The sequence below is a fragment of the Desmodus rotundus genome, chromosome 13 (assembly GCF_022682495.2).
Source record: "Desmodus rotundus isolate HL8 chromosome 13, HLdesRot8A.1, whole genome shotgun sequence".
NCBI classification, from domain to species: domain Eukaryota; kingdom Metazoa; phylum Chordata; class Mammalia; order Chiroptera; family Phyllostomidae; genus Desmodus; species Desmodus rotundus.
In genome coordinates this window covers 21,729,179-21,982,294 of record NC_071399.1, presented here as the reverse complement: position 1 = coordinate 21,982,294, position 253,116 = coordinate 21,729,179, and the positions used below count along the sequence as shown (strand labels likewise).

At 48.6% G+C, this 253,116-nt stretch overlaps 6 protein-coding genes across 10 annotated transcripts; 2 read left to right on the top strand and 4 right to left on the bottom strand.

Annotated features, from left to right (window-relative positions):
- The first annotated feature begins 9,572 nt into the window (after window positions 1-9,572).
- RAB11FIP1 (RAB11 family interacting protein 1) lies at window positions 9,573-34,888 on the top strand. 2 transcript variants are annotated; one of them, XM_024562722.4, is made up of 6 exons: window positions 9,573-10,020; window positions 23,519-23,958; window positions 24,777-25,563; window positions 26,311-28,185; window positions 28,970-29,078; window positions 33,321-34,888. In XM_024562722.4, the coding sequence occupies exons 1-6, from the start codon at window positions 9,644-9,646 to the stop codon at window positions 33,537-33,539; spliced, it is 3,807 nt and encodes a 1,268-aa protein (XP_024418490.2). In that variant the 5' UTR covers window positions 9,573-9,643; the 3' UTR covers window positions 33,540-34,888. The 2 variants fall into 2 exon arrangements, with proteins under 2 accessions (XP_024418490.2, XP_024418491.2); XM_024562723.4 differs by lacking the exon at window positions 26,311-28,185.
- Window positions 34,889-41,956: 7,068 nt separating this feature from the next.
- On the top strand, window positions 41,957-46,971 carry BRF2 (BRF2 general transcription factor IIIB subunit). Its single transcript, XM_024562804.4, has 4 exons — window positions 41,957-42,217; window positions 42,954-43,013; window positions 43,459-43,780; window positions 44,613-46,971. The coding sequence occupies exons 1-4, from the start codon at window positions 42,064-42,066 to the stop codon at window positions 45,328-45,330; spliced, it is 1,254 nt and encodes a 417-aa protein (XP_024418572.2). The 5' UTR covers window positions 41,957-42,063; the 3' UTR covers window positions 45,331-46,971.
- Window positions 46,901-83,953, bottom strand: ADGRA2 (adhesion G protein-coupled receptor A2). The gene is made up of 19 exons (XM_053916531.2): window positions 83,283-83,953; window positions 70,976-71,047; window positions 57,947-58,018; window positions 57,571-57,642; window positions 57,334-57,405; window positions 56,897-57,060; window positions 56,242-56,455; window positions 55,566-55,730; window positions 54,840-55,038; window positions 53,968-54,117; window positions 53,677-53,838; window positions 52,739-52,963; window positions 52,321-52,537; window positions 51,438-51,646; window positions 50,720-50,847; window positions 50,280-50,403; window positions 49,645-49,790; window positions 49,031-49,120; window positions 46,901-48,777 (listed from the first exon to the last, which is right to left on the bottom strand). The coding sequence occupies exons 1-19, from the start codon at window positions 83,543-83,545 to the stop codon at window positions 47,508-47,510; spliced, it is 4,014 nt and encodes a 1,337-aa protein (XP_053772506.1). The 5' UTR covers window positions 83,546-83,953; the 3' UTR covers window positions 46,901-47,507.
- A 12,698-nt stretch (window positions 83,954-96,651) lies between these two features.
- Window positions 96,652-108,506, bottom strand: PLPBP (pyridoxal phosphate binding protein). The gene is made up of 8 exons (XM_024562803.3): window positions 108,340-108,506; window positions 105,812-105,919; window positions 105,697-105,732; window positions 104,876-104,951; window positions 101,207-101,341; window positions 99,543-99,685; window positions 98,989-99,087; window positions 96,652-97,975 (listed from the first exon to the last, which is right to left on the bottom strand). The coding sequence occupies exons 1-8, from the start codon at window positions 108,436-108,438 to the stop codon at window positions 97,844-97,846; spliced, it is 828 nt and encodes a 275-aa protein (XP_024418571.2). The 5' UTR covers window positions 108,439-108,506; the 3' UTR covers window positions 96,652-97,843.
- Window positions 108,507-112,381: 3,875 nt separating this feature from the next.
- On the bottom strand, window positions 112,382-131,751 carry ERLIN2 (ER lipid raft associated 2). 4 transcript variants are annotated; one of them, XM_024562706.4, is made up of 12 exons: window positions 131,631-131,751; window positions 130,289-130,410; window positions 128,827-128,908; window positions 127,766-127,812; window positions 126,005-126,066; window positions 125,708-125,833; window positions 122,005-122,078; window positions 121,789-121,847; window positions 121,160-121,251; window positions 120,216-120,305; window positions 118,253-118,332; window positions 112,382-117,834 (listed from the first exon to the last, which is right to left on the bottom strand). In XM_024562706.4, the coding sequence occupies exons 2-12, from the start codon at window positions 130,393-130,395 to the stop codon at window positions 117,634-117,636; spliced, it is 1,020 nt and encodes a 339-aa protein (XP_024418474.1). In that variant the 5' UTR covers window positions 130,396-130,410; window positions 131,631-131,751; the 3' UTR covers window positions 112,382-117,633. The 4 variants fall into 4 exon arrangements, with proteins under 4 accessions (XP_024418474.1, XP_024418476.1, XP_045053072.1 ...); XM_024562708.4 differs by lacking the exon at window positions 131,631-131,751 and adding an exon at window positions 131,249-131,385; XM_045197137.3 differs by lacking the exon at window positions 131,631-131,751 and adding an exon at window positions 131,215-131,349.
- Window positions 131,752-159,614: 27,863 nt separating this feature from the next.
- On the bottom strand, window positions 159,615-163,821 carry ZNF703 (zinc finger protein 703). Its single transcript, XM_024562718.4, has 2 exons — window positions 163,396-163,821; window positions 159,615-162,431 (listed from the first exon to the last, which is right to left on the bottom strand). The coding sequence occupies exons 1-2, from the start codon at window positions 163,630-163,632 to the stop codon at window positions 160,902-160,904; spliced, it is 1,767 nt and encodes a 588-aa protein (XP_024418486.1). The 5' UTR covers window positions 163,633-163,821; the 3' UTR covers window positions 159,615-160,901.
- Between the last annotated feature and the right edge of the window lie 89,295 nt (window positions 163,822-253,116).

The window sequence follows — 253,116 nt, the reverse complement described above, 5'->3', positions numbered from 1 at the left end:
GTAGTATTATGTTCGGTAATGGGGAGACGGTTAAAAATACTAGTTCACATTCTCATAATGAAATTAAGCAACCACTGGAAATTAAGTACATGAAATTGTCTAATAAAATGAGAAAATGTGGGGAAAATAGGACATACAATTGCATATATTTTGTACACAGTATGATGCCAACTACATTTAATTTATACATAGGAAAAGTATTGGAAAACATACACGGAGACAATAACAGTTGTTATTTTTCCAAGGTGGAATATCTGATTTTTAAAAAAATTTTTTCTACTTTTCTTTTTTTTCCAGGTTTCCCATGAACCAATTCTCTCTCCTTTCCTAGATTAAAAATGAGGAAATGCCATAAAAACAAATGAAGTACTATTACATGCTACAACCTGGATGAACTTTGAAAACTTTAGGATACGTAAAAAAAGCCAGACACAAAGGCCACGTATAGCATGATTCCATTCACAGGAAGTGTTTTGAACAGGCAAAGCTATAGAGACAGAAGGCAGATTAGTGGTAACCAAGGGATGGGGGAGGAGGAATCGGGACTGATTGCTAATAAGCATGGGGTTTCCTTTTCTTGTAGTGGAAATGTTCTGGAATGATTGAGTGGTGATGATTGCACAGCATAGGGAAGACACTAAACACCACTGAACTGCACATTTTAAAGTGGTGAATTCTATGTTGTGTAAATTATATCTCAATAAAATAAATAAAAAGAGGCTTGAGATTTAAAAAGAGAGAGAGAAACTGAGGTGAACAAGGGCTCTAGATGAAGAATTTAATAGAGCCCATTTTCAAATGCTAATTTCTTTGTGTTCTTAAGGGAGCCCTCTTTCTTGTTCCTGGTAGCACGAAGGACCTCACTGAGTGGTGTGTATGTCAGAGAAGAAGAGAGGAGGAGGGAGAATGAGAGAGAAGGACCAAACGCCGCTCTGTGTTGTGTGACTGATTGGCTCCTCTGAGCACCAGAGATGTTTTACAAATTATAAAAGGCTATTAAAAAACGAAAACATATAGTGATACTATTTATAATAACATTAAAAACATCAAATACTTAGAAATAAATCTAACAAAAGACATATAAGACCTCTAGCTAGAAAATTATGAACATTGAAAGAAATTAAATTTAAAAAGGACATAGTTTGTTCATTGTTTGTAAGATTTAATATTATAAATATATCAAATTTCCCCAAATCGTCCTATAAATTCAGTGCAATCTCAACCAAAATTTGAGCAGTTTTTCTTTAATTTTAGAAATTGACAATTTATTCTAAAATATACATATGAAAATGCAAAGGGCCAAGGATAGCCAAGAAATCTAGATGGAGGAAGGACAAAACCGAAGGTGTTACATTACTAGATATCAAGACGTATTATGAAGCTGTGATGACTAAGACATCGCGGCCTTAGTGTAGGAATCGACTTACAGGCCAGTGGAACAGAATAGTGTTCATAAAGGAATCCACACGGATGGCGAAATGGCGACAGTGAAGAGTTGCTGGAGGAAGGCTGGGTTTTTCAATGAATGACACAAGGTCTACCTAAAACAAATACGAAGAACCCCGACCCCATCTGATATTGTATGATGGGAGCATTTTGTGCTGCAATGGAAAACTGCATCTTCTGTAGCACACCCCCCGGGTTATCTGATTTTGACTTCCTGGCAGCTCTTTGATGACTCTGTAACTTGTGCATAATTGGTATCGATGCAAGTTCATGAAAATAAATGCTGTCTGGTGGAGGCATAAACTCGTCCCAATCATGCAAAAACCAGTTTTGCCTCAATTTGCATATTCATTTCAATATTCCTGTTCTATAAATATGTCTGTTCTTTGGATTCACCTTTGAACAGGTGGAAACACCTTGCCGGTTTTCCTTATTAAAACATTAAACAAAATGCTAACATTTCTTCTTATATTTGTATGAGAGTCATGATTTTATCTTTTCATTGGAAAATTATCTTTTAACAATACACAGAATTAATTCTACATGGATTGCTAATGTAAATGTGAAAGATAAAGTAAATAATGCTTCTGGAAGATTATAACATGACTTTGGAGCAGCAAAGATTTTTTTAAATGACTGTTGGTATTAAAATATTTTTTACATTTTTATTGTTGTTTTTCCATTTCCATTTATCCCCCCACACCATCTCCCACCTCCACCCACTCCCCTGTCCCCTCAAACATCACACTTGTTCATCACCACAAGCAGCAAAGATTTCTTAAAACAGGGCACAAAAACACTAACCATAAAAGAGAAAAGTGATAACTCAGATTTCATTAAAAGTTAGAACTTCCTTCCACCCCAAAACTCCTCAAAGAGAGTGAAAAGGTAAGTCATAGGGTGGGAGAAGATATTTGCATTACATTTTTTGGACAAAGGTATTATATGTGTGTGTGTGTATCTCAAATATTTAATGAAAAAAGTATCACATATATTATACATATAACAAATCAATGAGACAGAAAACTGGAAAACTGGACAAAAGAAGTGAATAGGCACATCACAAAAGATTGTATTCCAGTAGCCAGTAACCAAGCACACACCCCATTAGTCCTTGGGAAAATACAAATTAGAAGCCCTGCACATCCCCCGAGGGGCAAAATAGAAAAGACCGACAATTCCAAGGTTGACAAAGATGTGGAGAAACTGGATCCGTCAAATGTTGCTGGTGGGAGTGTAAATTGGTAACTACTTTGGCAAATTGTTTGGCCATGCCTTAGTGCTAAGCATATAGCCACCCTATCATCCAGCAATTCCACTCTTAGGTGTGTGTTTGTTTATGCATATGTATTGTACCAACAATATACACCAAACTGCACAGCGAATTTATTCCTAGCAGCCCTGTATTAGCTTCCTGTGGCCATCGTAACAAATTACCAGGAACTTGGCTGCCTACCGCAACAGTGATTTCGCTTCTCGCTGTCAGTTCTGGAGGCCAGAAGTCTGGAACCCAGTGTTCTCAGGGCTGCGCTCCCTCCAGAAGCTGCAGGGGAGGTTCTGTTCCTTGTCTCTTTTAGCACTTTTTGATTTGTGGTGATGTCACTCCAGTCTCTGCCCCCACCTTCTCATGGCCTTTTTCCCCCTTTCAGCCTCTGTAATCTCTCTCTGCCTCATTCTTTTAGGGACTCTCGTCATTGGATCTAGAGCCCACTCAGATAATCCAGGATGATCTCCTCATCTCGAGACTCTTAACTTAATTACATTTGCAAAGACTCTTTTTCTCCTAAACAAAGTAATATTCACAGGTGCCAGGGACTAGGATGTGCACATATCTTTTGTGGGGCTGACATTCAGCCCACGACGAGCTGCAAACTAGAAAAACCTAAACGTCCATCGACTGTAGAATGAAAGATAAACTGTGGTATATTCGTATCGTGGAGAAGTATAAAGCAATAAAGAGGAATAAATTACTGCTCCACAAACACCATTGGTGATGCTCATAAAGAAAACACCGAGTGAAAGGAGCCAGACCCAAAATAAATACCTAACGTCTGATTCATTTATATAATGCTCAAAAATAGCAAGACTGATCTATAGGGATAGAAGTTAGGACAGTGGCTACCTTTGGAAAAGTGGGTGCCTAGTGACGGGGGGAGGGCTCAAGAGAGATTTGTACAGGTGTTGATACTGTTCTGCTTCTTGATCTGAGTGGTGGAAATTCGCCAAGCTGAACACTTCTGTGCACTTTGTTGCATTTAATCGTTATAGCACATTTTTTTCATCTTCTTGCCTTTATCACAGCTGTGCTGTAAAGCTATAACAAAGTTTGTTTAAATCAATCCGTCCCTATGTTATACAAACATTTTTCTTCTATTTTTGAATATGTGAGATTTCAATACATATGTTTATTAAAAATTATGCCTGGTTACAACAACATTTTCTTTCTCGTGGGTTTAGGTGATACCACCTCTCAGGAATGTTTGATTTGGGGACGTGTGTATATATTTTCAGTCTAACAGATTTTGAAGAAAAGTGGAGTTGGAGGACCCAGCTGTGGCAGGGGACAGGCTGTGCTGTAGTTTGTTCCTGAACTGTTCTGAGACTTAGTGTCGCCGACCTTCCTTGCTGAAACTTGGAGTGTGAGTGGTTCGGGTGGTAGTGGGAAATGGTACTCCAGGGTGACTGATTCATACTTAGGGAAGGTGTTATGCATACTGGGATGGGTAAGGGTAGGGTTTCCTGAAGGTGGACAGAGAGTCATAAGAGGGACTACCGCACAGGTAAGAAGAGGCCACTTCTCCTTACTTGGTGGTGCCTCCTATAGGGGACCCCTAGGTAAAGAGCTTAATTCTGGTGCTCCCCCTTGGACTTGGTGAAATGTGATATCGGTCTCAGCTTTAAGCTTCCAGGACTACATTGTAATTTCTTAGGGTCAAAAATCAACATAGGAAACTGAGTAAAATAGAAACAGACTCATAGATACAGAGAAGAAACTGGTTGTTGAGAGGGAGGGGAGGGGCAGGGGATGGATGAGAAAGGTGAAGGGGGAATAAGACGTATCAACCTCCAGTTATAAAATAAGGAAGACATGGATGGAGATGTAATGCATAGCAAAGGAAAATAGTCAACAATATAGTGATAACTTTGTAGGGTGATAGGTGGTTACCAGACTTATTGTGGTGATCATAAGGTATATAAATGTTGAATCACTATATTGTATACCTGAAACTAATATAAGATTATATGCCAACTATACTAAAAAAAAAGTCAATGTACTCATCAGCCCTGTGCTAAGTATTGTGGCATCAAAAGGGAAGAGGAGTGAAGGGATGGTGGGTCCACTCACACCCACCCCTTGGCCGGGTCTGCTGCAGTGAGGTCTGGTCCAGAAGTCCCAGCAGTTGAAAAGGTAGAAGCTCATGGCATGTATGAGAGAGGCTGAGAACAAGAGCCCGAGAGGTACACTCTAACAGGAAAATTCTAGGACGAATGTGTACTCAAAATGTCTTCTTTCCCTCTGTATGCTGTAAAACTTATTCTGGAAAGGTGGAGTACGGCTTGCATACAGTGAACATATATTTCTTTTATATCTAGACAAAATAAACCTTATATTTTTAAAAAGGTTGTTACGCAGGGTAGTGCTAATGCTGGTGGTAGCAGAAATGAATGGGTTAATACTGATGGCTTAAAAGTCACTTATACGTCTTCTACTTAACTTGAACTGTCTTTTATTTGCAAGGAATGGGAGAGCTAGAAATAGTGAGGACCACACTTCCTGCCTTTGAGATGTTTACAAGTGAATAAAGCAGTCGCTGAATCAGAGTAGAAGAAATAAGCTAGGCCCTGGACAGTTGGTTGGAGAGTAATCCTGCAAACCGAAAGGTTGCAGGTTCAATTCCCGGTCAGGGCACATACCTGGGTTGTGGGTTTGATCCCTGGTCCTGACACATGCGCAAGAGGCAACTGATCGATGTTTCTCTCTTGCATAGGCGTTTCTCTCCCTCTCTCTCTCCCTACCTGCCCCTCTTTCTAAAGTCAATAAGCATGTCCTCAGGTGATGATAAAAAAGAAAGAAAGAAGCTAAGAAACAAACAATTCCGAAGGGAGAGGCAGAGGGAAGGCTTTGTGCAGCAAGTGGGAAGGGAAGGGGTACACATTCCATATGGCATTTTAATTATGGGGTTCAAGTGCCTTTTTGGAAGGGACTTGACAAGTTGGAAAGAGAATACCTTTGTGTAATCAGTGATGCAAGTTTTGTTAACAAAGAATGCCGTTCCCAAGACTATATGGGAAATAGGGAGCCATTTGCCTGTAGAGACCTATCCTATGTCCATGAGGCAGGAAACTATCGCTCCTTTGCTCCTAGAGACAACACCTGGAAGGCAGTCTCCTTGGTCAGCCCAGTGAGCCTGGAGAAGCCAGAGGGCTGTTTACCAAGCTCAGCAGTGACTGAGTCATGCGTGTGGACTTTTGTCACCACACCTCTGAGTCTGAGGCAAAGGAGAAAGACAAGCAGCCATTCCCAGCCCCTTTCTGGGATAGCACGTTCGCCCCTCCAGAGTCCCCAGAGGTGATTTGCTGTAAAAGGTCCTGGGGGGAACCCTTCCCAACTGTCATGTAGGGCGTGTGCCTACATGACAATCTGCTCACAATCTAACTGCACAGGTGAGTGCTGCCTGTGGAGAGGCCCAGGTCGGGCCTGTCGCTGGAGTCCTGGTGCTCTCTGTCCTGCCGCTGTGGGAGACGACAGGTGGCTAACTTGTCCAGTCTAACCTGCCCGACGCCTTGTCCCAGTGCTCTGGGCCGACTGAAACTCTTTTCCTCTTGCAGTCAGAGCTAGAGGCGGGGTGGGGTGAGAGGAGGGAGCAGTCACCTGGCCGCACCCTGGCTGTGGGAGGTGTTTGCAAACACTCCTGGTATTCAGTGAACCTTCAGGGTCCACCACCCCAGGGCAACGACAGTGGGTCTGTAAAGCAGGGAGCAGAGAGATTCTCACTCCAGAGCAGTCAGTGTGTGAGTCCTAAGGGACAGTGAGCTCTGACTGGAGGAGGGGAGGAAGGACTATCCAGGAATCTAGGGAGCAGGAGCCAATTCCCAAATATGCCCTGTTCTGGAGCTCCTGGCATCTCTCTTCTCTTGCAAATGTCTAATTTCTGCCTCTAGTGAGCTCCACTCCTCTGAGTTTACTCCTGCCCCTGCCCATTGTCCACAGAGAAAGTTCTTGATCTCGATTTCTCAGGGGTGGCCAGGCAACCCTGCGCTCCCCCAACCTACCACCTCTGCTTTAACCACAGAACCTATTTGTGTCTGACAGAAACTCAAACACATGAGGTCACAGGTACCATCATTTCCCCTCCCCTCACTATGGTGCCCTTTCCCCACTTTGTCTGCTAATCCTTTCCATGACTGGAAGGAATGCTTCGTGTCATACTCAGCCTGTGAGGCTGTCCAGGAGGGTTTCATTCCTGACTCTGTGGTGAGGGCTGTACTAATAGTGTGAGTGCAGGGGGTGGGGAGGGGAGGCCAGAGCTGAAAAACTGTTCTCCCAGCGTCAGTTTTGACTCCAGATCTCTGACTTTGTCCAGCTGGGATGTAGCGGAGCAGTAGACAGGTAGGACAACCAAGAGGGAAGAATATTCCTTATTTAATGCAGTACCAACACAAAATGGACACCAGGGGTGGATAAGGGCAGGGACAGAATGGGGCTGTAGGCAGATGTCCCCGGGTGAAAAGGAAAGAAGGTACCTGGCTGTGACCTGGCATGCTATTGGCTGCTGAACTGCTTCTCCTCATACCTGCCTTACAACCTTCGGCACAGCCTGATGGAGCCACTGCTCAAGATCCTCTGAAGCCTGGCTCACTTCGCCTAACACTGTAGTATGAACTCCTCAGCCTGGAGTTCGTGATTTTCATGATCTGGGCCCCCCTTCCTTGGCTGTCTTATCTCCACCACCTGTCCCCAGTGCCTTCCTAAAATATCCCACATTCCAGCCCCAATGGTACTCATAACCCCTAAACATGCCGTGAACTCGCTGGACCTCACCCCTTGCTTAAGGCCTGTCTGTTCTCTCCTGCAGTACTCTTCCCCCATCATCTTCTCTGCCCATCAAATCTGGTATATCCTTTAAGACACAGCTCAATACTACTTCCTTCATAAAAATCCACTTGCTTAGACGAATCACTTTCTCCTTAAAGCATCCAAAGCATTATATTAATACAGGACTTCTTATAGCATTTCTCATTCCTTGGAACTGAGTCTCTTTGGAGGTAGCACCTAGCACGAAGTAAGTTCTCAATAAATCTTCATGGTAATGAACGGAGCCATGAGGTTGAATGAGGTTAATAGAAGGCCAGGAAGGGCAAATAGCACAAAAACAACAGAGTTCTGTTAAGCCTTCCTGCCTCTTACGTGTCTGGTGCCTCCTTTCCTTTTCCCTTCTGATCACATTAAATGTTTACAACATACTAAATAGGCTTTTCCCATACTGTAGCTGCCCTCAGTGTCAAACCTGAGGTATAATGTCTGTTTTGTAATTTCCTGCATGGTAACAGAGAACATTGTGTACTCATGGTTGGCTGGAATAACCTGCGACTCTTCAATTCCATAGCACTTTCCAAGGACCTACTGTGTACCCAGGTTTCTGCTAGGGGCTGTGGCAGAGACAAGTCAAAGAAGTCACCACCTGGTCCCTACCCTGAAGAGGGATATCAGAAGCCAAACCATGGAGAAATCTGAGTGAAGCCTTGCAGTGGGAAGGACTTGGCTAGGCAGAGGTAGGCAGAGGTTGACAGGGCAGCCACAGGACAGCCAAGTGCTAAAGACCTGGAGGTGGGAAGATTATCTGGGCTACAATTTGTTCAGGAGCTAGAGGAGAATGACTCAGCGTGGGGTCAAAATAAGAATGCCCTTAAATCTCTAAGTCTGAAGTTAATACAGGGGAGGCAACATTGTAGGACTTCAAGCAGGTTAGTTAGGGCAACAATATGCAATGTGGACTGGAGGGAGGAGAGCCTAGAGATCAGGGGGTACTAATAGAAATGCAAGATTGGGGTTCTGAGGACCTGGAAGAAGCAAGGAAAGCAGTAAAAACATTGGATGAGGGTTCAATGTTTTTGAACCCATAGGACACCTGGGTTCTAGTCCTGGTTCTGTTGTTGGGTCTTGAACCAGTCACTTCTCTGTTCTGGGCCTTTTCTTAACTGTAAAACCTGAAAACCTTCAAAGATCCACAGTTGAGCTTCTGAAGCAGGTATTGGGAATGAAGGGAATATGCCAATTTAATGGACATTTGGAACAAGGAAGTGTGTCACTAGGAGTCCAGAGAGAAAGAGCAGGGGGAAACCAAAGAAGGTCGAGCAGGAAGAAATGGGGAAATCGGGGTGGGTGGACCCTCCGCTCCTGACGTCTGGTTTGGCAATCCATGCTCAGTTCCCCCATTCTTCTTCTTCCCTAACTTAGCCTTTTAGCCTCACCATATTTGGTGAGGGCAGGGCAAACTAGGACACCCCACACCACCTCACCCCTCCCCACTTTACCTTCCCCTTTTCAGGCTTTGAAATGATCCTCCTGCTTCCCCACCCACCTGGCACCATCCCAGAACCCGCTGTCCTCCACAGTAACCACCCGGGCGGTCAAAGTAGAAAGAGCGGTGAATTTTTGATCATGTTCATTATTACTCTCATAGCTAGCGTTTATTAAGAACTCACCACGAGCCAGACTGCATTATTATTTTTTTTTACAGCAATTCTAGGGGGTGATTGTTAACTTATTTAACAGATGGAGAAACTGAGACCAAAAGATGTTCTGTAATCTGTGCAGTCACACATGCCAGTGGGCAATGCCAGATTGGTAATGAGGTCTGATAACCCAAGTCAGTTCTCTGTCCAGTTCCTGTTGGGCGGTTGTGGATTCCATCCCTCACCTACCTACCACCTCACAGACCAGAATCCTCCAAGCCCCGCCCCTGCCCTCGCCTCGCCAGCCCCGCCCCTCCCCCCGGCGCTCGGGGCCCAGCGGGGCCTGCGCTACAGCAGTTGTTGCGGGTAGGTGGGTGGGGCGGGGCCGCCTGAGAGAGGCGGGCCCAGGCGGGGGCGTGGCCGGAAGCCTTAAAGTGGCCGGGGCGGCGGGGCGGGCTGTAGAGGCCGCCAGTCGCGGCGATCATCTCCTAGCTTTGGAGCTGATCACAGCGCTGTCACCATGTCGCTGGCGGCTTCGGCGGGCCGGGGCCCGGGAACCGTGTGGTCCCCAACACACGTGCAGGTGACGGTGCTGCAGGCGCGGGGTCTGCGGGCCAAGGGCCCGGGGGGCACAAGCGATGCGTACGCTGTGATCCAGGTGGGCAAGGAGAAGTACGCCACCTCGGTGTCAGAGCGCAGCCTGGGTGCGCCGGTGTGGCGGGAGGAGGCCACCTTCGAGCTGCCGCCGCTGCTGTCCTCCGGGGCTGCGCCCGCCGCCGCCGTCACCCTGCAACTGACCGTGCTGCACCGCGCGCTGCTCGGCCTGGACAAGTTCCTGGGCCGCGCCGAGGTGGACCTGCGGGAGCTGCATCAAAACCAGGGTCGCAGGAAGACGCAGTGAGTGCGGGCCGCGGGAGAGGACCCGGAGCAGAGGCGTGGGCAGTGCGGGGTGGCCTGGGCGCTTAGATCCGTTTAGAGTGATCGGGCCGTCACGGCGCTGCTGTCTCAGGGAGGCGGACAGAGAGAAACCGTTCAAAAGAGATCCCTTCCTGGAGCAATAGTAGTTGGTATTTTCCCCTAGCTTCAACTTCTTCGGCTGTCCCGCCCCAGCTCTCCTAGTTTGTGGGCTCTGAAAGCTGGGAGGGGTACCTGGGGCGATTTTGAATCGGCAAGACCTCGCTCAGCGTCTGGAACTTAGTAAGCACTGCATGAATTTTTGATGAATTGAAAATACATGCGGGCTGACGAATTCCTGTTGTTAGTGTGGGTAATGTGTATATTTATTTTTAAAAAATTTTAAATGTTGTCCAAGTACAGTTGTCTCCATTTTCCCCTCACTACCCTCCCACCCCACGCATTCCCACCTCCCCCCCTCGATCCTTGCCCCCCTTTAGCTTTGTCCATGTGTCCATTAAACATGTTCCTTGATAACCCTTCCCCTCCCCCCCATAATCCAGTAGTGTGTGTATTTGATATATGCATTAATTATGTGGAAAGCTTCCTAGGTATTTTACTGTACTTGGCCACGGCACAGAGAGGATTAACTGGGGGAGTGAAACCCACTGACACCCCCGGCTCTAGAGGCTCATCCAGGGACGGAACAGGGGTATTACAGTGTGGGGCCGGTGGAGGTGAGGGCGGGGAATGGGGAGTGCAAGTTGCCCGGTGATGGCTATCTCCCACCCCCACCTCACCAGGGCCTAAAGGATTTGTGAAGAGAATTTGGCCCTCCCTTCCCCCCTCTCCTCCCCAAAGAATGCTAGAACAGTTTGGTCTTAACCTTCAGATCGAAAAATATTAACCCTGTTTGCCTGGGCTCCAAATTAGTTTGGATTTCCCAGTGATGTCTGGAGCCAGGCTCTGCCCTTGGCCAAGCTCAGCTGGGAGGTAGGCATTGTTTTTCTTTGGAGTTTGTCAAGTTCTGTCCCTAGCCCTGCTCCCACCAGATGGCTGCTCACCTGTAGCTCCCAGCCAAGGGTATCTCTCTCCTGCAGAGAAAGCTGGGCAAAACCCAGTTCACTCCAACATTTTACTCAGTTATTTGTTCTCTTTCCCAGGTGTTTGGAACGGAACATTTGGTTATGCAGCTAGTGTACCAAAAGCTGTTCTCACTTTCTTGACTACTTGCTGGACCTTACATATGCAAGCCAGGATTGTTACCACCTCGCCCCTACAGTTTATGAAGCACGTTGATTCACATTTTGTGTTTTAGATATAAACAGTATTTTAACTCTCCCTTGTGAAGGATACGGGAAAAGCCAGAGGGTTTGAAGTTACCAGACTCCATTTTCTGTAGGGTGGGTCCAATTTCAGCATCCATGCTTGCAAATACCATATCTGATTCGCTTATTTGGCCAAAGATGAATAGGCATTTCTGAACTCAAATCAGATAAAAACAGAGAGCCTTGAGGTGAGGATGGATGGGGTATCTTCTTGGCATCAACTTACAAGCCATAAGGTGAGCAGTGTCTTTGCTGAGGAGGGGCTGAAGCTATGCTCATTTTTCATTTTATTAAATGACATCTGGGGCCTTGGGTTGGCTTCCTTTCCAGCTTCAACTGGGCGCCATTAGCAGTCCTTCGTTTGGTCCCAACCCACGATGTGTGGATGTTATCATCAGTCTCTACCATCTGTTTTTTATGGGAACATTTTATTCCCGTGAAAGACAGAGTGCATCTCCCTGCCAGAGAAGGGGACTCCAGATTCCCCTGTCTGGTGCCCACTCTGGTCCTGACTCATTGTTGGGCTTCAGGCTGCTTGGTCTCTCAACACCCAGGTTTCCCTATTTATGAATGGAGCTTGTTGCCCGACTTAATTAATGTTTGTAAGCTGTTTCTGGGTTCCTGGGTTAATATAGATTTTAAAAGTTCTGTTACTGCTTTGTGAGGAAAGCAACCCTCCTTAAGCTCCCTGTTTCAGGAAGGGTTTAGTCTTTGCATCTTCATTTTCATTTTCTCCAATGTAATCCTAAACCTAGATGGTCGCTTCTATATTATATGAGCTGATTACCACTTAGTCACAATATCAGGTTGTAGGAAATGGTGCTTAGTGAATGGGTTTTTTTTTTTTTTAATAATTGCAAATGAAGGCTTCTTTGCTTCTGTAGTAGGAGGTGAAACTACAAGCTTTCCACCTGTCACTTCCTGGGACTTTCCAAGGTGCTGGGGGAACCCGGTTAGACAAATTGTCTGAGGCCAGGGTACATCACCCGGGCCCTCAAGAGAGCTGAGATCTGGAGAATGAGAGGCGGAATTTTAACAAACTGGTTCGGCTAGGAAGTAATTTGAGCTAGTTATTAATGGTTTGACTCCCCTCACACACTGAAAACCAGAAATAAAACAAAAGCTCATGCCATGGCTGGTGTGGCTGAGAGGACTGAGTACCAGCCTATGAACCAAAGGGATGCTGGTTTGATTCCCAGTCAGGGCACAAGCCTGGGTTTCGGGCCAAGTCCCCAGTTGGCGGTGTGCTAGAGGCAACCACACACATTGATGTTTCTCTCCCTCTCTTTCTCTCACCCTTCTCCTCTCTCTAAAAATAAATAAATAAAATCTTTAAACAAAACAAAACAAAAGCCCATATCTTTGTCTATAGGTTCGTGTATGAGTGCGTGTTCATCTCCAGCAAAGGAGATTGCTGCTATAGAGTTTGACTTTCATTGTGGGTCGAGAAGCTGCAACTCAAGGCATTTAGAGCTGACTGTGCTCATGTCCGCATTTGTTATCTTGATAAGCCCTCATCTATCCTATCTTCAGAGTCAAGAGGTATGCTCTTTATAATTACTCAGATTCTGTAGACCTTGATTTTAGTGTGATGACACACATTTTAAAAGCACCGAACAGGGCAGACCTACGGGATAGGGTGCATTTAATAGGGAAGAGTGCACAGCCCCTTACTTAAGAAATAGGGATGAATGCGTTTGACACTCACACGTATCTGTTAAAGACCTGGGGCCCCAGCTGGGAATCAGTTAAGTCTCCAAGGTTCATAAAACGGTCATAAGACAGACATGCATCTGCGAGGCAGAATCAGGTGACTGACAGGTAGGGTTCTTTGCTCAGTTCTCTAGTCTCACGTGGTTTGGATTCTAGATGGATTAAAAAAAAACTTTTTAGGATAGAAGAGCAACAAAACTTGGGGAAATTATCTGTTGAAGATAGATTAAAACAAATATTCAGGCTGGTGACTGAAAGGCCATTGTGTAACTATCGTGACACTCAATCCTGGAATAGTCTTCCAGATGTGAAGAGAGTGAGTGAGTGGTGGAGAGTCATTTTCCTATATCTGCTTAGGCTTTGAGAGGGAATTTGGTTGTATAGGAAAGGATTTGGGTATTTATAAAGGTTAACTATTTTTGAAGAACTGTAAGTGTTGAAAGATGCTGTAATAAGTTGCCAAAGGAAATTTGGGTTATTAAAGAGAAATAAGGGCTAGAGAGCTGTTTTTCGGGGAGAGTTGGAGGCAGGGAAATGACTTAGAAGACCGTAGAGATGTATGATTCACAAATCATAAATAGTATATGTGCTTATACCTTTAGGTTTCCTGAGCACACTCTTAAGCTTTTCATAATAGAATGGAACATTTGAGCAACATTGGAAAGGCTTTCCTTTCTTGGGATTCCCCTTAAAGATAATATTGGGCCTTACTGGAAATCCTCCTACCTCTCACCCAGTCACAGTCCCTTCCCACTCCAGCGTAGGAAACTGATAGCCCAAAGCCCAAGAGCATCTCTGTCCGCTCTGGGATAAACCCTGACCTGCTTATGGCCATGGAGTGAAGTGACTAAGAAGGGGGAAGTTACCTCAGAGTCATTTTTCTGGTGCTATTTAAAGATGTTCCCTTGTGTTTTTCATGGTATTATTTGATTATAATTTTATTTGTAAGACATTCGGTTAGCATGGGGCAAGTTTTAACTGATTGTTCCCCCTTGTCCTTAAAGTTTATCCATACTTTCATAAATATTTTTTTAACACCTACTATGTGCCAGGTACTGGGTATACAGTGTAAACAACGGTGACCAAAACAAATGCAATTCCTGCTTTTGGGAAGCTCAGAGCCTTGGGCGGCTGGTGGTGGTGGTGGAGGGTAGAGACATTAAACAAATGAAAAGCGAACACATAAATAAATCATCATGCATTATGGTAAGTACTGTGTAGGAAGAGAGCAGGCTCTCATAAGAGAAAAGAGCGGGAAGGACATGGTTTAAAGATCACAGATAGCCTCTCTGAGCAAAGACCTCAAGAATAAGGAGGAATTTTTCTAGTGATGAGTAGAGGAAGGAGGGCTGATGGGGGCAGAAGAGTGCAGTTTGTGCAAAGGCCCTGCAGTAGCTAGAGAGACTGTGTAGATCGAGGCTGAAGAGGAAGCCAGGGCTTTACTGAAGAACAGTGGGAAGCCAGTGAGTATTAAAAGCATAGGGGTGGTGTAATCAACTTCGTCAAAGATTGCCATGGCTGTTGGATGGAGAATGGATTTGCAACAGGCCTACTTGAAATCGAATAAACAAAATGGGGGGCCACTGCAGTAATCCAGGGGACCAATGTTGGTGGCTTGGATTAGGGTGATGGCTGTGGAGATGGACAGAGGTGGGTGGATTTCAGAGAGATTCTGGAGGCTCAGTTGGCTTGGCTTGTGATGGATTGGATGTGGGTGGGGGTGAGTGAGAGGAAGCGATAAGAATGAACAAATGAAATGAGGAGAGCTTGCTGTCGAAAATGAACCAGGAAGTGACGGCTGCTTTCTTTTCCCAACAGTCGTTGCAATAAGGTGAGGTCACCATCACAAAGACAGTTTTGGGCAGTGACACCTGTGAGTTGAGTTGAGTCTGCTGCTGGAGTGCATTAGTAGGAAACACTATTAAACCTAGGGCGTGTATATGTGTGTCTACAAGTATTTACAGTATTCATACAGGCCGAGTCTTTGTTTTGTAATAGTGTTGCTCATGTTTTACTGGTGTGTTCCAACACCGCTGATGAAGTCACTACTTCAAGGAATATAGGACTAAGAAAAGGGAAAAATAGGAAAAGTGAACCTGTAAATGGAAAACAAAACTCTGGAGGCATGTAAGTCAGCCGCTTAAATGTTTTTCACATTAGGGAATGTAAGTGTACAAGAGCTCTGTGCCTTTTCCCTTTGACTTAAACTTCCTTTTGGCTACAAAGACTTCTATTGTATTTCTATAACTGCCATCAGTGGGAAGGTTTTTATAAATAGCATCTGTTGTTTTAATTGTAGTTATTAACTAAAAAATGTTGTAATTACCTTAAAAGCAATACATGTGCTGATTAAAATGTCATCAGCTCAAACATATTTGTTGATATCACTCTTCTTCCTCTTTAACAATAATCGTAGATCTATTAAAATACTTACATTTTAATTGCCATTCGTCCTAGAAAACTGTTCTTCTCACCCTATACTTTTGGAGGGACATTAGCTCTGGTTTAGCTCCAGAAGGATTAGGAAACCCTAACCCAAGTGGAGAGAGTGATGGCGGGTCATTTTAGGCCTTATCTTCATCTCAGAGCAGTTCCCTGGGTGGCCTCTGTTTCTGGGTCTGGTATAGATCTCTCAATTCCCAGGCCTTTGAAGTCCAACAAGATCAACAGTGAGACCCTTGTACTGGCCTCTGAAGAAAGTAAGCCCGCTGCCAGGATTATTTTTCTTGGGAAAAACTTGGCAAGTGTGTTCTGCTCCCCTTCAGGTGGCCTGGGTCAGACCTGATGCCCCAGCTGGCCCCGGCGGAGACCAAGCCTGACTTTCACCTGCTTCTCCCTTGGTCAGAGACCACTTTGGTCTTGTTTTTTGCTCTGTGACCCGTCGAGGAGCTCACGGTCTCGGAGAGTGAGGGCGTGTGTGTGTGTGTCTTTGGAGTTCCTCAGGCACGGGCAGGTGGCCGTGTGCCTAAGCGGACATGGAGAACTGTTAAGTCTTACATTTAGTCCGGTGGATTGAAGACTGGAGGTGCCCGAAGTGTGAGGTTGAAGCTCTGCTTTGGCAGTTCCCCTGTTTGTGCTCTTGCCGAGCATTGAAGAAGCAGGCTGCCTTCTGCAGCTTGTTGGCTAATGATGCTTTGGGCAAAGGAGCCACTTTTAGTCACTAATGAGAAAAGAAATTCCTTTCCTTCAGGGAGAAGTCTGTAGATAATCTGTTAGGGGAAAAAAAAAATCACGTGCTAGTCTCCAGGGTGCCCCTGAGGGACACATTTAGGAATGTGCCTGTGGAGAGAGAAAAGGCAGTGGTAATTAAGTGTCTTTTCCTGAATGCCGGCCTCTGGATGGAGAAGAGGGAAAGCATTTATAAGAAATCCCCGAAAAATGTTTCTAGAGGTGTGGCTGCTCTGCACACTTCACTTTTAAAAATGAGTACTCTTATTAACATGGACATGGCTAACCTGGGTAGAACAATTAAGGCTTCCAGAAAGTTTAGTTTGAAAAGGCCTCTTGTGATCAGGAAGAAGGGTGTCCTGTGTGCAGAGACCAGCAGTAGGCTGGGTGCTGGGATATTTCTTCAAGGGTGTGGCCCACCACAGCACCAGTCCTGCGGGGTTTTCCTTTTACACCGATGGAACTTTTCTTCTTCTTTCTTGAAGATTTTATTTATTTATTTTGGGAGAGAGGGGAAGGAGAGAGAGAGGGAAAGAAACATCAATTTGTGGTTGCCTCTCGTCAGCCCCCTAACGGGGACCTGGCCCACAACCCAGGCATGTGCCCTGACTGGGAATCAAACCTGTGGCCCTTTGGTTCACAGGCCTGCGCTCAGTCCACTGAGCCACACCAGCCAGAGCTGATGGCACTTTTCATTTTCACTAATCATTGGTTGTGAAAACAGGATTGCTCTTGGTGTGAGTACCATCCCCCACCCCCACCCCGGCTCCTTGGGACTGACTTACCTTGATTGCAAGATAAGTCATAAATTTATCTGCTTCCTTGCTAGGAATTCTCGTAGAAAGGAGTGTGTGAATCTGTTTGTGGGGTAGAGTGTAGGCTGAGTGTTTTTTGATGTCTGTCATGCTGAAGTTTGTTTCTTTTTGTCCTGGTCAAAAGATGGTGCACCAAAACATTGCATTTTCTTTTTCCATCCTTACAATCTCTTTGCATGAGTGATAAAGGACCCTGCGGTTGCCATGACACTGTTCAGACCAAATAGAACACATCAGTGGCATTTACATGTGGGCTGGAGGTGAAATATCCGATTGGATGGTAGAATATTAACATTTGTGGCTTTTTGAGATATGATCAGGTAAAAAAAAAGGTCAGTAAATGATTGCAAGGGTGGACTTACATGGCTAAAAGTGAGCTAATTTTTCTAATTCTCAGAGAATCTTGAAATGCTGTTGCTTGCTATTCCCTTTAGTCTTTACATACAAGGAGTTTAGTATTGCTTTCAACTTAGAAAACATGTCTCGAACCTTGTACTTCAGTGAATTATGCCATCTTGTCATGTCTCTGACATCGTGTGGAAGCCCTCTGTTTCATGTCTGTCCTGCTATGTGGAAACCCTGAGGACCATTAATTAAATCTCTTGGTAAGTTACAGAAAATATACACCGATCATGGTATTTTTAAAATCCCTTTATGCTTTTCAATTTTGGAAATCGTGTAACACAAACTCATTTTGTAATTGAGTCTTTTCTCACCCCCATCAAACGCAAGTTGTTGTTAGTTAATGGATGTTTGGATGCCTAGTCAATCAGAACTGTAGGAATCTCCAATTCCCTTTGGAGAGCCGTCTGAACGGGTAAACTGGGGCATGTACGCACTTCACAGAAAGTCGCGCAGTCGTTACAAATGATGGGCGTGGAGACTTCAAGACAGTGAAGTCTGTAACGTGCTGCGAACAAAATCGCACGTGTACTTTGGCTACAACGAAGCAATAATTATAGCTAGCACCTACCAAGTGCTTACTAATACCAGGCACTGTTCTGAGCACTTTACGTGTGTGAAGCCATTTAATCCTCACATCCTCATGAGGTGGGCGTGTTTTACCCTGTTTCAGAGGAGGAGCCTGAGCCGCAGAGAGGTCATGTGACTTGCCTGAACTCTCTCAGCTGGTGACTGTTAAAATTCGCAGGAAAAAGACTTCAAGAAAATATGTTAAAAGGTGATGGTTGGATTGGCATGAGTGTGAGTCAGTTTTTTTTTTTTTTAATTAAAATGTTTCTATAACCTGTTTTGATTACTTCCTAACAGAATGTCGGTAGAGCAAATAATATAGAAAGGACCGAAATAATTTTCAACCTGTTTTTTCTGTTACCTCTCCTGTACCATGTCACTTACCAACTTTTAGGATTGAGTTTGATGGCTACAGATAGCCTTTCATTGCTGCTAGAATGGCTAAAATGAGGGTAAAGAAAGATCTATTTGCTGCTGTTGTGATTTACCAGTTCTTCCAAGCAGTTGACAGTGGGCAGAGGGGAAGGCCCTCCTGGGCAGGGGAGTTGGCTGGGCGGTAATTCTGTGTTCAGAGTTAGGTAATGATGACCAGCCACTTTGGTCAATGACAAAACTGGTCAAACTACTTAGCTTCTGCAAGGTACACACCACACATGTTTTATGGGTCACAAACATCTCTGTCCCTGTTTGCTGTGCGTTGCTTCTAGGCTCCCAGGAGCAGAGTCTGGACGTTTTACCCATCACTCTTTCGGAACCCTCACAGATGTCCACAGCGGCTAACCCCACCTGATTTTCAGCCTTAGTTTTATTCCCTGGGGAAGCCAATTAAGGAACTGCTTTTTCACATTTCTTCATCGAAGAAAGATGAATGTGTCCTCTGTCTTAAAACACCACGTCAGGTGCTGTTTTGCCCTTCCTGCTTCTTCCCTGACCTGGGGCCATAATCCCTTGGGTCGTGATGCGCAGGCACAATGCTTGGCTATGGTGGAGGTGACGCATGCTGCAAGTCACGGGTGAGATTTTGCAGAGGAAAGGGACCAGGCAGCCCACTACTGGCCCTCGAGTCCCAGCTGGACCCATAGACGAGGCTCCCGTGAAATTAAACAAGCACATTAAAATGTTGAACTAACTCGTGAGCTGCGCTGCGTGCAGTCTTCCTTTGCCTTGCCTTTTTTGTGTCCAGTCCAAGGGTACAGTATTAGTTTATTCTGCTGGATCCCTAAGTAGGTGGTTCCTATAGGCCCTTGGGGTTTAAACTAGCTGCCGACCACCGATATTTGTGTGTGAGTTCTCATCTGTGATGAAATGATAGAATCCTTTCATGTGCAATTATTTTCGCACGCTTCAGAGGTAGAGAGGAAAGGAGCAGTTGTGCCAATGCTGCAGACACTTTGTGGCAACATTCGTAAGCTCACTCTCTACCCGCCCCCCCCCAGCCCCTACCCCCAGGAGTTAAGTTTTTTAGGGCAGAATCTGGCCTCTTCGTTTTTGTGTTTTCAGTGCCTGGCATGTAAAACCATCATTTCTCTGAGTGTGTCCTCAGGAATGTTTTGAAGGAAAGACATGCTTGCCTCATCTGCAGAAAGATTAGTTTTGAGACATACCAGTCAGTCCTTCACAAGTGCAGTCCCCTGCCCGTGCCTCTCATTTCCCCAGAGCAGGAGTTGCCCCGCCCCCCCGCGCCCCCCGCGCCCCCACCCTCCCACCCTCCCACCCCCCAACCCCCCCCCCCCCCCCCCCCCGCCGCATTCCGACAGAAGGCCCCTGGGATCCACTTTCCGTGGGTTTGAGAAACAGCACGTTCTGAGGCAGATCAGCCCTGAGAATTGGGCATGGTTGGGTGGTTTTAACTGTTCACAAAATGGCCACTGCAAAGCCCAGGTGACTGGACAATGCAGATCTGGGCAGTAGCTCCCAGCTCGGCCGCTGGGGATGATGGGGTGGGGGTCCGGTGTCCCGCGTCCTGCCTCTTTTCCTTCCTCTACCCAGTTCATTCTTCTTCACGTTTCCCACTGCTCTTAATAAGGCTTCTTTTTGAAAGTGTAGACTTAAGTGAAGTTTTCTATACCATTTTTGTATGATTTGAATTTTTGCCCTATGTCTGTTGTTACTTAAAACATATAGTTTATGTAAGTTTTCTGTCACTTCCTATGTATTCAGGGATCCTTTTAAGTTTTGAAGAACTGGATTTTAATTATAAGTAAAAATTATTGTTTGCTATGGAAGGGATCATTTGACATTTTTTGATAGGTTGCAGGGTTTTCCCAGGAAGGGGCTTGAAAATAAACTTGCTACGTTGGGATTATGGCTTTCTGTCTATTTTCTGCCCTTTGGACTAGGAACCCATCCCTGATTTCTGAGATAATGCAAGCTTTCTGGGCCTGTGTGAAAGGTAATGCTGAACACACCCACACTGACATGCTCTGTGGCCATGCTTTAATATTTATGAACTACTGCAAGGTGCTGGAATTAAGTGACCTTAAAAGCAAATGAGCCCTGACCTGTGTGGCTCAATGGGTTGGGCATCGTTCCGCAGAGCAAAAGGTCACCAGTTGGATACCCGGTCAGGGCACATGCCTGGGTTGTGGGTTTGTCCCCATTCGGGACGTGTAGGAGAGGCAGCCCATGGTGTTTCTCACACTGGTGTTTCTCTCCCTCTCTTTCTCTCTCCCTCCCTCCCCTTCTCTCTAAAAATAAATTAATAAAATCTTTTTAAAAAGCAAATGAACAGAAACACTTAAAATTGAATTGATGTTTTAAATATTTAAACCCAGTTCCATGTTCTGGGTTGGGACATGGTTTGGGATTCCATAAGGTGATTTAAGGATCATGCCTTTCACTGTTGTTATCAAATTATACGTGTGTAATATCTCTTGGATAATATTGATGGTAGAAGAAACAATTCCCGTCTTCCCCTCTAGCTTTAATAAGCCCAGCACAGGGTTGGCTTTAGCTCAAGCTGTTACTTCTTGATGGCAGATACTAATAAACCCAGCATAGATATTTAAAAAATTTTGCGCATTTGCATGGGATGCTTACCTGCCTCTGATTCTGTCTGCCTTTCACCTCCTTAAATAGCCCAATGGCTGTTCTTGGCTACCTGGTATTTGGTTTGTTTGTGAAAATGAGCAGACTGGACCAGTTGGTGAGGGGCCTGTTCACACCTTCTGAAGGTGTTGGAAATTTCCAAAACAAATCCCACTTTAGTGCCTGGGGATTGAACCTGTGCATCAAATGATAATAGGCCCTCAGGGAGGATTCTAGAGTTGGCCAGAGATTTGCTCAAAGTAAACAGACTTCGGCACTGATATTTTTGGAAAGGCCAGCCTGGTCCCCAGAACTGCCAAGTGTTCTTTGAAGGTCTGTCCTGTCTCCTCATGCCCTGGGTGGGAGGTGAAGCTCTCTGCCGTGGCTGCTGTGGTCATCGGAGCCCTCGCGTTCAGCTTCCAGCCACTTCCGCTTTTCAAGGTGTCTATGACTGGTATTTACAAAAGTTAGCCACCGGCCATCACCCAGGCTACCATTTAGCACGTGAGTGTCAGAAGAGAAAAGTACAAATAACCCTCTCAACACCTGAGTCAGAAATATGCGAAGACTCCAGGCCAGGCCCTGGAGAATGCACTGGAAAGACACAGGCCGGCAGGGGCCAGGTAGTTTGACAGGGCGGCACCTCCCCCTCCCTCTGCAGCTGTGGACTGTGGTTCCAAAAAGCACAAACGCGAGATTTCTCCTCAAGGTCCAAAATCATAGCTCACCTCATTTTCTCAGATCTTGCCTGTATGTTGATAACGCAGGTTAAGTTCTCTTGATGGCTTTGTACACTGGGCTTTATGAAAGCTTATGATTTAGAATCGACAGCAAACTACGGGGAGTTTTTCCCCTTTCTACTCTTATCTTAGGATGTCTAACTTAGAAGCAGAAATGTTCCTTAAAAAGAGTTTAAACTTGAGCCCTCCTTTCTGTGTGTTGCTGCGAGAAGGTGGCCCATCGAAGATAAGTTAGGAAAGAGTGCAAAGCAGGAGTCTTGGTGTGGCGTGCGGGACAGGTGGGAGCTCTGAGGAGCAGAGCTGATTCAGAACCCACTGTGCCCCTCAGCACTCGTGACACCTTGTACCGGTTACCTCACTTGCAGGCCTCTATCTTGTTATCTGTAAAATGGGTAGAATATTCTGTTTTAGAGATAAAGAGATGTCATTCTTATGAGACTGAACCGAGGATGTTTCTCCCTGTGTGCATGCCAGGTATGCTGCAGGTGCCACTTAAGTGTTAGATTTCTACTTCCCTCTGCCCCCTTCCTTTAAGTGTAGGGCGAGCTGCCTTAGCGGGGTCAGTGATCTGCCCTGCGAGCAAGGCAGGCTGAACGTGAAAGAGGAAATTGTGCTCGTTTGGGCAAAACCCTCATTTCCTTAAAGCCCATGGCCCTCCGCTCTTAACTGGGTCACTGAAAAGAAAGTCAGATCGTGGGTTCTCAGTTTGCGAAGGTGGCCCTGGGGCTGGCTGTCAGGAGGTCATGCACTTGGAGCTGTTTGTTCTGTCGAGGATGCTACTCACATTCTTGCAGATTCACCAGCTGGAAAATGCCGAGGGGAGATCTCGGGCTTTCAGTGCAGTTGAAGTGACGAATCATTTGCCATATCTTGAAGTAGTTTGCAAGTGACCAAAAGCAATACTTGAGTAATGTTTGAAATACTCCCCCTTTTTTCCCCTGATTATTAAGCTAGGGAAGAATGCGTCCTCTCAATTTTTCTTTAAAAAAAATTGTGGTAAACAAATTACACATACATAACAAAATGTACCACTTTAACCATTTTTAGGTGTACAGTTTTGTGCTATTAGACACATCCACATTGTTGTGCAACCGTCCCCACCACCTGTCTCCAAAACTTTCTTATTTTCCGCGACTGAAGCAATATCCCCATTAAACACTAACTCCCCATTCACTCCTTCCTCCAGCTCTTGTGACCACCATTCCCCTTTCTGTCTCTTTGCATTTGACTACTCTGGTTGCCTCATATAAATAGAATCTATATATATTTTCACTATGTCTTATATTTTCCATTACCCTCTGGCAGGGGCCTTTGTACAAACTCTTGCTTTTCTCTGAGATTTACTTGTAAATTTGCATTCTACCTTCTTAACTATTTGTGTACGATCTTTGCATTTTCACCCCCTTGAAGGAAAATACCAGTCATAGGACATGATTTGATGGAATGTTTATTTATTTTATTTTTAGGCATAATGCTACTAAATTAAGATATTAGGTGATGATATGCCGAGTTCAGAGTCAGATCCTCTCTTTGCCTAGTGGATGGTGCCTCAAAAGTAAAACTACAAGTTCTTTCTTCATCCCTCACCCCAGCCGTGACTCCCCAAAGAAGAGAACGTAAGAATGTGTTTGTGTAAGAGGTTGGTTATTGCAGAGAGGAAAGGCCAGTTAGTGGGGTTCGTGATCATTGTTTTAGGCTCTTCAGCCCTAAGGTAACCTCTCCATCTTTCTCCTTGTAGGTGGTACACCTTGAAATCCAAGCCAGGCAAGAAGGATAAAGAGCGAGGAGAAATTGAGGTTGACATCCAGTTTATGAGGAACAACATGACCGCCAGCATGTTTGACCTTTCTGTGAAGGACAAGTCTCGGAGTCCGTTTGGGAAACTGAAGGACAAGATGAAGGGGAAGAATAAGGACAGTGCCTCAGACACCGCGTCAGCCATTGTCCCTAGCACATCACCCTCAGTCGACAGTGATGATGAGTCACCTTTGAAAGACAAGAAAAAGAAGTCAAAGCTTAAGACCTTGTTTTCCAAGTCTAATTTGCAGAAAACGCCACTTTCCCAGTCCATGTCTGTCCTGCCTACTTCAAAGTCAGACAAAGTGCTGCTTCGCCCTGGAGACTTTCAGTCCCGGTGGGAGGGTGACGACCAGGACGAGTCCTCCTCTGCCTCGGACAGTGAGTTTCCTCCTCCTCCTTACTGGGCATCTCTCCGTCAGCTTAGCTTACTTTGCTTTGAGGGAGAACGAACAAACAAATCTTAAGAGGAAGATTTCAGTCCAGCTTCTCAGTTACTAAAATGACCATGGTGGGGATGGGGATGGTGGTGGCGACGACGACGGATTTTCTCTGTTAGGAAGCCTTCTCTGTTTCCTAGTCCTCTGGTTTCTAAGAATGTATAGATTCCTTTTCCAAAATGTCTGACTTCATAACTGATGTACATTAGTTCAAGCTTCTAGAACTGACAGAACGAGTGTATCCAGGGTGGTTTGTTTTTTTCTTTAAATTAAAGGTGAACCCATAGAACATTACTGATATTTCATTAATTCATCAGGTATTTACTGAACTCCTATTTTAGACTTAAACGTCATGGGACGCATCCCTGGCGAAAGCTGAGGAATCCAGCTCCCTGAACTCTGAATTAACTGTGTGTTTTGAACTGCAGTTTCAGTGGTCAAATTCCCACCGTTGGCCAGATCCTGCTGCTCTACCAAGAGTGCTGCCCCTTCCGTTGGTTAAATGCAGGGTTTCTCAGCTTCAGCACTACTCACAGTTTGGCCCAGATGATTCTTTGTTGGGGGAGGGGGGGCTGTCCCATGTATTGTGTGATCTCTGGGAGCCTCCCCGGGCTCTGTGTGCTAGATGCCAGTGGACACCCCCACATAGTTGTGACAACGAAAAAGGTATTCAGACACGGACAAGTTCCACCCCTTCCCCCCAAGTTTTGAACCACTCGTTTAACTGACTCCCGTTTTTCTTTGTTTTTCTTCCCACAGTCATGCCTCACAAGAGAACAGGAAGTGCGGATCCCAAGCAGCTGAACCAGATCAACTTCAGCCTGCCCAAGAAGGAAGGGCTCTCCTTTCTTGGCGGCCTGCGGTCTAAGAACGACTCCCTTTCCCGCTCTAATGTCTGTATCAACGGGAACCATGTTTACGTGGAGCAGCCGGAAGGCAAGAATGAGACCAAGGACAGCACCTCTTCTTCCTCCCCATCCCCGCAGGGCTTCAGGAAGAAGCATTTGTTCTCGTCTACAGAAAATCTGGCTCCCCGGTCTTGGAAGGAACCTGGGGAAGGGGGTGCAGTGTCCTCTGACAAGCGGCTCTCGGAGTCTTCCACAAAGAACTCTCCGAAATCCATGACCCTGCCGTCCTCCTGGCTTCCAGTCAGCGGGGACATTCGGGAAAACACAGCTCCAGCGAAATCTGAGGCTGTGAAAGAAACCAAAGAGAGCAAGAAGCAGGAGAACAGGAAGTCCTCTCTGCTTTCTCTGGTAACGGGAAAGAAGGATGTGGCGAAGGGCAGTGAAGGCGAAAGCCCTGCTGCCCCCCCGGGGAAGGAGAAGGAAGGCATGCTTCGGGAGGACGGGCCAGGGCCTGTTGAAGGCCTTGTGAAGAGACCCGAAGAGGACACAACGGCCATTATCTCTGGACGGGGAAAGTCCCTGAACCCCTTTGAAGAAGTGCAGATCACAGAACCGGAAGCTGACCCAGGGCCCAAGTCTGACCCGACACCACCTGTGACCTCTGCCAGGGCTCCCCAGACCAAAGCTGTGAAGCCTCGGTGAGTCTTGGCCCTTCTCGCGTGATCGTCAGACCCAGGGGAAGGCCACGGGGCTTAGCAGATTCTGAGGGGTGGGTGCACGCGGGAAATGCCAGGTTTTGGTTGCAGTGTGTGTAGGACCTGTGTTTGAGTCTCACGCGTCTGCTGTTGAGGCTGGTGTTATCTTTCCTCCTTCCACTGTAGCACTGGTTTGCTGTCATCAGGGATGCTCGGTCCACTCTCGAGCGTGCATGTGACAGTTCTCTGTGTTTACTCTGCGTCTTGTTGCAAGAGCCTGAGTGAGCCTCGGGGTTCTGCTTTTCAGCATGACTCACATTCCTCACAGAGTTCCTGTGGTCTGGAGTGGGAGAGGCGTGTTTTTGAGATTCCGCTTGCTGTGATTTCACAGGGACACGCACAGATGCACACAGAGACTGTTGCTCGTCAAAATCTGTGCGTGCTTCTTGTGGCGCATCTTTTACTGCTTTGAATCGTTTAGATGCTTTTTGTGTATCACCAAAGGAAACGAGGCTGTCACTTTACCTGGGCCTTTCTGCGGAGAGCCCACCGTGTCGCAGATATGCGTGGTGATAACAAGTGTCCCTTTTGCATATTAAGTAGTGTTGTGTTCCTTTTTTAACTTATTAAGGTACTGCCCCGAGTGTAACAATAAGTTCTCCCCTTTGAATGACTGTATTTTTACATGTTTTCCGCCTCTCCTGCAGCATCTGCAACTGACCTGCAGATTTTATCTTGTCCTTTTTGCAGACTGGAAGTGTCTCCAGAGGTTCAACCCACAGCCAGGCTTCCTTCTTCCCCCGGCTCTCCTCCCTTTCTTTCTGCTCTCCCTTCCAGTTCTGGTCAGACACCTGTCCCTTCCCAACTGGGGCTCGAGTCAGAGACGCAGTCCTCAGAATCTCCTTCTGTCTTCTCTGTTTTCTCAGCTCCTCCTCTAGCAGCTCCCATTTCCACATCCACTCCCATTGAAAGCTGGCCTTCCATCGGCCAGGGCCGGGCTGGTTCTGAAGAACCACCTCTGCTCCGTAAAGCAGAGTTGCGAGAGGCGAACTTAACACAAGTTCCACATGCTGTTTCTCATACCCTGGGATCACGTCCCAAACAGCCCCCCGTTCCCAGGCATCAAGGGTCAGAAGAGTCTCCAGTGGGGAGGGCCAGCAAGATAGACACGGGGAAGAACACGAGTGGTGATGACTTCGAGAAGTCTCTCCTGACGCAGCCTGAAGTGGGGCAACGAGAAGAACTTGTGCGGTTTCCCCCCCACAGACAGCAAGACTATGTCCCTTCATCCGACGGGGCCCGAGAAGTAACAGTTGCCCTCTCGGTGAGGAGTGGCAGGAAGGAAAGCCCAGCTCGGGAGCCTCCGATGCGGCCAAACGCAGACTTAGAGGGTTGGTCTGGGTCTTCTGAGGAGAACACAGTTAGGGATGGTGGAGTGACTTCCGCAGTCAAACCAGCAGTGCCTCCTCTTCAAACGGGAGAACCGGTCCCCTCACTTGACTCTGTGAGTCGGAGACGTGAAGAGATGGGGCTGAATGTTGATGAGGGCTGGAAAAAAATCAAGAAGCACGTGTCGTTTTCTGAGCAGCTCTTTACAGAGGAGGAGGTGGAGAAGTCCCCTGGACTGGTGGAGGAGGAGAGAAGTAACGCCCAGGAGCTGAGGTGTGAAGGGGCTGCCCCCGGCAATGTGTCTGACAGAGAGCCACCCCACGCAGAAGACTCCGAGGGGGAACTTGGGACTGAACCCAGGTCGCTGAATTCCGGTGTGCCAGGTGCCATGGCTGATCACCTTCCCCTCCCCTCGCATGAGAAGAGTGTCTCAGAAGGCCCAGTGTGTGACCCAAGCCCAGGGGAAGACATTCCACTTTTTAGGACTGAGGAAGACGATACTCTCATGGCTCAAAATCAGAGCAAAGCCAGTGACCATGAGGGTCTACTGTCTGATCCCATGGGTGACCTTCAGTCTGCCTCAGGTGTTAACTCTCCAGTCACAGCCGATTTGGACTTAACCCTTCCTTCCATTCCTGAAGTCGCGTCAGATGATGAAAGAGTCGATGAGGGGGAAGATGACAGAGAGACAGCAAAGGTGGCGCCTCTGGGAGTGGGAGCTTGGTCTTCGAGCGCCTTGCCTGCCCACCCCGAGAAGGTGCCGAGTGGCGCTGCAGCTGAGTTGGCAGCGCCCACAGACAGCCTGCATGACCTCAGGTCGAAAGCACCCGAAGCATCTGTTAGGGCTTCTTCAGAGCAGAGTGCAGCTTCAGGAATTCCTAAACCATATCTTGGCAGGAGCTCCCGCTTGGATACACAGCTGCCAGGCCCTGGCGATGGCGAGGAGGAAAAACCCATGGGAAGTGGGAGGCTGAGGCAGCCTCCTGACTCGGCCCTGGAATCTGCTATCTCCAGCCCCTCCTTTTCCCAGCCCTCTGCTGCCACACACTCTTGCCCTAGCTATCCGCACTCTGACACTCACCCCACCAGTACAGCAGAATCTCAAATAAAAGCAACAGCAGAGGGCCTCCCTGGTAAAGTGGAAAATTCTGGCAAGAGGAAGCCGCTTCTTCAGGCCTGGGTCTCACCCTCGGAGACACATCCAGTCTCAGCTGGAACTGGGTCAGCCAAGCACAGGTGAGAGTTGGGGCAGATTGTCTTCATACATGTGAGCAGTGTCCCTCGTTGCCTTTTGCCTGTGGAGGTTCTGGCTTTCTAACTGCACGGATGCCCTAAGGGGGCACCCACCTGTTTTGCTGGCAGGGCCTGTGTTAAAAGGGTTCTCTTCGTTGGTGGGAATACCTCAAGAGCCGTCTTGCTATAAACTCCTGTGTTTGTAGCAAGAATGTAGTGGTAGCCTTCAAAAATAGTTTAGGAATGATTCTGCACAGTCAGACTTGGGTCCCTCAAATAGCATAGATATACTACGACTAGTGTCTTAAAAGTGTCCGAAACCAACTGACATTGAGTGGTGGCACCAAGCAGCGTTTTAAAGCTTCCTTTTTGCACCACTCATTGTGAAGCTGGCATGTTTGTTCTGAACTCTTTCTTTACTCTACTGCTGAGGAACAGAAGGCTTTGCAAGGACGCCCACAGTGGAGTGCTAGGCTGCAGCTGCCTCCCCAAATAGGAGATTGGCTTTAGTGTTCTCCTGACATTGATAACAAGGACGAGGGGCTTGGGAGAATGTCAGCAGCACACCTGGCTCGAGGGGTGTGCTCTGCTGGCTTGCCTATGGCTGCCCGCTGCCAACTGCTTTCATTTCCTCAGGGACGTTGGCGTGTGTTAGACGGGAGATGAGAACAGAGCATCTCACCACTCTCCGCCCTTGTCTCCCTGGCTGGCTGCCATCTTTGAGATGCGCAGTGTCTCAGTTTGCGGTTACAGAAAGGTCTAAGGATCCTTTCTCCCTTGTCTTTAGACTTCATCCTGTGAAGCCAATGAACACAACAGCCCCCAAGACTGCTACCTCTAGCTTGGGAGCTGCCACTATCATCAGTGAGAACTTGATCAACGAAGCCATAATGAAGGTACGTCTTCTCCAAGAAATGGGCATGTTAATTAGGGATCTGAAAAAAAATCCGTATCTAGGATCACCACTATATACAGCTCCTCGGGCAGTAGGTAGCACCAGGAGAGACTTGGTCGTACATCTCCTGTCTTTGGATAATCTTTGGAAGCCCCTGCACCTGCCACTGAGAAATTACTTTTCCCTTATGGTTATTTGGTTATTGTCAAATTTGTTGTGTCTCAAGCAACATAATTGACATCAGCACTTCTCTGTAATGAGAAGAAAATGTCGTGTACCCTCAGGCCCATTCAAATGAGATGTTTTCATTGTCCTGTATCCTTTTTTATCTTTTGACAAGGACATAAAATTCTTATAGTTGTCATCATTGCATAGATATATGCAACTTTTGTAACTTTATTCCGAAATAATTTCAAATTTTAAAACAGTTGCAAAGAATAGTACAAAGAAGTCCTGTGTACCTCTCATCCCAATTCACCACTGGTAACACTTTACCCGATTTGCTTTTGCATTCTCCCCACCCCCGCTTTGTTCTCTTTTTGTATATTTATGGTTTTGTTCCTGAACCATTTGAGAGTAAGTGGCTTATATCATGCCTCTCTTACCCCTAAATACTTCAGTGTGGATAAATGCCCTAAGATCGGGACATTTATCAAAATCAAGAAATTTAACATTAATGTGATACTCTTTTATCATTTATAGTCTATATTTCAGTTTCACCAATTGTCCCATTAATGTCCTTTTTAGGGTAATTTTCCCCTCCAGTCCAGGATCCAATCCAGGATCACTCATTATGTGTAGTTTTTCTAGCCTTCTTTGTTCTGGAATAGTTCCTCGGCCTTTTTTATCTTTCAAGACATTTCCATCTTTGAAGAGCGTAGGTCAGTTGTTTGTAGAATTTGCCTGAGTCTGGATTTGTCTGGTGTTTCCTCATGGTTTGGTTGAGGTTACACATTCTTGGCAGGAATTAACTGTAGAAATAACGGATCCTTCGCAGTGTATTGCATAAACAGGCACATCGTATCAGTTTGTACCAGACATGGAAGTGTTAGCTCTGCAATTGATTTCTTTTTATAAATTTTTATTTATTAATTTGAGAGAGAGAGAGAGACATGGATTTCTTGTTGCACTTATTTATCCCTCCATTGGTGGATCCTCATATGTGCCGTGACCAGAGATTGAACCTGCAACCTTGGCGAGTCGAGACGACACCCTAACCAGCTGAGCCACCCTGCCAGGGCAGTGCTAATTCTGATGACTTAGTTTAGGTGGTGTCCACCCAGGTTCTCAAGTGTAAAGGTGCTAATTTTCCCTTTACAGTTAATAAGAAATTTGTGGGGAATTAATTTCAGACTATATAAACATCCTATTCCTCATCAACCTTTGATTTACAGGTTTTAGTATCTGTTGATGGATATGGTAGATGCAAAATGATATTTCCAGCTTCATCAGCTGCATGGAAACACTCTTCAGTTCTTTTTCACTTAATGGTATATTGTAACCTTTTTTACATGTTGCTACTTAATTATTCTTGAAATGGTTATACCAATACTCACTTGACCATTTCCCTATTATTGGACATTTAGGTTGTTTTATGTTTTAAAATTAAATGTATTGAGATAACATTGGTTAATAACATTACTTAAATTTCAGCTGTACAGCTTTACAATATGTTTTCTGTTTTGCAAGATGAGTAATACCACAGTGAACAATTTCTTGCATAGAACTTTTTTTCTTCCTTTACATTATTTCCTTAAGCTCAATTTCCTGGAAGAGTATTGCTTGATTAGAGGCTCTCTTCTCTTTAAAAAGTGTGGGCTAACATTAAAACAAAACAAAACAAAAAAACTCTCTGCAAAAACAAAATCAACCTCCCCGATGATTTCTCCTTTGGGTGTCTTCATCCTGCCCTTCCTGGTACCAAGATCGGAAGGATTCAGAACCCTGCCTTGTGGCAGACCTCTGGTCTTTGACTCATTGTCAGATGGTCTGGAGGAGAAGGATTTCCTGAGTGACTGGTGACCATTAGTGTGCAAGGTTGTGTTGTGTTTGAAATATGTGGAGAGGAATTACCTAAATGACCACTGGGGACTGTAGTCGGTAAAAATGAAGTTTATTTCTATAAAGGGCATCTAGAAGCTTCATTCAGTCATAGATTTTACAGTCCCATGGACTCCAGGACATCAAAGAGTTTTTGTGTTTTTAAAGTAAAGCTTTTTGCTCATGTCTCCTTTCCTCCTGCAAGTATGTTGAAAGCGTTGGGTGGTCGTTAATGCCTCTGAGCAGGCTGTGCCTATGCCACCAGGAGCTGGGCTGAAGTTTCACTAAAAGCTGGAGATCTGAGTTTCAGGTAAAGAAAAGAGGTCGAGTAGTAATAATGAATTGTGGCTGGAAAGAAGTTAGCATCTTCTAGCCATCTTGCCTTATCCCCAAACTACCCGCTGCAGCCAGAGCTGTGTACCTACTGTGTTTTAGCCCTGGCCTAAACATGTACCGTAACTTGAGCAGCTCAGCTTGGCTGGGCTCTGTGATAGCGTAGAAGAGGCAGCGCTTGTCTTTTGGAGTTAACAATATTTACCAGGAAATTGAGTGAAAGAACAGCATGAAGGTGATGAAAACTAAAGTCATTTAGTGGCTTCCCATGCCCTCTTCCTTTTACTGTGGAATGCAGCTTGGCTCCAAAGAGAAACAACACCTAACTTTCAGGAAGTGAGCCAGAAAGACCCTTGGCTCCCAATTTATTTACTCTTCAAAGCTTGTTTAATCAGGGGCTTATCTCCTGGCCCCGATGAGAAAATAACTTACTTAAAACGAAGGCAATTGCTGCTTGGTTTGCTCATGATTTGTAAGCCTGGCTGATGCCCCTCTGCCTGCCTGCAGCAAAGCTCTTGGTCCTGGACCATACCTAGTAAATACTCGGAGTAAATATGGAAAGTTTCCCGGAGACTGCTGTTGGCTGGCCATATATTAGATAGATGCCTTTGCACTGAGGCAAAAACAATACTTACGAAAAGGATTACTCTTTGGAATGTTGCAAAGTAAGACAGAGGATAGAGAAAGAAATTGCATAGTTACAGCTATGAAAAGCTAGCTGAATCATTACTATATTGCATGGGTGGGAGGTATTTTTCTCAGGTCCTCCATCTGTTATAGATGACTTATAACTAGGGGTATATTATTTACTCAGGTGGCTTTGACACTTCCATTTAAAAACAATACAGCCAACTACATCTGAAAATCATCTGTCCCATGGAAAAAGTTGGACACCCTTTGAATGTATGTCATTATTGTTACAACTGTGCGGGAAAAAATCCAATGTGAAAATCCTGGGGGGGCATATGCGGCACTGGGCACTGTTGTTTCCCGAGCTAATGGGCATTTTCTTTGCATCTCTTTCTATTCGTGGCCATTGCTCACTTTCTGTAATGCTGAATCGTTTATAATTTTTAAAACCATCACATTGCTAGAATCTTCTAATGGTTTCAAAGTCCTGCATACTTTCCCCTTTGGATTACAGAATCTAAACCGAATAGCTGTTTGACAGTTTGTATGAAATACCTTAAGTGTATGCCTTTTTAATCCTATGCATTTATCTTAAGGAGATGTTTAGAGATATGACCAAAGATTTATGTTAATAAATATTAATTAAAATGTTATTATATAATTGTGAAGATTGAAAGCCTAAATACCCAGCGAGAGGGATGGTTAAAATATAATGGAATTTTAAGCATCCATTACAAAAGCAATTTTTGCTAAAATTTAGTGATGGGAAAAGACTCACAAAATAAAAAGTTAAAGAAGCTATAAAACTATATTTTGTGTGATGTTAAAGTTGTAAAACATACCACAAAGAAACCAAGGGAAAATAAGAAAGAGACCCAAATGTTATGTGTTGGAGTTATAGGTAATAATTTTTTTCCTCTTCTGTATTTGAGATTTCCAATGATTAACAAATATTCCTTTTATAATTAAAACCAAAATCCTGTTTTCCTGGGAAGGAGATTACATGTGTGATTCATCTCCAAGGCCTGGTCCAGATGTCACTCCGTCTTTGAAGCTTGTCCCGATCACCTGTGTAGCAGTGGTTTCTTGTTCGTCCAGCTCCCAGAGCACGTTCTACCTCCCTGAACTCCAAAGTCCTGAGCCTCGGGTTACAGTCCCTGAGCCCCGGTTTTGTATTTCTCTTAGATATTTAGACTTCTTTGCTGACTTTATCTCTTCTTTTCCCCCTTCTTCTCCAAAGAAATACACCCCCTCGGACCCTGCTTTTGCTTATGCACAGCTAACGCACGATGAGCTGATCCAGTTGGTCCTCAAACAGAAAGAAACAATAAGCAAGAAAGAGTTCCAGGTTCGTGAGCTGGAGGACTACATCGACAACCTGCTAGTCAGGGTCATGGAAGAAACCCCCAACATCCTCCGAGTTCCCGCTCAGGTCGGCAAAAAGGCAGGAAAGATGTGAAAGGCCGGTGCACGACACGGAGACTTTTCTGCGTGTTTGTTTCCACCTCCTCCCGAGGTCAAGGACTCTGTGTGCCTGATCACTAGCACACAGGCCCCACGTCCCCATCTCCCTTGCATGTCATCTGGCAAGAGTCAGTCCGACCGCCGGGAGCCCGGTTAATTATTACAATGAATCTCTTACTGTACATTCCCAGGGTGTTATTTCTAAATGCCACCGTGCCTTATGTTGTGAATACTTCACGTCTGGCCCAGAGACATGGTCATGAGATCGGATCCTGGCCCAGAGAGTCACGTGGTGCCAGGGGTGTCAGTGTATTTTCTACACTGGGGCTTCCTTTCTTCGATGTCGAGATTCCAAAATATGTATCCCCCAGCCATTAATGCTTGGGGTGAAATGAGAAGGTGCTGTGTTACACATCCTTTCTTGGCTGTTGAGTAGCTCAGGTATGGCTTTTTGGCTGCAGATGCTGAATTTTGATACCACGTCAACCTCACAGGCTTCGTAGACTTGGTCTTGATTGGACTAGAGCAGAGGAGTGCAGGGAAAGCCTTTGAGCGTGCCTTGTAGATTTGGAACAAGTTGCCTTTTCTAAACATCAGCTTCCACTACTTTCTAGCCTTACAGTGTGCTCTGTGTAGGGCCACGGGCCCTGGAGGAGTGTAATAGCAGGAGGGGAATGAGAGAGTCACTTTGCACTCAGTGAGGGGGAGTTGGTCCAAGTCCTCGCATGATTGCAGGGTCCCTGCTGGCTAGCATGGCCTAGTCAGTGCCTTGATAAGGGGTTGGGTGACCCAAGCACTTACTGAACCGGCTCCACCAGGTTTGGAATGGTTCTAGTAGGATTCCTGTGGCCTTTCCCCTTTGCCTTAGCTTCCCGGTTTCCTAGGCAGCTCTTCCTGGCATTTCTCTCTCTTGTTATAAAATTGTGAAGAGCAAGAAGATGATATTTATTTTGGGATTGATGCATTTTAAAAACTAGATTAATACACATATTTTTTAAAATTAGGACACTTGCCCTCTTCTTAATATGCCAGCTCAGTTTCTTCAGATAGTTTCATTGTTAGTAACCTAATTTTGGAATTAGAAGGTTTCCGTATTACTCCTTTTTTTCTCCTGGGTACGACGGAATCTCATCAGATCTTGACCTCTCCCTGGGGCAGGAATATCACGGGCCAGTGGGGTGGGCAAGGGTGGCAGTACTAGCAAGTATTAAACTGGGAGTCTCTTCTTCGTATGTTCTCGTTATATTGAGGTTAAGAGTCAAGATTGTTGGCAGTAGAATTTCTTTTCAAAATCATGTTTGCTTCAACCTTAGTGATATTGGAGCACTTTAATCTGAAGGATGATACTATAACTTGATTTATCTAGTTAGCTTTTAATTATCTATAACTATTTTATTTAATTCATTCCTACAGTACTGGGGACCATTGTAAACTTCTCAGATGACTTGTATTTTTGTAGTGCTATGAAACTTATTTGTAGTGCTATGAAACCCCTACAGAGAGAACTGTATATTCACTTGAATTCTGAAAATGTACATGTATATATGTGTTCTGCAACATGTTTTTTACTGGACATAAATGTGTTTTGACTGTGATCACCCAAGTGCACTGGGGGGCAGGTGTGCTCTGAATGGGTTCTCCTTCGAAGAGCTGGCCTGGAGACCTGCGCTGTTCAGCGGGGCGGCTGGGTTTGGAGGTTGCTGCTAGGACCTCGGGTGTGGACCTCGGTCAGTGTGTGAGAGGGACGTCTGGGTGGAGGAGCGAATTCCTGTGCTCTAAAACGCCACTTGGGAACTCTGGAGAATGAAGGACAATTTACTTCAATTTACTTCAAGTGGTTTTCTACCACTGCTGGGGGAAAAAAATTCAATTTATAGTATTCCTGTATATCTCAAAGTAGCTAGCCTGAAGGTCATTGCTTAATTACTGTCCTTGAGGACTCTGCTTTGGGGGAGAATTTATCTAAGAAAAGCTTGAGCCCGCTCTGAGCCATCAGCAGGGCTTGCTGAGTTGGAGTGCGGGACTCCTGGACCTGGCATAGGTCTGGAGGCCTGTGCCCGACCTGTAGGAGAACTGGGACGTGAACGCTGACGTCCCAGTTGCTGCAAATGCTAACCTAACGGGTGGGCCCCGGGCAGAGGCTGTGCTCAGGAGAAGCCGGGGCGGCTCTCTTCTCGGCCTTGCGGAGCTGCCTCCAGAAAGAACAGTCAGTACTTTAGGGAAGCATCAGATTAAATGCCAAACGCTTGGCAGTGAGTTTCCCTTGGAGGTCAGCTCCATGAAAAAAATGTCAGCCCTTTGCTTGGTTGTTTCATGTCATCTCATTCCTCGGACTTTGACAGGTGTCTGTCCTGTCCTTCCCTTTTATTCCTCTGTGTGAAGCGTATCAGGGTAGCAGAATGGCAAAGGAGAAAGTCTGCCCTTGGCCACGAGGAGCAGCTGTTGACCCGAGAGGTGTGTGCCTGTCTGCACATACCAACGGATGCGTGCGTGTGGTCCCAGCTTTCCTGACAGTGGGACCCCAAAAGGGCATCGAGGGAGGAAGGTCCGTGGCACTCAGCCACATGCTGTATGGAAGGCCAGAGGCAACTGCATGTTAACTCATGCAGGGTCTTTCCTTACTGGGTCCCTTCTCCCAACTGACTTTTCTCTTTTTTAGAACTACTAACTAATAATCCCTCGAGGCTGAAAGGCTGTCTTAGGTGGAGAACGAAATCCCCCAGTGTCCACGCCAATCTCAACTCTGGTTTCTCGGAGTCTATTATGTGAGCTACTAACTCGACCTCTTTCTCCCTCCAACTCTTGAAGGATCGCCCAGTGTTTTTGGATTGTAGAATTATTTCCTGCTTTGTTACTTTGGGAATTTTGAATTTCTCTGATTTTGTTCTTAAGAAGTAACCTAAAATGTCCTACAACACTAAATAAAATGGTACTACCTTTTAAAGATTTATGTGTGTGGTTTAGTATGGGCGCAGTAAAAATTTCTCTGTCTTCCTGGACAACTGCCCTTGGTGGTGTTGGGGTGGGTGCCCAGCGTGTTTCTCACCCTCTGAGAGTCTCTCGCCTGTACTCCTACTGCTGCCACCTTGCCTTGTGTCCAGGGGTCCCAATGCCCTTTCTCCTCCAGAGGACGGAACACCTTTCTCTATGACACGCGCCTCGTCTTGGCCTGCTGCAGTGACCATGGGCTCTCACAGAGCCAAGCGAAAGCTGCTTCTGTCCTTGCATATCAAATGCTCATTTTCAGGCTGAACTTGACTACAAAAAGAAGGCCCCTTTATTGAGTTCCCACTGTTCACTAAGCACACCCACCCCCTGCCCCCCCACTTGGTCCGTAGATTTCTCTAAGTACTGTTATACATATTCTTGGGGGCGGGGGAAGAGAAATCCTACATTCCTCACTACCAAGAGGTAACTACTGTTATTTTGATCTGTTGTCCCAGCATTTCCCTCTTATACAAATAGATACATTTTTTAATGAAAATGAGAACACGCAGTTCAGAGTGTTCAGAACATTTCTGCATGCCTTTAGATAATCTGCAACAAGAACCAATAGTGATTCTGAGGGAGAATCTGCCCCAGTGAACCCACCCCTATCACAGAAGAGCTGTGGCAGCTGCAAAGATGATTGAAGTCACTTCCGGCTCAGGTTATCATCACAGCCACCTATGGTGAGAATGAGGACTTGCTGGGAGGGGGGGTCACCTTGTCTCCCACCCCCATGGAAAACTGTCACAGGGTGTAGTTAGTTACCACTCTTGGATTTAGCCAAAGTGTCAGCAGCATGGAACCCAGTTTCTAAGCAGATGGATCCCCTGCCTGAGGCTTCTCATCAGTCCACGTCTTTTGTGGTCTGAGTCTTCCCTGTGCGGGGAAGGCAGGACCTGTCACTCCATGTTCTCAAAGCTGGCGTCCCTGAGCTCTGTGGGGCCAGCCTACTCCAGAGCCACAGAACCTCCTGAGAGAGAATGTCCTCACTTAACCTTTTGATGTTCAACTGTTTTACACAGAAACCTGTATCCTGAGCCCTGGAAATCGTCACCTTGGTGACAGTGATAGGCTCTGGCAGGGTGGAGAGAAAGCTGTTTCTGTCCTTGCATATCAAATGCTCACTTCAGGCTGAAACTTCACTGCAAAAGGAGTTCCTTCTGTTCGTGAAGCACTGACTTCTAATTCTCATCAAAGTAGATAAGATCGCCATTATGCAGATGAGCCTCAGGCATCAGAACTTAGTTTGCCTCGGGTTACACAGTGAGTAGTTAAGGAAGAATTCGAACTCACCTGTCTGACCTGGAGGTCTGGAACAGGGGCAGGGCAGCACTCACGGCGTGTTCCTGTTTCTGTACAGCCATCAAGCCGAGAATGATTTGTACTTTATTTTTTGTTCGAATGTAGGATAAATAAGTCTAAAGATCTGCTGCACACAGTGATAACCACAGTCACCAACACAATCCTGAGTCCTGGAGATTTTTACATTTTTTAATGGTTAAAAAAATCAAAGTGACACTATTTTATGACACACGAAAATTACATGGAATTCAAATTTCAGTGTCCACAAAGTTTTATGGGAATACAGCTGTGCTCATTTGCTTGCCTATGACTTTCCACACGACAGCAGCAGACTAGAGTAGTTGCAACAGAAACTTCACCATACGCCAAACCTAAATATTTGTTACTTGGCCCTTTACAGAAAAAGTCTGCTGGTCTCTAGTCTAGGATCATTGTGGGGGGCAAGAAGATAATGTTCTGACTCACTTGGAATCCTGGACAGTTGGAGCAGGCAGGGAAAATGAAGACCACATAACTCAACCCTCCCTCCAGATGAGGCCACTCAGGCTCCCTGAGGAGGGAACTTCCAGATAAGGTGACTGGTGTTCCGCCTCTCAGTCTCTGCAGTGAAAGGGGCCCGTGACCATCCTCTTAGAACTGTCAGATGCCTTTGTTCTTAGGAGTTCAAGAAAGTGAACACACAAATCCTCATCCCAGGAGCGGGACAATGTGTTGGGGTCGCAGAATAAACAACGCAAGAAGGAAACGTGCACAGGAGTGAGGGAAGTTCTTCGGCAGCAGGGTTTAGGAAGTCCTGGCCACGCTCTGCACTGTGGCTGTCCCCCGTGAGTGTGGGTGAAGAACGAGTGTCCACGACAGAACTGAGGTGCTGGGAAGGAAATCCTGTCAGAATGGCTCGAAGGCCCGAGCCCCCGGCCAGGCTTAGGGTGACAGAGCAGATCGTGTTCTTGGGGCTCGGAGCGAAACTGGTTTAGAGTGACATTTCAGGCAACTGAGCAGGGAGGAGCCCAGGAGCAAGGCTGGATTAAGGACCCAGGAGCAGCCCAACTCTCCCTAGTTACTGGCTATAAATTAGAATGATTCTGCCTCTGAGAAAGTCTGTGTGTTGCTTCTGACAGGCCCACCTGGGACAGGCATTCCCAGGAGTTGAACGGCTCTTTCCTGGGTGCCACCCCTCACTGTAGGAGGCATTCCTGGGACCCAGGGATGAAAAAGCAAGATCATTTCCTCAGAGACTTGAAATCAAAAGGCAAGCCAGACAGGCAAACAACGAACTGGAATACACACATCTAGCCACGGGAGGACTGGTGGAGAGCTTCCTTCGGGTCCCACACCATCAGTGCCTTCCTCTTTGGTCTCCTTTCTAGAAAGAACTCTGGCCTTAAGGTCAGTATTTCCCATCTGAACCTTTCCAATAGCCTCCCCTCCACAGTAGCTTTCTGCTCAAATCCAACCCACTCTGGGCACTCAGCATTCTAAAAGCCTGTGTATCAGGTACCATGTGAGCTCTGGTGATACAGAGATAAGAAACAGGGGTCCAGTTTCACAGATGGGGGCTGGGGAGAAGGGCTGGCAGAGCATTTGTTAAACTGATCATCACTATCGTTGGATGACGGTAACTCTTAGAAGTGTTTGTAGCAATGGGAAGGGTACTGAGGGTGATGTATCTGTCCTGGTTTTCCAGAGGACGGCAAATCGATTTTCTAAATAAATCAATTTCTTCTTGGGAAAGTGGAGAATCCCAGACTTACACGTCTTGGTAGAGTGCGCCACCTTCTGGCCTGGGTCCTGCCCACCTCCCAGCCTGTTAGTGTCTGAGGGCAAGGCCCTTTTATGCTATCACACACTTGTGACTGGAAAGGAAAATCACCCCTCCACCCCTGACAGGTGCTGGTTGGTGGATCATAAAATTGCTCTTCCACTTTACTGTAGGTCATGGGGGAGAAAGCAGAATTTTAAGACTTCTGTCATGTATAGATGACTTTAATAAAATCCCACCCTTAAAAAGTGCAGTTTTATGTTCAAGATCTGTACAAAATTAGGGGTGAGAGGAATCCTATGCCATTCTTGAATGATAATGTAAAGAGCTACTCTCAGTGCCGACCATGTTGTTTTTAGGGCCGTGTTTCCTGCCTCAGCAAGAACGTCGACTGTCCTGTCTAAAACTAACTCAGAAATTCTGAGGTGTGTGTGCACACGAGCATGCAAGTATGTCTCAATATTTATCTGCTGGACAACCAGAAATAAATCCTCATCACATACATCACACTAGTGGGGAAGCCCAGAAGAGAGGGGATTTGAAATGCCCAAGGCTGATGCATGAATTATGTCTATGAATTATGTCAACATGCTATCTTTTTTGTCATGTATGTCCTTGTTCCTCATTGTGGTCTAGGGAACTCAGAGTCTCATTAGGCACTGATGGAGCCTTCTATACCTGATTGCTGATTATAGCTCTTTTCAAAGAATCTATAGCTCTGTCTGATGAGATTCCTTTCGTTTTGAGACTCAAATGCTCTGTTTCAGGATTAACTGGATGCATGGCCTTGACACCTCAGACTAATAAGCACCATTTTTCTTTAGAGCCTTTTCGGCTCTAGGATGCATGATAATTTACTGGTCTTCTAAAGAAAGCAGCTCTAACCTGTATCTCATTCCTCAAGGCAGTGTGTAACCCTATTTGTAAAGGGGCTAACAAGACACCTTTACCTTTCAATTTGTTCTGCATAAGTGCTGTTCAGTGATTTTCTGTTCTCAGTGGGAAGGGACGAACTCATTCTGCACCCCCAACTCCCAATGCAAGGCTGAAATTTCGCCCACAACAGCTTCTACAATCTACTAATGCCAGAGGCCTCCCTGAAATCCTCCATTATTAGAGGGAGAAACAGAAATGTTCCACACTTGCTATAATGACTCCCACCTGCTTTCTTGGAGTCATTAAGACAGGCCTCGGGCTGTACGTGTCACTTCCTTATTTTTCAGACACAACTGATTCTAAAACTCCCAAGCATTAACATATTTATTATTAGAGTGCAATATAGATTTACATTTAAGAAAATTTACTCTCTTTTTGGTGACTTTTGATTTATACTCAAACATGACATAATTTTTAATTAGTAAGCTTGGTTTCTGTAACAGTATCACGTTTGCTTAAGATTCTTTGATCTATACTAGCAATTTTCAAGCAGTGTGCCACAGGACTTTTTAAAACATGCAATACCTGACTGTTTAGTTAGGACCACTGACCTCTTTTCCCTTAGATTGTCAAGTAAAAAAAAGGACAACAGCCAACACAACAATAGCCATCCAGTGTGAATGAACCAAAATTATACCTTTTTTTGGTCATATCAGAAAAAAATATTTCCTGCTGTGCCATACAGTTTTGATAATTAATTTATGTGTGCCATGAGATGAAAAAGGTTGAAAACCACTGATTTATACTATACCAAGCTATACCAAGGAACTTTGGAGCCAGAATCTTGGAGCATCTTAAAGCTCAAGTTTTTAAAAACATCTACATCGGCTTGAACCCTTCATTTGGCCACAGGCTACACCACTCCATATTCTTTCATTCCAACTCCCTGACACATTGTTTGCCTAGCCTCTGAAAACATTTGAACTTGCCACTCTGGATTTTAGTTCTACACCCTCATTCTACAGCTGAGAAAAACAGACTGTAAAGAGGGGCAACGAATTGTTTGGGGAAGCCTCTCTAGAAAGTAGAATGCAATTTCCTACTCTCACTACACTACTCTCCCTTTTAGGGACTTACTGTTCGTTGTTCTATGGTCAAAATCAACATTCGTTAGCTATTAGAAATGGAGAATCTTGGCTTCCCCTAGCGTCTTAGAAAAAAAAGAGTTGTTTGGGGACGACAACAATTTCTTGTCTGTTATACGAATCAATGTAAGCACAACATTCATCCAAATTTAACCCCCAGTTTGACCCGCCTCAAACCACCTGCAGATAACTAGGAACCCAAAGACATAGTCCAGGCTAGGAACCTCCTCTCCTAGCTTACGTTTTCACCCGAGTCTACAAAGGAGAGGACCGGAAGTAGCGTATAGTCGCGGAGCGGAGAAAACTACCCATACGGCGGTCGCGCTGGCCGGAAGAAAAAGGTGCAGCTCTTAAAAGGTTCCCGTCTTAGTTCCTGCTTCCGCACAGTTGCTGTTGGAGACGTTGGGTGGGGTTTCCGAAAGCTTCCGCGGCGCTGGGCACGCTGTGAGATGCCAGGCGGAGGCCGCTGCCCCGACTGCGGCTCCGCAGACCTAGTGGACGACGCGCACTATTCGCAGAGCCAGCTGGTGTGCTCTGACTGCGGCTGCGTGGTCACCGAGGGCGTTCTCACTACCACCTTCAGCGACGAGGGCAACCTCCGAGGTACCTGTGCCGTCCTTTCCGGGGCTGTGGGTAGAGCAGTGGGCAGTGGAGGGACTGAAATCAGATTTCTCCTATCTCATGCTCACTGCTTGTCACGTACATACTTAAATACGGGAAAAAACAACCTAAAGTGAACGAGTGAGCTGCAGAAGGTTAGGGACTACCGTTCACGCGTGTTTTCCTAGCATCTAGTAAAATAACGGGCACGTATAGTAAATATAAAAAAGCTCAATAAATAAAACAAAGAGAAACAACGTTCCGCTCAATTTACTTAGTCTGGTCGTGGTGAAAATATTGCGGGTCAACTCTAGGGATACAGCACATGCTATTGCCTCGGAGTAGTTTTTAGTACTAATTGGCAAAGCATATTTTTTCCCCTTTCAGTTGGTTTTCCAAGTCCCTGATTAGTGCAGCCCTCAAAATCTGCAGCCAGGAAAATTGCCCGGATTGGATGTATGGGAGGGTGCAAATTTAAACTGACGTTGGTGAAAACTTGGAACTCTTGGAACTTCAGTATAGTCCTAATCTTCCTCAATCTCTGTTGTTTGATTGCGCGTGGACATAGTCAACCAGATGGGCCTTTAATGCGCATAGACGGGCACCTTCTGTGAGACAGCAAGCGGATACCTAATGATTTGAATTCTGCTCCCTGGCTTTGTGTGGTGGGAGTGCAGGAGTCTGGTGGATAAAGGCTAAACAAGCTATTTGTTGTCCCCTCCCCCCCTTTTTTTTTCAGAAGTAACCTATTCCCGAAGCACAGGAGAAAATGAACAAATTAGTCGCAGTCAGCAACAAGGTAAGAATCAACCTTTTATGGCAAAGTGGCTTTAAAGCACATTTGCCCAATGGTCCTGCCTGTGTGCTTGCTTTTCCTGATTTCAGCGTTACCATGTAAGGTAGAGCAGAAGAGTGGCGATTGGGCATAAAGGATGGGGACGGTTCTAGGAGAGGCAGTGTAAGTTTTGGGTTTGCCCAGGGGTACGTTTGAGATAGACTCAAGGAGTCCAAATCAAAATTTGCCTTGACCCTGAATCAAGCCAGCCTCTTGGAAATGGTGGGCTGAAACGTGACTTCTTCCCGCGACTTTGTGCGTTCAGAGTGATCTACTAGGTGTCATTCCTGTTACTGTAGGAAGGTACTGTATTACTTGTGCATCTCATATCAGAGGCGAGTTTAGCAGAAATTGCTAGGAGCTGCACAGTGCCTTTGACCCCTCTTATTCTTGCTGTGGGTTTTCCTAGGTCTCCGCCGAGTGAGGGACCTCTGTCGAGTTCTGCAGTTGCCGTCCACATTTGAGGACACAGCAGTTGCTTACTACCAACAGGCATACCAGCACTCTGGCATCCGTGCTGCCAGGATGCAAAAGAAGGAGGTGTTGGTTGGGTGCTGTGTCTTAATCACCTGTCGGCAGCATAACTGGCCCCTAACCATGGGGACCATCTGCACCCTGCTGTATGCAGATTTGGAAATGTTTTCTGGCACCTACATGCAGATAGTGAAGCTTCTGGGGCTGGATGTGCCGTCTCTGTGCTTGACAGACCTGGTGAAGACCTACTGTAGCAGGTACCTGCCTAGTGAGACACGTGGGGATGGGATGTGTCCTTAGACCTGAATCCTTTTACCTTTGGCTGTCTCTTTTTGACTAAAGCCCATGTAAAAGGATGCGGGAGAAAAATCTGTTCTCCCTCTTCTGTGCCTAGTACTGCTGAGGTTAATCCATTGTACATTTCTAGAAGGCTATAATTTTCAAAACTCTTTGTCCTCACAGCAACCTAATGATGTAGGAAAGTAGGGATTGGCCTTGGCACAGGGCTCCTGAGTTGCACCACTCATGTGTGGGGCCTGCGTGGCTGTATGCAACCCCCCTGCCTCAGTGGGACCAACTGCGAATAGAGCTGAAAGAATATGAAGTAATATTAGTGGATGACAGAGCTACAGTTGGAAGCTAATCCTGTTTTTGTTTTGTTTTTTAGTAGTTGTGTTCTTTCCTTTTTTTCTGACATATAGTAGAAAGGAAAGGCTATCAGTATCAAAATAATGTTGGGTTTGAAGCTTGGTTACTTCCTAGCTGGGTGACTGTGAAAAAGTTTTCAACTATAAATGCACATACCAAGTTGTAGAGAAGGCAAAAGAATATCTGCAAAGCACTCAGAGGCTGATGGGGGTTGCTCAGCAAATGTTAGCTCCGTTCTGCATTTTCCCGCCCTGGACCTCACAAGCAGAAGACTCACGCAGTCTTCTCTTGGTGCCTGTATGAAGCTTGCTGCTCAGCAAGCTTGAGTTTTTCCAAGAGGCCAGAAGGGCTTGCCCCTCTTGAGCAGACTGTTCTTCCTCACTTTGGAAGAGCAGCCTCCCCATAGGCACTGAGACCAGACCCTCATTTTGGTTATTTCAGCTTCAAACTGTTTCAAGTCTCCCCATCTGTGCCCGCCAAATACGTGGAAGACAAAGAGAAGATGCTGTCCCGAACGCGGCAGTTGGTGGAGCTGGCAGATGAGACGTGGCTGGTGACCGGGCGGCATCCCTTGCCTGTCATCACTGCTGCTGCTTTCTTGGCTTGGCAGTCGCTGCAGCCTGCAGCTCGTCTGACATGTTCCCTGGCCCGATTTTGCAAATTGGCAAACGTGGACTTGCCCTACCCTGCTTCCTCCCGCTTACAGGAGCTGCTGGCTGTGCTGCTGCGGATGGCTGAGCAGCTGGCCTGGTTGCAGGTTCTGAAACTTGACAAACGGTCTGTGGTGAAGCATATTGGTGACCTGCTCCAGCACCGCCACACTTTGATCCGCAAAGCCTTTCAAGAAGGAACGGCAGAGGTGGAGGCCCGGGAGAAGGAGCCGCAGGGACGGGGACACGGGCAAGGACAGGGAAAAGGGGAAGTGGGTAATAGTCCCGTCGATTTGCCAGAGGGGAAGCGACCAGCTAGTCCTGCCCTTCTCCTCCCACCCTGCATGTTGAAGCCCCCAAAGCGGGTCTGCCCCGCCCCCCCTGTCTCCACAGTCACTGGAGATGAGAACATTTCTGATAGTGAAATAGAGCAGTACTTGCGTACCCCTCAGGAAATGCGGGACTTCCAGAGAGCACAAGCTGCCATAAGTAACCCTAACCCTCCTTGATGCACTTTGGGGGTTGAGAGGAACACTTCGGCCCGTTCTGACAGCAACTTGATAAAAGGCTGTCATGTGCAGAGAAATACGTGTGTACAAGTCCTTATGTGTTGTCTTTCCTGTTTAAATGAACCAGGAGGGGCTCTGCAGCTCATTGGAGCCCAGGTCCTGGAGTAGAAGTCAGAAGGAATGTAGGGACACCTGGGCTGGGGAGAGTCCCGTTCCTGAGTGCCAGGGAGCAGGGTGCATATGTTTGCATCCTGTGGGATGGCTTTCCTCCTGGACTGTTGGGAGAGGATCAGGCTCTGTCCTGCTCCTGGTTTGAATTGGATACACTGCTGCTGCAGGGCCGACAGGCCTGCTGACTGGTGTGGAGCAGTTGGCATTTCCAACCTTATCTGCCCTCAGAGGGCAGGGACCGGGCAGCTCTTGGCCCTGTGTCCTTTCCAGGTGTTGGTGGATTAATGGGTATGGTGTCGTGAGATCCTCTACCTCGTAACAAAAGGACTGTGGGTGGACTAAGTTTATAGCTCAAAGGGCTTTGCAAAATTTTAATATATTAAAACATGAGGCATCTGCTAGAAAACATTCTATTGTATAAAACCCGAGCTTTTAAAAACATGTTTTCTTTGGCACTTCTCACCCCCTCCCTCCCTTCTCCCCAGCGTATTGCAAAAAGCTCTCCAGTGCTAAGGCATTGGCAGGGTATGTAAACAGCAGCCAGCATATGTGGAAGAATAATACAAAGCTTTTTTTTTTCCTGTCTAATATCATCTGTGCAGCAAGCATAAAGAACAGGATCCATCCCAAGGCGTGTGGGTTTCCTTTCCTCCCCTATGTCTTCTTTCACCTTGGTGATCAGGCGGGGGTGACCTGGCGACTGCGAGGGGACCTGGACCAGGCCTTGCTTTTATGATGCTGTTTACAAGGCCCCAGGCTCCCTCCACTTTTACTGGGTCCTGTAGCAAAAGGCTGGTGGTTGCTTTTTAGGTTGGGGGAAAATAGGAGTGCTGGTGTTTAAAAGTGGAGGCTCAGGCCTTGGAGGAGTTGTCAGGACTGTGCCCACCACCTGGAAGGATTTGGCCTGGGCTTCTGTGCGGCAGGAAGCTGGTTTGGTGTTTCTCTAACGGAGCTAGAGATCAAATGATCAGGATGGGTCTTCCATGTGGCCTCATGGAGGCAGCGAAGTACTTCTCCATAGTCCCTGGGTGTTGGGAGGCTGAGACTGGAGGCACAGGTCTTGTACTTGAACAGAAAGTGCTTCTCCAGCCTGGCTTGCAGTCCTGTGCTGGAGCCCCCCTTCAGGGCATTGCTTATAGGACTAGGTTTGAGGCAAGACTAACGTCAGCCCCACATCTAAGCACTACTCTCCACTTCCTTCAAAGTATCCCCAGGCACTGTCAACCACTTAGGTGCAGGCCCTTGGCTTTGTCTTCAAGTGCCACCTGGGAGCCCTGCTGTATGGTATGTGTACCACTCACGTGGGAGCGGTATGCCTCCCTAATTGTGCACCTGCCCCCACCCCCCACTTGATCTCCCAAGCTGCCTTTCACACTGCCCCACCTTCTCTTGCATGGTTAATCTGAGAAGCAGCACCTTGTCACCTCCAGTCAGTCCTGGTCACTTGGCTCATCTGCTAAGGCTGGCTCCGCAGTTAGCCAAAAACTGGGTGAAGGAAAGACCCTAGAATTTAGGCACAGACGGCTGACTTCAAAAGAGGTCAGTGAGAGAACTTTGTTCCCATGCTCCCATCTGTGTTTTCCTAGTAAGGCTGGTGACCACCAGTGAGGCAGGGTGGGCAAGATGTTGGGGGCACCTTCGGAGGAGCCTGCCTGGGCGGTGCTGTGCCTGTCCACTACTCACCACTCAAGGCTGAGAGGACGTCCCCCTACCCTGGATGGCACTGAAAACTGCCCAAACTAGCCTGGGCTGGGATGGAAATGAACGTGCCTGTGGCTCTGGGATTGTCTGTCGCTACCCCAGAGGGACGGCCCTCTTGGTGGCGGCAGGCCTCTGCCTATTCCTTACTCCAACCTCCAGAACTAAAGCTGCTGGGCCCGGGTGCAGCCCTGGGCACTGCCACCTCAAACCTGTTGACGTACCGACAGACGTCTTTGAGGCCCCCCGAGAAGCTGGGCTAACAAACCCGTGTGGCCAGCATGTCCTAAAGTGTCACTTGACCCACCCTAGACGGTGGTCTCGCTCTTCCAGAGGCCCGTCTTCATGCAGCTGCCCCCGGCCGCCTCGGCGCCAGAGGCCATGGTGATGTCGTCGTACTTGCCGCCTTTGGGGGCGCCATTCAGACTGGCGGTGTTGAGCGGGTAGGAGCGGCGCTTGCTTTCCTTCTCCAGCACGCCCTTGAGGTTGTCGCGACTGGCGCTGCGGCGCTGGCCCTGCCGGCCGGCCTCTGGGAGCGGCGCAGCGCTCGTGTCGCTGCCCTCCGACGGCGTGAGCGTGGGCTCACCTTCCAGCTGGAGGCGGGAGCCGGGGCTGTTGCGGCTGCTGCCCGGGTAGCTGTCGGATGGGCTGTTGTGCAGGCTGCCGCTCTCGCTGGACAGTAGCTCGGGCGCCCCGGCCGCCGCGCCCCCGCGCAACGCCTTGAGCCGGTTCTTGCCTCCCGCCTCCCCTGTGCGGTGCCCCTTGGCCCGACTCTTGTGCCCTCGGCGCCCGTGGGGCAGGTTGTTGGGGTGGCGGGGGGCGAGGCTCCCTCGGGAGCCCACGGGCTCTGGCTCCCCTTCCCCACGGGCCACCACTCCTGCCTCGCACACCTGACTCTGGGCCAACTGCAGGTTGGTGAGTTTGCAGGGGCCCAAGGGCGGCGCATGGCCACCGCTGCTGCCGCTCGGGGATGACTTAAGGGAGGCGGGTCCTTCTCCGAACACCGGGGAACCATCGTCTGGGACAGAGGCTGGCACAGCTGGGGGTGAGGCTCGGGAAGCCGAGGCAGGGGGGCAGCAGGCGCGCCAGGAGGCCCTAACGTCCCTGCGCCTGGCACAGTGGTGGGTGAAGACGAAGAGGCCCAGGGCCGAGGCCACCACTCCATACAGACAGCTGCACACCACCCGGGGCAGCCAGCGCTGGGACACCGCCAGAGCCCCGCTGGCCCACAAGGCCAGGTACAGGAAATGCGTGGTCACCAGCGCCCCCAGCTGGACTCCCGGAGAATAGAGGCCATCAATATCCTCTGGGGGTCCAGGCGTCGCCACCCCCGCGCTCCCCGTAGCCAGAAGGGAACCTGAGTCACTCAGGAGGGGGCCGCTGCTCCTGAGCCTGGTGGAACCTCTCAGCTCCTCCCCTGGGTCCAGGGAGACCCTGCTCGTGCCCCCCTTTGAGCTCTGTGCCAGAGGACCCCTCAAACGCAGCCCTGCACACAGGAAATAGATCCAGGTGATCAGCAGAATCAAAGCCACGGGGATGTAGAAGGCTCCTAGGCTTGGGCGCCACACCAGCCAGCAGCTGAGGGGAGACACAGGCAGCGGATGAGGAGGGGGCGCAAGTCTGAGGCCGGGCCCATAGGCTGGGTGGTGGGGGACGCAGAGGATGCAGTGAGTTGACAGGCAGAGACTGGCTTAGTCAACATGCACGGGCTTGGGTGGGATCACTGGCCGGGTGGGCGCAGCAGGTGCCCCTGCCAGTGGAGTAGAAGGCATCTGGTGCTGGGGCGGGTGGGTTTGGGGCAGGCAGGCAGGCAGGCAGGCAGCGTGCTCACTAGGGGCTGTGGTCCCGGTAGTTGTGGATGTTGACAGCAGCTGTGATGCCACAGATGATGAGTGGGATCCCTCCGGCGATCAGATAGAACCTGGACAGGAATGGGTTGGGGGTCAGAGAGATAGGGATCAAGGGAGAGGAGCCAGGTGCTCAGAACCCTTGCCCCAGGGTCTCTGTCCCATCTCCTTTCCCCTTTAAATCCTGTCAGAATTTTCCCCCCCCCAGGGATGCAAGGGCCCTACTGGGCAGGCTTGGTAGATCTCTAGGGGAGGTGGCCAAGACTGTTCTCAGAGACAGAGGCCAAACTGCTCTCTCCCACCTAAGTGCAGAAGTCAGAGGGTGCCACTCAGGTTCCCAGGATCCCTGCTCAGTGCCCTTCCCTGGGATTGTTGTAGTCACCTCCTTCCCGGGCCTGTCATGCCTCTAAAGCCTGATGGATGTACCCACTACGTGACCTTCAGCACCCTGGTGCAACCTAGTGCCTCGCCCCTCCTGTCTTTGGAGCATGGTTTCCCTGGACCTAGGACCCACCCTACACCCACCCAGAGAGAATCGATTTGGTGTCCACCCTCTGAGCCCTTTCCCACTGCAAAGCTGACATCTGGAAGCATGTACCGGAGCATGGGTCGGGGAGCAGATGGGGCAGAGTCCCCTTCCTGTGGAGGGGGTGCCCTCCAGGTGAGCTCCTTGTGGAGGACGCGGGCCTTCACACCCATCCAGAGCAGTGTGGACAGTGAAGAGTAGTGCAGGGTGATGCCCACCTGGGGGATCAAGGTGCTGAGGCTGGGACTGCTACCAGACCGGGGGGACTGGGCTGCTACCGCTGACGCCAGGCCAGAGCCTCAGCCCCGCAGGGTGCTCCCCTCCCCCCATAGTCCCAGGCCCCAACTCCACCCAGATCCTTCCGTCCCCAGGTTGTGTCCCTGCTATTGACCTCTCTACTTCCACCCCAGTTTTTCCCCAACTCTGGTCACTCTCCATGACCTTATTATTGCTCTCTGGTTTGTCCTCAACCTCTCTTCCATTGCAGGTCCCCACTTTGAAGTCCCACCTCCTAGTCTCTCTGCTTCTTACCACCTTCTACTCTCACGCTTCCTTCCCCCTACAAGTAAGACTGGACATAGAACAAAGGAGCTGGGGCCTGTTAGCGTGAGCCCCTTTTTCCTTCCCCTGCACCTCCCTACTGCTTAGGCTGCCATCACTAATCTTGGAGTTCCCCCAACCACCACTCCAGCCCCCTCTCCTCTTACCGCCTGGCAGACCATCTGGTAGTTGGTGAGTGTGATGCCTCCTGCAAAAACGGCGGAGGTCATGGCCATGTGGAAGCACAGGTTCAGCAGCATGTGCCAGCCCTTCCGGGACACGTGGATGGAGCTGCCCCAGAAACAGTAATTAATGGGCCACCCAGCCCAAGGTCAGGCTCATGGGGTCTCAAGGCCATTGGGAGGGCCAAAGAGGAGGTGCAGATATTTGTGTGCATGCATGTGTGTGAATGTGATAGGGGCCCCAGGGCAGGAAGGCCTTAACCCACAAAACGTGCTGTCCAGCCCCAGAACCTTCAAATAAAATGCTGGGCAAGAGCCTGGGAAAGTGACGTGGCCATCTGGGAAAGGGACACCTGCCAGTACTTAGTGAGACCATCCCTGCCCAGCCTTCCCACCACACCCTCCCTTCCTGCAAGAGCTCTCACCTGTGGTTGAGGATGTAGGTGATGATGGTGGAGAAGAGGCAGAGCAGCAGCAGGGCTGTGCAGGGGTACACGACCGGATGTAGTCCTGCGCCCGAGCCCCCCACCTCCCTGGGAAAGGCACTCAGCTCCTGGAAAGAGTAGGAAAGAAGAAGTGTGTACTAGGAAGACAGGAGTAGAGGCCGTCCCATGGAGTCCTGCCAGGGCCAGTCCCCCAGGACAGTTTTCCTCTTTCCAAGCCCACTCGGCTTTGGTCCTCAGCTTAGTCCATCTGGGCAGGCAAAGATGTTAAGTGCCAGGCCTCCACTCTTAGAAGGTTGTCCTATGTAGCATTAACAATTTCCTGCCTACCTTTCAGGGGACTTTTCAAAGGGGGAAGTCTGTGTCTCTAATACCGCTGCATGCCTGCTCTGGATCTGGGAAAGTGGGGTGTAAATGTGGTGAGGGAGGGGGGGCTGGATAGGGGTGAGTGAGGAGCATGGCCAGAAAGGAGAGCTGTTGACAGATTTTTTTTCCACTTTAATCTGGATCTCAGGGAGTTCAGGCTCGGTAGTTCTAGCTCCTGCTCTCATTTCAGGAGACGAAGCAGACCCTCCCTGTCTCCTGAAAGGTGGGAAGTGTGGGGGAGATCCGAGGGACATTTCCCCGAGTCCTCAGGTGACCAGAGAACCTGCCCCCTACCCCCAGCATCCATCTCACCACCCAACGCTACTACACTCACCATGAGCACGGCCACATTGCCCAGGTGCTGGCAGTGCAGAGAGCTGACATTGGGGTGGCTGGAGCGGAGCTGGCAGCCTTCGGAACTCCAGCCCCCAGCCCCGCCTGGCCCCTCCTGGCTCCACCAAGCTGCCACAGGTTCGGCCCCCTCAGCCCAGTGCCGCAGTGAAATGGCCACTGGCTCCGTCAGGTTTCCCACGCCACAGCCACCTATGGAGGAAGGAGAGTCCACACAGGCACGCACAAGGCCACGGGAGGCTGGCCCAGTGGAACTGAGCAGCCCCCGAGCCGGGGTGGGAGAGCCGGGGTGGGAGACCCATATGCTGGGTGTGCCCTGGGCTTGGTGGATAGAGTTGACTGCCAATGCTGGCCTGCCCTCCACATCCTCAGTCTAACTGAGGAGACACTGGGGTGAATCAGAATGAAAGCACTGGGAGGTGGGCCACTCTAAGTGCCGAAAGAGCGGTGGTGACATGCCCTAAAAGAGAGGACTCCAGGGCTGGGGTCAGGGACGAGAAGGTAGAAGGTAACACTGAGGGGGCAGAAGCCTAGGTGAGGAGAGGACTCGGGAGGGCGTCCCTGGGAGGCAGAGGTGGGATAGAGGGAGGTCTGGGTGGGCCAACGGTTTGTATGTATAGCCCTTTTGAAATCTGACAAATCTTGCATATAAAATCCAGTGTCTTCCTGAACTTTTTTCCAATAAGCCCTTTCTTTACGGGATGTCCGGGTCCCCTATCCTCCTTGGAAAAGGTGAGGGCCACCATCCTCTGCCACCTCTGCCAGGATGTTAGGGGGTGCTGCAGGTGAGGGAAGAGCAGGATGAAGGGGCACAGGGCAGACACTTAGGAGGGGCCCCACGTGGTACCTGGAGTTCAGCCCCTTACTTGTTCCTGCGAAGATGACAGGGGTGGCCACGCCACGCCTCTTGCCAGGTCCCACAGCTCCAGGGCGTGAGTTGTTGCCATGGCTGCGGAAGAGGCGGCCGTTTCGGAAGACGAGCAGTTGCAGGGTGCAGTCTGGGGGGGCTGGGGGAGCCAGGGCAGCCGGGAGGGATGAGAACAGACTGGGCGGCAGCTGGATGGAGGCCAGGGCCACGCTGTTCTGGGGTGCGGGGGAGGACACAGGAATTCCTCAGAGAATTCCTCAGACACCCGGATTCCCTGGGACTCTGATGTTCCCCAGCCCTCCCTCCCACCTTCCCACCTCCATTTCTGGGTCCTGCCTCCTCTCATATCATCTGCCTCCGCCAGGCTCCTGCATCTCAGCATCTCCCCTGAGTGTCCTCCCTGCCCCGGTGCCCACCTTGATGTGGAAGGATGACAGAGAAATGTTGGGTCGCCCAGTGGTGCAGCGGAAGCGCAGCTGCTGATCAGCCAGGGCCTCCGGCTCAGGAGAGGGGCTCTGGCCGAGGCCTGTGGGCCTCGCGCTGGGCGCACCTGCCTCCCTCCTCTGGAAGGCTGTGCAGGTCAGGCCCACGTAGCTGTTTGGCTTGATGAGGTAGGCCTCCAATGCCACGTTCCTGGAGTTCTAGGGATAGGGAACTTGTCACCCGACCCTTGGAGATAGGCGGCTCCCTTCTGGCCTTCTCTTTCCTGATACTTCACGGTCCCTCTCTGCAGATCTGGTCAGGCTGGGCCCCTGCAGCCTTTACTCCTCACTGTCTCCTCCAGGCGTGGCTGGTCTGAGGTCTGCCATGGAGTCTCCCCAGTCTCTGGCCATGGTGCCTCCTCCCTCCTAAGGCTCTTCCTCCCACTCATTCATGCCTACCTTGTATCTTGCTCCCCACTTAACATGGACTAGTTCTGCTTCCCCAGCTAAGCTGCAGAGCAGGGTCCATGCCTAACCTCCCGTGTAGCCCGAAGGGACCAGCACAATACCTTGCATGTAGAAGGTGCTCTGTCATGTTGTTAATTGGTTCGCGACCCACCAGGGGGAACAGAAGTGTCCATTACCCCACACTCCATGATGTCATCACAGTGTTACCCGGTACAGTGTGGTTCCCCACCATAACGCCTGCCGAACTTCTCCAGGGTAGCTGGCCTCCCTCTCTTTGTACTTCCCCTGACCATTCAGGATCTGATTCCACTGCACCGGGAATCTAGTCAAGTCAGGTGTTCGTGGCAGGTGCACAGCTGAAGGACCTGCTGCCTGAGACTGACATGCTTCCCTTCTGGACGACTCTAAGTCCCCTCCCAGTGCCAGGCCCCCTGAGGAGCTCCCTCCCAGCTGACCCACATTACCACAGAGATGTGCTGGGCGTGGGGGCTCAAGGCGGCGCCCCCAATGCGTTCCAGGGCACCCACAATGCCGCTGCAGGCCTTGTCCTCGCGCTGGGCCAGCCACAGCAGGTGCTCGTCGACCAGCATCAGGTTGCTGGCCATGTCCACCATCACCTCCACCAGCTGGGGGGGCGGGCGGGGAGTCACTGAGGCACCAGTGGGGTTTGGGGCCCTGGGGCTGGGGTGTGAAAGGCTTGAGCAAATGGGGAGCAGTAGGCTTCCAAGGGCCCCAGAGGCCCGGTTGAATCTCACCTCTTTGATCTGGTCGACGTAACCCAAGAATTTCTGGATCATCTGAGCCACGTAGACTATGTCCATCATGTCCGAGAAGCTGGCAGCCTCGGCCGTGTACACGCGCAGCTGGTGCGCCAGGGTCAGCGCGTTGGAGGCATTGATGGGCATCTAGGAGTGTTAGGGAAAGATGGGGGACGGTCCAATCTTTCTCCTTCTTCCCCAGAACTGCCCCTAGTGGCCCCTCCTCTGTGCTAATGCTTAGGGCGCAGGGCCTGGGGAGAGGGGTCTAGTCCACCAGCTGAATCTAATCAAGACAGGAGGCATGTAGCCCTCACCAGCATGGCTCAGTTGGTTGGGTGTCAGTGCAAAGCAAAAGGTGGCTGGTTTGATTCCCAGTCAGGGGACTGGGAATGATGCCTGGGTTGTGGGTTTGGTCTCTGGTTGGGGTGCATGCAAGAAGCAACTGATTGATGCTTCTCTCTTGTGTCAATGTTTCTGTCCCTCTTTTTCTCCCTCCCGTCCGTCTCCTTTCTCTAAAAATAAATAAAATCATAAAAAAACAAAAAGGAGGCACTTGTAAGGAGTGAGCTCATTACAACCCAAGGCAACGTACTCCTAGTACCACTGGCCCAAGGTAATGGGATGGCTCGTGTGTCCTTGTTTTCCCCTTGAGACTGTCCTTGCTGTGTTAGGAGATCAAGATGCTTGGGGTGGCCAGCACTTTCTGAGTGTGGCCTTGAGGGTATGAATCCATTGGAAGGACAGCCTGAGAAGATCAAGAGCTCCTTGAGGTGCATGCCCAAGGAGCAGTGGGGCAGTTGTGAGGCTTCTCCCCATCCCATCCCCGGCACAGAGCTGACGGGGCACCCCCACCCCTGTTCTGGCCTCACCAGCACGAAGGTGTAGAGCACCCGGGTAATGTCGTTGGTGTACAGACAGTGGGAGTAGTCCCCCGGCTCCCAGCGGCCAGCTCGGTCACACCGGCGGGAGGCCCGGGTGCCAGGGGCACCCCCGCTCAGGGGCACTGAGGTGAAGGGATACTGCAGGCAGGATTGATAGGCTGTGATGCCAGCCAGAGTTCGAGGCCACCTGGGGGCAGAGGCAGGAGTTGCTGATGACCCAGGTCCCTCAAGGAAAGGGCCCCTCCCCTGTGCTTGAAACTGGAATGTCAGTGCCCTTGTGGGAATGATCCAGAAGCGGGGCTTGGGGCTGGCCTTCAAGGGGTTCCCAAACTCCACCTTCTTCCTAACTGTATTCGTACCGCTAATGCCGTCATTGGTGCGACGGGGGCTAGACTCAAAATCCCAAGTTCAAGTCACTTATCCTTTCTGGGTCTCAGTGTTCTCAGCAGTACGGTGGGGAGAACCATACCTCTTTCCTAACTGAGAGGGCCATTAGGGTATTAAACGTGTTTTCCTGTGGGAGAGCTTTGTAAACTATCAATGTAAGGAATCAAATAAAAACCTTTCACATCTCAGAAGGCATAATCTCAGGGCTGACACAGAAGCAAGTGTTCTGTCCATTTTGGAGTTGGGGGGGGTACCCTGGTCACCTGTGGGCTCAGATGCAGGAGCTGGGGGTGGGGTGGGGCGCTGGGGCAGCAGGGCACACCGCACCTGAAGTCCCCGCGGTTGTTGGCGACCCTCTCAGCGGGGCAGTAGGAGGCGGAGGTCTCAAGCACCACGATCTCCACCTTCTTGCTGGCGTTGCCCTGGACCGTGGACACGGAGCACTCCCACTCGCCTGAGGCCCCCACACCGATGTGAGACAGGGTCAGCTCACTGCAGGTGGGCGGGCAGGGCTGGCTTGGCAAGGCACTTGGGGGCCACGCCACCCCCCAAGCCACCCACAGGTGCCCTGCCCCGGGTGTGTAGGATGAGCTTAGGTTCTTTACTCTTTAATTGAGTGAGGGATACAAGTACGTACTCCTTTAATTGTGATTGGCCTTGAGGTAGTGTTTTTCTGAGGTTCCATTTCCCCATCTTTGTCATGGAGATAATACCTCCCTTACAAGTCTATTGGAGAGATTAAGTCTGATAACTCAGGTGAGTATACTTTGTAAAAGCTCTAAAGAAATGTCAAGTATAATCTTTTCTTCTGTCAGGCATCTAATTTATGTCCCTTAGCTAGACCACTGGTTTAGTCCTGGATTTTTATAGACACGCTTGTGCACACCCTTACACAGATGGCACACTCCCAGGAATGTGAATGGGCACAGCCCGTTTGGGGGCTGGGAAATGGGTGCTGTGGCCACCCTCTGCCCTGGCTGAGAAGGGGCAGTGGGGACTGTACCTGGTGATGAAGGTGCAGTCGTGGATGAGGCTCTCGGCCAGGAGGATGCCTGCCTGCTCGTCGCCCTCCACGGGGGCCCGGTTGTGGTACCAGCGGATGCGGGTGTCGTTGCCCAGGTAGCTGGCGGAGCACTGGAAGGGCAGGCGGTCACCCTGGAACACCACTTGGCGTAGGGATGGGATGAGGTGGTGCGTGTGTAGCTCCAGGGCCCCCTCTGTGGGAGAAGACAGGAGCCAAACGGCCTGAGTGTGCGGGTGTGTGTGCCTGCGCCAATGCAGGAGTGTCCAGAAGGGCAGGGCCAGGCCTCTGCTGTCTGGGGCCGCAGGAAGGAAAAGGGCGCAGGACAATGTGCCAGCGACAGGAGCACAGGAGAGGAGCAGGAAGATCTTGGACAAATAAGTAAAGGTTGCGCTTTCCACAGCATACTTGTCAACCCAGATGGAAACATAAAGCAGTGGCCCCAGAGAAAGTTTAGACGGTGGTGGAAGATGACCCACAGCAGGGTCTGAGGGAAAGGATACCCAGAGAGCTGCCTACCACCCAGGATACCTCAGGCAGGGGGAACCTTGAGCCAGCCAGGCCCTTCAGAAGGGAGTCTGGGGCCCAAGTGACAGGGAAGGTCCCTGGCAGGTGTGCAGGGTGAGGATTTGCTCACCGCAGCGCAGCTGGGCCTCCTGGAGGCCACCCAGGGCCCGGGCGTGTAGGGCACTGGGGTAGGCACAGAGCGTGCGCTCCGACAGCTGCAGCGAGTGATTCCGGGCCCAGGACGTCAGCCAGCGCAGGTGGCAGTCACAAGTCAGGAACTCGGTGCCGAAGTCCCTGCAGAGGGCGGGTAGAAGGGTCATGGAGTGGAACCGAGGAGTGTGGGCTCACGGAGTGGGGTGGAGCCCCAGGAAGGCACTGAGGCTGGAGGGGCAAACTTGGGTTTGTGTGCAGCAGCCTAACATGGGAAGGCATATATGGTGGAGTTTCAGCCATTGGCTGTCCTGCCTACTCATAAGGTGGCCACTGGCCACAATGTCTAGGTGTCTCCCTCCTGGGCAGAGGAGCAAAGCAGGGGTCTTATTTCTTGGGCTGGGGAAAGATACTCACACAAGCTTAAGGGCTGGCAGCTCATCAAAGACCCCAGGTTGCAGACTGGAGAAGATGTTTCCAGATATGTTTCTGCAGGGGGCAGGCAACAGTAAGACAGATCTTAGGGTCTCCTGGCACCAGAGGGGGGAGGGGGAGGGAAGAGCATGCAGAGACCTGGAAGCGTCTGGGGCTGCCTTCTTGCTCCCAAACCCTCTTTTGGGGTGAGCCTTCCCTCTCCCCTCTCCCTTCACTCACAGTCGGAGAAGCTTAGGGAGGCCCTGGAAGGTCTCGGAGGTGAGACAGCCAATCCGGTTGTTGGAGAGATCTCTGGAAAGGCACACACACACAACCATAGCAAGTTGGCCACATGGTACCACACAGATCAGCTTGTGAGGCAGACACAAGTGTGGCTGGGGCTTGTGTGGGAAGCGGAGTGAAAAAGGAGATGGGGTTGGGACGTGAAGTTTCTGCCCCCAGACAATATGCTGTGTGGGGAGGGGGCAGCTATGGATGGCGAGAAGAAGGGACCGTGGGAGCGAGTAGGAGGGGTGGCTGCTCATTGAATCCATGGGACCTTCTCCTGGGATAAGGGGAGGGCTGGGAGGTTTGGGGGGCAGGACATGCCACTCACAAGCGCCTCAGCTCCCCCAGGCCCAGGAAGGCACCAGGCTGCACCGTGCTGATGACATTGTTCCTCAGGTCCCTGTGGAGGAAAGTGGGGAGGCCTCACATATCTCCTGTTCTGGGGGCTGCACGCCCCCCTGGGGCCCGGAGGCCTTGCTGTCACCAGAAGTGTTGGGACCCAATGCTTCTCCCTTTAGAAATCCCGGCTCCCTTTAGTACTGGCTGGGAAGTTGGGTGAAGGGCCCGTCAGACAGGTTTCAGCCTCCCTGCCTGACCCAAGGGGCACTAGATGCCAAGAGATGGGAAGAAAGGGCCTCAGGTGAGCACTGGACTCACAGTCAGGAGGTGTTGGTTCCACCTCTGAGCTGCCCCGAGTATCTCACAGGGTGGATATGAGAATCATTTCAAAATGGGTGTTATAGTTTTTTGTAAATTGCTCTACAAATGTAAAGTCTTCTTCAGCCTGGCTGTTGAGAGGTATTTTTACGGCTTTCCTGCGAATCTCTCCATTCACCAGGTGAGGAACTAGGGCCCGCAGTGGGCTGATGACCGCATGGTGCTGCTGACCTAGTCTCAGGGTCTGGACTCCAGGGCAGGGCTGTAAGTCACCTGGCAGGGCCCTCAGGACAGAGGTTTGCGCTCACAGTCCTGTGCCTGCCTCCCCCCAGGGTCCCTTAGGAGCCCACAGTGCTGAGAGAAGGTGGCAAGGAAAGTGCTACTCAGGGCTGAGCTCCAGCAGGTCACAGATAGGACAGAAGATGGTGAAGTCCCCTGTTACCCGCCCCCCTCCACTCACCCCCACCCCAGCTCAGACTGAGAAGGGGGTCTTGGCTCTCCCTGCCAAAGCCTCAGGGGAATCTCTGGATTGTGGGCAGGAAGGGGTTAAGGGAGCCAGCTCCCTGCTGAAAGGAGAGGAAATGGGTGTCCAGGATGGGGAGGTGCCGTCCCACCAGGGGGCCTGTTTTCGCACTGACAGTCCCAGTTGGGGACGTAAACAGAGAGGGGGAGAGAGAGAGAGAGAGAGAGAGAGAGAGAGAGAAATACCCTGCTCAGCCCTGCCCACGGCCAGGGGTCCTCATACCTCAGCTCCTTCTCATACTGAGGACTCTGCCGGCCTCCATAACCCTGAGTCCCCTTGGGAAAGGGAAAGCCACCAGAAGGGGCCAGCTTCCTCGAGGGGTGACTTCCATACCCAAGTGTGCTGGGCGGTGCCCCAGTGCTGGGCACAGGCCAGGAATGTGTAAGCCTGCAGACCCCAGCACACTCCGGCAGAGTAGAGACTGTAGAGGACTGGATAAGTGCCCCGCCTGGCCAGGGCTGCCCTTCCTGCCTGTCACCCCCCTTTTGCTGCCCAGACGCCCCCCTCACAGTTCCCCTCCCCTGTGTGGTGCTGTTCCAGCATGTGCCCCCTGGCCCCTGTTGGGGTCTGGCCATTCTCAGGACTCTGTATCCCACCCCCATGCGGGGGACAGGCAGAGGGAAACACATTCCTCATTGTGTCACTTCCCTTCATGGGCTGCCAAGGGGCCGAGGCTGCAGCCCCCCGCCCCTTCCCTCCAGCTCGCTTGTGTTTATTCTCATTTCCTCCTTGGCCCTCCTCGAGAACCCCCACCCGCCTGCCCCACTGATGCTACGCAGATGGGAGCAAGGCGGCCCGCTCCCTTGCCCAGCGCCTTCCTGCCCTGTATTTCCTGCAGCCTAGCCATGCCAGGGCCCACTGAAAGGGGAGCTTCCACCAAGTGCTGGCACGCCTTCCCCCTTGCCTCACACCCACAGAGTGGCTTCCTGGGTGACCAAGACGGCACCTCAGTTGCCCTTGGGATTTGGCCCCCTCGCCCAGACCAGCCAGTCCTGGGTCCTTTCCTGAAGGGCACAGGCCAGGGGCTGCTTCTCACTGGGCTGAGCTCTGACAGGCCAGTGGGGTTGGGCCCACACACAGCAACTGACTCCTGGTCTCTGGTCCCTAAACAGCTCTGGGGCGGTGCCCTCGGCAGCAAGAGGGTAGCTATGACAGAACGTTTTTTAGAAACTATGAGGCCCCTATAGGTTGGTGGTTCTCTGCACCTTTTTTGCTTAGCACACATCCTTTTGAAAATCTGATGATGGCTATGCTATGGCCTCCCACTGCCCTCCCCGCGCACCCCCTCCCGCCAGTGCATACATCCAACATTGTGCATGTAATTTCAGGGGCTCGTGGAACCCACGTTTGAACCCTTGTTCTGCACTGTCTAATCAGACCCCTTCATTTCCTGGGTGAGGTCATGAGGATGCACAGATGTTTCTGTGATGTGGGATCTCCCTCCCCTCTCTGCTTCTGCAGCGCTGTGATCTTGGAACATGGAGAAGGTGAGCACATGGATGAAGCCTCCCCCAAACTGTACCCCTTGCCCAGCTCAGACCAGGCTCCCTTGACTCAGCACACCCTTCTCCCTGTATCTGTGTTGATATGGAGGAGAAGGAACCCCCATGACAGAAGTCGGGGGAGGGGAGACTTCTGGGAGCAAATCATACCCTACTCCCTTCTTGAGGAAACAGCTCAGGAAGCTGCGTGTGTAAGAGTGTGTGTGTGAACACAAGTAACAAAACAGCAGATTGATAAGTTGGACTTAATAAAAAAGTTAAACCTTTTGATTTTTAAAGGACACCATTAAGAAAGATGACCCATGGAATGAGAAAAAAATTTCCATAATCATATGCCTGATAAGGGACTTTTATCCAGAATTTATAAAGAACTCTTACAGGTCAGTTATAAAAAGACAAATAACCCAGCTGAAAAAATAGACAAAGGATTTACATAGACATTTCTTCAGAGGATATAAAATAAAAATGATCAATTAATGCATGAAAAGATGCTTAGCAGAATTAGTCATTACGGAAATGCAATCAAAACCACAATGAGATTCTGTTACCATAGACAGTCATTCAGAGTGCCGAGGAGTCTCCCCCATTGGCCAAATGGCACAGGGACGGTTCTTACATTGAGCGTGTCAAAAGAAAGATGAACGGACAGGGCCCAAGCACTCCAAAAGCTAGAAAGATGATGGGGGAGGAGCCGAGTACACTGAAAGCTAGAAAGGTGAACATACAGGGCCCCTTGTGCCCAAAGCTAGCAAGATAATTGAATAGAAAAAAAAAAAAAACAAAACCCTCCCCTCCCTATCCCTATAAGAACTGCGGGCTTGAGCAGGAAGGGTTTGATGTAGCCTTTGAGATGGAACTCCACCATTCTCCTAAGTAACATCACCTGAATAAATCTCTTTCCTTTTTTACCAGCACCTGTCTTAAGAGTTTGGCTTTCATTGTGGTGGGCAGCCAAACCTGCATTTTCAATTACAATTTTGGGTGACCCAGATGGGACAGTGTGGACCTCAGGAAGTCCAACAGGGCCCGGGTTGGGGTCCCAGCTGCCTGTGGCAGGCTCATTCCAGGGGCAGACTGTGAGGACTTCTCAGCAGCTGTGGAGAGCTTTTCTCAGGGAACTTCCCTGCACTTCTCAAGGCATCAGCTGTCTGAAACACTTGGCTGGTGAAAGAAAACAAGTTTTGGGGGGAGCAGATGGAATTCAAGACTGGGTAAGTTGAACCAGCATGCACACTGGAGGTCCTCTATCCCTGCTGCTTGGGCTTTGTGCCACTCGGGTCTGGTTAGGACCATTTGTGGGACTGGTTGGTAGACTACTCCTGTCGTTTGGGCTTTGTGCCACCTGGGCTTTGTGCCACCTGGGCTTCGTGCCATTTGGGTCTGGTCAGGACTACTTGTGGTATCAGTTGGCAGGAAATAAGATGCTAGGATTTGCTTGTGAGTGTTCATTTGGACAAATGGAATTATGGATCCAAGTTTGGTTCATATGTTCCTGCTTTGTCTGGGTCTTTCTATGGTTATGGTTTTGGGTTTGTACTTTTGTGCCATCCGCGTTCTGTTTCGACTCCTGAAGGGAGTCCAATTTTTAACAGATTGGTCCACGTATAGCTATAATCCAATGACAAAGAGGGAATTGGCTTTCTATTGTAACACTGCTTGCCCTATGTATACTTTATACCATGGGGGGAAATGGCCCCTAAATGGTTCCCTAGATTACTACACCATCATACAGTTAGAATTGCTGTGCTGACAGGGGAATGGGACAGACACCCTTATGTCCATACATTTATGTCTTTACACAATAAGGATTCAGAGAAGGGAACAAGCTAATCATGCCTGGAAGAGAACTGACTTCAAATCCCCTACCTGATAGTAAGACACAGGAAGAAAAGGAAAATGAAAAGATGAGTCTCTTTAATGCCCTGAACCCAGGGGACCGAGGATTAGCAGCAGAAAGATTTCTCCCACCACCACCCTTGCTGCTAGATACCCCTGAAATAGGGCCCAGAGGGGTAACAGCCCCACCTCTATATGATAAAGGAATGGTGTCCCCCTTGAAGATCCATCAGGGCACACAATTTGGCCAGGGAGCAACCCTATCCAGAGCAGGACAATTCCCTTTAAGGCAATACCCTATAGGAGGAATAAATCAGGAAGCCCAGTCCGCTGGCTACTATTGTGCCAGTACTCCATTTTCCACTTCAGAGTTACTGAATTGGAAGAATTCCAACCCCTCATATAGATCCTCAGAAAAGGGAAGATCTCATCACCTCCATTTCTGCCACTCACCATCCAAATGGGGCAGATGTACAGGCTGTCCTTCACATCCTGCTAATGGCAGGTGAAAGGTGGCTGGTTATGAATAAGGCTAATGACGAGGCTTATTGCCCCATCAAGAAAATCCCAGTGGGACCCCCAACCCAGCCAGAGCAATTCCCTTGACAGATCCCAACTGGGACCTGAATAGCGGGGATCTAGCCTTCCTAGAACACTACAAAAGGTGTATATTGGAAGGGCTTAAGAAAGGGGTGCCTAAGTAAAAGAGCCTGAATATGTTACAGGCCGTTCATCAAAAATCAAACAGAGATCCTTCTGAATTTTTAGAAAGGATCTATCAGGCCTATCGAAAGCACACTGATACTGTCCTGGCTGGTGTGGCTCAGCTGGTTGGGCATTGCCCTGAAAAGTAAAAAGTCACCGGTTCAGTTTCTACTCAGGGCACATGCCTGAGTTGAGGGTTTGGTCCCCAGTCTGATCAGGTACAGGAGGTGGCCAACTGATGTTTCTCTCTCACATCGACATTTCTCTTCCTCTCTTTTTCCCTCCCTTCCTCTCTCTCTAAAAATGAATAAATAAAATCTTTTTTTTTTTTTTAAAGAAAGAAAGTGCACTGATGCTGACCCACAGGCACCAGAAAATGTCTGGATGGTAAATATGACTTTTATTGGGAAAAGTGCCTTGGATATCAGAAGGAAGCTCCAGCGTTTAGACAGGGCATTGGGAATGAATCCCTCTCAGTTGATGGACATAACCTTTTAAGTTTATTATGCCTGGGAGATAAGGAAATTAAAGCAAGCCACATTTTCTTAGAAACAGTGCGGCAATACCAGAAGGAGAGGCGGGACCCAAAAAGAAAATGGAAAGACCCACTAGGTGCCAATCATTGTGCCTATTGTAAAGAGGAAGGCCATTGGAGAAAGGACTGCCTGGAATTAAAAAAAAAAAAAATCTAGAAACCCTCGCTGAGAACTGTTAGAAAGGAATGACAAATGAGGAGACCCAGGGGCTCCCCTAGATGATTCCCAACCCAATACTATTTCCCCACAGGAGCTTGGGGGTACAAATGACAGTGGGGAACAAGCTAATTGATTTCCTTGTAGATACGGCAGCTACATACTCAGTGCTAAATACAAAACTAACCAAGAAAGTTCGGCTATGGTGTTGGTTACTGGAGTCACCAGAGAATTACAAAAACAGGCATTCCTTCAGCCTCTAGAATGCCAGCTCGGTAATCAAAAACTTATGCGTAATTTTCCAATATGCCAGACTGCCCCATTCCATTGTTGGGCCAAGATCTACTTTGTAAATTGCATGCACAAATAACCTTTCCCCCTGAGAAGTAGCAACTGTATTTAGGAGTCCTGCTGGAACATGCCCTGCAGCTCCAGGTGCTCCTGACTTGCCCAGAAGGGCCCAGAGGTGAATTCTTCCCACCTGAGATCTATGAGCAGGTCGACTGAGCTGTTTGGGTTGATGGAACCCTGGGTCTCACTTTAAAAAGCCATCTGCAACACCACCTCTTAAAATATAAAGCAGTCTACCAGATTCTCTTGTTCAGCAGTGCCATCCTCTAGGAACTGCGTGTGTTGCCTTCTGAAGACAACAATCCTTTTCCCTCACATAAAGGCTTCCCTCCATTCTTGACACCCCCCTCTTCCTTTAGTAGACAGCAAGAACCTCTGGACCTGGGGATAGGTTAGACTACATCCCATGACAGCAGGAAGAAACTATAAAAGATGAGACCTCCATCCATTTACCCTTGTAAGATTACAAGGGTCCAGAGTTTTGAAGGGGGTAACTGTTACCCGTGGACAGTCATTCAGAGCACTGGGGAGTCTCCCCCATGGCTGAGGTAGCACAAGGGGAGGTAGAGTGGTGCCAAAAGCTAGAAAGATAAATGGACAAAGAGCCAAAAGCTAGAAAGACGAATGGAGAGGGCCTCAGTATGCAAGGTAGCTAGAGAGAAAAAATGACCTCCCTTCCCTATCCCTATAAGAGCTTAGAGCTTGAGCAGGAAGGAGAGATAGTCTTTGAGACAAGAGTCCATCATTCTCCCAGGTCACTGTACCTGAATAAACCTCTTCCATTTTGCACCAGAACTGGACTCAGGAGTCTGGCTTTCATTGCAGCAGGCAGCCGAACCTGAGTTTTTGGTTACAATCACTTCATATCCAATAAAAAAGACAGACAAGAGCAAGTGGTGATGAAGATGTGGAGAGACTGGAGCCCTTGTACATTATTGGCAGGAGTGTAAAACGGTGCAGCCACTTGGAAAAACAGTACCACAGTTAGAGTTAACATGTGACCCAACATTTCCACTTGTAGGTAGATATCCCTGGTAAGTGAACATACACCCAACAAAAACCTGTACAGGAATGTTCATAGTAGCATTATTCACAATTAGCCAAAAAGTGGAAAACCCCTAAATATCCATCAACTGATAAATGAATAAACAAAATGTGCTATAGTCATACAAAGAATATTATTCAGCCATAAAAAGGGATGAGGTACTGATACAAGCTATTATATGAACGAACCTTGAAAACATGATGCTAAGTAAAGAATCCAGTTACAAAAGCCCACATAACCCCATTTATCCGAAATGTCCAAGTCTATAGAGAAAACTATGGAGACAGAAAGAGATCAGTGGTTGCTCAGGGCTGGGAAATGGGGGGCGGAGGAATGGGGAGTGACTGCTAATGATTCAAGGTTTGAGGACGATGAAAATTTTCTAAAATTAGATTATGATGATGATTGCACAACTGTGTAAATATACTAAAACCATCAGATTGCACGCTTTAAATGGGCAAACTTTATGGTATGCAAATTGTATCTCATTAAAGCTGTCAAAAGAGAGTGTGAGTTTGTATAACAGTGTGCATGTGTATATTTGTGTGTGTGTACCACGTTGGGACAGGGTGGGGCGGCACAAAGTTGGCTCCGTCTGGCCCCTGCAGACCTCCCTGCTTGTGGGTTTCAAAACTAAATTATTGGTTCGGAGGCCGCAGAGCAGCTTTCCCTGGTTCTTCCAGGACTTCCAGGGTTCATTAGAAAGCAAGGGCTGGCTGAGAAGGGGGCCAAAACACCCCCGCAGGTATAGAGGTTGTCTGGGGAGAGGACAGGGAGAGCTTCTGGTGGCTGGGAGGAAATCCAAGATGGTCCTAGCCTCCCTCTCACCCCCAAGCCCTGGGCCCTCTCATCTCTGATATCATCCAACAGGTATTTATTGAGCACATACCCTGTGCCAGGCATTGGAGCTACAACAGCAAGCAAGAGGGCTGTCCTAAAACCCATCAGCCTCCCTTCCTGGCCTTCAGCTGTGCCAGAGCCTAGGGCAGGCATTCCTCCCCACTGTCCAGGGGGATTGAAAGGGGAGGGGGGACTGAGGCCCCTTGGCCCCGCCTACAGATTAATAGAAACCACCTGGCGGGTGAGCGGCACTCCACTCCCCAGGCCCCCACAAGCCCCCACTTGCCACCATTCCCATGACCATCTGCTTCTAATGAGTGCCCCATCCCCCTGCATACCAGACCCCCACCCCCACCCCAGGCTTATTAATCTCATTAGGCAATGACAAATCATCCTGGGCTGAGCCGCTCCCCGCCCAGGGCCCTTTCCTCCAGGCACACAGCCTCTGGGGGCGGTGTCCACATACATCCACTCCCTCCCTCCCAGGCCAGTCTTGCTCCCTCGGCCTCTTCTGGGGACTGTCTGCCCTGTGGCCCACTTGGTCCTGGGTAGGGGCTTCTCACTGTGACTGGGGCACCCTTGGAGAACTGGGAGGTCTTCTGGTGGCCTGCTCCTTGTTGAATGTGCGTGGATGGGGGATTTGGGGCAGAGATGTGAAGCCCCAGAGGAATGAGCCAGTCTTGGGTACTTTCAGCACATCCATTTCATCTACGTGCCTGCCTGCTCAAGGCTGGGGGACTCTGGACAAAGCCTACGCAATTAGGGGGCGTTGAGTATCTTGCAACTTGGAACTCTTTGGAGGAGAAGGAAACGGCCATTTACTGACTGAAAGCCCACACTGTCTGGGGCTCTCTTCCTAGCCGAACTCATCCATTCCCATGGCAACCTGCGTGGGGTCATACCTTGCCCCGTTTTCCAGGTGAGAAACCCGACCCTTAGGCAGGCACCCAAAAGGTAAATGGCAGAGGCAGGATTCAATCCCAGGCCTCTTTTTATTGCAGAGTAAAGCTCTGTGCCCCTGTGTAGCCTGCCCATGCCCACCCCAGAAGTCTTTCCTCTGGGCAACAAACAGGCTTGTCCATGGAGAGGGGTGATGGGATGCAGAGCAGAGGCCCTCACCCATGTCTGGGCCCTTCTGCACACTCCTTGGGCTGGCCACAAACTGCCTCTGCTGGATGCTATTTCAGGTTTTCTTGTCCATCCTGCCTGGCCGAAAAAGGTGTGTCCCCTGCATCCGCACCCTCACCCCCAGCCTCTCTGGAGCATGGGATCAACTCAGGCACATGCCCGCTCCTCGCCCTTTCTGTCCCCCCCCTCCATACACTCCCCCCACGCTTACCCTGGACCCCATCTCAGAGGTCAGAGGGGTGCTCAGCACAGGGAGGCAATGCCAGCATTTTCTAGAGCAGGCCAGACCGACCCCTTCAGTTATTAGACTAGGCCCCAACCCTCCCACAGGACTTGCTGCTGTGGACTGTGGGATGTTAAGCTGCTGTGGCTCAGCTGCCCAAGCCTGGACGTCTCAGCCCGTCAGCACAGAGAGATCAGTGTTTCCTGGCACCAACTGCACGCCCAGGCCATGGCGTCTCATTTGTCATGAATAGGCCCACAGTCTAGGGGTCATCTGGTCCACTGGTTCCCAACCCTGGATGAGCATGAGAATTGCCTGCATACCTTGTAAACAATTCCCAGGCCCCAGCATCTCTAGGAGCCAGGGCCCAGGATCTCTCCCACCTCTGGGATAGTGGGGTAGTGTGGTGATTAGTTTTAAGTGTCCCCAGGCCAGGCTACAGCACCAGGCAACTTAGTCAAACACTAATCTAGTGTTGTGTCTGCATTTTGTAGATGTGGTTAACATCTACAACCAGTTGACTTTAAATAAAGATTACCTTTGATAACATGGGTGGGCCTCATCCAATCAGTCAAAGGCCTTCATAGCAAAAACTGAGGTTCCCGTAGAAGAAATTCTGTCTCAAGACCACAGGGTCGACTGCTGCCTGACTTTTCAGCCTGCGGGTCTGCCCGGCAGATTTTGGATTTGCCAGCCCCCACATCATGGGAGCCATTGTCTTAAAATAAAGTTTTTTATAAAGAAATAAGCCCTGGCTGGTGTAGCTCAGTGGATTGAACGTGGGCTGCAAACCAAATGGTTGCCGGTTCAATTCCCAGTCAGGGCACATGCCTGGGTTGCGTGCCAGGTCCCCAGTGGAGGCCAGTGAGGGGCCATGTGAGAGGCAACCACACATTGATGTTTCTCTTCCTCTCTTCCTCCCTTCCCCTCCCTCTAAAAATAAATAAAACCTTTAAAAAAAGAAAGAAAGAATATTTCATCATATGTGATGTAAAGATACTCCCCCCTCCCCCTACAATTGACTCTATTTCTCTGGAGAATACTGACTGATATAGTAGTGATCAGCCAGGCTGGAGACCCTGGGTCCTCCAGCCCGTGCACTGCCTTTCTGTCCCTGGGAGGTGTGGGCACCTGCTGAGCACAGTGCCTCCCTCTGCTCAGAGGCCTCCCCTCCTTTGCAATGACCAGCCACATCACTTTGACCTTCAATCTTTCCTTTCACATGCAGTACCTGTGGATAGCACACACACACAGGGTCACAGACTTTTCAATCCACAGTGCACCATACGAATCACCCTGTCCCCGCTCCCCTTTTTACGGAGGCAGAGCCAGGCCCCAGCCTGGCATCCACTCCTGCAGCTCCCTGCCTCCATCTCGGACCACTTTCCAGGCACGTGGCCCTCTGCTGCCCAGACTCACTGGGCACACTCTGGACCCCAGGTCCTTGCTGATAGCTGCTCGCTCTACCCCCCAGAATCCTCCCAATGAGTCTGTCCCTTGAGGTCTCAGGCTGTCACCTTGTCAGCAAGGCCTTCCTTGACTTCACTAAATAAAATAGCAACCCCCTTCATTGCTTTCTACCCCCCTTACCCTGCTTGGCTTTTCTTTGTAGCACTTACTAGCTCCTGACAGATGATACATTTATTTGCTATTTTCTGGGTCCCGTCAGAGAGGGGAAGCTCCACGAGCGCAGGCACTTGTCTACTATGTTCACTCCCGATGCCTAGAACAGGGCTTTGGCACATAAATAAAGGAGACTCATGATATGTAAGTGAAAGTAAAATATGATAAACAAAGGGGGCTCAAAAACTTTCTCTAAAATGAATGGCTAGAATGCTCCCTCACAGAGAGCAGGGGCTCAAACTCAGGACCTTGAATTCCACTCGAGTGCTCTTTCTCATGCCCAGCACCCCCTCTGCCTCACGTGACTCAGGGTTCCGTCATTGTTCTTTGACTATTCTCCCGCCTTTCTGATTGCCTCCCACACTTTGCATGCATCTGCCGGGTGGCGACCAGTCACAGTGCTGGGGAGAGGGGTCCGGTTCAGTGTGTTGGCATGGATGGGAAGAAAAGGGCCATCTTTTTCATCTTCATCAGAAGATCTACCCTCATGAGATTGGAGGATGAGAAGTGGGCGGAGCCGGGCGGCTCTGACAGCTAAAGTGGGAGGGTGGAGGTGGGAAGATGTCAGTGAGAGCGTGAGGGCCTGCTCCTGCGAAGCAGATGGGGGAACATCTCTGGGCAGTGACTGGCCCTTGTGGGGCAAAGCAAAGAGCTGGCAAGGCAGCTGCGGTTTGTCTTCCTCCAGAAGATCCTAGAAGGAGAGTCTGGTTTCCTGCCACTCAGCCCTCTAAGAGGGAGCCTGGGCCGAGCACAGCAACTGGAGCTCTCCGAATGCTAACTGCTCTGGGAGGGTGAAACCTGCCGTTAGCTGGTTCCCAAGGAGACGTTTAAATAGCAGCTTGGTGGCCCTCTTCCTCCTTGCCTGGGTCTCCCTGTCTGGGAGCTGCAGAGCAGATGGTCAGAGGGACCTGGTCAGAGAGCTCTGTGCAGACACCAGAGCCAATATCCCAAGACCCCCTCAGGCCCCCAGTATGCCCCAGATCAGAAAACATGCTCTGCCTTCCCAACCCCACTAACCAAGCAGGCCATCAAGCTTTGCCCACGGAGTGGGATGGGCTGGGGAGTTTGGAGGAGAGGCATTCTCCTCCCCTGTGAAGTGGGTGTAATAGAGATAACCTCATAAGGCTGTTGTGGTTCCAGAGCTAAACTCCTTGTCATGTAGATACTGCCTCTCTCTTCCCCTTGAAGTCTCCAGCCTCACTGATCCTTCCTTTGGACTTCATGTGGAGCCCATCCCACCTAATTGCAACACATATGGCACTGTCTGGTCTCCAGTAGATGGTGATGTCTTTGACTTTGTGAGAGCAGGCTTCCGCCTATTCTCTGTATCCTCCATCACACTGACCCAAGCCTTTCAGGCAAAATGGAACTAGAGGGGGCAGGGACCCCGTTGGAGGACTTGGGAATGCCCAGTAGCGCAGAAGCAGAGATGGGAGAGAGGGGGGCTGGAGGAGGGGCAGATGGAAAGGTTCAGTCGCCAGAAAGAGCGGGAAGCCCAGGTCTTCTGTGGAGGAGACAGGACCCAAAGCTGTTACACAGCCTGTGGATCCTGGAGGACGCTGACTCAACACGGAATTGAGAGAGGGGCTGGTTCAATTCCCCCATTTGGCAGGTTAAGTGAGTTCTTTGGGCTAGCAGTGCCCTCCTGAGCCCACTGCCAGCCTGCCTGGGTCTGCAGGGCAGCTTGAAACAGGCAGCTCTATACCGGGAGGTGGGGGGTGGATTTCCACGTGATCAGTGTCCCCACCCTCAGCCCAGGGCTCTGGCCCCTGGGGGCTCTGTTTGTTGATTTGCTTTTAGGGAAGGAGGAAAGAGATCTCAGTCACACTAAATCCTCTCTCAGCCCTTTCTTTCTACTGGGCTCCCAGCTGGGAGGAGGCAGAAGCTTCTGGCCAACTAAAGGGCTCAGCCCTCATAGCTAATTGCTCATTAAAGAGCGTTAATGAACTTCCCGTAGTCCCATCCCTGCCTAGACCAGTATCCCCGATATCCTGAGGACATTCTCTCCTTCTCTCTGCTGTCACTGTGGAGGAGCTGGTCTCTCAGATGAACCCCTCGCTGCCTCTCACCCAATGGCCAAGTTCTGGGCAGGGTCCCAGTGGATCTGACTCTTGGCCAGCAGGCTCTGGTTTGTGGGGTCCCGTAGCAACCAGTGTTCCTCATCCTCCCAGGGCTGAGCTCTTGCCCATGACCTCCACCCCCACCTCCTCCCCACCTTGCCCCAGCACTTACAACTTCTCCAGCAGGGACAGTCCCAAGAAGGATCCGTTCCGGAGCCCAGTGATCTTGTTGTTGCTCAGGAGCCTGAAGGCAGAGGGAGAACACAGATAGGAGAACGTGCTTTTACAAGCTGGCAGGTGTCGATGGAGTGGGGAGCCAGTCTCACCATCGTAGCTGTGCTGCATTCTGTATGAATGGCGCTGCCTAAAGGTGTGCAAGGCAGCAGGCCCACCATCAGTTCCAGGAGACTATAGGGAGTGGCCCGCAAATGGTTCGGGAGGACTGCTCAACCCACTGAGCCCAAACCAGACACTTCACCTGCCCTGGGTGCCCCTGCAGCCCGGGTCTGACTTAGGGCTCTGTATGCAGCTGGGCAGCGTAGGTGTACAGTTGCAATGCTCCTTTTCACCTTGGAACCTCAGGGTCCAGCCCACGGCGCCCCTTTCCAGTTCTCTGCAGCTCCGTCTAGCTCAAGTCCTCAGCCCAACATCCTGAGGACGGTGGTGGAGAGAATGGCCTGGACTGGGTCAGGGCTCTGGCAGGTGGAACAGTAAGCCCAGCAGGGTGGAGGCAAATGGGAGGAGCTGCCTCTCCTTTGGGTCTTGGACACTTTCTCTGTGAGCTGAGGACCTCATTGGAAGGGGACATTCCCGGCCCTAAAAGGGCCCCAACTCAGGGGGCCTGAGTGCTTTCGCCTCCCTGAACCTGTATGCTGCCTTAACAGAAAACTGATAGGCCCCTGGGCTTCCCCCAGGCCTCAGCCCTTCTGCCCACTTGGAGCTCTGTTTATTTATTAGTTTGTATTTAGGGGAGGAGGAAAGAGGCCCGGAGCCAGCTGTCTGAACCCACTCGGCCCACCCACTCAGCCTTTCTCTGCCAGGCTCCCCGCTGGGAGGAGGCAGTTCCAGACCAGCCAAAGGGCTCATCCCTTGAGTTAATTGCTTATTCAAACACTTTAATGAGCCTCTCCACACAAACTCTTGCCTGCGCAGGGATGAGGCAAAGGGTTTCCCTCCTTTGCTCCTACTGGTGGACCTGGGAAGGCCAGAGGCACAGGCCTGGGGACTTCTGTTGAGTGGGCAGCTTCAGAGCTGGACCATATGGGAGAGGGCAGGGGCAGGGGACAGGCATGAGAGAGGAGCTGCCGAAGAGTTCTGCCCCAGAGCTCACTGGAGCTGTGTAGGTGAATATACCAAAGGTGTGAGAGGACCCCAGACATGGGACATTCCAGTTACTACGTGTTCAAGGGCTCGTGGAGGAGAGACAATGGCCAGGATGGAGGCAAGAGTAGAAGGGGCTTTCCGGGTCAATGGGAAGGGGTGGAGACCTCATCCCCTTCCTCCCTCCTCCCTGCTCCACACAGACCCTTCCTACCCTTCTTGTTCCTGCCTACGGCCCCTCCAACGATGGCATTTCCCAGTAGGGCCTGAAGGGTGACTGTGGAAGAGTTGAGGGGGAGAATGCTGGGTTTCCAAAGTGCTTCACACACACACATAATGTTATCGCGGTGTTTCCAAAAGCACGTCACACAAGTCACTACGTGAGCAATTAGAACTTTCATGTACCCCTTTATTCTCGTTTTAGGGATTAAGATAGTTTTATTTCACATTACACATGATGGTGGTAAATGATAGTCGTATCAGTTTCTAGTGCCTCTACTGGTCTCATTCAGGCCCTGGCGGAGCTGGGCTGGCCCCCTCGGCGGTGACTGGCTCTTGATGGTTTGACTTTTAAACCAAAGCCTGCCTCAGCCCTGGCAGGGTGGCTCAGTTGCTTAGAGCGTCATTCCGATGCGCCAAGGTTGTGGTTCAGTCCCTGGTCAGGGAACATCCAAGAGTCAATCAATGAACGCATACATGAGTGGAACAACAAATCAGTGTCTCTCTTTCTCTCCTCCATCTTCCTCTCCTTCTCTAAAATCAATTAAAAAAAAAAAAAAAGCCTGCCTCACCTCACCTCCAGCACATTCCCTCAGTACAACCCCAGAGAGTGAGCTTCAGAAGTTACATTAAAAGTTGTAGACGGCAAGAAGACCGCCCTCCCCAGTATCCTTAGGAATGTCAAGGAGGGGTCCTGAAGTGTCAGGGAGAAGGTGAGTTCTGGCTGGTGTGGCTCAGCGATTGTATGCTGGCCTGTGAACCAAAAGGTTGCTGGTTTGATTCCCTGTCAGGGCACATGCCCAGGTTTCAGGCCAGGTCCCTGGTTGGGGGCGCGTGAGAGGCAACCGATCAATGTTTCTCTCTCACGTTGCTGTTTCTCTCCCTCTCTTTCTCCCTCCCTTCCCTTCTCTCTAAAAATAAATTAAAATCTTTTAAAAAAAGATGAAAAAAAGTCATCCCTTTTAGCCTGCCCCCACCCCAAGGGGTCTCTCCCAGGTGTTGCCCCTGCCTGGGTTTATGGGGTGTGTGGTGGTGAAAGAGAATGGGGTGCTGAGGGGGCTGGTGGGCAAAGGGGAGAGAGGTGCAGGGTGTGGGAGACACAGGAACAGGGCTGCCAGATTATCACGGCCCCATGCATGAAGCAGGAGGCTTGAGGACAAATTTCTCAAACTTGGGTTGAGTATGGACCTGTTAAAGGGAGGGAAAAAGGTATCTTATTTCCTGAGAAAATGTGTGAGGATTCCAGTTTAAGGAACGTTGACTTTAGAAATGAAAATCTTATGCTATGAAAATGCCTTTGAATCAAAAATTATCTGCAAGAGGGTTTTAAAAAGATCATTGAATTGAAAACAGAATATTTAAAATTGTCCAACTCCCACATCACTGAGATTAAAACTTGGGATCCTAATTTGAGAACCCTGTCCAGACAGGTCTAGGGGTGGTGTTGGGGGGAAAGTCCCCCACCTTCTCCAGACTTTTCAACCTTTAACCCTTGCATTCCAAATTCTTTAACCCAGAGCTCAACAACAGAAGTACAATGCAAGCTGCATATATAAGTTAAAATGTTCAAGTAGCCATTTTTAAGTTTAAAAATTAATTTTAATATTTCATTTCACACACATATCCAAAATGTTATCATTTCAACATGTAATTAACACACAAAAGTATTGAGGTATTTTCCTTTTCATTTTTTGTACTAAGTTTTCAGAATCTGGTATGTACATTCTTCCTCCAGCACGTCTCAGCGGACAGGCACATTACAGGTGCTCAGGGCCCCTTGTGACTAGTGGCCCTAACCCTCATCTAGTCTCCAGCGGCCAGCACCTCCCCTGGAGGACGTCTGGATTATGTGAGAGATGCTGAGTGGCATGCATGCACCTGCATGTATGTGTGTGGCGTAGGAGCAATGCAAAGGAGCAGGGACCAGCCCAAGGCAGGTGAGGACCAGCCTCTGGCCCGGAACAGCTCACCTCTTGCATCCCACCCCTCTCCACCTGGAACCCAGGTCCCCTGCAGGCCAGACCCCTTCACTCTCTCTGAGGCAGCCTCTGTTGGGCTGGGGAGGAAAGGGCAGAATGGGGTGGGGGTCTGCGGAAGCCCAGGCTTCCAGCTTGGCTAGCCTGGTGCAAAGTCCAGCCCTGAAAGTCTTGAAATGAGATTTTTTTTTTCTTGTTGCAGAGAACCCTGACCCCACACCTTCTAAGCCACTCACAAAAGCCGGGACACCAGGCAAACAGCATTTCACCCTTCTCCCATGGGCCCCCTTCTCACCGCATTTCCAGTTCTTGGACAGTCTTCGGGCACACACCTGTATGACTCAAGTCCCTAAATACCCAGAACTGTGTCTGTCTTCTGGCCTTAACCACCTAGGTAGGGCTCAAGAAGTTTTACTCTTGAGACTCAGACTCTCCAGAGAATGGCCTCACTTGTGCTTGTCGGTTTACTTCCCCGGAGGTGCCCTTTGTGGGTCTGGCATTGTGTTATGGGCAGGTAAGAAGCTGGTGGTCACAGGGCTGCCAGTGGGGTAGATGAAAGCACACACAGCCTTGTGCGGTGTTCCCACCATGCTAGGCTGTCTCATGGGAGGAAGACAGGTAAGGGTGGCCCCAATAATCAGGCAGGGAAGGTGGGAGCCTTGGCCCCAAGGCTCTTTGCAGGGCTGCAGACACAGTGCCAGTCTTGGCCCCATCTTAACAACCCCCTCCCTGCCCCCCAACTCCCAGACAGACACTTCCTCGGCCTGCACCAGCCTCTGGCCCTGCACCAGCTCAGGGAGCCAGCCAGGTGGGTTTCCTTCCCAACCACGCTGGCCCCGCCTCACTGACCTCTGGCCAACTCAGCCCAGCATCTTCAGCTCCCTTCTTCCTGCCTCCCCTCCCCATCCCCAACACCGCCACTCCAACATCAAATTTCCATAGGAAGGCAGCCAGTCTCTGGAGTCCCCTGTGTTCTACCCCAGAATCTGAATCTGGCCAAGGAGAGGGGGCACACCGAGTCCATTTCAGAACTCTCTTCCAGCTAGGGCTCTATTTTAGGGAACAGAAGCAAGCGGAGTTACCACTAATGAGGCTGGAGGCCAAGGCAGCGAGTGGCTGGCGTCTACGGAGAGGCCCTGCGGGCTCTGGGAAGCCACAGGAACTCACCAGACCCCAGCCTGACATCAAAGATGACCCTGTAGGGGTCACGTGGGCACTGCTCTGTGGGGCGTGGGGCCAGCACATGCCTCAACCGAATGGTTCTCCCGTGTGCAGGAAGAGTCATACATGTATGATACCCCACCCCAACACACAGGGATGCTCGGGCCACGGGTCTGCACACCAGGGATCTGGCTCTGTAGAGAGTCTGGGCCTGAAATTCAGACCATCACCAAGGCCTCCTGGGCTGGAAGGCCCTTCTCCAGCACCTGCTGCTGGTACCTTGGTGGTATCTTAGGGAGGCCATCAGTGAGGGGAAGGGGTGGTCTGGTTGCTGACACCAAAAATGCCTCAGGCCCATAATGTGCCCTGACCATCCAGGGGACACTGGGGTCCCAGCCTCTCCTGCAGGTTTAGTGCCCAGGGCCTTTGAGCAATTTCCAGGGCTCAAAAGATGTCTGAAACCTAAAAAATTAACTGCCTCTGAAACATAAGCGCTATAAAATTGGAACTAATAAATGCTTACCTAAGTGACTACTAAATATCATCTCATGTCCGTGAGCAGTAACTGTCACATTTCCTGGAGGAGGGGCGCACTGCAGTATGGGCGGCTCAACAGCGGGGCCTCCAGGACTGAGGCCACCTCTGGTCCGGGGCTCCACTCTGACACACCTGCAGGCTAAGGGCCACCCTCCTGGGGCTTGCCTTCCTCTCCAGGTTGCCCTTTATGTCCTGATTGCAGGGGACAAAATTGTTGGAGAGGACATTCCACACTCCTGTACTTTCCATGATCCTGGCCCTGGGCTGCAAGCCTGTCCAGTTAGCCCTGAACCTTTGCTGGTTAGCAGGAGACTCAGGTAAGGCCTTCCTTCCCTAGGCTTTACAGGGTCGTGTCCTGAGACAGCCTCTGACCTCAGCCTTGACGCTGGGCTGTCCAGGCAGGGCCTGAGGTCAAGGTCAAGAGAACAGTCTCGCAATGGCTCCTATGAATGGGGCTTTCTTGTCTCCTTTTCTCTAACCTGCCCTACCAGGCACCCTGTCTTGGTGGTGAGCTGGTATTTGTGGGAGATGGACTGTGTGCTTTGATGGGGATTTGGGGGCCCCCAGCACCCTAACTCGGGCACATGGAATCAAGTCTGCTGTGATCATTCACACCTAGGCATTCATTCATGCGTTCTTCAAACCCACACCAACACCCATTGTATGCTCAGCCTGTGTAACACACTGGTACTTCCGGTGTCAATGAGACAGGGTGTCTCCACTCTTCTGTGCACGGGAGGTGGAGGGAGGTGCGTCAGACAGGATGGGTGGGTTTTGAGTGTGTGCCCACCTGATTTGAGGAAGCTGGGAAGTTACTCCCAATCCACCTTCACACTTCCTCCACACATGGCCCAAAGTCTCACCATTGGGGAGCCAAGCTTCTGGGTGAAGAAAGTGAGTTTCTCTTTCCATACAAGTGAACTTGAAAGGATCAATCTTTTATCAGTCTTGCATACATAAGTATAATTTGTCTCTAATCTTTCCATGCCAGGCCTTGATCCTGCCTTGCTTTGTGAGTCTGTATCCAGTCTCCACAACAGGACTCTAAGACCCCGGGGGGCAGAGACCGGGTTTCTCACCTCCTGGGCTGGGGCTGGGCACACAGGCACCGGCTGAATGAGTGGATGGGTGTGTGGAGGGACAGAGCTCCAGGGAAGGTGGGGGTGGGGGGGTGGTCAGCAGACAGAGTTCATGCTGAACCCTGGTTGTCCCAAGTCAGGGGGCAGTTTCCTGCTACCTCCATTCCCAGCATACCCGCACCCCATCCTCCCTGCAGTCTTGGCAGAGCTCACTCCTGAGCTAACCTGGCTCTGAGTACAGCTCTCCAGGGACAGCCGAGGGGTTGCAAAGCCCAGGAGCTGAGGGGGAGAGGGGCAGGGAACACCGGGAGAACACTCTAGACACTGTGGTCCCACTTTTCCTGGGTGGGTCTGATTTCAAATACCCTGGACGGTGACAGTTTTTCGCCTAAGGACACACATACTGGTTAGGCTGTTGTTGGGGATGGGTGCCCCTTTTCCCTGGCTTCCAAATCCTTGTGGAGGAAGTGGATTGGCATATCTCCCTGGTCTGTCCCCAGGGATGACATCTCTGATTGGTCAGTGTGGGAAGAGGCTGGCGGGGAGCAGGGGCCCTGGGGTCTGGCTGGGAGCTGTGTGACCTCAGGCAGGCCAGCCCCTCCCCTGGGGATTTCTTCTCTGTGACAGAAGGGTCTGTGCAGAAGACTCCCACTCCTTACATTTGATGGCTTTTCCCATCCTGGATATGGAGACTCTGGGAGCCTGAAGTCTAGGGTGTCTGCCTCACCACATAGCTCCCAGCAGGCAAAGAGTCCTGGGGGGAGGGGGGCGCTCAGACCTTCCCTTCCCAGCTGGGAGATGTCTGGCCCCTCAAGTTCAGGCTGGAATTCCCTCCTCAGCCTGCTCCCTCTGCCCCATTCCCAGCTCCTCTGTGACAGATCGGTTCCCCTGCCCCTCACCTGGCCCCATCCATCTCGCACACCCTTTGCTCCCCCATCTGCCTGTCCTCACTCCCAGGGCCGGGGAAGATGGGTCCTGGGAGGCTGCCCAGGGGTTAGCTAACTGCAGTGTCTCTGCTCCCCCACCCCCATCACCCAGTCCTAAAAACAAAGGAATGTTCTGGAGTTTGGGAAGGATGCCCCCTCCCCCAGGAGGGAGGAAGGGGAGGAGGCAGCCTTGTCCTGTCAGTGTCCGAGCTCTAAATAGAACAGAGCGGCTGGGCTGGGGGAATGAAAATAAACAGCCCCTCTAGCAGCCCCTTCCTCACAGATACCGGATTTTCCTTCTGGTTTCTCAGCCCAGGACCATTTCCCTCCTCTCTCTTCCCCTGCTCCCAGTCTGCTCCCAGGGAGGCACAGGGCAAGCTCTATCTTGGGGAGGTGGGGGAGTGTGGGGCCCTGGTCCAGGCTGTGTGGCGTCAGGTCCGGGCTTTGGTGAGGAAAGCCCACTGAATGGAAGGCCAGGGATCAAACACAGAGGTGGCTAGAACTCCTTCTCCCTCAGGAAAGGGTTCTTATCCCAATGACTCCCATGTGGCTTAAACTTAGAATCACTCTCTCCCTTTAAAAACATGACCCCAAATTTAAGGGTCAATTTCTGGTTAGGTTCAAATTACATTGGTTTGCCTGTGCCTTTGGGGGGAATTCTCAGACTCACCCCCAGGACTAGGGATTGCCGCCCCCCTCCCCGCCCACCCCAACATGAAGGGATGATCCTTGGTAGTCAGCAGGAAGGGGGCGCCTTGGGGATCAGGAGTGGCTGGCTTCATGCTCAGGTTCTGAATAATTCAGGCCAAAGAACCCACTCTGGGTTCTGGACCCCACTGGTGGGGCTGAATTATATATAGGTACTGTCTTCGGAGCTCAGTGACATGGCCTCCCCAGGCTCTTGGTGCCATGAGGAGTCAACAAGCGAATCCCAAGAAGGCTCTGTTCTCTGCCCTGTGCTTGCCCTGCGATGGGACCGTGGACCCTGACATTCTGCACCAGAGGGGGGACACAGGGGCAGGGGACACAGGGGCAGGGGACCCCGAGACCTCCAGGAAGCATCTGGCTGTCTCCACCTCCCCTGGCAGGTAGGTGGGAAGAGTCAGGAAGGGACCTGGACTCCCTCTGGGCCCCTCATTTCAGACAGACGGGGTTCTGGACCCCATGCGGGGTGTCGCAGCTGAGACCTTGCTCTACTGGAGGGTAAGGGAGCGTGTTGGAGTGTCCTGGCCTCCTCCCACCTCTGCTTCTTCCCTCTTTTCTCTCCTTCTTTCTCTTCACTTTCTCCCCCTCCCCCCTCCTCCCCTCACAAAAGCTCTCTGTACACAGCCACTTCCTCTGGCTGCTGTCTCTGAGCCCAGACCTTATGAGAACCATATGGGGGAAAGAGGCTGGAAGAGAAGGGGGTGGGGAAGCCAGCGTGGGCCCGCCCCTCCAGCCAGCATCACTCCACTCCCCTCAGGCTACGTGCTTGGCGGTTGGCACACTTTGCCCCAGACTCCTCTAACTGGATCCTGGTGGCTGGGCACTGACAGGAGGGCTCTGTCCAGAGCTAGAGGTCCAGAGGGAGATCTGTGCTCAAGAACCACTTCCCTGAGGCTGAGGCAGCGCCTGCGAAGGGGCCATCCCTCCCTGCCGTGGTGCTTCTGAAGACCACCAAACTCACAGCAAAAGGACCCAGCCATCGCTGGGCACATCTGTGTGGCAAATGCCCCTTTCCCCTATGTGGACAGTCTATGTGGTGGGCAGCCCCCCCCCCCCCCGCCAGCTGGAGGGCCTAATGGATGAGGGTTTGTTGGCTCTGGGACAATCTGGAGTGACCTGTCCCATGTCTGGCTCCCTCCCCACCCAGCCTTGGAATGTTCCCAGGTCAAAAGGGCCTGGATCCTGCTGGGAAGGAACGGGGCTTTTTAAAGCAGCTTTTGTGTCCATTGGGTCCCAAGTCCAGCCAGGTGAACAGCGAGTCCCTGACCCGAGAGGAACGCTGGGAGAACCTAACCAGCTAATCCTGAGGCTGGTGTCAGCTAGCTGGGTGACTGTTAGCAAGAGCCCGGACCGCCCCTGTCAGCCTCGGCTTGCTCAGCTGTGACCTGTAGATGTAGGGGCTGGACTTGCTGACCTTTAAGGCCCTTTTCAGTGCAGTCCAGGAATTGATGAAACTGGCTGGTATCCTCCGAGGGGCTGCTTACATGTCCTGGGAGGCCCTCCTAGGAAATTTCCTTTTGGAGTTCTCTATTCTCAGTCCTTCCTTGGAATTCCTTATAATGCCCCTTCCCTCTCTAACTGCCAGAGCTGAGGACCAGCGGGCAGGCCCATCCGCAGCTGCCTGGGGTGGGTGGGGGGCTCACAGTGGTCTACATCTCCCTCTCCCACCCAGGTCCTCCCTGTAATAAGCCACTCCACCACGAGACCTTCCCCCATAAAGGACAGGAACATAAGTGCCCACAGCTGCCCTGTGGACTGGGCCCCGATACTGGGGGTGGGATGGGGTGGGGTGGGACAGATGGATCAGGAAGGAAGCCAAGAGTTCTGCTTTCCTGGAAAACCTCGAATGAAAAACCATGTGGGGAGGGGGCATGCAGTCTACAAAAACAGAAGGCAGCAGTTGAGAGAATAGGGTGGAGGTGGAAGGGTTTTTGGTGAGGGAAACGGGGCTGGCGCTTCACAGAAATGCCTTTGAACGGCTTGGAGGCCCTCTCCAAGCAGAGAGGCTCCTTGCATACAGGCACCTAACTAGCACTTTCTTTGCCTGAATGGTCCCAACACCCAGTGCCTGCCAGGTTTCCCAAGGCAGAGCCCCCCGTGCCCTGGGGACCTTTCGGCAGGGTGGTGTGTGAAGGGGACCAGGGTCTGGTGGCTCGTTCTGGAGGAAGGCAGGGGAGAGGAGGGAGGAGAGAGCCACTGCAAAAACTGTTGGCTCAAGTCCTGTTGTTCGTACCAGGTGACAGGCAAAAAGGTGAAAGGGGAAATTTGTGTGGAAAAAGAGAAAGAGCGAGGAGGAGGAGTTTGGGAGGGTGTGGGGGAGGTTTTCAGGCTCTTGGCCTCTTGCTTTGCTGCCAGGCTGAGGCGGCAGCCCCTTTCCAGGCCTCTCTTCCTCCTTCCCTCGAGATGCATGGGGGGTAGGGATGGGTGTGCTGGAGGGACTGGGCCCAGAGAAGAGAATCCTGGCCAGGCTTCTGCTGAAGAAGAACTTGGCCTCTTTTTCCTTCACAGTCAAGCGCGGTGGAGGTTGGGGTGGGAGGGCAGAAATCAGGATTAGGTTTATTTGGGGTGAGGGGAGAACCTAAGAAATATGTCTGCAGCTGGGGTTCAGTCACAGTCCAGGTTGATAAGCCCAGGGGCTCTCAGGTTCTCCTCTGGCCTGGCCTGTCTGTTGTCCCCGTGGGGAGGTCCAGCCAGGCTCAGGGGCCTGTTGCTTGGGAAGGTATCTTAAACCAGCTAGGTCAGGGCCCTAGGATGAAAGGGGGTCCTTCCCCTGGGGATGGTTTAGGATGGGAAGGTGAGCTAGCAGTCAGGTTTGCTGCCGCCCTGTCATAATATACTCTCACCCAGGGCTGGCCCCTCTCTCTCCTTGGAGTGACGTCGATAGGAATTAGCCATGGCTGGAAAGGATTAGTTGCCAAATCATTCTAAGATGTACTGCTAAACTATCTTTCAATGTTTTGCCCCTTCTTTCTGCCTTCAGTACGTTAGGATTTCCGAATGCCAGCGACCTTCCCAGGTGTGTGAGCACCGCCACAAGATCCAGCGTATACACACATACCCTTCTCGGAACTGAACTGTCGGGCCGGCACCGGGCCAGCCTCTCACACTGCAAGCATTTTTCTCCTCCAGAACTGAGTGGGCTGGGGAATGCCGGGCCTGTCTGGACCCTTCAACACTAGGGGACACTCAGCAGGAACTGGAATGAGCAGCCACAGCTGCCTTCCCAGGCCATGGCCATATCCCTGAGCCGCTGGGAAGTGAGAGAAGGCAGACATACCGCCTTCACCCCCCTAATGCACACACGCGCACACACACCCCAACTGGGAAAACGCAGGCCAGGCGGCCAGCGTCAGAGGCTGACCAGGCTTGTCCTGTCAGGAAGCGGGCAGCCTCTGAACTCACCCAACCAGAGGCGTTACTGTATTGTTCTGGACACAATCGGACAGACTGTGAGCCAGCCCCAACTCGGGCGAGGGGCGTTGGGGAAACGGTTGCCACCAGGGTCTGAAGGACAGGGAAGGGAAGCCGCTTGCAGGCTGGATTCAGAGCGACAGGATAGGAAAGGGCCGCCGCGAGGGCCCAAACCTCCACTTCACTGCGTGGTGCGTGGAGTTCCAGGCACATGCTCAGAGCAGGAAATCGCTGCGGTGGGGAGGGGTCACTAACTCCTGCGGTTTTGGGACCTTCAGACCCCCATGGAGGAGGCTTGGGGTCGGGCTGCCAGCAAAGTGAGGGCTAAGGCCCTGGCTGGAAAGGGAAACGGGATGACGGAAGGAGGTTGGGAGGCAGCCGCCTCCCACTCCGCCAGGTTTCTTTCTTAGCAAAATTCAATAGAGAAACAGCCAAAGCTGGTGTCATAGCCAGGGGAGGAGAGAAGAGGGAGGGATGCAGGACCCAGCGCCTAAGTCACTTCCCAGGTGCGCGCGGTGGGAGAGGGGTCCAAGAGGAATCGGGACGCCGGGGTCTCATTCAGACCAGAAGCGCCTGCACCCCAAGGGCAGATTTTTCCGAGCCCACCCTGCTGCCCGCCCTAAGTACACCGACCCGCTGGAAGCCGAGAGCGAACGGAGCGCCCCCCACTGGAGGAGCCTGGCCCGCTGGGTGAGCCCCGGAGACTCGTCCAGTCCGGCCAGGGACGCGTCCGCGGTGCTAACGACCACAGCCACACAGTGGGCCGCAGGCGTCCATCCTTCCTGAGACTTCCCCCATCCCACCCGCCTCAGGTCCCCGACATTCGCAACACCAGCCCAGGCTGGAAACTCAAGGGGCGTGGGGGTCCCGCCAGCGAGCCTTCCCCTTCACCTGTGCAGGTGAGTGGGTGCCCGCGGTGCCTCCCTCTGGGTTGCGCCCGCCCCCCGCGGCCCCTTCTTCCCTCCACACCTCTGGAGCCCTAATCTCTTCCCTAGTTCTCCCTTCTCGGCGCCTGGACTCAGGCCCTTCCCAAAGTCTCAGAAGTGGCGGCGCCGTCGCAGTCCCCCTCTTCCCTCCCCTTCCGTCTTGTCTCCATTCGTTCCCTCGTCCAGGCTCGGGCAGGGCCAGCCGAGTAGGGTACTCACAGGGTAACGGTGCCGTTCGGCAGGAGGCCGGGCTCGGGAGGCTCCGGGAGTTCCCCGCCGCCGCACACCACCCTCCTGCGCGCCGGGTTGGGGGCGCCGCCACTTAGCCCCTTGGGCCGCTCCCCCGAGCACTTGCAGCTGCGGATGGGGACAGGGCAGCCGGGCGCGCCCCAGGTCTCGCGCGCCAGGAGCAGAAGCCACGGCAGCAGCGGCAGCAGCAGGCGCGCCGGCGCCCCACGCATCCTGCGTCCCCCGGCGCCCATCAGCCCATAGCCCCGCGGGGACCGACAGCGCTGGGGCCGCTCTGCGCACGGGCCGGAGGGACCCGGGCGTGCGGGAGGCGTGCTCAGCAGGGGCCCGGGGCGCCCGAGGGCGGGGCGGGGGGCCCTGGGCGGAGGCAAGCCCCGGGGTCCCCGCCGCCGCACCCCGGGGGCATGTCCGGCGAGCGCCCCGGCGGGGAGGACGCCGGCGCGGCTGTCAGCGCAGAGCAGGCGGCCCTCCGCGGCGTTGCCGGAGTCTCGGCTCGGCGCCCCGGGGCTGGTGGAGGCTGGGACCCTCCACGTCGCCTGCTCTGTAGGCGCTGGGCTGGGACCTAACGGATCGCGCCGGGCTCCTGCTGCCGCCGCCGCTCTGTGCCATGGATGGAGGCTCCTCGGCGCGGCGCAGCTCCCGCCGCCGCCAGACCCCGCCCGCCCTCCCGAGGGTGCGCCCTCCCCTTGCCGGGTCGTCCGCTAGGCCCTAGCGCCTACCGATACGCAGCCCGGCCAGTGCCCTCCTCGGCGCGACAGTGGGCTAGCCGGCTTGGGGCCTCGCGTGTCCCCTGCACCCTTCCTGAACCCAGACTCCTTGTCTCTCCCGCCCCTCTCCACAGCCCGTCTCAGACCTTCAGGCCCAGCGCCATCGGTTTCCTCGAAACCCTCCCGTCCTCAGGCTCATCCAGCCCACACCCTGATTGCTTCTGGGGCTTTCCTGGACCTGCCGGCTGGACCAGAGAGGTCTGGTGCTCCCTGTTTGGGACCGAACTTTGTTCACCGCTCTGGGGTTGGCGAGACTCGGCTTCCCTTGGCCCCTGACCCGATGCGTCAGTCTGGAAGCCGGCTCTCACTCTCGAAGCCCCACTCCAGCCCCGCAGGACACAGCCGAAGGCTAAGGAGGCCCAGACCCTCCTCTGCCGGTGTGACCTTGCCCAGCGGGGCGTGCATGTCACTCGGCCAAGGATGGGGCAAAGGCCAAGACAGATGGGCTAGATCTAGCTTCTTACCTTTTCTACATCCCAGCGTGTGTGTGTGTCTGTGTGTGTGTCTGTGTGTGTGGGCGGGGCGGGCAATGGCACTCAGGGAGCGCAAGAAGAGAAAAGCAGGGATGCGTGCCGCGGTGTGGAGAAAGCACTGTGCTGAGTCAGAAAGCTCTGAGTGACTTGGGACACGGCCGCTGACATCTAGGAGTATTGAATCTCTGGAGTCAAAATGGGGCCCTGCCTGTCCCCTCCTTCATGAATGCGAGTTGTGACATGAGAATGAGTGAGTGGGAGGGGGTGGGGGTGGGGCACCCTGCAGTTACGGGAGGCTGAGGGCTGGTGGCTTTGGGAGGGGTCTGACCTTGACAGCTGGGGATGGAGATGAGAATTGCCTGTGGGTCTTTGATGGACTGTAATGCAAGCCCGGACTTGGGGCTGGGGACAGAAGAAACCAGAAGTGTGGCCCCGTATGTCTGCTTCCTCAGTTTCCCCACAAAAGCGGGCTTTTCTGCCACTTAACAGAGCTTTGCTGCTGAGGGGCCGGCAGCCCAGGATGGGGGGGTCCCTGAGCAGGACTCCTGTTCTCTGTCCTTCACTGTGCTACCCAAGCGGTTGCTACGGTGACCAGCACCTTCTGTGTGTTCTTGGCTCCGCTGGTGTGTGTGGCACCTTTTCCAGGACGGTGGTCTTTCAGCCGCCTCCCACCCCTCCTTTGCAGGGAAGCAGCTCCTCCTCACGTTGGTGGCAGACAAGGGGCCCAGACACTGGCTTCTTCACTTTCCTTCTCTGGCTCCACAAGTCTCTCCCAGTTGCAGGCTCTGGTTCCTTCAACTTCCAAATATAAATAAATAGTGATTGCAAATGGAGGAAGAGAGAAGGGCAATGGACTCCCCCAGCAGGAGCCCTCCGCAGGCGGCAGGCAGGCTGAGGCTGCATTCCTCAGGAAAGGTCAGGAGAGTGGAGTGTGTCACAGAGCCACTGCCCAGAGGCAGGGTCTGCCATCCCACCGTCCTGCGCTTGGGAGAGGAAAACTCAAGAGAGGAAAGGAGAGGAGGGCTCTGGCCTGGGTCACACAGCTTTTCCATCATTTCTTTTTGCTAAATGAAGAACCTCAAAGTCTGGAAAGGATTTCACTGTAACACACATTCTCTGCTGCTGGGTAGAGGCCAAAGGACATTTAAGAAGGTGATGCTTCCCCACAGGTGGGAATGAGGTGCTTGCTGAAGACATTTACAAAACGCTGCCCTGTCTGTTGGTCCTTGTTTTTGGCTTCTGTTGCCCACCGGGGGAGGTGAATGGGGCTGGGGTTACTTTCCCAGTTTGTAAGTGTAGGTGAGGAAACCAAATCACTCACTGAGCCATGATAAGGAGCCAGGGATGTGAACTTACCCTCTGATTCCTTTCTAAGCGCTCTTTTCTCCCAGTCACTCAAAGCTTTTCTGATAGGAGCGCCTGGTTATTTGTCCTCAGAGGTGCAGGGCGGAGTGAATGAGTGGCTTACACGAAAATCTTTTTGTCTTGAGGTTTGTTTAAGATAGAAGGATGACTCAAACTTTGTTCCCAACCTCAGGAAGTCTACATGGGGAGTTTGCTCAAAGTCCCTAGTGTGTGATAAGCACTTGAATGGAGTGGTGATAAGCTTCCGTGATGATGGGGAGGAGGCTGAAGCGACCCCCACTGAAGCCAGGGAGCAGGGCTTACCACAAGTTTTCGTCCGATCTAGGGCAGGAGTGTAACCCACAGGACCCTTCTAGATCATAATTACTCTCTTCAGGGCCTGGGGACTCACCTCTGCTATGCCCCTCTCAAAGAAAAGCTTGTCTTTGCCAGGTGCTAGCTCCGAGCCAACCTTTCTCTTTTCCCAACTTCAATGCTGATCCATTCCCCCTTGTCAAGGAGTGGCCAGGGGCTTTTGCCCACAATAGCCCAGGCAACTTCACTAGGAGCAGCTGAGAGCAGAAATGGGGGACCCGTCACTGCCCCCTCTCTCCAAGACTGGAGCCAACCAGGGCGACCGCGGACCTGCGAATAAGGACTAACGTCACTGAGTGCTTATCCTGTGCCAGGCACTGGTTGACCGCATTTTGTAAGAATTAGCTCAGTAAGTCCTCGTGACAGAGTGAAGATGACTGTTTTAAAAGACAGGGAACTGAAAGGTGAAGAGTTACCGTAAGAGTAACTCACCCAAGGACATATAGTGAGTAATAGATTTGGACCAAGTATTCTGGACTCCAGAGTTTTAACTGCCGTGCTCTATCATTTCTAGGGGAGAAAAGGGACTCTCAACAATTCCCTCATGAGTTTCACTCCCCTTGAGGTCCCCTCATTTTGATTCCCTGGTTCCTCTCTGACCGGGACCTCCAAAGATGCCCTCTCCCAAATCAGAGCTGTTAGTAGAACCAGGATCCACATCCCCATTCTTCCAACAGAGTCGAGGAAGACAGAAACTTTTCAAAGGAGCCTCACTATTCATCTAGGAGAAGTGAGGGGTGAATAAGGACTGTCGGGAGGCTATAAACACGTACAGAGTCAGAACGTGTCCCAGCCCAGGCCCTGCTGCGGAGGCCCCACCCTGGATGTTTACCTTTATTTCTTAGGTTTTCTAGCTCCTTCTGTGCCTTGTTGCCTTTCAGAGGTAAGGTCCTAACACAGACCCAGGACAACAGTGGGTCAGATCATAGCCCATAACTGAATCACTACTGCAAACGTGACATTTCTCTAGGGCTCCGTTAGCTTGTGAACAGTGGAGACACTGAATCTATTTCACCCCTGACCCCAACTCGCGCCTCCCTCCCGGGGTGGCTCTACTGGGCAGTCCTCTGAGCGCTCTGCCCTCCTCCTTCCTGCTTTGTGCCTCCCGCGGGGGCTGTGCTGAGCTGCCTGTCCTGCTGGGACTTTCACACTGCGTGTTCATGACAGATATTTGTGCCCTCAACCCGTAGGAATGAATGCCAATTCACTCCTACGTAGAACTTTTGGGGGCTGCAAGGGCTTCCCTCTGGTGCTCAGGTTTCCCCACATACCAGATACCTATATATAATTCAGACATTCCCAGGGTTCTAAGCTCTGTCTCCACTAAAATATGACACATTCTCTGAGGGAGATCTACTCACACTTTTCAGATAATGTAATATTTCCTCCCTATGAGCGCAGTGGCAAAGAGCGTGAACTCTGAATTTTACCAGTTCAGAGTTCTCTCCATTTTACTCATCATGTGACTTTGGGCAACTCACTGAATTTATTCAGGCCTCAGTTTTCTCATCTGTGAAATGGGAGATAAAGCCTGTCCTGCTGTCCATTATTTGCTTCAGAGGATTTCGATGTTGATATCAGTTACCTGTGTGGATGAACAAGGGGCCACATGGGAAAACCGACGAGCTCAGGGGAGGCCTGCGTGGCAGCCTCACAGACTCAGAGATGGGAAGTAACCACCTGGGGTGGTCTGAAATTAAAACTTCCTAACTAAAAGTGGGTCATGGCAGGTAGTCTGGTTCTAGGCCTGTAGCTTCCTTGACCAAAGTCAATCTTTACCTTAAGTGAGCCTGTCTATTGTCCTTTTGCATGTAAGATAACTTCGAAACGATAGAGTGGTCTCGTTCAGCAGAGCACAAGAGCACAGAACTCCTCATTCATTATCCTGTTCCCTGAATACATCTCTGCTGTGCCCTAGATGTTAGGTATTAACTATCCTCTACCCATCAATGTAAGGGAAGTATGTGTCTCTCCATGTTGCCTTTTATCCAGTCTCGGAAATGTCCTGCCTCTTTAAAGTACCACCAGCGGATTTCATGTAAGTTCCTCACATCTCTCCTTTTATTCCAGTGTATAAAATAAGCTGCAAAACTGCCATTCTCCAGAGCATTTTCTCAATCCATTGAGATTTTTCTTCCTGGCAATCGTTGTCAGTTTGGCTCAAATGAACTCATAAAAATTCTCTACAGGTCTGGACTTTTCTTATGTTGACATATGTAAATGAAGCGTGGGCAGTATGGTACAAAAGTATATTTGGTCTTTGTCCCTGGTTCCTGACCCAGAGCTTCTAAAAACCCTTGGAATTTCCTGAGTAATAGGAGTATGTTTTGTTACCCCTCAGGACCCTTTTTGAGCACACCTGTATTTGTGCTAATGAGGAAATTTAGGGTGCTGCTTTTAGACAACCTCAGGATGGGGCTAGTCACCAGGAAGTCCAGGTGATTGGAGGGCTGGTGCTTTCAGCACCGCCCACCAGCCTCCAGGAAAGGGAGGGGCTGCTGGAGACTGAGCTTTATGAGCCCTTTTGAGCAATGGCGTTCTGAGAGCTTCTAGGTTGGTGACCACCTCAAGGTGGTGGGAGGGCGGCACAGCTGGAATGCGTTAGGCAGCTCCCTGCCCCTCCCCCTATCTTGCCCTACGCATCTCTTCTAGTTGGTTGTTCCTGAGTTATTTCCTTTATGATAAACCAGCAAATGTAAGTTTTCCCCTGAGTTTTATGAGCTGTTCTGGGGGGTGAGGGAGTGGGGAAAGAAGAGAAGAGAAAAAAAACCAAAACCAAAGAGGGCGTTGTAGAAACCTCTGATGATTTCTAGCCAGTTAGTCAGATGTCCAGGTGGCCTGGGACTTGCACCTGGCTTCTGAAGTAGAGGCAGTCTTGTGGGACCAAGCCCTTCACCTGGGGGATCCACAGTAACTCTGAGTTGTCAGTGTCAGAACTGAACTCAATTGCAGGCACCTGGTAGATGTCAGCGACGTGGAGAGTGGGTTGGTGTCAGAGAACACCCCAGCCCCGCACACACAAGTCCTCCGGAAACGTTAGCTTGTGAGCTCACCCGCAGCTCCTAGGGCTTGCTGCTATTTTTCTTATTCGTACCTGCATAGTTCTGCTCTACGTTATAGTTCACTGCTTGCATAGTTGACTCTTCCATTAGAATGTAACATTCCAGAAGAAAGAATTCCTTTCTGCATTTCTCTGATTCTCAGCTTGTGTTAGTGCCCAACAAATAGAGGAGACATTTATTTAACTTGTTCAACAAAGTGTTACTGAGGCCGTAGTCATTTATTTAAACAAAATAATTTATTGAGTATCTGCCACGGGCCAGATACTGTTTTGGGCACTGAAGACATAGCAATAAACCCAAAGAAAGTGTGTGGTTTCATGGAGCTAACATAGCAGAGGGAGCCAGGTAACGTGTGCGTAAACAAACACGCCGTGCACAGGTGTGATCTAGTAGGCGGTAGAAGATCAATGAAGCACAACGAAGCAGGGTAAGCGAATGAAGATGATGGGGAAGAGCTCTCTGACAAGGCGAACTTTGAGCAGAGTTCTGAAGGAAGGAGGGAGCAGGCCCCATGGATTTGGGGAGGACAATGCATTCCATGAAGAGGGAACAGCAAGGTAGGACCACACCTCTTGTGTTCCATCAAGGAAGAGTTAGGGACCTGTGGGGGTGGTTGGAGTGCAGTGAGCAGGAGGGAGAAATGCCTCTCCCTCTCCACCTGCCACCTTGTGCCGAGGTGGGCGGGTGTGGGCAGGTGTGGCTCTCTGGTCTCTCTGACACAGGGCCCAGGCTCACACACCCTGGGAGAGACCTAAAACAGCACTGAAGATAAAAGGAGAGGAGCAAAAAGCTGTTTGGAGAAAGTGGCAGGTGTTGTTCTAGGCTGGAGGAGAGGTGGAGGACAAGCCTGGAGTGTTTGGGGTCACCCCTGGCCCTGGGCCCCGGAGGGCTGGTGAGACTGAGAAGTGGGGTCTCCTTTTGCAAGGCTCAAGGCTGGGCCAATGTTGAGGCAAATGTGAAAGTCTCCTCCACAGCGACACCTGCTTTTAGCCTCACCACTATCGACAAAGACTGTTTTTATCAAAGCAATGCACATATGTGGTTAAAAAATGAAATAGCATGGAAGAGCCTAGAATGAAAAGCAATGGTCCCTCCCAGCCCTGTTCCCCAGAGGCGGCTTTTAGCTGGTCCTGCTTTCAGTTCCCTGAAGGAGGCTCAGTACTTGGGAGGGCTTCCTGTCTGGTGGTGGGTTTGCATACCCAGCCTTTTGCACACCCATGAGGAGCTCCCCTCCCCATGACTCTCCACAGATTCCCAAGCCTGGTTCTCTGGGTCACTGTGGCCCTCTCCCAACACCATGGCCCCTTCCCCATGGGTCAGTCACCAGGCTTGGGGCAAGTGGGAAGCCCCTTTAGTCACGGAGGTGTCTCAGAGAGACACCCTCATTTACACACAGGGGAGGCTCATTAGTAGCCTGGCAGGTTGGATTTCTAATTTTCTGGAAAAGTCTGGAAAAGAGCGGAACCCTAATTCCCTACAGCAGCCATCGTCTTGGTGCATCATGGGCTCGTAGTGGGTCTCTGGGGCCGGCCCCATGGAATCTCTCCCTTTTGTCATCTCCCTCTCCTCCTTTCCCTTTCACTGTGTTTTTCTTTCTCCTCTTTTCTCTTGCCCTCTTTATGCACCCTCCTCTCTCTCTTTCTCTGGAAGGTCAAAGTCAAACTTCTGTGCATGAGGTTGGGCCTATTTATTACCTAAGACCTATCAGGCTGCCTCAGGGCCCTGGAAAGCCATGGTCATGGAGGGGAGGCTGGGAGAAATGTAAGAGGAGCCCTCTTTCTGGGCCTCTCGTCCTGGGGACACACTCAGGCAGCTGCGTGTCCCTGGAGTCTTGACTCCCAGAGGGTGTGGTTTAGAGTATCCAGTTTTGGTTTCACTCTGGGCTGATTTGCTGTGTTTACGCCCCAGTCCCTAGTTAGGTCTTTAAAGCTGTGGGGAGCGAAAGGGAAGGCTTGGGTGCCCTTGTTTGGGCAGTATGTCAAGGGGAAGCTGGGCTTTTCCACCTCCCCATGTCCAGCCCCGTGTGCCAGCTGCACTCAGTGAGACACCCACGAGGGAGCTGGTTGTGGGCACCCGGGGCTTTAGTTGCTTCTTGGAGGGACCCCTTCCTCCTTGGCCTTGAGGATCATGTTTCATTTATGCAGGAAGGCAAGAGTTTTCCCAGCAGTCCTTATCTGCTCTGTCCATCAGTGCTCCGCCCTGTTTCTGCAGGGAGATTCAAACAAACTGAAAAGCCCAGCTGGCCTGGGTCCAGTGTTCGGTCCCTAACCTTGACTGAGTTTTCGCTTTGGTTCTGTGCACAGCACTTGACATGCTTTATCACATTTAAACTTCATAACATACCACCATGGGGCAGTTGCTCTTAATATCATCCCTATTTACAGATGAGCAAACTGAGGCACCAAGGTGTAAATTCTTTAGCCCAAGTTAATTTGATGGGTAAAGAACAAATTTGGAATTCAAACCCAGACAGACTGGTGTCAGAGTCTTGGAGCAAGCATCGTGGTGGGGTGTGCTTCCCTCCCCCAGTGGGGATCTGCTTTTACTCCTGTATGTTCTTCTCCCTGTATGTTTCCAAACTTACTGCATGCAGTTCTTCTGATGCCTGGATTCCTTGAAGTGGACACAGTGAGAGCCCTGTTCCCCATTCCCCACCCCATGCCCCAGGCTCTGGGCCTCAGCTCAGAGCGCCAAGCAGCACCGTGGCTGCCAAATTGGGCCTAGGCCTCCCAGGTGAGCAGGGCCACGCTAGGGACAGCCAGCCCCACAGCCAAGGCTCGTGCTCTGTTGGGGAGAAAGGCCCGTGACCAGTCGCAGAGGCACACACAGAAATGCCTGTGAAGGTCCATACCTGCAGAGAGGGAGAAGGTGACTTCCACCTAGACCTAAGTCTCTGGTCACAAACCTGGAAAAGGGAGACAGCCATACCCAGGCAGAGCCACCTTCCGACAGAGGGGCTGCCCTCTATAGTCAGTGCGGGTCCCTGAGTCCCAGCACCCATAGCGGCTGACTCCCTCCCTCACTGTCTGATACTAGGCAAAGCATGGGATACTTAGAGAACCCAGCTCCGGGGGGCAAAAAGGATAAAAGGAGATGGCTGGGCTCACCCAGAAGCCTGAAATGGAGGGATGTGCTCTTTCTCCAGTGGCGTAGATACTGCCTTTGGAAGCCAGCAGGAGGCAGATGAGGCTGGCTGGGGCGCCAGACCCCAAACAGCGGCTGCGTGTGTGTGGAGGCGTCTGTGGGGAGCTCTGGGGATCAGCAGCAGCTCTGAAAGCCTGGGGCCCAGCTGGTAATCCGCCCTCCACAGGGGCCAGCCTGGCCCCAGCCGAGGAGGGCTGTTGGCAGAGGCTGCCTCTGTACATCTTTGGCTTTATCTTCCTCACACATTGAAACCATCAGGTCGGTCCTGACTGCAGCCTGCCCAGCTCTGTCTGCTGGAGACACTGTGCTTTCATCCAAACCAGGCCTTCCCTCCTCCAGGTCCCCCCTCGAGGGAAGGGGGGCAGCCAGCATGGCCTCACTTCTGCTCCCCGGGAGCCAGCTTCAGAACTTTGTACCTTTGTGCCCTATTTTGCTCTCCGCTCTGAAAAGTTTATGAGGCCACCTTCCACTCTGGGACCCCAGCTCCACCCTCATACCCCAAAGGGAATTTTAGTCGGTGCTGCAGAAAGCAGGGAATTCTGGGGGCCCCCAAGTCCCAAGCTGCTCCATCAAAGCAGCAAGCGCTCTTCCATGCCTCATGTTCTGGGGAAGCCAAATCAAAGGCAAAGCCTGAATTCCTCTTGCTCACGGCCAATAAAAACCTTGCTTCAGTGCCGGCTTCCTCTGCTGAAATCAGATATCCTAGCAATAAACAAGTCTGAAAGGCAGGGTAAAGCTCTTGCTTCTTTCTTCTGATTAGTTTTTATTCTTTTTTAAAAAGTTCTCTCTTAAAACAGGATGCCTGCCCCAGAAACTTAAGCACAGCACTGCACTCTCTCCTTCCCTGCACCCCCCCTCCAGAGTCCTCATCCCCGGGCGCCCGCAGGAGAGGGTGGGGCCTGGCTTCCTTAACACTAGCCGGCTTAGCTCAGAGGCAGGTCAAAGGCGCTTGGGGAGAATGGCCTTCACTGCCTGGGGGGCCAGCTGCCAGCTGCCAGGGATAACTGGGTTCTATGGCTGCTGTGGTGGTCAGAAATGGGAAAGTGAAGTTAGGGCAAATTGGGACCACTTTTTAACTGGTCTTCTGGATGCCCTCGACGCACCACGGGGCCATAAGAAGACCAGTGCCACAGGTTTACGTGTTGAGCGCCCAGTTGAGAAAGCCACACAAGGTGGATCTCGAGGCATCCGAGGGGCCGGGAGGGCAGAGGACTAGGAGCTGTGCTTCCTGGGGCTGGCCTTGCCTTGCACACAGCCCTCTCCGGGGCTCCCCTCCCCAGCCTGTCCTTGTCCCTTCCCAGGGTAAATGTATCTCCACATGCGGAGGGGTGCCCTCCCCTGCGTGCTGTCCTGTCCCCATGCAATCCCTCCCTCCCAAATAGGCTTTTAAGTGACTTTGCTGTCAGAGATGCTATTCTCTTTGTTTTTCCTTCTGACACTATCTCTCTGGAGAGTTTCTGGTCAAGAGAATTATATTGAGGCTGCAGATTGCAAGAGAATTGCGCCTAATGGGGAACAGACAGACAAGACACCTTTCATGTCCAGCCAAGATTCCCCCCCTCCCTTTCTCTCTCCCAACATCTCATCTTCCCTTTTTGGCTTCAAAGTTGGCCCTAGTTTGTGCTAGTTTCTTCGGTACAGCTGGTGAATAAGGTCACACATTGATTTTATTTTGGAGATTGGCAGCTGGGTCAAGCTTAGCTCGGAGGCTGGAGAGCAGCACAGCTCGCTCCCTCCACTGGAGCACATGCTGTGGGGGGAGCGTAGCCAGTGGGCGGGGTGCGTGTGTAGAAGGCACTCCGGCTCCCCAAGGGTGGTTTCCACTCCTTACTGATCTCAAAGCTCAAGAGCGTGTGTTTGTAAAATTTATTTTCAATATAAGAAGGGTGCCCCAAGTGTGCTCTCAGTCCCCACATCAGGCCACTTCAGCTCATCTGTGATGGACTTTATAGGAAAAAAGTGTTAGTTCTGAGGTCCCTTGGGACCTTGAAGTGCTTATGGGAGAGGAACTTAAGGTTAAGGGCCTCTCTCTACCTTGTAAATAGCTACTCAGCCACACGTAGCCGCCCATGCAAACTGGACGGGCAAGAAAGCTCTTTTCTTTACCTATGTGCTTCCTGAGGGGAGAGGGCAGATTAGTAAAACATCTTGGTGGATGGTTTGGATTCTTTTGCCTTTAGTATGAGGCTGATGTAATAGTAGGCAACTGATTTCATGCTAAAGACAGCCACAGTTCCCAGAGCAAATCATTTCCAATTGCACCATAACGACATCCACCCTTATCGCAGCCCTTCAGGAACTGGTGGGCGAGTCCTTCCTCCTTCGGAGCCTTGGTAGGAAGCTAGGAAGCATGGGGCCACATTTCTTTTTTTTTTCTGGAAGGGCAAAGATGTCTTGGATTTTAAAAATGTCCCATTGGCCCTGGCTGATTGAGTGGCTCAGTGATCGAGTGCCAGCCTGCAAACCAAAGGGACACTGGTTCGATTGCCAGTCTAGGGCATGTGCCTGGGTTGCAGGCCAGGTCCCCAGTAAGGGGCGTGCGAGAGGCAACCACATGTTGATGTTTCTCTCCCTCTCTTAAAAAAAAGAATGTCCCATTGGACGTCTTTCCTCCTTGTCTAGCCTTGGGGGACAGAGCTCACTGCCAGCCTAGCTCTAGGGGATGAAGGGCACCGCCCTGTGCACTCGGAGCCTTGCAGCCTGTGGGGCAGTTTGAATGTGGGGGAGGGAGGTGGGTGTTAGGGAACATGGGTGACAGAAGGGGAAGGCTGACTCTACCCAGGCCGGGTTCGATTCTCTCCTCCTTTCTCGTGTCCACTGCTTGTAAGTTTTGGAGTTCGTTCCACATTGGGATGTGTCAGTTCTCAACCATTACAATAGACTGAAAACATACATTTCTCTTATGTTAATAAGTTTCTCATAAATTAAGCCTGTAAATATAAGAATATGCCACTAACTGACTGTTAAAGCTGGAGACAATGGAAGAGGCCAGTGTGGTGTAGTGGCCGAGCTCTGGACCAGGAATTAAGAGTCTTGAGTGTATTTCTTGCCCTGTCCCCAACCAGCTCTGACCTCAGACAAGTGCCCAATCCACAAAGGGGTACTGGCAAATAGCCTAATCCCCCTACCAAACGCTGTGGGGAAAAATGAGCGAATATGCGGGATAGTGCTTTATGTGCCATGAATGTTTTATGAAGCAGGGAGCACACATTGAGTACTGAGAGGTTGCTTTGTTAAGAGATGCAGCAGTCAGAATCCATGACGTATTTCCTGAGGACAAAGCCTTGATGGATTATTGGGAGCCTTGGGGCGTGCAAACCTGAGGCCGGCACCAGGCAGACCAGGGCCCAGGCCGCCGACAGCTCTCCCAACTGAGAGGCTGCTGGGCTGTCTGGGTGGGTCTGGCCCAGGGCAGCATGCTGTCTTCGCTCGGGGAACTGCTGAGGATGCCGTCCCTGCTTTGATAGAACGGCTGAAGTTTTCAGACCTGCTGCTCATCATGTAGAATAACAAAAGACAGTTACAACTTTGCTCAATTTTCTCCTGGCCAAAGCCCTGGCCTGCAGTGGGGACACTGGAGAGATGTGCTGTGGTTTACTTTTCCTTACCGGGGTTCGATTCAGCCTCCCGTGGCTGACCTCTGTTGTTGTTCTCCATGTCTGGGCACAAGCCAGAGCCCGTTATTGCTCAGACCATTTCACCTTTCCCGAAGCTGAGTCAGCAAAGGAGCTTATCTGAATTGAAGGAACCTAGTGGCTCTGCAGGAGTCCGCCTATCACTTGGGAAAATCCTGTCCTCTCTGACCTCCCTGTCTGGCCGGTAAAGAGGGTGTGAGAGGAAGGGTGAGTGCCTTGCAAGGTAATTTGCTGGCGGTGGAACCCCAGTGCTTGCCCCGCAGGCTAGCCAATGTCGCCATCTAGAGGCAATTTAAAAGTTTCTTGCAGCAAGAGGTAAGCAACTTCTATTTTTGTTAATTCCTAAAATGCCAACATTTCATTTTCTTGCCCTTGCAAGTTCAAAATCCCTCTTTCATCCAAGGTGTGGCTTTGGCGGCATCTGTGACCCAAGGAAAGCCCTTCTCCAGAGCCGGCTGGTGCGAGGCCAGCCACGGGCACAGCTGCATCCTGTCAGTTCCAAGGCCCTCTCCTGTTACACTCACTCACTACACCAGATCTTAAAAAATAAATCTTTTAATTGCTTTGTAATTGGCACAGATGGCATAATTCAAATTCACATTTTTATTTAATAGACTCTGAAATATCACACTCTAGCTCTGACTGAAACAGTACAGGGATCATACGGTTAAAGTTTTGCAAAATTACATTCAGCGGCAGCATCCTATTCTGAAAGTTATTTCATGAAATTACAGAGTGGGGCTTGAGTGAATAAGAAAAAGCCACCTAGGTAATAAACAACCCAGCCCAAAGCATCCTGCTACTCTGGGGGCGTGGGGGGGGGAGGGAGGCCTGTAAACCGTCTGGAAAGTGCTCCTCAGGACCAGGAACCTCAAAGTCAGGCCTAGATGAAACTGTGAGGGTGAACCGGCTTTGAAGGAACCTTTCGTGTCTGGGGAGCTATGAGATTCACTGGTCTTCGATAAGAAATCGCCATAAGAGAATCGTATCATTAACTCCTCATCACTGTAGGGCCCAGGGGAAGAAGCTCAAAGCCCCGTCTCTTCAGGAGGATGCCAGAAAGGCCCAAGTCCCATTCATGCGACCCCTACAATCTTCAGGGTCAACAACACAGGGTAGTCAATGACACAAATTCTCATCAACAATCATTTGGGTTTGGGGCACTAACTGGAACCATTTCCTGAAGTTACCTGTAGTTCTATTCCAGAGTAGGGAGAAGTATTTACCGAGTGGGGGGCAGCAAAACCACCCTCTTCCAGAGCAGCAAAGATGATTGATTACTCAGCAGGGCTTTGCATGAAGGAGGCAATCACATGGAATTTCCCGTTACAGTGAATGACAAATGGGAGTTCCTCTGACTTTGGTGATTATAGGCATCTGGGACCTAATTTTAACCTGGGAAAGGCATTCATGGGTTGGTTGGTGCTCCTGGACAGGATTCAATACTGAACTCAATTCCTGACTATTGATTTGGTATTTGTTCTGCAGAAATGCTGGGATTTCTCAGATCCAATACAAAGCCACAACTTAAAGCGAGCCTCTTTGTCAGACACTGAATACAGATGGTTTCCATCAATACACGTGATCCTCTGCACACTCTCGCCAGGTCACACGGAGAGCACGGTCGTGCTATAACCTGGGGAACGTCAAAATGAAAACCCAGCTGAGTGCGCAGTCAGTCTTCCTGGGCAGGGCCCATGGGCGGGCAGCCACTGCTGGCTGTTCCTCGGTTCAGTGTGCCTGTGTCGCCTCCACGGGGGCTTTCAGATCTGCTGCGGACTTGTCCGGGGTAGGTTTCTTTGAGTAATCTCGCTCTCCAAATATGGTGCTTCCTATGCGAACATTCGTAGATCCCACTTCGATCTGTGGGAAAGAAGAGCAAGTATTGAGGGCTGAGTGTGAACTAATGAATGGCAGCCGGTGCTGAAGCTATGCCTCTCATTCTGGCTCTCGAGGGGCCTCTAAAGAGATGGATGATGATGCAGCTGAGGAGGACGGCGGGGCAGTGGTTCTCCTTGTGGGCAATATGACCTCGGAGGGGTGTTTTAGAAATAAGTGAGGATTTCTTTGGCTTTCACAGGTATACCAGATGTCGTGTGTGTGTGTGTGTGTGTGTGTGTGTGTGTGTGTGTGTGTGTGTGTGAGTGAGAGAGAGAGACAGACAGACAGACAGACAGACAGCAGCACACACGCTCTCTCATGTTCCCTGGTCAGGTAGATGAAAAAGCCTTATCGTTGTCTCTGCACAGGCTCTAATTCCATTTTACTTAGAAACACAAAGTATTTTTGCAGTGTTTTAATCTATACGATTTTCCAGCAATGCAACTACTGTCTACACAGGGGGAAGTTTATTCTTTGATTTCTGCAACTTTGTTATTTCCTGTTCCTGAAAATCGTGTATGTGAGTTGACAGTACAGCACATCTGTACCAAGTATGTTTTTATAGCTGCTGCATTCACAGTGGGTCTACACAGAAGGTTAAGCCTCAGACTCCATCACGACTTACTGTCATGTATCTATGTCCAAGCGTTTACATAGCAAAATGCCTTTAAAAAATTATAGTTTAATTTCTTCTTATTTTCCTTTAGATTCCACTTAGGGAATTATGTTAAAAAATTAAATTATGTTTTAGGCTATAAGTTCTATACATTTCATTTCAAAATGAAGGGGATGATAACATATATTCAAAATACACACACACACACACATATAAATAAATAAAGAAGGGGGTGGGGAATATTAGAATAGTTGAGAACCACTGCTATTGGACGCCCTATTGCTACAATGAGGCATTTCAAAGGTTCCTCCAGTAAAAACTGGTTCTTGCTGTGGCCTTTGGGACCCTGCCATCACACGGTACCCAGGAGGACACTTACTGCGTGTTGGAAGTCCATGGACATGCCCATGCTCAGCTCCACCTGGTCAGTAGGAATGTTCAGCTTTTTGCACAGCTCTTCCCGGAGGGACGATAACATCTGACAGAAAGACAAGTGTGACACCTATTTCATTCCTGCCTCTCTACAGATGCCTGGAAGTGGCTGAATCTGAACATCTCTGACAAAGATTATTTATTTCTCACAGTTTCAAGGCCTGTCAAAATTGCCAGTAGTTATTGAAAGGTCCCCTCCCGCCCACACACACAAATTCTCCTACTTTCAGAAAGAAAACTCTCAGTCCCTGGAAAAGAAGAAGGCTCGTTTTCTCTAAAGACCGTGTTTTAGCCAGGTGCAAACTGAGCTGAGAAAGGTCTGTAGGGTTTTGGGAACCTGTCCTCTTTTCCTAACGGAAAGAGTTCAGAAGAGGGCTAGAGCCCCTGGCAGACAGCATCTGGAAGTCTTTGAAGTTTAGGCTAATAGCCGGCCCTGCGACAGCATTGTGCTAAGAGGTTCCTTTAGCACGTGAGCAATCCCCCATCCCTGGCCCCCAGTACCTGGAAGTCCGGATTTGGTCCTTGACTAAGATCATGCCCAAAGCTTCCTATGGTCATCAGCCCCACGAATTCCAGGCTGGGGCACTTGGCATTTATGTGTTCCACCATGGCTACGGTCTCTGACGGTAGAACGCCGTGTTTACCTTTACACACACAAAATAAAAATTAAAAAAAAATCGAGGCCCCTTATACCAAGCTGTTTTAAGTAGCCAGGGATAGGGTCCTTTGTAGCAGAGGAGGTGACCCTCAGACAAGAGGGCCTCTTTCTTGAGTCCAAAGGAGTAACTTTATGTTTGGGGTCTGCACGCAGTTCCCCTTCTGCCCGGGTTCCGAATTTCTCAAGAGAAGAGCGCCAAACTGCCACATCGACCTCCGAGCTCCCCCCGCCCCCGCCCCCAACGGTATTTCTACAGTTTTGATAATTTATTAGTAAAATTGTAAAAATGCAAAATAAAGCATATATGACACAGCTCTGACTGTATATTTGATAAATCTAACTGAACTTGCTAATTAACCACCAGAGGAGGAATCTGCAGCAACTGGTTATTGTTACGCAGTTATGAGGGTTACTGATACTGTCTTTCCCTCCTTTATCAAATGTAGACGCTGAGAACTCTTACTTCAATATTTAATTAGGGAAGATTATAGCTAATTTTCAAGAAGTGATGTAATAGACTTGATCTGGAGTCCATTTCAGATTTACAATAATTGTTAAAATTTACTGAACACTTACTTATGTGCCAGGCATATGTGGCAAATTCTAAGTGTTTTTCTTGTAATACAATAACTCTATATAGTGAGTATTCTTACTATCTCTATTCTAAACATGAAACACTGGGAAGTTCAGTACCATTGCCAAGGTCACACAAATAGATTTGTGGAACTAGATTTGAACCCAGGTAGCCTGAGGCCAGTGCCTATTTGGAAAACAGATGCCTATACTGAACCCCTTCATGCTGAGATTTGGTGAATACCGGTGCTCTGATGGCTGGAGGCAAGTGACTGATCTGCAAACAAATTGCTAACAAGTGACGCGCAAGGCTCTGTGGCAGCGGCTTCACCTGCGGGAGCACATCCAGTCCTCACAACAGCGACATCGTATTATCACTGCGTGGCAGGGGGACTGAGGTACGGGGAGGAGGTAATTTATGTGAGATCTCAACGCTGGGAAGTGGTGGAGCTCACACCCGAGGTGTGCCGGGCTGCAAAGCCCGTGCTCTGTTCACTGCGTGACACTGTTAGCCCTGTACTGGTTTTCACTGCCTGATGCGCACACAGCTTTTCCTTCTAGTTGCTCCCAATGTAACACTAAGTAATTTATTTCTTAGGGCCCAAAAAGAGTAACTTCTCATGTAATTTTGCAACTTCTTTCAGGAGTGATGGTGACTTCTGTGAATTTTCAGGAGATCAAAATCATAATCCCTTTCTTGCTTCTCCGTCTGCCTCCTCAAAAACTAACAACAGATCATGATGCATTAAAGAATGCGATGTGGGCTGGTGTGGGTGTTGTTGTGCCACCTAGATCCTACACAATACAGCTTACTTAACGGTCTGTGATTTCCTTCTGTAACCTTAGCTGTCAGGTAAATTAGGCCAGCCATTCTTCCTGGGCTTCCAGCATCCCAGGGGGAGGAAAAATCTGCAATACAGTTCTGGTCACTTACTCTCTTCTCCACTGGTGTTAATCTGGACCATAACCTTTAACCTTTCAGGAGAACCTTTTTTCTGCCACGAACTGTTCACTTTGTCTGCCAGCTTCACAGAATCCAGTGTTTCCAGCATGAAGAGATTGGGGACAGCTGAAATGAGAAGGAAGCAAGGTAATTCTTCACGTATCTTACTGCAGCAAGCAACAGCTTTTGGTGGATGGGAAAATAAATTCCCAGAAAAGACAGACAGTAAAGTCTCAGTTCTGCTAAGAAGACTTACGTGAAAGTTTTACTGGGTATAAGTGCAAATGTTAGACCATCACTGTCTCTCAGCAAAAACGCGTAAGGAGAGGAAAACGCTGACACCACAGTCATGCAGCATTCGTATCCTACACCCCAAGGGGCTGGCAGTCGTAGAGCTCAACCTCCCCTCACACTGAGAGAAACAGAGCAAGAGGACAATACAGAAAGAAAAACCAGTGGAAGCTGAAGAGCTTCTCTGGCACAGTATCACCATGTTCTTGAACTTTCTGGGATGGGAGCACTAGAGACGATGCCATCGAGACAGTGAAAAGACAACCCATGGAGTGGGACAAAATATTTGCTAATCATTTAGCTGATAGGTCTGGTATCCAGACTATATAAGGAACTTCTATTACTCAATAAAAAGATAAATAACCCAGTTAAAAAACAAGCAAAGGATCTGAGTAGACTGTTCTCCAAAGAAGATATATAAACGGTCAATGAGCACATGAAAAGGTGCTTCGCTTCATTAATCACTAGGGAATGCAAGTAAAAACCACCATGAGATACCATTTGACATAGTTTTTATAACTCCATTTATCTCCTTTGCTGACTTATTACTCTAACTCTTTATGGTGTCATTTTATTGGTTGCCTTAGTGTTAAGCTTATCACAGTCCACCTTTACTGGTGTTACAGCACTTCACAGAAAGTCTAAGAACCTTATCATAGTGCACTTCTGTTTCTTCCTTTCCATTCTTCATGCTACTGTTGTAATGTGTGTTGCTTTTGCATGTTATAAACCCCACAATACATTATTTTTGCTTATATAACATATTATAATAAAACAATAGAGAAAAATAACATCAATCTTTGAGAAGATTGATAAATCTCTAGCCAGAGAGACTAGAAAAAAAGAGAAGACAGAAATTACTAATATCAGGAATGAGAGAGTTGACATTACTACGGACTCTTCAGATATTAAAAAAGATACTAAAGGGAGAGAGAACCAAGATGGCGGCGTAGGTAGACACACTGCGCCTCCTCGCACAACCAGAACTGACAGAGAATCGAACAGCAAGGGGGACCAACACCAAGGAAACAGAAAATAATCATTCATCCAGACTGGTAGGAGGGGCGGAGACGGCACTGGGGTGGAGAGGACTCGCGTGGCTGTGGCGGGACTGAGACTGGCGGAGTGTGGGACAAATGGCGCAGGCAGTCCGAGCACTAGCAGGCCCTGCGGTCCCACATTGGCACAGATAAACCCAGAGGGCCGGACTCAGAGTGGCGGAGAGTGGGGCAGGCAGAGCAGCGGGTAGCACCCTGCGGCACCACATTCGCCCACAGATAAACCGGACGAACGGCGGGCAGAGAAGCAGACCGCTGCGCAACCCAGGGCTCCAGCTCAGGGAAATAAAGCCTCAAACCTCTGATTGAAAGCGCCCCTGGGGGTTGGGGCGGCAGGAGAGACTCCCAGCCTCACAGGAGAGGTCGTTGGAGAGACCCACAGGGGCCTAGAGTGTGCACAGGCCCACTTACTCGGGAACCAGCACCAGAGGGGCCCAGTTTGATTGTGGGTAGCGGAGTGAAAGACTGAAATCCGGAGGAGAGTGAAGCGGGCGCCATTGCTCCCTCTCGGCCCCGCCCCCACGTACAGCATCACAGCGCAGCGACCAGCATTACCCCGCCCCGTGAACACCTAAGGCTCCGCCCCTTAAAGTAACAGATGCGCCAAGACAAACAAACAAAAAAAATGGCCCAAATGACAGAACACTTCAAAGCTCCAGAAAAAATACAACTAAGCGACGAAGGGATAGCCAACCTATCGGATGCACAGTTCAAAGCACTGGTTATCAATATGCTCACAGACTTGGTTGAATCTATTCGAAAAACAGATGAAAAAATGAAGCCTATGCTAACAGAAACAAAGGAAAATGTACAGGGAACCAATAGTGATGAGAAGGAAACTGGGACTCAAATCAATGGTATGGACCAGAAGGAAGAAACAAACATTCAACCAGAAAAGAATGAAGAAACAAGAACTTGGAAAAATGAGGAGAGGCTTAGGAACCTCCAGGACACCTTGAAACGTTCCAACATCCGAATTATAGGGGTGCCAGAAGGAGAAGAGGAAGAACAAAAAATTGAAAACTTATTTGAACAAATAATGGAGAACTTCCCCAATCTGGCAAAGGAAATAGACTTCCGGGAAGTCCAGGAAGCTCAGAGAGTCCCAAAGAAGCTGGACCCAAGGAGGAACACAACAAGACACATCATAATTACATTACCCAAGATTAAACGCAAGGACCTACGTCCAAGATTACTATATCCAGCAAAGCTATCATTTAGAATGGAAGGGAGGATAAAGTGCTTCTCAGATAAGGTCAAGTTGAAAAGGCTCATCATCACCAAGCCCTTATTATATGAAATGTTAAAGGGAGTTACCTAAGAAAAAGATCAAAAATAGGAACAGTAAAAATGACACCAAACTCACAGTTATTAACGACCACACATAAAACAAAAACGAGAGCAAACTAGGCAAACAACTAGAACATGAGGGTTGTCAATAAGGGAGTGGGAGGGGGAGAGGGGGGTAAAGGTACAGAGAATAAGTAGCATAGATGATAGGTGGAAAATAGACAGGGGGAGGGTAAAAATAGTGTAGGAAATGTAGAAGCCAAAGAACTTACAAGTATGACCCATGGACATGAACTATGGGGGGGGAATGTGGGAGGGAGGGGGGTGGGCAGGATGGAGTGGAGTGGGGGGGGAAATGGGACAACTGTAATAGCATAATCAATAAATATATTAAAAAAAAAAAAAAAACCTGTCACAAAATTTAAAAAAAAAAAAAAAAAAAAAAAAGATACTAAAGGGAATTACAAACAACCTTATGCCCCTAAGTTCATTAATTTAGATGAAATGGGCAGATTCCTTGAAAGACACATAGTACCAAAGCTCTTCCAAGAGGAAACAGACTATGTGAATAGCCCTATGTGTCTATTAGTGAAATTGAAACTATAGTTAAAAACCTTCCCATAAAGTAATCTCCAGTCTTCACTGGTAAATTCTACCAAATGGTTAAGGAAAAGATAATAGTAATTCCACACACAAACTCTTCCAGAAGACTTGAGGAGGGAATACTTCCTAATTCATTCTATGAGGTCAGCATTACCCTGATATAAAACCCAAATAAAGATATTTCAAGAAAAGGAAACCAGAGACCAATGTCCCTTGTGAATATAGGTGCGAAAATTCCAAGCACTACCTAACAAATCAAATGAAATATTATATTAAACGATAATACTTTATGACCAAGTGAAGTTTATCCCCAGGAATGCACAGTTGATTTAACACTTGAAAATCAGTAAGTGTAACTCAACATGTTAACACACTAAAAAAGAAAAATCACATAATCACATTTAGAGTTTTATCTTACCCATCAATTTGCTGACATTTTGTTTCTGTAAGTGGCCAATGAAGTGCCATTTAATCTCAGGACATGAAGACTGCACCTGAAAAGAAAAAGGTAACTATGCTTGACTTAGATTTTTTTCTTTTATTCTCACCCAAGGACACTTTATCATTGCTTCTAGAGAGGAAGGCGATGGGAGAGAGTGAGACAGAGAGAGAAATATCAACCGGTTGCCTTCTCACATGTACCTCAAGGGGGGATGGAACCTACAACCTGGGTATGTGCCCTGAGCGGGAATTGCGGGAATTGCACCCATGACCTTTTGGTCTATGGGACGACACTCAGCCAACTGAGCCATACCAGCCAGGGCTTGGTTTAGATTTTTATGGAGGTCTGGCTGGCTCAAATACTTGGCATACTCTCTCTTCTGACCTTTCCTGTCTATACAATAAAGCACTACCACCATCTTTAGCCAGGCTCCTAAGGATACTTAGGAAAACATCTAAGGCTTCTGTTCTGTTTCTCTTCTTTGTTCCCATCAACTCCCTCCATCTTTCAGATATCACCCATTAAGAATGAACTGATGGGAGCTTTCAAATCTCAGAACGACCCAAGATTACAGCAAGCTCCTAAAAATCACCATTTTCAAAAAAACTGCAAAGGAGAAAACTATAATCTTAATAAAGAAAGAAAACCTGAGAAATATTGGGGGCTCAAGGAAAATGTAGACATTTCTACCGCCAACCAAACCTCCTGGTTTAAAATTCAACCACCAACATGGGTCTAATTTTCAAATGAAATGTTGAGATTTAGATACAAACTCAAGAATTCAGATATCTACTTACTTTAGGATTTGATGCTTTTTCTAGCAGTTCTTGAACCTACAGAGTGAAAAGGAAGACAAGTCAGAAGTTTGGCAAACGTAACTCTTCTAAAGGAGATTTGGAAAAGGGCTCTTACATAGTTCTCTCCGAAAGTGCGCTGGCCGTGACTGTAGGCCTCAATCACCATGTCTGCAGGTTTGGTTTTGCTGACTGCTACTAGCCGGGGCTGGATGTCTGGGAGATCCTGCCAAGAGAGAGAGCCAGATGAGTGAGTGTTTGGGAATATTATCCCGATAAATCCTGTAAGATGGATCCTGTACAAAAGATCAGCATAGATCTTAACTGGGTTAAGATCTTGGTAAGCTCCATTTTTCCAATACTGCAGGAAGGTCAGTGCCAAATAATGTTGAGAACTATGTCTTTCAAAGGTACTGCATTTAGCCCTGGCTGGTGTGGCTCAGCGGATTAAGCGCCGGCCTGCAAACCAAAGGGTTGCTGGTTTGATTCCCAGTCAGGGCGCATGCCTGGGTTGAGGCCCAGTAGGGGGAGTAAGAGGCAACCACATATTGATGTTTCTCTCCCTCCCTTCCCCTTTCTCTAAAAGTAAATAAATAAAATCTTAAAAAACCTAATGCACTGCATATAAATCTAATATGTTAGCTACTTTAATATCTAGCAAGAGAGCTGGGCAGTCGTACTCTTTGACCAACTGTGACTGTGTCAGCATCACCGGGTCTCACTCACTACTAATCTGAATCTCTGGGGCTGGACTCTGAGAATCTCCTTTTAAACAAAACAGCTCTCCAGATTCTCTTGCACACCAGCGTTGGAGGTTTAAGAATCGCTTCAGCATGAGAAGGCACCACTCTCTGACTAGACAGAAGGCCAGTCCTGGTTCCTGAAACCCCCAGGTTAACCGTTTTGAAAGCTCATTCTGGTCCTGGTGTAATTATTAGTGTTGACCCCGTTTACTTTCAAAAGCAGCCTGTTTAATTATATAATCTATTGTTCAATCTAATGAAGAACCAGTGGCAGACCTCAGGGAGGGACACACAAAACCCTCTGGACTCAGGATTAGATCTATCCGACCCCCCTCTCAAGGCCATTACATGAAGAGCAAGGCTTCCCCATATTCCACTGCAACAAAATCCACCCGAGGCAGTAAGGGAAGAGACTCACCTCTCCATACATAGTTCAGTTTTCATGTACGCCATCACCTTTTTGCAATTTTTACAGTCATAGTATCCTCAAAGGGCCTGAGGAGCCAGGTGAATTACAATGAATTTCCTCGTCTTTCTGAGGGCTGTATTAACAACCTTTTATAGCATCATGTCGTAACTCCTGGGGTTATGTTGATGAATTGATGGTTTCCAGACAGAAATGTGGAACAGGCAGATCTGCTGGGGCAATCTCCAAGCATGATGTTTATTAGGGAAATCCCCAGTTTATCTTGGAGAATCACTGAGAATCACAGATCACTGACTCCAGGAGTGAGCCTAGAGCAATCAGAGTTCATTCCCTTTCCTATGCAGGCAAGGAAACTCGGGGCCAAAGTTGTTAAGTGACCTGTTCAAGGTAATATCTAACTAGTAGCCAAGGAAAGGCTACATTAGTACAGGTTTCTGCCTGCAGGCTAACAGTCTTTATGTGTGTGTTTTATTTTTATTTTTCAATTATGGTTTACTTTCAGTATTATTTTGTACTGGCTTAAAGTGTACAACACAGTGATTAGACAATCATATGCTTTAAATGTGTTCCCTTGACACTTCCAGTGCTACCTGGCACCTTACAGTTAGTGGACTAGATTGACTATGTTCCCTACGCTGTACTTTACATCCCTGTGACTATTTTGTAATGACCGATTTGTACTTCTTAATCCCTTCACCTTTCACCCATTCCCCCAACTGCGCTGCCCTCTGACTCTGTGTCTGAGTTCCAGGCCAGCATTCTGAGTCTGACAACGTAAGTACAGATGAGAAACCTTTGACCTCTCTGTTGATGTTTGTCCAACTCCACACCATCCAGCTTAAACTTGCACCGAGGGAAGCAGATATTGACCGACCTTTGGTCTAATGAAATTCCAGGAGGAGACAACATATATATAAGGGGGTGGGGAGTCTCCCCGTAAGGGGATTACATGTCAGCTCCCACCTGCCGTAAACGCGCAAGTACAGTTCGGTCCCTCCGATCAATACTATCTGCCAAACGTGGAACTGACATTTACTGAGCATCTACTAGGTGTCAGACGCTGCCACACACGTGATATCAGGCGGATCTGGCTTCCTTTGCAAGAGACATCTCCTCTTGCTGCTGCTGGGCACACGCCTGGCCCTTCTCCCGTCCGCTAAGGCTGTGGACTCCTACAAGAAGTGGGATGAGTAAAGGCTGCGATTTATGCCTGGAGATTGGTCATTTTCCCGGAGTAGCGGATGCCTTCTGTTCCAGCTAAGCCAACCTCCGGGAAACCTGAGACTCATGTCGAGGTCACTGAGGAAGCCCTTCGCTAGCTTTTTGGGGCTCTGCGAGCCGTGCCAACGCAGAGGAGGCGGACAGGTCCCGCCCCTCCGGGAGAGCCCTCTGCGTCACCGTGACGACCCATTCTCACGCAGGTGTCCCCCTCCTCACAGCGGCCGCCAACTGTCCCCACGCGGTCCCCCTCCTCACCCGCGGCCGCCGCGCCACCGCCTGCTGCATGCGCTCGTTCACTGCCCGCAGAGCAAACGCGACTCCCAGCTCCGCCGACATGCCGCCAGCTCTCCACATCCCCCAGGGATCACGGTCAATACCCAGACCCGGCTACCCCAGGGCTGAGGCCACCTTCCGGTCCCGCCCAACTTACGTCTTTGTATGACTCCAATCAGCGCTCAGCACCGAATCGTCTCACCCAATCGACACCGGGCAGTGAGGGGGCGGGGCGGGGGCGTTGTAGTGGAGGCCCCGCCCCTTGACGGCCATCTTTGGGAGGTCTACGTGGACAGGCTGCCGGGCACCAGGTCCAGGACGCGGAGGCGAGGTGGGAGGGCCTTCCTGTGCCTCCGGAGAGCCTTCAGGGACTTGTCGCAGGATGCGCTGCTGGCCCCGCCCCAGCGGGACCTTCCTGAAGCAAAAACGCGGCTTGCTCCTGCTGTCCTATTTCCTTTCAAAATGCCTCCCAAATTTTCCAGTCCCTGGCGTTCAAAGAGCTGTGAACCAAGATTTCTGTGCGCAGGGACCAGGATTAAAAGCTGCAAGAGCGGAGGACATCCCTTTTAGTATCTCAGATAGTCTTGTGAGGAACCGCTAAGATATAAAAGACATGACTCAATGTATAGTTTCATCTTGTCATCCTTTACACCAGTGCTGTCCAACAGAAATAGGTGATTCACATATGTAATTAAGCAATCTCGAATAGGCACGTAGAGAGTAAAAACGTAATGATACATTTTATTTAACCCAATATATCCAGAATAGGCTTTCAGCAGGTCAACCAGTAGAAAAACTTCAAACAAGGTACTTTAATTTCTCTTTATCGTACTCAGTTTCCAGAATCGGGTGCAGTTTTGACCTGTAGCTGCCTCAGTTGGGGCTCTCCATATTTCCAGTGGTCAGGAGCCACCCGAGGCCAGTGCCACCGTCGGAGCGCACAGGCGGACTCGCGTGAGCTCAGCACACGTTCAGCCTCGTTCTTGAGTCTCCTCTGTGTCCCGCTCTGGGCAATACGAGAGTCACAAACGGGGTGAGGAGCCAGACAGTACAGAGACTAAAAGGCAAAATTCTAAATTTGTCAGGTGAAATAGTAGGTGCTGTGGGTAAGTAGAAAGAGATCTGTTTTGTTAAGGAAAGCACTTTTTGGCTGTACTGTTGATTCTCAAAACATTAATTCGATTTAATGAAGTGAAATGATATGTTGGAGAAAGGGTTCAGGTTTGTTCTCCAGGTTGTGTTCAGGTGACTGGAAAGCAAGGGCAATCAATATTCTTACTTTCTTCTCTCATCATTTTCCCAGCCCGCAGGGACTGAGATGAACTTTCACATGATCTGTCTGGGAAAATCACCTAGGGTCCTTGCCTCCGAGGACTTCTTTTTGGGAAGTCCCCGTTTACCGGGTACACAGAACTAGGGCTGTCAAAGACATTAGGAGTAAGTGTATCCAAATATCTCTGGACTTAATCTCTACTCCTGCCAAGTGATAATTAAAAAATGGCTAGAAGAGCCCTTCACGGTGTGAATATAATGAATGTTTACTATGCAGAGCTGGAAGGTGCTAGCCAGCAGTTGGTGGTGGGAGGAACAAGGGGATTACAGTGATGAGGTCATGGGGAAGGGACGTATGGGGCAAGAATCAGGTGAGCACGAAACACTTAAAAGTGTTATGTTATTTGGAAAGCATTGGAAAAAACACAGGCCAGGTCAGGTCTCTTCTTTGAGTCATAAGGTCAACGTCCCCGATCCCACCATCGTGGCATCCATGTGTGTAGCTCCCGAAAAGGCATCACAAGAGTGATTTAAACTTTCAAGCCAGTAATAGTGGTGGTAAGACTGGGGGGCAGTGGCATAGGAGTGACACAAGTTGAATCTTGGTTTCACCACTAAACTGTGATCTTGGATAAGTTACTGAATTTCTCAGTTTTTCATTCATAAAAGAGTCAACATCTCCTTCAGAGCTGCACTAAGGGGCCGTCAAGATAACGTAATATACTTAGAAGACTGCTCCCCCAAACAGGTGCAAGTGTTCAATGAATGTGAATCCCCCACCCTCGGCTTATCCATTTAGTGCACATTTATCGAGGTTTGTCTCAGTAAAGGTGCCCTGGGGGAGACCAAGATGAGGAAGGCAGGCTTTACTGTGGATTCCTTTCTAAGATACTTTTTGTCTCCAACATTCTGCGACCTCATGACGATGGAAGGACAAAAAGACCACGGTGACCCCAGTTCCATTATCATTTCACATTTTCCAATTTCTTTACTTCTTAGCTGTGTTTTTCAATCACCTTTATTCCACCATTTTCTCCATTTAGACTTTTTTCTCTTCTTCTTCCTGGGATGTCAACCATCTTATTTATTTATTTATAAAAAAAAACTTTAAAAAAGATTTTATTTATTTATTTTTGGACAAGGGGAAAGGAAGGAGAGTAACATCAATGTGTGATTGCCTCTCCCGGCCCAACTGGGGACCCATCCCACGACCCATTCATGTACCCGGACAGGGAATGGAACAGGCGACCTTTTGGTTCACAGGCCGGCACTCAATCCACTGAGCCACACCAGCCAGGCTATTTATTTATTTATTTACTTACTTACTCGAGAGGGGAAAGGAGGAAGAGAAGGAGAGAAACATCTATGTGGGGGAGATCGAACCTGCAACCCAGGCATGTGCCCTGACTGGGAATTGAACCGGCAACCTTTCCATTTGCAGGATGATGCCCAACTGAGCCACACCAGCTAGGGCTCAAACATCGAATATAACCTTTTATCCTTTTCTATTACCTAATCCTTGAAAAATGCAAGTTCAAAATCACTTTATCGCCAGTTAACTGTCTTTATATTTCTCTAATAGTTTGCAAGGACAAAGGGGAAAAGAGAAAGATTAAAAAGCCAAATACCCAGAGGGACAGATTTCATAAATAATCTAAAACCTAGAATACTTATTCACCATAAATGCCATGAAACTTTTAAAACATTACCCCTGTAGTCTAATGCCTTGAATTATGAGAAAAACATTTATGGATTTTAAAATTGTTTCCTTCTGAGCTTACTGTGAGTCTTTTGGGGGATAAAAAAAGATAAAATAATAGAAAATTACTGTTGCCTGGTTACCTGGCTCTGAAGAGAAATGGAGAAATAATGCTCATGTCCCAGTTTAAATGAACTCAGGCCGAGTAGCCATGACAGAAATCCCTCCGCAAACATGCTGTCATATCTGGCTTTTGAAATGTCAATATAGATTCTAGAACCCTAGCCTTGGAGAGGACCTTTAGAGAGCATTTGATCTTTCATATAGAAAGAATGACATTTAAACCATAGAGTCTCCCCAATTTCTGGAGACCATCAGAGAAAAAATGTTATTCATGCTCATCCCTGGATTTATTTATTTTCTATTTGTAGAAAGTTACTCTACCCATTTCAAATTTTAGCCAGTCGTATCTTAAGTAAAATCTTTAAAACTACTGTATTCTGCAAGCTCATTTCCTCCTCTTTGGTCTCTGAAGAATCAGAAAATACCTTGCCAACCATCATGCAACTTTTATAAATGTAGGTTTGGTAAATTTCCCTTCTGCCTCCCATGGGGTCAACCCATGAGCTTTATTTTTCACTTACATTTTTCTTTTGGTTTTAACATTTTCTTTGTTCTCTAGCCCTTTAAAGTCTTTCTTCAAAGCAGAGCCCAGAACACAGCAATTCTGACTCTCTACAGGGCCGAACCATGTTATTTTCCACAAACTACACTTCTATAGAGGGGTGTGTTCTCAGTACTGTTTGCTGCCCTGCGGTGTCGTTCCCTTCTTCCTCTATGCGCTGTCTTATTTGTAATCTTATTCTGTGTCATCACATCTGGTTTTCTGCTTAGTGGTGCCCACTTAATAGTTGTGTACTTGCTAGCCTATTTTTCCAGATGTTTGAAAATAAGTATTTTTGAACACTTATACAGATTAGCCAGTGCTAAAGCCTTGTGTGTAGTATTTCATTTAATTCATTTAGCCCATTTTATGGATGAAGAGACTGAGGCTCAAACAGGTTAAAGAATTTATTCAAGACCTTATACTTCAGAAGTGGTAGAGTAGGGATTTGAATCTTGGCAGTCTTGCTCCAGTATCTATATTCTTACTTGTCTATTCTATTATAAGTTCATATTATTTGTGTAGTAGGCTCTCAAACCAATAAAGCTTGGGAGCACCATTAAAAAACCCAAGGGAGGGGAATAATGGTGGAAAGAAGGGGAGGGGATCAGTCAAAAAACATGTATGAATGACCCACAGACATGGACAACTGTGTGGGGATTGACTTTGGGAGTAGGCGTTGGGATGGGTAGAAGAGGGCAAAGGGGGAAAAATTGGGACAACTGTAATAGAATAACAATAATAAAAAAATGTAAACTCTTCCCTCCCCCAAAACCCGAGAAAACCTGATCTAGGGTTGCCAGATTTAGCAAATAAAAAGACAGGATACTCAGTTCAATGTGAATTTTATGTAAACAATGAATAATTTTTTAGTATAAGCATGTCTCACACAATATTTGTGAGATACTCAATGCTAAAAATTATTTGTTATGTCCTGGCTGGTGTGGTTCAGTGGACCGAGTGCCAGCCTGCAAACTGGAAGGTTGCTGGTTCGATTCCCAGTCTGGGCACATGCCTGGGTTGCAGGCCAGGTCCCCAGTAAGGGGGCGTGCGAGAGGCAACCACACAGTGGTGTTTCTCTCCCTTTTTCTCCCTCACTTCCCCTCTCTGAAAATAAATAAAGTCTTAAAAAAATACTTTCCTTCTGTCCCATAACTTAAAAAGAAATAAAAATTACTTGTTGTTTACATGAAATTCATATTTAACTGGGCGTTATGTATTTGGCAACCCTAGGCTGGGCATCTTTTCAGGGTAGAGACTGGGACTTTTTCACTGAATTGACATCACAATGAATTTTGGGTCAGTTGAAAGTATCTCTGCCCTTTGGAGCATGACTGCAGTAGTACATGGATTCTTAAATTTATAAATCTCTATAGCACCTACCAAGAATTATGCCATGTTTACAAATTGGTTTTTACTGTTTCTACATTGATAATGGGGATATACAGGGTCCAGCAGAAGCAAGGCCTGCTTGACTGTGGTTGCAATGGTAATAATATGGGTGTAATAATTTATGGTTTCAATTTGCACATTTCACCTAAAATGTCATACAGTGTGCTTGAATGTGATATTTTTATGTTACAGAATTACATGCCCATAATTTTGTAGTAAAAAGGGGCATTATTTGCGCCAGACCTGGTATATTCATTTAAATATATTTTGAGGGTGATCTTGTACTCAACTCACTTGGCAGGGATATTTTATTTCTTCTATCACCTATTCTATTTAGCTAGTGCTAAATTTCACTTTGATACAAAAGTAAATACAAAGACTCATTTAGCGAGACTGAAAATAAAACTAAGACATGAGTTACACCATTGGTGTTGTCCAAAACAATTCCTCTAGCTATCAACTCAAGGCACTTAATCCAGCATATCATCCATTTACAGAGTGGCTCATATAACAAGGATCATTTTTCAGTTACAAAGGGGGTCTTTAAGCCCTCAGGGCTCTTAGAAACTAGAACTAGTTTGATTGATCACTTGCTCACAGAAAACTAGAAATAAAAAGGAATGGAAATACAAACTCAAAATGATTGGCCATTACCTCTTTTATAAGAAAACATCAGAAATAGTGGCAGACCCCTACGGAGCAGCATGAAAGGAGTGGTTAAGTTCTTAGACACAGAGTAGCCACTGGCCAGCATACACAACTGTCCCCCCACTTATAATTTTTTGACTGTATGATGGTCATAATGTCAAATTTTATTGTAAAACAGGCTTTGTGTTAGATGATTTTGCCCAACTGTAGGCTAAAGTAAGTGTTATAATAAGCACATTTAAGGTAGGCTAGACTAAGCTATAATGATCGGTAAGTTAGATGTATTAAATATTATTTTCGAGTTAATATTTTTAATTAAAAATTAAAAATCCTTATCTATGGATACATTTATTGATTTAGAGAGAGAAAAGGGGAGACAGAGAGAGAGAGAGAGAAACATCGATCAGTTGCCTCCTGCACACATCCCAACCAGGGATCGAACCCGCAACCTAGGTATGTGCCCTGGGAGGAAATTGAATCTGCCAGTGTTCAGTGCACAGGACGATGCGCCAACCAACCAACCAAGATGCACTGGCACTGGCCAGGGCAGCTTAATGAGATTTTCAACTTATGATGGGTTTATTGGGATGAAACCCCATCATGAGTTGAGCAGCATCTGTACATTTTATCCTCAACTCCAAATAGATAAGTCAGTCAATATGATCTTACTTTCACTATTTACTCTCTATAAATGATAAACTTATCAGGTTGAAAGACAGACCCATAGAAATGGCAACTGGGTATTTATGAAACATCATTTTTTGGATCAATATACAATAAGTCCTCACTTACTGTTGTCGATAGGTTCTGTGACTTTAAGTCAAATGACATATAACAAAACTAATTTTATGACAGACTAATTGATATAAACAAGGGTTGAGTTCCTATGGCATCTTATCAATGTTATAACAGAACTATGTTGAATGAAATGATGTTATTTGAGGACCTGCTGTATCGCGAAAATTCAGTGACTTTTTTTCTCCCTCAACTTAATATGATTGTAGATTTCTTCAAATTTATTTTATTTTAGTCATATAAAAATTATTAACAAACTTTGGTTTCCGTGCAAACATTCTGTCCTTATATAAAAAAGTGATTAAAAACAATACCGAATATGAATCACTTCTGCAAAGTTTAATGAGTGAGAAACAGTCAACCAAGGTGGCTTCTCCTTGGAAAATTCTACAAAAACGGAATTATATAAACAGTTACTTATTTTGATAGAAGTTCCACTTATAAATAGCAGCCATGACTTACTGCCTACAAAATTGCAGGCTGCCACATTTTATGTGTTTAGAATTCAAATGTTAAGGTCAGATTTTCTAGTGTGTGCTAAAGAAAGTCACACAGATAGACTGGTGAGTTGACCCACGCTCACGAAACAGCTGACTTCCATCATCTTCCTATTCAGGCAGGTGCAGACAACTGCTGGATTTAAACTAGTGGGTGCTACAACATTTATGTTTTCCGTTTAAAGAGGAAGCCACATTGACATCGAGAGGGGCAGAGGCTGCAGGACTGCACGGAGGCTCTCCTGCGCTCAGAGTATCTTACACAAGAGACAAGCTGTCACAGGATGTTAGTGTTAAGAGACTTTCAACATAAGAACCTGAACAAACGTGCTATTCCGAGACACTGAGATATCATTGCTACTTATGCAATTGTAGTGAAGTAGTGTTTTCGGAGGCCTAGGTAACAAGTCTCAGAGTAGAGGGAGCAGACAATTACGTAAATTAGGGACGGTGGACCTGACATGTTGTTCCTAACAGGTGATTAATGGCACTGAAGTGGGGGGAGGGTGAGGGTGTGTTAATAATGGGTACCTTATGGGGTCTGGGGAGACGGACTGCCTTCTGTGAGGACTTCAGGAGGTATTCAAATCTGTCACTCCCAGGAATATTGGGCTGCCTACAGAAAATGTGATCAGGACCAGTGGTTTGGGAATTCTAGACCCAAAAGTTAGAAAAGAGAAGGGCAACGTTTGAATCAAGAAGAGTTAATATTTTGTTTCTTCCTGGGCAGGCAGAAAGCTCCCCAAACTTGCTACTTTGGACAAAGCTGGCCCGAGTTCTGGGGCCATTTGACAAAGTAGAAGTCTGAGCGTGGGACCAAAACAAGACAGAGCGTGGGGATCTGTGCCATAAAGTAGCATTCACAGTTTCACCGAGCCAGGGGGTGTAGGGTGGGGTTTTTGCGGGGGGTGGGGGGGGGAGAAGCTAATAACAAGGCCAAACCCTGAGCCAGAGTTTGTCACGGAGATTTCCCGACACGCTGGCCCGTTAACTCCAGAGAGCCGTCTTCCACTTCACAACCTGCTGCACAACTCAGAGACGGCACAGGCCGTCTCGGCCTCAGCTCCGACTCCAGGACCTAAGAAAACCTTTCTCCCACGTTTGTTCTCCCCTGTCCCACATCGCCCACAGTGACCCCAACTTTTTCTCATTAGGAATGAGAAAGAAAACATCAGAATGGATTTTGATGCAGCTGCTTCAACCCAGGGACTTGGGCATGAACTCGGTCTCGCACCCACACAGCTGTCTCTGGAGACTGCACATTCAGTCTCATGCCTGTGTGGCTGCCTGGAGCCCCGGGTTTAGGGACAGATCTATCACTGCACCAAACTCCCAGCACAAGCCATACACCTTAGGATTAGGAATGCTTTTGGGTGACTCTCCCTTCTCTTCCAGAGAATCCTCCCTGGAGAATCTCCAGAACAATAAAAAGACACTTGACCTCAAGGAACGTACAGAGTTTGGTACCTTGGTTGCTAACAGACATAACGATCCCGCTTTAGCAGCTATTAAGACACTTGAGTCATTTGTTCCTGCCTTCTTGATGCTGACTGGAACCAACGAGCCGATTGAGAGGGGAAACAAATCCCCGAATCGCAGAACAGGAGAAGAGTTTTAAAGAGAATCGTGTGGCGACGACCAAGCCCTCCCTGGCTCTGACAATGCAGTCAGAAGCCACCCTTTAGGCTCTAGGGAAGCGAGGGTAGCAGGTATAGAAAAGCTGGCGAAATCTAGCACCTGCTCTTCCTTATGAGGGCTCCAGAAGTGCTCCTCTAAACTAACTCAGGCCTGCACGGCCAAAAACACCAGGAAAGCCAAACAGGCTGCAGCTGTTCCCCACGGCTCTCCTGGCAAGCTGACAAGAACATATTTGCTCAGTTGTGAGCCTCACCCACAGGCATCTCCCACCTCGAAGGCAGGGGTGGGAAATCTGGACGGCGTTTGCCCAAATAAGGGAAATCAAACCATCTACCGGCATTACCCTCGCTTTCTCCCACTCCTTAATGAGAGCATCCTTAATTAAGCCAGCTTCAAAGGACTAAAATTAATGCCTGGAGGTCAAAGGTCAAACCAATGGTTTACAAATCTTAACAGAAGTTATATAACCTACATCCCTGAATAAAACCCCAAAATCATCAATCCCTGCCCTCCCTTCCCAGTGGAATAGATTTAAGTCCATTTCTTCTTTTCCCCCACAATATGTGGAAGACAAAGAAGCTAGTATGAGAGGGAGGAGCATCCTGGCTCATCATCAAAAAATAAAGATCTCTTTCTCTGAGTGTCACCTGAGGTTGTACAAAAATTCTGTTTCAGTTCTCCTCGGTGTCTGCCTCCAAGGGTTCATCTTCTAAGCCAAAACTCAGCTTGTCAGCTAGTCCCTCAAACTGCTTGCCCAGACTGCCTGCAGAGTCCACGAACATGTTAGGGATGTCTTTGCCAAAGTAAATCTTGCTGTTGGAAGCAATGGCCTTGTACTTCATCAGCTGTAGATACTCAGGGGTCAGCTTGAGCTGTAAAAAAAGGAGAGAGTAAAGAAGACTGAGGTGGAGCCAGGCGAGGGCAAACTGTGGGAGGTGCCCCTCCACTTGTCATGAGAGGGCCCCTGTCAAACACATATGCTGTTTCTACTTCTCCTGGTCTCACCGTTACATAGTGACAGGGTAACCACTTCTCTAAGAGAAAGTAACCTCAGATTTTCAGGGCCAGAGCTGCAAGAGTGTTAGGAGTTTCCACGTTTCACGCAGACACTGCACTTCCGCCAAGGCACTGCTAAGGAAAAGGGAAGTGCCTGTCCCACTCAGTGCAGGAGTCACTTCTGGCCACGAGGGGCTTTCGGTGCTGGGGGTCTTCCAACACCAGGGACTCTCAAACAGTATTAGCCTAAACCCCAATATACATTCTCTTTAACAGGCGGCCCTGGGCATTTACCTTATTTGCTTCGGCGATTTTCATAGCAGTATAGCACTCAGCGTCAGCCTTTGCCTTCTCCCGGGCCAGGAACGCAGCATCTGAGGGGAAGGGTGCAGTGAACCGCAGTGCGGAGGCTACCAGAAGACTGGGTCTGGTCCCTGTCACTTTCCCTGACTGCCTCTGGCCTCGGGGAGATTGCATTTTCCCCTGTGCTTTGGTGTCCTCATCTGTGAAATGGGGGAACAAGGGCCTTGCCAGCATCTCCCTGTGGCGGGGCCTCGTCATGAGGAAGTCTGTTGCTGTGCCCAACATCGTTTCCTTTTTCCTTTCTTTGTTTTTGCTGAATATGAAGTCCTATTTATTTTCCCTCAGAATACCCTCTCTTTGGAGGGAAAGGATTGACTGTCAGGCTGAATGCTACCAGGAGAACAGTCACCTCTATGGACACGTTTAATCTATACTTGCATGTAACTTGAAAGCATATTTAAGCTGCCTCCCACAATGTTTGCAAACCGAGAAGTGGTTTAGTTAAGTCACCCGCATCTCGTTTGACAGCGTTATCGAGAAAAGCACGGCTGCCCAGAGACACTCCCTGGCTCTGCACTCTTATTGCCTCTGTAGCTCCGCGCCGGGGGAGGGATCCTGCCCCAATCTGCCGTTTGAGCTTTTCACCTCATCCCTCTCGTGCCGCTCGGCGAAAGCAGTGAGGTCTAGAGAGGGCTCTGAGTACAGCCAGAGGCAGATCCACACCAACACCAAATCCCATAAGCATAAAACAGTTCAGTCCCTCTCCAACTTCCTTTTCTTTTTCTTTCCCTTCAGTCATTTCAAGAAGGTTCTAACTAACAGTGGGTAAGCTGGCACAACTCTGAGAGAGTTATAAGCTATGGTCTGGACTAACACCTGTTTGAATTAAAACCTGTTTAAACTTCTACTATGCAAGCAATATACTTTCTCAGTCTGCTGAGACTAGCTTTCCGCCAAGTTGATGCAAATTTTCGATATTTACTTCCTTGCCTTGGGAATGAGGCCAGTCTCATGTGAGTAGTATCTGCGGCAAAAAGCCTGGGAAGAGAGGTCAGTCTGTGGGTGGGTTCTCGCTGCTCAGCCTCAGCACCACCTTGGGCGGAAGGAGCCTGCAGTCTGGCTGGAGCTCTGGCTGCGTGAGGCTGACTTAACTGGCCTTCGCACCTGATGACATGTATTTATAAGAAATAAAAGTTGTTGTTTTGCCGAGTGCCCTAATGAGGAGCTGCCGATTTGTAAAGTCTTAATTGGTTCCTTGATAAGCCCCTGCAAAGCCTGGCAGGCCCCATAACGTGTACAGCTGGACACAGCACTTTGGAGCCTGAAGCTGGGCCTTGGGGTTCCCTTTTTGTCCTAGAATTTGCTTGATACTTACATACCACCCGAAGGAAAAGGTGGGTGGTGGGAATGAGGTAAGAGCTGAGGGGCAGGGAATTGAAGGTGACTGACAGTCAGAAAAGTCAGCACAGGAACACTTCTCTCCGGCTCCAGTGTTGCTGATGCTGAAAGGTATCTTCACACCCAGCTTATCATCTCCAGGGTCCCTGAGAGCAGACTCGGAGGACAAAGCTACGGTGTTCGCCGACTTCCAAGGAGGGCGCAGGCAAGGCGTGGGGGAGAGGGCTGCTGTTTTGGCCTCGTTTTTTAGTTTACTTCCAGTGCCAGACCGTGAGCTCCAAGACAGCAGGGACTGTGTGATATCCCTCTTTCTAAAGCCTAACGTAAGTGTGCCTAATGGCAAAGAGCTAACATTTGTTGAGCGATGAATGCTCCCCGAAGTGGAAAATTAATGCCAAATCTCCCCCAAAGTGAAGGACCAGAGAAAAAGTGATGTTCCAAAGAAATCAAGAGATCTTAGAACAGAAGTTAAAGAGCAAAGGAAATGACATTCTCACCCCCTGGCCACAAGGTGGGGTCTGAGGAAAATCCAGGCATTCACTTCACTTCTGCTTACCTTCGATTTCTGAGATCTTCTTCTCAGTCTCCTTTTCCATCACCTTCTGTCCATAGGTGATTTCTGCCACCTGAGCCACTTTTTCTGCCTCTATATGAATGAAGTTGAGAAAAGGCTTAGAGCTCTGATATTTCAAAAGTGTGACTCAGTTTCACCTTTCCCCTGATCAGAGGCCCTGATGCATGTGTGGGCCGGCCCAGATGCAGGCCCCCGAGGACGAGCAAGACAGGCACACACGGGCAGAGACGGGGTATACCGGGGAGCACAAACCACGGCATCGGTGCGGACAGGAGCCAGGGAGATGGGGCCCGAGGCAGGAGAGCCATCACTCTGATGGAATCAAGGAACAAGCCCTAACCTCTCTCTTACATCACAAGGGTATTTCTCTTAAAGGAATGAGGTACTCTCTAAAAAGTTTATTCTTGCCACTTCACTTCAGGAAGTAGTCAGGTGTGTTGCCAATGGTCTAGTGCAGTGGTTGGGGACGCAGGTTCTGAACCACAGTCCGACCACTTCACTTGCCGGATGACCTTGGGCACATTACTGACCCTCTCTGTGCGTCACTTTCTGTGCTCCAGCTCAGTAAAGTGAGGTTAAAGTAAGTGTCTCCCTCATGTGCTAGCTGTGAGGAGTGAGCTATTTTACATGTAAGTGCTTAGAAAAGTACATGGCTCGTGGTAAGTGCTCAGTAAGTGTTAACCGTTATCATTACGAGTGAACAGTAAGGGCTCCTTTCATTTAAGATATATGTGGAAACTTGAACTTATTGCCACTGGCCCCAATCTGACAATGTCAGCTTTGCTTCTGGGAATCTAAGAGCCACTCCTACGGGTGGCAAGGGTTTGTAGCACCATGTGGTCTAATCGTGCCGGGGGCTTCCTCGACTCTTCCCATCACCCCCAGTCCTTCTGGCCTTAAAGGGGATCAGAGAACCACATCCAGACCGATGAGGGCCTTCTTCCGCTCCGTCTCAGCTTCTTTTTCCACCACCTTCTGTTTCTGGGCTGCAATGAGAAGCTTTGTCTTCTCGCTTTCCCTGGAGGGGAAAAAAGTATGCGGAAGTGAGTTCGCTATGGAAGAGCTTCTGAGGAACTTCACTGCCCCTGGAGAAGCCCAACTCTTCTGCTGAGGAAGGGAAAACTCTGATTTCTTACTCTCTCTTGGTTGGTGGTTCAATGTCCCGGGTAAAAGCGGATCTGTTGCAGACATGGCTCACCTCCTCCTCCTCCTCCAAAATAACTCATTTGTGGGAAATAGAGCATAATTTACTTTAGTAAAATGCACCTGCCTGCCCAGTTAATCGTCTTTCCCTCCTATCTCCTTTGGCATGAGCCTGAAGCACAGACAAGGCCCCCGGTCCCTCCAAAAGCATCACTGCTCCAGAGGGCTTCTCCGTGGCACTCAGTCACAGATATGGAGCCCAGGTGACCGTCCTGGCATGCCTGCTCCACCCCACAGTGCCACGGGCTGTGACAAACACTCAAGACGGGAATGAAAGCCTGGCACAAGTGAACGCCGGGGTGGGATGAGCTGGGAGAGAGTGGTGGTTACCGTTCGGGCAGAGGATACTCACATCAACTCGTAGTTTCTGCGGATCGCCTCAGGTATGTTGGGCTTTGTCACCCGCACAGCCTGCAGAAGGAGAAACATAGCACCTGATGGGAAGTCAGGGAGGTGAGGGACCTAAGCAGCTCCCTTTGGTCCTTGATCTTCCTGCACAGAAAGGACATCCTTGAAGGGGGAGGGGGTGTACCTTCATCAGGGGACACTCCACGGTGGCAATGCTTACCTGGATGACAAGCCCAGGGGCCATGGAGGTCAGGTCCTGTTGCAAAGCCAGTTTGAGATTTTCATCAATCTGATCTGCAACCCAGAAAGATTGGAAAAGGGGTTGTCATGCTTTCTAGGCGGGTAGAGGGAAGTGTACATGTAGAGTTAAAGCTAAAATACCTGCTCAAGAATGCATCTCCCAGGCAAAAGGCCTTCCCTAGGCAAAGTGCTTATCACAGCTCGGAAATCTGAAGTCCCCCAGCAAGACTTTCGGAGCAACGTGCCTCCGCAGTCCCTCTACATAGGCCAGAGGTGAAAGTATCCTTTTCCTGTGGTCTCAAGATAGAATCACCTAAGTTTGAAAATATCGACCGTACCCAAAAGGAAACAGCTTTAAAAAAAAAAAAAAAAAAAAAAAGAAAAAGCAACAATTCTAGCACATTTTTTGGATCAGGCAGCAGCCTTTCTCCAGACAACAGGAGCAAAACGGAAGGCAGGCACCCAGTTTTCATGAAGAAAGAAGATGGAATGGCTATGTTAGGTATTTTGAAAAGAGCCGGGCACATCAAATCTAACAATTTTAGATGTTCCCAAAGAAATACAGATTCTGATGTCAAGGTAGCCCCAAGGAAGACTATTTCCATTAGGAACTCCATCAAATGACACAAGGGGAAAATAAAAATTTACAGTCCTGGAAATGAGCCCAAGTCTTTTGATGTGTTGTTTGCTTTGGTCCTGACTCCTCTGCCTGGAATTTACATGTGAGTCATTTCATGGGCAAGTGTAGGAAGAACTATAACTGATCCCCCTTCTAGCTGTGATCCCAGGCCGGCAGCACCCGGCTGCCTTTTTTGGCTTGAGATCCTAAGATCGATCCCAGAAGGGCACCAACAGAAAGACCCCACGAAACCAGGCATCTAAACTCCATCACTTCCCTTACGGTCAGCTGCCATCTGCTTTAAGTGGCCATTGTTGGTCACTGTGCCCACACAAGAGCCTCTGAGAAACAGAAAATCTAACTCCTGCCTTTTATAGGTGCCCAGACTGAGATCCACAGAGGTTGGGACGTGCTCAAGCCCGTTGGTAGGCAAAATGATGAACTTGTTTAATTACTATGTTTTGATTTTTAGGGCTTACAACAGTACCTTTTCAACTGCCGTATCGGTGAGCAAGGGGTTTTACTGTTTCCACGGACTAGGTATGCTCTCACAAGCCTCTCAGCTCTGAGGGAGAGATGCCCACAAAGGGAGGACCTTGTACCTGACCCTGGTCTAACAACCTGACAGCTAGAGATGAGCATTTCATTTCATAGTTTCTACTCCATACAGGACGCCCACCAAACTTCAAGTGCGATGGCCGGTACCCTCCGTAAGTTATCAATAACAGTCATTTATCAGACCAAGTTATATCTGAGTCAAGGTAGACACCTGTGGCCGTGGGCTAGTAACTTTCTAGGAAAATCTGAAAGAAATATTTTGAAAGGTGGTTTACCAAAGTAACACTGGTATTAAGTTGTTTATGTTACAGTTATGCTAATGAGGCTGGCTAAGGTGTATTATTAAGTATACACCAAGAAGTTCTTCAGGTAAACTTTTGAACAAATACTAGGTTATATATATATATATATACATATTTTAATCCTTACCCAAGGATATGCTTTCCTTCCATTGATTTTAAAATCTATTTTGTTTATTTTTAGAGAGAAGTGAAGGGAGTGAGAAAGAGAGGGAGAGAAACATTGATACGAGAGAGAAATATCGATTGGCTGTTTCTCGTATGTCTTCTGAACAGGGACTGAACCTGTAACCCAGGCATGTGCCTTGACCAGGAATCCAACGAGCAACCTTTCGCTTTGTGGGATGATGCCCAACCAAGCCACACTGGTCAGGCTCTTCCACTGATTTGAGAAAGAGAGAGAGAGAGGGAGAGAGGGAGAGAGAAACATTGACTGGTTGCCTACTTTACGTGCCTGACCAGGGTTCGAATCCCCAACCTAGATATGTGCCCTGCCTGGGAATCAAACCTGAAACCCTCTGGTGTATGGGATGATGCTCTAACCAAGTGAGCCACCTGGCCAGGGCGGGATAATATTTTCATAAAATGGGCAAATAAGATGCATCAGAGTAAGCAGGGATGAGAATTATGCAGTCATGTTGAAAGTCAGGCCTGGGAGTGCTGAGAGGAGGGACTGCAACAGCGAAAAACCTTGATGGTTAAGGAATAGGGTTAGAGACGCTGGGTCCTCCTTTGCGGATGCAAATATATTCTTAGCAAAACGGTGCTGCTGACAAGCCTGAACTTTAAAAAGAAACAAATTTCAAAGCAAATATATTTCCCAGCTCCTTTGTACAATACGAGAAGCTATACTTTATTAAGCTACCATGTTGATCTCTAAGATAATAAAAAGTTTTTTAATGCAAAACAATTTCACATTTTAATTTCCTCTTCATGGAAATTTAGAGATCCTTTGTTTTTTGTTGTTTCAAGTGCTTTGAAATGTTCAATTAATGGTACAAGTTGCTAAACAATAGCTAGAGAGAAAGCAAATGATATTTTATAAAATTTCGTTTGATGTTAAAAAAATGCCAAATTTACCCAATTTTCCCCCAAAGCACACTGAATTCAAACCTAATAACAGAATCTAAATCCTGTGGAGTGAATTTAGATTCATTTTCTACTGCTGAAAATTGAAAGTGATTCTGATGGCTTCCCAAATCGGAAGCACAGCACAAAGGCTGTTTGCTTAATGGAGGTCGTTGGCAACACCAATGGCCCCTCGTTCCGGCTGCTGTAAAAGACGCTCTCACTCAGGGTCCTTTTATGGAGATTCCTGGGAAAAATCACTGTCCTGTCCTAGTATCAAGAATAGTTGTACTACGGGTTGAAAAATCCATTTGCTTCTAGCACTGGTGCTAGAAGTAAACTTACTTCTTTGTACAGAAGTAAGTTTCTAGTAAGTAAGTTTATAATAGAACGTTTTACCACAAAAAAGTATAACAATTACTGAAATGTTTCTTTCCTTCGTTGCTAAAAAGACAGGCTATGTTTACTTTCATTGGGTAAACGGACAAGAAATGTCTACTTAAGTGTGTGGATCTTTTTTGTTCGAAGTTTGTCCTATTCATCTCTATAGGTGTAGGGTAAATAAACAAACAACAAACAAAGCCCCCCCACAAAGGTTCTTGGAATGGTAAATAGCTATGGTGCTTGTCCCACCTGCAGACTTAAAGGTGAACTGTCCCGCTCCCCTCAGCCCCTGCCGGTGCCTTTCATTCGGCGATGCGTGGTGGGAAGCATAGGGTGAGGTCCGCACGAGGGAGGTTCTAGCTCTGGCTGTCACCAACGAACGGTATGGCTTTCTCTGAGGTCAGCGCCCTTATTTTAAAACAAGGATGTTGGGCTGGATAATCCCTAAGGTTCCTCTAGAACCGAGCCTGTCCTTATTTCAGAATGATGTTTTAGGGACTGTGGAAACAGTTCCATCCCAGTCCTCTGATTTAGGCCAGGAGGGAGTCCCGTAGGCCGTCGTTACTCCTGCGCCCAGAGCTCCACCATTCTCACGCTCTTCCATTGTGACCAGCCCCTCGTAACCAGTTCCTGAGCCGGATCCTTTAGCCCTCCGGTCCAGCAGTACCCATATGACCCCGTGGGCAGCTCGGAAGTAGGCAGTGGGGGGAAGCAGGGCTGCTAAGGCAGGCTCTGATCAGAAGAGATTTTCTTACCAAAGAGCTCAATGTAGACCTCTTGAAGCGTGTGTACGCTGCAGAACTGGTTCAGTTCGTGGTGGATCTTGTTGAAAATGAGGGCCTTGTCGTAGTCGGCAGTGTAGTTCTTCACTATATCATACACTGGGGGGTGGGGGGAAGAGAAGCGGAAGAGACGTTTCAGAACAAGAGAAGACAGCACTTAAAACTTGCTCGGACAGAGCAGTTTTCCCTTCCTGAGGTGCTGTGACAGACACTGGGGTGGCATGCCGGGGACAGTAAGCTAGTGGTGGGGGGTCAAGTGGAAAAACGTACCTGCATTCGGGACCAGGAAGTTCACCACTTCAATTCTGTCGAAGTAGATCATCACACCACCACTGTGAGAGGAAGGATGGACAAGGACGTCACTAAGGAGCTCGGGAACACAGTGTAGTCTCCTAGAGGACCTGACACGTGACCCGGCGGAAAGGGACAAGTGTGCGTGAGAGGTCAGAAGCATGTGGATCTGCACACAGGAGGGCTTCCGAGCTTACAGCAAGAATACAACCTCCTGATTGTATCACACCTCCTAACAGTAATTCCGCAAAGGAAAAAGCAAAACTTTTGATATACCAGTAAGAAAAGAGTAGTCCATATCTTTGAATCAGCAATTGTTTTGACAAAAATGACTGAAGGAAAAAGACTAAAGGAGGTCGAGGAGTTCTAGGACATAAAAGGTCACCGTGGAATTCGTGGACAGTCTTCTCACGCTGTCTTCATCATTGCTCAGTTCAGCACTTCCCCTTTCCTTCAGGAGTCATTGTACGGGAATTTCAAAGATACGGAAAAGTTGAACTAAAACCCCTTTACCAACACTGAAATTTAACAGTTGTTAACATTTTACCTTACTGATTAATCTACTTTTTTCCCCCGAAAACTTCAAAATAAGTTACACTCATGATACTTTACCCCTTAACACTTGGCAACATCACCTAGGTATAATAACATTCCCCTCCATAGTCACAAAACCATTCCCAAAGCTAAGAAAATCAGCAATAATTCCTTAACATTACCGAACACCCACTCACTCCAATCTCCCCAGTGATTCCTATTACGGGCTGAATCGTGTCCCTCCCAAACCCCTGTGTTGAAACTCTAACCCCCAATGTGACTGTGTTTGGAGACAGAGCCCTTAAGGGAGTAATGAAGGTTAAATGAGATCATAAGGGTCAGGCCCTAACCGATTAGACTTGCTAAAAAAAAAAAAAGGAAAAGATAGGACACCAGACATGGCTTTGTCCTCTAATGTTCAGACAAAAGGCCATCTGAGGACACAGCCAGGTGCCATCTGCAAGCCAGGAAGACAGGCTTCACCAGAAACCAACCCTGCAGGCGCCTTGAGCTGGGACTCGGAACTTCTGTAACTGAGAAAGTAAACTTCTGTTGTTTAAGCCATCCAGTTATGGCCGCCCAAACAGACTAACACAATTTCATCAAGTCTTTCACAGCTTTATTTTTAGACCAGGTTCTAGTTAAGGCTCGCCATTGCATTTGTTTGTCTTTTAAGTCTCCTTTTCGCCCCAATGCTCCTCCAAATACGACTCTGTGCCAAGATCAGACCCGTCATCCTGTGGGGTGGCCCAGTTCTGGGTTTGCCCAAATGTTTCCTGTGGTGTTTACTTTGTTACTCCGTCCCAGGTTAGACCTTCTTTCCTTTCCAGGGGGACTGACGCTATAGTGATGTTATCTTTGGAGTTCCTGCCCCTAAGGCCCCATCCCCACTAAGCCATTCTTTATAGTTTCTTATACTACAGTTATTTTCCTCTGCGAAGTCATTTATCTGCTAAAAGCCTTTAGAGGATCCTTACTTCTAACAGAAAGTCCAAACTTCTTAGGGCATTTGAGGTCCTCCCAAACCTAACTTCTACGATTCTCTCTACTGCACCCCAACACCTAATAGAATTGGAACTCAGGGAGCTAGTGGTCAGGAAACTTGGTAAAATCAGGGCTGCCTCTCTGTTCACCGTCTCTTACTGCAACCAGCCCAGCAGCCCTTCCTCTCATTTGGGCTTAACAGTTTTATTCCAGGCACCTTACCTAGTCCCGCAAGGTACATTCTTCACCTCATCTGTCTGCAGTGTGGTCTGGAAATAGAGGAGGCATACAATGCTGTAAGGCGGGCAGTGACAAAGAAAGTAACTTAGTTTTGGAATTCTGAATGGCCTTGTCCTGGAACACCTATTTGGGTTGAACTTCGTCTTCGATAAACATGAACACCCTCCGTCTCCTCCTGAATAACAGGGTGTGGGACTGACCAAACAAAGGTGCCCAGCCGGCTCCCACTGCAAGTGGACCACGACGTGAACGAGCTGGGTAGTAATGGTTTAGTGAAAAAGACCCTGGACTAGGAGTCCTAAGATCTGTGTTTATTTCCGCCTCTTCCACTTACTGGTCTTGAAACAGATTCTTTACTTTAACCTGTCTCTGCCTGTAAGACCTGCTCAGCCCATTCTCGGGATTACTGAGAGGTCCAAATGAGATATGGGCATGTGGGCGCTGTGAAAACCACACAGCAGAGTACATGGCAGAAGGAACTGACAAGGAAAATGCTGATGAGGTATCCCAGGACAGTGGGCACACTTCAAAGGCAGCTAGTGTAGTTTAGCTAGGCTTTAGATCTGTCATAAGTAACCCTACTCCTGTCTGAGACATCATTTCCCTTCACTAAGTTCGACTTCCCTTGTCCCTCCCCCAAATGATGTGCACATCTCTGAAATTCAAGTAAGAACCAGCAAAATTACCATATTTTATTTCCATCTACCTTCGTAGCCTGTGATTTAAAACACAGACACATACACCCTACTTTTCCTTCTACACATGCAAAACAGATTCTTCTCTGGCTTTGTCTTGAAGTGAAGAAATACCTCCCAGTTGGGGCTGATAGGCCACGGCAAGGACCCCAATAAACTCTTTCAACAATCAAGTAAAGCTCCAGAGTTAACGGCCCACGGAGCCTCATTCTTTACGTATAAAACTTATTCTTAAATGATTCCTTGGAAAGGCATTATACTCATCCAGTGGCTAAGTGATTCCAAATCATGCATTAGTCACACCCCCGATCTGCAGCTGTCCAGCCCTACCACACAAGCCAAGTATACCTGCACAGACTTATACGATGTGATGAAAGGGAGCATGAGATGGAAGCCAGGGCCGCTGGTGGAAGTCAGCAGGGCGCCGCCTCTGCAGAGGAGAGAGGGAAGTTCGTTTAGCAGGAGGTACCTTTCACGCTGATACTCTTTGGGCAACTTTCCCAAATGTATAAATGTTTAATGGAGAGTGACAAGTGCCAGAGCCCCGTCCACAGATCCCTTTCTTCCTCCCAGGTAGGCCTCATATTCTAGGAAGCCCAAAGCTAAAACATAAAGCCACAACTCATGCTCTTGCAGCGAGGACAATAGGCACATAGGCTAAGTGGAAAAAAGACGGCAGAATCCCCAGCTATACTTGAGAGGAAGTCTGTTTTGCTCTGTTGTAACCGTTGAACTTGTGGAAATCCATTGGGGCACTTAAATCCAGTAATACAGTTATCAACGGACTGCATTAATGTTGGATTCCAGTGACATCAACACCAAAAGAATAATTTTAAGTACACTTTACAAACCATTTTAATGTATTTTTTGGCAGTAGAGTTATCTTTCTAATCAAGTTGTATGTGAATGATAATAAGAAGCCTTTTTGGGGGGACATATAAGCAGAAAGTAGGAAGAAATAATTAAAGGGGTATGAGAAACCCAGAAATAAGCATCATAAGGCACATAACAAGGTCATAAAGACTTTTAAAAAAAAGATTTTATTTACTTTTAGAGAGAGGGAAAGGGAGGGAGAAAGAGAGGGAAATATCAATGTGGGAGAGATACACTGATCAGTTGCCTTTCTCACGCCCCCAACTGGGGACCTGGCCTGCAACCCAGGCACATGCCCTGACTGGGAGTTGAACCAGTGACCCCTCAGTTTGCAGGCCAGCACCCAATCCACTGAGCCACACCAGCCAGGGCAGAAGGGGGTCATAAACACTTAAAGCAAAAAACTTGGTTATGGAAGTTACTAAAAGGAAGGTAACCCATGACTTTTTAAGTGCTCCTTGATTAATATAAATCAAATTGCAGGCTCTTTCATTTTTCCTGAAATGTTAATTTTTAAGAGTAGGTGCAAATTGCAGAGCAAGGCTATCTTCTCCAGTTGCCTTCAAGAACCGGTACTCACCAGAGGCAACCTTGTGGCACCAAGATGCATAGAGGGATGTCGGAAAGAACAATGTTTCAGAGATAATCTGCAAGGAGCACTGGCTGCCTTTAGGTTTTGTCTCTAAGTCTCTGTATACACTTATCAATCATCATCCATCGACTTAGAATGCTAAACTTTAGATTTACATTTATGTGTGTGCATGTACACATACAACACGTGTTCCCCTCCTCATGGCCACAAACACAAAAGCTCAACCTAAAAGACATCCATGTTCAATAAAATATAAACGTAGATATTCAGCAGAATCTGCTAGATCGGGACTAGGAAAGAGACACTTAACAGGAAGTTTTAAGCTTCTCCCTGCCTCAGCCTTACCTGTAATAGACCCCAATATGTCCCTCTTCTATCTTGTGCACAGCTGAGAAGAGAGATGCACAAAAGAAACTGGCAGCCACAGCCACAACTGCTCCCAACTGAGCCATCCGTGAACCTTTATCCTGGGGAAAAAGATACGGGAAAACGTGTCTGGTCTGCGGTGCAGGAGCCACGCTAGGACAGTCAGAGTACCTCACCAAGCGGAGCACTCTGGAGGTGGCTCCTATCCAGCCCGCCGTAGTACGAACACGAGGCTAGATCTACAACTCTTTCTGTCCTTGCTCCCAGTCACCATTCCCATTCCTTAATTGTGGAATTCTGTTCCTCAGCTCGTGGAAGAGGCAGTGGCTCTAGATACAGCCGTGGCCCAGGGAGAACCAGTGCCAACTGGGCAACGCTCAGAACACAGCCTTCTCTTCCTGTGAACACGAATGTGCCGTCCCTGGGGCCACTCACACTAGTAAAAGGAAGAAGAGGCAGCTGCAGTCTGTTGGCCCAAATTACAGAGGAAGTCGAGTGACAGGCAGTTGTGGCTTGTAATTCTGGTCAGAGTCTCCCGGTCCTAATTGCCTGCCACTTCAAAGGAAACCATTATTTACTCTTTCGGAGGCTGCAGCGACAGAGGCAGCATGCGAAGAGTTCCAAGGTGGGACTCTCTGGCCTTCTGTCCACCTTCCCAGTTACACCTTTGGCCATAAATGAGAGAGGGCTCTGAACAAGACCGCAGCCACACTCCCTCCCGCATTCCTGTTACTTTGTACCTGACAGGTCCCCAAGCCCACGGTTAGAGAACTGGGGTTCCCCAGGGTGGGAAGATTCTGGACCCCTGGGTCCAACTGCGTTCGGGCGCTAGGATGCGAAAGAGTGGGGATCTAGAGACTTATTTCCCGAACACTGAATGATCTGGAGAAAGTAGGGTAACTGACACCAAAGTTCACGGTAAGGCGTGGCTGGACCAACCCGCGCAGGGCGTGGATTCTGCCTCGTGGATCTAGGAGCAGTCGGGCGCAGACATCTGCGAGGCGCTTATTTTACCGAGGCGGCCTCCTGCTACGGATTTGCAGCTGCGTCCTTCCCTTCCGAGGTAACCCCTGCCCCACCTCGCGCCCTTTCCGAGAGAAGGTCGCGCATCCCAAGAGCCCTGGGTTGGAGCTGGGGCTCCAGGAGCCTCTGCTCGGTCCCGCTTGGGATCTAGGGACAGAAAGAGATTCGGGAGAGAGGGGTGGCTCTCTCGTTCCCGAGGAAGAGGCAGCTGGCGGGGGGCCGGGGAGTATCGCTTCTCAGCGCGGCCGGGAGTCGCAGCTAGGCCCAGTGCACGCACTAAGGGGCGGGGGCCGCGTACCAGGCTGTCCCTCCAGGCGCTCCGTACTCTGTCCGAACCCCCGTGCAACCGCAGAAACGGCCACACCCCTCAGCTCGCCACTTCCTTCCGGGTCCGTCGCTTCGATGACGCCATTAGTTCACGCGAGAAGACCACACCCCCTTGCCGCCCTCCTTCATTAGCTCCGCCCCCGCGCTTCGAAGGGTCAGTGTCCGTGAGTGGCCGCCAGGGAGCGCCAGCGACAAGGGTCGGGCTGTCAGGGTTCTGGGTCTAGGATTTCAGGGGTGGGGGTGGTGCGGAGCGCCTGGGGAGTAATCCCAGGGAGGACGCGAGCGGTGCTGAGCTTGTCATTTTTCGACGTTTTGACTTTGGAGATTGCTCCGGATTCCCCTCCACATTAGGTCATGACTGTCTTTTTTTTTCTCGGAGCAGGTACTAGCGATTTACAAGTTTTCAGCCCTCTGCTCGCCGCTGTTCTGTAGCACCGCTCAACGAAAACACATCTTTTAAATGTGCAGATCAGCACCATTACGTTGCTGATCAACAGTTCCTACCTTCAGCTGTCCTGTATGCTTTTTATAGGAGCTTTGGCCTTTGGGGTCCCCACGGCATCATAAAGTAGATTAAGGTGGAATTATTATTCCAATTTTAGTGGACAAAATCTAAATTCAGTACCAGGGTAACAGTGGATGAAAGCCTTCTCGGCGCTTCCTCAACATCAGGAGCCTAATTAACTGCCTTTGTAACGCCTGCCACAGATCACAGGTGCTGTGAACCTCCTTCTCTCCCTGACTAGACTGTAAGTTCTCAGGGCAGGGACCGCTCTTCCCTGGAGCATGCCGGGTACTTAGGTGCTCAGTAAATACAGACCGCACAGTGGCACCAGCACCAGGCCCCAGGCTTTGTGTCTGCCGCTCTAAGGGCCTCAGGTTGTGCACAGCCTTCAGTGTTCAGCAGGATCAGACTGGGGCATTTCCAATTCAACCACTGAGGCTGCTTGGGATTCGCTTGGGATCCCCCTGGGTTTGCTCTGGATGAGTCTTTGTTGGGAAATTTCAGCATTACATAGTTATACCCACACAGCTGGGTTGCACGGTGCTGCCTGGGAGCTCTGTGCCCATCTCTGTGAATGAGGGCCTCCTCTCTCCCCACCTTGTCCCTGCAAATCCTCCCTAACCGCGGGTTGGCCAGTCTCCTGACTGATCCTATCAGAACTTGTTTAGTGATATAACTCAGGCTATGTGCTTAATAAATGTTTACTTTGTAGTTGAGTGAATGAGTAAGAGAAATGGAAATATTGGGGTTTATCGGGCACAAGGAATGGGGCTTAGCCTGAAGCATGAAGGATTTAAATTAGTTGTAATTTAAGAATTTCCTGACTATTAAACTTGGTAATGAACTATGAGCAGAAGTGGGATTTTGTTCTCAGGAGGCTTTTTAGCAGGCTTGAGTAGTTTAGCTGTGGCCCTGCCCCAGGCAGGAGGTAGGCTGCAGTAGATCACGCTCTAACCGTTCTGAAAATCCCTTTGTAAGAGGCCTGTGATTGTTATGACTCAGTATCCAAAGTTATCAGGCAGGTAAGTCTGTGATGATTTATTTCACAAACGTGCTTAAGAATCCATTTTTTTAAAAAAAAGAACTTGCATTATAGTAGCTAAGCACAGATATTCCACAGTCAGTCTGCCTGAATATAAATCCCCCGTCCCCTCCACCCCCTCTTCTGAGCTATGAGAGCTTGGGAAAATGACTTAATCTATTTGTGCCTCAGTTTCTTCGTATGTAAAATGGGGGTAATAATAATGGTGTGAACCGTATAAGACTGTTGTTAGGATGAAATGACTGATTAGGAAAAGCACATGCCATGTTTGGCATATTTTAAAGGTTCCTAGTATTAGCCGTTGCTGTTTTCAGTGGCACAGTCCCTTAATGTATTCTTACCTGTTCGCGGATTCAGATTATTCATGTGACAGGTGGTGAGAGAAAGGTAAACTCGAAGTTATGTGGTACTGATATTTATAACACAGAACAGGTACTTTTAATACAGATTTCATAAAGCCTTTTTGAGCGCTGTTTATGTACCAGGCCCTTGCCTTTCTCTATTTATATACTCTTTAGGCCAGCCCTTGGAGTTTGACTCAGTTTTAGAGGAGGAAGTTGGAGCTTAGGGAAGTTAAGGATTGTCCAAGGTCACAAAGCTTGTAGAGTGCAAAGGCAGAATTCATGTGACCCAAGTCTATTTCTTCATTATAGTCAATGAATTAGAAAATAATGAGTCAGCCTAACACACACTTACGACATTTATTTCCCGTGGAACCTTTTGGAATATAGACCAGTGGTCAGAAATTGCGAAATTTTAAGTTGGGCCAGTTCGTTTTGCAGTTGTAGGTTGAAGCAGGATGAAAAGAAGCAATCCCCACCGCAGCCATCCACATGGCTCTGTGTCTGGGTTGCAGTTGCTGGTTCAGTCCCCCAACAAGCTAACTGATGAGACAGCCACTCTGAAGAGAGGGGGGGCCCGGCCTTTCACACTTAGAGCCCTTTTTATGAATCACTGGGTTAGCCCCAGAGGAACTAGGCAACTCTTAAAATGATTGGCTCCAGCTCACTAATGTCACAAGCTTTGCTTTGTTTTCTTGACTTTGTGCCCTAAACAGAAAATAGAGGTTGTCTTTCCGGACATTTGATCCCAGCAAAATTTTGGTGAACTTGGGGGAAGAGCAGTGAACTATATTGTTCATTAGTAAGAGGGCTACTTAGAACTTTCCCCTCTTATTTTCAGTTGGGAAAACCAGGATTAGTGTCTTCTAACAACAAAAGGATATTTGCTTGGGCCTCAGGATGTTTCCTAGAGCAAGTTCTATAAAGAGCTCCAACAGGAAAAAGAAAATGGAGTCGGAAGGCAGTTGGAAGTCACCTAAAGATCATTTTATGACTGTATGTTTTTACAGCTTTATTGAGGTATAATTGACATACAATAAAACCCATATGAAATGTACAATTCGGTAAGTTCTGACACACATATACACCTGCGAAACTGTGACCACAATCAAGATAGTGAACATATGCTTCATGCCCTCCAATTTCCTCATGCCTCTTGGTGATCTCTCCCTCCCACCCCTCTCTGTGACTTGTCCCCCGTTTCCAACCAACAAGTGATCTGCTTGTCACCATAAATTAGTCTGCATTTTGTAGAACTTTACATGAATGGAATCATACAGTATATACTCTTTTTTGAGGGGAGGTAGTCTGGCTTTTTTCTTTTTTACTCAGAATAATTATTTGGCGATTCATCCACGTTGATGAATCAAAATGTTGAGCATATCAGAAACTCAGTCCTTTTTATTACTGTGTAATATTCCATCGTACAACTACACAACAATTTGTTTACCCATAAATCTGTTAATGGACAGACACACTGCTGTCTGTGATTTTAAACCAACCCATTTATTTCACTCTTGGAGAAACTGAGGGCAAAAGGGAGGAAGTCTTCAGAGAGGGGACTCGGTCAAAGAGCACAGGGCCTTGGGGAGTGGTGAGAAGGCAGCCTGCGACCCTGGGCAGCTGTGCCAAGAGGCCTGAGCATTTGCGATGTGGCCTGGCTGGTTTTACCAGGGGTGACCATACTTTTGGCATCTCTGAATCCATAATAATATTAGGAACTGAAAAAAAGAGATTGTATAGCATTATGTCTGTATTTATCTTTACATGTCTCTATATCATTGGTAGACTCCTGTTTGTCATCGACAAAGAGCTACCTTACATCCTTGGTGTGTGAACCTCAGAGGATAAGGAAAACCGTGTTCGTTCTAGGGCAATCCTTTCCTGCCTGGATACGTAATCTCATTCTTCCTCTCTCCTCGGGGACCTAGCGCCTTCATTGACCTCCTCGGTCTCCCAGTTCTTTAGCTGCATCCTGTGCAAGTTGCCCCACCCCACCCCCAAGCCCCTCTGGTAATCCTGTTGAGCCTCTAGTTCTCATCTGATTTGCCTCCTTTCTTTTCAAGCAAAGTCCTTTAAAAAGTCCCTTAAGGTTGCCGTCTCTACTTCCTTACTATCCACCCCCTTGTCTGCAGTCCTCATCCTTTTCTCTGATGCCCTTGATAGGGTTGACCTACATCTTAATGCTTAAACCTCCCACCCTTGGCCTCTATGTGTGACCCGGTCCCTCCTGGCTTTCCTCCCCCTTGTCTGAATGCTCCCTGTGTGGTCTCCAGCAGGAGCTCATCCTCACATGTTCCTCAGAACTCTACTCTTGACCAGCTGCTCTTCTTTCTCCACCTTCTCTTTCTGGAAGCCCTCCCGTGCTCTCAGTATTCTAATCATGGGGTTGGGGATGACCCTCCCAAGTGCCTGTCCTTAGCCATGAGTTACAGACAGGACCATCTCTTTGGATGTTGTGGATGTTGGAGGGAGATAAATCAATCATGTCTCAACCTGAACTCATGGTTTCTTGTATTTTTTAAAATTTTATTTATTTTTTTTAGCAAGAGGGTAAGGGAGGGAGAAGGAGAGGGAGACAAACATCTGTTGGTTGCTTTTCACACGCCCCCAACTGGGGACCTGGCCCACAACCCAGGCATGTGCCCTGACTGGGAATCAAAGTGGAGACCCTTTGGTTCTCAGACTGGTATTCAATCCACTAAGCCACACCAGCCATGGCAGAACTCATAGTTTGTAATTCATAGTTTCTTTCAGATGTACTCCTCCCAATAAAGGGGTCACCATGCACTCAACCATCCAAGCCAGACACTCAGCCTCTATCTCAATCTGCCCCATCATTTAGTTTTTTGCTTCCAAATTATTCTTTGATCCTGTACCCTCCTTGCTACACATGGTCCTCCTTCAGGGCCTTATCAGTTCTTATTGTAAGAATCTGTTGTTAGTGATCTCCTTACTCCAACTTGCATCTCACCCTTAAATCAGAGCACCCCACTGTGCGCTGTGTCCCGTGTGGTCTTTGTGCCCCTCTTCTGCATAAACCCAGTCACAGGTCCCCTACAGAAAAAAAAACAACTTCAAATCTCTAAGCTTGTCATATAAAATCTTCATATGATCCAGCTTTTATGATGTTCTCCTGTTGTTTTCCATGTTTTACTAGACCAGCACTTACTCATCCTCTAAGACTCAGCCTTTACATCCTTTAAAAATGCTTCTTCTCTGCATTTTCACAGCATATGGTGCCCTCTTGGATGGCACTCACTTGAATCTACTGAGATAGTCTGGTTAGATGTCAGTACTTCTCCTGAGAATGTAAGCTCGTACAGGCCTTGGGCTTAGTTATTAATGTCTGGGTCTCCCACCCCTGTCCTGGAGGGTCCAACATAATTCCTAGCACATACTTGGCAGTCCATAAGTGCTTGTGAAGTAAAATAATAAATATCACACGACCCTTTAGGATGTAAAAAGTGATTTCAGTTACATTAACTCATTTTATCCTCATGATAATTCATAAGGACATTTCCCTATAATCTTATTTTAAAAATGAGGATGTGCAAGCCCTGGCTGGTGTAGCTCAGTGGTTTGAGTGCCAGCCTGCGAACCAAAGGGTTGCTGGTTCGATTCCCAATCAGGGCACATGCCTGGGCTGCGGGCCAGGTCCCCAGTAGGGGGCATGTGAGAGGCAACCACACACTGATGTTTCTTTCCCTCTCTTTCTCCTTACCTTCCCCTTTCTCTAAAAGTAAATAAATAAAATCTTTAAAAACAAAAACAAAAAAACCCAAACGAGGATACAAGTTAGGGTAAAGTCACTTCTCAAGGACATAGATCAGCTGATTGTCAATCCAATATTTTCCCCCTTCTATTTGTGAATTTGGAAAATGTCAATGTGTTAGGACAGAAATTTTGTTCAATAAACATTTAGTTAAACACCCACTAGCTGTAAGCCACAATCCTGAGTGATGAAGGCATGGAAGAAGAGTGGGAGAGACTGTTAAGTTTCCATAGCAGGGTTTTCCACCCTTTCCACTTTAATAGTTCAGGCTGGATAATTCTTCTGTTGTTGTTGTTGTTGAGGGGAAGGGCTGTCCTGTGCATTGCAGGTTGTTTAGCAGCATCTCTGGCCTCTATCCATCGATGCCAGTAGCAACATACCCCCCCTCCACTGTCCTCCTACACACATCCAGTTGTGACAACCCAGTATGTCTCCAGACATTGCCAAATGTCCCCTGGTGTGTGTGTGTGTGTGTGTGTGTGTGTGAGGGAGAGAGAGAGAGAGGGAGAGAGAGGGAGAGACAGAGTTGCCCCCAGCCGAGAACCAATGTTGTATAGCAAGGCTTAAACGGGGTGGTGGGTGGGGATTGAGAATGGGACAGCCAGCTTTGCAGGCATCCCACAGCATGACAGATGTTGTATCAGTGCAGTTCTGGCTGGGCAGAGGGAGTCGGGAGAGGAGAGAATGGAGGGAGAGGTCATGAGTGTGGCCACACGGAGCCCAGGAGGAGTTCTGGAGGAGCAGGGAAGACGGGGGCTGGTGTCCCTGGATGGGGCCCTGGAGAACCTGTGGGGACAAAAACCACCAGCCAGGGGCTACGGGGGTGGGAGAGGTAGAAACATTTGTGTATATATTTAGAATGTAGATTTCAGCTTATTCTACTGAGCTGAATACCAAAGAGGGAAATCACTTGTTCTTCAGAAGATCAGACTTGGGGAGAGGCCAGGCTGTTAATCCTGGAGGGGAGGACTTTAATGCCACTTAGAAATCAGGCCTGAGACCCCCGTAATGTTTGTCGGCCCGCATTTTAGTGCCCTTAAGTAAGTGTGCAGGGTGTGGGGGATGAAGTGTGGCAGGTATTTGATTTAAAAAGCCTGCACAGATTTAATGTCCTGATAAAATGTATTAAATCTTTTAAGGTTTTAATGAATCTAGTATGTGTTTCATAAATCAAGAACTCTGCTAAGCCGTCTCCTGGTTTAATAAGAGTAAACTAGGAAATTGCTCTGAGCAGAAGCAAAATACATTTATATCACATTGAAAAGTAATAGATTTTTAAGCTGAGGGGGTCTTTCTGGGCCTTTTAAGCTGTTTGCTTATTACATCGCTCCAACTCCTTCAAATATTAAACCCCAGGCAAACACGTGCTTAACTGTATCAAGATGTGAGCGAGCACAAAGGTAAAAGAGATTATTTGTAAGGGCAGGAAACAAAGGCAGTGTTTCCTTGCCCTGAGACCTGGGACCAACTGGCTTTCTGCACTGACACCGGCTTCATGTGTACCTGGGCTCAGGGTGGTTGGTTAAAAATCATTATTGACTTTTTTAGACCTCCTTTCCTAGATTCATTCACTCCTCCTTCTTCACCTCCTCGACACATTTTCTGGCTGGAAGTGGCAAGTGTGTAAAATGCTCCCTGACTTTTACAGCTGACTGTGGAATGCTTGTTATCGTTGCTGGTCAGACTGTCCAGAGCAAGTGCGCAGAGCCTTCTTCCCCTGTCCTCAACCGCGGGGGCTCTGACGTCCCTGCTCCAGCGGGCGTGGGGGGACTGGACGGGGGTGTAACAGATGGGTCTCTCTGGGCAGACTGGGGGTCAGACACCTCCGCCCCTCAGCTCCCTTTGTGGACAGAGCAGGTTCTGGGTGAGGTGGTGGTTCGGGGCATTGGGGGAGAGGTGTGTTGGGGGAAGGAAGGAGGGGGTGGGGGTGGGGCTGGAACATTCCTGTGCATAAAAGCTGGCAGGGCTTGTGAGCTCTGCAGGGGAGGGAGCCGGCCCCATAAAGCTCAGTGTGGAGAAGCCTGTCCAACCTCATTAGCTGTCACGGGCAACAATACTGATCTGGCAATAAAGGCGATTCCAAACCTGTTGGTCATTAATCACCCGCCTGACAGTTGCGAATGGAAGTGGAAAAACCTCATCCCCCCTCTACCCGTCCCCTCCTCCCCTGGACCAGCTCTGGGGTTTCGAGTTACCTCTCCATATATATGGGGATCGCTGCTGGGGGCTGGTCTCTTCCCCCTTGACTTTCCAAGGGGCCGGGTTCAGCCTGGAGAGGCCACAGGTTGGCCAGCACCTGGCAGACCTGATTTCCTGCACAGAGACCAGGGAGTGAAAAGGTGAAAGGAGGTGGCCTAAGAGGTCAGCCCTCACTGTGACCCCCGGGATGGAGGGCTGTGTCTTGGCAAGCTGGTGGACTTGGGGAAGCTTGTCGTCAGCGCTCTGGCCTGTCTTTCCACACCCTCCCCCTTCTTCCCTGGCACTCCCTTCTCTCCCTCCTTCAGCCACTAAGTGCCAACATATTTCCCTTTATGTTCCTTTCCCTGCTCTGCCCACCCCCTACCCTCCAGCCCCAATAAGCAGATCTTGCGCTCAGGAAAAGCTTTCATCTCAACCCTTTACGGCCAACTCCAAATGGAAGCCCGTGTCCTTTCCCAGCGGCACTTGTCTTGTCAGCCGCATCCCTAACAGCGGCACTTGGTGCATTAAACATTTGGTGATGGTGATCTTCGGTGCGTGGAGGGGCGGCGGGCGGATGGGTTGGGAGGAGAGGCCTGGTCTGCTAGGGGACCCTTGAAGGCCGCTCACAGGAAGTGCAGCTTGGTGCTTGTTCTGATTCTCTGAGTTTCGTATCTAGAGAAAGGAGGGACAGAGGAGGAAAGGTGGCATGCTAGAGAACATCTACAGACCAGACAAGGTGAGGCCTCGCCAGCTCTTCAAGTTCCTGGCAAGCTTTTCAATGCCCTCGAGCCAGGTTACCTTCGGGAGCAAGGAGGTGCAACTTCTGTACCATTCCAGGGAATGCGGAGGGAGGAGGAGTGCGAAGGACTAGCTGGGGATCTCCGAACCGGTAGCCTGAATATAACTTATGTACTTCTTGGCTCTTAGGATGGACAGGCATTAGTGAGAGTAAAGAGAATGCTGACAACCTTAGGGAGGAGGGGGGAGGCATTGTAACATATATTTTCAAGTGGTTGAAAATAATCCTCTAATTTGCCCAAACTTTCCCGAATCCCGTGGGTACAGAGCGACCCTGGCACGTTTGTTGGTGCTGCCTGTTCTTGCCGTGGCAGAGGACAGAAACATCTGTGCACAGCCGATGCATCCAGACTACTTTGCCAAAGACAAATTCCCACCACAAACTAACAGGAACAAAATGGAAAAGAAGTTATAGTTTTGGGGGACTGTTTTCCAACTTCCCTTTTTTCTATTACTTCTGCCCCCCCACCAATACTATGGTTGTTCTTACTTCCAGCCACACATTAGAATAACTTGAGGAGCTTTTTCAAAAGTAGCGATGCCTAGGCCACATTCCTGGTATTCTGATAAAATTGGTCTGGGCCCCCACATGGAGATACTCCTAAAGGCAACTCACAACATGGCATCTTTGCTTTTGAGGTTTCCTGTGTCTAGCGTGCCCTCCTCTCTTCTCTCTGCCTCTTGCCCAGCCAACTGGTGCCACCTGTGTCAGGTGTCACTACTGCACAGTGCTTGGCATTGTTCCAAAGAGAGAAGCAAAGCATGTGGTTTTTAGTTGGGGAAATAATACACACACACACACACACACACACACTTCTATTTAAAGACTAAGTGGTCTGATGCAAAATATAGGTGCTGTACATCTCAGAGGAGATGGAAGTCAGCGAGGAAAGCTGTGTGGAGGAAGGGGGCTAGGGCTGAGCATTGATGGGGGGTTGGGCTTAGGTGAGGGGGCAGGACGGGTAGAGGGCTTCAGGCAGAGGGATGCCATGAGCAAATGAGGCTGGAATGACCGGGGCACGTGGTGGGGACCAGGAGAAGCTTTGCTTGACTAAATAGAAGGCTCAGCCCCAGCCAGCCCTTTCTCCTCCTTTACCCTGTGTTCTTCTTTTTTTTGTGCCATGGTTCCTACGGCATTGCCGTGGATCCCACTTAGTCATTGGTGTTTACTGTTCAGTCACCATCATGTGCGTGTCACTAGTTCTCAGCATCAGATCTGTTAGCAACTGGAAGGCAGGGACTATACTTTATATAAGTTGGGACCCGTCATTTGCTTCAAACCAAACTAATCCAATTCAATCCAATGCAATTCAACATATATTTATTAAGTTCCAGCTCTAGTTTTTTGAGAGTCCACTAAGCATGCAAAGATACTGGCCTTCCTGGGCCTAGATTCTAGTTGGGGATACAGACAAATGCACACACTATAAATAATACAGAGATGAGTTTTATAGTATAGTGAAAGGTGATGAGTACCATGGAAAGAAGAAAAAGAAGAACAGGGTGAGGGGATCAGGAGTGAATGTGTGTTGGTGAGTGTGCAAGTGTGTAGTTATTAAGTGGAACGCATTAAATAGAAGGCATTATTAACAGAGGTATTAAATGGAAGGTCAGACTAGGTCTTATTGAGAAAGTAAGCATTGACCAAAGACGTGAAGAAAATGAGAGATTTTCCCAAGTGGATGTCTGGGAGAAAAGTTTCCCAGACAGATGGGACAGCTAGAGCCAAGCCTGTAAGTTGGAGCACATCAGGCGTGGTTGAGGAATGGCCAGGAGGCCGTGGGACTGGAGCTGAGCAACTGGAAGAGACAGTGGTGGGAGAAGACCCAGGAGCTAGATCATGTAGGGTCTCAGGAGCCCCTGTGGACTTCGGCCTCTACACAGTAGGACAGGAGCCCTTGCAGGGTTTCAACAAATGAGTGACGTGATCCAACTTATTTTTCAAGAGAACTCTGGGGCGGCTGTGTTGAGAATGGTCCATGGGGGTTGGGGGTGGGGTGGAGGGCCAGAGCAGAAGCAAGGAGATCTCTCGCGAGGCTGATGTTACAGACACAGCCCAAGCCGTGCAAGTCTGCGAGCGAGGACTTCTACAGTGCGGCCTGGAAGGCTGCAGGTCGTTCCTACGTGGTCCTGAAGAAGAGCAGCTGTGTAAGGGGCACGTTATTTAGATTTTTGACCTGATTAAACGAGCCTGGCCAACCAGCTTACTCACTAGGCTTGTCTTCCAGAGACATTTCTCTTACCTAAATGACACACACAGATTTGTCATTGTCAGTAAAGAATGTGACAGGCTTTGAAGATGGTTTTCCAAGAGTTCCAAAGAGTTCGGAGCAAGGTAAGACCTTAGAGTAGTGCTCACCATCTTCACTGGGGCAATATTTATCTTGACATCTAAGTCCTGCCAGGCTTGTTTAAAAATTCCATTTATAGTATTTCTTCTGGATCCCCCAACTACTGAGCAGAGTACAGCACACCCCGTGAGGACTTGGGGGGTGGAATTGGCCTGGTGTGTGCTAATTTGCAAGGCAGCGTTAAAAATTCCGTTTAAATTTCCAAATCCAAGTAAATTTAAGGTGGCAAACAATTCTTTTTTACTCGAGAAGTAAGACCTGCATATTTAAAAGAGGTTCTTGACCTTCTTCCCTTAAGAAGCCAAGGTGACCACTTTCCTGTTAAGTTTCTTACAAGTTCGTGTAGGTGAATGGGCAGCCAGGAGGGTAATCAGTCTGTCACCCAGGAAAGCGACACTGCTGAGTGGCTTCTGTGAGTATTAGTCCCTGAGAGAGGGTGCAAAAGAAATAGAAACCGCCATCTTTGCCCTCATGTTGCCCCCAATCTGTTGAGGAAAATGTGAACCATGAAAGCTGTGGGATGCTTACAACGGGTCCAACCTGGTGGGCCATTCCAGGAAAGGAGACTCCTCACGACCATATGTTTGTGTATCACTTTAACCTTCTCCATGTACTATAACCATTATCTCATTGTGTTTGATCTTCCCAATAGTTCTGTGAGGTGAAATCACAGACTGTCACAGCTGAAAAGGACCTTAACGATTGTCCGTTTTACCCAACGCCCTCCTCTGTAGGGAGGAAATCGAGGCATGGAGGGGTGAAGCGCTTTGCCCGGGGTCACCTGGGAAGCAGAACTGTGAGAACTGGAACCCGGGCTCCAGTCCAGGCTGTTTCTTACACTTTCAGAGCAAGGCTACAGGGTCAAGGTCATAGGAGCATTTAGTGAAGCTGGGGAGGGAGGATCTTAATTTGTCAGGGGGAGGAAGAAGAGGCAACTGGCGGGAAGAGCCCCTAACTGTCATTTCAAAAAGGCGCTGAGGCAGGCAAGACGCTGTGGTTCATAGGAAGGGTTTAGAAGGTTGGGTCACAGTAGGGGTGCCTGTAGGCTCAGAGTCTCAAGAGGAAACATTAGCTTTTAATCCTTATTTTCTGAGGCTGGCCCTCCAACAGCCAGGGGGGCCGGGGCAGGGCATTCAGGGAGGTTAGGAATGCCTAGCAGAGTGAAGGCCAGCCGGCTGGCTGTGGTAGTTACAGGACACCTCAGTAATGAACTGAATTCCTCGGCACAGGGCTCTTAGGCTTCAACCACTGGGCTGGAAAAAAGACCCCAGACATGGGACACCCACAGGAGAAAGCCCCTGCCTGGGACCAGAGCCCTTCAGTCCTCAGGGGGCACCCTCCTATGGTAGCGTGACCTAAAACTAAGGCTGTCCAGCTGTCCTGCTATGCCCTGCTCCGAATGGGAAAAGCAGTAGGACCCACAGAGGGGGCCCCGGTACAGAGTCAAACGTCAGAAGGAGCCCAGGCGTCAGGGCTTTGGGTCAGGCCTGCCTCCACGTGTGAATTCTTGACCAGGGCGTTTAGAGCAGCACTTCTCGAACTATACTGGGCACGCAAGTACCTAGGGCTCCTGCTGAATACAGATTTAGAGCCATAGGTTGGGGATGAGGCCCGAGAACCTGCATTTCTAACAGCCTCCCAGGCCTTGTCAGTGATGCTGGTTTTAGGGCCACACTTTGAGGAACAAGGCTTTAGAGGGGGAATGAATGGGAATTGAACTTCCCCAAACCCTAATCTGAATAATGGCCTTCCCAGCTCTTTCTCCCTGAGGCCTTCCCTCATTCAGACCGGTTTGCATACTCCCTGCCCTTTCTAGACATTTCTGGCCCCTTCCTCTGATCTGGCTTCTCTGAGTGGTGACACGGACCACTTGTGCTGCTCATTTGGCCCTTAGCATCCACTGTTCAGGCTCCTCTTCTCTGTCTACTCGTTATTTCTCTAACTAGATGGGCCACCTGGGTGTCACTCCCTTCCTCTGTCCCAGGGAGGCAAAGCCACAACATTCCGAGGACTGCCAGGATTCTGTGAATGCCAACTCTGTGAACTGACTTGTCATCTTGGAGCCAACATCTCTTTTCCTACGTCCTCTGTCACCTTGAACAGTTGGCCCCGGGAGTCCTTGCCGGGCCAGTCTCTCTGCCCCTATTGCCTGGGACTCAATTTCTAGAACAATAAGATGGATTCCGTTCCTCTCCTAAGAGAATGTTGAGTTCCGGAAAGGGGGGAAGAGTTCTCTCTTGGCAAAGGAGGAACCTGCCCAGTCAGGCGGGCCAAGGGCCCATTGATCTGAGTCCAGTGAAAAAGTGGCTTCGCAGGAGCCCTGGATCCATGCCCACTTGCAGACAACTTCTTCTTTCAACTCTCCTGCCTGTGTTTTAACTTCACAAACATGCTGGTTCCCAGCTGACCCCAAGAGACGGAGGTGACGGTGGCGGTGGTGGTGGTGGGGAGACCACAGCAGAGGTCAGGTGGAGTGTTGGAGTGGGGAGGGTGCAGTTTGAGGTTTCTCCCACCAGAGACTTTGCTTTTGGGGACCAAGGTGATACTGCAGGTCTGCAGACATGGTCATGCAGACCTATTCCACCTGACTCGTGTGATAAGACAGTCATACGTAGTAAAATATGGATGTCCACACGCGGCAAATCTCCACACAGACTTCTCACCCCTTTCTCTGGCCTTTTACGCCTCTCTCTCTCTCTCTCTCTCTCAGACGTGCACACACACACAGAGATACTTAACCAATTAAGTCCGTCGAGCGCTATTTGCAGATGATGGTGCAGAATTGCGCTGGAGTTGTGTCCGGCCTCATTAAATGTCAGCATTAACAATACGGCACTTGGCGATCAGGGCTGCTCTGTGGCTGTTAGTCATTAATCACCGCCTGACAGTCCTGAATTGGAAACGAGGAGCCTGTTCACATGTGCTCTGTGGACCTAGTTACCCTCTCGGTAATCAGTCTCGGAAAAGTTTGCTTTGACTCCCTGCCTGGAGGTCCTCTGTCCTGGTGAGGGGCACAGGGTCATTAGGCTCTGGTCCCCTCTCCTCCTCCTCCGCACTGGGAAAAGAAGTTGAGGTCCTAAAAAAACAGGGGAGAGAGAAGCATATTGTTTTTGGCCTACTCTTTCCCTCTTAGGCCTGCTTGATGTAGCCTTGTTTTTATATTCTGGCCCAATGGCCAGGAAAATTCTTTTTCTCCCTGAAGAAATCGTGAAAGACAGCAGGGAGCTCGGTTCTGTTCCAAGAGCTGGTGGAGTAAGTTTGTGAAATGTGTTCTTCCCGAGCTGCTCAGGTGTGGACCTCTGTCTGCTAGCTAGGGGGACACGACTAATTTCAGGGATGGCTTCCAGCAATGTGAGCTTGAATTTCCACAGGTCTTCGGGGTCCCTTTGCAGAATGGAGAGGGAGAGTGAACTTCTCTTTGGGGTCCATTCTCATCTCCTTTCTACAGCCTTATTCATTCATTTAACGAAGAGATGTCTCTTGAGTGACTCTGGTGCACCAGGTATAGACTGGACACTGTGGACAGAGCAATGGCACAGGCTGAGGTCCCTGCCTCGCGGTGGCGGCTTCCAGTGGGCATGGTAAGAATTAGACAGAGAGTCTCCATTGTGGCTGATTGCTCTTTGGAAGGAAGTCCTCTTGCTCTTCATTCTCAGTGTGTGTGCTGCCTGGCTGCCAGCTTCTCCCTGGGTGCACTAGCTCCGGAGCTGCCTTTCCTGGGATATAGCGTTCATGTTCCAGAGCTTTGCTGACCTGGCTCCTTCCTATCCCTCCGTGGTCTCCTGTGTCATTCCCTGCAGACCCTGCTCTCTGTCTACCTAGTGCTGGCTGTTCCCAAACACATTTGGTGAACACTGATGTATTAAGAGGCTTGTCCTCTCCCTCCACCCCTTTGACAAGCACATTTTCAGGATTTTTTTTGAAGGACTTTATTGTTTAACTCCAAAGAATGAGCTGAGTGGGGGAGTTTCAGCTGCCATGGTGGGCTGGTAGAGGAAGAAGGTCGCTGACTGCCCAGTTCCCAGGGGGTCTCCTCTGTCTACCCCTAGGGTTTGCCGGCCAAGCCAGCATCCTCAGAGTGGCTGCCCGTGCCCTTGGGACCACCCTTCCTGTTCTGCGCATGGGGACACTGACAAGAGAGGGAAAGGCCTCTGGTCACTGGGCCATTGGTGGAAGTTTATATTCTCTCTTTCCTGATGGCTCTGGCTTTGTCCCTCCTTTGAGTTTTACCTCTGGGGTCTCTTCTCTCACCCAACGAATGACTTCAGTTCAAAGGTGTTGACAAATGTTTAAGCCCTTTCACTGTTTTCCAGTTACATGGAATTCAGCGAGCATTTATTAATTGTCCGCCACATGCCTGGCACTGTCCTAGGCACGTGGGGGGACACACAGATTAATAAAACACCCATCTTGCCTTAAAGGAACTTATGGCCCAGTGGCGGGGGGCAGCGAGGGGCCCTCACATAGAGAGGGACTATAAAGGAGGCAAAAGTAATTGGCTCAAGGGATTCGGAGCAGGGGAACCGTGACTGGTAGTGGTGCGCACGAGACCAGTGAACTGTGAGGCGATAGGCTTTTTAGGAAGAAGGAAAAACTCGATGCAAGAGCTTGACGTCTAGGAAACAGTGAGTTGTTGTGCTTGGCTCCTGGGAGGGCTGTGGCAGGGCAGGGTGGGAAGGTATGTGGGGCCGTTCTGTGGGTGGCTCGAATGCTGGTTAAAGGTTTGGTCTTCATTAGACAATGGGCACCCACGGGTTTCCAAGAGTAAGAAACACACTCTTCCAGTTTTCAGGCAAAAGTTATCTTTCTGCAAGGGAGAAAGCTGACTTTCTCTCAAGCTTCACACTTGTAATTGTATATTGATTTGAATGATCATTAGTTTGATTTCTGTCTCTATCAGCAGCTCCAGACAAGAGCTCCAGGAGCTGGAAAACCTCAAGGCTCTGCCCCAGGGCCTCTCTGCAGCCCCTGAAGAGATGTGGTTCTGACCACCCTCTGACTTGCGTTGGTCCACGGTTCTGCCTTGCCAAGGCAGTTGTTGGTGCCCTAGACTGAAGGATGACTGGGTGGTCAGGGCTCCCCCGCCACGCCCCTTGGCTCCCCTTCTCCTCCCGGCCCTTCCTTCTTCTGGTTCTGCTCGGACTCAGGCTGAGTTAGTGAATTTTTGTCCTTCCTTGGAAGCATAGCTACAAGGGAAAGCACCTTCCCGACAGGAGAATAAGGCGGATGTCCAGGTGTGGATCCCCCCAGCCAGAGGCATGCTTCCCTCTTCACCTGGCTAACCACTGAGCCTTCGGGTCTCAGCTTCAAGGTCATGTTCCCAAAGAGGCTCTCCCTGACCTTAGCTCTTAATGAGGGTTCCTTGTTACACGCTTTCTGTATGTACTCTGCTTTTCCTTCACTGCTATTATCACATTTATAATTATACATTGATGTGTTTAGATCTTTCCTCCTTGTTTGTCTGTAAGCTCCAGGAAGGCAGAAACCATGAGCCTTTTCACTCACTATTGTGTGGCCAGAGTCTAGTCCTGTGCCTGGTATGTAGCGGATGCTCAGTAGTTGGTACTGAATGAATGCAATGATGGTGCTGGGTCCATTTGGGGGCCGGATGATCTCAGAGCTGATTGGGCATTTATCCAGCAGCCTGGGGGCAGATAAATGATGGGATTTTTTCTCTCTCTGTTTCAGAAGGAAAGGGGAGAAGAATATGGGAAATGGCTTAGTATTCTTGGGGGCCTGGCCCATGGACCATGCTTAGCTTGCTCCACTAAAGACCCTGGGTGATGGCCCTGGTCACAGGGACCCACCTAGCTTCTCCTCTGAGAGAGTCCCCAGTCCGCAGAGACTGGCTTAAAAAAGAAATCTGTGGATGTTCAAAAAACCAAACCAAACCAAACCAAAACAAAAACACAGCGTGTTCCTGACCCCAACTGCCCTCCACTGGCTGGTTCCTGAAGGATTCTGAGTTCATAAGCCCCAAAGAATTTTTGGGTGCCATTCTTTTCCCTGCAGCATGGCTAAGCCATAGTCTGTTGGGGAAAATGGGAAAGCAGAAGAGGAAGGGAAGTATGTAGAGCATAGAGCAGGGTTGGTTTGAGGCAAGCAGCAGAAGAGAAAAGTTAGTACGGGGATGGGTGGGGCAACGTGCTAACCTCCTTTCTCCTCATCCAAGGTGCTTTCCCGGCTGCGTGGGCTGGAGGAGGGTGACTGCTGTAAGAAGCAGAGAAATGGGCAAGGTCCTCAAGGCAGGGAGGGAGGGAAGAGCCTCTTTACCACACTAGTACCACCCCAGGAGCTTTTGGGATTGTAGGGGTTATTTTTGGTTGTCTCCATATTGAAGGGGGGCATGGGGAACCCTATAAACAAGTAGTGTCTGGAGACCAAGGATGTTAAACCTTTTACCCTGCACAGAAGGGTTCGCCCAGTAGAGAACTGTCTTGCTCCAAACAGCAATAGTGTCGCCTCTGAGCAACACTGGGAGGCAGGAGAAAAACAAGGACTTGGATGCTTTATCTCTTTGGGGCTTTAGACACCCCACGGTTTCTGTCCCCAGGCTCCTGAGATCCATGGAGGAAAAGCAGAGAGGCCCATCTCTGACCACTGGGGCGGGGGACATGTCACTCGAGGACAGCTTGGGTCCCTGTCCACTCCAGTCCCCTCTCAGCCTGCCCTCTGCACCCCTCAAACCTGCAGGCTCTGCTCACTGAAGCCAGGCCCCACTCAGCTGTGACGGTTAACGGTTTCCATATGCTGGGCTGCTCCTGCTCCAGAAAACCAGAGAGGAGTGGGAGCGGTGCACGGACAGAGGTGGCTGTGAGCAGAGGTGAGGGTGGCAGGGGCGGGGGTAATGTCCGAGGGTTGGTGGGAAAGGTTTTTTAGTGGGGTGTTGCTGTGAGGGGGAAGTGTTGGGGGGAAGTCAACGGCAACACGTTCTAGCCTGTTGGGAGGACGGCTGTTGGCACCAGGAGAAATCCATCCAGCGGAGCCAACCCTCATTAATCATCCGGGCAGCTGAACTGCCAGCTCCTTTCAAGATCTTTCAAGAAGGGTTTTCACCCAAAATAGAGTTGAAAATGTGCTGGGCCCTACTCAGAATCTCATCAGTCTGGGCATTATGGGAAGTGTCAGGCAGGCTGTGACAGACAAGGCCCACTCTGTTCAAGGGGTCCTGACTCCCACAGCCTGTCATATCAAGCGTCTGATCAAATTTGACAGCTTCATTTGTACCTACAGAATAGATAAAAGGGCTGTTCATTGAAACAAATGGAGGGGAAGGGGTGGGGGAGGGAAGGGAGGTGAGGGTGAGAGGGAGAGAATGTGTGTGTGAGTGTTGGGGGGAGGAATGGCATTGGGGGAGGGCTGGAGGGGAGGGTGATGGTTAGGAGCAAGAGGTGCAAAGAAGGATGCTCTCTAAGAACATTTTCCTCTTCTAACACTCCCAGAGAAGGGAGCAAGGTTGGGGAGGCAGGTGAATGTCAAGAAGGGATGGGCGTGCAGGCCCCACCTGTCAATGTCAGCACCAGGAGGCTTCAGAGCCCCTGGCTGTGCTCCGGGCCCTGAGGCTGTACCTGGAGCCAGGAAGGTGGACCCTGGGAGCAGGAGAGCCCAGGGTGGGTGGCTATGACCAGAGGGCTGTGCCAGCAAGTGGGATGCATGTTTCAGTTCCGAACCCTGAGCTGAATTTTGCGAAAAGCCTTCCTTCCCTGTTGCTGCAGCCCCTTCGTGGTGCTCACCTGTGCTATGTCTATACCGGGGCTGTTGCCCTCCTTTGACTAGGCTGCTGGGTGGTTGCACCTATGCGGCGGGGCCCCAAGCACTGACTCCCTTAAGTTATACTTGCAGGTGCCTCTGGGCTTCCTGCAGATGGCAGCTGGTTGGCGTGCGCTGGAGGGATGTCTCCCAACACACCTTGCACCGTCTCGCTTTGGGATTCGCTCTGGCTGCCTTGCTGGCCTCTAAGACCTGTTCTTCCTCACTTGGGGCAAAGCGAACAAGGGAATCTTTCTAGCTCCCACGATGCTCTCAACACTTCTAAGGGGTCCCCTTCCTTTGTTAATGTCATCCTTTCTTTCGCATTATTAGTATGTGCTTGTACTGTTTTCCCGATGAGATCATAAGCAGTTTGATATGAAGGTCATGTCTTATGCACCTTCTATCTTCTGATAGCATTTAGCACACAGAGGAGGCTCTCGAGCACTATTTCCACAAGTACCTGCACACTCAAGGCTCAGCTGTGACCACCAGGAAATGAGACTAGGGTCAGAGGACTTAAACATCCTTCCTGACCAATGGTCTTTGGAGGAGAGGGTCAGAGGTTAACAAGGCTCCGCCTATCCTGCCCCCACCCACCTGGAGCCTTTGGGAGATTTAGAGTAAGGCCCCTTTCCAGGTGGGTGCAGCCCAGGCCAGGGGTCTTGGGTGGCTGTGGCACCCTCGCTTCTTCCCTTGGCCAGATGCCTCATGTGGGGCATCACCTGCGTGACACTACATGGTGGCTCTGGTGGCAGGCTACGAGTTTTTGGAATTAGCTAGACTTGGTAGGGATCTTGCCTCTACTGCTTACTGGCTTTGTGACCTTGGGAAAAATGTGTTTAATAACAGACTCACTGCAGAAAATTGCTGCCAGGATTAAATGAATCTTACTGCTTTGCACAGTGCCTGGCACACAGCAAGTGCCCAATAAATGCCAGAGAGAAGGGAAAAGGCCATGTCTGGTCCCTGTTGCCCAGACGTTTTCATTTAAATTGATGGCACATACTGTTGATGACACTTGTCTGGCAGTGATCACTGATCATTATCACTTTGAATCGATACTTAGCTTTTTATAAATTTCACAGATGAAGGTATTGCTAGAGCCCAATCCATCCAAAGTCCCTGCCCTTCTTGTAAGGAGGGCTCGTTGACGTGCTGCCTTTATACTCAAACAGGTGGTTCTTTGCAAGCCACCTGCTGGAGAGCTCAGGATCACAAGGTATGCAGAAGCCCCAAATCTCTTTGAATTTTGGGGACCGGTAGCCCAGAGAGGTCTCTCCTAACCGTAAAGAGGCCAGTCTTCTCTGGCCTCAGGGGTGTCCAACCCGAGGCCTGGGGACTGCATGCAGCCTAGGATGGCTATGAATGCGGCCCAACACCGAATCATAAATTTACTTACAACTTTTTTTTGCTCATCAGTTTTAGTTAGTGTTGGTGTATTCAATGTGTGGCCCAAGCCAACTCTTCTTCCTCCAGTGTGGCCCGGAGGTGCCAAGAGGTTGGATGCCCGGAGCATTCTGTTCCCAGAGGCACTTGGTTCCTATGATTTCAAATGTAAACTTTCTCCAGGTGACGGCTCAGGGGTTGGGAGGGATTGGAAGGAGCTTCTGTCGGGGAAGGCCTGAGGAAGCAGGGTGGAGGTGAGCTGGAGTGGGGTCAGCTGAGTTCTTACCTGGCTTCTCCTTTACTCTTGGTGTGGCCCCCGGCAGTCACTGCATGCCTTCGTCTCGCCACAAAGCCAGTTGCCCAATGAACATGGGGAGGGAACGACGGGAGCTGGTCAGAGCACCCCGACAACACCCGCGGCAGACCCCTCTGGCTCTCTTCTCCTTCTGGGCAGGAGGGAGGGTCAACATCCCACCCTTGTAGTTAGGAAGGGACCATGTGACCAGTTCTGGGCAGGGGATTATGAGCTGAGGTGTCATATGCCATTTTTGACCTGAAACATGTAATTATTCATGCAAGACCCTCCTGCTCCTCCCCTGCTGTGACCACTGAGGATATTTTTGCTCAGTCATTGGGCCTGATTAATTACATGCAACACTGATGCTTTCTGATGTATCACCTTGGTTGGACTGAACTACACAGTCCTCAGTTATTTAATCAAATACCATTCTAGGTGCTTCTGTGAAGGAACTTTGCAAATGCGTGGACCAAAAGGGAGGTTAACTGGGGTGGGCCTGATCTAATCAGGAAAGCTCCTTAAAACAGGGCTGAGGCCTTGCCTGAGCTCAAGAACTCCAAATGGCTCATGCCAATGAATCTCAGCTTGCTTGTAATACTCCCTTCCTGCCTGCCTGTCCTGCAGACTTCCACTTGCTTAGCTAACCACAATAGCACAAGCCAATGCCTCGAGATAAGTGCCTTGCTCTATTACTGGTTCTTCTTCCCTGGTCAAACACTGACTGATATAGATATCTCTATCAATCCACAATGGGCATGTAGCATAAGTGAAAGATAAGCCTTTGTTGTGTTAAACCCCTCAGATTTGGGGGTTAATTTGTTACCTAGCATAATGTAGCCTATACTGACTATTACAAAAGCATTACCTGAGCTCTTTGTGCATCATACCTTAATTAGCTTACACATCTGCCTCCTACTAGGCTATAAGCTTGTTGAGGCAAAGTCAATGCCACTCTCATCTTTTTACTCCCCAGAGTAGATCATAGTACCTAGTATGCAGTGGGCACTCTGTAAAGGTTACTGAATGAGCCAAACCCATTGCACTGAGCAGCACCTCAGTTCTTGGAAGGGAAGGGCAGGGCCAATGTTGTTTGAAGTGCACGATGTCTAGCATGGTTCCAACATATGCAGGCACATTGGTCAAAATGTTTTGATGGGAAAATTCTCCTATCTCTCTGTAGCATCTAGACCCAACTAACTACAAAGTCTGAAGCTATGTGGCTTAGTGCAAAGGGTTTTATAGTCAGAACTGTGTTAGAAGCCTGGCTCCACAGTTCTTTAACTGTGAGGTCTTGGGTAATTTACTTAACCTCTCCAAATTTCATTTTGCTCATTAAAGGGCACTGGAAATTTGTTGTAAGTGTAAAATGCCCATCATATTCACCTGTGCCATGGCACACACAAAATAATGCTTTCTGAGCTGCCTTCGGGTAGGCTGGCCTATCATTTCTTATTTTTGAAAATTATTTTTAATCCTCACCTGAGGATATGTTTTTTGATTTTTAGAGAGAAGAAGAAGGAGAAGGAGAAGGACATAAATGTGAGGGAAACATTGATCAGTTGCTTCTAGTATGTGCCCCGACCAGGGATTGAACCCACAACCTTTTGGTGTACAGGACGATGCTCCAACCAACTGAGCCATCTGATCAGGACCTGGCCCATCATATCTGTACATTTGACTGGTGGCACATGATTTGAAGTTGTCAAAAATAAGAAGAGTGGTCACACTATTTCCTTACGAACTGTGTACAAAACGTATACAACTGATACCACACACACACACACACACACACACTCACATGAACACATACCCAGGAGAGCAAACAGGACATGCAGGAACGTGCAATGACATCTTCCCAATTACTGTTTCCATTTTAAAATCTGGCTCTCATTTAAACTCCAGAAGGATAATTTTATGTTCCCAGGAACTGTGGAGATACCCACTCCCACTCAGAGCAAAGGTCCCCCCACTGCGGCTTGATTTTTATCTGCTTTTCATTTCTTCCCTTGCCAGTCCCATTTTCCAAAAGCAATTGGCTCTAGGCTATGAAGAATGTGATTCTTTTTGAAGACCTTGGTCTAACCTCACAGGGTTCTCAACATTATTTTTAATAATAACGTTTGACCCAGTTCAGCACCCACACAGTCTCTGAAATCCCTGAATCACCCTATATTCAGCACTTTATCAAATTAAAAATATTTTAATAATTCATTTTGTCGAAGCCAGTTCTCTGGGTGAAAAGTCCACATTACATATTCTCCTTGTCTGTGCTCCACCCGCTCCCCACGATGCAGGTGAAGTCGTGAGGTTTCTTTTTCTGGGTCTCCCACACTGGCTGTCCTGACAGGAACTTCTGAATTGTATAAGACAGGGGGGGGGGGGGGCCCGTGACCGAGCATTGCGGCCAACTCCGATTGCCACAAGGCTTCACTGTTTAAACATTTTATAAACTCATAGACTATTCCAGTTAGAGAGGAATTAAAGACTAAAGGGCCCAACGACTTCCTTTCAAAAATGGGCAAAGAGACTCAGAGAGATGAAGGGACTTGCCTAAGGTCACAAAGCAATTAAGAGTCAGAACCAGAACAAAATCCAGGTTTCCTGATTCCCATTTCAATGCTGTTTCTACTATACGTACATCGGCCAGACCTTCTGAACTTTCTAGGATACCCCTAAAGTGCACCAAAGTACTATACCATTGGCTCCATTGTGAAGTTTATAAAATACGGTCACTTCCTTTTTTTCTCAGCCAGCAGGTTCAGCTTCTTTTTTCTTAAGAGACAGTTTTCCCAGTTCATCTGTGATCCAAATTCACTGACAGCTTTTCCTGTTTGAGGAAGTGTTAATAAGGCTGGTGATATGCCACCACCCTAGGAGAACTTGGAAAGGCACTTCATTGAGGAAGAAGTACAAACCACTTCCATGCCTGGAATGCTCTGTGGAAGGTGCGGCTGCCTGGAGAGGCGGGCGGAAGAAAATTCAGATGTGTTGTTTACAACATTAGTGAAGCTTGTTCCTTGATCTGCTTTAGAAGTGGAAATTACGGGTCAGGGGCTCCAAGCTCCAGCCCTCTCACCACTGTGGAATGAAGGTCTCATCCATCTTTCCAGCCTAGGAGGAACTGGGGAGCCTCCCAACAGATTGGAGCTCCTGTGGGAAGGCCCCCAACATCAGCCCCAGCAAGCCCCCCTCTCCAGTTCCTGCAGCTTGACCGCCTGATCTGCACAATTAGCACCTTATTATATCCTGTCCTGTTCCCCACTGGCTGCGCAGAAGGACTTAGCACTTTATTAGATCAGCACATATGCAGTTATATATAATGCTCTCTTGCTCCCTGGCTCATGGACGATGTCTTGTCTCCCCCAAGAAAAATGGGCAGGAGTTTGGTCTGCGTTTTCTTCTGTCTCATGGCATCCAGCATTGTGCTGAGCATGTAACAGGAATTCTGTACATTCTGTTTGCTGTGATGATCGACTGCCTGGACGTATAATCCCAAATACTGGGGCTCTATTTCCAAGCTGCCATTTCTCAGTTTTGGCCATTAGATACATCATTTGTCAAAATATAAACTGTACAAGTGGAAAGAAGTAGCTACCACTCTTGCGGACCCCCCCTCCCCGCCCCCTCTTTTTAAAAGTTGAAATCACCCATTGGGCTCAATCAATTTCCTGCAAAGCCCCTGACCTTGTTCCCACCCTGGGACTGCGGAGGGGCTGCGCCGGTGTTCTGTTTTCCCCTGGCCTTCACCATCGGTCCCCTCCCCTGCCTCCCCCTCTGCTGGGTGCCTTTCCTGTGTGTGGACTGAGTGGCCGACAGGTGGTTTGGGGGGACTGGAGGAGAAACGTGGGCGTGCTGAGTGGTACAATAGGGCAGGCTTTGTCCAGGCGCCATGGTGCGTCTCCACTGACCTTGGAACTGAGTGACCGGGACAACCCAGGGGAGGCAGTTTCCTTCCCTCTCTGGGCTGTAGGCTTTTAATGTCTTCTTTGTTGGTCTGGGGCCCTGGAGCTTGAACTGAAGGGAGAGACTTTGGGCTGCTCCCCCCCTCCCGGACAGAACGGTGCATGCTTTTCCTGTTTAAACAGGGCACAGTTGTGAAGTGCCCTGACTTCGCACACACCGAGGCCCGGCAACGGCTGCAATAAATCAATAGGAAAATAGAAGCTGCCAGTTAGACTAAACAAGTGCATTTGCAAAGACGGCTAGCCCTCATTAATCACTCTGACAGTCCTAAAAACACATTTCCCCTTTAATGACTGTATTTGGATAATCAGTGCTTTTTCCTCCTCAGTCAGAGTTTGAGTAACAGACAGCTGGTGTTATTACAGCCATTGGGGAGGGAGTGCTGGGATTAGGGTCGAGAGCCGTCCACTGGAGGTCTCCGCAAACCGGGCTGGCTGCAAAGCTGTTGTTATGCAATAATGAGGGGAAGCTTTGTTCTGCCATTGATGGCTCCCGGCCAGCCATGTGCAAGTCCCCCCCAAACCTTGACACCCACCTGCATTATGCGAACACAAAAGCCTCATGTTGGGTTGTATGAGCCTTGGCAGATTTCACCGGGTGGGGGAGGCAGGGGTTCCTCTGGCAGTGAGGTAAGAAGATGGGTCGGTGTGATTTGGCTTTGTTTCTTTTAGGTGACTTTGGCTTTCAGGAGAAAGTTTGAAACCTAGCACATTCCTCTTTATAACTGATGTAACACATTAATGCACAGCACATTATGAAAATGGTAATTCAAACCCATAGTGCTCCAAATTAAACCATACATTATCGGATGCACTCAACCGTCTATTTTACAAAAAGACAGGATGAATGAAATCAAATCAAACAGAAAAGTGGAGTGCAGCTTCCCCTACAGAATGATTAATAAAGCGCAGAGCCAGAGGACTATTTTAAGACAAATGCCACAGTAAACCAGACATACATTAGGAAGGAATTAGTTCATACACTGAGAGGCACATCACAGGATGCTGGGTAGGGCGACGCAGTTAGGTCTGCCTAAAGGTGGTGAAGACCCCCACAGCCCGCACTCGGTTTCGTAAGAGGTGGGTTTGTGGGGGACGATCAGGAAGTTAAGATCAACACCACACAATTCTGTTTGTGTCAAACCTATATCTGAGAGTGAGTCTTTCCCCTCTCTTTTCCTCCCTTCCTCCCACAGCTGCCCACGAAGCCACAAAAATAACCAGGCAAGAGGTGTGAAAATATGACCTGGAGCCAGGAACGACCAGTGTCTCAAGTTCCAGCTCTGCGGCTTCCACCCTTCTTGGTGCCTTAGGAACACAGGCCCCATTTCTGGCGCCTGGGAGAGATGAGGAGGAAGAAGGGGAGGAGGGTTAGGATGAGACGCAGGTGGAGAAAAAAAAGGTGGAGGTGATTCTCAAAGAAAAGAGTTGCTGGATGAATTAATTATGCAAATTAAACAGTTGGTGGGGAGTATTACCTGGATTAACACAGCAACTTTGTTTAATGAGAATTTAGCTACTGAAAGTAACAAACTCCCCACCCGCTAATTAAAAGAGCCACATTTGTTAGGAGTGCCACCCATTTATGGTGGAGAGAGCTGACGTTTCAGGGTGAGACCTGGGACACTCCAGACCACAGCACCTTCCTTTGTTGTCACAGTGGCAGTCGGGGACAACCTTTCTGCTCTGAGGACTGTCTAACCTGCATGCTCACACCTCACTGTGAGCCAAGCAGCCACAGAAAAGCTGCTTTTGCTACAGGGAGAGTTTGCTATTGGAGATGGTCTTCCTTTCTTTGGTCCCAATAAGAGGAGCCTGGTGGTCCTTAGGCAGGGAGGTCTGAAGACCATGAGATTTGAGAAAAGTTTAAGTCCCCCTGCAGAGGGAGCAATTTCCAGCAGTTTTAGCAGGAATTTAAAAGGTACCGAAGAAAAGAGGGGGGCTTGAGAGAAAGGGAAGATGGGAAACAAATAACCACTGGCAAAAAGAAAATGCAAGTCACTACATTTCAGGTCTTTTAAAGATTCGGGCCAATCTGAACGCTGAGAAATTGGACAACGATGATTCCTCAGGAAGAGCCTGAGCAGGTCTCCGGGTGACATACTCAGCCTTTCTCTGACTCAGTCTCCCTGGTGCCCAGTGACGCCAGTAGCTCTGGTCCCTTCGCCAGAGACACGCTTAGGGTTTTAGGGTGGCCAGCACCCACAGTTTTTGGAGAAGCCTGACCTTCTCTTGACTAATGAAGGAATACTGCCCAGAATCAAAGATATAGGTACAACCTGCCCCCCCAAACCCCCAAACCCGCAAAAACATCTTATGCCCAGGTTCTGTCAAGTACGGAGAGCACGACGCCCAGAGAGGCCCAGTCCCGTGCTGCGATTCTCTAGCATCCCTCCCACCCCTTCTGCACTTGACCTCGGGTCTTCAGAGTTTCGGAAGCACACAAACTGCGGAGCACGAACTGCCCAATAGGTCTCATTCCTCACAAAAAGCAAAGCCAAACAACAGAACAGCAGCAGTAGATCCCAAAGCCGACGCCCAGGAGCGCAGCCAGGAGGGGGCGAGGAAGGCCGTTTTCAAGTGCGGAGCGCCGGGGTCGGGCCGCGGAAACCTGCGCGGGGCGGGTCTCGGCAGGTGCGGGAGTCAGCCAGCCCCCGGGAGACGAAGCTCGGGCCCCGCCCCCTCCGCCCCCCCCCCCACCCCGGCAGCCGCCGGTCCTCTCCCGGCCTCCGGGCCTCCCCTCGTGGTGGGAAGGTGTCCAATCCTTGTCCCACCGTCCTAATAAACGGTACCCCACCCTGTCCTGCCAGAGGATGAGAAGTCAGTGTCAGTCGTGCGACAGGAAGAAAACAGAGACCCAGAGTGGCTTCAAGGTCCCGAGCAATCGCCGCGCCTTCTCTGCAAAACCGAAACCCCGTTGATAAGTCTCTGGGAGCGCAGATGATTGGGGTGGACAAACCGGCGCTGACCTTGGGGAGCCTCCAAGCCTTGCGAAGCACCCGTTTAAGCGGGTGCGGTTACCCTTTGGTTTCAGGTGTATAAAAGCATTTTCAGGAAAGAGGTAATCCTCGGCATTTAGAGTGGGAAGCGCTTAAGGTGCCGTCGGGGATGGCGCCAGTCGCTGCCTGCCACCAGGTGGCGCCAGAGGCACGTCGTCTTTGCTCACCCGTAGGGCTCAGGGGCTGTGCTGCCAGGAGTCTGAGCCCGGGGACCTGGTTCCCTTCTCAAACCTCTCTGCCTCGAATCCAGGCCCAGAGGAAAAATCCGCACTCACACGCACTCCCCACCCTGTCCCCAGGAAATGTCAAGGTCTTTGAAGGAAGGCTGGTAGCTAAATAACCAAGTGGAGAAAAAAAAATAAAGGTGGTTTTATGTTATTCGTCATACGTTGGCAGTTTTTTTCCTCCTCCCTTTCTCGAGGAAAGGCATTAAACTCGTCCTTGAACGGAAATCTGAGAAGGAAACCATAAGGTATTTTAAACAAGAATAAAAGAAAGGTATTTGCTTAGGTATCTGGAAATGGGGTGGTGGGTAAGGCAAGACAGAAACACACCACGGTGTGAATATAGCCAAGTATTTCATTTATTAACAAAATAAGTCTTACCAAGGGAGAGCTCTATTCATCCCAAATAGGCCCCGCAGCCCCGCGATGCTGCAGAAGACCGGGAAGAAGAACGGTGTGGGGAAGAAGACCCAGGGCCTGAGTCTTCAATCCCAGACACTGAGGGAACCCAGGAAGTCCCCAACTTTGGGGAATCTGTTGGGTCTGGCCTGGAAAGGGGTGAAGAGGGCTGTTGTGATGTGTGCTCCCTTGCTGTTCAACCTTGCCCCAGCAGAGACAGAAGGTTGTACTGCCTGCTGATAGCGCCACTGGTCTGCTTTGGAGGAATCTAGCAAGGGTCACTGACACCACCCCTCACCGCCAGGAGAGGGACCACTACCCCAATAATGGAGAGAAAAACAATGACTATAAAAGCACTTCGCAAAATATAAAGAGCAAAATTTCATGCCAGCAAGCCCTTCTAGGACTTTTAATTGAATCAGATGAGCCCTACAGGCCCCCCCCCCGCCCCCCCCCCCCCCCCCCCTGCAAGCGGGCAGGGTGAGGACAGGGTGTTTGGGGCCAGAAGAGTCTGGAAGTGGAAAGGTTCTCTCCTAGGCTGCTAGGCCCCTCTCTCAGTCCGTGCTCCGAGCTAAGTAGGGGAGGAAAGCTCTAATTTTGGGGGCCAGGGCAAAGACCAGGGTCCCTAGGAGAGGGCTGCAGGGGATAAGTCACAGAGCAGAGTTCTGGGTCTACGGAGGCCCCTCCGTGCAGCCCCCAAACGCATTACAAAAGGTATCTCCTCTCTGTTACTCGTTGGAAGGTAAAAACAGAACCTCAAATGGGAGGAAATGAGAGAATGAGAGGAAAGGGGAAAATGAAATGCAGTTTTAATGGTTAAGAAGCATGCAAGAAACTCCCCAGGGAGGGAGGACAAAACAAAGAGAAGAACCCCAGAACCCCAACTCTCCCTGTTCCCCTAAAACCAAACCAATCAAAAAAAAAAGAAAAAATTAAAACTTATACCTAAGAAAAAATTAAAGGAAGAGGGGCAGGGAACATGTAGTTGCTTGTGTGATTAATATTATTTGGGGGAACACAGACTTTTTGCATACCATCGACTCGTGTGGGCCATTAATGCACTTATATTCCCAGCTTGTAAGCTAACATTATAGTAAATAAATACACAGTCCAGTGGGGAGGGTCTGGGCGGGGAATCTGGCAGGGACAAGCAGTAGTGGAGGTTGCAGCGGCCAGGCCAGGAGGCTGGGGGAGGAGGGTCGGGGAGGGGGCGGGAGGAAGAGCCGTAGTTACTGGTATCCAAGCGCGGAGGCTGAGGCTAGTCTCTGCCCGTACAGGGCGTATGGCGAGTAGTAGGGTCCGGCTGTGGGGAGGGACGGCATGGCCAGGCCTCCAGCTGTGGATAAGTGGCTCTTGCCATAGGGGTGGTACCGGCTTAGCCCCAAAGTGTGTGGACTCCGCAATGACAGCGACCCGGGGCTGCCGGGGGCGGAGGGCGGGGGGAGGTGCAGATGGCAGGAGGCAGCCGCTGCAGCTGCTGCAGCGGCGCTGCCCAGGCCCGAGGCCCCAGGGTAGGTGGCCAGAAGTTTCTCTGCGCCCGGCAGGGCCGTGTGAGTCCGTAGGTGGCTGAGCAGCTCCTCTGAGGTGGCAAAGCGCTTGTCGCAGGGCCCGCTGGCCGCTACCCAGTTGCAGCTGTGAGGCAGCGGTTCATTCTGCAGCATGAAGCCGTAGGTGTAGAGGGGATGGCCCGGGAGCGCAGCCTGGGCGGCACTGGACGAGAGTGCGGCGGGCTGCAGCGGGTGCCCGGGGTACACCAGTGGATAGCCCCCGGCCTTCAGGCTGGGCCCGGCTGGGTCGTGCGCACTGCAAGTGGAGCAGCTAGAGCCACCAAGGTGCGAGGCGCTGTGGTAACCTCCCAGGCAGTAGGGGTCGCGGCATAATCCCTGCAGGAAGGAGGGCGGGGAGGCGCCGGTGAGTGGGCTGGAGCTGGGGGGCTTGCCAGGTGGCAGGCCCAGGCCCCCCGACAGCTGGCCTCCCACAAGGCCAGACTTGCTAGGATCCAGGCCAGGCACGAACTGAGAGGGGTAGCCGGCGTAGGCGCCCACGATGGAGCCGTGGTAGCCGATGCTGGAGGGTGGCAGCGGGAAAACCGAGTGGCCCGGTTTGTAGGGTGACACCGGCGCCACGTGGCCAGCCCCCACCAGCGCCGAGGGCGGCTCCGACTTGCGCCCAGAGGCCCCGACCTCCGCACCGCCGCCGTGTGTGCCAGGCTCCCCACTGCTGCCGCGGCTCACGGCTACAGCCTCCGGGCTGGGCTTGGACTCCTGGTCTTTCTTGTCCAGCTCCCCGCTGCCACCCCCACCGCCGCCGTTCTTGCAGTCAGAATGGTGCGGGGAGCCACCCCGGGAACCACCGGGCGAGGACGAAGACGACGACGTGGAGACTGGCGCTCCATGCGGAGGAAAGGGCGTGCAGGCGGCGCTGGGGACCCTGAAGCCTGCCTTGTCTCCCGGGGACAAGGAGGATGAGGAAGAAGTGGAGGACACAGAGGATGAGCCGCTGTCTTTACGGGAATCGCCGGAGCCCTTGGAGTAGGGCTTGAAGCTGGACTTGTCCTCGACCGGGGAGTCGCCCAGCTGCTTGAGCGCCGCAGACGCGGAGGAGGCTCCGGAGGCGGAGCGGCCAGGGTCCTTCTCTGCTCCTAGCCCGTTGGCAGCCGCCGCCACCGAGTTGAGTTTCGACGAGGGCGGCGGGTCCGGCTTGCCGATTTGCGAGCAAGTCTGGGCCAGCAGCGCCAAAGGACTCTTCTTGGCGTCCAGCTGTGGGAGACAGCGGCAAGGGGACAAGGAGTGAGACTACAAGACCCCGCGGAGCAAGCAGGGGTGTAAGAGGGGGTGCCTAGGGAGCTGGGTGGGCGCGCAGAGCCTTCCAAACGGAAGGCCCTGGGGAGAGGTTTGAGAGCGAGCGCCCGGTGGGCGGCGCAGCTGGGCAGAACGGCACTCACACAGCCCAGCAGTGGGATCCCCGACTGCACGGGGTCCCGGAGTGCGCCCCAGGCCCTGGGGAGTGGGCCAGCGGAAGCAGTCCGCCGAAGGCCACCGCAGGCGAAGGCGACTTCTCTGGAGTCGAGGCTGTGACGTGCCCCCTTCCTTCTAATCTCCCCCTCCGCTAAGCCCGAGGAAAAACTTATTCCTTCAGTTTGGGGAACTTCGTTTGGGACGGGTTTCCGGCGCTGGCGCCCGGGTAGAAGCGGGGAGAAGGGCGTTCTAAAGCCTAGGCTGCCGCCGGCGCTCGCAGTAGCCCCTCCCTCCCGCGAGGGCACCCGGGCAAGGAGGAGGAAGAAAGACCCGGGGTCGGGAGTGTCTGCGCGTCGTGCGCTCCAACGGGACAGGACAGAGGCGGAGTGGGACGGGGGCGACCCGTGATTCAAAGAAAACAAATCAAGGTTGGGGGGAGGGGGAGACTCAGGGGAGATCGTCTCTGGCCTAGAAACTGGGTGCCGAGGAAAAGTAAAGGACCCAGTGGAGACTCCAACAGCAGACCCAATCCCAGACAAAACACGTAGATCCGAAGGGCGATCGCGGAAGGGGACCCCTCCGTGGAGAAACCTGGGTAGAACCGAGTGGGCTATGATCCCCCCGTTCTCGGTCCCTCCTCACCCCGTCCGCCCCGGCCGGACCTGAGCGCCGCACCGAGCCCCGGGGTGCAGGGAGTAGGGCCGTGGGCCGGGCAGTGGTGGGCGGAATGGGAACGGCGCTGGGCGGCAGAGTCCCAGATACTGACCTCTATGGGGCTGACGGGAGTGGAAGACAGCGGCTGCAGGTACTCCGGATGCAGGAGGTGGCCGGTGTGAGCGCTCAGCATCTTCAGGACCCTGATAGGGAGCCGGTTCGCCTGGCGCTGGGGGTCCGCCGGTGGCAGGAGGGACACCGCTACCGGCCCCACCGGCCTCTTCCCGCCGCCGCCGCTGCCGCTGCTTTCGGGTGTCCTTGGGTTAGATCCAGCGGGCGAATCGCTCATTTGGAGGGGGCAGCGCCACTGGGGGGGGGGGCGGGGAGGGAGGGGCAGCACCAGGGAGGCGAGCTCCCGGGGCGGGTGGGCGCGCTCCGCAGCGTGGAGCGCGGTGCAGCAGTCGCCGCGCCTCCACCCCTCCTCCACCGACGCCGCCGCCTCCGCCGCCGCCACCACCAGCCGGGGACAGCAACACAAAAACCTTCGCCTTCCGCGAGCCGCACGTCAAATAGCCGCGATCGGCAGCCACACTTCAAAGGGATCGCCGCACCCGCCCAATCGCAGCTCTCGCCCGGACCCCAGGGCGGGGAGAGCGGGGGCGGAGGCGGAGGCCAGCGCTGCCGGTGGGAGGGGAGAGCCTTAAAGGGCCCTCGCTCGTGCGCCACGGCCGCCTCGGCCTTTACCACCCACTGTACTTCTCCCCACCCCCCAACTGCGCCGCCTTTGCCCGGGGGTCCCACACCGGGATCCTGGGCCCTGTGCCCTATCCCCCCGCTGGCTTTCCTGTCTCTCCCCTCTCTTGCTTAACACCACCGGGATGGAGATGCAGGCGGGGACAGCCCCCAGCCGGCGGAGCGTGTCTGGGTGTGGGGTGGGAGCGCACGGCGCTGCCGAGCCTAAGCCTCTCCCGCAGGCCGCCTGGGGGCGGGCCGCGCTTCCAGAGCCCCAGCCCTGCTTCGGCCCTGTTTGGGCTCTGCTCCGGCTCTGCTCGGGTCCAGTTCTCTTCCCCAATCAGCTTCTTCCCAGTGGGCTCACTTGGAAGTGCCTGAGCCTCGGAGGCATCCTCAGTTCCCCGGACGCGGCGTCAGCTGCTCCAACAACTTTGAGCCCATCCTGTCCGAAGCCTGCAAGTCTGAGGACTCCCTTCCTGGGGAAATGGTTCAGATGAAGCGTGTACCGTAGGCTGTGCGCGGTGTCTGCGCGCTGATTTATAGGTTCGGTGTTCGCGTGTTTCAGGTCTTACCGTGCCCTGTTCAGAGGCTTAAAATTCCCTCACTGCACCACACCTAGCTGCTATTTTGGGAGGACCAGCGACCACTGGAGAGGCCAGTGTCCCAGAGGAGCTGGGGATCTCTCTAAATGCTGCACGTCGATGCAAACTCTAGATACGACCCCCCATCCTTTTCTTCTCGCGGGAAAAAATGCAGTATCTTTTCCCAGGAAAAGTTCGCAATAAAAACTTTATTAAATATAACAATGCACTCTTCTACTCTCTCCCCTTCCCCGCGTCTTTCGGATAGAGGGCGCATTGCCAGCTTCGCACTTGGCAAAGATTTTACGTAGTCATAGTTCTGACATTAAAGTTCCCGTCTGCGGATTATCAGAAGGTGAAGCTGATCCTTTGTGCGCCGGCCTCTGGGGAGAGCGCTTCGGCGTGCTCTCGGCGGCCAGGGGAGGCGCGCTGGTGTCCCCGCCTCACTTCGAGTACCACTTTCCCAGCTCCAATCCATCACTCTGATTGTCAGGCCTGTCACTCGGGGCGTATTGCTCCAGGACTACCTGTCCCTGACTCTGCAGCGTTGAACTGCCTCTTGAGACAGCATGAGAGCCCAAGATAGGTGATTTCAAAAAGGGTTCTTCAAAGAGAAAGACAGAACTATCACAGAAATAACAAATAGCAATCCGGAAGCTTTATCATGCTCAGTGAAGACGACAGCAGTCACCATTTCCAGGCCATTTCAATCAAACCCTAAGTTAAACGTACTCCTGGATCTGTGCTGGTTTTTTTGGGCAGTGTGTATAGTCCACTGGCTTTCCCTACCCCAATTTAACCCTGGTAAAATCAGTTTAGAAGGAATTCCAAGGGATGCTCCGACTGACAGATGTCTTCCATATTGGAGCAAAAGGGGTACAAGAAGGGGGGTGAGCCCATTCACTGAATGTATCAGTGGTGGCCTCCATGTCCCCTCCCGCAGCCTCTTCTCATACCAGCCTCTGTGCGTCTGACATCTCGGCAGGTGCCAACACTACATTTAAAGGGTCCCTGCAGAGCCACTTCAACCTTTAGGGCCACTTGGTCTTTAGGAGGCTGCTATGCAAAAAAAGAACAGAAGAGAGCCTTACAGAATGGAAGAGGGTAGGCACCTAGGAGGAGGATGAGCTGGGGAGAGGGGAGACCTAGGAAGCAGTAAAAGATGAAAGACTCCTTCTTCATTATTGTAACCAACCCAGCTGTGAGAGCCAGCCAAGAAATCCTTCTAGGACCCAAGCAGATGTGTGTTAGGAATGATTAATGGGGAATCAGTTGAGAGCAAAGGGGAGTGGGGAGAGAGAAAAGGCGTTTAGGAATTTGGAAGGAAAAGTGAGAGAGGAGGCGGCAGAAAGGACAGAGGAGAAGAATGGAGGAGGATAAAATATTTATTCTCTATCTGGAGAGGAAAAGAGAAGAAAAAGGCAGTGAGTGAAGGAAAGGGAGGGAGAAAGGAGATGAGAACAGGGGGCCAGGCTTGGGTAGAGGGTGAGGAATTTGCCTAGCTAATGATACATTATACTTAAAAAGAAGCCGCACTCCCTTGCCCCACAGCAGAATTCACTGATAGGAACAGTGGGTGCCAGACAGAGTTGAGGTAGCAACCAGGCCTGTTTTCATCCCCCTTCCTGGGAAGTGCTAGCAAGCGGGTGGGGACACCCTTCCTTTTGGGGGCTGGTGAGGGCATCAGGGCTCCTTTGGCTGGATACACCCAGTCGCCTTTGGAGAGAACCATACCTTATGACATGGTTTTGAGAACCGTATCTTTGGACAACCATATTAAGATAGACCAGAGGCCAGATTAAACCACTACTAGACAATTATTACAATCAGTATCTGACACTGACTTAGCTGAAATGCTAACATACACAGAGGACCCCAAATGGGGTCCTCGTAGCCTAAAGAAAGGGCAGTTTTCAGAGGAATGGCTTGTCACCTGGGAGAGAATAAGACTCAGGATTCCATTGGGTCAAGTTTATTGAGGGCCACTTGCGGGCAGAGAACTGTGCTAGGGTTGTGGTTGAAAAGTCCATGCAAGACCATGTTGTTCAGGGACAGGGCATCTGGCACATGTTCTCCATTGCAGAAAAGTAGCAGATGTATGGTTAAGGGGCCTCCCTCTCTCCAGCCCTTTCTTACATTGCCCTGCGCCCGAGCAACACCGTGGAACTAGGATAGGAGTGAGGGTGGCTGGAGAATGCCCCAAGTCTGTAATGGCAAAGAACAGCAATTCCCCGTGCCAGGCACTTGATCAGCCTCAGGTGCCATTGTTCTCATTCCTGCTTACAGCTGGAGAAAGCGAGGCAAGGAGAGGTTAGTCCCTTACCCAAAGTGGCACAACCAGGTAGTGGCAGAGGGGGCACTTGGGGTCAGGTCTCCCGGAGCCAGGCCTCTGAACCACATTGCTGTGCTGGTCCCCGGGCAAGTTCACCGCCCTCAGCTTTGCTTTTCTCCTGTGTAAAATGTAAGAGTGGCCACCTCAGGGGAGGGGGCCCCCAAGCAGACAATGGATGTCACATGTGCTGTGCTCTGCACAAAGAAAGTCCCAGGTAATTAAACGAAGGCTGTGCCGGACTACCTGCATCTGTGGGGCCATTGCTCCAGAGAAGAGTCCCGGCAGCAGCTGGGGCCCGAGGGTCTCAGCACCGGCCACCGCCCGGAGGACCGGCCGCCAGAAGGAGAGTTTCCTTCCCCTTTGACTTCTCCAGTCAAATGTGTACTTTTAAAAAAAGTGCCCCTCAGAAGCCATTAAGAACATCCTTTAGGAAATTCTGAATATTTATAGATTTTTTTCACTCCGTCAATTTACATAAAATTCACCACCCAGGACCAAATGCCGGCCTCGGGTTGGGAGAGAGAGGCAGTCGGGGTGCTGTGCGGGGTCGCTGTGGGGTTCGCTGCGTGGCCGAGGCAGCACCACCTGAACGTTGCCTCTCTGCGTAACACTCACGCCCTAATGGCAACAGCGTGAAATAATATCTCACCGGGTAACTATTTACTTTTTTTTTTTACAAGCTGTAAGGACTTTGAGAAGTCGGCCTCATAGAGAACTTGGTTTTCCTCCCTGGCATTTAATATCTTTCAGCGGCTGGCAATTACAGCCTTGGCCAGGAGCCCTGAGGTAGCGCACTGTGCTTGGGGCACGGAGAGGCGCTTCCTCTCCGCAGGCCTCATCCTGGGCTTCAGACGCAGCAGGGCAGACGAGGGCCAGACGCCAGACGGGAGGAAAGCGAGAACCGCTTGCCCTGCAGGGAGCGCACTCCAGTAGCTCCCTCTTCTGTTCTCACACTTAATATGTTCTATGACTACACTTACTGCATGGCATCTGCCATTGTTTGTTACTTGTCCGTTCCCCCACTGGGCAATGAATGCTTCTGCATTGTCCTCGTTCTCTCTGTGTTCTTACTGCCTAGCTGGGTGTGCGACTATCATCGTCACAATAGCCAACACAGAGAGCCAAGCACTGTTCCTGGGATGTGAATCCAGGTGGTCTGAATGCCAGACGTGCCCAAGGAATGGTGGTGAATGAATGAGAATTTTACATACAAAGGGCTGTTTATTTATGGGGCTGACTCAGGTCACCATATTCCCCAGGATTCAAGGTGACCGTGTAGTTTTCACAATGTTAACTGTATAAGCATTGGGTATCTTTCCCCAAATAGCTGTTTGTGTTCATCATGTCATAACAATTGTCTGAGTTATTTTGGGCAGGTGCTTTCATCCCCTTTGACAGATGAAGCCCCGGGCCCTGAGAGCTTACGGGGAAGTTTAATGTCACATAGCGAACTCCGCTCGCTCGGGCAGAAGGCCCTGAAAAGACCTCCCTGACTCCCTTCCTGGTTCCCTGGTGCCCCTATCACCAGCCATTGCCTGTGGACGGGGAGGTAACACCTTTTGATAAAAGAGGGGGAATTAACTACTTTTCCTCCCTCTAGAATTTCCTTTGGAGAATTCTAGCGGTGGGAAGGATGGAGGAAAGGAAATGTAGACCAAAGCTTATCTTCAAGCCCTGATGTTTGATCCGGGTCCTTGAGTAGGGTGCTTTGAAGGAGTGATTTCATTTATCTCCTATCAGCCCCCAGGAGATAGGCAGGGCTGCCAGGGTGAGGGGGATGCGAGTAGGTGTGCTTTTGAAGTTCTCCAGCCTTCATCTCCCCACCCCCCCCCCTGCCCCCCCCCCCATACATCAGCCTTAGCCCTGGGCATTCACCCTTGACTACTTTGTTTCTTTGGGCTTTCACGTTTCTTAGAGGTTCCTCTTTTAAGTTGCAAGTACTGCTGGAAGGAATCATACTTTAGCAATCTGCCAACATCTCAATTGTGATTAGCAGACAACGCGTTCCACCCAGGGGAATAATAACCTTTATTGAGTGTTTACTTCCGAGCACCTTAGGTGCAAGAACTCATTTACTTCTCACAGCAAACCAATGAGGTGGGCACTATAATCATGCCTGTTTTATAGGTGAGGCACAGAGACCCAGAGAGGTTATGTAATTTGCCCAAATCACACAGCTAGAAAGTGGCAGAACTAATAGTCAGTCGCTGAGACAATCTTCTGTGTGTGGGACTGAGGGAGAGAGCAGCAGAAGAATCGGAAAACAAGTGACTTGAATTGTTTTCCATAAGGCTGCTCTTCACAATCACGATTTTCCTTTCTCGAGGAATGAGAATATGGTAGAGAGGAAACTGAGGCAGAGAAGGAAGTAAGGGGACCATTTATTCAATTAATTGAACTGGATTGAATTAGTTCCTTCAGTTACTGTTTATTGACCATTTGGACGGTGTAGGCCTTAGGGGATCCCCAGGTAGGTAAGGACCCGAGCAAGCCAGCCAGTCCAGGCCTCCCACCTCGCAGGTATGCACATTCCCAGGTCCTGAAAGGCAGGGCAGGCTTGAACTTTGGGTGTCAGTATGCTTCTTTGGCAGATATAAAAAAAAAGCCAGGAGGCCCTGAATTAAATCCTGCATAGTACCCTGTAGTTTAGTTACATATTGTTCTTAAATCCATTTGCTCCGGGTTAATTTCAGATTGTTGCAGTTACCAAGCACCTTCTGGGTGTTAGAACAAACCATTCTAGATGTGTTGGTGCCCCTCAGAACAGAGCAAAAGGCCCCTGGAAGGGAAGCAGAGACCATGCTGACCCAAACATCCAGCCCCCATGTGCTAAGCTTCCACCAACTGGAACCACTGGGTGCCCCAGGCCCAACAGATCTTAGTGGGCACCTGGGACTGCACAGGGCTGTGAGTACCTCGGCTGCACAGGGCTGGTGTCACGCCTGCTTCGGACCCTTCTGTGGCCCTCAGCTGTGGTGGTGATGACATTTCTACAATCCCCACTTTTTGTGGTTAAATCTCTGCACTGGCCCAAAGCATGCCCCCTCCTACGCTGGAATGCACAGCTCCAGACCTTGTTTCGACCAACACAATTAGAGAAAAGGGAGAGCTGCTCAGGCCGTGGCTTCATCATCGCTGGTTGTATTGGATAAAACCGAATTCCAAGACACCAGAACAATTTTGAGGAGGGTGAATTCGGTGGCCCTTGGCCAGCCTCTGATCAGAGAAGGAACCCTCAGAGCTGGGGTCCCAACCGAACCCCATGTCCAGAAGTAGAGACGTGATGTAGTCCATTAACACTGCAGAGTTACATGATAAGCCCCTTTTACAAAGGATTTAATTTTTTAATTTTATTGAAAAATGCATTTATGTATTATGAACTGCATGCCCATGGTGCCAAATTCCAAAGCTATGACAATGTACAGTGAAAAAACCTCCCTCTAGCCCTCAGGCATTAGTACTATGGGGTAACAAGTTAATGCATTAATACTATGAGTTTATTGTCCTATTGTCCATCCATCCAGAGGTATTTGCTATATGTATTAGCAAATATATATATATATATATATATATATATATATATATATATATATTCTTTCTCGTTTTACACATAAATGGCAACATACCACACAAACTGTTCTACATTTGTTTTTTAAAGAAAATTGCCATATTTTGGGGATGGCATCCTGGGCTTTTGTGTTTTATTCAGTTACCATATTTTTCAGACTATGAGATGCATTCCCCCCAAATCTGGGAGGAAAATGGGGGTGCGTCTTATATTCTGAATGTAGCTTACCTGGCTCACGGGGGGTGGGGATGGGGTGGGGGTGGAGGTGGAGTGGGTTTTTTCCCCTATTTTCCTCCTCTAAACCCTAGGTGCGTCTTATAGTCCGAAAAGACCCGGTCCTGCAGCTCTGTGGCATTGCTATTTGAATGTGCCCGGTTCGTTTTGACTGGTCCCCTCCCGGTGGACATTTGGATGGTTTCTAATCTTTTGCTCCTGCAGTGAATAACCACATATGTGTATGTATGTATGTATGTGTGTGTGTGTAACATACATATCATTCTCCATGTGTACTAATAGAGCTATAGGATGAGAACTTAGGAGAAAAACTGCTGGGTCAAAAGCTATAAGAAAGTTGCTAGGATAGCTGGGGACCCAGGCACCTTCTGGTCACGTCATTTGGGGGGACTTTGAAGGCTTGTTGGGAAGAGGATCCCATCCCATGTTTGGATTTAAGAAAATGTGCATGCTTCTCATACTCTCCTCCCTCCTCCCCTTCTCCCTCATTTAATAGGCGAAGAAGAAGGAGGAGAGGAATATTCAAGTCTGGCCTAAAAGAATCCAAGATTCAGGGTGGAGCAAACGCAGGTTTACTGTTGTGAGTACACGAAACAGATTTTATTGTTATATTGTTATTTATTAATGATTGCATTGTTTTCCACTCGAACAACTGTAAACCTACTGTCGCCTCACCCTATGTTGACAAATACCTGTCTTCATGTAGTAAAGTTTCCAATAAATGAATCCTCATGAGAACTCTGGATTATCTAGACCGTTTTTGGTCATGGTCATGAAAAGGCCAAGTCTCTCATCAAGGACAATGTCAGGGGAGGTTCATCCCCAGGCCTAACCATGAGTTTCCAGGATGAGGCCCGTGAAGCCTGTGAAGACACGAAATCATTAAATCAGTATTATTGTTAGTATGCTGCTCACAAGGTAGGTAAATAGCCTTCATTTTGTTCGTGTGATAATTTTTGCATTGAAACTACCTGCAAAATTCAAAGGTATAAAAGGACATGTGCATGTGAGATGTTCAGGGTTTTCTGCTTTATCACCATTCGCTGAGAAAAAACAAAGGCAGAATACTCGCTCCCCGGGTATTCTGGTGCCTGAGCCTCTCGGAGGCCCGCTTTCACCTCTTCACGCTCAGTCCTGGGCCTGGGGCTCCTGGGGCCACTGAGTCAGAGCTCACTTGTTGTTAGTGACCTTGACCCTGTGACACTAGCAGGGACCATCCAGACGGGGCAGAGTATTGAAGGGCTTGTGGAATGAGCATAAGTTTACGTCCCAGGATGTCTAAAGTAGAATTCTAAGGTCTTGAAGAACTTTCCTCAGGGAAACTGAGGCACCCTTTCCACGACTCCCCCACTTACCTATCATTGGTAAGTTGGACACCACCCCTTTCTGCCAGGCTATCTTTGTTTTTATTCTTAATTTCCTGACATAAATTGATAAACAAATGGTAAAAAAGGGAACCCCAAATAACCAAAACCAGAAAAGCTACGGTAGTGAAAAACCCTGAGTAGACTCTGTCTTTCTCTTACGTTTGTTCCCGTTCTCCTTGAGGCCTGAAGGGGCTCTCACGGGTCCCTGTCTCTGTCTCAGTGGGTGAATTTTTCACCACTGCAATCGAAATGCACGATGACGATCTTATTTATGACAGGAGACATGTTTTAAAACAGTTGTTTTAAAACAACTGACAGAGACGCAAGATGGGAAACGACAAGAAAGTGCGATTTTTTGGCGGGTGGGAAGGGGGGTAGGATGCTGGCACAGGAGGCCAGTATTTTCCTGATTAAAGATGGAATTCATCCTCGATTCCTGGAGCAAATAGAGGGAAGCTCCCCGGGACAAAGCTGGGGTAGGGACATTACATAATGACAGTACGCGGAGGTCTGGGCAGTTGGCCCTTGGAGAGCTTCTTGTTGGGCTCTCAAGAGACACAGTGCCCTATGAATGTGCAGAGAAAGGCATTTCCTGGGGCCAGGAGGAAGGTGAACTCCTCTCCAACCCCCTTTCCCTGTGCGATGTCTCTAGTCAGCTCAGGATGGTGGATGGAGAGAGGACAGCAGAGGCTGTTGCACAGGCTGAGGTCCCTGAGGGTTTAGGGAAGAGCGGTCCAATGTTCTCTCCTGGGTCTGAGGAGAAATCTCTCCTCCAGCCAACAACGGGAAACTGTTATCTTTTCTTTATAGCTGTTCCTCCTTATAAGTCTGGAGGGAAAATTACAGAAGCTGGGACCTTGCAAGGGTTGGCTTTGACCCTTCAGGACAGGAGATAGAGCAAAAATCAAGAACAAAGAAAAGAAAGTAGGGAAGAGGAAGAATGAACTTGGTTGAGAAAGAAGTGACAGTTTCCACTTTTAAAATGTCTCTGAAGGTGGTGATAGGACCTGGGCATGGAAAGGAATTGGAATATTCCTGGCACATCTTTTTAGAAAGTTTTTTTTTTAGGGCTTTGGGGCTTATGTGTGATGGGAAGGATGGACCAGAAGGGGCTAATTTCGCTGAAGGATCTTTGACGATTGCTCTCCTTGGTTTCTGGACACGATCGTGTTGACCTGAGAGCCTCTGGATCAATTCAGTGAGCTTGTCTCTCCCCAGATTGGTGGGGATACAGCCTAGGTCCGCAGAGGATCTGGGGCTCTGCTCAGACCCAGTGGCAGGGCTGGGGTGCCTTCTGACCCTTCAGCACAGACCTGGACAGAATAGGGGGTTAGGGCACTTGGTTAACTTCTTCCTTGGGGACACAAATTCAGACCTTAGAACATACCCACCCCCTCAACCACCTTGCAAACATAGCAGTGTTGGTTTTTTCGACCCCGATATATTTTCCCAAACAAGAGTGTTAATAGCCCCACCTTCCCCCACTCCGCATGAATTGGATTACTTAAAGCATCTTTGCAGAGACGTCAGCAGTTTAATAGAGGCAATAAGTCAGGACTGCTCTTGTGTTTTATTTTTCTGCCAGTATTTAGTTAATTAAAGAATGCAAATTAAAACACCTTAATTTATATAATATCAATACCAACGCCTTAAGACATTTGGCATAACTGCTCTGGCACGTCCCTTACATAAACTGTTTGGAGCCATGCTAATAAAAATGAAAAAGGTTGTAAATCAAATTTAATTTATTCGTCTTCTGTTTGGTACGAAAGCATATGCCAAAATCAAGTTATTTATGGGCACGTCATAACAATAGGCATTTTATGTTGGTTGCAAATGACAAAAAAGATTTTTTCCCACTTTTAATTTTGAAATGTCTCTAGATGCATCTACTTTCTGGGCTCTGATCTCTAAAATTTATGTTTTTGCACCCATATCTCCAGAAACAAATTGATTTAGATATTGAAAAACATGCTGAGCCTAAAAACATGGCAACATCCTCTCAAAAAGGCACTGCAACCATCTATATGTGGATGGACATATACTCCATGTGGCCTATGGAATGTGAACCTGCAGGTGACGTAAACAATCGGTGATTTATATTTCAAGCAAATTCATTAAATACAATCTTCTAGCCAGTCCCTTGGCTCCCTAACTTAGGAAGAAATCACCCAGTACAATATTATGCCCTACTATATTCATTACCTTTTTAAAAAAATTTATTGATTTGAGAAAGGGGGAGAGAGAGAGAGAGAGAGGGAGGGAGGAAGAGGGGGAGAGAGAGAGAGAGAGAGAGAGAGAGAGAGAGAGAGAGGTTTATTGATGCATTCATTGGCTGAATCTTGTATGTTCCCTGACTGGGAATCAAACCCACAACCTTGGCATATCAGGATGATGCTCTAACCAACTGAACTACCGGGCTATATTCATTGTCTTTTAACATGAGCATAGCACACTTGGCAGAAGAGGTAGAATGTTGGGATTTCTCACTTGGGAACTGATGCAGAAGTGGCAAGTGGCATCTTTCTGTGACCTTGAAAGCTGTGGGTCCTGGGCTGCCCCTGGGATTGCGGGAAGACTCCTGCCAAACCCCAAATAAAATACATCCTGGAGGTGCCCTTTCTGATGTTAACAACAGTGACACACCTTTACATTGGTTCCATTTGGAGTCGATGGGATGCCCCCGCTCCTCCACCTGAGGCAGGCTCATTGCAGTAGTGAGCTGGAAACTTACACTCTTTCAGTTTTTTTGAGGGGGTGTACCACGCAGGACCAGAGAAGGTCCTAGAAAAGTTAACTGCCCTACCCTCACCCTCCCAAACTCCCTTTTACCCCATCCACCCTGTAGTGTCTCACTAGGTCATGGGAAAAGTCTGGCGTGGAAGATAACCCAGCTTGAGAGGCAAGCTGAGCTCTCTGCATTTTATCAGGACACCTAGCATCAGAGTCTCGAAGTGGTAGGATTGGAGGGGGCACTGTGGGTTGTTCCTTGGAACGTCCACACAGAATCTATACATCCCTGTGCGTGATCATGAGCATATTCTCTCTCACTTTTCTTTACACTTGTCACCTTTAAAAGCTATTTATTTATACCCCTCAAAATGCGGATACAGTAAAACCTGAAGCCATTAGCTGAAAAGTAACAAGATCAGAGCCAAGTACAAAGAAGGAGGGGGGAGGAAGAAGCAGATTCATTATACCAGAAGAGGGACAAAAATCCCTCAGATTAAGGAAAGTTAATGTAATTGAGAACAAACCTCAGTGTCTAACTCTCTGGTAGCTTGGTGGGTGGCTGCCAGTTTTTGTCATAACTGAGGATTATTGTACCTCAAAGGCAGGTTTAAATGCCTGCCTGCGGGCTCCCTGGCTCTGTGAACTTGGTCAAGCTACTCATCTCTCTGAATCTCTGTTTCCTCATCTGTAAAACAAAGATGAACTCACTGATCGTAGGGTTTTTGTGAGGACGCAATTCAACAGCAACGGCAGTAGCTCTTACTTAAAGGTAATGTTCTGTGTGCAGCTACTCTGCTAAGTGTTTGACACAGGTGCATTTCACCAATTTCAAGATGTATATTTCCACATTTTTAATATCTCTGACATTGATTTTTAAAAAGCATCATGTCACAGATAATTTCTTCCTTTGTTGGACCTAAAATAATGGTGCATTGTAAATTAGATGAAATATGTTATTAACTCATTCAGTCCTCACAATCACTTTATGAGGCGGCTGTTACTTTTGTCCCATTTTACAGACGAGGAAACTGAGGCATAGAAAATTTAAATGACTCGTCCAAGGGCTTCAGTTGGCAAGCAGTGGAGATGGTCATGCGACACCACCACTCCACTCTGCTGCCTTTCAACAAATATTTCAGCAACAATCATTTCAACAAACGTTTCACTGTTGGGCCCTGAGGATATAAGATGAGCTGGGCGCCAGGGCTTTGAAGATGAAAGATGTGTACTCGCCCTAAAGGACTGGATTCCAGTCCCCAGTGAGGGGACTGCCATGTAAACAAACCACATTTTGTGGCATCAAGTGCATCCGTGTTAATACAGCCAAGGCGGACAGGCAGAGAAGGGGGACGTGATTAGTTTCTCCGAAGCCTCTGCCCTGGGGCTTAGCTCTCTGATAGAAATCACTCCTCTAGCAGGTCAAGAGAGCCATCAGTTTTCTTGGCTCTGAGAAGAATCTGTCGGGTGGATCTTCAGCTGATAGCACTCCAACAGCAGAGAATCCGAAGCGCAGGTGCCTCACTCAGCCTTTTCGTGTGCAGACACGAGATGAGGGCCGGGACAGCAGATCTGAGGGGAGCGTAATGCTCTCGGGAAAGGTTTGATGTGTCTTTTGGAACAGAGACAAAGGGAGAGGTTTGGTCTCCCAAGGCTAGGGCTCTGACCCTGGACACCCAAACCAGGAGGGTGGGGAGCCAGGGGAGTACCTGAAAAGAAAACAAGGAAGGAAAACAGGATTGAACCACCTTTTGGAACAAGAAAATGCAGCTTCAAAAGGGATGGGCCAGCTTTGGCCCGCGTGTCTCAGTTGGTTGGGCGTGGCCCCGCAAAGTGAAAGGTTGCCGGTTTGCTTCCCAATTTTGCCTCTTGGGAGCACGTTATCTTTTGAGTCTCAACTTTGTCATCTGTCTAATGGGCATAATGACATCACACTCATTACCTCACACAGTTCTTAAAAGATCAATTAAGCTAATATATATGAAAGTAATTTCCAAACTAAACAATGTTATGCAAATATAAATTATTATTGTTGTCTTTCTAGCCAGATACTTGATCTTTCATTACCTTCCTGGCTCTATAAGTTTGGACAAGTTACTACAGGAAAAAACATAGGGAACAGGGCTTGTCTATCATCTTGGGTAGTCACTACGGCTCCTTTGGGCTGTGGGTCTCACTGACCCCTGACCTAGTGAAGAAGCATGGGCACTCTGCCCCATGGGTGGGTAGGGGGTCCGAGCCTTCATCACTCATTGCCCCCACTCCTTTGACCCCATCCCAGCCAGCAGCAAGTGAGCTGACATTGTGAGAAAGCTTTGGGTGTATCTTCTTCCATGGGTAAGGAAAGTTTAGCAGCTAGTAACTCAGGGCTTCATAAAACAAAACAACCAAACAAAACCAAAGCCAATCCATCCTGGCACAACTTCCCTGATAAAGAGTGTTTTCTAAAATTTCAAACAGACTAGACCTATATTGTTAGAGCCTCTTCTACACCAAAGAGGAATGGGATGTAAACCCCACTGGCCTCATTCACAGAGGTCTTATTCACTGTAATGTGGGCTATAGGAGGGAGGGGCCCATGGAGGCCTGGCATCCAAGTCCAAGGGTGCCCTGATCCAGAAGGCCTCACAGCTTGCAGCCTGAGTGGGGAAGGGTAGCTGTTCTGGAGGAGGAGACTGGTGTTCATAGGCCACTCCAGGGGCAGCAGGAGCCAATTCCACCTTTTCTGGTCTTCCCTGAGAGGGAAGGAGGAAGTAGGAGGGGAAAGAGGAGGAGTAGGAAGAGGCCTGAGAGCTGGGAAGGGGAAAACCCAAAGAAGGGTTTAAATAAAGTGAGAGAGGAAGTGAGAAGGAGAAGTATGGTGGGTGAGAGCTTGACCAGCAAAAGAGGGTAAGAACAAAGTAGCCATTTGCCCACAGAAGGCCAGGAGTCCCAGCCCCGCAGTCCGTCCAGCATCTCCCACTCCTCTCCATTCCTCACCCTCTGGGAGATGGGTCTTGCAGCAGGGCCTGCCTTCTTTGGCAGCAGACAAAAGGCTATTTCTGAATTACACAGAAAATGTGTTACTTTGCCAGAGGGCCTGGTAGAGGCTGCCTGGTCCAATCCTGGGCCAAGGAGAGCGTCAGTGGAGGGGGGCTGTCAGTCACCGGGAACCCTCCGTGAAAGGGGCCCCTTGTCAACTTCCCCTGCCTTTGAAGTGACTGGGATGGAGGTGCTCAATTAAAAGCCCATCAGTCTGTAAGTAAATCAACGCCTATCAGGCTTGTCACATCAAACAAACGATTATTATCCCAGCCCGCCCACCCCATTAATCTGGCTGTTCCTTCTTGACGGCTCAGGGTCAGGGCACCGTAAATCCTGAACTGGATTCTAGCCACCTGGATCGGGATGAAAGTGCTGGCGCAGTGAGCAGGGGCTGCACTCAGGCATTTCCCCGGAGTCCTCGGGAGCATGCAGGAGGAGGCCCCCTGGGACAGAGACAGCAAGCAACACATAGAGACAGGGCCACATGAAGAGGTCTGTGGCCGGGCAGAGACACAAGAGATAGAGAAAAAAGAGCCTGAGAAAAGAGACCTAAATAAAAATAACTGGAAGAGGAACCCCAAAGTGGTTGAGACAGGTGCCATAAAAACTAAGCCAGAATGTTCAGAATGAATAGATGCTGCTAGAAGACAAGCAGGTGTCTGGATGAAATTTCTCAGACTTTGGGCTCTGAGACTGAGTCAGAGAGTGATCAGGGCTATGCTGCGGTTTCCTCAGTTCTCCTCCCACCCCCACCGCAGCCCCCAAATGTCACTCAGCCAAGGGAATGGTGGCGGGGAGGCCATAGAAACTCAGGACTTTGCTAAGTGATGCCCTGCGTTGGACACTGAAATGGCCATAACTTGATTTTTTGCAATAAAAGATTATGAACAGACAAGCTGGACAGAGTGTCAGGCTCTGATACTCTGCTGAGTGTACCCCTAAGAAACAATTTGTTCCAGGTCGTTTCTCCTAGCTCTGTGGGTTGCTTTGTAGGTTCTTTCTGCTCTTGAGCTCAAGCTCTGGCTTTCATCCGCTGCAGACCAGAAAGAAAGGCAGGGTAGGGAGAAAGCTGTATTCTAGGCTCAAAGGAGGGTTTGGGTAGGAGGTGAAGGGCAGGGAGGAGGCAGGAAGGAGGTTGAGCATCCAGCTTAGAAGAACAAGGCATGCTTTTTGAGGGCAAGAAAGAATAGCTTTTTCCCACATGGCTGTTCCAGAGGTGCCCCAGGGCATAGCTCATTCTGACTCATGCTGTTTCCTTTTTAAAAAGGGCCACCACATGTCTCCCTCATCAGTAGGGGACTAATTCCCAAAAGAAAATAAGAGACAGAAGTAGAGCAGGGGAAACTGAGGAAGGGAACTTTCTCCCCTTCCTCCCAGCCTGGAAGCTTGTGGTGACTTCTTACTAAACAAAGGGAGAAAATTCTAAAGAATGAAACTGGTCCTCCATCTTACACCGTACACAGAAATCAACTCAAAATGGATTAAAGGCTTGAACGTGTGACTTGAAACAGTAAATCTTCCAGGGAAAAAAACATAGCTCCTTGACGTCAGTCTCAGCAATGAGTTTTTTAGATTTGACACCAAAAGAAAAAAATAGACAAATGGGACCACATCAAAACTAAAAATTTCTGCACAGCAAAGAAAACCGCCAGTAAAATGAAAAGGCAACCTGTAGAATGGGGGAAAATTTTTGCAAATCTTGTATTTGATATCCAAATACATATAGAATTCATATAACTCGATAGTAAAAAAATCAATCTGATTAAACAATGGGCAGAGGAACTGAAGTGGCATTTTCTCAAAGAAGACATACGAGTGACCAACAGGTACAGGAAAAGGCGCTCAACGTACAAACCGTCAGGGAAATGCAAGTGAAAACCTCAGTGAGCGATCACCTCGTGCCCTCAGTTACAGTGGTCATCACGAAAACGGCAAGCGAGAACCAGTGTGGTCGAGGGTGTGGGGCGGACCCTTGTGCACTGTTGGTGGAAATGTGAATTGGTGCAGCTGCCGTGGAAAACAATATGGTTTCTCAACAACTGAAAGTAGAACTACCCTGCGATCCGGCAACGCCACTTCTGGGAATATATCCAAAGGAAATGAAAACAGGATCTCGAAGAGATCTCTGCACTGTTGTTCATGGCAGCTTGTTCAGAACAGCCAAGATAAGGAAGCAACCAAGTGTCCATCAGCAGATGAATGGCTAAGAAGATGTTCTTTCCATCTATCTATCTATCTATCTATCTATCTATCTATCTATCTATCTATCCGCCATGAGAAAGAAGGGAATCCTGCCTTTTGTGACAACATGAATGGAACCTGAGGGCATGATGCTACGTGAAATGAGCCAGACAGAGAAAGACAAATATTTTACATTATCACTTATACGTGGAATATAAAAAAGCTGGACTCAGAATGGTGGTTACCAGAAGTCGAGGAGAAGGGGAAAGTGGGAGATGTTGGTCAGAATATAAACTTCCAATTTTAAGATGAATAAGTTCTAGGGTTATAATGTATAATAAGGTGATTATAGGTAACAATACTGTATAATATAGGAGTAGGGACCCCCAAAACCTGGAATTATCTTCTGGAGGGCATGCCCCTTGTAGTACAGGCTTCCCCGACTAGGTGAGTGTTCTAGGAACCCATCTGTATCACTGTACCTGCTGGTGTTGTTGTGAGAGGCTGTGTTCGGCTTCCGTGAATTTTTTTGAAGACTTAAGGCATTTGCCCATTTCCTGATGGGTGATTTTTGAGCACACCTGCCCACACTATGCAGAGTGTTCAGCAGTTTTTGACCGAAAATGGCATGACCGTTGTGCCCCGCCCCCCCATTCACCTGATTTCACCCCTAGCAGCTATTTTTTGTTTCCTTGGATGAAAAAAGTCCTCAAAGGAAAATGTTTTGTTGATGTGGAAGAGGTGAAACAAAAAGTGGCCTAAGCACCAAAAGGCATCAAAATCAACAAGTTCAAAACTGTTTTGAGCAGTGGAAAAATGGAGAGTACTTTGAGAGTGACTGAAGTTTAATTATATATGAATAAATACACTGTTTTTTATAAATAAATTCCAGGTTTTTATGGGTTCCCACTCATACTCAAAAGTTACTAAGACAGTAGATCTTAAAGTTTCTCATCACACACACACACACAAAATGGTAATTATGTGACGAGGTGGAGGTGTTGGCTAACACTATTGTGATAACATTTTGTAATATATAAATGTATCAAATCAACACATATGCCGTATATTGTACAGGGTCAATGATATCTCAATAAAGCTGGATGAAAAGGCAATTTTCGAAGATACTTGAGACCTCCTCTACTGCACGATAAGACCCGCTCGCTGCAGCCTGAATGTAGGCTACCCCGCCACCACCACCTGCGGGGCCACTGCAGGGTATTTTCTCTGGCCCGCGGCCCCCTGCTCTGTTGTCAACTGCTTCACTGCACCTTCAAGAGCTGGCAGTGCAGCAGACATCCCTTCTTCCTCTGCTAGACCTGACACACGTGTCGACTCAGCCCACACAAGTGAGGCCGTGCACAGGGATGAATGGGACATAGACACTTTACAAGGTGGGAGAATGATCTGTCCTTCACACTTTCGTTCATTCAACCAATTTTGGTATTTACTATGCACCAGCTTACGGGTGTTTAGTGTTTACAACTTATAGGCCTTTTCTTAAGGCCTGGGGATACAGCAGTGAATGTGATGGGCAAGGGTAAGGGGCGTGTGGAAGCTTTTACAAAGAACTGGGGCGTTTGACCTCACCTTTGTTTACGTGTCGTGTATGCACTCATTACACAGATATTTGCGAAGTACCTACTGTGTTCAAGTAACGTGCACCGCAAGGACGCAGGGAAGAATCAGAAACAAAGCCCGTCCTTCTGGAGGGGAGGGGCGGCCAAGGTCATGATAAACCGAATGCATTATGTAAAGCGGTCAGTGCCGTATACCAGGAAAGGATTGGAGAGAGTTCAGAGAGAAAAGATAATTTATCCAGGTCGCTTCTTTCTTAGTGAATGTCTGGAATGAAGAAGTGTGTTAACTGTTCAATCATGGCAACTTTTTAATCTACTCTGTAATATAGGACAGTGTGGGCTTAATGTCTCTTGTTATTGTTACTGGCGGTAATGACGATGTGATTCATTGTCATTGTAATCACGGACACATCACGACACTCCTCTCTATGAGGCAGGTATCATAAAACTCTGGAACTCCATTTCAGGCCTTGTCAGGAGTCTGGAATGGTTGAGAACTTCCAGCAATCGTGGATGTGTCTCTTACAAGAGGCAGAGTGGTGCAGAGGTTAAGTGAGTAGGCTCTGAAACCAGACTGTAATTCAAGACCCGCCTCAAATGCTGCCTCTCCCGCTTGCCTGCTGTGAGGCCACGGGCAAGTCACTTTGACTCCCTGTGCGTGTTTCCCCATCTCTTAAATTGGGGTGATAACGGTACCAGCCTCGTAGGGTTGTATGACAATTAAATGCATGTAAAGCAATCACAACAGTGCCCAAAAGACACTATATCCACCACAATGCCTGTCGTTATTATTGTTCTACTGCGTCTGAAGTGGCCTCTTGAAGGTATAGTCAGCACAATGCTAGGACACATTAAATTAGCGCAGTTGTCTTTCTATATTTAAATATTACCGAAAGTCATTTATGTTAATTTTACTTTAAAAGTTCTTTCCAAGTTCAGCACAAGGGTTTTAAATATTTGAATGATTTGTTTTTATTAAAGTGTTGTTTATTAACATTTACGGTTGTACTGTAATATTTGATACATGCAAAAGAAGAGTGTGTGTACCCCATATATCATGTATCCAAATTTAGGACACCCCTGGGCTTCTCTCCCTTCCTCTGGCCTTCTCTCCAGGAGTGACCACTATCCTAAATTTTGTATGTGTTACTCTTTGGCTTTTAAACAACTTTTTTTTTGAATTAAAGCATAACATGCATACCAGTAAAATGCACAAATCTGAGGTGTGCAGCTTAATTGATGTTTATAAAGTGTACACTTATGCAACCACACCTACATCAAGATATGGAATACCGTTCGTGCTCCAGAAGCTTCCCTCAGACCTCCAGCCAGTCCATTCGTCAGGGTAGCCGCCATCTGACTTGGGTCACCGTAGGTCACTGTGGGGATTATTGTGTGCATTCTTGTGTCTGCCTTCTTTCACCCGGCGTTACATCTTCGAGGTTCATCACGTTGTCACATGCATTAGTAGTCCTTTGTTCACGGTTGAGTGGTATTCCATCGTGTGAATAAATCACACAATTTATTCGTTGCTTCTACTGTTAATGGGCATTTGTGTTGTGTCCATATTTGGCTATTGTAATGAAGCTGCTGTGAACTTTCCTGTGCCTGCCTTTTTGTGCACATACGCACTCACCTGTCGGGTACAACAGGAGTGTCATTGTGTTACAGGGCATGCACCTGCTATGTGGATACTTCCAGACAATTTTTCAAAGCGGTTGTACTGCCTTACAGATGCAGCGGCAGTGTGTGGAAGTTCTAGCTGCTCCACAGTCTTACCAACAACTTGATATTGTCTGGTGTGTGTGTGTTCTTTTTTCATTGCTGTTCAGTAACAGTTGACCCCATTTTCCCCCATTACTCTCCCCCCTTCCCACATTCAATCCCCCCTCCCCATTGTCTTTGTCCGTGGCAATATTGTTAACTTTTTTTAGCCATCCTGGCTATTTCTTTTGTCTTTATTTTACCTGCATCCAATAATTTTTCATGTTATTTTCATTGCCATTCCATTCAAAACATTTCCATATGTATTGCACATATCTTCTTCCATTCTGTGACTTGTTTTTTTTTGTATTTATTAACAGGGTTTTTGTTGTTGCTGGCTAGAAGCTTGATATTTATTTATTTATTTATTTATTTTTTAATGCCCACCTGTGAATATATTTATTGATTTGAGAGGGAGAGGAAGGGAGAGAGAGAGAGACAGAGACAGCGGCAGAGACATTGATGTGAGAGAGAAACATTGGTCAGTTGCCTCCTGCATGCACCCCAACTGGCCTTCGAACACACAACCCTGGCATGTGCCCTGACAGGGAATTGAACCTGCAAACTTTTGGGGTACAGGATGAGGCTCCAACCAATGGAGCCACCCGACCAGGGCTAGCAGGTTGATATTTTATGTAACTTTCTTTTCACTTTGATTTATGGGTTATTTAGAAAAGTATATTTCTTAATTTCTGATCATCTGGGCATTTCTCTCTTGTTTAGTTTCATTATCGTCAGAGAATATACTCTGAATGATGCCCCTTTTAAAAAATGTGCTCAGGGAGATACATTAAAAATCTCCAACTGTAGATCTATGTTTTTCTTCCTTGGTTCTGCCAGTTTTTGCTTTATATATTTTGAAGCTATGTTATTGTATGTATACAAATTTAGAAAATTTGTATAAATTGTTACATTTTTCTGTTGAATTTACCCCTTTGTCATTAGATAATGCCATTTAGTAAAACTGCTTGCTTTAAAATTTCCTTTGTTTGATACTTGTCTAGATACATCATCTTTCTTTTGATTAATGTTTGCTTGGTATGTCTTTTTCCATCCATCCTCGTAGTTTCAACCTTTTCCAGTTATCTATTGCTTATAATAAACCATCCTAAAACCTAGTGCCATAAACCAACAACCATTTTACCCCAGTTATGTTTTGTGGGTCAGGAATTTGGACAGAGCATAAAAGGGATGGCATATCTCTGCTTGGTGTCTTGGCTGAAAATGTTTGAATGGTTGGGGTCTGGAATCATCTGAGTCACTTTTTCACTCGCATGCCTGGTACGTGGACCATGAGAATGAGATTGGGCTCAGCTAGGACTGTTGGTTGGAGTGCCTGCCCATGGCCTTTCCAGGCAGCTTGGGCTTCCTCACAGCATGGCAACCTCAAGGCAGTCACACCTCTTACAAAGTGGCTCAGAGATCCAAGGTTGAATGTTTCACCAAGTAAGGCAGTATTATTGTTTTATACAGTAAACATTATTTTACATATATCCATAAATTTTACTTTTGTGGCATTGTTTCTTCCTTTGCACTACTGTGTTTCCATCTCAAATTATTTATTTTCTGCCTGAAAAATTCCTTTTAATGTTTCTTTTAGTGAAAATATACTAGTGATAAATTCTCTCAGTTTTTGTTTGCCTGACAATGCCTTTATTATATTTTCACTTTTTAAGGATATTTTCACTGAGTATAAAATTTTAGGTTGACAATTATTTTCTTTCAGCACCTAAAAGTTACCTTTAACTGTCTCCTGGTTTCCATTTTTTCTATTACTTAGCTGTCAGTTTTACTGTTGCTCTTTTGAAAAACAATGTGGGTTCTCCCACTCTGGCTGCTTTTAATATTTTTTCTTTGTCTTTGCTTTTCAGCAGTTTTTTTGTGATTAACTAAGTGTGGTCTTTTTGGTATTTATCGTGCTTGAGGTTTGTAGAAATTCTTTATTCTGTGCCTCGATGTCTTTCATAATTTTTGGAAAATTTTCAACTAATATATTTCTTTAAAAATGACTTCTGTCTGATTATCACTCTTTCCTCTACCTGGGGCTCGAATTACAAACATGTTGGATGTTTTTACCATGTCTCTGGGTCTCCTATGCTCTTTTCCCTGCCTTTTTCATCCTTTTGTCCTTTTACTATCCTCTCTTTGGCTACCACTAATCTGCCTTTTAACCCATCTACCTCATTCTTAATTTCAGTGATTTTATGTTTAGTTCTAAGATTTTTGTTTGACTATTTTATTAACAGATTCCAGTTCTTCGATAAAATCCTCTGTCATTTCCTTTATTTTCTTGAACACAGTAATAATAGTTATTGGAAAGTCCCTGCTTGATATCCTCAATATCTGCATTACTTTTTTCTCTGTTATGGGTTTTTCCTCTTAATTTTGAGTCATTTGATCCTATTTCTTGGCATTCCAGGTAATTATATTTCTAAGATTCACATTATTGCAAGTTGCTGTAATTCATGTATTTTCATGAATTTATAATATTTCACAATGTGAATGGATCACAGTTTATTTCTCCCATTGTCTTGTTGATGGTCAGGTGGTTTGTTGAATCTTGAAAAAAAATCACTTATTTTAAGCTTCTTAAAAACATTTGAAATAATTAATTCTGTGGTTATTCTGAGTCTGGAGGGCAAGCCAGTGCAATGTATTTGGACCACACTGGCAATGGACCATTTCAATGATGTAAACACTAGAATGTGCTATGAATACTATTAAAATTTCAGAGTTACTTATTTGCAGTTGCTTCAGCCATGTGTGTGGGTAGGTGGCTTTCCATTGGGGACGTAAACCTCAGGAGCTGGACTGGATCAGCTCATTCTCTGTGGAGTGAAATGGAAGCAGCATGATAAAAGCAGATTTATTTAGTCATTCTCTTGAAGAAGCCATGACTGAGATTAGAGTAAAAACTCAGGAAGCCGGTGCCCATGTGCGCTCCTGGTCTCCTGGGAAACAATTTCAGCTCCCAAACCCATGTACATCATCTGAAGTCCTTGGGACAATGACTCAAAGTGGCTGGGTGCCCCTGGCTGTTGTGCGAGCACAAGCACATGCGGTGGGAGTGCTGTGGAGAAGTGAAGATAACACCAACGGCATTCAGACTGACCTGGGTTTGAATCCTGGCTTTGACATCTATTAGATTTTTTCCAAGGATGACTTATTTGGTTTCGTTCATCTTCAATTTTCTCACCTGTAAAATGGGTATGGTAGGACTTCCCTTACCAAATTCTGTACCAAATTACATTAAGGATGCCTAGCAGAATGCCTGGCAGTATTCGATGTTCAATAACAGATATCTTCAAGTCATTGTCATCATTGTCATTATCACTCTCATTACCACCATCACGTGGGGAAGCTATGGAGGTGAGCATGGCTCTGGGCCTCTCCTGAGGTCCCCAAATCTTTGCTGCCATGCTCTTTGGTGTGGCAAGTTTGTTCCCCTATGCAGGTTCTTAAGTTACTGCAGTTTTTCAGGGCTTGGTCATCACACTTGGGTTTCTTCTTCCAAGAAGGAAGGGAAGCGTTCTAACTAATTAAGAGTGGGTTAATCAGACTTAAGACTAGGCCTACTCTGACATACAGTCAAATGTCTATGGACTCACAATCAGGGTGCAGAGGAAGACAGGTCACACAGAAGTCTACACCAGGGAAATCCACACAGAGCAAAGATGTTCATCAGTGCTACAGGATTAAAATTGTCACTGAATTCAGCTCACTTTCAAATGCATTGACAGGTGGTGTACATATAGGCTAAGAAGAAGAGGACCAGATTAGGGAGCCTGTCAGGTCTAGGGAGATGCACTAACAATACGCCGTCAGCTTGGCGTTGTGCTCCCGTTCAAGTCAGAGGCCCACAGAGCAAGGTTCTGATCGGTTTCTTTCATGGCTCTTGCTCCTTCGTTTGATTGTGTGTTTATGAAACATTTATGCAGCCTCTCCCATGTGCCCAGCATGCTGTGGGGAGACAGAGAGAAGCATATGTATACATACACTGCTGCAGGAGCCTAGAGGTCAGCAAGTTCTTTTACATGCTTCATGTGTATGAAAGTAGCTATAAAACATGGAGTAAAGTGGTGAGGTTGCAAGTCATAAGAGACGTGCCAGTTCAATTTTAGGGGAGGTCAGAGGAGGGAGAGAACACCACCTGTAGGTACAGAGCATGAATGTGAAGCTTCTTAGCTATTCTTCGGCCTCCAATCTCACCCTTCTTCATTTAATGCTGCATGTCATTGCCACTGTATTCTATAACACCAGTCTTTGTCCCGCTTTTTCTTAAAATCCTTAAATGATTTTCTATTTCCAACTGAACCAATTTCACAGTCCCTTTTGGAATTTTTTATTATCTCTAGCTTTTCAGATGTGAATTCTTTCCTTTTTGGGTTGGGAGTTGGTGGTGCAGTGTTTGTAGATTGCCTGCTATCACTTTGCCTTTCGCACATTTCTTACAATTTTTGGCCTGAGTGTACTTCCCTTGGGGATGTTGTCTCTGGGCATTGTTTTACTGTTGTGTCTTAGGTTGTGGGGGCCTGCCCATGGGACAATTCCACGTGTGCCTCTGCCTGGGGTTTAAGAGTATCTGTACTGAGAGGTACTGAATTAAGGTTTCTACCTCAAGTGACAAAGGGCTTCTACACATGGCCTTTGAGCCGCGTCCTGCACTGATGCGAACACATTCTGATTTCTGCTCAGGGACAGTCTAACTCTACCAGTGCATAGTGTCATGTAGGGAGCCTGCTCACACTCATGAGGCCATGGGGCCTCCGGCCTTGACTTGGCATTAAAACCCCAGACCCTGGGGCTTGTGCTTTATTGAAGTCCTGGAGGCTTTATGCAGGTAATTCCCTAAATCTGTACCTCTAGCCTTAACATGACCCCTGACCAAATCCCAGAGCTGCAGGCTCCTATAACCAACTGCCTGTTTGTCATCTTTATTTGTCAATTTAATGGCCATCTTAGATTGAATATGGTTAAAACAGGACTACTGATTTGTTAGTATGTGTGTGTGTGTGTGTGTATATATATGTACACATACACACATATGTATTTAACACACCACCAATGGTATACATATGAATAAACACCTACTGAGTGCCTGTGGCAGGCTGTCATTAGAGTGGCTGTTATCTCAGTTATGCCGTTGTCTATGTGTATATTATAGCTCTATAGATCGATATGCTACATAGCATGGGTGTGTGTGTGTGTGTGTGTGTGTGTGTGTGGGTAGAGTCTAGTTATCTCAGTGACTTCAGATATGCTTTGCTTTAGGTCCTACAACAATCTCAAGATTTACAAAAAAGTGCTTTTTAGGTAACAGCAGTCCTAACGCTAAGTGTTCTTCCGCGGTTCTGCTTTACTTACCATGAGAGGTGAGTAAACAGCTTTACAGCTTTCTCCCTGTGCCAGGGGTTTTGCAAAACGTGGCCCACCGATTACCTGCATCAGGGTCACTCCGGGTTCTCGTTACACAGACTGCTTTTTTGGACTCTCCCAAGCTAAACTTTCTGGGGATAGGACTCAGAACAGTGTATTTTTAAACAAGTTCTTCAGGTTTTTCTTAAGGGCACTGTGGTTTGAGAACCACTGCCCGAACCCCTGTTCTCCTTTGACAATTCATCTAAAATATTTATGGAAGAGACGGTTCCAGGGAGCCCAGAAAAGAGGGAGCCGACTCACAGCCATTCTTTTCTACACTGAAATGGCCATGAAAGCCAGGGAGACCTGGTTTGGCCACTCAAATACCCACAAACATCTCGCTGAGCTGTAGCATTGGACCCTACTTGAACTTTCCAGAACTACAACTACTACTTAAAATTTTTTTTAGTGCTTTTCATCTTGTTGCTCTAACACATAAATGTTCGCAGAGGGTGATGAAGCTCAGATATCATTAGAGTTTGACTAACTGTCCTGGTTTGCCTGACAAGGGGGTTTTCAGGAAGCATGAGTTTTGATGCCCAAATCACACAAGTTCTGGACAAGCTAGAATGAGTAGGTCATCCTAGCAAATGTGTCTCACAGATCAGTTTATGAGTTGAAACTAAATGCATCAGGAAAGACTATTTGAAATCTACATGGGTTATAAAATAAGGAAGACTAGTGTGGGATGAAATATATTTGGGGATTAGTCAGATTCCTGGTGCAGGATTGAACAGTTCACGGCATGGAAGACTGGGCAGTTTCTCTCATCCTTTAACAAAGGCTTTGTGTCCAGCACTTTGGATGGGGTGGCTGCTCGTCTTCCAATTCATGTGTTTGACAACAGTGGTGGGAACACAATCGGAGTGAGGAGGTTTGTTTCCTGGCTCTGCAAGGAGGCTGCCCTTTCTGACCAACCATGAGTTGTTTGGTGCCTTGTTGCATGTTCCCAGTTGTAGTGACAGCAGAGAGTACAGTGTATGAGAGGGTGGGGAGTCGTGGCGGAGGTACTAACTCTCTGCCCAGAAGTCCGTGGTCAGAGCTGGTGACTGCGTGCTCTCTCTGCTGCCCCTTTTAGCATCCTCTCCAGCGGGGGCAGGTTACCATTCAACACGGAAGACAGTGCCTAATATATATGATACTTTTAAGGATGCATAAAAATGTTTTAATTTCTTTAAAACGATGAGAGAAAAATCTTTTACGTTGAAGAAAATGTTTTTTATATAATGTTAATGCATTCATCTTTGTACCAATACAGTCATAGAATATAATTTTTAATATGAACAGTTAAAATACAATTTTAATAATTTTTAATAGAGAAAAAGGCCCATGAAGGCAATGTGTTCAGGCTCCATAGTCACAATGTGGCCCTGCTCCCCAGGGTGGCAGCTGTCAGCCACTGTGAGCTGGGGTGAGGGAAAAGCCTTTGGGAGGGGCACTTCCTGAAACCGTTAGAGCCTGGAGCGTGGAGGGCATTCCCAGGTGTGGCTCTGTGGCAGCAAAACAAAGGGGACCCGCCTGGAAGGTGAAGGGTTTGCAGAGGAGGAATGTTGGCTGGGTTCGCTCCTCGGCAGACTGGAGCAGGGATGTGAATTCTAGGGTAACAGTGTATGCTCCCCGATGCCATGTCCTGCTTTCCGGGGGCAGCGGTGCTATTGCTCTCCAATATCCTTCTCCTCTTCTTCCGCTAGCAGTGATCTAACCCCCTGTGGCGGGTTGGGTTGTGTCCTCCAAAAAAATATGTTCAGTTCTTAACCCCTCACACCTGTGAATGTGATCCTTGCTGGAAAATAGAGTCTTGGCAGTGTGACCTCAAGTTAAGAAGACTGCTGTCTTTAGAAGAGAAAGTAATTGGATACGGGGACGCAGAGGCCATGCGATGATGGTGTCAGAGGTTGGAGAGAAGCAGTCACGAGCCCAAAGTGCCAAGGATCACCAACAACCATCAGAAGCTAGGACAGAGGCACGAATGGTTTGTGTCTCAGCCACCAGAAGAAACCAGCTCTGACAACACCTTGATTTTGGACTTCGGCTTCTTGAACTGTGAGAAAATAAATCTGTGTTGTTTTAAGTCACCAGGTTTGTGGTACTGTGTTACGGCAGTCCTAGAAAATCAATATCCTCTTCCTCCCATTGTTCTAGGCACACAGCCACCCCGCGTGAGACTGTATCTCCCAGTTTCCCTTGCCGCCAGCCACCTCAGTGCCTTGTTACTAGGCTCACCTCAGTGCCTTGTTACTAGGCTCTGGTCATTGGGACGTGAACTCAAGTAAAGTGCACAGCTTTCTGGTTGTGCCTTTTAACGAAAGCGAAGGATGTTTTCCCTTGGCTCTCTCCTTTCTCTTCTGGCTGGAATGTGGACAGGATGGTGGAGTTCCTGGCCCCACTTTGGATCACAGTGTGGGAAGCACATGCTGAAGCTGTCAGAGCCGTATTTAGAAGGAACCTGGGCTCCTGGTATTGTGGAACTGCCTTATTGCCCTGCATTATTTCTACTTCGATTCTTATGTGTGAGAGAAAGAAACTATTATAGTTAAGTCACTATCATTTTGACTTCTGTTATAGCAGCTGAATGTTTTGTGTAAGTAATGTAGTTCTCTACATGCCTGAGCTCTGCTTCTTTGCAGCGCCCCTCAGGTATTGAGATTTGAAAAGGACCTATACACTCACTGTTAAAAGGATCAATATTCTGAGGTTTTTTGGCATTTAAAAAACTTCAATCATTATTTGTTTTACAATTACAGTTCACATACAATATTCTATTAGTTTCATTTGTACCCCTCAGTGATTAGACATTATATAACTTACTAAGTGGTCATCCCCATAAATCTCATAAGTATCTGACAGCATACATAGTTATTAGAATATTATCGACTATATTCTGTGCGCTGTACTTTACATCCTTGTACCTATCCGTAACTACCAATTTGTACCTCTTAATCCCTTCACCTTTTTCACCCATCCTCCCAGCCCCCTCCTCCCATCCAGCAACTGTCAAATGTTCTCTGTATCTATGAATCAGTTTCTGTTCTGCTTGTTTGCTTATTTCATTTTTTTGAGATTCAGTTGTTGATAGATATGTATTTATTGCTATTTTATTGTTTCTATTTCTTGTTCTTTCTTTCCTTCTCCTTCCTTCCTTCCTTCCTTCTTCCTTCCTTCCTTCTTCCTTCCTTCCTTCCTTCCTTCCTTCCTTCCTTCCTTCCTTCCTTCCTTCCTTCCTTCCTTCCTTCCTTTTCTTTCTTCCCCCCTTCTTCTTTCCCTTCTTCATCTTGTCTCTTTACCATTTCATATAATACTGACTTGGTGGTGATAAACTCATTTAGCTTTTTTTGTGTGTGTCCGGGAAGCTCTTTACCTGCCCTTCAATTCTAAATGATAGCTTTGCTGGGCAGAGTGATCTTGACGTCGGTCCCTGCTTTTCATCACTTTGAATATTTCTTGCCAATCCCTTCTGGCCTGCAAAGTTTCTGTTGGGAAATCAGCTGACAGTCTTATGGGAGCTCCCTTGTAGGTAACTGATTTCTTTTCTCTTGTTGCTTATAGTTTCTCTCTTTGTCTTTAACCTTTGATATTTTCATTATGATGTGTCTTGGTATGGACCTCTTTGGGCTTGTTTGAGACTCTCTGTGCTTCCTGAACTTTTATGTCTATTTCCCTCACCAGGTTAGGGAAGAGTACTGTAATTACTTTTTCAAATAGGTTTTCAATGTCTTGCTCTCTTTCTGCTTCTTCTGGCACCCCCATGATGGGAATGTTGGTATGCTTGAAGTTGTCCCAGAGGCTCCTTACACTATCCTCATATTTTTGGATATTCTTTTTTTTTTTTTTTGCTGTTCTGTTTTTTTTGGGTTTTTTTTTTTTTTGCTTTCTTATATTCCAAATTGCTGATTTGATTCTTGGCTGCATCTATTGTACTCTTGATTCCCTGTAAATTATTCTTCAGTTCAGTTAGTGTATCCTTCATTTCTGTTTTTAGGTTTCCATGCCCTTTTTTGTGAGTTCTCACTGAGTTCATCGAACATCCTTAAAACCAGTGTATTGAACTCTGTATCTAGTACATTGCTTGGCTCCATTTTGCTTAGTTCTTTTTCTGGACTTTTATTCTGTTCTTTCATTTGAGACCTGTTTGTCCCGCATTTTGGCAGCCTCCCTGTGCTTGTTTCTATGTATTGGGTAGAGCTGCTGGGTCTCCCAGGCTTAGTGGCTTTATGTTGTAGCAGCTGAATGTTTTATCTGACTAAGGTATTTCTCTCTAGTCCAGAGCTCTGCTTCTTTGCAGCGCCCCTCAGGTATTGATATTTGAAAAGGACCTACTGTGTATCTTCACTGTTAATAAGACCAATGTTTTCGGAACTTTTTCCTGATAATAGGGACAGATTGAATTTAGCCTTTACTCCTCCTAAACCTCAGACATAGCTCCTCCATTCAATGAGAAACACCCATGGGTGAGTCAGGGCCAGGAGGGAGATTGTTGCCAGGATAAATCTCCTTATGGGGCTTGAATATGCAACCTTGACCTCATAATCAGCCAAGTTCACCAGGCTTTGCCTTTCACTCAGCAGATTCCTAGCCACATTTGGGTGCTCTGGCATCCTCTAATCCTATTCCTGTCAGATCAGGGGAAGGGCAGGGGAATAAAGTGTCTCTTGGCTGCTTCTAGTAACCAGCTCTTTTTCCCTGGGAGCAGAACTGCCCTTTGCATTCTTAATCTTATGTGCAGTGGGCTTTTCCTTCTTGAAAATGGTTCCTTTTAATTTGTTCATGGGAATTGTCAGCAAAGCTTCTCAGAGTAAGGCTTATGAACTGTGTGCTTGTGTGTGAGTGTTTGGGCAGGGTGGTGGACACTGGGTAAGATGTGGATTAGAAGGGAAAATGATCCACCATGTACTGGGTAGCCTCTTTGCGACAAGTGCTTTATCAGACATTACACCATTTACTTACCATGACAACCCTGAGAGGCAGGAATCATCCTCCATGTCTTAAACATGCGTAAACGGGCGCCCACGTGGGCTGACAGCCTGTAAGTGGCAGTGTCAAACGTGGTTCCTCCATTTGCCGTCCATGAAATTTTCCGTACAAACTAATCACACCATTTGTTATGCCTTTAAAGCACAATGGGAAAGGAGAAATTCTATAAATATTTGGCCAATCTGATTATGGAACCGGCCGCTCTGGAAATACAAGCAAAAGAATCATCTTTGGGGACCTGTGTTATTTAGCTGTTTCCCCTGCACAGAGCTGACTTCTGCCTTCTTGGTCTTCCTCAGCTTGCGAACCGAACAACGAAGAGGACAACCACACGATTCCCAAACTAACGATGCTACTAAAAGCTTTTGTTTTAACCCAAAACAAGGGTTGTTAATTTGTTTTTAATTTCTTTTGTGCTTGGCTCCTTTAATTCAGCATAATTATTTAAAAGAATCACTCATTGCAGAAAACAGTAATTTTTTTCTTTTTATTGCAAAATAATATTCCATTATATGGCTATGCCATATATATTCTGTTTATCTACTCATTTGTTGATGGACAGTTAGATTTCTTCCAACATTTGGCTATAATGAATAATGTTGCTATGAAAATGAGTGTACAAATATCCGTTCCAGTCCCTGCTTTCCTGTCTTTTGGGTAAACTCACATACCTAAAAGAGCAATACTGGATTCCATGGTAACTCCATGCTTAATTTTTTGAGGAATCACTCTACTGTTTTCTATAGTAGTCACACTATTTCACTTTCCTACCTAATAATGCACAAGGTCCCAATTTCTTGCCAACACTTGTTATTTTCTAGGTTAAATTATTTTATTTTATTTTATAACACTTATCCTAATGGTTGTGAGGTGGTATCTCATTGTGGTTTGGTTAGCATTTCCCTAATGATTAGTGACGTTGAGCATTTTTCATGTGCTGATTGGCCATGTGTATATATTTTTTGAGAAATATCCATTTATGCCCTTTGTCCATTTTAAAATAGGATTCGTTGCTGTTGTTTCTTTGTTGTTGAGTGTAGTTTTTTTCTGGGTATATTCTGGATATCAGTCCTTTATCAGCTATATGATTTGCAAATATTTTTTCCCATTCTGTGTGTTGCCTTTTTATTCCATTGATAGTGTCTTTTGATGCACAAGTTTATTTTGATAAAATCCAATTTACCTATTTTTTTCTTTTGTTTCCTGTGCTTTTGGTGTCATATCCAAGAAATCATTACCAAAGAAAATGTCAATAAGTTTTCCACCTATGTTTTTATTTAAGGGTTTTATAGTTTTAGCTCTTTTGTTTAGATCTTTGATCCATTTTGAGTTAATTTTTTATATATGGTATAAGGCAAAGGTCCAACCTCATTCTTTTGCATGTGGATATCTAACACCATTTTTTGAAGACTGTTGAATGGTCTTGGCATTCTTTTCAAAAATCAGCTAACCATATATGCTAGGGTTGACTTCTGGGCTCTCTTTTCTGTTCCAATGGTTTATGCGTCTGTCCTGATGTCAGTGCCTCGCTAGTTTGATTACCATAGTTTTGTAATATGGGTCGAAATCAGGACATGTGAGACCTTCAATTTTAGTCTTTTTAAATATTGTTTTGTCCAGTCAGGACCCCCTGAGATTCCATGTGAATTTTAGAAGGGATTTTTCTATTTCTGCAGAAACATTGTGAGGATTTTGATAGTGCACTGAATCTGTAGATCCTTTTGAGTAGCATTGAGATCGTACCAATATCGTCTTCTAACCCATTAACGGGGTGTGTTTTTCCATTTTTGTGCCTTCTTTAATTTCTTTTAGGAATGTTTTATAGCTTTCAGTGTGCAAATCGTTTGCTTTCATTGTTAAGTTTATATCTAAATATTGTATTCTTTTTTATGTTATTATAAATGAAATTGATTTCTTAATTTCTTTTTTGGATTGTTAATGTATGGAAATGCAACTGATTTCTTGTGTTTCCCTCATAACTTTTAAGACACTGATCCACCATCAGTTGACATCTAGGACATCTTTTGAGACATTTGACCCTTTCTGAGTCCCACTTCTCTGTATGCACTAGCTCCTTCCACCTTCCTCTTTGACCTATGGAATTTTTATGGATCATCTCTTTATCTTTGATTTTCTGAAATTTTCACATTGATATTCCTTGATGTGGATTTTTTTTTTTTTGGTTGCTTCCTATACTAGCCATTTGGAGTATTCTCATGTCCTTTAGTTCTGGGAAATTTTATTTAATTTTCCCATTAATATTTTCCTTCCCATGAATTTTTCTCTTCTGTCTTTATAAAATTCCTGTTATTTGGATTTTGGCCCTTTGAGTTCACACCAGATTTTCATATATTTTCCACTTTTGTTTTCTAATTTATGGAGCTTTCCTTAACTTTCAGTTTTAATTTTTAGAATAATGTTATTTTGGTTATCAATTTTAATTTCTAACAGCTCTTTGTTATTTTCAAGTTAAATCTTTATAATAGCATTTTGCTTTGGCCTTATGGTTGAAACTCAAGTTATCTCTTGAGGATATTATTGCTTTGTCTATTTTCCTTAGAGTTTTTTTTTTCCTCATGTTTGTTTTCTATTGTATCTTCTATGAGAAGGATTTCCTCAAGAGCCTGATGATCCTTGGCTCTCTGTCCATACTTCGTGGAGGCTGTTTGTATGGAGGGGAGGATCTTCACTTGGAGGGGTGCAGATCAGGGTGCAGCGACCCTCTTCCCTCCATCCCTCCATCCCTCCAGGGTCAGGATATGTCTTGTTTCCCTACCAGGGAAGTGTCATCCAGGCTCCTGCTTCAGAATTCTGGTGATGGGTGTCAGGGTGTACCAGCATTCTGGAAACGGAGCAGGGAAAGGTGGAGGGTCTTATGCTTCACCATGTAAAGAGTAGACTTTCACCAAATTACCCTATGTTTACTCTTTGTCTAGCTCCTGTCCTTTGATGAATCCATCTATCTTCCTGAATTTGGTTCCTCTTTGGGTAATTTCTTTTTTCAGAGAAAAGACTACCAGCTTTCTTGAATAGCAGGGAAGCTAGATGCTTGGCTGCTTGTGCTGGTGAGGACTCCTGGGAAGTCCATGTGCTCTGAAGAAAGACTTTCAATCTTTTCTCTTCTTTTCACCCCAAATCTCACACCCACATTTTTGTTGGCTGAAAGTTTGTGTACAAGCTTGCCAACACCACACTGATTTGAATATGTCGGCTTTGTATTTAGTATTTGGTGAGGTGAATTCCTCCTCACTATTCTGAATTTTCTTAGTTATTCTCAGACATTTTTATATGAATTAAGAAGATTATAAAGCATTTCTATAGTATCATACACATATTATAATAATAATTTAATTTAGTCCCCCAAATAATCCTGTTGGGATTCTAATTGAATTCTTAATCATTCCTGCATCTCTATTGTCTTATGTAGGGCCTGGATCATGTTCGGCTTTCGAAAAACTCCTGTTAAATGAAAATAAACCTCTGATCTCAACGCCTGTGTTCTTTCTATTACCTTGACCTTTCTCGTTTGTGCTCAGGTCACAGAGCCAGCTGGGAGAAGAACCAGAAGAACTCAGGGGTCATAACTCATCATCCAGTACTTTTTATACCACACTTGCACCTGTAAAACACTTCTTAGCTGCTACACACAGTCCAGCACAAGGGCTGTGCCAGCGCAAATGGAAGGTCGTAAAGCCATCAGAGCCAACATCCTAAAGCACTGTCTCTGCCTGAGCCAGCTTGTGTCAATCCCATTACTAGCTTCTGTGCAGGGGAGCAGGACGTGCAGGGGACCTGTCCTCTAGCCTGGATGGGTACATTTAAGGTGGGGTAAAAGGATTGCTAGCAAGTTTATTTGTTTTCCCATAGGAGGAGCCATATTTCAACGACATGAATATGAGTGCCAAAGTATTGTAGGATGGTTTATCTGTCACGTCTGATACATGTGGAGTTTAAGTAATAAAGTTTATTAGTGCCCCTGATTTAATATGACACATTTCCAGTGCAAATTACTCTGAGATCATCGTGTTCACAAAATATGACAAAAGTCTTTTAAGTGTGAGCATAAGTTCTGAGTTAATTTAGTAACCCGGTCTGGAAGAAGGCATGTGGTTTCAAACATAACATTATGCACGGGGCTCCTACATGTCTCTTCCACCCACCCCCACTCCCCATGACACTTTTCAAAAGCCCTACTTCCTGTCTCAAGTCACCTGGCCTCTTCTCAGAGCTCAGGCTTTTGCCTTCTCAAGGAGGTTTGGAAGAGGATGTATTAGCATGGCCAAGGCGAGAAGGTCCATCCTTCTGTGCCTTGGGGGCTGTTGAGCACAGCTGTTTTTGGTTCTTAATGGTGCCCACCCTGAAGGAATGGACAGGGACTGATTAGCATCTATGATTTATCACCCTTTAGTGGGCTGGGAGGTGGGGGGGGGTACGAGCATGACATCACATAACAAAATGTCGGAGGGCCGTGGCTGCAGGAGCCCCTCCAACCCCCCCATCCTTCCAAATGGGAAAACAATGACAACAGTGGAGCACAGCCCCCCACTCTCAAATGCACATGAAATAAATCACTATGTAAACTGTGAAATATAGGCCATGGTTCTATTTATCTCCTGGCAGTGTAAAGCGAAACAGAAAAAAATGTTCATCAAGATAGAAAATAGAAGTAAAGAAAAACTATGATCCTTTTGGTATAACTCGGCCAACATGCCTTTTGGCGTTCCATCTTGTGGACAGAGCTGTGACCATCATGCCAAAGGCAGAAGTAACCCACGTTCCCCATTCCTGTTCAGATATTACAGGGCCTGGGCTTGGCTTCTCCTCATTCACTAATTTACTTCCTGGGCAGCCCTGTGTTTTTCCTGGACCTTAGGGCCCCTTGTCCTGTTCAACCAGGCTGCGACTGTGGGCTAGAGGAATCCTGAGCCCTCCTAAGATATGCTCTGGGCAGTCCTCTGGTTTCTTTCCTGTTTCAGCATCCAAGCAGAGACAGGAAGGCCCCCTAAGTGCCCAGGGGTTAAGACGTCCTTCCCGACTGTGGTGCTTCCCACACTGAAACAGGGCAGTGTGCTCCAAGTGGATGAGCTCCGCAGAGGTGGCTGCGGGCAGCTCAGGGCAAGGCTCTCCCAACCCTGATTTCACTAGGGGCACCGTGGAGAGTGGGTCTCATTCCTATTTCAGGCACCCTCGCCATGTCTAGAAACTGCCAACTGCAGGAGCTCCGAGTGACTTTTAGTGGAAGACCCACCCCACTCCCTCCAGGGAGAAATGGCAGCGCTGCCTCATCAACAAGGAGGAGCTGTTGGAGGGACTTCTGCTCGGTGGAGGAAGCCACACTCCATCCACCCCACACCCAAAGGGTCTCTGGTGCTGGGTCATTTTCTCCTCGGTGCCTTGGTCCATGGGAACCGCCTGTCTGGTTGACTTTCTCCCATTTCTGAAGCTTGCTTCTCCTTCAGAGTGCTGCTCTGGTCCCACCTCCTCCATAAAAGATTCCCCGGAAAACAAAACAAAACAGAAAACTGGCCAACAATGATGTATTTCTTCACGTGCCTCCCCTTGCATTTACTACTTAAAATATACCCTTGGCACTCAGTGATATTGTCGTTAGCTCTTATATGGTGTTCTGTCTTCTTTTGTTCTCTAATGATTTCCTGTGGGTAAGTCTTGTCTGACCAGCCAGGCTGTAAATGCCAGCCCTGGCCAGGGGCTCACAGCACTGGTGAGGGGGGCTCCCGGTGAACTTAGGCCTATATAAATCAGGGAGAGAATCAGAGACTGTGCAATGAGGGTCAGGGCTGGGGACATGCCAGCTTTCCTGAGGAGCGGGCTGTGCCCTCGGCTGGGCAGGGTGTGAGGAGCTGGGGCACAGGACAATTTCCCCTCCGGTTTCCTACACCTCCCCTTGCGCCCTCCACACTGGGAGAACTGGGCCAGCCTGAACCTCCATCTGTCCTCAGGACCTCTGGCCTCTGCACTTTTCTCCTTGCTTCTCTCTCCAGTGACAGTACTTGACTCCCCCATTGCCTTGTGTCTAAAATCTAAATCCTTTAAAAATCAGCTCTGATGTCATCTTTTCCAGAAAGAGTAGCCCAATCCCTCAGCTAGAAGCTCCCTTTCCCTTCACTGAACTCCATCTGCATTTATGTACATCTTTTTGATGATGCTGGTCTCTTTATCTTTTTAGTTACAATATTTGTTCATGAAATTTCTCTTTTTTTTGTAGTAAGTCTTCTGTTGCTGCTATAACAAATGACCACAAACTTAGTGTCTTAAAAGACACACATTTACAAAAAACTAAAAACGGAACTGCCTCCTGACCTGGCAATTCCACTGCTGGAATTCCACTACTAAGAATCCTGAAACACTAATTCAAAAGAACCTATACACTCCAATGTTCACAGCAACACGATTTACAATAGCCAAGTGCTGGAAGCAACCTAAGTGCCCATAAGTAAATGAGTGGATGAAAAAACTGTGGTACATTTACACAATGGAATTCTATGCTGCAGAAAGAAAGAAGTAGCTCCTGCCCTTTGCGATAGAATGGATGGAACTGGAGAGCATTATGCTAAGTGAAATAAGCCAGGCGGTGAAAGACAAATACCATATAATCTCACCTATAAGTGGAACCTAATCAACAAAACAAATAAGTGAGCAAAATAGAACCAGAGACATGGAAATAAAGAACAAACTGACAGTGACCAGAGGGGAAGGGGGCGGGAGATAACAGGGGAAAGATGGGGAAGGGTCAGGTCAAGGAACATGTATAAAGGACACATGGACAAGGACAATGGGAGCAGGGAGAGGATTGAATGTGGGAGGTGTGTGGTGGATAGGGCAGGGGAGAGTATTGGGGGAAAATGGGGACAACTAATTGAACCACAATAAATTTTTTTTTTTAAAGACACACATTTACTATCTTAGAGTTCTGCAAGTCAGAAGCCCAATATGGGTCTCACTGGGCGAAAATCGAAGTGTCAGCAGGTCTGCATTCCTTCTGGAGACCCAAGGGAAGAATCCCTTTTCCTTGCTCTTCCCAGCTTCTAGAGGGTGCCCACATTCCTTGGTTTATGGCCTCCTTCAAAGCCAGCAGCGTGGCATTTCTTTGCCCCTGCTTCCATTGTTACGTCTCTGTTCCTCGCTTTTGAGGATTCACACGATAGATTGGACCCACCTGGACAATGCAGGGTAATCTTCCTGTCTCAAAGTCCTTAACTTTGATCACATTTGCAAACTTCATTCCCTTTTGCCAGGCAAAGTACCATATCCACAGGTTCCGGAGATTAGGATGGGGATGTCTTGAGGGCACTATTCTGTGGACCACCTCCCCCTTATCGAAAAGCTCCTTAAGATTCTTCAATAAGTATTTTTCAAAATTCAACTAAGTGCCAGGCACTGTGCAAGCAGCTAGAGATACAGAGGAGGGTGAGACATCACCTCTACCCTCAAGAAGTTTAGAGCCTGGTGGGTAGGACAGACACAGAAACAATGGCAATACAACATGAACAGTGTACCTCGGAAAAGGGTGGGGAGTAGAGGTAGTCCAGAGGAGGGGTAGGTGACTCTTTCTGGAGTAAGTAGAGTTGGGGCCGGCAGGGGAAGACCTCACCAAGGACATGGCAATGGACTAGGTTCTGAAGAACAGTTTCTGCTCCCCAGGTGGGGTGGAGAAAGCTGTTGGAGGGGAGGAGCATGCATGCAGGAGGCAGCAGGAGGCAACGTGTTCTTTGCAGGGATTTCCTGCATGGTTTGGGTTGCTGCAGCATTAGGCATGGGGAGAGGGGCAAGTGGTGGGGAGATGAGCCTGGGCAGCAGCTGGGTCACAAGAGGTGCTTTATGCCAAGAAGCTTGGATCTGCAGTTTTTGGAGATAGGGAGGTCTTCAAGGGCTTTGAGGAAAATCATGTCAGCAAGTCTGGTGGAAAACCTAAGGGAGTAGTGATGCACAGGATGAGAGGAAAGGATTTCTCAAAAGAGTGATGCATCAACAATGTGAGCATTTGAAGAAGGTTGGGTAACCAGAGGAATGAGTCCCATCATCGGGTTTGACGGCGAGGAGATTTCTGGTGTCCTCAGTGGGAGCAGCTTCCAGGGAGAGGTGGGGGCAGAGGTAGCCTGCGGTGGACTGAGTGGTGATTGGGAGGTGAGGAGGGAAAGGCACATGGTAACAGCAACTTGGCTAGCACAATGAGGAGAGCTGTGGGGTAGTAGCTAGAGGTCACAATGGGCTTGGGAAGATTTTGTAGGCTAGATCTATATCTGCTCTACCCCTGGAGGTCCCCTGCTGCCCTCCAGTACTTACCAGTGTCAGACACGTTGTAGATATTTGGTAACGGTGTGAAGAATGACGAACACATCACACACATTTCCTGGAAGAGGCTGAAGCAACCTCACGGATTTGCTCACCAAGGATTCTTTGCTGTCCAGCGGTGTTCTGGGAAGCAGTTGAAGTCATGAGCTCTGTTCCCAATCACGTGCTTTCCCGAAACTCGGAAGGCAGACGGCCAGGGTGTCAACACCTCAGGTCACACCACATAATGCAGAGCCTAATTTGACTTTCAGGCTGATGTCAACATTTCGTTACCTTGCTGAGAAGCCCAACCTGAAGACTACATTAATTTACATTTGCCTGTGTTCAAATAATGTGTTCCAGATCAGAGCCGGCAACCAGGACACTGAGGTAGAGGCTGGCATTTCCTGGATGAAGAAACCTCTTCCTCATGTGCAGAAGACTGTGTGTTTTTAGGGCACTGGTTCCTTGGGAGAAATTTCACCAGCTTACCATGTAGGGTAATCCCTTTGGAAACCAGGAAGCCACCACGCACGAAAAGAGACTCATCTTTTTTGACTACGAGGTGATGGAATTACGTTGCAGATACCTGCATATGGGCTCCCCAGTCTTCTCAAGGTTAAAATAATTTTCCCCATAAAGCTGGATGCGCATTCCCAGCACAGCATGTGGGGAAATGGGACTCCTGCAGAGCTGGGCATGGAGGCCTAAGACGCTGGTCACAGGGAGAGCTCTCTGGACTCTGTGACAGGGACACCAACCGAGGTGTCCTCCTGACAGGTGTGCACATTTCTAGTGCTGAAGCTCCCCACCTGAACTTTGTGTGGAGGCGGGTGACGGGAAAGAAGAGGGAGTTCTCTGGTAGTGTGGGTGCACTGCCTCCCACACCCGCCTCTCTCCCCCGCATTCCAGCCTTGGTTTTGATCTCTGTCCTTTTCTCCCCTTTCCCTCTCTCACTGTCCTTATGGCCTTGTCCCTTCTCTGCCTCTCTTCCTGTCCTCCAGCACCAGCAGGGTGAATAGCCTCTTCCTCTGTGCTCCCTATTCTAGTTCTGTTATTTTATGTCCATCATTTTTTCCCACTTCCGCCTCTGTCCCTAGGCAGTGAACCTCTGTGTCTTATTTAACTCAGTATCCTCAGTTTCCAGCCCAGCGCTCGGGACCTAGCAGGTCCACTGAATAGATGAACGAATTTATAAATATGTCACTGCTATCTATCCTCCAAGGCTCAGCCCTCACTCTCTATTGCCCAATTTCTTCTAGATCAATGGATGATCTCGCAATTCTTACCCTTCATTCAACAAACATTTATTGAGTGCCTATTATGGCATTTGACTATGAATAAATTTGACTAGATTCTTGTCCTCAAGAAATTTTATGAATAGATGAAAATATAGGTAGGTGAATCAACAATTAAATGAGATAGGTGCTATTATAGTGAAACAGTTGCAGAATAATAAAGGCCGTTTTTAATAACCTTTGAAGATTTATTTCAGTGAAGGTTTTATCACTTTGGTGTTAGAATGAAATTTTAATGGAGCTGAGTGTAAAACCCTGAATTTGCTGTTCTGTTGCATCATAGATTAAACATTTTTCTAAATTAGAAAATATGCATTTATTATAGAAATTCAGAAAAATATAAAAGTATAAAGGAGAAATAAAATTATTAACCCACATTCAGAGATAACTACTGTTAAGTTTTTGATGTATATCCTTTTAGTTTATTTATCATCTTCCCATAACTGTCTGTTTTTTTTTTGCGGGGGGAAACAAAACATAAAACTGGAATACTGAAAGTTTTCATTCCTTCTTCCTTTTTTATTATAAACACTTTATTTTTAAGTATTATAAAAATTATTATTAATGACTATGCAATATGACTGTATGATTAAAATGAAACTGTTCTTATTGCTTTGGATTTAGATGGTTTTCAATTTTTCTTTACTATAATTAGTGGGAAAAATCTTTGTATAAAATTCTGTATTATTTACCTATTTTTTTTCCTTTTGGGTCATTCACTTTTTCCTATTGACTTTTAAAAGCCCTTTTACATATTAAGAGCATCCATCTCTGACATATTTATTAAAAATATATTTCCTGGATTGCCTGTTAATTTTGCTTAGTGTCAGATTTTTAAAGCTAGAAAGGATCTTTGAGGACTTTAAATCTAACTCTCTCAGCTTAAAAACGAGGAAACTAAAGCTGAAATATTTAGGTGACTCCCAGATGGTTCAGAACCAGCCGCAGAGCGAGCTCAGCACCCCAGACCCTGGGCCCTCAGTGTTCGGAGCCCACGCGGTTCCAGCCAGCCAAGCGCCCCTCAGTGCTGACCTTACTCCCCAATGTTTTCATTTGTGCTGGTTTTGCCTTCCTATATAGAGGGCAGGGGTTGTCTCTGAAACCTGTTCTTTATCTTCCCATCTGTTCCCAATTCCCCTTTTCCGCTTCTTGCATATTACTTAGCACACTGTTAGGAATTTAATAAATACTTGTTGGTTGATACACTGGTTTTTAAAGAGTGTCCAATAATGACAATGCAAAATGTCTCCTCGGATGCTGACAACAAATCCATGAAGAACACAAGGCCAACACTACTGTCTCTGCAGATGAGGAAATTGAGGAAAGGAGAGAATTTCAGGGACTTACGCAAAATCTCACAGCTAGACCATGGCAGGACCAGGAGTGCAGGAAGGTCCTTTTGACCTCAGACTCTTGGTTCTTTCTGCTCTCCTGCCCACGTCTCCCTAGCTTAAAGGGAACAATGCTGTAGCATTTAGTAATTTACAATATCGTGCAGCGAACCCTTCTGTCTAGCTCCAGAACATTTTTATCACCACCCCGCCCTCCTCGATAAAACCTGTACACATTAAACAGTCACTCCTCATTCTCCCCTGCCCCAGCCCCTGGTAACCACTAATCTACTTTCTGTCTGTACGGATTTACTGGCTCTAGGCATTTTTTAAAGTTATATTTTATTGTTTATGCTACTACAGTTGTCGTGACTGTTCTGGACAGTTCATACACATGGAACCATATACTACGTGAACTTTGTGCCTGCCTTCTCTCCCTTTGCATAATGTTTTCAAGAATTGTCCATATTGCCTTGGCTGGTGTGGCTCAGTGGATTGAGCACCGGACTGTGAAGCAAAGGGTCGCTGGTTCGATTCCCAGTCAGGGTACATGCTTGGGTTGCAGGCCAGATCCCCAGTAGGGGGCCCACGAGAGGCAACCACACATTGCTGTCTCTCTCCCTCTCCTTCTCCCTCCCTTCCCCTCTCTCTAAAAATAAATAAATAAAATCTTAAAAAAAAAGAATTGCCCGTGTTGTAGCATGTCAGTTCTTATTTCCACTTTATGCCTGCATGGTATTCCATTGTATGGATTTGCCACATTGTTCATCTGTTCATCTGTTGATGGACATTTGGGCTGTTTCCACTCAGCCTGGGTACGGAGGGTGAGGGCCTCTGAAAGCCAGTGCTTCCAGTCCTAAACTCAATCCTCTCTAGAACCTACCCCAGTCCCTGTTTGAAAATCGTTTTCTCTAGGGGAGAAAGAAGCTCTTAATGTGGGCTCCAGGGGTGGGGCTCTGGGAGCTCAGCTGACAGCAGAGGTGTGAATGTGGTGAAGGAGCTCCCTTTCGGGGAATTCTTAGGTTCCCGGAGTGGGTGGCTGCAGTGACCTGGCAGAGCGTGTGGACTTGTCCCCGCCCCGGGCTGCTGCTCTGATCCCCATTGGCAGGCCGGAAGCCGCCCCCAATCCTCTCTCCCCTCTGCTTCGTTAACAACTTCAATTAGCCCATGGGCCGGAGATGCTTCATCAGCTGGCTGGATCAGCAGCAAAATTAAGCCGTCACGTTTATGAACTGCCCTGCGAGTTCTGGGAGGAACTCTGCATATTTTACATTTAATAACTTGCCTCTCGTTTTTATTTATAATGTTAATAATGATTGGGGGGTGCGCTGGGCGAGCTCGGGGGGAGAGAGAAAGACGGTGACTTCGACACAGAAAGATGAGAGGACATGTGGCAGGGATGACTGCTCTTACCCTTGTTACTACCTGCCCCTGCCCTGCCCTACCCCACAGGTGGGAGGGGCAGCCCCACTGACAGGTGGTTGGTCTAAAAAAATCCCTGCGCCTTTCAGACTGCTCTTTCTCTGGGGCCCAACCACGAGGAGCTGGGGAGGAGCCCTGCGTGTGTTACTGTCCGTGCTCTGACGTGGGCGTGGGGTCCAGGGACGCTCAGCGGGCTTTAGCAAGGCCAGTCCACGAAGTGCAGCCCTTCTTTCCCCTCCTTCCTGTCCTCATGTCCTCCCCCCAGCTTCTCAGATGGCCCCTTCGTGGGGGAATAGGGGCCAGACTGGGTGAGAGAAACAGGGCTTTTGCCCCAGAAATGTTTCACAGGGTGTCTGTGTGATTGGAGAGTCCCTCAGCATCTTTCACAATGACTGTTTTATTGACTCCTCATTTTGGATATGAGGACACTAAGGTCTAGGGGGGTTAAGTGACCTTCCTGCTGACCACCTGGTGAGCTGTAGCACTGGAGGGGCATCCGTGGGGACTGGGGTTTTCCATTTCAGGATGGGGGAGTGGGGAAGCTGGGACTCTGAGCACACCATACGTGTTCAGGACCCAGCGCTGCCTCTGACTCTGCGTGTGTCTCGGGGCCTCCGTTTGCTCTTCTGTAACGCAGGAACCGCTGAGATCTCCGTCTCACAGGACTGTTGGGCGGTGTATGCACATCATGTTGGTGAGCGCTCTTGTACACTAGAAATTGCCATGTGTATAATAATTATTGATTGCCTTCTACTGGGATGCCGCCTCTGGCATGTGGCTTCGCTGGGGACACTGTAGAGAAGGGGTTTCGGAGAGGGCTTGGTTGGTGAGGACTGGAGGCTCGGTGAGCCTCCTATTCTCTCTGGGCTCACCTCTGTGGTGGCAGCTCCCATCAGTCACTGATGATACCTAATTGAATGGGTGTGGCTGTGTGAAAATGAAACTTGATGCACATACACTGGCCGTGCCAGATTTGTCCTGCAGCACGTAGTTTTTTGACACCTGCTCCCAAGTAGCATGCTCTGGGGCTACAACCGCTGATTTTTGAGAATACAGGCCTGTCTGGAGGAAGAGTCCCTGAGATACATCCACTGCACCACAGTCTGGTGGCTTCACAAGAACATTTTTTTCCTGCAAATTTTTCCTACCGAGAGTGTAGTGTTAAAACCTCCACTACCCATGGCCTCTTGTCCTTGGGTACCTCTACAGGGAACTGCTCAGACCTCGTCTCTACACCCCGGGAGCTTGGCTCAGCTTATGCTCAGGGAGTGGGAAATAACCGTGTTCACCTCCGCTGCTCTCATTTGGGACAATCAAGGAAACACTGCTGTACCAGAGATCTTGTGGTTGGAAAGTTATCCTACTTTCTTCCATAACTGGCTCTTCCCCGAACGTTTCATCACCATTGTGCTAGAGGGAGGGAGGGGGGTGCCGAAGGGTGAGGGGGGAGACCCTGTAAATGCTGGAGGAGGGTGAGTGGGGCAAGACAGAAGCCCCTTTCTTTTACTGTTCACCTGCCACATGCCAGGCTTTGAACTCCATGTCTTGTGGACACCAGAGCTAGTTAGTCTTCTCTACCACCTCACAAGGTAGAGCATGGTTGCCATCTGACAGGTGGAGCAGCAGAGATCCAGACAGGTTAGTCACTGCCCGGGGAGTGGGGAGGGGGTGGGAGGCGGGGTCCAGATTCAGCCTGCTTCTGTCTGATTCCCAAGCTCATCATCTTCCCAATACTCCCCACTGCCAGCAGGCTCTGCAAAGCTCATCACAATGCGGTTCCCAGCTCCATGCACACCCTCTTCCTCCGGGGCACACGTGAGACGTGGAGTGGTAGAGTTGGGAAAGGATGGACTGAAAACCAGGAATCCGAATCTGAGTTCTGCTCCTAAATTGCCACTTGACCTTGGGCAAGACACGGACGCTTGCTGGGCCTCAGTTTCCTCATCTGTGCACTGAAGTTGTCCTGACAGCACCTTCCAGCTCTGTGATTCTCAGAGCTTTTCTGCAAATAACCTGTGGTGGCCAATGCATTCTGCTTCTCCCCATCTGGCTGCTCTGCAGGAGGAAGGGAGGGAGGAGGCAGCAGGAAAGCAAGGTCAATCAATTCCAGCCAAGACCAAAGCCTAAGAGATAGGGCGTGGCGTGCTGAAAGATGATGGCTGGCAAAAATCATTAGAAGCATCTTTCAACAATCTATATGCTGTTATCGATCGTGTTATAGATCATCTTCCATTCCTCCCCCTACCTTTTTTCCCCCCCAAGATCTTCTGGATCAATACAGCAAGTGCATTGAGACTGTTGCAACACATTTAAAACCTTATAAAAGGTTATTTAGTTGCTAACAGTGCAGTGGTTTCTGCAAAGCCTGCCAAAAGGTTACAGCTTTTTGGGGATCATAAATTACAGACGACAGGAAAAAAGTAAGTGCGGTTTTCTTTATTGTCTCGATGATGGATGGACTCCTGAACAGGGCAGAAAATACATCATATCACCTTTAATGGGCGTGCATTTCTGCAGCCATAACTCACAATTTTAAAATAGAAAATGGTGAAATATGGCATTGTATATTCCACTTGTGACATATTTATGAGTCCTTGCCTTCTTATAAATACAGTGATTGCTATTTCAAAGCACCATGTCAGGTATGAGCTGAGCACAAACAGCTGGCGCAGCTGAAAAATTATAGCCAGAGTGGACGTTTTCAAAAACTCTCTCTCGCAGCAGTAAATTTACAGTGTTTGCACTAACTGTTATTAAAACCAAATCCATATCTTGGCAACAGGAATCCATTGCTCAGGAGCAGCTGGAGTGACAGTGTGCCCTGACAGCTGGGGTGAGCTCTAGCCTCAGCCACGGTGCACATTGAGGAGGGAAGGCTGTGGGCCTCGGACGAAGACTTGCGGCTTTGGGGGCTGCAGCCCCCAGATCTGGAGCCTGGCGGGTCCCCGCTGGGCCGGCCTCTGTCTCCTGTCTGACTGCCGAGTCTAGGCATGCTGCTTCCAGCTCTTTTCCTGGGCTGGCCGGGAGTCCTCTCCTTACAGTTTTCTGTCTAGGCCTTTGAGCCGCTCAGCCCCACTCCCTCCCAGCTCCCTTCTCTCCACGTGGTGAGTCATTCTGGTGTCTGGAGAGGGAAGCAACAGAGCTGCAAATGGGGCAAGACCCTGTGCACAGGCCACAGAGGAAAGACAAAAGACAGAGCCTGGGGGGGCCGGCTGGTGTTGCCGAGGTGGCGGAGGATGGGGTGGGTGATTAGACTGCAGGTAAAGAAAATATGGGTTATAAAAGGCCAGGTGGTCTATGCAATAATAATAATTTTCAATTCAACCATGGAAATATAAAAAATGAATAAGACATCGTTTTGACTCTCAAGAAGCTCACAGTCTACAGACTAAGACTCAGCTCTAATATTTTTGTTTTGTGCTTTCTAAATTCTTTCCTTCTCTGATATTTTATTTGGCTGTTTCAACAACTAAAGAAAACATACAGTAGCTTCAATGAAACTCCAGATATTATGTGGAATGAAAGGAGACAAAAGAATACGTAGCTAGGATGCAACTTAGATGGAGTTTAAAAGCAGGCAATACTGAACTATGGGCAAAGAGGTCAGAGTAGTGTTAACATTCGGGGGGTGGGCAGGGGTTGCATAAGTGAGAAGGGGCATGAGGGAGTCCTGGAAGGTTCTGGAAAGGAATGGTTCTGGATCCTGAGTTGAGTAGAGGTTGCACAGGGTACGTATAATTAAAACCTATTGCTCTGTAAACTTATGATTAGTGCACTTTACAAACTTTATATTTGTTATACCTTGACTCCCTTCTTTCCCCCACCCCCAGGCAGGCACTGGTAGTGCGGCTTTATAGGTGGGGAGACTGGGCACCTGCCCAGGGACCCACGGGTAGTCTCAGAGGAAGCTGCAGTTCTACTCTCAGGCCAACACCGTTTATTTCAATAACATTCTCGCATTATAGGTGAAATTCTCAGGTTGGGCCTGCTCATCAAACAGTGGCCTCTCCCTCTGGGGCTAGGACAGCTGTTTTCAGCCTCTTCCAGGCAGCTGCAACAACTCCCCCCACTTCCACCCTGCAAACACACCATCCCTGGGAACTTGGGTGTAAGGAGCAGAGAGGATCTGCTCTGTGCCAAGTGGGTGGGTGGGGAGGGTCCCACAGGGACCCTCTGTCTCTACTGTGAACTTGGGGTCCCTGGAGAATGAGGTTTGAAAATGGATGGCCTAGTGACTTCTAACTCTGGCTTGGTAATCTATCCAGAACATTTCCTCTAATATCAAGGGGTAGGTGTAAAATTCACACAAAAATTTGGGATTAATTACATATACTCATTCGCTCATTCCTTGTTTCAACATTTGCAGAAATCCTATTCTGGAAGGAGCTATTGGCTACCTCTGTGCAGAGGGAGGGGAATTAAAGATAATAGCAATGTGGTCCTTGTTTTCAGGAATTTGCATATTTGTGAGGAGGTGCTTTGTGTCCATACTGGCAGCAAAGACAGAAGAATAATGCTGGGATGTGGTAGGAGAGGACTTTACAGAGCGAGTGATGTTGATGCTGGATCTTGAAGGATGACTACAAGCTCACCAGGAGGAGTAGTGAGGTGAAGGGAACAGGAGGAACAGAATCCGGGGTACCAGGGGCGTGGTTTGCCAGAGGAGGGTGGCCTGTGATGAGACTGAAAAGCTAGGGTGAGGCCATCTTTTGGAAGATGCTAAATGTCACAGTTAAGGAGTTAGGCTTTACTCTGTCTGTGCAAGAAATCCTAGACAGCTTTGCCCAGGGGCTGGACGTAGTCTGCCCTATGACTGACAGCAGCCTCTGCAGCATATGGAAGCATGGTGTGGAGTGGAGTGAGGGATGCTGATGCTGGGGAAAGAGTTGAGTCCACCAGGAGCTTCCGAGCAGGAGGCATGGTGGGTCCCGTTGACCTCTGAGAGGACTGCAAGCTCTGAGGTCATATAACCTGCAACAACCACCATTCAAAAAGGTTGGGAACTATTTATAGGTCCAATCTAATATACTTACCCATATGTTTTTGTTTGTTTGTTTGTGGTGTGGGGGGAGATGAGGTGCTAGTACTTTTGTGTAAGATTTTGATAGAAATATCTGTTCAATCATAAGAGAAATATGTGCTTCTTGTAAAAAAAATCAAACAGTGTGACAAGAATAAGTTAGAAATGCACCGCAGGTCCACTTCAGCCGTGGTACTCGGCCCAAGTCTGGTATTTAGCTTTCCCTTTGGGCTTGGCTTTTGGAAAGCCAGATGGTTGATGACAACTACAACGTCACTTCTGGCATCCCTGAACCTGTGTGTGATCAGTGGTTGCGTGAATGCTTCCTGTCGAATCACAGTAGCGGTGGTGATGAGGATGAGGCATGGCACTTGTGTTCGGGAACAGTTAAACACCAAGTTTGAGGTAGAGGCAAGCCCTCTAGATGTAACGTGGAGTGGTCATCTCATTTGTGCTTTGTATGTGGCAATCTCATCAATCAGACGAAGAGAAATGTGTGTGTGTTATTGCAAGAGGGACGTGCTGCAGTGAGTATGAGTGTGAATGTTAATTTTACGTATAAAGATTATGGACTTTCAAATAATCAACCAAACAGGGGAATAACTGACACTTCCTATGAATGGTAAGAGAGAATATGCTAGGTAGACCACTTTGGGGGAAATATTATGTCTTCATATCCTTTTGGGGGATCAAAAATATCATGACAACCTAAAAAATAACAAGACAAAAACGTAAATTAGTGCTGTGGACTAAATGTTTGTATTCCCTCCCAAATTCATGTTGAAACCTAACCCTCGGTCTGATGGTGTTTAGAGGTCAGGACGTTGGGAACTGATAAGGGCGGGTGAGGTCATGAGTGTGGGCCCCACAATGGGATTAGTAGTGCCCTTGTGTGAGACCAGAGACCCCGCTCTCTCCTTCTGCTCTCTGAGGACCCCACAGGATGACCCTGTCTGCAAACCAGGAGGAGGTTCCTCAGCAGACAGCGGATCTGCTGGCGCCTTGATCTTGGACTTCCAGCCTCCAGTACTGTGAGAAATACATGTTTGTTGTTTAAATCCATGGCAATTTGTTGTAACGGTCTTAGTTGACTAAGACAATTAGATTATGTCATTAAGTCTCATTTCATAGAATTATTTGTTGTAATAACATTCATGACATCGAGCAAAACAACCTTTCAAAACCGTTTTTAATTTTTAAATGTTTAATTCTATTTAGGCCGTGAATCTTTCAAGAAAAAGCCGCATCTGAGAATCCTTCACATTTGTGAGGACGGATAAAGGCAGAATGTCAACTTTATTACCTGAACATTTCAAAAGGGGGAAATGCTCCAAAATCGCACACAACATCTATGATAAATGATGTGGATTCAGACATAATAGAGAACAGGAAAATAATGGAGAAAAAAAAGACACTGTTAGAGAAAAATGAGACTCTCCTCAAAATACGTTGCTTCTCACCTACCTTGGCTGGAAGTGACCATATCTTCAGTGTCACAAATGGGCAGTGGAGAGGACACGGAACATCCCTTTAAGTTGGCAATCCAGAAAAACTGTGTTAACATTCTATGTCAGCCCCCCAAATTTCAATATAGTTTTAATGCAAAATTGCAATATAAAGTGGTAATGTAAATTATGCATACACTTTGGTCTTCTCTCTGGCTGAATTTTAACACTTGACAATTTGGCATTCTGTTAGAATGCACCATTAGCTACACCAGGTCTGTCCAGAAAGTATCCAGACAGGGGATATGAAAAAGAGGCATTTATTGAAGAAGATACAAGATACAAGAAACATTGTACAAAGGACAATGATGCCTCAGTCCCCTTCAAAGTAGGCACCTCGGGGCCTCACACAGTTCTCCCAATCGCCATCAGCTGCCCCATCGTATTTTCCTGAATCTCATTGACGGTCTAAAATCTTTTCCCTTTTAAAGGTGATTTTAGTTTTGGGGAAAGCCAGTAGTTGCAGGGTGCCAAATATGGTCTATAGGAGGCACGAGTCACCTGGGTGATTTGATGTTTTGCCAAAAATCTCTGTATGAGCAGGCACGTGGTTGTGATGAAGCTGCCAATCAGCCAATCACCAGTTGCCCACAACTGCGACCTTCTGAATCATCCGAATAGTTTCTGCAGAGGAATGTTCAAGCTTAACGTAAAATCTGATGCAGATTCATTGCTCTACTCACTCAGTCATTTTGAATGCGATGGCCACACAGTACACATGCTCACTCAATGGCGTCTACCAACCCCACTGACCAGTACAGTGAAGTCATCATTGTTCACACATGCACATTCCAGTCCACTCTCCCTGGCTGCCAGGTTACATCAATGTCATGCAAACTGTTTTCGTTATATTAACAATGGTTGGACTGTTTTGGGACAGACCTTGTAAACTGAAAACCGTTCCTCCCCCAACTCCCATTCTGTTCTCTGCATGTAACCACTGAGTCTACTGTATTTCTTTTAGACTTTTGAAGTGTAGCTATAAAATATTTGTGTTTTTTTCTTGCAACAACGGGATTGTACCATAGTACTTTCCAATAATTTCCTATTTATCACTCAATAATTTAATACAAACATCTTTCCACAAGACTACATATCGCTCTGTTTTGTAATGACTGCTTGTATTCCAATATGTGGATGTGGCATTATTTATTTAATCAATCATTAGTTGAAGAACAGATAAAGAACTATTTTCAATCTTTATCCATTGTAAGGAATGCTGCAATAAACCCATTTGTACATTTTTTGTGAGTAGTAATTATTTCCTTTATATATATGTATGCATGTATATAATTTTTGGTATGTCTTGCCATATTGTCTTCTAGAAATATTGTAGCAATTAATATTCCCACCCACAGTGTTTATATATAAGAAGCCTGTTTCCCTCACCAACACTGAGCATCATCTGCCTTTTGAATCTTTGCCAACGTGTTATGTGAAAAATGGTCTCTTGATATTTTCATATGCATTTTTTATTATTAGTGAGAGGGAACATCTTTCTATATGTTATTGCATTGATTACTTTTAATTGCAAAGGAAATTATGTCATCCTAAGTGAAGGCGGAAACACCAACATGTGGGTATGATATTCTAGCTTTGGATGATTCTACGTTGATGCAATGTGTGATGGATATTTGATATTTGTTCTACCCTTTACAGCAGTCAAATCACTCTAACTTCTTAATTTCGGTTAATCCTCACAATGACCCGTGAAGGATTTATTGTTATTGTTAAGGTTTTCAAGTGTGGAAAGATGGGGCTCTGGGAGGTTGATTGGTCTAAGACATCGTGGGTAAAAACGTAGATCTGGGGTCTGAAGCTCAATTTTATGCATCCCTGTCAATCTTCATTCCACTTTACCCCATTGTGCCTGCGACTGAAACATTTACATCCAGATTCCTGGGCTAAAAGTGCTCTAATAGTAAACATGCTAGATTTATTGAACACAGCCCTGTAAATACTTGATCTCACTGAATCCTCATAACAATTCTATGAAGGAGGAGCAAATTATTCTCCACATGCGCAGATAGAAGCTGACCACGGTCACACAGGTGGGCTTTAACCTTGTAAGGCTCATGCTTTTGGGACTATACCACGCAGCTTCCCGTGCCAGCGAGTACCACGTCCAAACAAACAGCCTGCTCATGTAAGCTAATGAGTTCCTCAAAGTGCAGGGCATTGCAGGAGACTGAAATTAATTCAAGGAAGACAAAACAAAGTGCAGCTGAGAATTAAGGAGGGCAGGTATCGAGTTTTCTCAACAAGGACACTATGGCATTTTGGGCAGGACGGTTCTTAGTGTAGGGTTGTCTCCTGCATTGCTGGAGACTTTGCATCCCTAGTGCTTACCCTCTAAAGGCCAGTAGTATCTCCCAGATACTATGACCACCCAAAACCCACATCCTGAGTTTCTGAATGGCTCACGAGGGGGTACTACTGCCCTGGTTGAGAACCACTGGCCAGTGGGCCCTTGCTCGATTATGGTACATGTTGAGCTCAGCTGTTGAGTTTGTGTTGTGCCTGGTATGATTGCACTATCTCGGCCAACCCTCCAGCACAGGGCTCGGGTGTGCAGAGTGTTCTGCACAGGTAATGAGGTATTTCTGGGCCTTCCCTTGAGGCTGATCCTCAGTAACCCCCGGAGCTCTCGGTGCAGCCTCTGTCTGCAGACAGTCAATAAACATCAATACTTGCTCTTGACAGATGTCTGGGTGTCTGCCGTGCTGTGCTGAGCTCTAGCCCACAGCAACCATTTTTCCAGGCCCAGGATTTTCTTCCTTTTGATGGCAGAGACAGCAGTGGGAAGGAGGAAAACCAGCCCCCAGTCATGTTGCTACAAGGAAGGGCTTTCAAAGGGCTGGGTCCCAAGCTCTGCGGGTTGGCTCTTCTAAAAGCCAGCCTGGCCCACTCCTCCTGGCCATGGGAGCAGGCCCTCTGGCTCGGCTGGGGCCCTTCTGTCAAGCCTGTGTGTGCCCAGAACTGCTGTGTGAGCTCACGCTACATTCAGGAAGAGCCGGGGCCTCTGGAGCACAATCAGCAGAACTTCAGGAACCTTGGGGAGGAAAAGGCAGTGAGTGGCTACTTGGGGTTTGGCTCCAGGCCTGCGAGCCCGCCAGCCAGCCGGCTATGTCCACCAAAGCGGCTCTGTGGGCATACTTTTCACAGAAGTGACGGCAGCGCAGCAATATTCAAACCATTGCCCGTCTCCAGTTTGCTCAGCGAAGAGAGGTTGTTACGGGGCAGCCAGAACACGTGTGCAAAGAATGGTCATTCCCCAAACAGGAAGTTCTTTATGGCAGCTGGGTTTCCCACACAAAGGAGTGTTTTCTGTCCGAGTTCTCCGTCCTCACTTGTGTGAACAGCAGTCTCTTTCACCCTGGTTGTTGTTTAGGGCTAAACTATGAACAAGAAAGCTCACTGTTAAAAAAAAAAGCTATTGATTTTTAAATTGATCCATAACACCATTTATTATAAATAGTGTGTCGGTCTCCCTTGTCGTATGTATGGCAGGCTTCTGCCCCGGGAAGGTGATGCTAACGGGAGGTGAGGCGTCTTTTAATAGTGTCCTGCGGTGTTACTTCTGCTGCTGGGAGAAACCTGGGCAGAGAATTTTCTAGGCTGAGGCTCTTCTTAATGGGCTCCTCCTTGGGAAGCATGTGGCAGGGCTCTAAGGTACTCTGGGGAGACATGGGTGATTCATGGGGCCTTCCCATCCCTTTCCTGGGCAGGCCTTGATCGTGGACCTGCCGGTTGTGAGTGCTCCCCGCCCACTCACTGGGACACGTTTTCCAGTTGATTTGCGTTGTGGCTCTGCAGGCGTCAGTGGGTTCTTTGATAACTGCGGGTATCGGCACTATGCGGGCAGCGCTTCATCTAAGGCGGGAAATAACAAAGGAGGTGAAGGCTGCATCCCCTCTGCTGCTTTCACTCGCTCCTCATTCACTTTGAAATGCTGTTATAGTTTTAGGACTGTATAAATGTAACTACTCCTTAACAGTTAAGGAGTTGAAATTACATTCGGCCCTTTGAAGGCTGGTGTGGCCCCGGTGAAAAGGAGTTTGACACCCCTGCTCTACACAAATGCAGTGTGTTATGGACGCGCAGGCATCTCTGTAAAAATCCACAGACATTTAGCATGGAACCTGCCAGGCTCTTGGGCTAACATATTCATTAGCTGGGTTTCAAGGAACCCTATTGGTCTCTGGCTCCAAAGCTTCTTGAGAAGTAGCGATGACACATTTTGGGTGTCTCCATAGAGCTGGGTGTGGTTTATAGTGTGGCAGGTGGGAAGAGCTTGGAATTTGGACTCAACCAAACTGATAACAGTAACGGGAGGTCGCCACTTAGCACCACTGCAAATGGCCTGAGTTTTGATCTCCTTTTCTTTAACTAAAAGGGGGTAATAACACCATCTTTCCTGAAATGATTGCTGGGGAGGCTCAGCTGAGAAATGTGAAAAGGCTTTGGCACTTGTGAAATGCTCTCCAAGCATAGTCTTTATTATTCTCTGCTCTTAGACGTTGAACTTTCAGGTCTCTTGGAGCTGTGATGAATTCTGCGATGTCAAACTTTTCCCAGGACAAAGCACTCTATTCTTCCTTCCCACGAGACACCCACAATCACAAGAGGCGCATAAAATCCAGGTGCAACCCAGTGAGTTGACACTGTCTTTTCTCAATTTAGTTCAATTTTACATTTTCTCTGTCTTTTTTTCTTTATTTTTGTTTTAGGTTGACTCAAACAGACCCTTAAGGCAACAATGGGTCTGGGAAGAGCAAGACAGCGTCCTTGCCAAAGCTGCAGTATCAGACATGAGGTCAGCAGCTCAGCAGCTGTCTAGGAAGGCTGGTGGAAGGGGGGCTACCTCGGTTTGGTGCCTTCTTGATGAGGTGTTTGTGCAGGAATGACTTATATATGCGAGGCAAAAGAATTGAGTGTTGAGTTTGGCTAATGCTCATTACAGAGCTGTCATTACATCAAGGTTAGCTTATGGCTCAAAAAAATGTCTTGAATATCAATAGTTCCTTCTTCCTGTGAGTTGGAGGTGTATTTGACCAGTCTTGCCAGGAGTGGGGGTTATGGGTGAGGCTTTGATATGTAGATGGAAGCAACAGAATATAGTAGAAAGAGCACTGGCCTTAGAATCTTGAAATCCAGATAGAATTGGCTTACCACTTACTAGCTGTGTGACTTTGGGGAAATCACTCAACCTCTCTGGCCCACAGGAGTCATATATGTACATGAAATATAATAATGTTTGGGGATAGTTACATGTATTGCATTGTATGGTAGTTACTTTTGTAGAAATTAAATATTTAGAAGCTAATATATAATATACATTCAGGAAACCGCCCAAGTCATAGTGTACACTTGCAAGAGTGTCTAACCTGAGGCTTGCGGGCTGCATGTGGCCCAGGATGGCTATGAATGTGGCCCAACACAAAATCATAAATTTACTTAAAACCTTTTTTTTTGCTCATCAGTTTTCGTTAGTGTTCGTGTATTTAAAATGTGGCCCAAGACAACTCTCCCTCTTCTAGTGCAGCCCAGAGACGCCAAAAGGTGAACAATCCCACAGGGAGTCCACTCCTGTAACCAGCACTCAGATGAAGACCTAGGATGTTACCAGAACCCCAGGAACTCCTCCCTGCCCTCTCCCTGATGCTCCCTGCCTCCTTTCCGCGAATGACCACAATCCTACTCCTAAAACCATAGATCAGTTTTGCTTGTTTTTGAATTATTTATATAACTCAAATCATACAATATGTACTTTTTTGTGCTTGACCCGATTTGCTCGTGAGATGCACCCACGCTGTTGCAGGCAGCAGTGGTTGATTTGCGTGCACTGCTACATAATATACCACGGGATGATTAAACCCCAACATCTCCATTCTCTGTTGATGGAGATTGTGTCGTTTCTAGTTTTTGGCAATTCCACATTATGTCAGTTTGCCTGCATTCCTTTTTGGCATATACCTAAGAGTAGAACTGCAGACGTATATGGCTCAGATTTAATAGAAATTGTCAAACAGATTTACAGAATGGGTGTATCAATTTAACTCCCACCCAGCAGCGTGAGAGTTTGTTTCTCCCCATTTCCTGGAACTTGCTATTGGCAATTTTTTCATTTTGCCATTCTGATGAGGTAAAGGGATGTCTTGTTTTGTTTTTCATTTGAATTTTTCCAATGGCTACTGAAGTTAAGCACATTTTTATACACAAAGGGGAACCCAATACCCCCACCTCGGAATTATCTTCTGGAGGATGGACCCTTGTAGTACAGACTCACCTTGCTAGGTGAGTGTTCTAGGAACCCATCTATACCATTTTACCGACTGGTGGTGTTGTGAGAGGCTGCGTTCGGCTTCAGGGAATTTTTTTTTTGAAGACTCAATGTGTTTGCCCGTCTCATGATGGGTGATTTATGAGTGCACCTGCCCACACCACGCTGAGTATTCAGCAATTTTTGACCAAAAGTGGATTGACCCCCGTGCCCCAGCCCCTTATTCACCCGATCTTGCTCCAAGTGACTTTTTTTTTCTTTCTCTGGATAAAAAAAGTCCTCAAAGGGAAACATGTTGCTAATGTGTAAGAGGTGAAACAAAAATTGGCAGAAGCACTAAAAGGCATCAAAATCGAAGAGTTCCAAAGCTGTTTTGAGCAGCGGGTACACGTATTGCGTGTAGTGGAGAGGACTTTGAAGGTAACTGTATAAACATGTAAGAATAAATACACTATTTTTACAAATAAATTCTAGGTTTTTCTGGGGTCCCCCCTTGTATTTATAAGCCATTTAAATATCCTCTTTTGTGAAGTGCTTAAGTCTTTTGGTCATTTTTCTATTACATCTTTTTTTTAATTTGTAAGAATTCTCACTATATTTTAATTGCAAAATATTCTTGGATGTCTGCATTGTGCATATCTTTTCCTGCTCTGTGGCTTGCCTTTCCACCGTCTTCGTGATACATTATTATGAGGAGAATGGAAGCTCCTGGTAGCAGCATGCCTGTCAGGACGCCATATCCCAGGACGCTCATGGAGCCGGCACACCAGGGCCTGGCTGATTTGAAGAACCTGCGGGAGGCTCGAGGCCCTTGACTGGAATCGGAGGCTTCATAAATAGAACACAGGGCTTATGGTTTCCAGGAACCATGTTGTTTTTTCACCCGATTATGGGAAGAGATGGCATTTGCTGACAGTTTCTTGAGGACTATATTTCTAGAACCTACATGGAGATAAAATCTCTGACTCAGTTTATAACCCTTCATCTAGGAGTTAGACTTAGGGGTCTCTTTGCTGGCCCAAACTCCATTTCAGGGACTCTTCTGCTCTCCCGTGGCCTGGCCATGTGGGTAAGGCCCAGGGGCCCTGCTTCTCCTGTCACAGTCGATTAGACCAGGTGTTGACATGGTAGCCAGGAGTGGCTTGAGTATGGGCTGGCCAGAGAACAATCAAGGGTTTCTGTGGACTGGGACAAAATGTCCTCCTAAGGTAGTGAGTCCCTTTTTGGGGAATTGGGACCAGGAACCAGAAGGATATTTCTGGCTGGTGTTGGGCATGTGTGCTGAAAAGCCGTGTAAACTTGGGGCAAGAGGAGTCATTTGGGGACTGTGTCCTTGCTGAATGAATAAGGGACTGAGACTCAGAGAAGTCAGGCAGGCAGGAGGGGTGGGGGACTGGGGGCCCACAAAGGAGCAGGGAAAGCATTGTACGTAAAGACAGTGAGAGAGCAAATCCCTGTTTTCTGCCCTTCTTGAGGCCTGATCCGACCTTTCCTCATTTCCTTTGGGACCTCTGTGTATCCTTGTGATAATACGTTTTATTCGAGCTCATTTGAATGGGCTTCTGATCTTTGCAATCAAAAGAATTTGGACGAAGATAGTCTAGATCAAAGGTAAGAGAAAAAAAAAAGAAAAGATTTATGACTTGTATTTCGCTCAATAAACTTTATAGAATTCTAGTAAAAAATGATTCCTCTGCAATGTAGATCACCTACCTTATTGATTAAAATCGTGTCTGTGAGAATAACAGCGCGCTGCTCCTTAGCCATTAAAACGTTAATTCTGCACGTGTGTGCAAAGGGGCAGCATGCAGGCGGCGTTCTGATCTTCGTCCTGTGATCACAGCATGGCCTTGCTGGGAGGCTGGGGAGGGACAGAGGCACCTGTGGCCTTGGGCTGCAGATCCTCACCTCTGGTCCAGACCGGTGTACTGCATGCTGCTTCAAGGTCGTTGGATTAAGTAGTGGTTACAACCTCAAAGGCCAAGAGTAAGGGAATGGTTAAATAAATTAGTGGTCTTCAAATGAGGAAGTACTTATGGAGTCATTAAAGGTGATGTCATTAGAGAGGTTTTTAATGATATGGAAAATTAATTATATAATAACTTGTAACACTAAGTGGAAAACAGATGTAAAATGTTTTACACAGGTTGACCTCAACTATGTTAAAGTAAACATGTGAAACTGTTAACAATAGTTACATATATATATATATATATATATATATATATATATATATAAGTCTATATACAAGTTACATATATCTGTGCCTTTCCATATTTTCTAGGATTATTTTTGTAATCAGAAAAAACATTAAAAATTAAAATACAAATGAATAGGCCTGGCTGGTGTGGCTCAATGGGTTGAGTGCCAGCCTGCTAACCACAAGGTCTCTGGTTTGATTCCTGGTCAGGGCACATGCCCGGGTTATGGGTCAGGTCCCCATTTGAGGGTGCGTGAGAGGCAACCGATGGGTGTATCTCTCACTCATCGATGTTTCTCTCCCTTTCTTTCTCCCTCTGTCCCCCTCTCTCTCAAAGTGTGACATGCATCTGTTCTGGAATTTTCCTCCAACATCCATTATTGGTCCTCAAAGGACTTCTCCAGGTTGTGAAAGAGGGTGAGACCCCAGTCTGTGACTACAGAGCCAAGCTGGGATCTGGTTTATAAAAAGTGTGGGAGAAGCAAGTGGCCACAGACTCTAAAAGTGCTTTGAGATCTTGGAGAGGAAGCTTGTCTCCAGCAACCCTGGCCAGGGAGGGCACTTCTGAGGTTTTTGTCCTGGAGGGGTCTGGCTTACATTAAGGTGGGACATGGGGCAGGGTAAGGACAACAGGGACAGAGGCAGTAAGAGCCGGTGGGGACTTCAGAAACCACCTAGGTGGACACCAGCGCTGTACAGATAATTACAATTACTACCTGGACTCCAACGCCTCCTGTGTACCAGGTGTGCACACAGGTGAGAAGTGCCAGGGGCCGCACAGCTCACATTTCATTTAACTTTCACAACGGTCCAGTGAGGCAGGTTTTATGACCTCCATTTTGCTAATGAGAAAACTAACCAACCCCAAAGCAGAGCAAGGGAACTGGCTTGGAGGGGTAAAGTGATATTCACAGGCAAGTGGGGGCAGGTCCAGGACTCAAAACCATCCTTCCTTTTTTTCCTTTTGACGCTTGATGATAATACTCAGATAATAACCATGTTTTGGGCCTTTACTGTGTGCCAGAACTTGTGCTGAAATGGCTTCCTGCTTCTCTCCTGCGACGCTCTCCTTTAATGCTGGGCAGCATGTAGCACCTGTCACCTGTGTGCACACCTGGCACCTTGGGCCAGGACACTGGATCTCCTCCTTTCTTCCCCCTCTTCCCACCCACCCATGGGAGCAGTGTCCATAACAGCTGTCAAGGTTTGCAGAATACAAGTTCCCAGGCCTTGTGTCAGCCCTGTTTTCTTTCCTGCACGCATGCAAAGACCTTTGAGTCGGCAGCTTGGTTTTATAAGGTTGCTACTTCCTGCCCTTGCTTTATTACATCTGTTCTTTGGGGCATGGTGTTATAAATTGGGTATGTGATGATGTGTAATCACTAACTGAAAAGCCAATACATTTTCACTGTACCGGCAGCAAGACAAATAAAAGGCAAAATGAAAGGCTTGTGCTCTTTTGACAAAGGGAAAAGCACGCAACACACATATTGAAGGAAAAAAATTAGACTGCAAATGGAAAATGTTGTCATCTTAGGGGAGTTGTTTTCTTGGGGCCGTCTGGCTTGGGTTTCCCTCCTGGGAGTGGGGTGCCTGGTGGCTGGGAGGTAGGGAGCATGGAGGGTGATCTTTTCGTCCTCTCGGGAACCACATCATTATTAGGTTTTGTAAACATCAGGCTATTGCCCCAGGTGCAATAAGATATGATCCGGGCAGCCTCTGAATGAGAACAGTGTGCCTGTGGTCAGAAGATGCGGGACAGAGACAGTTGGGCCAGGGGTGGGGGTGGGGGGAGGGAGAGACAGAGAGAGAGAGGGAGAAGGAGACAGGGTGAGGGAGAGGGAAGCGGACATGTTTGTGTTTATGGGGGTGTATGCCGTAGGGTGCTTTTCCCTCAGTGGAAGTTCTGCAGACCATCCTGGCTGGTGCTGAGGCATGCACCACATTGTGATCCATGTAACAAGGGGCTTAATAAGTGATGATGGTATGCTGTCCCGATTTGCTGCTTTCACACAGCAGGCATTGAACGGAGGAGGGTGTGTCTGTCGAGTTTGGTTTGAGAGCTTCTAGGGAAGAAGTCCTTCTGCTCATTCATATTCAACTCTGAGACCTTGCAGAAATAGTCTGCAGGGCCATGGGGTTTCGCGTTGCTTTGCCTTTTTCTTCTCCAAAGCCCCGAGGACAATGCAATAGACATAGGGCTCGGGGGATAGTTTTTTGAAACTGATTAAAGCAAAAGATAATAAGAATAACATGTATTGTTAGTCTATAAAAGGCAAACCAGAAAAAATAAAAGAGAAAAAGTCTTTAGGCTTGATAACTAATTATGTTCACGAAGAGAAGATGAATGTGTATAGAGATAAGGGTCTCTCCTTTGTAAAGAGGACTCTACTATGTGAGCAGCCTAGAAATTTGGACTTCAGTTCGTCCAACACATTGATATCATAATAGTAGTAACAATAATAGAAAAGTAATAATACATTTATAAATCACATTTATTGATTGCCTATATACAGGGCTGACCAAAGGTAAGAACCCAGTACAAATGACCAGGGCCCAGTGGGCTGGAGGGGCCTGGGGCTATGTTACATATCGGTGCAAATCTACCTTTCCTGAGGGCCCCCAGTTTTTTTCTGGGGACAAACCAGCTCTCAGCAATTTCATTTTCAAAATTCTTTCATAATTTTTCTCATTTGGATTTCTCCAGAATTCTATGAGAGAGGCAGGAAATTCCGTATGGGGAAGGCCTTCCAAGGCCAGCTCCGGTCTTCTCTGAGCCATCCTGGAAGGGGCGGCAAAGGGGCTGAGACCACCTAAACCACAGAACCAGCATATCCTAGGGCATCTGCCAGTGCCAAAGAGTGCTGCCCATCTCTGCTCTGGAACATTGGTGCTTTGACCACATCGGCACCCAAGGAGCCCTAGATGTGACAACACGGGGCTCCTCATGGGCTGGTGGGCAAGCCTGGCTCCTGTGAGGCTGACCTGTCCGCGTGGCAGAACAAAATAAACATCCCTGTCTGTGGTCCTTGAATTCCTGCACAGGGTGAAACCATATCCCTTCTCTTTGGGATGCTACTTCACAACTGGAGATCGTTTTCTGAGATGCAGAGGCTGGTTTCTTAAGTTATTTAATATAGACCTTCACTTGATTTCATTAAAACCATACGTCGTATGTATCAACGTGCTCTTTTTATTTTTATTGAGTCTCTCTGCTGCTCACTCCCCGATCTGAACGTAAGATCTGAAGGCAAGATTTTCGGTCTATTTTTTTACTTAGGATCTCAAGTACTCAGGATGGCGCCTGCCATTTGCAGTGCTCAGTAACTGCCTTTTTGCTCTAATGACTAAATGCTAAAACAAAGAGAAAACAGCAGAGGCTGACAGTCTTAAAGAACATGTTTGTGTCCAGTGAAGGTAAAAAGATGTCACTTTTTGATGTTCAACTAGTAATTCAAATAGAGGAAGGAAATGACAGAACTGAGCCTCCACACGGTCCAGGGGACCAGAGGCACACAGAACCCGGAGGTACCCATTCCCACCCGGGAGGGGCTATTGCTCAGATCCTGCCTTTGTAAAAAATATCAATTCTTTAGCAGTGATAGGAAACAAGCAAGAAAATGTTTGTTAATTTTTTTCTGAAGTGGAGTTTTGGAGTGAATTATTGATTGACTAGTCCAGAAAAATAATAAATCAATAGTTGAGAGTGAAATTTGTTGTTAAAAGGCAAGAGGCCAAATGATGACATAATAAAGATGATGGATGAAATCAGGAGTCACCACACTGTGGCCCTGGGGCCAGGTTCTGCCTGGCACCTGTTTTCATAAATAAAGTTTTATTGGAACACAGCCAGGCCCATCCATTACCATTGTCTACGGCTGATTTCATGGCACAACAATAGAGTTGAGTTGTGTGTGACAGAGCCCGTAAGGTCCACTGAGCCGAAAACATTTACAATCCGGCCTTTTACAGAAGATGTTTGCTGACCTCTGGATTAAATGACAGTCTATTGTGTTAAAGCCCAAAGAATCAAGCTGACAATGAAGTGAAAGCTAAAACAATGGTAAGTTTCTTGTTGATAAGCCCAACATTGGAGACTTAGCTTCTGCAAAGTGTTATTGTTCATCACAGAAAATTAATGTTGTTCATTTGAATTGTATTGGTTTGGTAGTTTTAACTGCAGTTCTCCTACAAATTTGTTCTTACTTTATATCTGCATGAGAGCTAGAAGCATAGAGATTTATACCCAGGTTAGTGTTCGTTATGTATTAAAACAACTTAAATCAACCCCAGGGGGATTGGTGAAATGCTTCTTCTTTTAAATGTGTTCTCATCCATTACCACTTAAGTTTGAAAATTAGTAGTTTAAAGGCATCTGGTAGGAGCGTGTGTCTCGTTTTTTGCTAAGTTATACTATGGTCACTGTTAATTGTCCTCCTCGCATTTGGGCATGAGAACAACACTACTAAAATTTGTCTTCTTTCGAGTTTGATTCATTAAGCGTGTGCCTTATTACTTGGAGAATTCAAGACAGAAGAAACTTATTGGGAGGTAATTACTCGAGTCCTTCTTCTTTGTCCTGTTACAGCGTTGGGATGACAGTTTTGTACCAATACACCTCATCTTCTCGAAAACAGGGGGCATGTTGTCATGGTTGTGGCTTTAAAAGTCTGTCTTCTCTCCTGAGTCAGACTCCCTGAGCCTAGTGGGCCTGTGCTTGGGGACCTGGGGGTCTGAAGCCATTTCCTGTTACTTGTTCTTTGGAGCAGGACTGACTGTAAATCCCCAGAGAGTGAATTTGACAAGCATTCACTGTCTGATACAAATGTGCATGTTGCTAATAGAATCTCTGTATGTCATAGGATCATAATATTTTAGAGCCAGAGGAAAGACTGAAGTTCAAGGGTTTTGCACCAAGATCACAGAGTAAGAGGCAGAATTGGGACTGTGTTAGCTGCATTAAGGAAACAAAAGACAACAAAATGCAGCAAAGCAAACTGGAAAAAACCCCTGGACAAAACAAAACAGCTCAAGTGTTCTTTGCTCTGAGGTTAGAAGTATAAAAACACCCAGCACTGTAGAGCTAAAGATTTTGTTTATGGCATTAACTCTGAAACTATTTTTATTTTCAGCAACACTCTTTGATTCTGTCCTGAGTTGATTTTTATAGCTGATTTTATAGGACATGTTTTATCTACTCTTTGTTCTCTAAGCCTTACAGCAGCCTTTGATGGCGAACAATATAATTTTGACCTCCAGTTGGTAGAATGCAAATATTCTTGTAGGGATACAAGGCCTTATGCCTTCTGGGCCCCCAATCTGAAAACAAGCTCAGCTTCTGTTCGACCGGACTAAGCTTGGTGCGGTCCCTGAACCAGCACTGGAGTGAGCTTTTGAAACACAAATCTGACCGTGTTTCTCCTGCTTGAGCCTTGAGTAACTTCACGATGGAAAAAAGCTCCTTGATGTGCAGAGCCTCCCACCTTTGGCTTCTTCTAACAGCGGCTTCCCTGCCCACCCCCTTCCTTTCTCTCCAGCCCCGCTGGCTCCCTTTAGGCCTTGGTCACCACTCTGCAGCTGTCCTTTGGCCTGGTGACATCATCTCATCCTTGAGCTGTCAGTTCAGTTGTCACTTCCTCAGGGGAAGCTCATCTGCCCTCCCTGACCCAGGCAACTCCCCCTCAACGTAGGGACAGCTCCACGCGTGTCCCTTGGAACACTGATCACTGTTGCAATTTTTCATTCATTGGTGTCAAGCCCCGAGCTTGATGGTGAGCTCTGTGAGACAGAAATAGTGTCTTATTCTCTATTGTATTCTCAACCCAGTGTCTGGGACCTAACAGATACTCAACAAACACTTGCTGACCCCTGAATGAATGAACGAGTGAGTGGATGAAGTTCTGGCCCAGCGTGGGGGCGAAGAATCTTAGCACAATTGCCAGCAGAATGTGTGGCAAAGAGAATCCAAATTGAAGTCACTAAGGCCTTGCTTCAAATTTCTGGGCAAGGTGGCCTCTTGGCCCAGAAATGAATTCATTTGAAAAGAGGCCTAAATAGGGACCCCCAGCACTCAGGTAATTGTGAAGGTAAAGTGACAACCGTGGAAACACCAGGTGTCAGAGACACAGGTACAGCCAGCCAGGCTCTTTTCCATGTCAGATAGTAGCTTGGTCAACCTCAGACCCCCAGTGCCCCAGGTGGGCCCTAGAAGCGGGACACACCGGGCGGGGCCAGGTGTTGGTCTGGCTCCTGGAGGCAGGTTTTCCGTGCCAGAGCTCAGAGAGCAGCTGGGGGACCCGGACCCTGCGAGGAAGTGAGCTGGACCTGGGAGGCAGGGGTTAAGCAGCAGCTGCTTAAGCTGGGCCCATCCAGGGGTGTACCCGTTCATCATGATAAATGTCATAGTAAAATCAATTCTCTGTGTACTTTTGGGAATTACAACTATCATTTTGGTGTGATTTATTTGGTGTATAACATGAACATGGCCATTTGTTTCATCATTCTGAAAGTTCATCTAAAATTGCTTTGAGTTTCTGGTTTTCGGGAGTGACATGTCCAATTGTTATCGTCTCCCCTATGAAATATAGGTCGAGGGATACACTGCTGCCGGCCTTGTTTTCTCCCTGGTTACCTGCGTTAGGTGGCAGGGGAAGTTTTATTGCTTTTATTCCCTTTCTCCTCTCACGGCCCTCCCCAATCCGAATCCATCTTTAGGCCAATATAGGGTTGAACCCCAGGGCGTTCCTCCCTGCCAGCCCTTGGGAACTTCTCTCTCCTGCAAAGAAGAAAAATGATCTCTGAAGTGTACTGGGCTCTCCACCCATTCCTGCAGTCTTCAAGGTGGTGGGGGGCCACTCATGTCCCTCCCACCCAGCCTCAGTCCTGAAGCCCATTCGCACCTGGCCATGGCAGTTAAAGACCACCCTTGGGGTCTTGGGTCAAAATGGAGTCCTGTGAGAATTGTCCCACCTCTTAAGTGGCTGTGAAACTTTGGGAAATTGCCCCAATTTCTCTGAGTTTTCTCATCTCCAACACGGAGATGACAATAAGGCGAGGGTTACGTGAGCTCATAGCCTTGCATGTGTCTAGCACTTGGTTAGGATGCAGTAAATACTACCTATTGCCATCATCATCACCCTTGGTTTCTACTTTGAGATGAGCTGTGTGACTGGGGCCTCCCTTTGCACCAATTGGACAATGGCTTCGTGAGGTGAGTTGGAGGCCTGTGAGAAGATGGGAAAGGTAGTAGTGGGGGCAAGTGATAAAACGGCCCTGTGGGAGACAAAGTGTGCTGTTTAAGGTCTGGGTGTTACTGCATCTCTTGTCTCTGCTTCGCTGATGGGCGCACTTGTTGTCTAGGCTCTTGGGGGCAGACTCTGTGAGCACCCTGGGACACAGGGTGCAAGAAAGGCCGAAAGACTGCCAGTCCTCCCATCTGGCAGTGACGTCTTTGGGTAGGCCTGTGGTTTATTCCTGACATCTTTTTATAATAATATCATCACCCACATGTATCACATGCACAGACCCCAAAAAAATCAGTGTCGGATTTTTTCCCCCCTAGGACACACGTTCCACTTTCTTGAAATGGAGCAGCTATCTTTGTATACATTCCTCCCAAATTTTAGGTCAATGCCTGGCCCATCCAGGACCATGATGCATTGTCATCAGGAATAGTCTGTCACAACTCCCTTTCTACAGTCTTGCATTTGGTGTTCTTTCGCTGGGAAATGGTGCTGTCCTCATTGCTTCACATCACACCTTCTTATTCTTCAGAGTTCAAATGCCACCTCCTCTGAGAAGGCCTCGCTCATTCTCCCATGAGTTACAGACTCTCCCTTCCTTTTGCTCCCTTGACTTTTTATCAGCACCTTTGTTTTGGCATCTATTGCTTTCCCCTTCATAGCAAGGATCCTTGTCTACCCAATTATATTTTAATTCCTTTAGGTGGGGCTCTGTCTTTTTCCTCTGGTCTCTAGCTCAGTCTGAGGCACAAAAGAGATGCTTCATGCATCTTTCTCAACTGTTAAATGACGAGAAGGAAAGAGATCATGCCTTGTTGTTTCTGAAGAACCTGTGCGGGACCTGGCATCTACAAACTCACCTGCCACCTGTCACTTCCTCTCACTTAGAAATCTTTGATTTGTCTTTGGGTGATAAATTCTTCTCGGGGAAGTCTTTGGTTCAAATCTCTCTTGTTCTCACCAAGAGAGGCACTATCTCAAAGTTCCATAGTGGAGACATGTGCGCTTGCTGTGGGAGGCAAGGGAAGGATGCTGCAGTGAATGTTCAAAGGCCCAGAAATTGAACAGGGAGAGGCCAAGGGGAGCAGGTGTGCCTGAGGGAAGGGGTAGGGACAAGCTGGCCTTGGGGGCCAACAAAGAGGACAGTAGATTCGCCCTCCTGCACTGATTCTGGGCTTTGTTCATGGTAACAGGGAGCAGGAGAACATTTCCAGGAGCTGCGGTACTGACATCAACAGCCCACCCCTCCCCAAGCTCAGAGAGAGCCCACCTTCCCAACAGCAAGGTAGCAGGGCCTTCCTAAGATAAATGTGTCTTCCCCTCTCCCCTCTTCCTCTTGCTCCAGAGTGAGGGAGAGGAAAGTCCTCCCAGTTACTCCAATTACATGGATGACTGGGGAGAGCTTTAGCACAAGTAATAGAGCCACCTGCTTGGACCAAAGGGAGGCAAGTCCCCACCCCCCCCCCACCCCCGCCCTTCCCTCAAGTTGCTTAAATGGGCACCATTGACCTTCGAAAGGCATGTCACTAATGCAGGTGTTAACCTTAATGCCACTGACTTGGGCCTGTCATTAGCACTCATGCCTGTGACAGGTGTTTGTTCTGGCCCTGGCAGGAAGGTCAGCACCTTGGAGCTGCTCAGTTCCCCAATCTAAAGTCGACACTTGGAGGCTGGCAAATGGCCAGGCTCAAGTTGGCTGCAGAGTCACCTCAGCGGAGGGCCGGGTGGGCTGGGGACAGGAAAGGCTTTGGGAGTGCTCAGAGCCAGGAAAGGGGTTTCACGTCCTACTCCTTTCCTAGTTCCCAGAAGACTCTTTTCTCTCCCTTCTCCTCCACCTAGGCCCTCCCCTGATGGTCACAGTGGTGACCTGGCCAGGGGACAGCACTTGGACAAGCCCCAGACACTCTTGCTGCCTGACTCAGCCCAGGAACTCCAGAAGGCCACTGGACTCCTGTCCAGCAGTTCTGCTCTTTGGAGGGGGGCCTTGGCCAGGCAGGGACGTCCCCAGGGGCAGTGAGGCTTTGATTTCAGCCCTGATAGGGGCCGGATCTCATAGGTGCCACTCTGGGTTTGGGCTTTGCCAGCCTGGGGACCTTGACTAGACAACAGGGGTTAAGCCCAGAGAGCAGTGTGGAACTTCAAGTTAACCGAGGGCAGAGGAGAAACCAGGGGAGGTCTGGAAAGGGCACGTAGCTCGATCCGTTGACACTAGTATTACAGAGAAAGGAAATGCTGGGTCTCATTTAATTCATTACTTCTCAAGTTTTTACTACCCATTCTGTCATAAGCAGTTCCCCTAAGTCATTTCTGTCATAGCAGTTGTGGCTTGGATTCCCTGTACCTTATTTGTCTTTCCCTCTTGTGGCTAGTAGTAACCATAGCAACCAAACTGACAACAACCTCCAGCACCAGCGGCATTTTTACACGTTCACTGCACACCAGGGATTTTGCATGCATTCTGCCACTTAATTATTACAACAGTACTATGACGTTGGTGTTGTCACCCACACGTCATTGATGAGGAAACTGGAATGCCAGAGAGGACCTGTGCCTGCCTTGCTCACGGCGGGGCCCGGGTTCAAACCCAGGTCTGGATTATGCCTGGTGTACTTAGCCACAGCCCTTTGCTACTACTGTGGAGTTTGTCAATCACTTTGTGCTTTGGGAGGGGACAGCTGCCGAGCTCCACCAGATCAGAGAACTGAGGCCCAGGAAGGTGAAGCATTTCACCCTGGGGCCCACAGCTAGCCTGTGACTGAGCTGGGACTCGTCTTTGCCCGGTTGACGGATGACTGGGCTGTGCCCAGCGTTGTGCTAGGCCCTTTAGGGGGTTCCAAAAAGAACACGGTCAGCCCTCTGTATCCACGGATTTTGCGTCTGTGGAATCAGCCAACCATGGATGGTGAACAGGATCTTTGATTCATAGCTGGGGATCTGTGGATTTGGAGGGCCCACTGTATGCACTGGTTTATGCCAATTTTACATAAGGATTCGAGCAACCTCAGATTTGGGTGTCTGCTGGGCATACTGGGGCCAATCTCCTTGGAATACAGAAGCATGACGGTATGCCCAACAGTCCACGAGCTGCCATTTGCTGGGAAATCATACTCTATTCATAGGTAACTTTGATCTTTCACCCTGTGTCAGGCCCGTATTTTACACTTTACTCTCATAACTCTGAGGCATGTACTGCGATTATGCCCCTGTTATAGCAAAGAGCGCAAGGCTCAGAGATGTGAGGCAACTTTTCCAGGGCCGCCCAGTTAGAAAAGGGGAGGCGGGACTCATACCCTCGTCTGGCTGACTGCAGAGCCCTTGCACTCACACTTCCAACACAGAGACCTGTGCATGCTGAGTTTGGACGACCTGACTATGAAGGGTCTTCGGAGAAAGGAGGAAGGATGTGTGGGGGTGGGTGGAGGGGTAGGGGGACTGGGGAGGGCAGCTCCTCAGCAGGGATATGACTTGAGCTGGGCTTTCGTTTCAAGTGGAGAGAGTCTGGGGGTGGTGGCCTGGGTGGAAAGAACATCCCAAATAAAGTATGGGAATTAAAAAGGGTGAAATGGGCCGTGTGTGCCTGCGTGATGGTGGAGGGACCCTTCTCTATATGACTATCAGCTGCTTGGTCCTTAGCTCCGCTCCCCGCAGGGGTTGGTACCAAGCATTCTTTGGAGCAACTCAGAAACTTTGCCGATGAGGAGATGTGAGTGTATGTTGTGGGAGCAGAGGAAAAAGTGGAAAAGCATCCAGTTGGGAACTGGGTTTAAGTCTAACGCTGTCTTTTGGAGACTTTTAGCCACACTGAGCTTAGTTTTATCGTCTGTAGAAACTGGATAATGATAATAATAATAATTAGCATATCCACTTGATGATGATGTTATTTTTGATGTTCAAATGAGATGAGGTTTGAGCAAAAAGCACTTTGTAAGTTGAAAGTTGTCCCATGTTATGATTATTAATTAGACGTGAACGTTTGCGAGTAAGCAGGCTGTGCGGCTGTATGTGTATTTGAGTGGCTATGATTAGGTTTTTGTCTTTAAACCATAAATGTGACAATTGATACCTACACATATGGCGTGTGCATGTGTGTCCCTTGGTCTCAGGAGCACCATTACCCATGGACAGGCCCCAGGAGAGACAACCCTTCATGGTGTGACTCTGCATGCCAGGCACAGCGGCTCCTGCTCACTGTCCTACGGCTCCCCAGGAACCCTATGCGTCCACTGCCGTGCTAACCATTTTAACCTGCAGCACAGCCTGGAGCTGAACTGAGGGGTGCTGACTCTGCAGCTGCTGCTGCTCTTTCCAGACAGCAGGAAGGGCCCCTTGAAATGTAGCAGAGGCAGCTGGTGCCCTGGAGGAGCCCCTGCCAGGCAGATACCTTCTTCCTGGGGTCACCCCGAGCTACTATCAACTTAGCACCTTCCACCGGCCGGTTTCTCAGGGAGCTCACTTCGCTCTCCCCGGATGCTGTGGGCACCTCCCAGCTCGCACCTGAGGCTGAGCCCGCACAGGCTCCTGACTGCTCAGCCAGGTCTCCTGGCCGTTTGGAATCTCTATTGTCAACTCTGTCCTCTGAACCCCAACCCTGTTCTCAAGACATCGTCTCTGGGACTCACCCTCTGGCCTACTCCCAGGTGACAGGGAAGCTACCTGTAAGGCGGCCGGACCCTGCTAGGCCTGGAGCTCCACCAGGAGAGGAAGGCGGCAGCGGTTTGGCAGGATACTTAGAAGCCACCGGAGGATTCATTCCTCCGTTAGCCACGGTGTGGTTAGTTCTAGGTCCTGCTAGACTTGTGCCACACTCTTCTCTGCAGAAAGCCGAGGTCTCTCACAGAGGTGTGATGGCAGGCACTGAGGAGCCAGGGTGAGCCAGGAGCCTGGGAAGCTTGTAGAAGATTGATTGTCACTTCCTACCTGATCCTGACATCCTGAGGGTCACACCCCCCATACTGATAAATGTGCCTCTTTACCCACCGATAAGGCCTGATAGTACATCTACGACACACCCAAAGATAGCGCTGCATATATATTGGCGTATAACTTGGAGGTACCGTATAACTAATTTTACTTAATTTTAAAATAATGTATTACTATTGTAAGAAATTAAAAAATGTGCATATGTATAAGGAAGAAATAAAAGTAACCCATCAGCCTACTACTGAAAGAGATTCACTAATTATTTCTTTTCCTGGTCTCTCTGTCTCCCTCTCTCTCTCTCTCTCTCTCTCTCTCTCTCTCTCTCTCTCTGGCTAATATGCATAGGCTCACATGGCTGAGTGTGTACAATGTGTCTGTACATGTATTGAACACACTTGTGTTTTCCCCAAACCGGAGGCCTTGGAGCTACTCTTGACGGTTTTCTCCCCCTGCCCTAGCCCACCCCCACCTCTTATCACCTCTCCTATCACTGAGTCCTGTGAATTACGCCTCTCTCATTGTTCCCTAGTCCACTTCTCTCTAAATTCCATCCTGTCCCACCTGAGATGCGGCCTTGGCTCCTAACTGGTCACAACGTCCTCTCCCTTCAATTTCAGCACAGCCGCCAAGTTCTTTGGTGCGGGCTGCCTGGCTCTGCCTCTTACTGGCTGCGCAAACCTGGGCAGGTCACTCCACTTCCTCAGTCTCAGTTTCCCTGTCTCGGTGGCCGTCAGCCAGAACAGGTTTTCTGTTCACCTCTTCTACCCATAAACCTAACGCCTTTTCTATCGTAACACTTACCACGCTCTGTTTGCCGTTTGAAGCGCCACGGCAAAACTAGCACACATTTCTTTCTTCTTCCTAATTTCACAAATAAAAGATTGGTCTTACCATAGAGTTTAGCAACCTCAGCAAATTATTTCTTTTCTTTCCTTATTAACTTGAGAACTTTCACCCTTTCCCTTACAGGAAGCACTTTACAGCTTCTCTTGGGCATGTCCGAGTTGCCAGCACCACTCTTGTGCTTTGGGGCCCCTGTGAAGTAAACTGAGAGTAACCTGGACACGAGCACTGCAATATGGTGACAGTGGGTCCCATGCCTGTGATGGCTACCATGTGACAAACGGGCAGGGAGAGTATAGAGTGTGGAGAGGCTGCAGAAAGGGATGAGTCACGTCTCAGGTGGGACAGAGAGGGATGGAGTGAGATTTCCTCACGTTACTGAGAACATCATGCAATTCAGAATTCAAGTTGTTTATTTCTGGAATTTCCCACTTAATGTTTCTGACTGCAGTTAGACCGGGGGTCACTAAAACGGCAGAAAGTGACGTTGCGAATGAGGGCACCACCGCCTTGTCTGTGCTCTGCTGGACACTCCCTCCCCTCCCCACCCTCTCACTTGTAATGTGCTGATTATCCGTGCGCTCTGTTCCCGCGCTTTCCATTATAAATAACAGAACATAAATCTTCAGGCAGGCCTCTCTTACGTCCTCAAAATAAATCCTTAGAAGTGAAATTTCTAGGTCAAAGATTATGAACATTTTTAAAGCTTTCGATGAACGTCACCAGCTCATTTTCTAGAAAGCAAACGCATACTCCTTAGTCTTCTTGCCACATGTCCCTTTCCGGGGCTTCGGCAGCACTTTGTTTGAATCTTTCATCGCACGCTGATCCCGTCTCCTTCACATCAGAGTCACTCGTTTGCTCTGTCTGCTGACCTGGACCGGGAACTACTTGAGGGTTAGGGCTGTACAGTCCATGGCAGGGGCCCGCGAACGCTTGCTGGGTTGGACTGACTTGAACAGATGGGTTGCTGACAGGCCCCTGCCGCAGAGCGTTGGAAACCAGGCACGCCGAGGTTTGGTGATAAATCAGTAGGTCCCAAAATGTTTAAAGGGAGGGAAAATCCAATACTCTTTACCCTCCACCCCACCCCAGTGTAAGAGAAGATTTCAATTGAGAAGTTGTGTTTCTTATTTCCCAAGTGGAGGAATGGCAATAGCTGAATGAATGGAGGCTCGGAGGGACCCTGGGGATGGAGCAGCCCAGGTTCTTCAAGTGCTGGTTCCCTTGTGGGGATGGGGTGGTGGGAGGAGCTGCCAGGAGCTTGCTTGCAAAGCTAATGTTTTCCCTTTGTGTCTCCCGTATCCTGCCTCTCAGTGACTGGGGAGAAGCCAAAGCAGGTGGGTCCCCTTACCGGTTTCACAAGGGGTGTCCCGTTCTCATGCACACCCCAGGGCCATCAGCCCTCCTGCTGCAAGGGTCCCTCAGGGCACATGGTGGCCATGTCCTTCTGGGTCCTGCAGGGCTCTGCTGGCTCCTGCTCCTCTGGGGGTGGCTTACTGGACACCGAGCATTTAGGACCTTCAGCTCGGCCTTTCTGAAAAACCTGGGAGGAAGTTTCCATGTCCCCTAATGACCTTTTGGCCTCGGAGGCCCTAATGCGTTTCCCAGCTGCTCAGAAGGCACCTCCACCTCAGAGAGAAGCACTTGAGGCTGCAGCCAGGATGCTTGGTTTGGAAAAGCCGTGGAGCTGCACCAGCCTGGCCTCTCGTGGCCTACGCAGGCTCTCTGTGGCATTCGTATGTGATACATGCTTCCTCACTGTTCTAAGCGTGGTACAAAGAGTGACTCATTTCATCATCCCCCAAACCCTATGAGCTAGGTGGTGTTGTCCTCATTTCACAGACAGGGAAGCTGAAACCCAGACAGGCCACAAGCTAGTGAGGGGCTGAGCCAGGAACTGACCCAGGCGGTCTGCTCTCTGAGGGGGGCTGAAGGCTGCTTTGGGTCCCTGGGTCCTGGGTAAGCTCTGTGAGCCCATGGGTGTGCATGTGGGTGTGTATGTGTGTGTACATACATGTGTGTGTGTGTGTGTGAGAGAGAGAGAGAGAGAGAGAGAGAGAGAGACAGAGAGAGAGAAGCTTTGCTCAGCCTGAAGTGAGGCTCCTGTGCACCAGGGAGGCAGTGTGGTCTGGTCACACAGTGCACAATGGAAAGGGCTTAGCACTAAACCAGACCTGAGTCTGTGTAACTTCAGCCGCGCTGCTTGACTTTTCTGAGTCTTGACGTCCTTAACTACAAGTGCATCCACCTCATAGTCTTGTTATGGAGATTACATGTGTTCATATAGGTCGGCGGTTTTCAACCTTCTTCATCTCATGGCGCGTATAAGCTAATCACTAAACTTCTGCATCACATCAAAAAATATATTTTATTTTTTGCCGATTTGACAAAAAAAGATATAATTTTGATTCATTTACACCAGATGGCTATTGTTGTGTTGGCTGTTGTCATTTTTTAATTTGACAGTCTAAGGAGAGAGAGGTCAGTGCCCCTGACTCAATAGTCAGGTACTGCATATATTAAACATTCTTACAGAACATGGGATGAAAATCGCTGATTTAGGTCCATGGTTAAGAACAGTGTCGAGCCCATGGTAGTCCCTGACAGAAATATTATCTTCACCGTCTCAATCATTCCAGGCAAGCTGAGAAGTAAAGGGAGTGTGCCCTTTTCTCCAATTTCCAGAATCTTCTTTCTCTCCAAGTACCCTGTCCTATCATTTACTCTCCCAAAGCAACTGTTTCATTTGCACCAGAGTATTGGAGGCTTCCGGTTTTAACCCTTCTGCCAATGTTTACACTGAATAAAGGGACAGAGGAAGAGGGCAATGCTTAACCCCAAAGCACAAGACCTTCAAAAGGGTGAGAGACTTCCTGGTGCCTCCCAGACGCCTGCCACCTGTCTATTCTGACTGTGTTAAGGCAGATTCTGGAAAAGCCTCTCCCTTTCCTGTCTCTGGACTTGTGTTTGGAGGCTTTTCTCAGAGCCCACACTCTCTTCTTTGTCCCCGGGCACCATCCACTTGGCTCTGGACCATGCCCTGCCTGGCCGAGCTGCCCTCGGAGCTGTCAACACTGGGTGTGCGTGCTGGTATGCCAGGCTTGGGGCTTCAGAAACGAAAGGTGCAGGGAGTAGGCAGGAATGTGCTAGGCTGGTTTGCATCACCTGCCAGCATGGAAACCACCAGTAAATCACTGTGCACAGCTGAGGGTGCCCAGAGCTGGGGTGAGAAGGGAATGTGCGGCTGGGCTGTCACATGGAAGAGAGCAAGCCTGGGTCCCAGGACAGTAGGTGGAAGCTCCAGGCAGGCTGTTTTTAGCTCAGGGTGAAAACAAAACAAAATGCAAGTAAAAATTGTTTAATGCTGGGACAGTCTGCTGGAAGGCAGTGAGCGCCCCATCCTTACAGGCATTCCAGAAGCTGATGCTCACCCTCCAGTGCTGCGGTTGGAAGCTCTTGTCCTGGGAGAGAGGTGGCTCCTTGCAACCTTGAGATTCTCCAAGCCTGGGACTGGATTCCTGGTCTGTGATTTTAAAACTAGAGGGTCTAGGCAGGTACTTTTGTTTAATAACATGTATGCTGTCCTAACCATGTGCTAGGCTCTGTTCTAATTGCTCATACATATTAACTCATTTAATTCTCATAGTAACCCTATGAGGTTGGTACTCTTGTTTCCATTTTAGAGATGGGGAACCTGAGGCATAGAGAGGGAACTTGCTTAACAGCTCCCAGCTAGTCAGCCTGACTCCAGGCTGCTCTCCTAACTGCTTTGCCACTGAGGTCCTATCTAGAGCATTTCCAGGGTGGTTGCAGTATCTTGGCCTGGGTATGGCTGGGGTGGGGTGAGGATCTGGCCAAGTCCAACAGCAGGCAAGCAATGTACCCTGGAGGAGCAGGCCTTTTGAGGAGTTCTGTTCTGCAGGCATATCAAATAACCCAAAGGATGTGGTGATAGGGTAACAACCCAGGTAACGGTGAGGAGATGGACCCTCCTGAAAGGCAGGAGGCTCCTAGTGATGAAGAATCTGGAAGATTGGAAGTCCAGGCAGGCAAGGGACCTCAGGGATATCTGTTATTCATCATGGAACTCAGGACCTAGGGAATGAGGAGGGGACTCTGCCCATCTGAAGGGACGTGGATTTTCCTGAGAAGTGGACGCAGGCCCCCACACAAGGTGAAGATGGTGGCATCAGAAGTGGTGAGCAGTGTCAGAGCATTCAGGAAGAAGGACTTGATATGGAGCCCCAGGGCTGGGATCAGCTGCCCCAGGAAAGAAGGCCCGGCTTTGGAAATCAGACACCTGGGTTTAATCCCCAGATCTGCCACTTTTCCTCCTTGTGTGACCAGGATAGCTTGCTTAACCTTTCTGACCATTGGTTTCCTTTTAAAGGGTGGGTAATGATAACTATCTTGGATGATGATTGGAGGGTGAATCAAATCAAATAACAGTTGCTTCCTTCAAGCCTTGCAAGTGTCCTTGTGTCTTTCAGTGGCTCTAGTCTTGGATGGAGATTGATTTTAGAGGCTGAGAGTGGGACCCAGCCAGAAGGTGAGTGTGTGGATGAGGGACTGGAGAAGGTAAGAGGCAGGAGGTCTACAGAGGGAAGGGCTAGGAGGGCCAAGCCATTGGACAAACTGCCTGTCCACTCTGGTGTCAGCAACCCCCCAAGCTGGAGTCATCAAGATAGTGGCTTTGCAAGACCTTCCGATTAACCCCAAGATCAGGTAACTGCGGGCTATGGAAGGGGAGGCCACTGAGGAACTACCTGGGAGTTCAAATTGATGCATTGAAAATCACGGCCAGGACCACGGAACAGCAGGTTGGCTCCAGTCAACAAAGTTTGCCCTCAGCATTCCCTCCCCAACCCCGACCACTTCTAGCATGTTCTCTCCTGTCTTTCTCTGTGCCTGCAGGTACCCTCCACCTCCTCATCTGCAAAACGAGTGGATTTGGTTAAGAGGATGACTAAGGTTAATCATATAACTGCCCAGTCTTTTTTTTTTTGTTTTTAAAGATTTTATTTATTTATTTTTTAGAGAGGAGAAGGGAGGGAGAAAGAGAGGGAGAGAAACATTGGTGTGTTGTTGCCTCTTGCGTGCTCCCTACTGGGGACCTGGCCTGCAACCTAGGCATGTTCCCTGACTGAAAGGGTCTTTGGCTCCCAGGCCGGCACTCAACCACTGAGCCACACCAGCCAGGGCACAATAACTGCCCAGTCTTAAAGAGCGAACATTTCATTTTTCTCCTAATCTGAAAACTTAGAAGAACCCCTTCCAAGTTAGAGGTCTATGCTTAGGGCAGCTGGACTAACTGGATTGAGAATAATGATAGTAAGAGCAGGAGCTGTAGGTCAAGAGTGCTCCAGAATTGATGGCAGTGCCCCATGTTTTAGGTTGAATGTTTATAACATTCCTATTTTGTAGATGAGGCCACCGAAGGCCAGAGGAGTTGAATGACTTGCTTGAGGGTCACACAGGTGGTTAGTGGTCAAGTCAGGCTCTTACCCAGGGCTTTCCAGGCCGGACTCTCATGCAAAGTAACTGTGGGAAGGTAGTGTCCATATCTAGGCCTCAGTCTCCCCATCTTAAAATGGGTGGGTTATCCTTCTGGCCGTAAAATGTTACCATCTTTTTCTTTCCCTGTCCCTGAGGGTGTGGGGTTTTCCCTTGGTGCTGGCTGATACTGTCTTGGTCTCCAGAGGGTTTGGAAGTCACTCTATTTCCTCCTGTCATTGTTAATATTGACCTCTGCTAGCAAAGGCCTGGAAGTAGGTCCTGAAAGGTGGCCTCGCTGATGGCCCTGGATTTGCTTTTCCCCGCATAGGGTGTGGAATCAGCTTTTTCGGAATCATAACATTTGGACTGGGAGGAACCGTAGAGGTCACCCTGTGTCCAAAAAGTCCTTGCTAGGTGGCTGTTTAGTCCAAGCCCTGGCCTTCAGGAGGATGGACCAGATGACCTAATAAAGTTCCTAATAAAACTGCCCGGGCAGATCACCAACCTCCTTCTTCTTTAAAGTCTCATTGAAAAAGGAATGTCTACAGCAGTCCATGGGTAACACATTACACTGTTTCACAACCCTCCTAGCCAGGAAGCTGTTCTTAATGTTTAACGTTAATCCCGCCTGCTGTAATTTAAGGCCCTTTCCTCTTGTTGAGTGCAAATGGAGAACAGCTGCTCACGCTCATCGTCTGACATCAGCTATTTCTCAAGATGACCCTGTGAGACAGGCCAGGGTCATTAGACCCAATTTGGTGCTCAGCAAATATGTATTTATTTCTGCATGCGTGGGTCGCAGCTGGCTTGTTGGGCACGGCGAAGACCTGCAAGTTTCTCGGGGTGTCTCCTTGGCAGTTTGTCTCCTGATGTCTATATTACCCTGCAGGTTCCCGGGGGCACCTTTCAGCTGCTTTGTGGAGGCCCGGCTTCAGCCCTCCATGACAGAGGCCACTTTTTGGATGGGAGCTGTTTTATCGAGGTGGCCGACACTTTAAACTGGAGGCAACCAATCTGAGGACGTGTCTGGGTGAACCCCTTTGCTCCTCCTTTGGCTCCTCCTTTGCCTTGGTTACAGCTGTGTTGTGGGGATATCTTTTCAGTGGGCAAAGCTGGGAAGGTTCCCCGAGGGCACGTGGGTTTCCTGCCCTCCCCGGGGGCCAGGCTGAGGGCAAAAGGTATGGCCAGGGTGGTTCTGTGACTTCAGGGAGGTTGTCCTGCCTCATGTCCGTTCTGAAAGGAGGCAGGGATGAAACATAATCCAGCCTTTTACCACCCCCACCATCGCTAAGAACAACAGTATCGACAACAAGAACTGGACAACAAAACCCAAGGGCCTGCGGGGTGAAATGTGCCCCTCAGTTCAAATCTTATCTGGTAACTTCTCTCTGGTTTATCTGTGTTTACAGGAACACGGGAACTCGTTTGGAAGAACAGGTGAGCAAGTGTGAGGGAATTTCAGAGGCCGGAGCCAGTGCCTCCAGCCCTTCCCGGCATAACTCTTGATAGGATCATCACCTCTGTTTGAGTGGCATTGCTTGTGGCTTCAGGGGCCCTGTTCCTGCACCCGCTACACCTCTGTCCCCAAAGGGCAGGGATTGATCCAGGAGGCTTTGCATGATGAGAGGACTTTAAGGCCCAACCTGTCCTTTCTCCCGGCAGGCTGTATTCCCACCCATAAACCTTCCCCTCTCGGGCTCAGAGTCAACTGTTCCTGATGTTTATCAGAGGCCTGGATCAAAGCTGTCCAGGTTGTAAATCTCTCTCTGTGGCTGTCAGGCCGCAGGGCAGCTGAAGAGGGTTGACAGCCCTTTGGGCCTCAGAGAAAAAATTTGCTCTACTCCACCCACTCCCATGTCTGCCAAGAAGCTGTCCTCTCAGGAGCCACGGCCGCCGTTCCATTCCTGGGAGCTGCTTCTGGAGGCTGAGACATGCTCGTTCGTGGGGGTGGGGTGGGGCGGACAGCAGAGCCCATGTAAAGGGAGGCGAGAGTGAGGGGTGCAGCAGTGGCCCCTGTATGTGTGTGTGTGTGGGGGGGGTAGGGATGTTGTGTGCCTCCACTTGTGTGGTTGTGAAATGCTTTATGGTGTCCTCATAGGTGGATGGATGGGGTGAAGGAGACAGAAACTCAGAGCTACAAGTGCTCTCAAGGGCCCTTGAACCCAGCCCCTCAGGAGGATGAAGAACTTGCTCATATCCTACAACTTGGGCTCATTAGGGAGGCCAGACCACACAGCCATTCTCCCAAGTCCCAATCAAGAGCAGGGGATCCAGGCTGCAGGAACCATCTGTCAGGCTTCGGAACATGGAGGAAGGGTCCCTAATGCTTCAGGAAACCTCTCCTCACCATTCTCTAGCGTCCATGGAGCCAGCGCCCGTGGGTTTTTGCAGACACCTCATGGACTGGCATCCATCAGGAATTCAAGGCTGGTGGAGAAAATGACATGAAGCTGGAGGGTCTCAGAAGTGGGTGGTGAGAAGCTGCTGTCTCCCTGGACAGACTTGCTCATCCTGGTGATGGCGGGCTGCAGGGGTTTCTTGTGTTGATACAGCAGAGGCCTTGAGCTTCTCTGTTTGCCTCAGGACACGTGGGAACTTTGGGGCTGGGTTTGTAGCCCTCCAGAAAGGGGTAGAAGGACAGTTTAGGTGAACTGTCATCCTTCTTTCCTGAAGAATCCGAAGTGCTAGTGAAGGAATGTTGTAGAAGTAACTTAGCTTAACCATTTCATCCACTCAGGAGGAAAATGCAGGCCCAGCGAAGGGAAGGGACTCACACCAGAAGGGAGAACCCTGGGCAGAGAGGGATCCTGGGCCTGGGGTGGGGATCCCAGGAACTCAGGTCTGAGCTGAATCATAAAACAAATTGCCGTCCATAAACTACATGTGAGCTTATATAAAACGCACAAACACACAACGCCACAATATCAGAAAAAATGCCTCATAGATAAAAGTAGTTTTAAAATCTCTATACGATGTTAGAAGTCTAATTCTTACCTCCTAGCAGCTCAGCAGGCCCGCACAGGTGCTCACACGTTGACAGTTCAGCAGTTACGTGTGTAACGAGGAGGCAGAGGAGCAAAGGGGATGAAGACATGAGGTCTGGGGTCCCAGAGGCCTGGGTTCTGGCCGGGCTGGGCCCTTGTTAGCTGTTGACCTTGGCAAATTACCTCACAATTTCCTCATTTGTACTCACCTCACAGGTAGTTGTCCCAATGAAGTGACACTTGCTCTTAGGGCAGTACTGGGGACAGAGTAAGTGCTCAATAAAAGCCCACTTTTAGAGCTAACTTGGGATCTTGGTCTAAGTCACACTGGAAAGAACCTCATTCTTGGAGGACCCACGAAGAATCTTCCCGTTGCGGATAAAATGTGGAAATGCTGGCTCTGTTGAAATCTGGGGACGGTTCACGCACACAACGAAGCCCTTCGGAGGACTGGGTTTCATTACTTCGGAGGAAGATTTCTCCCAAGTTCGGATGTTGCCAGTGGATTGGGTGGCTTTCAGGCCTTTGTTCCATCTGTAGGAGGTGGGGTTCATCCCTGTTCTGAGATTTAGGGCTCCTGAATTGTGTCCCCCCCAAGTTTGTATGTTGAAGTCCTACCCCACCTCCCACCCAAATACCTCAGAGTGTGACTGTATTTGGACGTAGAGTCTGTAATGAGCTAATTAAGTTAAAACAAGATAATTAGGGTGGGTCCCAATCTGATATGACTGGTGTCCTTATAAAGAAGAGGGAATTTGCACACAGACACACGCACAGGGAAGGCCGTGGGAAAACACAGGGAGATGGCCATCTACAAGCCAAGGAGAGAGACCTCAGAGGAAACGACTTTGCCAGCGTCTCAGCCCCAGACTTCTGCACCCAGAACTCCGAGAACACACACTGCAGTTGTTCAGGCCACCCCGTCTGGGGGACCTGGTTGTGGCAGCCGGAGCTAGCTCAGGTTCCACTCCGCCTTCCTCCTGAGTCCTGGACAAGCAGCCATGGCTGCCAGACTCCTGGTCTGCCCCAGGGGAAGGGCCCAGCGACCAGGCTGCTCAGTCTTCTGTGTGTTTGAAAATCTCTTCTAGGAGAGCCTGTTAAAGATGCAGACTTCATGACCCCACCTGCCATGGAGAGTCTTATCTAGTAATGTCTGGGGAGGTGCCCAGGGTGGCTTGGATGACAGGGTCCACCCCTTGGGAGGTACTGCCTTAGCCCTCAGGCACCCAGGCCTTCTTTGGGGGTTTGTGTTGAGGGGACGCTGACAGGTATCACTCAGTCACCAAGGAGCCTAGCTTGTAGGTGGTGCTGGAAGCTCCCAGATCTGCCTGGACATGTGCCAGCTCCCTGCTCACCCCCACCTGTGCTGGCGACTGGAGGCTGGCAGCCCCTGTCTGCCTTTCAAACCTGTGGCTGAGTGAGTGGAGGCAGGCCTGGCCCCCAGGCCATGCTGGGCGCAGCAGTGAGTGGGGAGCTTCATGGGCTCACTGTGGGGATGGGCGTGGTGAAGTTATGAACTCCTGGGCGTCTTGCTCCTGTCAGCTTCCAGCGTGACATATGCACAAAGGTACCTTTTATAGGTGGGAAATTATAGGTGCTGCCACTTCAAAGGCCTTGGCAAGCAGAGTTCCTCTTTGATAGATGACAGTATTATTAATGGTGATTTATTGCTGGGGCCATTTTGACAACAGAAATAACCAGTTTCCCCACCTTCCTGGCCCCCTCCCCCACACCTTGCTAGTGGGGTTTTTTTTTTTTTTTTTTTTTGGCTTGGGGTTTACTTCCCTGCTCAAGGAGGCTGGGGCATCTGTTTAAGGCACACAGTGAGGTATCTGGCTTATTAACTTGTCATCATGTGTCATAAAGTTTAGTGAAATGCTGGCAGATTGTAATCCTAAACAGGGCAATTATCCTATTATTAAAGCGGCTTTCTTTCTTTCTCTGTCTTTATTTTTCTTTCTCTCTCTCTTCCCCCACCCCCCTTCCCAGGTTGAGTTTGTTCTTACCTCTGTCCTACTTGCTTGATTAGTCACAAGCAGGAGTCTCCTGCATTGCAATTTTCCCAGAGTCAACATGGCCTTGGCTGGGCAGAGCACATGGGAAGGTGGACCACAGGAGAGCCAACTACCTCGCTGCTTGCTGCAGCAACTGGCCAACCTCACTAACCAGGTCATGGAGACCAGGGCCGTCCCCGCCAAGGCCACTGCAGGGAGGTGGCTGTGCAAATCAAGAGGTGATAGGCTGGTTTCTGCTCCCAAACCCCAATGGCAGTGAGGTTGGAAAGAGGAGACAGAGCTAAGGGGGGCGCTGTAGCTTCCATTGCCTTTGCTGCGTACTTGGGTTTCCTTCCAGAGCTTAGCTGCCTCTGCCTTTTAGCAGCTCGCCTTTGGATTTGGGAGCAGAGGTGGAAAATAGGGAAGGGAGGAAGTGGTGGGGTGGTGGGGGAACGGAAGGCGAGGAATCACTCGATCTGAGTTTGAGTCCACTTGCTGCCATTCCTCAGCTGGAGACTCAGTCCCAGACTATCAAAAGGGGTGATAATTCTTGTCCCGTCTGCGTCACACAGTTTTAGAGATGAGATGATCAAATTAGATACTGCGTATGAGAGAGGATGGTTAATGGTAAATCACTCTACAAATCTGAGGGATTATTGTAATTCCATATATGCCATTGCAGAGTCTGGTTTCATGTCTAATTAAGCCTCAACTCCGGTTTTCCAAAGGGTTGTAAGTATGTTGAGATTCAGTCTTCCGTTTCTCTGTATTCCTCAAGGTTGTGATGACCTTGGTTTCTAAATGTACTTGGGAGGCATTGTTTGACTTGTGGTCTGAACACTGAGAATTTTCAGGCACATTCATGACAAAGAGTTGTTATGTGTACAGTGCTAGGTTAAGAAAACAGGCCTGAATAGGCTGAAGGCAGAACTGAGATAATTGAACCTCAGTTCACCAGATCTTGAAAGGACATTTGAGGTTGTCTAGTTTAATTATGCCATTTTATAGATTTGTAAATGGTGGCTCAAAGAGGTAGAACAACATTCCTAGGGTGAAATATAGAAAGGGTTGGGACAAATGTTCTTGTCCCTGGTGTCCAGTCTGGTGTTTTCTCCACTGGGAAAAGCACCTTACCACCCTGGACTCTGGTTTCTCCTTCTCTTCTGCTGTAAGGAGAGACTTCACCTGTTCTTTCAGGTATCCTCATTAATTAGCTCTCAGGAAAGGATGTGCGATCAGTCACTTACACCCTAGTGTGAATTTAAGTCAATATTCAGTTCCCTCAGACTTACTTGTTTGCGTAGCCTCATTCTCAGTTATATAGAGCTGGGCTTTGTTCCCACTCAATAGTTCCTAACACTGGTGAGAAGAGAGGCAATACATTTTTGAGGCAGGTACCCATGATTCTCATGCCCTGAAATCCTGCCAGTTGCCAACTCCGTAGGGCAGCAAGGGCTGGGCACTGCTTCTAGAGTTACACAGCTCTGGACCAAGATCTATGTGTTCACAGTTTAGAGTGTGTTTGTCAGGACCTGTCAGGGAGTAAGGTTAGGTAGATGAATGGAGTCAGACAGGTTTAAAATGGAACCAGCAGACAGAGTTAAAAATGGAAAGAAGCCAGACAGAGCGAAGGTGGTCCCTAAATGCCTTGCACTTGTTTGTTTTCTGCTTTCTCTTGCAAAGTTGGAGAACGCAAGAAGGCAGGCTAGTGTTATGAACTGTAAGTTTAAAAAGCCTGGTGCAAGGAGAATTTCTGAGCCCTTACTGTGGGCCAGGCACTGTCTTATGTGCAGGGTGGTGAGGAAAAGAGACACCGTTCAGCCTCTCAGAGCTCAAGTCTAGAGACAGGGCCACAAGCGAAGGGGAGGAGAGACTCTCTGTGGCAAGTGTGCTGGGTCTCCCTGCTTTTGCTGATGAAGTGAAAGAGCCACAGTGCTCTCTCTCTCTGGAGGTCACCTTGACCCTTCGGTAGAGCGCAGTGAGATTGCATACTGATAAAATTATTGATGGGAATTTGTTGGTCGGGCAAAGGGGGCAGAGGATTTGGAGATGATTTGAAGTATTGAGCTTGGAGAGCAAGAATGAGAGCGAGAGAGACAGAGAGAGAGGAGACAAAGTCAGATGCAAATGGGAATAGAGTAACTCTGATTTTAGACATGTAGATTGCAAAGAGGCAAGGCAGCCCCATGCAAATGTCCTGCTGGCCTTAGAGAAGTGTCCTGGAGCCTGGGGACAAGGGCAGAGTTGGCCATTTGAACCTCAGCCTAGAGGAGACAGGTGGTGCCTGAAGCCCTGAGAAGAGATATTATCTCCTCAGACAGAAGGATAGTTGCAACACTAAGTGTCCCAGTTGGGCAAGTATAACCTGAGCTGGGGTGGCGAGTGACATTGCCCTCTTCACTCAGCTCCTTGTTCGGTGGTCATTTGAGACCTGGCTGAGGCTGGCCGGTCACTCTGTGGGTCCTGTTGCACAGAGAAGAGTGGAGGATAAAGGACCAAGGTGGGGCTGCCACCCTGGCTTTGCTGGCTGCGTGTGGTCCTGATGTGGACAGACTGCCCCCACCCCCATTCCCCCCTGCCAGGCTTTGCCAGGTCAGGGTCTCCTGCTGCCCTCTGAGTTCGGAGGAAGGAGACTGGTGGTCTCCCATCTTTACTGGCAATTTCAGAGGTTCTGACCTAATGTATGTCATTAACTGGCTGTGTGATCTTGGATAATGCATTTCGTCTTGTTGTGACTCACCTGAAAAATAGGGGTCTAACACTTGCCCTGCTGGCCTCGTTGGACTGTTATGAAATAAGAGCTAAGGAGACAGGTGATGGAGGGTAGGAATTTTTTAAACTTTATGGTAATGTGTCCAGGTCAGTTCCTGTGATGATGGCTCTTGCTCTGTGATTTGGAACACTGGGGAGACTGCTGCGTTCTCTGAGGAAGCTGTAGGGGCAAATGCTTCTGACCTGGGCTGAGAGGCATTGTAAGGCCTGGGAAGACCAGGTTCTTGGTTTATAGGACAGGGCGGGCCCCTGCTCCCAAGCACCTGGAGGGGAGGAGAATCTCCTGCTTTAGAGGTGGGTCTGCTGAGAGCCACACCACACTCCCTTCCATCTGAGATGGACGCCCAGTCCCAGTTCTGTGTGAAAGTAGCTTGCCTGGCCTGGGGGCCAGCTCCTGTAGCAAGGCCTCAGAGATGTCAGACCTGAAAGGCAGCTGGCTGGCTCTGCTGGCTCTGGTTCTGACAGGTGTCTCAGCGGGAGCCTGGAGATAAGGGAGATAAACAGGTTGGACTCCTTTCCTCCTGGAGCTGATAATTGCTGCGCAATAGCACTCTATAATTGCTAAATAAAACCTCTTGCCCCGATAGATTTATGACCAAAACACCTTATCTGAAAGGAGAATATTTCAAGTGAGTATATATGGGTGTGTGTGGGATGAGAAGGGAGAAAAGCCAGTTTCACAAAAATTTTCAGAAGGGCTCAGTAAATTCCTGCCCTTCCTCCCTTCCCTGAAGGATCAGCCAGAAGCTCCTTCTAGATCTGCCAGGACTTCCATATCTATGGACCTCCTCCAGAACAGAGAGCAATGTAGACACAATGTGAAATATTGGCCTGTGATGATGATAATGATGATGAACACTGTGGCCTGGAAAGGGATTGTATTTTTGACAAGTTTAATTTAATTTAATTCAGCAAGTATTTACCAAGTGCCCATTCTTGTCCAGGGCTAGGAAAGCTACTATTATTTTGAGGGGCGATGGGGAGGAGGGAAAAGCGCTGAGAATATAAAGGAAGATGACCCAGGCTCTTTTCTCTATAACCTGGGTCTATTTTGAGGGGCCAGGCTTGCACAGACTGGCTTGGTGGGAATGGCATGGTGGCAGGAGGGGTTGGGGTAGCCTCTGATCCCTACCCGGCCTCCCTCTGAGCCAGCCCACGTGAGCTGAGTGACAGCGATTTTGCAGGGTCTGGTAATAAAGACCAGAGCCTTCACCCCTGGAGGTGGTGGAGTGGTGGAGCAGAGGGAAGTGCTTGCTGGGTCCCTGGGGTTGGGAACACAGTTACTTTCTCATTATACTTGTGGCTACCCTGCTGCCTTCAAAGGAGCCTGGCCCAGTTTCTCTGGAAGTTCATAGGCATCTCAGCCATGTCTGTGCATGTGAGTACTTCTCTCTTTTCCATGTAGCTGTGCCTTTTCTGGTATCAACTCTTGGGGCTTTCCCTGAAATCGCGCCTTCTTCTTCTCTATTCTGTTATTTAACCCGGGAAGAGGAACTGGGACTGATGACAGCCATGGGAATGGAAGGCAGCAGGTGGAGGAAGGAAGTTGGATTTATTTGAACACTTTCCTATGGCCAGTTTCAGCCAAAATTTTACCTGGGAAGGAGGAATCACTGGCTTAGAATCTGAAATCATTTGAGCTGAAATGGAAGTTAAAAATCATGCAGTCTCCTTTCCTTCTTTTTCTGACAAGGAAACAACTTGCCCCAAGTCCCTAAGCTTTCTCATTATCTTTTTCTAGGGGAGCAATTATCCTTCAGTACGTCTCCTTTATAAGCACAAATATTTTATGATACACCTGCCTCAGTCACAAGTGGGATGGACTCAAGGACCATCACAGGCTTTGGTCCAGCCTCTTCATTTCACACCAGCCTGTGAGGGACCTGCCTTCATCAGCACCTGTCTCCAGGTGCTGATGAAGGCAGCATCAGCTCCATGAGTTGTACCCCCGCCCCAAATCCTAGGGCTGCCACTGACAGTTTTCTCCCCTGTTGCCTCCTGGCATCTCACCCCCCTCAGGAATCAAGGGGTAACTAGCATAAGTGGTCATCAGTCTCTGACAAAGCACCAACAGGAGGGGTTTGGAGACAGCTCTCAGGAGCGGGGACTTTACCTGGTGTAAAGGGTGGGTCATAGCCCCACCCCCAACTCACATGTTGATGTACTAACCTCTGGTTCTTCAGAATGTGACTGAATTTGGAGACACGGTCATTAAAGTGAGGTCATCAGGGTGGGCCCTAATCCAATACAACTGGTGTCCTTATAAGAAGAGGACATCTGGACACGGGCAGGCACAGAGGGAAGACCATGTGAAGACACAGGTAGAAGACAGCCATCTACAAGCCCAGGAGAGAGGCCTCGGGAGAAACCAACCATTCCCACACCTTGACCTTCAGCTTGTGGCTTCAAATACGATATATTTCTGTTGTATAAGCCACCCAGTCTATGGCACGTTATTATGGCTGTGTTAGCAAACTAATACACCTGGGCTCTTTGGCACTCACCTCACTAAGAGTGGCTCCAGTCATTAAGTTCTGAGATCAGGTAGGGGGTGGGAAGCTCCCAGGCAGGCCCTGGGGGGTAGTTTTTGGGTGACAGATGGGCTAGGGAGGCTTCTCAGACCCCTGGCACAGTAGCCTGGGTCATCAAATAGCACTTGGTGTGAGCGAGGCAAGCCTGGTGCCAGGAAACATGGGCTCTGGAGAAGCTCAGCCCTTCCCCTTGTGGGGTCTCGTTCAAATTCCTCCACTTCTCTGGGTCTCCGTTCCCTCATCTGTGGCTTGGAGAGAATACTGCCTGCTTGATTCACCTCACAGACTGTGGTGTGGATTAAATGAGAAAACGTGTCAGTGTTAGCGATGGTGATGAAGATGGTGGCTCTTCCTCTCTCCAAGGGGGATGTTGGTGCTCATCCCCAGTCTCACTCAGCTGGGGGGAAGGAACCAAGTCTTCCGGGCAGCACCAGGGCCAACATCAGAGAGCCTGCACAGAGGGGAGGCTCCCGTGGCTCCAGGCTTCTCCGGAAGGAGAAAGCTCCAGGCCAGCAGCCCCGGGGCTGACAAGCAAGCCTTTCCCCCGGGGCTTAAATTTTCTAAATTACAAATGCAAGAATGTATTTTGTGGAAAAAATTAGAAGTACAGATAAAATAAAATAATAAAAATGTATTGTTCCACCACTGTCAGCCTTTTTTCTTTGTGTGTAGGCGTGTGTATTTTCCCAAGAATGAAATGCTGTTGCACATAATGCTTTACAACCTATTTTTAAAATCAACAATGAAATGAAAATCAGCATTGTATCACAGACGCCTTTCCCTGTTGACCCACATTCATCTTCGTCACCATGGTTTTGCTTAGGACTCTGTTCTGATGGGCTGTTCCAGAGACCCCTGAACAGGAGGCAAGGGGAAGGCTTGCGTCACCGGGTAATTGCTTCTCCTGCCCACACAGTGTTTGTTCTCAGGTGTGTGGCCTTCTGGGTCTCACTGGAGGCGGGTGAGGTCTGGAGAGAACACTGACCTTGGGGTCAGATGGGTCAGGAGTCCAGCTGTACCTCTGCCATTTTACAGGCTGCAGATGGGGAAGGAAAGGGCCCTGGGCAAACCCCTTACCAAGTCCGGGCCTCCATAAAGGCTTAACGGCACAGTGTAAGTAAAAGAGCTTTGTAAACCGGCAGCGATTATTAATACAAGCTCATAGATGAACAAAGGATATTTTGTTGCTTTTGCTGGAGAAAATCCAATGGCCTGAGGGCCATAAAACACCGTGAAGGAAAGAGTCTGGCCTGTAAAAAGGAAGACAGTGTGCGAAAGAAAAATCATATTTTAGTTTTGAGAAATGATTTGGACTTTGAGAATAGACTTCTTGGTAAATGATGAGGTGAGGAATTGCAGTTTGGAAGGAGAGAAGAAAAAGATCAATGTTTAGGAAGCCAGAGGGCTCCTAACAGACAGTAATGACGAGGACGATGATGACGGTGATGATGATGACGCTAATGATGACGATGACGATGACGATGGCGAACACACAGAGCATTCACTATGTGTCAGACACTGTGCCAAGCACTTTCTAAATATTAACTCGGCTAATCTTCTGAACATCCCTATGAGGTGAATACAATTGTTCTCATTTTATAGAGGATGACACTTAGGCACAGAAAGATTAAGTAACTTGCCTCTGGTCACAGAGCTGGTGAGTGTGGGAGTCAGGATCAGAGCCCAAGGCATGTGTTTCCCAAGACCAGACACACCTGGGGCCAGGAAGGTAGGGCTGCAGAGATGGCTGTAGACAGATGAAACTGGAAGCCACCGATGTTGTTATCTATTTGTCGTCTCTTTGGAGACAACTGGCAGTGAGTGAGTAGTTTCACCCTCATTCAGGGAGACTGGCTGGAAGGTAGTTTGGTCTATGACAGCCTGGGAAGTGGAGGGTAAGGAAGGGAAGTAGGAGGCGCCTGTGTTCATTATTTCTCCAGAGCCCCCAGGGAGGCGGCCAGGGACAGGGAGTTGCCCGCTAGGCTGCTGAGTCATGACATTCTAGACCATCAGCCTCCACTGTGAGGAAGTGAGATTGCTGGGAACTTCCCTTGTGGTTTAGGCTGTGTGTGTACCTTTGGTTGGTGTCCCTTGGTTCACCCAGGAATCACAGCCTTTCTCTTCTCCTTCCTCATCATCCCTCCTCTCCTGCCCACCTTCTCTTCCTCCCAAGCACAGCCTGGTGGGCAGCCATAGGGGGGTGAGGGTGGAAGGGATGGAGAGAGTCACCTCCCTGCGGGGGTGGTGGGGACCCCCAGGAGTTGCCCTGAGGCCTGGGGAAGGGTGGAGGAAATTCTGTTTCTTCTGTTACAGTATCAGCGTGGGGAGGACAATGGAACAGCCATGGTCAGGGGTTCCTGCTGCTGTCAGAACCCGAGTGGGGCAGGCTGACAGGGAAAGGCCAGCTCCTACCAATGGCGGTTGGGTGGGGCTGCTCAAGGGGTGAGCCTATCAGAATCACCTGGGCGTGCCTGCCAAAATCTCAAGGCCCTGAAAACCTCCCTGCACCCTCTGAGAACTCTTAGGAGAGAGGCTGATCTCCTTTAATAGAGCTGAGAGGCTGCACTGCAGAGAAAGCAGCAGCAGGACAAAAGGTGCTAGAAGCTGGGGGAGGCCTGAGCATCATGAAGCCAGTAAAGTGGCTGAGTGGTTGCGAGGACTGGATTTACTCAGCAAGGTGCAATGTGCTGTGTGCTGGGGACGAGGGACCGAGGTCACCACCACACACTCAGTGCCTCCGCTCAGAGGGCTCCAGGTGCTTTGCAGATGTCAGGTAAGTGGATTAGTTACCGTCTTGCGTGCCCAATGCTGTGCTGCAGGCCCAGGAGGGTGCTCGGGCCCATGGAGGAAGTCAGCTGGGCTGTGCATGGAAGACTCCTCACAGCAGAGGTTCTATGCCGAGAGCTCTGCCCCTTCGCACTGAGGGTCCCTTGTCAGGGACTGTCCCTTCTCTGTATGTTTTACAACCTACTCTTTAAACCAACACTGTACCACTGACAACGTTCTATGTTCATCCAGCTTCTTCTGCATCACCACTGTTTCAGTGAAGACCATTCTGGTGGGCAGTTCTAGAGACCTCCAAACAGTGAGAAGGGGAAGCGTACTCTGGGAAGTGACTTCTGTCTGCGTGCACATGCACGCACACACACACACTCATACACACTTCTAAAACTTATGTACTGTATGGCTCCATGTGTACTGTTTTAAAAAATTTAG

What these genes read in the sequence shown, in the direction of transcription:
- RAB11FIP1 (XM_024562722.4), top strand. Translation starts at nt 9,644, where the DNA reads ATGTCGCTGGCGGCTTCGGCGGGCCGGGGCCCGGGAACCGTGTGGTCC. An exon ending in ACCAAAGCTGTGAAGCCTCG is followed by an intron (nt 25,564 to 26,310) that starts GTGAGTCTTGGC and finishes TCCTTTTTGCAG; the next exon opens with ACTGGAAGTGTCTCCAGAGG. An exon ending in ACTGGGTCAGCCAAGCACAG is followed by an intron (nt 28,186 to 28,969) that starts GTGAGAGTTGGG and finishes CCTTGTCTTTAG; the next exon opens with ACTTCATCCTGTGAAGCCAA.
- BRF2 (XM_024562804.4), top strand. Translation starts at nt 42,064, where the DNA reads ATGCCAGGCGGAGGCCGCTGCCCCGACTGCGGCTCCGCAGACCTAGTG. An exon ending in CGACGAGGGCAACCTCCGAG is followed by an intron (nt 42,218 to 42,953) that starts GTACCTGTGCCG and finishes TTTTTTTTTCAG; the next exon opens with AAGTAACCTATTCCCGAAGC. An exon ending in GTGAAGACCTACTGTAGCAG is followed by an intron (nt 43,781 to 44,612) that starts GTACCTGCCTAG and finishes TGGTTATTTCAG; the next exon opens with CTTCAAACTGTTTCAAGTCT.
- ADGRA2 (XM_053916531.2), bottom strand. Translation starts at nt 83,545, where the DNA reads ATGGGCGCCGGGGGACGCAGGATGCGTGGGGCGCCGGCGCGCCTGCTG. An exon ending in GACTGCACCTTCATCACCAG is followed by an intron (nt 55,731 to 56,241) that starts GTACAGTCCCCA and finishes GCCCACCTGCAG; the next exon opens with TGAGCTGACCCTGTCTCACA. An exon ending in GCAATGTGGCCGTGCTCATG is followed by an intron (nt 50,848 to 51,437) that starts GTGAGTGTAGTA and finishes TACTCTTTCCAG; the next exon opens with GAGCTGAGTGCCTTTCCCAG.
- PLPBP (XM_024562803.3), bottom strand. Translation starts at nt 108,438, where the DNA reads ATGTGGAGAGCTGGCGGCATGTCGGCGGAGCTGGGAGTCGCGTTTGCT. An exon ending in CGGTGGCGCGGCGGCCGCGG is followed by an intron (nt 105,920 to 108,339) that starts GTGAGGAGGGGG and finishes CTCTCTTGGCAG; the next exon opens with GATCTCCCAGACATCCAGCC. An exon ending in CCATGGACTTCCAACACGCA is followed by an intron (nt 97,976 to 98,988) that starts GTAAGTGTCCTC and finishes TCTTTCCCACAG; the next exon opens with ATCGAAGTGGGATCTACGAA.
- ERLIN2 (XM_024562706.4), bottom strand. Translation starts at nt 130,395, where the DNA reads ATGGCTCAGTTGGGAGCAGTTGTGGCTGTGGCTGCCAGTTTCTTTTGT. An exon ending in AATGTACCTTGCGGGACTAG is followed by an intron (nt 126,067 to 127,765) that starts GTAAGGTGCCTG and finishes TTCCTCTCACAG; the next exon opens with TGGTGGTGTGATGATCTACT. An exon ending in CCCCTGGGCTTGTCATCCAG is followed by an intron (nt 121,848 to 122,004) that starts GTAAGCATTGCC and finishes CTCCTTCTGCAG; the next exon opens with GCTGTGCGGGTGACAAAGCC.
- ZNF703 (XM_024562718.4), bottom strand. Translation starts at nt 163,632, where the DNA reads ATGAGCGATTCGCCCGCTGGATCTAACCCAAGGACACCCGAAAGCAGC. An exon ending in CTCCCGTCAGCCCCATAGAG is followed by an intron (nt 162,432 to 163,395) that starts GTCAGTATCTGG and finishes TGTCTCCCACAG; the next exon opens with CTGGACGCCAAGAAGAGTCC.